The sequence below is a fragment of the Mustela erminea genome, chromosome 7 (genome assembly GCF_009829155.1).
Source record: "Mustela erminea isolate mMusErm1 chromosome 7, mMusErm1.Pri, whole genome shotgun sequence".
NCBI classification, from domain to species: domain Eukaryota; kingdom Metazoa; phylum Chordata; class Mammalia; order Carnivora; family Mustelidae; genus Mustela; species Mustela erminea.
This window is the reverse complement of record NC_045620.1, coordinates 11,362,574-11,594,780: the sequence shown is the minus strand read 5'-3', so window position 1 is coordinate 11,594,780 and position 232,207 is coordinate 11,362,574. Positions and strand designations below refer to the sequence as shown.

Below are 232,207 nucleotides of genomic sequence, written 5' to 3'. Positions count from 1 at the left end.
CACATTTATTGGAGTAGGTAATGTGGGCATGAAGTAAAAGTCCCCAAAGGTCCCACCTCACTCCTCTCCCCAAAGGCAACCTCTCTTACCAAGGGATTACATCTCTTCCCAGAGATATGCTTTGCACATGTCAGCATATAATATAAACATACTTAAAAAACAGAAATGGTGACACACTATAAACACTGTTATGCACTTTGCTTTTTCATCTAACAATGTGTCTTGAAGATCCTGCAGGTAAGTACATCAACAATTGCTGAATTATTTTGGGAGACTGCACAATGTCCTACTGATGGGATGGGTCATAATAGATGGAGCTGGGGGGGGGCCCTGGGTGGCTCAGTGGGTTCAAGCCTCTGCCTTCAGGTCAGGTCATGATCTCAGGGTCCTGGGATCGAGCCCCGTGTTGGGCTCTCTGCTCAGCAGGGAGCCTGTTTCTCTCTCTCTCTCTGCCTGCCTCTCTGCCTACTTGTGATCTCTCTCTGTCAAATAAATAAATAAAATATTTAAACAAACAAACAAACAAAAAAAGATGTAACCAGCCCCTACTGAGGGACACTGAGACTGATGCCAACTTTTTGCCATTACAATGAAGTAGCAAAGAATCTTCTCACGTTTTCGTGTACACGTGTGCCTGCAGGGACTCCCGAGTCAAAAGGGACATGCTTTTATGATTTCAGTGGATATTGACGAACTGCCCTCCCAAGAGATCATACTGATGTACTTGTCCACCACGTTCATACTCAAGCGTCCATTTCTTCTCACCCTCTCCAGTTCTATTGAAACAAAAGCCAAGCTTTCTGCTCTTTGCTATCTAAATGCTAAGGAATGTTGTCTCTGTACTTTCGGCATTGGCGATGTCTTACTAGAAGGGTATCTTTATGCTTAGTTGGTATGACAGCCACTTTTAACCTTTGTGGTTATTTCTCCTAGTTCTTCTTTCTATAGAGCTAAATACTGTACTTATGTGGACATTTGTTGTCCAATCGACTGAGCCACCCAGGTGGCCCCAAAGTCCATAGTTTGTATTATGGTTCAGTCTTGATGTTAACCGTACATTCTATGGGTTTTGACAGGGAATGATGACATGTGTCCATTGTTAGAGTATCATACAGAAGAGTTTTACTGCTCCTTCATCCCTCCTTTTCCCCAACACTGCCAACCCCTGGTATTTTTACTGTCTCCATGGTTTTGACTTTTCTAGAACATCATATAGTTAGAACAATACAGTATGTAGCCTTTTCAGATTGGTTTCTTTTACTTAGGAACACACATTTAAGTTTCCTCCATGTCTTTTCATGGCCTGATAGCTCATTTCTTTTTGGTGTCAAATCACATTCCATTGTCTGGATCTGCCACAGCTTATTTAACCCTTCACCCGCTGAAGGACATCTTGGTTGCTTCCAGTTTTGGCAATCATGAATAAAGTTGCTATGAACATCCATGTGAAGGTTTTTGAATGGACGTACACTTTCGATTCATTTGGGTAAATAACTCATTTGGGCAAATACCAGGGAGCACAATTACTAGATCATGTGCTAAGACTATATAAGAAACTGCTAACCTGTCTTCCAAAGTGGCTGTGCCATTTTGCCTTCCCACCAGCAATGGTTGAGAGTTCCCATGGCTCCATCCTTGTCAGCATTTGGTGTTGTCAGTGTTTTGAATTTTAGCCACTCTGTTCGGTGCATAATGATATCTCATTGTTGTTTTAAATTGCAATTTCCTTTATGGACATTTGGGAAGTATGTGCTATGGTGAGTGCTGTGAAGTGTGTAAATCTGGCAATTCCCAGACTTGTACCCCAGGGGCTAATAATACATTATAAACTAATAAAAAATGTAAAAAAATGTAAAAATCACAAAGAAGAAAAATAATTTGCAATTTCCATTTTTCCCACATAATGTTGAGCATCTTTTCATATACTTAGTTGCAATCCAAATATCTTCTTCTATGGGGGTGTCTGTTCCAATCTTTTGACCATTTTTATTCCTTTTTTTTTTCAGTTTATTCATTTTAAGTAACCTCTACAATCAACTTGGGGCTCCAACTCACGACCCTGAGATCAAGGGTCACTTGCTCTCTTGACTGAGCCAGCCAGGTGTCCCTTACCCATTTTTAAATCAAAGTTTTTATTTCTGGTGTTGAGTTTTAAGAATTCTTTGTTAATTTCAGATATCAGACGTGTCTTTTGCAATTTTCTTCTCTTAGTCTATGGCTTGTCTTCTCATCTTCTTGAGCGATACAGTTTTTTCCTTTTTTTTTTTTGTTGGTTTTTTTTAGCAAATTACTCTAAGTTTTAAAAATGAGTCTATTCAAAGAAAAATATTGAGGAAATAATGATTAAAGTGTTAGGGATATAGCAAAGAATGAAGGTATATCCAAGGGACTCAAGATGCACCTAGAGCCTTGTACACATCTTGGCTCCTAGGATCCTTTCCTGGCCATTATTCTGGCTATTACTATTTTAATAATAGTGGTAACTCTTGTTGGTATTGTTGCTGTTATGATTATGACCAGTGGCTATTCCTGTTATTACTATAACAACCTGCAGTTCTATTGTTATCTATTATAGTACAGTGCTTTGATGAACCTCCATATTTCCTCCATCTCCCTGGAACCTGGGGGCAGGGGGGCACCCTGCAAATTTGTTGCGGTCATTATTACCGTTGTCTTGGTTCCCCTAGAGGTGCAAAGTTCGGATAGGACGAATGGGGGCCGGTGGACAGCAGCTCCGTGACAGGTAGGAGGTGGGTCTGGGGAGGGTCTGCCCGGTAGCCTCCGCCCCAGTACGGGGCGGGACAGGTAGGGTCGGTCCCATCGGCGTCCATCGGGTCCCCAGCCTGAGCCCGGCCATGGCCTTGCGCAGCGCGGCGCGGATCCTGCCGCTGGCGCTCGCCCTGGCGGTGGTGGCTGAGGTGTCCTGGGCCCGGAGACCGTCGGGCGCGCTATGGCCTGGGCAGGGCTGCGCGGCGCTGGGTCGCTGCTGTCTGGGCCGTGATCCGACCTGCGTCGCCCACGGGCCCCCGCGCTGCTTCTGCGACCAGGCGTGTGGCGCGGTGCGGGACTGCTGCCCCGACTACGCGCGGGTCTGCCCAGGTGCGCCCCCGGGGCAGGAGGAGCAGGGCGGGAAGGCGGCGGGAGGGGGAGCTCTGGGCACCCGTGGCTCGGGAGTCTGGGGGCGCGGCGGATGAAGGAAGGAAGCCGCCCTCCGAGGGGTTCTGGGCGTGCAGGGGCGCGAGCAAGGAGGGTCTTGTACGCGCAGGACACAACGCATGAGAGTGGGCTGTGGAGGTGCCGGCAGACAAGGATGCGTGGGTCGTGGACAGGGGCGCGCGAGTCTCGGGGGGCAGAATGGAGAAGCACGCGTGGAGACTTGAGGGGTGTTTGGGAGAAGGGGGCACGGGAACTGCGCTCAGGTCTAGGAGGGCGGCACGAGGGTGGGGGGCTCGTGGAAGAAGGGAGCTTGCCAAGCACGGGTGCGGGATGCAGGGCACTGAACGGAAATGGGCGCGTGGGGGCAAAGAGGGGTGCAAGGGAGGAGGGGCGCACCCTGTAAGGAGGGCGCCTGGGGCACGGAGGAGTACGAGGGAGGAGGGCGCGTAGGCGGTCCCGGGGGCTGGGGAAGCGTCAAGGGGTGCGAGGGACACGAGAGCGCTTGCGTGGGACTGGGGCTGCCAGATTTAGCAAATAGAAATGCAGGTTGCCCAGTTAGACTCAAATTTTAGGTAAGTAGTATTTTTTAGTCTAAATATATCCTAAATATTGCATGGGCCATTTTTATGTTAAAAATTGATTGGGGGTGCCTGGGTGGCTCAGTGGGTTAAGGACTCTGTCTTCAGCTCAGGTCATGATCCCAGGGTCCTGGGATCGAGCCCCACACTGGGCCCTCTGCTCAGCGGGGAGCCTCCTCTCCCTCTCCCTCTATCCTCACCCAGCCTGGGTTCTCTCTTTCTCTCAGTCTCAAATAAATAAATAAATATTTTTAAAAATTAAAAAAAAATTGATTGCTTTCCTGAAATTCCAATCTAAGTGGGCATCCTGTATTTTACTTGGCAAGCCGGACTAGGGCAAGGATGGGGGGGTTGCTGGAGGGGCGCTCCACTGACAGAGCCAGACAGATGTCCAAGAGGCTGCCTTTTTTTTTTTTTTTAAAAGATTTTATTTACTTATTTATTTGACAGAGATCATAAGTAGGCAGGGAGGCAGGCAAGGGGTGTGTGGGGGGGAGAGAAGCAGGCTCCCTGCTGAGCAGAGAGCCTGATAAGGGGCTCCATCGAATGCAGGACCCTGGGACCATAACCTGAGCCCAAGGCAGAGGCTTTAACCCACTGAGCCACTCAGGCGCCCCCCAAGAGGCTGCTTTTGAGTCTGTAAGTGGGAGGACTCTACCCTTTTTATATTCCAGAAGTAAATTTTCAGGTCCACTGGGGACAAAAATCTAAATCATGACACCCTGTGATCCAACTTGCCTTTGTCAGGGAGAAAAGTCAATGAACTCTTCCTGAGACATCAGTGGGGCTTCCTCCAGGAATTTGCATTTCAAAGAGAGGACAATTTTAAAAAAATTCAAAATTGGGTGGCTCAGTGGGTTAATGCCTCTGCCTTCGGCTCGGGTCATGATCTCGGGGTCCTGGGATCGAGCCCTACATCGGGCTCTCTGCTCAGCGGGGAGCCTGCTTCCCCCTCTCTCTCTGCCTGCCTCTCTGCCTACTTGTGATCTCTGTCAAATAAATAAATAAAATTCTAAAAAAAATTCAAAATTGAAGGGACCTGATGTTTATTGATCACCTACCCATCCACTCTGTGCCCATGGGCTGCACTGGGTGTCTCATCAAATCTGACTTTCTCCCAGCATGCTGGGGTTCGGCAGGGGAGAAAAGTCTAGCGCAGTGAAGATTTTGGCCAGCCAAGGTGATCCAGCAGGTTTTGGATCTGGATCTGATGCTGTGTCTTCTAGCTCCCAGCGCTAGCTTCCCCCAAGGCTGAATGGCAAACAATAGACGATCAGGCAACAGCGAGGGGGAAAACTATTTTGGGGTGCGGTGTGTTCCTAAATCACAGCAAATGAGGCTCCCCTAGATTAAATTTGCTAAAGGACTGTTTGGGGACAGCTTTTGTCCTCATCTGCTTTCTCAGAAACCGTGTGCAGCCTTGGGGTCATTCAGAGTTTGGGTCTGACATCCCTGGTTTCGCTGTACCCTCGGAGCTCCCCTGCCACAGCCCAGGAGTGGGGGACCCCAGGAAGAGGACCAGGCAGAGGGATCGGTCCACCTTCCCACAGTCTGACCCACACCCACAGAATCACATGATGTTATCAGCTCTCCGTTGTCTTCCTTTGCATAAAGGACTTGGGCTCATGGAGCCAGGAGCTTCAAAACTTTGGCTTCCTCTTTGTTTTGCTCCTTTGGGAAGGCAACCAAAAGACAGCAGGCCTGGGATCTGTCCTTCCATCTGGGCTGGGTGGAGGAGACGTTCACTTTCCCACCACCCAGCGGAGCAGGGCAGGAGGGGACATGGGGACCGGTCAGGAGGCAAAAGGTAAGGAGGAGAAAAGAATGTGTGTTTCCTCTTTTTGAAGAAAAATTTCTTTCTTTCTTTCTTTGAGAGAGAGAGCAAGAGAAAGGTGGGGGGAACAGAGGGAAAGGCACAAGCAGACTCCGTGCGGAACATGGCCCAGCACGGGGCTGGATCCCATGACCCGGAGATCGTGACCTGAGCGGAAATCGGGAGTCGGACACTCAACTGACTGAGCCACCCAGGTGCCCTGCGTGTATGTGTATTCATGAAACAGGAGTTGGAATTTACGGACTTCAGTCATTGATTAGGGCAGGCAGAGATGTTGAGGATGACTAAGATCCCCCGAACATTTATTGAGGAAACACCAAGTGCCAGCGAGGTACTGTCGTAAGCGCTTTAAATAAATTATCTCCTTTAAGCCCCCAAACTGTCCTATAGAATAGATGGTATTGTCACGTCCATTTTACAGATGAAGAACAGAAACCCAGAGAGGGAGCGCCCTGCTCTGAGCCGCACAGCTATGAAGCGGCGAATCAGGGATTGGGACCCAGCAGTCTATTATATGGTTGCTCGGGAGGGACTGCGGCGTGTTGGCAGAGGGAGGCTGGGCCGTACAGGTGGAAGAGGAGCCCTTGACATTTCCCACATCCAGCTCAGGGCCCTAGGGGTCACCTGCTGTGTGCCCAGCCCACCTAGAAGCAGCCGGGGCTAGAAAGATGGAGCTCTGGTTCCCTTCCAGTCTGTTTCTTTTGGAAGACAGGGTAGCTATGAAAGAAATACGGAATTTCAGTCAGAGCAAGGTGAGCTTTAGCCGTGACTGGTGAGGATGGAGGGCAGACAGGGAGGGGGCGGGGCTGCAGCTATTAGTAAAGCCTTGAAGGATAGAAGCCGGTTTCACGTTTTCCATGTTCTTTACCAACTGTGTTCATCTATTTTCTCCTCTTTAATTCTCCTTCCAACCCTGTAAGGATCAATGTCCTCCTTCATGCACTCATGTCTTCACTGTACTAATCAATGCTCTTAGGGTTGTGGTACCGTTCATACTGATAAATGAGCAAGGGGGCTTCTTGGCTCCGGTAACCGGGAAACACTCGATGGGTTTTGGCTTCAAGCAGAGCTGGATCCAAGGACTCCAAGGATGTCATCAGGATTCTGTCCTTTCCCCTTTTCAGCTCTGCTTGTGTTAGCTTCACTTTCAGGCATACTGTCACCAAGTGGTGGCAAAGAGTACCTCACTCCAAACTGGTGTACCTAGTGAAATGCAAACATCCTTGTCCCAGTTGTTCCAGCCCAAATCCGAGGGATGGTTCTGTTAGGGCCCCATTGAGTCACCTGCTCATCCCTGATCCAATCAATCTCCGTGCCTAGAGAGAAGGAACACGCAGTTGGCCGTGCCTGGGTCGCATACTGCATCGTAAGAAAGAGAGTGAGGTCAGCCCTATCCACATCAGGTAGATGGAGAGTGGGGAGGGTTGGTTCCTCAAAAGAAAACGTGAGATGGTTTGACCAGAAGTTGAGGGTAGGGAGGCAGGGATGGGCAAAAATGATCGCTGGTGGGGCGCCTGGGTGTCTCAGTGGGTTAAAGCCTCTGCCTTCGGCTCAGGTCATGATCTTGGGGTCCTGGGATCGAGCCTCGCATCGGGCTCTCTGCTCTGCCGAGAGCCTGCTTCCTCCTCTCTCTCCCTGCCTCTCTGCCTACTTGTGATCTCTGTCAAATAAATAAATAAAATCTTAAAAAAAAAAATGATCGCTGGCCAAAGGTGAGCTGTGGGAGAACGTGCATTTGAAGGAATTCAAGTGAAAGCGTGCTGAGATAGTAAATGGGAGGAGGAGGGAGGGAGTGACTGTGGATATATTGCAGGAACACTTAAGACTTTCAGCTACTAGGCTTGGGGATCTCTCTGATCCACTATCAAAAAAGACCTTTTATGAACCACCTCAATAGGAGACAGGAAACACCAAAGGATTTCAGGCAACAGGCTGGAGCTAGAACTGCATTCCAGAAAATTCTTTTTGGTGGGCAGTGAGAAGGATGGACAGTCAGGCGGCTGGGCAATGAAGTTCAGAGAAGAAGGTGGGGTTTGAATCATCCAGAAACCCTTTTCCCCAGAAGCTTGGGGCTGTGCGAGTAGGGGCAGGGGGTCTAAGGGAACTGTGGGAAGTTCGGTCTGGCTCCAGCAGGCTCAGATGGCACAATGTTATCCGGATCTCCAGGGCGGGGGGAGCAACCTTAAACCATCCCCACCCCTCTTTTTAAGCAACACTGATAAGCTAGAATTTCTCCTTTACTCTGAAAGAGTGGGGTGGCCTTTGTTTTGAGAAACACTGCCATCTTGTGGTGCCTTTTTGCAACGCTAACCTGCGGTCACATTTCTTTTGTTGCTAAGGCAAGACTTGCTTTGCTCATTTATTACTCACCGAGTCCCTGTGTGCCAGGAACTGTGCTTGGCGCTGGGATTCAGCAAGGAACAAGGACCTTGCTTCCATGGAGCTGACATTCTACTGGGGGAGGCTGATGAGATACAAATAATCCCATGAGTGTATTGAGGTCATGACCCCAGGCCCAGGTGAAGTGTGAGGACATTTCCCTAGGAGTGTCATGTGTGCATCCTCCTTGGGGACTTCACAGGTGCCAGCAACATGGAAAGAATATTTGTAAGGTGGCGTCTGCTTAATTTTCTGCAAAATCTCTCACCTGCTTGGGGGGTCCGGCAGGGCAGGGCAGAGGCTCATGGTGGGACGTTGGTGCTTCGCCTGGGTCCAGCTGCCAAGGCAGGGCCTGAGTGTGATCTGCACTCTCCCTGCCAGGTGCTGGTTCGCAGGAAACCCTGCGAACACTTCCAGTGACACAGAACTCACTTTCTCTAGCAGCTCCTTCTACGGTAGAAGATCCTCTCCCTTCTGCACACCTGCATTAGTGTTCCGGCAGGTCCCCTGTTTCTGCCCTCACCCCCCTCCAGCAGCCAGAGACATCCCGTTCCAACCTGAAATGTGATGATGTCGTCACTCCTCTGCTCAGAGACTGGCAATGACTGTTCTTCATGATTAGAATAAGATCCAGATTCCTTCCAGTAGTCCTCAGAGCCCTGGAAGCTGTCACTGTTCCCCCCCTCTCTAACACCCCCTCCTACCTCGCTCCTTCTGTGTGTTTGCTCCTGCCACACTGTATTCCTCACTGTCCCTTTGGCATCTAGGCTTGATCTGCCGCAGGACCTTTGCACTGCCGGTTTCCTCTGCCTGGAACACTTTCCTCCCAGATGCCTCCCCAGCCCCTTCCCTCACCTCCTCAGATGTCCTCTGTCATGGGAGCCATCTGTGGCTCCTCCATCTATACGTGTCTAATCACCCCACCACTGTCCCTCTTATTTCGCTTTGCTGTCAGGACGTCAATCACTGTAATGAAATAATGTAGTGTTTATTGTCTGTTTCCCCTGCAGAGTGTCAGCTGTTTGAGGGCAGGGCTTTTTTTGCTTTGCTCCTCTGTGTTCCCAGCACCCAGGCCAGTGCTTAGCACATAGTAGGCCCTAAAGAGCTTTTGAATAGATGCATCAAGACCCCTGTTGTATTGAACATTTGCGATCTGCTCAGTGCTTCTCATTTCTCCCTGCACCAATCCTGTGAGACTGCAGTTGGAATCCACGTTTGTCTGACGCCAACGCCTTGCCTCGGCTGACATTCCACCCCCTTAAGCCCCACTTGCCTTCCCTGCGAGATGGATTTGACAATAGTGCAAATACATTTGGAGCCAGGGTCCTGGCAAGCGACAGATGGTACGCCCAAAACAGTTGAATGGAAGAGAATTTGATGAGGGCTCTATTCACAAAGGTGAGGGCCCGGGAGAAGGAAGAAATGGTCTTTAGGAGTCTCTTGAGAGCAGGATCCATGGCTGAGGCTCCCCCCATCCAGAAGCAAGGCTGAGGCAGGGGTGGGGGATCTGGGGGCCTGGGCTGCACTCTTCTCCCTGCTGGTGTGCCCCCTCCCCTGTTGCCTGAACCCAACTGGCAGCTACAGGCTAGGGAGCCTCTGTGATGCGCAGGTTTCCCAAGGGCAGAGGACAGAGAAGGACCTGGGAGAGCACAACCTTCTAAGATTGTCGTGAGGACCACGGGAGGTCAATATGTGGTTTGCCTGGTCCAGCAGCAGTGACATAATTCATGCCATTATTAGGTAGGTGGTGAAAGTAATCAATGATTGTGAGCTCGGCAGACTTTATTCCCCACCCCCCTCCCTCCTTTCTCTGAGCATTTCAACTCTGCTAAGAGCTGAGATCCATGCAGGAAGTCTGTGGCTTCCTGAGGTGTCAGAAGCAAGGCTGTCTGTTTTTGTAACACAATAACCTCATTCCATCAGTTCAAGGATGCACACTTCTTTTCTCCCCACATTTTTGTGTTGCTGAACGGGGCCATGTTCATAGCTGATCAGTGCTATGAGTCTGTCATGAGGACAGACTTTCTCTTTCTTTCTGTGTTTCCAGCACCCGGGACAGTGCCTGGCTCACAGCAGACCCTTGGTAAATAACCTGTGGAGCGAGTGAATGAATTCTGACTACAGTAGCTGCCTTGATGTGTGTGAGCGTGTGTGAACGTGTGTGCGTGCACGTGTGTGTGTGAGACCCTTGGCTTGCTGGCACATCTGTAGAAATGCTGGTAAAGTCCTCAGATCCTGTGTTCCGGTTTGATGGCCTTCTCTGGCTCGGTCCAGTGCTGATCTGGGACTGTGGACGAGGATGAAGATGCTGGAGGTCCCAGGGGCTCCATCATCAGAAAATACCTCCCCACTAGGCCCTCAGCTGTGGTAGGCACATGAGCATCTCAAGGACATGGACACCCAGCATCTCCCTTCTTCTAGTGTGAGAGCTATTTCAGACAGACTCCGGTGTAGAGAGACTAATACGGAAAGCTCCCAAGGAAACTTTGAGGAATGCCCCTGGTCCTTCTGCGTTCCTCTCCCCCAACCCCAGTAGCCCTCTTTCCTTCTCTCAGAGGTAACTACTCTGCTGAAGTTGGTACTTACAATTCCCATGCTCATGTCTGCATGTGTTTACATACATAAATATATACAATTGATGTGTGTGTGTGTGTGTGTGTGTATATATATATAGAGAGAGAGAGAGATGGAGAGAGACAGTGAGAGAGAGAGAGCCTGTCCTCATGATTCACAATAGTTAGGTTCCATGAAATCACAGCAAACACTGATTTAAGGAATTCGGAGCCATCGCTCCGAAGGGAAATGAGTACGCCCCGATGTCACATACGTCATAATCTTAAATCCTAAAACAACTCATTTTGGTAGATTTTATTTTCTTCGTTTCACAAAAGAGAAAAACAAGGTTTGGATGTGTGAAGTGGCTGGCCCGAAGCCGCCCCACTACCAGGGGCCGGGGCTGGGGTTCAGACCTGGTTGAACTTGGCCGTGGAGCTCGGTCTTTTGGTGTTTCACCTGCCGCCTGCAGCCTCTGTCTAGGGAGGCAGGTCGGGCTGTTCAACCTCAGCTGGGAACGTGCACGCCGGGTGACTTAAAAGTTTTTGCTACTCTGCACATGTCCGTGAATGACTGCCAGATCACCTCGGGTACTGATTTGGGGGTTACAAATCTATTTTTAACTAGAGGCGAATGGGCAAGCGCAGAATCTGTGAACCAGGAGCACCGACCGTATATTTTTTCCTACATATCAGAACTGTATGAATTCTTAAACACTGTATAGCACTGTTTTGCAGGTTCTTTTTATTGAAGATTTTATTTATTTATTTGTCAAGCAGAGGGAACAGCAGGCAGAGGGAGAAGCAGGCTCCCCGCTGATCAAGGAGCTGGACTCAGGACTCGATCCCAGGAGCCTGGGATCATGACCTGAGTAAGGCAGATGCTCAACTGACTGAGCCACTCAGGTGTCCCTGTTTTGCAGGTTCTAAGACTGTAGTGATACTGTCACACCAGAAACAGCTTCTGCAAGGGGCTTCTCTCCACTCCATGCTGCTGGTTGCACCCCTGTGGTTCATTTCACCACTGTAGAATATGGTGTTTGCTGAGCACTTGCTGTGTGCCAGGAGCAAATCTTTACGCTCATAGCTCTCTGAATCCTTGAGGCCACCCTATCCGATGAATACTGTTCTTATTCCTGTGTGACAAAAGAAGAAACTGAAGCATGGAGAGTTGAGATCGGGTGCCACTTAAGAGCTCAGGAAATAGGGGCGCCTGATTGGCTCAGTCTTTAAGCGTCTGCCTTCGGCTCAGGTCATGATCCCAGGGTCCTGGGATCGACCCCCGCATCAGGCTCCCTGCTCGGGGGAAGCCTGCTTCTCCCTCTTCCGCTCCCCCTGCTTGTGTTCCCTCTCTTGCTGTGTTTCTGTCTATCGAATAAATAAAATCTTAAAAAAAAAACAAAAAAAACCTCGGGAGATGTTTGTTGGAGGAATGAGTGATGGAAACAACCCAAATGGTCGGCAATGAATCACGGGTAAATAAAACATGGAATTCGAGGTTTCCATTAGACGTATAAACCGTTGTCATAGAGAAGCTTTCAAGCAAGGCATGAACTCAGGTTTGCAAGAGTTCTGGCACTCATGCGGTATTTAGGCAGGCGGTGGGGGGGTGTCTGGCTTGTGGGGAAGGTGAAGACCTGGCTGCTGGCCTGCCAAATTCCATGACCTTGGAGACCATACACCCCTCCCCCACACCGCCTTCTCTTCCAGTGGTCTCCTGTGTTGTGGCAGAGTGGAGTGGCTGGAGTTGCTGTGTCAAACCCTGCCAGATCTCCTATCGCGTCCGCCAGAGGCGTGTCCTGCAGGAGCCGAGGAACGGGGGTGCTCCTTGCCCCCCGCTGGAAGAGCGGGCTGGGTGTGTGGATTACCGGAGCCGCCAGGGAGTGGAGTGCCAACAGTCTTTAAGTGAGTTGGAGTGCCCACTGGGGGTAGGTCAGCTGTCATTGGGAACTCCCTGGCTGGACTTGAGAGCCCTCCATGAGTGTGGGGTCTGATTTATCTTCTTTTACCTTGATTTGCCCTTCTAACCTTATGAATGAGGGAAGAAACGCTGACTTTCTCTGGGCATCTCCTATCTTTTTTCTGGTGTAAATCAGTCAGGACTTGGTTTGTATACAGATGATAGGAAACCCAGGTTAAACTGACCTAAGCAAGAATGTGTGGCTCATGGAACTAAAACTCTAGGGGCTCCATTCAGGCATGGCTGGATCCAGGAACTCAAGCAACAGTTCCAGGAATCTCTTTCCATCTCTTATCTCTGTTTTCCCCCAGTTGACCTCATTCTCAAGCAGCATCTCCCCCTCTTATGATCTTTGGTAGTACCGGTCTTTTCTCCAACTAGTCCAGTGGCTGAAAGAAAGTTTTAGCCATAAAACCCATAGTTTTAGCCAATGTCCTAGGACAAAGTCTCATTGGCTTTACTTGGGCATGTATCTACTGCTAAGCCAATCAGTAAGGCTAGAGTGATGGACTATCCTAATGGGCCAGGCCAGGACGCGTGCTCCCTTTGCAGCTGGGGGTGTGGTCAGCCCCACCTGAATGAGGATAGGGACAGGCATTTTTCAAAGGATAACTGGGGGGAATGGATGTAAGGCAGGCAGAACTGTAGATGCGGGCTACATGCATACCCTGACGAAGGGCTTCTATATAGCACTACAAAAAACAGGTGATGCCCATTATACAGAAGAAACTGACAAGGCCAGATGCCTGGGTGGCTCAGTCAGTTAAGCATCCGCCTTCACCTCAGGTCATGATCCCACAGTCCTGGGATCAAGTTCCGCATCAGGCTCCTTGCTCTTCGGGGAGCCAGCTTCCCCCTCTGCCTGCTGCTCCCCCTGCTTGTGCTCTCTCTCGACAAATAAATAAAAGAAAGAAAGAAAAGGAAAAAAAAAAGAAAGAAAGAAAAAGAAATTGACCAACACAGTGCAAGTGGTTTTCCTGAGGGGCTAGAAGAACAAGCAAAAGGGCTAAATGGTCCCCTTCCAATCTCTCCCCAAACTGTAGCCTGGTGGGAAGGAAGGTCGTTCTACAGCGAATCTTACCGTGGTGTCGCCCTTCTGCTTTCAATTTCCCAGCAGCTACCCAGCGCCCTGAGGGCAAAACCCAAGCTCCTCATCACGTCCTTAAGCTCAGTGCTCTTGGCTCCTGGGTCCTCATCTCCTTCCTCCCCCTGCCTAAGTTGTTGTTTTCTGGTTTTTTCCCCCTCTGCCTAAGTTTTATTTAATTAATTAATTTATTTTAAAGATTTTATTTATTTATTTGACAGACAGAGATCACAAGTAGGCAGAGAGGCAGGCAGAGAGAGAGGAGGAAGCAGGCTCCCTGCTGAGCAGAGAGCCCGATGCGGGGCTCGATCCCAGGACCCTGAGATCATGACTTGAGCCGAAGGCAGAGGCTTAAGCCATGAGCCACCCAGGGACCCCTCTGCCTAAGTTTTAAAGGATAATTTGACTGTTGTGAGGGCAGCTGACTGAAATGGGTCAGAGGGCAGCCGGGAACCCAGGGACGAAGTGACTGCAGGGCTGTAAGCGAGGGAGGATGGCGGCTAGACTAGGGTGATGGAAGAGGGAATGACAGAAATCCTTCTCCCTTTCCCGTGCCACCACATCTGGCCTTGCCTGGCTCATTTCCCGCATGGACGTCAGTTTTCTGGAAGACCATCCCGAGTGCCCCTACTGGGTTCCAGCCACTTTGCCACATTCCTTGACTCTGTGAGGCCAATGTTATTATTCCTATTTTACAGAACGGGAACCCCAAACTCAAGAAGGCACAAAACTTGCCTAGGAGGCATGGCTGGTTGTAAATCACCTTATTTAGCTCTGATCATAACTGTATGGATACGGTCTAATACTATCCGGAGGCTGAGGCTCAGAAAGGTGTAGTGACTTGACCAGGACCAATCAGATGTAAGAGGGAGAGCTGGAACCTGGGGTTTTCTGGACTCTCCTCACTGTAGGCTGCACCAAAAGAAGCACTGTGCATGCTGGAAGGGAGGAGGGAAGGGAAATTGTGTATTAAGTGTGCGACGACAAAGACCAAACACAGTCTCTACGGCAACAGCAGGGAGGAGGGGCCTGGAATGCCCTGGTGTGGCCCTCATCTAGGTCACAAGCATTAATTCAATAGCAAATCTTTGATTCAGCTCCATCACTCGGGGAATGGGGAGAGGTAGGGATGTCCTTTGGCTTCTTTATTGTCCCGAGGAATCTCTGTTCTCTTCTGGACCGACTTCTTGTTCTCCTCTTCTTTGTTCTCTTGGGACAAGAGACTTGGAAGTTGGCCCAACAAAATGTTGATTATTTTATTAGTTATTAATTCATTTATTAATTCATTTATCCATCCATCCTTCTGTACCTCCTTTCTTCCATCCATCCACACACCTGTGCATCTTTTGGTCCGTCTATTTCTTTGATCCGTTCATCCCTCCGTCCACCTGTCCTCTCTCTGTCCATCCTTCTTTCCACTCATCAGCTCTTGCGCCAATCATCTCTCTCTCTCTGCTTTTCTCCACCCTCCCCATCTCTCTCTCTCTCTCTTTCTTTCTTTCTTCTTCCTCAATTCACTCAGCTATGAAGTTTTATCCACTCTTTTTACTCACTTATTCATTCATCAGAATCATTCATTTGGGGGACACCTGGGTGGCTCAGTCGGCTGAGCGTTTGACTTCTGATTTCAGTTCAGGTCATGATCTCTGGTAGTAACACTGAGACCTGAGCTGGGCTCAACACTCAGCAGGGAGTCTGCTTGAGGATTCTCTCCATTTCCCTCTGCCTGTCCCCTACTCATATGCATGTGTTCTCTTTCTCTCAAATAAATAAATAAATAAATAAAATCTTTATTTTTAAAAATTTTTTTTCAAAGATTTTATTTATTCATTGGACAGACGGAGATCACAAGTAGGCAGAGACGCAGGCAGAGAGAAAGGAAAGGAAGCAGGCTCCCCGCTGAGTGTAGAGCCTGGTGCGGGACTCCATCCCAGGACCCTGGAATCATGACCTGAGCCAAAGGCAGAGGCTTTAACCCACAGAGCCACCCAGGTGCCCCAATAAATAAAATCTTTAAAAAAATAAATTATTCAGTTGAAAAACTTTTTTTGAGACCCACTGTGCAACCTCTGTGCTAGGCCCTGAGTGGCAGAGCTCAGTCTCACCCTGCTTTCCAGCATCACATAAAGAGGACTAGTGAGGACCCTTAGGGCAAGACCCCGCATTCTCCTTTGGGCTGCCATACAAAGAGCTCGAACACCAGCAAGACCTAACCCTGTTTCCTGTGGTGTCGTAGCCTAGAGGGTGCTGGGTCACCTAATTCTCTTTTCTCTTTGGTCCACAGTCCCTGCTCTGATAACCACTGACAGCTACGGGAAGGAGCGGAAAAAGCGAGGGGTCCCCAAGAAGCAGGAGACAGCAGGGTAAGTTGCTGCGAATGGACCCAAAGTCAAGCTAATCTTGGTGAACGCTTCTCCTTGGATTAAATTGCTGTCATGTCTCTCTGTCTCTTACTTTGGTGGCATCCGTGTCTCCCCATTTCTCGTCCTGTGACATTTGAAGCCCTTAATATTTGGTCTCCGTTCAACTCCATTCCTTCCTTCCTTCATTCACTGGTTCATTCCTTCACTGCTCGTTTATTGGACGCCTGTTATATGTCAGGCACTGGGCTAGGCCTTGGGGCTACAGCGAAGAACAAGAAAGGACAGAAATACTTGTAGGGTGTTCCTAGGGTGAGGGCAGGAATTGCAGCTCAGAGAGGAAGGGGCTGGGGGCAGCTCGGGCTTGTCCTGGCGAAGGGTCGGCTCCGCGGGCCTCCCCGAGGCCGCAGCCACCAGGGGGCAGCAGCCCCACGCCGAGTCTCCCCGGAGTCCTTGACCGGCTGCGTCTCTTCCGGCAGGATGGGGGCGGGGGTGGCGTCGACTGCTTATTGTAGAAAAAGTTGGATAGAAGTAAAATTGTAATTGGCTCTTATTTCAGATCGTCCAGAATGGGGAACTGCCCTTTTAAATACTTCTCACGACACATCTTTTCTGTAAAATCGGATCTGTTCTAGAATGCCGTGGCGCGCTTCGGAGTGTCACTTGGGGCTTTTTTGGGTTTAGGTGGTTCCATTTTAGGCACCGCCACTTAGTAGCTGTGTGACTCCAGGCGAGTTCTCTCTCTCTGATGCTTAGTTTCCTAATCTGTAAAGTGGGGCAACACCTACCTCTCCAGGTTTCTGTATTAAATGGTTCATTCAGTGCATTTTTATGAGTGGGAGACTCTTCTAGGAGCTGGATGTGACAGTGACCAGAACAAACAGGAGTTCCTGCCCTTCTGGGGCTGGCATGACACTGGAACACAGACTGAGAAATAAAACACCCCGTCTTTTGGATTGGATGCTTAGACAAGACTTGACGCAGGGAAGTTCTCCATGATGTTAGTTTTATTTTATTTTTTTTTAATTTTTTTATTTTTTAAAAGATTTTATTTATTTAAGTGAGAGTGAGTGCATAAACACGGAGGGGCAGAGTAGGGGCAGGGGTAGAAGCAGACTCCCCATGGAGCAGGGAGTCCAATGCAGGACTCGATTCCAGGACCCTGAGATCATGACTTGAGCTGAAGGTAGATGCTTAACCAACTGAGCCATGGCGCTCGGCCATGATGTTAGTTTTAAAGACTTGAGCCAAGTCTCTTGTCATATGTGACCTGTTGATGAAGAGTGCCACGCAAAAGGTTTCTATTCTCAGGCAGAAATTGTGCCAAGCTGGGCCTACAGAAGGCTAAGTATGCAGTAGGTGCTCCATAAATGCTCACAGGTGCTTCGGGTGGTATCTCCCTGTGTGGCTGCAGGTACTGTGTTCAGTTCCAGCTGGGGCCCGTTCCAGGGAGCTGCCGACAGGTGAAGGCGCCTCACGCCCAGTGGACAAGGTACCTGACCCAGGGCCACATGATCTGTGTGAGGTGTGAGTGGCCTGCCCAGGACGCCAGGAGCCGGCGCTGCTACGGAGCTGGCGCCGGGACAGGAGGGTAAGCCCTAGACCTTGGGCCTGCGGAAGTGGGATTGTAGAGCCCTGGGCGTCTCTGCTATCTGAGGGACAAAGGTGCCGTAGCAGTCAGATGTTGACTTCTGGCAGGAGTGGGGCCCATGAGGGTCCGGGCCCCAGTGTCCCAGAAGGAGCAGCTCCTGCCTCTCCCGCTGTGTGACCCTGGGCAATCTCATAGCTTCTCTGAACTCCAGTTGCTTCAGCTGAAGATGCAGCTAATAAGAGGGGCTTCCGCTGGGGCAAGGGTGAAGGTTAGGGGAAATCATGCAAATTGAAGAGACAGCGTCGTTGTTGACATCCAGAAAGAACACATGGAAAAGGGAGCTGGTATTATTACTGAAACCTTAAAAGCCAGCTTTGGCTACCCTCACTTTATAGGTGGGGAAACCAAGGCTCAGATAGGCAGTGTGATTTAGTCAAGATCACACAGCAGGATTTGACCCAGATTTGCCTTACATCAGCTTCTTAGACTGCTTGCCTCAAGGGCACGTGTCTCAGAAAATAGTTAATATACTAACGATCATGGTAGCCAGCATTTACTGAGTGCTTATGATGTGCCGAGCTTGATTCTAAGTTCCTTTTTTTTTTTTAAATATTTTATTTATTTATTTGATAGAAAGAGATCACAAGTAGGCAGAGAGACAGGCAGAGAGAGAGGGAAGAAGCAGGGTCCCTGCCGAGCAGAGAGCCCGATGTGGGGCTCGATCCCAGGACCCTGAGATCATGACCTGAGCCGAAGGCAGAGGCTTTAGCCCACTGAGCCACCCAGGCGCCCCTTTAAGGTCCTTTTTTAAAAAATCCATTCATTCAATAAATATTTGTCAAGCACTTACTATTGAGCACGTGCCAGGCAATGTGTTGGGCGCTGGGGAGAGACAACGAACAAAGCAGTTGTAGTCCCTCCTCTTATGGAAACAACATCCTGCTGTATGGAGACAGACATTAGGCAAATACATCTGTAATTTGTCAGATGCGAGGTAAGTGTTAGGGAAAGAAGGCAAGATCGGGGCTGGGATTTTGTTTTTTTTTTTTTCAAGGAAAGTGACATGAAGAAGGTGACATTTGAACAGGAATCTGAAGGAAATGAGGGAGGTAGCCATGTGGATAACTGGGGGGAAGGCCTTCCAGGCAGAAGGAACGGCAAGTGCAAAGGCCCTGAGGTGGGAGTAGTCACCATTGTGACCAGAGTGGAGTGAACAAGGGGGCATGCAGAAGGAAGTGGAGTGGCATCGTTAACACACATGATGCCATTGAAACATTCCAAGAATGCAAAGGGAATGCTGTTAGGATCCTCTTTCTCCAGATGCGGAGATGGAGAAGCAAAAAAGAGATGCCCAGGGTCACGCACCCAGCAGGTGGCAGAAGTGGGATTTTTCTTTCTTTTTAAATTATTTTTATTAACATAGAATGTATTATTTGCCCCAGGGGTACAGGCCTGTGAATCTTCAGGCTTACACACTTCACAGCACTCACTAGAGCCCATACCTTCCCCAATGTCCATAACTCAACCGCCCCAGTCCTACCCCCCCGGCCCCCAGCAACCCTCAGTTTGTTTTGTGAGATTAAGAGTCTCTTATGGTGTGTCTCCCTCCTGATCCCATCTTGTTTCATTTTTTCCTTCCCTACCCCCACAACCCCACACCCTCCCTCTCAAATTCCTCATATCAGAGAGATCATATGATAATTGTCTTTCTCTGATTGACTTATTTCGCTCAGCATAATACCCTCTAGTTCCATCCATGTCACTGCAAAGGGCAAGATTTCACAGAAATGGGATTTGAACCTGAACCGATCAGACCCCCAAGCCAAGCTCTAGAGACTAGACTTTTCCCCCTGACAGTGCTTTCCCAGGGCAGGATTATTACATGAGAGCTCTCTACTGGGGTCTGTCCAGGGAGTTATTCTCACATTTACAAGGTTAGTAATTTCTTTCCATTTAAAAGGGAGCAGCCCTGGGTGCCTGGGTGGCTCGGTGGGTTAAGCCGCTGCCTTCGGCTCAGGTCATGATCTCAGGGTCCTGGGATCGAGTCCCGCATCGGGCTCTCTGCTCGGCAGGGAGCCTGCTTCCTCCTCTCTCTCTCTGCCTGCCTTTCTGCCTACTTGTAATCTCTCTCTGTCAAATAAATAAATAAAATCTTTAAAAAATAATAAATAAAAAAAAATAAATAAAAGGGAGCAGCCCTGCTTACTGCAAACCTAGAGCAGGGAATCCCAGTGCCAGATGGGGTTCTCAGGACAGACGTATCTGAACAAGAGGCATTGGGCCTGCACAGATCTGGGTTCAAACCCTGTCTTTGGCCCATATAGCTGCTGGCTCTGGGCGAGCCTGCCTCCTGACCCTGATAGGCTCTGCCACTCAGACTGCTGGAAGGATCTGGAGACCTTTGCACAGCCCCTGACCCCTCGTAGATGCTTAGTCGTAGAAGCTGCCATTGTCACATCTAACCTATGACATGGGTATAATGCTAAGTACTTTGTGAAAATGGGGTGTCATGGATTTGAGGACCCCGGCACACAGTAGGTATGCAACAAGTAGACGGCAGTCAGTATTAGTACTCTCTAGGGAGGCCCTCTCTGTCCGCCCCCTCCAGCTTCTTGCCCACCTACCTGTCTCAGACCCCAAATATTTTTTATTATTTTATTAAGCTCACCAGCTAGAGCCTCCATCTTTGGCTAAGCCTTTCTGGCCTTAAAACTCTGCTGAATGTCCAGTTTCTCTTTTGGATGCAAATAGTCCATGATGAGAAGCATGGCACTTTGTTGAAGCTGAGATGAGGGTCACGGGAACCCCTGCCCCCCAGCAGGGGCAGGTGGCATGGACGGCAAAGGCAGGACTATTTCAGACGCCCCCACCCTGCCTGGGACCAGGCTCACAGAACAGGTGATGGAAGGCCTGACTGGGGCATGAGCTCACCAGGCAGGACTGGGCAGGAGGGGGATCAAAGCGAGGTCGGAGACAAGCTGTCAGCCGGATTCTTTCCGTGGGCAGCTGGCGAGGGCGGGCATGCAAAGGGCACGGGCCTGGGGAAGGATTAGCTTGTCAGTTGGGGATTTCAGGAGAGTTTATTTAGCCGGAGAAGTGTCTGTGAGTCTGGGACAAGCAGAAGGAGCACCTGCCAACAGTCACACACCTACTGTGTGCTGGGTGCAAGTAGGTGGTTTACATGGGGGCGCTCGTTCAGACCTCACAAGCCCTTTGGAGACAAGGGGCGTTGATGCCATTGTATGTGATGAGGATGACAAAAATAGCGGTAGCTTTAAATACTCTCCTTTGTGAAGTGCCTACTGTGTGCCAAGCTCTGTGCTTAGACTCGGAGAATGTAACAGGCATGTAATAGGCACTCAATCAGTGTTTGCTATTATTGTTAGTTATTATGTTGCATTTTTAAAATTGTGCTATATTTTTTAAAGATTTGAATTATACCTACAGAGAACTGTCTAAAACATCTACAGACAGGTTAACAAATGTTTGGAGAAGAGACACCCCGAAATAGTCACCACCCAGGCAGGGAACAGAAAGCGGGCAGCGCCCCCAGGCTCCAAAACCCCTCCTAGCCACAACCCCTCCCTTCCCCAGACAGGAAGCCACCTTCCTGACTTTTATGGTAATCCATTCTAGAGTTTTCTTTATAGCTTTACTCACCTCGGAGCCTATCTCTAAATCTTAGTTTAATTTTGTTTTGTTTTGTTTTTTCAAACTGTACATCATTAAAATGATGCAGGATATGGCTTTGGGATCCAACTTCTTTGGTTCTGCACGAGCAAAGGAATGCTCCTTGTAGCATTCGATCGTTCATTCCTGTTGCCGAAGTGGTTCGCTCTTATGTGAGGATCGTTTTCATTTTCTCTGCGCAAAGCAGCTCCTAGAGCCCTCCCGTTCTTCAGAGAAGGGAAGGATATGGGTATCTCTGTTTTCCACTGTAGAAATGGAGGCTCCTCGGAGTTGGGTCACGCACGTCCTTGATTCTACAGTCTGTGTTCTTAATCACGTCCACTGTGTGGCCTTCCCGCAGGAGGAGAAGGGACGCAGGGGATAAGCAACTTGCCCAGTTTGCCCAGCAAGGGTGTGACAGTGTCACCTCCCCCGACATTAAGAGCTGGATCTGGGTCGCCCTTTGTTGGCCTCTGGGGTCGTGCTCGGCTGCCAGCTCAGGGTCAACTTCTCTATCAGGCTGCAGTGCCCACACACTTTTGGGTTCATGAAAATGATTTAATTTTAATTTCTTTTAAAATCAGGAGAAAAAAGATCGGTGATCATAATCATAATAATGAAGATCTAATTCTAAACCCAGCTTGGGTTCTGGTCAGCTTTGTACAATACAGCCATAAACTGTGACTTGACAGCTTTTTCTGCACGGTGGAAGGAGCACACAGAGGCAAACATCCCGGAGCCCAGGAGAGTCCCAGTGCCATTGAGCCAGCCCCATGTCTTTGCAGGAACCAGCGGCTGCGGTGGCAAGCGGCCGGCCACCCCTGGTGCCGAGGGACCTGGATGAGGCTCAGGCAGCTCCGGGACTGTTCCTGCCCTGAGGTCCACAGCCTCGTCTTCCTCTAGCACCCGTGACCCTCTACCTGTCCAGATCCCCTCTTTCCAAAGCCTCCCTGGCTGGCAGGGAAACCCCCAGGGCTTGGGATCCCATAGGATGAGGCAGTGGGGAGAAGTATGCAAATGTCAGACTGGAGGAAGAAGCCTTGTCCTTCTGTTGACACTGAAAATAGCTCAATGCTTCCCCACTCCGGTTCTCCTTACCTGCAGACTCCGCCCACCTTTTTTTTTTTTAACTCTCCATGCCTACTTTTTTTTTTTTTAAGTTTTTTTTTTTTTTTTTATTTGACAGAGAGAGAGAGGGATGACAAGTAGGCAGAGAGGCAGGCAGAGAGACAGAGAGGAAAGCAGGCTCCCTGCTTCCGAGCAGAGAGCCTGATGCGGGACTTGATCCCAGGACCCTGAGATCATGACCTGATCTGAAGGCAGAGGCTTAACCCACTGAGCCACTCAGGCGTCCCTAAACATTTTATTTTTAAACAATCTTTACACCCAACATGGGGCTCGAACTCACAACCCCAAGATCAAGAGCCACATGCTCCTCTGACTGGGTCAGCCAGGAACCCCCACATCTACCTTTTTTTTACTTAAATAATTTACCTTAAAAGGAAGCTTGTACTTAAATACATATGTTTAGAGAGGAATGTTCTATCACAACTAGAAATAAAGATAAATAATAGTAGCCAGTTTTTATTAAGTACTTAACCATGTGCCAAGCCCTGTCCTGACCCTTTACGCCCATTGACTCCCTGAATCCTGACTTAGGTGCAATTATTATCCCCATTTCACACGTGAGAATGTTGAGGCCCAGAGAGGTTAAGCCGCTTGTCCAAGGTCACACAGTGGCAGAACCCAAGGGCAACATCCTGGGCTAAGATTCCCGGCAGGAGAAATCCATCAGCTGCAGAAGGCAGGGTTTTTTTCTTGTTCCTGGCTTGTGACCCCCGTGTTTAGAACATGCAATCATGCTTAGTACGTTTGTTGAGTAAATACTGACCGAATGAAAAGATGAATGATCGGTTGCCGTACTTCAAAGGCAATCAGAAAAATAAATATAACAGAAACCCAATAAGTCTGGGTAGATCTTTCCTGCCCAAGAAGCTGAACATGAAGCCTGCTCTCTCCCTCGAACAAGAAATGAGCCTGTGTCTGAGAGACGGGAAGGCAGCATCTGAGTCTAACGGAGACTGGTTCTACGACAAAGTGGAAGAATTATAAGAGACTTGAAAGAGGACTGATTTTCTCCATTTGGGAGTCGACTGTTATTAATTTATTGTTAAACACCTTCATTGAGATAAAACTCACATACCAAACCAATCCCTCATTTAAAGTGTACCATTCAGCCCTTTCTAGTATACTCATGAGGACTGTATAAACATCCAACGGTCTGATTTTGGAGTATTTTTTTGTCCCTCCCTAAAACGGATCTCCTTCTAGGCACAGGTGTTCCTCACTCATCAGACCCTTCGAGCCCTAAGCAACCACTAATCTAATTTTGCTTCCATTGACTTTGCCTATTCTGGACATTTCATATGAATAGAATCGTACAAACCGTCTTCTGTGTCTGGTTTCTTTCACTTAGTAACCTGTTTTCAAGGTTTGTGCATTTTGGAGCACGTATCCATACTACAGCCAGTCATTTAGTGCTCCACCCTGGGTTCGTGTAAAATCATCTCGACGATACTGCCACTTTGGGAAGCTCTCCTGCGATGGATAGTGAATTTGAGGGCGTTGGTGGCTTGGGGTCCCCCTCTCTCCACGACACACCAGCTTGCTCTGTGCTTGGAGTGGTGCTGGTCCACAGGTCCAAGGATGGAGTTGGGGGTGGGGTATGTCTTTCAGCTGGCCTTGGGCCTGGCCAGGAATTGGCCCACATAATGCGGCTGCTGAGTCCTCCTTCCTAAATCAGGACTCTGGGCACTCCTGGGAATTACTGTCTGTTGCCCTCTCTGGGAGTGTGAATGAGTCACTGGGCAAGCTTTTGAGCAACACCTGTGTGTGCCGGTCTGGGGCAGGAGCTGCGGCGGCAGCAGAGGGGAGAGAGGTGCGGACTGGCCAGGAGGTAAGGGAGGACACGGCTTGACTCACAACAAGGCCGGGCTCCCCAGAAGCAGGCTTTTGCTGCCTCTGCCCCTGCACTTGTTTTGACTACAGGAGGCTGGGGTTTTTTTTTTTTTTTTTTTTGCAGAAATCTTTTTGTGAGTTTAGCTGCTGTCTTCCCAGGCCAGGTCTAAGTGCCTGAATTGCCAGAGCTCTGAAGTCTGTACCTTTTGGAGTTCCTCTTAGGTACCATTTTTACAGCACCCTAAAAGCGATGCCTGTTTTAATCCCCTCAAAGGCACTTTAAGTTAAGTGACCTTTTCCCCATTTTCAGAAGAGGAAACTGAGGCTCAGGAGAGTCAAGTGACAAGGTCTCATCAGAACAAGGTCTCATGATTAGGAAATGCTGGAGCTGGGATTCAAACTGGACTCAGAGCCTGTGCCCTTGACCAAACAGGGAGGCAGAAGCCCTCATGGTGGGCAGCTTGCTTACGGGTACCCAGAAGGCAAAGCCATCTCTTGGGGGTCATAAAATGGGACATTTGCCTACCCCTCCCTTTGGAGAGTGTTGCAGGAGCTTCTGCAGAGAGGGGGAATCTGCTAGGGAGGGAGAGGGAATTTCCACCAGCCAATACTTTAAAAAGATCAGAAATGTGTTGAGGAGGGAGGTGTGGGTCAAGCAGTGTGGTGCTCCTGGAACCTTGCCCCACAGCTAAGGACCTCAAGACAATGGTCTTTGGAGGATGAATGACCAAACTCACTGCAACCAACTTTAGTAAAAAAAGGAAAATTATTAACTCATGCCATTAAAATATTGAGAATAGGGCTGCCTTCAGGTTTGGCTGGATCTAGGGTTTTAAAGGTTGAAACTCTCATCTCATTTTCTTTTGGCCCTGCTCTTCTCTGTGTTGGGTTGATTCTTGGGCAGTCCTCTGGTGGGGTATGGATGACTACCGGGAGCTCCAGACATTCTTCCTCTCAGTTTAGCATCACCAAGAGGACAAGCACTTCTCATTTCCAATGGCTTCATACTTAGCTCCTTAGCTAAAGTCCTGGGGCTGCTACTTATTTGCCTAGCTCATCTCACCTGCTCATCCCTGAACCAATCAGGCAGTAGGCAATGGGCTGCTCTGGGTCTGTGCCAGGGGCACATCCCTGGAACTAGGGGAGGGGCCAGTCCTTCTTGAACCATTTAGACCAAGAATGAGGAATGGATGAATGGCTCCCCCAAAGGAAATGCAGGGTGCTGGTAGCAGGAATGGGAGCTGGGCAGGTCCCAAGACAACAGATACCGTTCTCATGGGAAGTACAGAGGCCACTATCTGGCTATCTGGCTTTGTCACCAGCTTGCTGTGTGACCCTTTCTCCTCCTGGACCCCAATTTCCCCATCTATGTAGTGATTATCTTCACGGATTCATCCGGCTCTGAACTTGTAAAGCCTATAGGCTTCATTTAGCCAACAGCCCCGCATCCTAGCTTAACAGACGCAAGCTGTGGCTTAGGAATGCATGGCCTTAGGAATGCATGGCCTTCACAAACCCTGAGATTGAACTTGGGACAAGACACCCAGCCTCCTGTTCCTGCCCATCGCGGCAGGGTACAGCCTGTGATGGGGGGAGGGAAGGGCTCCAAGGAGTTTTCTTTGCACATCTCCAGTGTTCTCCATCTATAATTGGCTCCGAATGAAATGATCTCATCCCTAAACACTGAGGAAGAAGGGTGGTGGTTTGGGGGGGGGGGTGGGAACAGCTCTCTGGCAGCATCTGACATAATTTGTGACTAACCCGTTTCCCTCCGGAAAGAGAGATGGTCCGCTCGCTTGAAGAAGTAGAAGTTTGAGAAAAATGTCTTGGTAATCCATTGAGGAGCCTCCAGCTTTTGGGGCCTTTTGAGAGGGCTGAGATATTTCTCAACTCCGTCTAAACCTGGTATCTTCTGACCGTTGCCCACAAGTCAGCCTGACCACCTGTCACGTCAGCCACTGGCCAGGGAGGAGGTGAGCGTGGCCGACCCATCAGGCAATTTGTCTTGTATGGATTCTCGACGGGGTTCTGTGGCCAGCTGAAACTCGTTTACATGCCCATACATTAATTTTGAAAGATGGGCTCCTAATCAACTCTGAGAAAGCTTGTCACAGCACCATCTGCTTGGCGTTTGTCACTATCGCATTACATAAGAGGAAAGACATTTTTAAAGAATGCGGCTGCATTTAGTAATTGGATCGCCGGAGAGGAGCCAAGCTGGGGCGGATGGCACCGTGATTCAGAAATGCCACAGGCCCTTCTCCAGGGTGGGGGGCCTCCCCAGATTCCACTGGGTGTCATCAGAGCCCCGAGAGCAGCCCAGCTTGGGGGACAGGCCCGAGGTGGTGTCTGTTCTTCTCATCTTTCTGCTCCTCTCTTATTCTTTCCTTCCCCCCGTTGGTTCTCCCTCACCTGCCATCTCAAATCAGCTCTACCACATAATAGCAATAACCAAATGACTTTGCTTCTTTGAGCCCTGATTTCCTCATCCGGGGAAGATGAGAGAGGGCAGCTGTGCCATTTAAATGCGGTAGTACATCTGAGTTCACACCTTCGGACTAGACCCTCAGAGTTATCAACATCATTTTGAGGGAAGGGTCTTCTGTTTCTTCAGTAGGCCAAGATACCTCTGCCTCTGCCTCAGGGCCTTTGCATATGCTGCTCTTTCTTTCCGGAATACTCTTTTCCTGTATCTTTGCATGGCTGTCTTCTGATTCTGGTCCAGCTCCAATGTCACCTGCTCAGATGGGCCTCCCCCAACCACCTTAAGCAGAGTATTCCCTGCCCTGTTCCTTCCAGTCATACACATTCATCTCTACTATTTTCTTCTCAGAACTTGTCATCTGTCTCCTAGAGGACCTGGTCTGTCTTGGTTGCTCTGTATCCCCAGCACCTAGACCATGGCCCTGCATGTGGTAGGTACTCCATAATTATTTGTTGAATGAATGACTAAACTTGTTAACTCCTTGTGACATTTCCCATAAAGCAGGGGCAGGTGGGGAAGTGACTGCCCAGGGTCATATAGCCCAGGGAAGGGAGGGAGAGGAGGGAGGAATGTAGGTGTCCTGCTTCCAAGTTTCCTGTGGCCCCCAGGTGGCAACAGGGCGGACATTTGGAGCTTTGGGCCCGCCCCACCACCCAGAAGGGTTCAAGCAAGGAGGAAGCCCAGGGAGCAGCCTCTGAGAGTGGTTAAGAGTGAGCCAGCCAGGCAGCTAGGAGGCAAGACTGTTTACAGGAGCTGGGGCCATCTCCATGACAACTGGTCAGCCTACAGCTTCCTGCCTCACTGGGGAGGAGGTTTATACTTGGCTGGGAGGCAGTGAGACAATGGGCATGGGGACTGGCAGAGGAGAGGGGACCCTAAATCCCCAGTATGGGGGAAGTCTTGTTTCTGAGAGCTGTCTAAAGGCTGGAAGAGCCTGGTGATAGATACTACATAAGTTCATGTCCGTGTGCATGTGCATGTGTGTGCGTGTGCATGTGCATGTGTGCGTGTGTGTGCGTGTGTGTGTGTGTGTGTGTGTGTGTGTGTGGTGTGTGTCAGGGAGAGTCGGGGCTGTATGCAGCCAAGGTGCCTTGAAACCTTCTGCACTGTGACATTTTGTGCAAGAGAATTAACCTCTTGGTGTCTCAGTTCCATCCAGTGTGAAGTGAACAAGGACAGTAGTTCCTTCTAGGGTCGTTACGATGATTAAATGAGAAGGGGCACCTGGCTGGCCCAGTCAGAAGAACATGTGACTCTTGATCTCAGAGTTGTGAGTCTGAGCCCCATGTTGGGGGTAGAGATGACTTAATTTTTTTTTAATGAGAGAATACTCTTAGAATGTACCTGGTATTTCTGGAAATCAACTTATATGTGACTTCAGGTTGTGTTCCTCCTATGGCTGTGGGGGTTTGGTCTTAGTCGTTCTCAGGAATCTCCACTTACCTGTTTTTTTTCATTCATTCAACAAATATAGACCATCCCTTAGGATGCCAGGCAATGTTCTAGAGGCTGGGAACACAGCAGAGAACAAAGCAGGTGACAATCTCTGCTTGCGTAGAGCTGATATTCTAGCAGGGTAGATAGACATTAAATACGGTAAAAAAGGAAACATACTATGTTAGATGGTTTTAAGTGTTAAGGAGAAAAATAAAGCAAGGTCAGGGGATGTGGACTGTAAAGTGGGGGTTGCAATTTCAGACAGTGGTACCCCTCATGGCATAAACTGAAGGAGGCAAAAGATTAACTAGGGCAAAAGCATCCTAAGCTCAGGGGAATAGCCAGTGCAAAGGCCCTGAGGCAGGAAAGTGAGCATGTATGAGATTGTATTGTGTCATTGTATCTCTTGGTAGGTCTGCATGTGTGTGGTGTTATGTGGCACCCATTTAGTGTATATGGGTCGTTACGGATGGAGATGTTTGTACATGTTTTTTGTACATGGGACTGCTGAGTTTAGCCACAGAGATTGTGCCTGTGTAATTCAGGGGATGCCATCCCTGTGGATTGCAATGGAATGGGGGCATCCTGGACATGTGCCGTGCAGTGACCCTGTGCATATTTATAAGTAAATATTGTAAGAACACGCCTGTGAAAATGTCTGTATGTTCATGAGTCTGGACATTTGGGTATAAATAATATGTAAATGTGTGTATATGGCTATATCTTTATCTAAAATGCTAGTATTTTGTTTATCATGGACTTTTGTCTTATATTGATTTTTTAAAAATAGGATTTATCTTAATTGAGAAGGAGGCAAATCATAAGAGATGCTAAACTCTAGGAAACAAACAAGGTTGCTGGAGGGGAGGTGGGGGGTGGGGAGAGATAATTGGGTGATGGGCATTAAGGAGGGCACTAGAGCGGCGCCTGGGTGGCTCAGTCTTTTGAGCGTCTGCCTTCAGCTCCAGTCATGATCTCAGGGTCCTGGGATGGAGTCCCGCATCAGGCTCCCTGCTCAGCAGGGCTTCTGCCTCTTCCTCTGCCTCTGCTCCTTCCCTTGCTCATTCTCTCTCTCTCAAATAAATAAATAATATCTTAAAAAAAAAAAAAAGGAGGGCACTTGATGTAATGAGCACTGGGTGTTATATGCAACTGATGAATTCTACCTCTGAAACTAACAAAAAATAGGATTTTTCTTGGTTACTGAGTGTTTTGGTGCACAACCCGCCCTCCATTTTATGGCATGGTGAGTGCCTCCCTCTCCTTACCCTGGTCCGGGCCCTCCTCTGCCCCGGGGACGGAAGATGAATGTGAGGGAGGCCCAGCTGAGGCAAGGGAAGCCTTTCCTTCCGGTTTCTTCCAGCATCTGGGCTTATCAGTACATAACCAGGATCCAAACCCAGTTCGGGCACCTCTTGTTCCGTGGAGATAAGATCTGCTTAGTCCTGACTGCATGAAAGGACTTGCATAAATTATTTCATTTTATCCTTACAACCACCCTTTGGTGGAGATATCTGTTCATTTGATGGAATAGATCTTTATTTAGGGCCTACTATGTGGTAGGAGTCCCATCTGGCTTTCCTGCTGGTCCAGCATTTATTCCTTGTCTTTCCAGTAACGTCACCCCCAGTTTTCTTTTAGGGTAACTCGCCTGTCCCCCTCATGGTCTGGTTGGTTCAACCTGGGCTTTCTGTACCCCTCCCCCTAGCTCAGGGGTGGCCCAATCAGCATAGTCCATCCATCTGGCCATAGTGATTGATTATGGGATGTGCACGTGACCACATTGTTCCAGAGTGAATTATGGTTCTTTGGCTGCCTTTTTGGGAAAAAAGAACTCTCTCGCCACCAAAATGTTTAGCTGTAAAAAAGCTATAACCCTGGAGCTCCTAGTGAGGATCCACTACATGGAGAGAGATAAAAAACTGAGTCCTTGTGACATTTTTAGAGGTCTTAGATCCAGCCATACCTGAAGCCATTACCCTAAGACTTTCTAGTTCTAAGGGCTTACTTGTTAAGAATTTTTAACTAAGCCAGTTTGAGAGGGCATCTGAAATCCTGTGCTTAGCATCTTTATATATTAGCTCCTTTCATTCAGAGATGAACTCCATGGAGAAGGGGCTATGCTGATAAAGAAACAGTCTCAGCCAGGTAAGTGGCTTGTCCAGAGTCACACAGCAGTTTGGTAGGTGGAGCTTGGACTTGAACCCAGGTCTTCCTGAATCCTGAGCTTTTCTTCCATTCCACATTTTCTGAGCCCTGGACGAGGGTCTGTGGGGATAATAGACAAAAGGCCTGAGTCCCAAATTAGCTACCATTTTGCTCTGTGACCTTGGTCAAGTCATTTCTTCAATACGAGCCTGTCTACCCAACTAAAATGGGGAAAATAGTAGTGTCCATCCCATTAGGGCGTCGGGAGGGTGATGTGATGACCAGTGTGCGTGAAGTGCCTAGAACAGGGCTGGGCATGGAGCAGTGAACGGGAGCTCTTACCCCTGTGGCTCTTTTTTTGAGGGAAGGAGGTGGGTCTGGGGGCTTCACCCCTTGCCTGAAGCCAACACGCGCCCTGCCCCCTGGCTGGTCAGAGACTCCCAGCAGCCCCCGGTGGTGCCTTCACCCACCTCCTGCCAGATGCGCAGACCTGGCTCGCTGAGCCGGGAAGTAGGCACTTAAGAAGCCACTTCCCCAGTTTCTCTTTTAATTTTCGTTACATAAATTTCGCATTTCCTGGAATAGAGATCTTGAACGGCTGGACTCGTTTGGAAAATTGAGTCTGCAAAGGACCTCATTTATATTAATGGGGCCTCGAGTCTAGCTTGCAGGGAGTCAGAAACAAGGATGGATGGTGGGGACTCCCGGGCTGAGCGGCTCCAGGCTGAACCCAGGCGCTGCCTTGGGTGAGCAGATGTGTGTCGATTCCGGCTGGGACCACTCCTATCATGTGGGGGGCTCCTGGAGGCAACGATTGTGTTGCTGCCAAATTTAACCACCCCCCGGTGGCTGCCCACTGCTCAAAGTGAGTGACCCTGCTTGACAAGGCGCTCTATGATGGGCCCCAGCTGACCTCTCCTGCCTCCTTCCTACCCCCCCCCACCTTTTCTTGTATATCCCTCTCCAGCCAAGCTGACCTCCTGAGAGTATTTCTGCCTCAGGAACTTTGTCCCTGCTGTGCCCTCTGCCTAAAACGCTGTTCTCCCAGCTCTTTGTGTGATTGGCTCTTTACTGTCAATCAGATCTTGCCTCACAGTCACCACCTCCGGGAGGCATTCCCTGATTGCCCATCCCTCTAGAGTAACGATCCTCAGTCACTCTGCATCTCGCAGTCTACACTCTGGTGCAGAGAGGTCACAAACAGTAACTAACACGCAGTGCCAAACAGACAGGATTGACTCTAACAAGGCTTTCCAAGCTTCAACACGTTAATTCACACCACAGTCCTCGGAACTAGTTCTTGTTAGTACCAGTTCATGAAGCGTGGAGCGTTGAAATACCTTACCCAGGGCTACACGGCCAGAAGGTAGAGGAGTCAGGATTTGAACCCAGGCCATCTTGCTCCCACATTTGCTGGGTTAAGCAGCTCACTGAAGTCACAGGAAGGTAGAGCTTCCTGTCACAAGGACGGCAGCGGTGTAGGCTCAGGAGGCTGTGGGAGGCCAGGAAAAAAACACCCCACCTGATCCTGCCTTTGAAGGATCAACAGAACTCCCTAAAAGATGTAGTGCTTCAGCTGCGTCTAGAATTTATTTATATTTAACTTTACGTTATAGCTTAAGAATTTTTAACATTTCCACGCTGTCCACAGTTACGTTTTTAAGTAATGGGTTTTATTCCAGGGACAAACAGTGCTATTCATCATTTTTGGGTAGTTGTGTGCTTGCATTTTTTATATTTTTCCAAATGCTGCAAAGGATCTGAACTTTGGAAGGTAATGAAGGGCTTAAGAGCTTGGGCTCCGGACCTGGGTTCAAACCCCAGCTCCTCTCCTTGGCTCCAAGGATTCTACATGCCTGGGGCAGGGGACACCTCCAGAGTCATCGAGGTGGTTAGACCAGTGAGAACTGGAAGGCCCCGCCCCCTCACCACCGTCTATGCCTTGGCGACTGGTGAGACCCAGGCTCCCCAGACCCAAAAGGGGCTGAACTGATCTCTCCTGCTTAGCAGGTCCTTGGAAATTAAGTTGGTTTAAGAAAATAAAGTAATGTGGGGCGCCTGGGTGGCTCAGTGGGTTAAAGCCTCTGCCTTCAGCTCGGGTCATGATCCCGGGGTCCTGGGATGGAGCCGCGCATCGGGGGTTGGGGGGGGTCCTCTGCTCAGCAGGGAACCTGTTTCCTCCTCTCTCTCTCTCTGCCTGCCTCTCTGCCTACTTATGATTACTGTCTGTCAGATAAACAAATAAAATCTTAAAAAAAAGAAAAGAAAGTAATGTGATAATTCAAGGAGGAACTAGTAGGAGTAGCTGCCTCTGGGAAGGGAAACTGGGTGATGACCAGAGGGGGCGAGAGACAGATTTTCCCTGCATAACCCTTTCGCGCAGGTCACATGGTGAATTATGCGAGAACGCAGACTCCAGCCCAGGCCTCCTGACCTTCCACTCAGTCTCTGCCCCACCAGGCACCTTTTCCTTCCCCAGTGGAAGCCACGTTGAGGTGTGGGTTGGGGGGCTGCCAATACTATAGAGTGGTCACACAGCGATGCATGTCATGGTTCGAGTCCAGGGTCTGTCACTTGCCTGTTGTGGGATCTTGGGTAAATCCACTAACCCTGTGGGGCCTCTGTTCGGCAGTGGCCAGCCTGCAAGATGGCTTCCGGTGATGCTCATGTCCTCGTATTCCCTCCTTTGGGTCACCCCGGGCCACAGTGAATAGGGCTGACCTGTGTGGCCTAGAGGATACTGCAGAAGAGGCAGTATGCGTGACTTCCAAGTCTGGATAAGAAAAACACATTGTGACAGTAGACTATCATCAGCCTTAAAAAGGGGTGGGGGCGCCTGGGTGGCTCACTGGGTTAAAGCCTCTGCCTTCGGCTCAGGTCATGATCTCAGGGTCCTGGGATCGAACCCCGCGTTGGGCTCTCTGCTCGGCGGGGAGCCTGCTTCCCTCTCACTTTCTGCCTGCCTCTCTGCCTACTTGTGATCTCTGTTTGTCAGATAAATAAATAAACTCTTAAAAAAAAAAAAAAAGGAAGGGAATTCTGCACACAGGCGAGACAACCTTGGGGACATGATAGTGAGTAAAATAAGTAAGTCGGCCACACAAAAAACCCAAATGCTCTATCATTCTACCTGTAGGAGGTACCTAGAGGAGTCAAAGTCGTAAAGACAGAAATCGCAATGGTGGTTGCCAGGGGCTGGGGGAAGGAGGGTGGACAGTTAACGTCTAATGGGTTTAGAGCTTCAGTTCTGCGGGAAGGGATGGTGGTGATGGCTGTGCAAGAGTGGGAGCGGACTTAATGCCACGGAACTGTGTGCTTAAAATGGCTGGGAGGGCACCTGGCGGGCTCAGTTGGAGGAGCATGTGGCTCTCGATCTCAGGGCCATGAGTTTGAGCCCCATGTTGGGCATAGAGATCACTCAAAAATAAAGTCTTCTAAAAAAGTGACTGGGGATGGTAAAATTTATGAGATGTGTGTTTTGTCACAATAAAACAGTTGGGGGGAACCACACCATAGCTTCTGTCTTTCTGTTGGATCGTTCACCCTGAGGAAGCCCTCCAGAGGGATGTGAAGACACTCAAGGAACCCTATGGACAAATTCAGGTGGGGAAGAACCGAGGCTTCCAGCCAATAGCTCTGCATCGACCCGCCAACCATGTGAGGGCGCCATCTTGGAAGTCAGCCTTTGGGCTCAGTCAAGCCTTCAGACCAGGGTCCTGGCCGGCTCCTTCACGGCAACCTCATCAGAGAGTCCCTTCCAGAGCCACGCAGCGAAGCCACTCTCAAACCCCTGAACCACGGAAGCTGTGTGAGATAATAAATATTTATGGTTGTTTGGAGCCCCTAAGCATTGGGATAATTTGTTACTTTAGCAATAGAAAACTGACATAGTTCCTCATCTGTAAAATAAGGATAACGATCATCTTGCGGGGTTGTTGGTGATGATCATTTTATGATGATACCCATGATGATAATTTCATAGGTTGTGTTTCATAGAGTTGTTGCTGAGAATTAATTAGCAAATCACGTAAAGGGCTTGGAACAGGGCCTGACGCGCAGTAAATGCTTGGTGAGTGTTAACGAGCGTGATTTCATGTTTTCTGTGATTTCTGGCATTGGTAGGAGCTCAGCTAGACAATAGCTCTCCATTAAAGAACGCATGTAGGCTGTAGGTTGCAGTGGTGATAAAAATTATAAGAACAGTGAAAGCTACCATTATGGAGTGCTCACTGGATGCCAAGCTTTGGGCTAAGCAATTTACTTCTTTTCCTCGAAGCCCTCCAGCAGCCCCTTGAAGTGGACACTATTATTTTCCCGTCTTACAGACTAGAAAACCAGGATCCAGAGAAGGAAAAGGACTGGCCCTAGGTCACATAGCAAAGCAGTGCTGTAGTTAGAATTTGAGCTCAGATGCTTCAGACCCTAAGTTTTCTCTTTGCCATCACTTAGACTGAGCTGCAGCTTGATGAATCCCCACCCCCCCAGCCCATCTTTCTCCTCCAGCCAGTTCCTGCTCATTAGCACAGAAGGGAAATTGCCAACCCATTTGACAAGCGGGTCCTTTGTTCCTGCAACTTCCCTTCTGCCAGTGTCAGTCTCCCTTCCGCTCGGGAGATCAGAGAGTAGGTTCCCTTAGAAATTTTTCTTTTTCTGATTGCAGTGTCCTCCCCCAAACTCTCTCCTTCCAGATTCAGGATTGGCAATAGGAAGGGCACGCATCCAGAAAAAGTACAAAACGACTTGTCCAGCCTTCGTCCCCTGCAGTGTCTCCTCTCGGGCAGTTTATTCAGGCCCGAACCTTTGCAGCCTGGCACCTTCAGACATGCTGCCAGCTGGCTTTTCACAAAAGCTCTCCTAATATTTGCTCTGGGGACATGTGGCCATCAGGAGGGGCATGTCCCCAGACAGGCGATGAGCTCAGGACATGGGCATCACCACACCTGCTCCTCTCCCCGAGGAGGGGGGGGAAACAGTTGGGCGACTCCTGACAACGCAGCGTTTTTGGAGCCCGTGTGTGTTCTTGTGTGTGGGCAGGAGGGCAGATGGGGCCTGGCGGGAGCGGCAAGGATGTTTGCACCTGCAGTGTGGTAGTGGCTGTGCTGGGCCTGCTCTCTCCCATGTCATTGCTTCTCGGCTATTTCTGAATTGCAGGAAGAAGTACATTTTGCATCATGACCTGTAACACACACAATTGAAATGGAAATTGCATGAATCTGTACTTATATTATGAGCAATGCATTCTATTCTGTTCTGTTCTATTCTATTTCTATTCCAGCCAAGTTGTTCTTTCATTAAAAAAGTAACAGTCGTGACCCGTGAAATAAATTGCGAAGTCCCGTAACACAGGTTTGTAATCTGGGTCTGTGAGCTTGCAGGAGACAAAACTCCCTCTATTTATTTTCACTGACCTCCAGCTGACCTGTAACACTTCCTTCAGTTGCCAACGCAGGCAACAAATCATCTTAGTATTTGCAGTACTTGTGATGTTGTCACTGATACAAATCGTAGATGACTTCGTGTTCCATTATAGTTGTCGCAGAGTCGCAGATGACTTAAAACCGCATTGACATTCTCCCCCTCTCAAGGTTTTGGCCATTAGTAGACCCACTGAGAGATCTGCTTGTTTGTTAATAAAGAAACACATGTGTTACTGTATCACATTGTTAAAATATTTTAATAATTGCATTTCAACAGAGTAGGTTTCTTTTGTAAACCTATGTGTCCTATTTCATGCACTTAAAATTACTTTTCTGAGAGGGTGTGCATGGATGGGGTTTATCAGACCGCCCGGGGGTCCTGGGCACGCAAAGTTTAAGAACCCCTGCAGGAGTGGTCCCGGCTCAGTTTATAAAATGCTGTTCCAAGCTGTAAACTTCAGGGGAGCAGTGCCCTAGGGTCTCTAACACATGTGCGCCCCCTGAGCCAACACTGAAAACACACCAGTGGCCAACATTTGTGTAACACTTACCTGTGCCCACCTCTATACAAGGAACCTTACGGATCATTTGATTTAATCTTTATGCCAGCCTTATTAAGTGGGTGCTATTTTTTTTGCCCCCCCCCTTTACCCAATTTCACTTTTCTTCACACCAGTGCGTCAGACATCTTAATCTGTTAATTGGCAGCCTTCCTCTTGAAGATGTGTTGTTCTTGTCACATTTCTTGTAAGACAGGTCAACTGGCAACAAATTCCTTCCATTTCTGTTCGAGAAAGTCCTTATTTCTCTTGCACTCTTGTGGAGTAATTTTGTAGGGTATAGAATTCTAGGTTGCTGGACTTTTTCCTTTCTTTTCTCTCAACACTTGCCATCTCTCATTCCATTCTTTTCCTGCTTGCATGGTTTCTGAGACGTCAGGTGTAATTCTTATCGTTGGTCTTTTATGGGTGAAGTGTTTTTTCCTCTGGATTCTTTCAGGATTTTTAAAAAAAATTTTTTTGATTTTTCTCTAGTTTGAAAATGACACGCCTGGTGGAGTTATTTTGGGGAAATTTATGCTTCTTGGTGCTTCCTGGATCTGTGGTTTAGTCTGACATTAAGTTTTGGAAATTCTCAGTCATTTTCATTTCAAATATTTCTTCTGTTCCTTTCTCTCTTCTCTTTCTGGTATTCCCGTTATGCAGATGTCACACCTTTTATAGTTGTCCCACAGTCCTTGGATCTTCTGTTTTTTTAGTCTTTGTTCTCAATGCTTATAAGTTTTTGAATTTATGCTCTACTGGAGGGAGGAATTTATCATCTATTAGAGGGAGGAAAACAATAAAATATAGTGTATCAGAGATGGTGTTATGGAGAACAATAAAGCAGAAGGGGACAGACTATGAGAGGTATGTGTGTATGGGTAGGGGATGTTGCCATTATAACCAGGATTATCAGATAAAGGGGATGCTAAGAAGGTGACACCTGAAGGTGGTGAGGGAATGAGCCATGAGGCCAGCCTAGAAAAGATGTTCCAGGCATAGGGGACAGCCAGTGCAAAGGTCCTGGGGTGGAAGCATGCTTGGTGTATTGAAAAATTGAATGGTGGCCAATGTGTCTGAAGAGGAGTGAGGGAAGGGAAGAGTAATCAGACAGGAGATCCAAGAGGATTGAGGATTCAGGGGTGGTGACTCGAAGGGGGCAGGATCATCAGATGAGTCCACTCTGGGCATGTCTGAGGAACAGTGAGGAGGCCAGTGATAATGGAGCCACACAGCCTCAGGAGAAAGCAGGGGGTATTGAAATCAAAGAGACAGTGGGGCTAGGGGACGCATGGCCTTGCAGAGAGCACCAAGGACTTTGGATATTATTCAGAATGCAATGAGAAGCCTCTGGAATGTTCTGACAATGAAGTGACATAATCAGACTGACAGTTTGACAGGATCCCTCTGGCCACTGTGCAGAGAGGAGCTTGAACGTGATCAAAGGTAGAAGCAGGGAGCCTGGTCTGGAGGCCATCGCAATCGTGAGGCGGTAGACAGCGATGGGGTGGCCCCACACGGCGGCGATGCAGGGGTGAGCAGCACAGATTCCAAATCTATTTTGGAGGCAGAGCCCACAGGAACCGCTGACAGGCCATTCATTTCAGCACTGTTTGTTATCACAAAAGTTTGGAAGCAACCTTAATGCTCAGCTGTAGGAGACTAGCAATTACTGCGTACAACAGAACACAACACAGGCTCCCAAGAGAATGAGGAAGCTCTTCATGCATTAATACAGAAATACAGAATGATCTTCAAGATCTATGAAATGACAAAAGCAATCTGCAGAGCCGTGTTTATGGTATATTACTATTTGGGTGGGTAAAATAAAACACACACACACACACACACACACACACACACACACACACACACACACACAGATATACACATGGTCCTTGGATTTGCTGTTCTGGGGTTTGGTTTTTTTTTTTTTTTCCCCTAGTCTTTATTCTCTTTGCTTTCCAGTTTTTGAATTTATGTTCTGTTGAAGGGAGGTCAACAGTAAACAAAATGTGTAGATAAAATACAGTGTGTCCGAGGCAGTGCTACAGAGAACAATAAAGATGAGAAGGTGGATGGAGTGCCAGAGTCGGGTGTGTGACTCTTGTAGGCACCTGGGGCGTGTTGATGAGAGGTGGTGGGGCCAAGAATGCCCAGGTACAGTTAACACGAGAGCCAGATAACCAGAGTTTAAACTTTGGTCCATGCACACGGCACCCGGTGTGGGGGGAACGTTGCCACTGCTTGCATATTGGGGTGACAAGCCTGTTACATTTTCAGACCTTCTCTATTTCAGGAAGAAAAGAAGCTAGTGCTGCTCCCCATGGTCCCCGATTCGGCCTCTCCCGCAGACCTTCACATCCCCATCTCCCTATGCCCTCCCCAAAATAACACAAACTCCACCACGCTGGTTTTCTCCATACCTTTTTATTGAACTGTGCATACTTCGTTAAAGGACCATTTGCTTAGAAATTCTTGAACATTTGGACATATTTTACAAGACAGGACAGCAGCTGGAGGTCACAATTTCATCTCATCACATGCATAAAAAGACACAAATTTTTTGTTGTTTGGTTTCTGTGTGTGTATGTGTGTCTGTGTATGTGTGCATGTGTGTGCGTGTGCACAGGCACACACACACACAATGTTCATTTTCACTTTTACAGGAAGGACTAGAGACATCAACTGACCAGAGATGAACAGGACCCACAAATGTGACCCCAAGAAAAGAGTGGCTAAGGACATTGGTCATTTATGGCTAATGTGATTGGCTTGGCCCCCATCATGGTGGGGTGATCAGAATGGCTTTGCTGGCAGAAAAGCCTCAACCTCACACCATGGTTCCTGGGAGAGACAGAGGGTCTTAGAGCTGATGGAATTGGGGCACATGCTACCTTTGGGGGCACTGGGGTCAGAAGAAAGGAAGACCCATTAGCTCTCAAAGGTGGAGGGCAGGTTTGCCCTCCTTTCCAGCTGGACTCCCATGGCTCAGGGAATGCAATCCAGTTTCCAGATGTCAGCTCCCAAATTCCTGCCCCCAGCAAATCCCTTCCTTGTGAGCTAGACTAGAACATGAGGCTGAAAATGCAAGACAGGAGAGTAGGAAAGAACATGGAGATGGCCTGTGGGGCCCCAGGAAGTGCTGCTCTGAGAAGACTGTGGACCTCAGGGCAGACAAATGTCATATTTGGATAGCATCATGGCCCCCAGTTGAGTCAAAGGCCAAATGGCATTGGTGGGGCTTACAGGCTTTAATGAGAGGGGGCCCCCTATTTCTCCTTCCTTCCCAGTTAGCAATACCCCAAGCCTGGCAGGAACTGATGAAATTCTGTATTCACTCACTCAGAAGTCAATCGTTTACACATTCACTCACTCCAAAAAAACACCAGCTGGGTGCCTGTATGTGCCACGGGCATATACTGGGGGGTAACCCCGAGTTTCTGGCCCATAAAATGGGGACGCCTGGGTGGCTCAGTGGGTTAAGCCGCTGCCTTCGGCTCAGGTCATGATCTCAGGGTCCTGGGATCGAGTCCCGCATCGGGCTCTCTGCTCAGCAGGGAGCCTGCTTCCTTCTCTCTCTCTCTGCCTGCCTCTCAGTGTACTTGTAATTTCTCTCTGTCAAATAAATAAATAAAATCTTTAAAAAAAAAAAAAATGATGTTCCCAGCTCTTGGCCTTGGACTGAAGCTGGGATAGGTCTGGAGAGCAAACAGGTTGGCTGCCCCCGGCTCAGCAGCTGCTGATCTTCCTCTTCCCCACCCACTAGGCACAGGGGGTTTTGATGTCAAGCTTATCTAAGGAGAGACCCAAACCCTAGTGAAGACCAGGGAGCCACAAGCCAAAGCCTCGGAGAAGTCTGAATCTCTTGGGCATCTTCTCCTGGGCTTCCCTGCTTGTTTTCCAAACTTGGATTAGCTCAGGGAGGCAAGAAGTGTGGGATGATCACTCAGGACCCTTGAGAGCATCTTAATGAGACAGAATTGGGAGTTTCCCTCATTTTCCAGAATTGTAATGTCATTGTAGCCACTGACTTGAGATATTTCTGCAGGACAGAGCTTCAGAGGAGGATCTTGGGAACTGGATTTTTGTTTCATTGTGTTTCCGGGGAAAGTGCAAGCTCAGTCTGTCCTTGCAATCTTACCGTCCAGCATCACTTCATAATAAAACTGCCCCCAACTGCCTATACTTGGGGTCGCCTTGAGGATGAAGGCCCACCTCCTCCAAACCCACAACTGGGGGAGGGGGATTTTACAACCTCTTGTGTCAAATGCTCTCCTTGGACAATGCAGTTTCCAGACCGACTGGGGAAGGGGCTACAGATGTGGGAACCTGGGCAGCAAAAGCCTTGTCTGGCTGCAAAATCAGATTACAGTGGCCTCTCTCTTTTGGTCCTTCTGGACTTAAACTTTATTGGGTGGAGATTTTCAGATGTCTTGAATGCGATTTTTCTGTTTTATTTGCCAGAAGAAAAAAAAAGCCCTTTTGGAATGGTGCCATTAGCTGTTGCCTGGGCAGTTCGACGGCTGGCTAGTGGATAAAAGATAATTGCATCTCGTGTACAGAAAGCCTCAGGCCTAAGAGGGCACAGGGTCTGGGCAGAAGAGCCGAAGCACCATGAGACGATCAGCCAGAGACGGGACTGCTCCTTGGCTGGTTTGGGGAGGGTAGCATAAGCCTCATCCCACCCAGTGTGCGGCCTGTGAGGGCACTGGGGACGGGTTAGATGAGTGATCCGTGGGGTCATTAAAATTGCCCAGGATAGGAAGCAGAAAGGAAGGAGGGTGTCCTGCTGCCAATTCCCTCCCTGGCACCCCTCACGGAAAACTCCAAATCCTAGAATTTGAATTCCTGCTTTTGCCTCAATGCCTCGAGCCTGTGCCCAGATGTTCAAACCACATACACACCTCCCCAGGGGGAAAGGGGTGCAGATTTCCCTCGTTGTTCAGTCTAGTGGCCGTGCAATGTGAGGGTCCCTCAGCAACATCCATTTTGTGCATCCTCTAGCCTCTTTCAAAGCAGCTCATTCAGGAGAAATTCCAGGTTAAAACGAAAGCAGGGGCAGTGGATAGAAACCCAAACCTCCCAATCTCTCTTTAGATGAAACCAGCCACCGGATAGAGTTATTTGCTTATCTGGGTATCAAACCTGGCAAACTCCTGGGAGACAATTTGTTTTGTTCTTGTGCAAAAGTCTGTAAAAATCTAATCTGTTTTATTTGGCTCTGGTTCAAATGAGAGTACCAGGCAGGAATTTTGGGGGGGGGGTGGGAAAACTCTGATGAGGGGCAGAGTCCAAAGTAATACATTCGTCCTTGGTTTCCTCTTGGGGTTTATCCAAAGGGATGGTTCACTGCCATGGGGGTCCAGATTCGGCTCAGAACTCTGATATGGAAGAAGGCCAGAGTCCTGAAACTGACAGCGAGGCAGGTGGGGTATGAACACCTAGCAATGAATGCAAGTTGGAGATCATCTGGCCTTTCTTCATCTTCCTGAATGAGTCGAGGAGTGAGAATCACTTTCTGCTGAAGATCCTGCTTTGTGAGATGTCCTCGGCCTGCCCAAGGCTGGAAGCTGCCTGGTGGAATTAATCAGGACAGTCCAGAAACTCCCCAGTGCCTGGATAAGTGGAAACTGGAAAAACACCACTGCCCTTGCCAGAAGTCTCTGGTGGTAGGAGCCAGGCAGCTGGAAGGGATGGGGAGATGAGACGGCAGGTTCTTGGGAACACGTCTTTGCATGGTTTGGCTGCAAGCTTGTTTACTGTGTTTGTTTTTTTGTTTTTTGTTTTGGGATTTTTTTTATTTATTTATTTTTTTTTGGTGAGGATGTTGCAAATGGATTAAAATGAGGAACCAGTAAGAAGTTGATGAGATCTGAGGCCCAGCATGTTCTCTGAGGTTTGCAGAACCTGAAAATGCTCTGGCCTTCGGATCCAACTGATGTTACAGGGGAGTGGGTCGCTGAACATGGCAACAGGCCAGCGAAGAGGGGCTTGGGTGTGTTCTGGACCTCAGTGGGAAGTTTGCTTGCATGAGATTTGTAGTCCTAAAATCTCCAGAGATGAGAAAATTCAGTCTTCAAAATGCCAGCAGGGTTGTGGAGGAGGAGCTGAGCCAGCCAACATGCCATCCCGATTTTGAGGGCCATCGGTAGCCTTGCTTCCCCTGGGTCTCCCTCCTGCTTCCATGCCCTGGAATCTTAAGAACAATAAATAGGAGAAACACACAGACAGAACGAGGAAAGTTACAGTGTCCACAGACTCTAGGCCTAGTGTCAGGAAATGCCTGTACGAGGAAGTTAGAGCCTGAAGTCTTTCCCCACCCCCAGAAAGTCAGGTCCAAAAGGAAGAAAGAGAGCCTGAGGGGCAATGGGAGGAAATGGAAAAAACAAAGAACCCAGAAAATACCAGCTATGATAATGACCAACCATAAAAATTCCCAAGATGTTACTCTGTATTACAAAAGAAGCAATGAGACCGGATAGCCCTATTACAAATTTGCTAACCACACACACATATTTATATACTTTTTATCTGAACAAAAAAATAGACTACTCTGGATATCCTACGATGTAGGCCTGCATCCGATACTTCTAGAGCCAGAAACGTGGCAACAGAAAATGAAGAGGTAAATTTCATTTTGGGGGCGTAGCCAGGCTGGTTTGGGTCTCCCTGGCTGAGTGAAAGGATTTGTATGTTGTCATAAAAGCGGTGAGAAACCAGAAGTGTATGTGGCGGTGGGGGGCCTTGAGCTCAGGGCTGGAGGCTCTCTCTTGTTCCCCTGGGGGCCGCAGAGGTGACCCCTTCTTCCTCCAGTCACTGGAAAAGCCCTCTCACAAAGGATCATGCCCTAGAGGCATTTCACTACAATCTCACTGCATTCGAAATTATCTAATGGATGCTGAAGCCTGGGGTTATGTTACGTGGGACTCTTGGCAGAGAAATAAGGAAAGGGTGGGGAGCAGGAGGAGAGAGAGAGAGAGAGAGAAATAGAGGGGGAGAGAGAGAGAGACCTGGCTCTTGTGAACCCTTGTCCATGGTAAAATTTCCATTTCCCCTTGTCCGTGGACTAGACACTCCAGCCGTGACTTGGAGCAAGACAGAAATGTACAATAGTAACATACACCAATACATCACAGTTTCACAGAAGAGAATACTGCTGCTGTTGTTGTTCTCCTCCGAAGAGTGGGTCTCATTAGGAGAAAGGGCAGAGGCGAAGCTACAGTCACCAAGACATGGAGGAGAAGAGCTGGGAATCAGTCTGGCAGTTTGTCGCCGCCACCAGCCCTACGCGGGGGCAAGCCGGGTGAGTTGAAAGGGAGGGCCTCCTCGGGATTTGGCTGTTCCCCAGTCTTCTTCCTTCTTGATCCCCAGTGCTTTTAGAGAAAGGGACTTCACGGAGACAAATGTTCTGTCCTCTTTTTTTCTTTCCCCATTAAATGTGCTTAAGAGAAAATTCCTAAAGAAGGCACTGAGAAATCTACTGTACCCAAGTCCTGTTGTTTTTCTTTACCCAAAGATTTAAAAAAAAAAAAAAAGGTGGAAAAGCCGACTCCTCCAGAGCTCGCCCTCCTCTCTCCGCGGGTCGCAGATGCCCCTGATCACACGGGGACCTGGTCCCTAGCCCTTACTGATAACGGTGGAAGTTGGAAGCCATGGTCCGCTGGGTTCTTGGTGAGTTTCACTGAATTCACCAAAGGGACCAGACATTCACCCGCTAGAGCCCCTAGTTTGGTTTCTTTGGGTTGACTTGGTTTTTTGTTTCCTTTTGTTTTGTCCTTTTCCCATTTTCATTGGTTCAGGAATGGGAGGGTCATGGATCTCCGAATGAAAGTGGTATTTGCCTCCAATCCATGCTTTCCTCTCCTCTATGAGGACCTGTCTGTCAAGGTCAGCTTCTCAGTGGAGACTCTCGGGTAGATTTCCCAGTGCATGGACACAGGTACAGGCAGGGGTAGACACGTATTAAAAATCGGGGTTTGTTCCTTTTTTGGCAGGTGGGGCCTGGGAAAACTTACAATACTCTTATTTTGAGTTTGGGCACAGGATAAAAGCTATATTCCCACAATACATACACAAGTAAAAGAAAAAACCAAAACAAAATGCGATACTTTCTAAGCATAGTATATGCTGAGTTTCAGTTATTCTGTTTCTATAAGAACTCTATAGGACTCTGGCTTGTAAGCCTGAAAAGGTAGGTTCTTAATGATACTTCTGAAATCGTCCTTCAAAAGTGACTCAATAAATTGCTACTTTAAGGTCAGACAAACTACACGGGGAAGGGAGGGCCAGGTCCTGTGTGACCGCACAAGGCAGAAAGGGCCTTTGGTTACAAGGAGAGTTGCACCAATTGGTTATTAGTTTAAAAGAAAGAAACAAGAAGTCATATCCAATCTGTACACTTCTCATCTGCTTCAACCAACAAATGAAATGCCTCGATTTGAAAGAAGGGGTGGTAAGTTCCTTCTCGCTATATATGGCTATATTTAAACATGTTCACTTTCCTGATATGTAAAATAGACTCTATTATTATTGTTATTGATTTTTACAGATAGCATCAGCTCTAAAAATATCTGAATCGGAAATCACAACTATTTACTTTTATCAAAAAGCATTTGTTTGTTTTCCCTGAATTTTCACGTTTGTGCTGACGGCCGACGGAAATGGTGATAAAAACAAGGAAGAGACGCATGAGCTGACATGGCTCGGGGACGACTGTCAGGCGGCCGCTCCTCAGGAGGCCCCCAGCCCGCAGTGTGCCCCGCAAAGCGCTCGGGCCGCTGCTGCCTCCTCTCCCGGGCGTGTCGCCAGCACAGGGCGCCCTCACCCTTTCCCTGCCCCTTTGCCATTGCTGCCAGGGTGCTCTGAAGATTTCTCGGAGCATCAAGATATTGCAGCATCGTTTTGTTGGGTAACACGGCAAAGAACAGGACGGCACCCTTCTGGAGGGATCCCTAGTCCTCGGAGACACCGCGAAGCAGTATGAACCAGGTACGGATTCAGCAGAGAACAGGTGTTTTTAAGGGCGGTGGAATGACTCCGTGTCATCATACCTGTGACAGGTGGTCCAACCTCATGCCACTGTACGGAGGGCAGGCGGAACGACTCCGTGACATTTGTGAACGGACAGACGGATCGTGCCATTATACTAACAGGCAGACCGGTAACACCTTGTGTGAAGGACAGGCGAACCCTGCTGTATCTGTTCCATCAGGAAGACGTACGCCTGTCACCAGATGGTGGATCGGCAGATCTACACTACTGTACTTGGGACATCGTCCATCAGTGCTGTATTAAGAGAACGACCTCGGTACACTGTACCAAAGCCAGGCAGATCAAAGACATGTCATCTTTCCCACCAGCATGACATCATGCTACCCGGTGGCTCAACCCGATGTTTCTGAACCGAGGAACGGCCACCACCACCATCCTGTGGGACCCCACTCAGGCAGGCCAACGCCAGGTCGTCAAAAGGGGACAGGAAGACCAACACCAAGAAATACGCCAGAACCGTTCACAACGCACACGAATACTTATTGCTTTTGTCTGTACTGGCCGCGTTGACGGCTACAGGAAGGAGAGCTGAGCTGGAGCACAGACAGGGAGACCGAAAACACACCAACAGCTGGTTGACAAGAAAGAGGACAGAGTAAACACCCAGTGCCCACCGTCCACTGTATTCTTCGGAGATGTGCCTGCTTCGGGTACACGTGACTCTGCGGGAGGCCCCACTTGAGGGGTCAGTACCCTTCCTTGCAAGGGGACTAACGGGAAGCGTCAGAGGGGCAGGGGAGGAGGCCACAGACTTTGACACCGCAGACAGCAGGACCAGCACAACACCCCCCTCCCCCGTGGCTGGACACGGGCATGTACCAACAGCCCAGCTATAGTCCCAGAAAGTGGCCCATGGGAAATAGTGCTTGTTTTAAAGTGCAAGACGTTGACACTGTCCCTGGTAAAACCTATTTTTGAAAAACATAAAGTGCTTTTTATTTTAACTTTTTTTTTTTTTTTAAACTTGAATACCACAGGAAACAAAAAAGAATTTCTATTATAGTAGATGCTTTCCCTGCTGCCGCAGGAAGTATTCAAAAGTCTGAATTGGGCATTTCAATTGGGGATTTTGTTTTTTTCCTTTCATTTTTGCAGGTTAAAAAAAAAAAATCAGATTTTATTCTGTTCTTCGGTAACATACAGTCTCTTTGAATAAGCTATTTCTTTTGCATATTTGACACTTGCATATCTTTTGAGTCTATACTAGTGATGCACAGAAAGTGTTTTCCTTTTAACAACCCTACAGCACTGCTCACAGTTCATACTGCCGGCTGAGTGCCTGCCGTGTGAACCCGGATTGCCAGGGGGCAATTAGAATCAAGGACAAGTGGTGCAACTCACCCTGACGAAATCTCAGAATAAAATCTCAGGTACTATGGAACACTGAAGTCAATGAAGACATTTGAGTAAGGGTTTCGCGCTGGGATCGTGGCTGATGGTGCGGAAATTTCCCCATGACACGAGTATCCTCTGTAGCCTTCTTAACAGTGGGATCCATCCAGGAGGTGATGGACAGGAGTTCCTAGAGGTGGCCAGGTAACATCCAAAACCAAATTGGTCAGCCCAGCCGCTTGTTCCGGCATCCTTCTCCAGCTGAAGCCAGGAGGGCTGGAGAGGCTGCGCGCCCCCCTCCCCCCGAGGCTGTGATGGACAGCCATGACAGACAAGTGGGGAGTAGGTGGCCTTCGTTAGGTCCAGCATGTGGTAGTGGTGGCTGTGAGTTCTGCCCACGTCATCTCCCAAAGAGGGCAGTGGACTTGGTACAAAGAGATGCCACATCCTGTGGCTTGGCCGACTGCATTCTGTCGTACCTGTCGTGGCTCTCAAGGCCCTAGGGAGCCTCCCCCAGAGTTTCGCTTCTGTCTGGAGGCTCTGCAGAGCCTTTCTGAGTTCGTGCGGAAAGGCTCTGCGGCAGGGAAGCTGGACGGCACGCCTCTCAGGTCTCGCCACAAGTCTCTGTTGCGGGGGAGGGGGGCAGCTCAGATGCTCTGATCCCGTGTGCTTGCGTGGGCTCCTCCTCCCGGCAACACGCGGACATCGGGGGAGATGTGGTTCTCGAGTTTGCACTTTTCCTGGCCACTGGGGCCTTTTCCAGTCAATGCTTCTGTTGAGTAAATACAGTTCTGCCTTAAGAACTTAGGGGAGGTGGGTAAGGGGGAGCTTTCGAAGTGGTTCTTCTCTGATCTTGTCCCGACGCTGAACTTGGGACTGGTGCTCGCCTGGACGCTCTTGGGAGGGCTGGAATCTACACTGTAGAGCACCTGCCCCTCGTCATCTGTGTCCGCGTCGATGTACTGGTGGACACCTGCTTCGAAGTTGAATGCTATTGCTGTGTGTTTCTCAGGTGATCGGGGGGGCGTCCTAGCACTTGCTGTGGTATAGACGGAGGACTCTGGACTCAGTACAGGCCTGTCCAAGAGTGTGGCACACTCCAGTCCGGCGACAGCAGCAGCAGCGCCCCCCCGATTCCTAAGAGGGTCATGGTACATCCCCAGAACGGGGACTAGTGGACTGGGGTCCCCCTCCATGAAGTTGACTTTAAGTGCTCGGAGCTTCAGGGGGTTGTTTGTCTTCAGAGAACTCTTGGGGCTCTCAATGAAGAAGGTAGAGCGATGGCTGGCATCAGGGGTGGGGTTGGCCTCCACAAATCTACCACCACTGGTAGCCAGAGCTCCCCGCCAGCCCACCTCTGGGGCCATACTGCCCCCAGTCTTGCTGGGAAGTGATGCCAGAGGGCTGTGGGAGAATCTGGTGGCTTCCGGGAAGTCTGTGGCACAGCTAATGAAGCTATCAATGCTCGACATACTTCGCATGTCGATGACCCCTTCTGTACGTGTGGGCAGAGGGGCTACAGGGCTGGGGATACTCTCCATTTCGAGTTCTTCCTTTGGTTTGCTCTGTGTTGTTGACTCCTTCGTATTGAGGATGGGTTGAGATTGGGTCTTGGCCATTTTATTGTACATGTCTTCCAACTGCTGGACGTTCAGGTGCTGAGGACTAGAAGATGATCTGGCCTTCTCAGGGGATCCCTGCTCCTTGGTTTCAAAGGACTTACTTGAGCTGGTTTCAGACAGTGTCCTCTTTGTCCATTTCCATTTGTTGGGAGACAAGTGATTATCTTGCACTTTGTCCTTCTTACCCATATTGTCTCCATTTTTCTCAACCACAATGTCCATCATCTCAATGCTCCGGGCAAAAGCATCTTTCATGTTCATGGAGACAATGCTGCCATTCCTCTTGGCTCTCTCTAGAGCCTCTCTCCGCTTGATCGCTTTCTCCTGCCTCTTCTGCTCCTTGTAGAACTCAGAGAAGTTATTGACAATGATGGGGATGGGAAGAGCAATCACCAGGACCCCTGCAATGCAGCAGAGCCCCCCGACAATCTTCCCCAGGAGAGTCTTGGGGTAGATGTCTCCATACCCAACGGTCGTCATGGTGATAGTGGCCCACCAGAAGGAGGCTGGGATGCTTTTGAACTTGGTGTCATCCTCATCCTTCTCAGCAAAGAAGACAAGGCTGGAGAAAATCATGATGCCCATGGCGAGGAAGAGGATGAGCAAGCCCAGCTCATTGTAGCTCCTCCGCAGGGTGAAGCCCAAGGACTGGAGCCCAGTGGAGTGGCGTGCGAGCTTAAGGATACGGAGAATACGCATGATGCGGAAGATCTGGACCACGCGGCGGACGTTCTGGAACTGCAGCACACTCTTGTTGGATTCGGTGAGGAAGATGGTGACATAGTACGGCAAGATGGCCAACAAGTCAATGGCATTGAGCGGGCCCTTGAAGAACTTCCATTTCTTAGGGGAGGAGAGGAACCGCAGCAGGTACTCCATGGTGAACCACGCAATGCACACGGCCTCCACGTGGGCCAGCTGGGGGTTGTCTGTGGTCTGGCCGAACTCGTCGAGGCTCTGCAGCTCAGGCAGCGTGTTGAGTGACAGGGCAATGGTGGAGAGGACGATGAACATGATGGAAATAATGGCAAGGATCTGCAAGGAAAACAGAGTGAGATTTTGTTACCGACTGCCAGAAGGATGACCGTCTCAACACCCTGCGTCTGCAGGTTGCTCTCAACATGCCCGGACGTCTGAGCAAAAAGACCCCTTATTCGAATCCATTTATTCCAGAGGTACAAACCAAGGCCCAGAGACAGCAATGATCTAAAGCTAATTATTCCAGCCCGGGGGGCGGGGTCACCAGTGAGGACGCAGGAGATCTGAAAGAGGGTGTAGGGTTGGCAATTGAGAGCTTGGGCTCTGGTGTCAGGCTGTTTTGGGTTCGAATCCCAGCTCTGCCACTTCCTTACCCTGGGCCAGTTGTTGACTCTAAGCCTCATTTTCCTCTCTGCAAAATGGGATGGTAAATAATGTCTACCTCGGAGAGCTACTGCGAGGCGTAAATGCACTCACGCGGGCAAGGCATCAGGACAGCTTCCAGCCGCGCGCAGTGTCTGATACACGCCAGCCGTCCTCACAGGGGACGTCTCTCAGCCCACACCACCCCATCAGCCTAGCCCACCAGCCTCCGAGGGGTCCAGCTGGTTTTCGCTTCCTGCCCTGTCCTGAAACAGCCAACTCTATCCCCTCAGCCAGTGCCCTTGTGGCCTGGGTGTGAAAGGCTTCTGTTTTCTGCAGTGAATCCTCGCTCACCACACCGGGTCGTCAAGCCTGCATTTTCACCCCAATCCCTCTCTTCGGGCCTCTCCTGGCACAGGTTGCCAAACATCACACTTCTCTGGCCGCACGCTATTGGTCAATCGTGCACAGCTGTGTCTCTTTCTCTCTGTTCAGTGAAGTGCAGGCCATCTTTTAAAACCCTGCCCATGTGGTGCCTCCCTGCAGAGGTCAGCCTTGGTGGGGCTGGCTGCTCCCTCCTTCGGGCTCCCTCGTCATTCTGTGGGTACTTTTAGACACGTCCCATTACAGAGGGGGCTCTGTGTGTGTGTGTGTGTGTGTCTATCACTGCCCAGAATCTATGAGCTTTTGGGGACAGGGATGGGTTCTGAGCCTTATCTCTGCACCCCCAACACCTAACCCGGGGCAGGGGCTCCCAAAGTGTTTGTTCACTGTTGCTCAAGTTCACAGAGCAACAAGTGGAAGGGACAGGACCAGAAATCAGTTTTAAAATATTTGGCTACTTTTTATTGATCATGTACTTTTGGTGAGGCACTTTGCTAGGCAGTAGGGATGCCATTAGCAGCAGGAAAGCTCTGGTGTCTTTCTCAGCCAGCTCAGATGATGAAAGTGGGTGTCACGTGGTTCCCCAACCTCAGCTGCTCTACCAACTTCCCAGGTTTGTTCGTTTTGGTTTTTTGCTATGCTTGTATCCAACATATCCTCTGTCTTTTAAACAAAAGCTTTTGGGTTTTAATTCTTGATGTTCCCTTATTGCAAAAGTAAAATTCCATAACCACTTTATAAAAGAAATACCTGATACATATAAAAGTAGATCAAATTTATGTATATTTACAAACCATAATCAAGTGAACACCTGTGAACCTGTGACCCAGGTGAAGAAACAGTATGTGACAGTAATGCTGACGTCACCTGCAGGTCCTTCTCCACTCCAGGGGAAACCACAGTTTCTTCTCATCCCTCTTCATTTCTGGAGAGTTTCTAATAGAGAGATCTATGTCCCTAACAAACTGCGATTTTGTTTCGCTCAGGACCAACATCCTATTGTATGTGTTCTTTTGTTGCTTGTACTACTCTTCCCTCAGTAGCAAAACAACACACACTGCTCACCTCTTCTGTTCTCTTTTAGCCTTGTCCGAAGAAATGACATTTGCAAAGATGCTGGTTTTGTGTGCTACGGAAAGGTGTGTTAAATCTTCATCAAAATAAATACATGCTTATTAGAGTAAAGCATTCCGGTGGCATATTTTGGGAACTCCTGCACTGAGTTAGGAGTGTGGGCTCTTGAGGTAGAATCCAGCTCTGTCATTTACTGGCCCGGTGGCCTTGGCATTGAAACGTTCCTTGCCTCAGTTTCCCTACTTCTGAAATGGTGGATATTCCGGTCATTCATAATTGGGGATGATTTGTCAAAATTTGACAAATGCCACAGGAATTTGTGGTATCAAAAATTTGATAACCGGGTGCCTAGGTGGCTCAGATGGTTAAGCAACTGCCTTCAGCTCAGGTCATGATCCTGGAGTCCCAGGATCGAGTCCTACATCGGGCTCCTTGCTCGGCAGGGAGTCTGCTTCTCCTGCTGACCTCTCTACTCTCATGCTCTCTTGCTCTCTCGCTCTCTCTCAAATAAATAAATAAAATCTTAAAAAAAATTTGATAACCAAATTTTATTTGGTTAAAATAAACCAAGAGCGGGGCGCCTGGGTGGCTCAGTGGGTTAAAGCCTCTGCCTTTGGCTCAGGTCATGATCCGGAGCCCACATGAGGCTCTCTGCTCAGCAGGAAGCCTGCTTCCCCCTGTCTCTCTGCCTGCCTCTCTACCTACTTGTGATCTGTCAAATAAATAAGTAAAATCTTAAAAAAAAAAACAAAAACAACCCAACCAACCAATAGGGGAGGGCTACTCCTGGCAGCCAATGGGTGGAGGTCAGGGCGGCTGCCGAATCCTACCATGCACAGGAACAGTCCCTCAACAAGGAATGATTTCAAAATGTCAACAGTCCCAAGGTTGAGAAACCCTAGAGTATACCAGCAGCCAGCCCCTCATAAATTATAGAGTTGGGGACGAGGCGATTATGCACCTGGGATTACCAGCACAGGGCTAGACTCCGAGGGGGTCAGACTTTCTGAGGCAGCCAGCCCGGGCCTTGGGCTGAGCCCGGCAGCTTCCTGCTGTAGGCGCTGCTCCCTCCCACCGGCCAGAGGGAAACCGGAGGAGAAGAGCAGATTCCCGGGGAGCCTGTTCCTTTAAGAGCTGGGAGGTCCCACTTCCCCCAGAGGCTGGCAAGGGAAGCCTGCTCTAGTTTCTAACCCCTAGACAACTCCCGGGAAGGCCCACATAATTGATGTTCTGCTGACAGATGCATGAATTATGCACCGGGCATATTATGTGCATATTACATGCAGTCCTTAGGGCCTGTTATTCTAAGGCCAGAGTCAGCTTTGTACCTGAGCATGTGCCCTGCCCTCCCCTCCTTTCAGCCCCAGGATGCCTAGAAAAGAAGAAAAGGGGCAGAGGCCTCATGTCTCCTGGGGGGAAGGCTGTCAGCTGCTCAGGGTTGTGCTGGGAGGGTCAGAGCACCTCAGGTCTCCTTCCCAGCATGCAGGCACCCATCTTCACCCATCCTGGCCCTGCCCACAGACTGTTTTCTTTCCTAGGCCCACTGAAGCCTGACTTTAGAGTCAGGGCCTTACCTCCTGGCTGGGGAACTTCCACATGGGTGTTAAACCCTTTGTGCCTCAGTTTCCTTATCTCTAAGATCTGGCAGGGGTTGGGGGGTGGGGGTGGGGGGAGGTGTCCAATGCAAGGGTGCAATGAGAGTCCAATGAATTCACAAGGCTCTTAGATCAGCTTTTATGGCTGTTACTACTCTAGCAGCCTTCTAATTTATGAGCTAGTTTGGGATCTAGGTTTGAGTCCTGACACTATTATCCCTGGCTGTGTGGCTTTGGACAAATCGTTACCCATCTCTGAGCCTCCATATCTCCATTTGTATCTCTAGAATGGAGATGGAAGGAACTGAGCACTTACCACATAACAGCTACTTAATATATGTTACGTTATGAAATTATGATCCGGGTAATTTATCATCACTCCTGCTCCCAGCCCCTGGACTGGCTGCTGACGTCTGTGGGCCTGCTAAGGCCAGTGCCTGCTAAGGCAGCAGATATCCTGCAAACAGCCCGAAACCCAAATGAACAGTATCAACCTGGTCTCTGGGATGGACTGCAGGGGACGGGCCAGCACCGGAGTCCTCCCAGCCCTTCTTCAAACCCCTGTCTGGGCCTCTGCATTTCCAGCTTTGCTTTCCTGGGATCTGAGCCCAATCAGATTTGGGCAGGACTCCAGGAACCCAGCAGCAAAGGCAAAAGCCAGGACAAGGGACTTAGAGGCAGTCCTCAAATTCCCTCCCTATGAGGAGATTCCGGATCCTGGAACCCACCTGTCTGCACCAAATGGGGGCAGAAGCTTTGGTCCCCTGGGGGAAGTGAGCAGCAGGTGTGAGTCCCCAGGGCGGGGGTGCTAAAGCCAGGCCCTCCTCCTAATTGTCGGCTCTGGTGGTTGATCACGGGGATGCCCACCTTTGGCTCTAGCAGCTATAAATACAAACTGTTTATCATTGCCTCCACACACTCCCCTGCTCTTCCAGGAATGTGAATGAGGCACAGAATATCTGTGCATAAAAGGGCACAGGCTCCTGTCTGGAAAGATGGGGAGACATAAGCAGAGAAGGGAAGGGACTCATTCATGGGTACACAGCTCACTGGAGTCAAACCCCTTACATGGGTGCTGGAAGCTCCAGCAAGCGGAGAGACATTCAGGGCTTGGAAACTGATTTTTTTTTTAAGTGTCATAAATCATTTTTTAATTTTTAATTTTAATTCCAATAGAGTTAGTCTACAGTATTATGCTAGTTTCAGTGTACAGTACAGTAATTCAACAATTCTATACATTACTGGGGGCTCATTGTGATATGTGTACTTTTATTTGGAAACCGCTCTTCATGTACAAGCATGTTTGTAGCGGCATTATCCAAAAATAAAAAAGTGGAATCAACCCAAATGCCCATCGGCTGATGACTGCGTAAATTGGTATATCCGTAGAATGGAATATCACTTAACCATAAAAAGGGACGGAGGACAGACCCATGCTCTAACAGGGATGAACCTTGAAAACATGATGTGAAGTGAAAGAAGCCAGACACGAAAGGCCACCTTCCATAGGATCGCATTTACATAGTGTCCAGATAAGGCAAATCTTTAGAGATAAAAAGCAGATTATGGCCGCCAGGATGGGAATATGGATTAACAGTTGTTAATGGTTATGCCGGATCTCTTTGGGGGTGATCAAAGTGTTCTAAGACTGATACAAGGTGATGGTTGCACAACTGGGCAAATTTACTAAAAAATCAGCGAGCTGCACACCAGAAATCAGTGAATTGGATGGTATGTAAAATAAGTCTTAATAAAGTTATAAAATTTTTGCTTTCCATAACGAGTATGCCATTGCTTTTAATCCTCACAACTGCATTGCTAGGTCATAGGAGAGAAGCAAAAATCCAAGCAAGCCATAGATAGCCCTGCTGTGAACTCTGTGACGGCTCCATAAGCTCTTGGATAAAGTTCTAATCCTTGGCATTTAGTTGGCACGTATTTATTACCAAGTGCTGTGCTAGTTGCTGGGGATGCAGCATGGAGAAGACCATTTTTGTGGCCTCAAGGTGCTGGGAGAGAGAAGTGGACAAAATAACACAAAAACCCATAAAAGAGCAAGATGAGGCCAGATAGTGTTAAGTTCTTTATGTTACTGAGGACAAACCAGTGTGATTGGTAGGGTAGCGGCGGGGGTGGGAGGGTGTCCATAGGAGACTGGGTAGTTAGGGCAGACCTATTTCAGGAGGTGCCCTGGTTGTTGAGACTTAAGGATGAAGAGTACATTGCTCAAAGATCTGAGCATTCTAGGCAGAAGGCATAGCATATGCAAAGGCCCTGAGGTGGGGATGAGTTTGGCTTAATCAAGCAACAGAAAGCAGCTCAGGGTAGGTGGGGCTGAGTAAGAGGGAGAAGAACTGGAGGGGATGAGGTTGGAGTGGCAGGAGGAACTGATGAAGAATGATAGAGAGATCTGGATTTTTATATTAAGACTACCTTTCTTCTCTCTTTCTAGACTCTTTTCTGAATTTCCCACTGCATATTCCACCCTAAATCCTGGTAAAAATGCTTATAGTTCCCAAGCCGCACTGCCATGGTGGCTCACACCTCAAGATCCTCACCATGCTGTTCCCTCTGCCTTTAGTACCCCGTCTCCTCCACGTCTCCTGGCTGACTCCTACTGCGTCCCATCAGCCCCCAACTCAGAGGTCATTGCTCCAGCGAGCCTGCTCTGACCCTCCAGTCTGAGTCCTCTGGACTACCACTGCTCCTAAGCTTCTCCCATCATAGCACGGATCTCGCTGAGCTGGAATGTGTCTTGTCCTGCAAAGGAATGTCTGCTCGTGAGGACCCAGGCTGAGTCTGTTTAGGACTGCTCTGTCCTTAGCTCCTGAAAGAGTGCCTGGCCCAGAGTAGGTATTCCGTAAATAGCTGATAAATCAGTGAACAGGCAAATGCATGAAAGGGAGGCTCAGAGAATGAAGTGAGTTTTCCAGTCCTACACAACTCGGAAGAGGTAGAGCTGGGACTTGATCTCAGGTCTGCAGGTGTCCACAAGACATTTTCAAGGACGCAGAAGGAGGCAGCTTCCGGACTGGTAACCCCTTCGCTCCTTTTATGGCCCTTCCGCTTCCCTGGCTTTAAAGGGAGATTACAGCCGGGGAGTTTTAATTAGAAGGGTCACTGGCGCAGATCCGATTAAGGGGATTGGGAACAGGCTGATGGGAAGCGGGTGGGGGGTGGGCATCCATGGGGGACTGGTCATAAATTGGAGTCAGGAGCCTGCAGGTGGCGCTCCTGGGCACAAAGGGACAGGAATCCAGGGATAAGTACGTTTGGACAACAAAGGATAAAGGCAGAGGCCTTGGGGTGAGCCAGCAACGGCGGCCTTCACCAACAGAGGGCAACCGAGTCACAAAGGTGGAAAGGGGGTGCCGTGGCATTGCTGGGGGTATCCTAGGCATTATATTTCAGAAGGCTTTGTGTTGAGAAATTTATTTTTATTTATTTGCCCAAGTTTCAAAATTGCAAGATTTCACATAAAAATCCAGATTTTTCCATTCCTTTGGAAAACTGGATGATGTCTACACACAACCTGGATTCCCAAGGGCAACCACTGCCTGGAGCTAAGGACAGCTGCCTGTTTAGACAGGCCCCTCTGCTCCTTTTGTTATCTGTCAGGTCGCTATAGGTGCTGGGTTTGCAATGGACTCACTGACACGATACTGAAGACTTCAACTGCTTACTGACTTGCTCCAGTATATGAAGAACTTTCTAGATGAGATCTGTATCTAATTGCACAAGCCAGGACCCAGGGGTCCTCCTTGTCCCCATATCCAACCCATCACCGAGTCTTGACAATTCTGGCTCACAAACATCTTTGGGTCTGTTCCATTCGCTCTCTGCAAGCTACCACCCTGCCCCCAAGCCACCATCACCTCTCATTAGACCACTGCAAACAGACTTCTTCCTGGCTTCCCCAAAGGCACTCTAGCCCCATGTGGCAAAGACCACTAGATATCCCCAATACCTGTTCTTCTCTTCTTCCATTATAATAGAAATTTAGCTGGGCATGGGACCATCCAGAATAAGGACTACATTTCCCAGCTTCCCTTGCAATTAGATGAGGCCATGTGATTAGGTCTGGCCGGATGAAATGTGAGCAGAAATAATGCTTTCCCATTGTTTCCTCTTTCTTGCTAGCTGGGAAGCAGATGTGACGGGTAGAGCTGAAGCAACTATCTTGGGTCTGAGATGGAAGTTAATCACAGTCTTAGACTGGCCCTTTAGTGAAAAAGTTTGCCAACTCCTGGTCTGTCTTGTTTAAGCTACTGGATTTGGGGTCTCATTGTTACAATCACTTGGTCTATACTTTGCTGAACTCTCCAGCCTCATCCTGAACCATGTTCCCCTTTGCTCTTTCACTGCACCTGAATTAGTTTTCCTTTGGTCCCTCACAGTTCTCATGACCCTACTTGCCACAGGGCCTTTGCCCATGCTGTTCCTTCTGCCTGGAATGCCTTTTCCTTCACTCTGCCTGGTCAGTTTCTTCTCATCCTTCTTAGCTCAGCAGAGGTATCACCTCCTCAGGGAAACCAATCCTGACCCTGAGTCGATCAGGTCAAATCTGTAATTGTAGGCTTTCAGAGTACATGTCTTTCACTTCAGAATGCTGCCCAAGTTGCAATCTTGCAATAATGTCCACCTCTGTAGAATGTAAGCAACTTGAGGACAGAGGTTTGTGTCTGCTTTTTCTCAATCTTGAGTCCTCAGAGTGTATTTATGGAATGAAGTGTCAAATTTCATCCTGAAAACCACCTGCATGTTGTGCTGTGCCCCTTGCCCTCACTTTATAATCAGGGAAACTGAGGCTTAGAAAGACAATAACCAAAGTGACAACAGAAGTGGCCAAGGCAGAGTTTGATCCTGTGTCTAGCAGGTGCTGAAGCCCTTCTTTGTTTTAACACCTGAGCACCATTTTTTAATCCCAGGACTCTGGGGTCTGAACTATAGTTTTTAACATATGTCTTCACTTGAACCATCTCCCCCAGATGATGTGACTCTTTGCCATACGATCTGGGCTGGGCATCCTTCTCCTAATAGGTGAATTCAGTTCCCATGAGCTCTGTCAAAGCAGGGATTCTGAGAGCTGGTGAGATTATAACCTCCTGCCCATCTGAGGACAATGCCTCTGGTGGTGCTGGTGGTGCTGATGGAGGCTTGACTCTGGTCCCTGCAGAGGGAGGAGGAACTAGTGGGAAACTTGATGGAGCAGTGTTTTTCTTGCCTGAGTGACAGCCAATTCTCTGGATTTGCTGAGGGCATACGGAGCTGAGGCAGGGACTGTGGGTCTCCACAGTGATGAATGGTATCGGTCCATCCCTGCTCAGAGAGCAGTGTATTGAATAGAAACAAGGAGCACAGGAAATGTTAGGTAAGGACAGTGTCTATGGGTTCTGCTGAGCCACAAATCTGTCCACGTGCCCCTGAATCTGGTGGGATGGGGAGTGGGGAGGGTAGTCTTTGAGAGCCCAGCCAGGGCAGCTGGAAGTGCTAAAGGAAGCTACGTTGGTCTGGATGCTGGGGTTGGACGCCACTCTGGCTAATATCAGAATGATGGCTCCATGATTGGTCATTCTCAACAACAGCCAGATTTGCTGGTTAATAATGTCCAATATGCATTTAGAAGAAGACATCTGGGGGACTTAACAATAGATCTTTTCCATGTAGCATCTTAGTCTCACTAGAGATTCATGTTGAGGTGAAACGGATGCATGGGTTATCAAGGGACCTACCTTCCAATTCTGGCTGAGGATCTCTAGGACAGTGTCTTTCTCATGAACAGCCACTGAGAATCTGCTGGGTCTCCAGCGTAGTTCCTTTCCAAGCCATGACTCAGGGAACCAGTGGCTCTATAGTCTCAATGTGTGACTTGCATTCTTGCCAAGGCAGGGGCAGGAATAGCGTTGGAGAAGTCACGCTTGCCTGTGCCCAGAAGTGATATGCGTCATTGCCTCCCTTGACAGTGAGGTCTGAGATCTCCGCCCTGCCTCCCTCGTGGGGATGCAGTAAGTGCTCTGAAACCTAGAAAATGCTCACGGAGGCTAAGGAGATGGTTTCCAGTGCGGGTGTATGCGAAGTGTGACGCACTGGGAGGCACAGAAAGAAGTGATGGGCATTTGATGGGTAAGTCCTAGAGACCTGTCATCCAACACTGTGCGCAGAATCAGTAATACGATATAGCGCACTGAAAATGTGAACAGGGTAGGGGGCGCCTCCATGGCTGAGTCGGTTAAGCATCTTCCTTTCCGCCAGGACCCTGGGATCAAACCCTGCACTGGGCTCCCTGCTCAGCAGGGAGGCTGCTTCTCCCTCTCCCACTGCTCATGCTGTCTCTCGTGAACGCTCTCTCTCTCTCAAATAAATAAATAAAATCTTTTAAAAAATGTGAAGAGGGTAGATATGTTAAGTGGCCTCACCATAATATAAAAATAAAAATAACTGCGATAGATATAATAAAAAAAATAGCATTTGGGGCAGATCTTTAAAAAGAGAGAAATTACCAGCAAAAAAAAAAAAAAAAAAAAAAAAGGAAGAAGAGGAAGAAATCTTCTTTTCCTTTCATTTAAAAGTAGAAATCCAGTTTTACCGACATTGAGTCCATGAATCAACACTGGCATTCTGTTCGCCGTGTACGTCAGCCAGCCATGGGGGAAACAGAAGTGCCCCGAAGGAGGAGGGGGCCCCTCAGCTCAGTGGGTTGGCAAAGAAACGCTTACGTCTTTGACCGCAGCCCTGTGGTGTGTGTATGCCTGGCATGGAAGGGGTTTCTAGCACTCACTCCTCTCTGGTTGTCTTCTTCCTGGGCACACTGGAGGCCTCTATATCCTTTGTGCACAACTGTGTGACTCTCAGTGCTCTGGGAGGATGTAGATGGCTTCCAGGCAGAGGGAGAGTGTGTGAGCTCCCTTCTCCTCAGCAACAATGGGGGTCTCATGTTGGGAGGACAGTGGACCCTGAGTCACCGCGACTTGGATGAGGGCGTGCTGCACTCTCGCTGGGTCCTTAGTGGGAATCACACAAGTGAGAAATAAAACTTGGATGTGTCAAGTCACGAGATCGTGTGTTTCCTCATGACTGCAGCGAAATCTAGTGTATCCTGACTAATTCATCTAGTTGAGCTGGAGCACAGGTTCTGTTCTCTGTTCTGAGCAAACTAGTCCTCGCAGGTAAAGACAAAAGGCTTACAAAGATCTTTGTAAAGAAACAACAGCTTGGAGGTCGGGTTAGTAATGTCAGCCCAGGTGAGCTCCAAGATAACTGCTAAATGGATACTTCTGGTGTGAGCCCATCAGCCTGAGGCCCCGAGGTTAAAAACAACGATGATCTCATCAGATCTGACTAAAATTAACTAAAAAGGTCCAAGTCATCAGGAAGACTCTGTTATATGAATTTTCACCCTTTTACAGTGAAGCATCTTTATTCATTCATCAAACACAGGAAGAAACATGATCAATGAACAGAAAAAATGAATGAATAAACTAGGTCCAGTGGAAGGGAGAAACCAGAATGTACTGGTTAAGAACCTAGGCCTGCATTTTTTTTTATTTTAAAGATTTTATTTATTGGGATGCCTGGGTGCCTGGGTGGCTCATTTGGTTAAGCATCTCTCTTTGGCTCAGGTCATGATCTCAGGGTTCTGGGATCGAATCCTACATCAAGGAGAGGCAGAGAGAGAGAGAGAGGGAGTGAGAGAATGATCTCAGGTCTCTGAGATAAGGATCTGAGCTGAAATCAAGAGCTGACCGCTTTACTGACTGAGCCACCGAGGCACCCCACAGATCTGCACTTTAATCCCAGCTTCCTGATTTTTCAGCTATGAGCCCTTGGAAAAGTTACTTAACTTCTCTGAGCCTCAGTTTCTTCACCTGTGCAATGGAGATCACTACAGTTCCTACTTCGTTGATGATTCCATGTGATCACACATGGGGTGCCCGGCATACAGTCGGGGCACAGGGAATGTTTGCTGCTCATTTGTTTTCAACTGGAAGGAAGATGCCAGCTTCGTGTAAGACCATTCTAATGTGGAATCTGTTATCATGAGCTGTTATCACTATTCACTGGCAGGGGACTGAAGACAGAGTCTGCGAGACCTGGGTTCAAATCCTACCCCTGGACAATCAATGTTCCCTGTGTGGAATATCACCTCTCTGAGCCTCAGTTTCCTCATCTGTAAAATGGGAATAGTAACACATACGTAGGCAGGTTTTTATAAGGATTAACCTCGTTCATTCATCCATCTGTCCATCCATCCACCCGTCTATCCATCCATCCATTCAATGATGTACCAGGCACCGTCTTAGGCAGTGAACAAATCAGGCAGAACTCCCAGCTTGTGTGGAGCTGACTATCTTGTAGAGGGAAGGAGTACGCAGTGAACAAAAAATAGGTCAACAGGATAATTTTGAGTGATGGTAACTGCTTGGAAAAAATTAAGCCGGTTGTTAGGAAAGGGGACTAAGAGATGTGTTTACCTGAGATGGTTAGGCAGGGCTTTTCAGTGGAGGTGACCTTTGAGCTGAAACCTAAAGGATCAGGAGGAGCTGCCATATGACCATCAGTGGGAAAAGAATTCCAGGCAGAGGAAACAGTAAGTGCAAAGGACCTGAGGTGGGAGCATGTCAAGCCAGCATGGCTGAAGCAGGGTGACTGAAGGGAAGAATAAGAGGGGATGAAGCAGGAGAGGGAACAGGGTGGAAGTTTATGGGTTTTCAAGCCATGCATACCAAGTGCAGAACCCGCCACTGTTCTTATGAATACTCTTAGCGGCCGTCTTCCACTGACTCCCTTCTTCATGGCCCACTAAGGGCCTGCTTTGGAAAATAAGGGCAATCGTTCTTGTGTCCCAGAAGAGTCCCTGAGATAGTCAGCCAGAATCCCCCAACCCACTGTTTCCTCTCAGTGGTTTTCCAACCCTGGAAGCCATGCTGCTCCTCAGTGGCAAATTCCCACTTGTCCGGGCCATCCTGGGAGTTGAGCCCAGCCTCTCCCCCCACTGTAAAACCCCATGGCAGCAGTCTCTGCGATATCCTGAATGGAGTCCCCCTTAACCGTCTATGACAAGTGTCACTAGACACCTTTTCTTCAACACACTCCTTCTCAGGACCCTCAAGAACCTCCCGTATTCCTGTTCTAAAAGGGAAGTCAGCAGAGCGCTCAGCACCTCTCATTGGCTGATCCTTGGGCCTGGAGGGTCCCTTCCCCACCCCCTCTCGCACAGGTGGCTTTTTCACTTCTTTCAGGACTTGGCAGAAATGTCACCTTGGAGAGGCCTTTTCAACTTCTCCCAGATGGAAGCATGAGCCCTTCTATAAGGTAGGAACTACGTCTTGTCACCCCCCACCTTCTTGAAGTCCTCCGGTGGCTTCCTAAAGCCCTCAAAACAAGGTCTGCACTCTCACAGGGCTTACAAGGCCTTGCCTGATCTGGCTCCCAGATTAGGAGGAAAGATCTCCTTTCCTCTGCTCTTTCCTGGGGTGCCTGGCTGGCTCAGTCAGTGGAGCATTTGACTCTTGATCTTGGAGTTGTAAGTTCAAACCCTATGTTGGGTGTAGGGATTACTTAAAAATAAATAAATCTTGAGAAAACCCCACAAAACTCCTCCTCATTCATTCCTCCCCCACAGTTTTACCTCCTTGGTGACTTGTCACAATCTGCAGTCATCTTGTTTGTTTATTTATTCACGCACTCATTTTCTGCTTCCCCGCGTACCCAATCAGCACTGTGAGGGCGAGGACTATGTCTGTTTTGCAAAGCTGAACCCCATTCTCCAGCACAGCGCTGGTATGGTGTTGGCCCTCCACAAATTCTGGTACCTTAAATGAAAAGTGAATGGGTGGATGGATGGATGGTTGATGTGGGTTGGTTTGGGTTGGTGGGATAGTTGGGTTTAGAAGCCATGGCCCCAACTGGACCACCCAAGATGCAATGTTCATTGAGTTCTCGCCCTGTGTTAGACACTACAGGGAAATACAAGCTTAAATTAGCAGCTGAACTTCTAATAACAATGACATAATACTAACAGCCAAAATGTACTGATTACTCACCATGCCAAGCACTGTGTTAGCTGCTCTGCCTGCCTAGTCTCATTTACTCCTTATATCAACCCAAAGAGGTAGATACTCTCATAATCCCCATTTGTAGTTGGGAAAACCAAGGCTCACAGAAGTGAGGCTTCATGAAGGAGGAGTCATTTGGGCTGGGCCCCTGGTAAACATAGGTGCAGAGGCTAGAAGTGGGGAATGACAGGCAGCCCCATGTGGCTGGCGCAGGTGTGTGCAGAGAAGGCTGGCAAGAGTAGACACCACCACTTATGAAGCACCTACTGTATGCCATGTCCAAGGCATTTATCACAACCATCCCGGGAGACAGGACCTCTCACCACTGCCGTCCTTCAGAGGAGCAATCTGAGGCCTGGAGCAACTAAATAACTTGCCCTGAGTCACACATCAGAATCAGGCTTGAACTCAGGCCCACCTGACCCTGGAGTGGGCACACTGGGTCAGAGGGGTATTCAGGGGTCTACGAGGGAGAAGACAAAGGCAAGCTGTTAATTGAGCAAGTACTAAGAACCAGGCACAGCGTATCATCTCGCTCAAGCCTCCCAAGCACTCAGGAGGTATGGTTGTAGAGGATATGATTTTGGACTGTTTGGTATTATTTTTTGAGAACCAACCCTCCTCCTCTCTCATGTACTCAGTGAAGCTGCCTCTGTTCTCCAGTCTCAGTGGGTGAGAACGACACCCACGTTTACCATTAGAATAACCCATACCCCTGGCCGCAGTGATCGGTTTAGTAGTGTGGACATGACTCACACTCACCAATCAAGTTTCATCTTGGGCTTTTTCCCCCTGGAATTATTGGGAAAAAAGTGTTCTTTTTCATTAGGGGCTGCAGAGTTACCATGATGTCAACCTGGAGAGGCCAGAGAGTCATCTTTGGACCTTTGGAAAGAGTCTTCTCAAGAATATAGTCAGTACGGGGGGATTCTATGCCAACAGACATATAGGCAGGGTAAGCTCCTGGATACAGCCATTCCTGAAGCCAATATCCCTGGACTTTCCATTAACGTGAACTGATCAATACCCTTTTTTGAACAGGCCACTTTGGGTTGGCTTTCTGACCCTTGCAAATCAAAAGTGACCTGGCCAACAAAATTCTCACCTTCATTTAGCAGATGAGACAACAGATTCATACAGGTAAATTGACTTGCCCAGGATCACACAGCCAGGAAGTGGTTGAATCACACAGAGGTATCACACAGAAGGTACCTGGCATCTGACAGATCTTCAGCAAACACTGATTTTTTCCCCCTCCACTGACCAAGAAATGGTGGAGGAAAGAACCAGAAGAGATATACCACATGGAACTCCCTGAGCTCTAAGCTGCTGGGCCGATCCTGGTTTCCTTTTGAAATCCTTTAAACTGCCCTGGGGTCTGGCAGGAGTGGGAACCAAGTCTCAGGAGTTGGCGAGTAAAGTGAACCAGCTGTCAGGATATCTACATTTGAATAAAATTCCTGAGGTTCCCCTTCCCTCCAGAAAATGCCCTCTGAGGGTCCTGGCTATAACACAGGGCTTCCAGGGAAGGGCCTGAAGTCTTAGCACTTACATATTTACTTATTTATTGATTTAAAATACAGCTGACCTTCCTTCGTTTTTTTCTTAATTGACCTAATACCTCTTAGTGACTTATGCTTAGTAGGCTCCTGCACAGGTAACAGATTTGGTACCACTAAAGATTCTGAGGTCATTTGAACTTTTCAAAGCTCCTTCACACTGGGGCTGAACGGACAGTAAGGGGTTAGCCTGCCAACTCTGGTGTTGGGCTTGCAGTTGGGTTGCAATCCCGGCTCTTGCCAGCCTGGTGACCTCTGGCACATTTCATAACCCCTCTGAGCCTTAGTTTCCCCTTGTGGGAGAGAGAGCAGATTTGGAACAAGTAAGACATGGAAGCTAAGACACTCTTCGTACAGAGGTTAGAACCTCTTTAGGTTTTGGGTCGTGGGAGGGTGTTCTACATAGAGGCTGGGCCCTGGCATGGGTCATTAAGTCAGTGCTTGAGTCTCAGCCTTCCCAGTTGTAAAATGGCCACAGCACTGAAAGTTGTGGGTGGAAAATGCAAACTACCCTCTGTGCCAGGGAAGGGCGAGGGGCCCCGACAAGAGGCCACTCTGCCAGCTGGAGGGCTCCACCTACCGGTGTGCAGGTGGCTTTGGCCCATTCACTGAATTCCTTGCCAACATTTATCTCTTCTATGAATCCAGATTTCCAGCTTCTCAAAAAAAAAAAAAAGGAAAGGAAAGAAAAGAGAAGAAAAAACCTAAAATCTGAGGCTCTGGCTATGCTGGACATGTCCTCCTCTGTGGCAAATAGGCTGGATCTGAGCGCCAGCTAGTCCAGGCCTGTGTTTTTAAAATCTTCTGCACAGCCCATGTAAGTTGTTTATGAGGCCTGCTTGGCCTCTGCTGTGATCTCGGCTTGCGAGCCTAGGAGTAAATCATTGCAAGCGTGGCCGGCGATGAAGGAAAGGACTCAGCAGTGCCAGGGAAAGAGTCATGGCTTCCTCAGAGTGCTGGGCCTGCAGCCGGGTGCACACAGTGCTCTGACTCAGGGAGGGGTGGATGGGACACCTGTCTCCTTTAGCCTCTCACCCAACCGTACTGTGGCCTGACTGTCCTGGTCTGCAGGAAAGCCACACTGTTGCTTCCTTTTAGTCCCCGGCTACATTTTCTCCTGTCCCTCCTGCTTCCAGACTCCTTGAAGCTCCTTCCCATTCTCCATCACCTGCTCTGCCAAAAAACCAAAATGATGGGATAACAAACAATAGGGTGCCCCAGGAGGGCCTCTCTGAGGAGGTGACATTCATGTGGCAATCTGAAGGATGCAGAGGAGCCAGGCATGGCACTATCTGAGGACAGGGTGTTCCAGGAAGAGGCAGCAGCAAGTGCAAAGGCCCTGAGGTAGAGAAGAGACTGACACATACGAAAAAATAAAGGAGAACAGTGTACTAGAGCGTGGAAGGAAGGCAGTGGGTGTCAGAAAGGAGATCACAGAGAGAAGTGAGGAAGGCCTTAAAGACCAGATGAGCCATTTTATTCTGAGAACCACGGGAGTCACAGAGGGCTTCTTAGCAGGCCAGTGACATGGCCTAATGTGGGTTTAAAGAGCTTCCAGCTGTGTTTAGTAACGGCCTATAGCTGGATTGGAACAGATTCAGGAATCTAAGTGAAGAGGACGGGCAGGTGTCCAGGTGAGGGATGGTGGCAGTTGAGAATAGAAAAAACTGATTCAAGGCATATTTTGGAGGTGGAATTATCCAAAGAAAAGTCAAGGAAGAGTCCCCGGTGTGGTCCTGAGCAACCAGGAGGATGATAGTGGCTGTCCCGGAGCTAGGAGGACAGGGTGGAGCATCCTGGAGAGGCTGGAGGAGCACTGGGGTCAGATCACGATGGGCTGTGCACGCAGGCTGAGGGATACAGATAAGGCCCCATAGGTAATGGGGAGCTACAGGCGGCTTCGGAAAAATAGCAGAATATTCATTCGGTCAATCTGTCATTCGGTCATATTTTTGGAGATAGGTGGTACACATTCTGCTCTCTTCCAGACAGCAATGCTCCCCCAACCAGCTGTGGGTTAGGGGGCACAAGCCACCTCCCTGGAGCCCAGGTATGGATCAGGGATCTCACCTGCTGATCCCTGGGTTCCCTTCCCCTCCTCTTCCGTCCCGATTAAGGAGCTGAAGTGCATTTTAAAGATCTTTAATTACTGACAGCCTGTCTCCCCTCTAAAAGCTCCACCAAGGCAAGGGCTGACTTCATCACTTCTGTATCCCCAGTAGTTGACCTGGGCCTGGCACATCGTTGGTGCTTGATTAACTGTTTACTGAGGAACTGAATTAAGAAGAAAAAGCCCCAGTCTGCCACCTTTAAGGATCAACTGAGATAACTATGAAGTGCCAGGCTCAGGGCCTAGTATACAGATGGCATCCAATAAATGGTAACGAAACTGCACAAAAAATATGGTCACGCCGTCTGCAGTCCTGGCCCAGTTTCTGGTGTGTCTGGAGGCTTTTCCAGGCCAACATGGGCCTGAGGGGTGGGAGGAGGCCTGTGACCCACACTCCAGGGCCCTGGTCTTGGGCCTGGACAGGATAGGTGTGGTACTAATCCGGCTAAGCAGCCAGATGTGTAAAGATGTGTAATCCAAGGCCTCAGCATCCTGTCCTGCTGGCTGGGGATGACCCAAGTCAAGGTGGATGCCCTGACCTCCCAAGGGTCTCCAAAGTTGAGACCTTTTACACAGCCAGAGACAGAGACCAAAGGGAGCCCTTCTCAGAGGGCAGAAGGGGGCAGGCTCACCCAGTGCTCCGTCACCCTCCATCCCTGCCAATTTGGGAAGTTCTATCTCTGTGCCCCTCTCCTACTCCTGCATCTCTGTCCTACAGTCCTCCCTGTTGGGGGTTAATGCTGTACAAAGACACTGTCTCACAAAAGAAAAGAGGAATCCATTCATTCATTCAGCAAACATTTATAGTGCCCAAACCATATGCCAGGTCCTGTTCTAGATTCTCAGGACATAGCAGTGACCGAAGTGGATCTTATCTTCACGGGACTGAAATCTGGGTGGAGGGAGCAGATATTAAACGAGGAAACATGAATTAGCAAGATCACTTTAGGCGCTACAAAGATAGGCTACTGGGATAGAGAGTGACTGGGTGTAGGAGCGCATCATTAGCTATGGTGGTCAGAGAGGGCTTCTTTGAGGAGGTGACATTTAAACTGAGACCTGAAGAAGAAGGATCCAGCTGTATGAAGATCCAGGAGAGGAACACCCAAGCAGAGGAAAGAGATTTTAATCCTCACAAATCCTAAGATTTGGCACTATTACCTCCATTTATTGGGCACTTACTATGTGCCAGGCTCTGTTCTCAGAACACGCAATATATTGTCTGACATTTAAAAAATTGGCTGTAATTTTACAGTGGAGGAAACTGATCCACAGGAAAGTTAACCACTTTGTCCACGGCCACACAGATAGCAAGGAGCACAGCTGGGATTTGAACCCAGGCCTGCTCCATCTTCCAGCTGATATAGGTTATTCCCTATCCTCACAGCACAGGGACGAGAAAAATGCATTGTTGAGCACCTAGCAAGCACCAGGCTGTTCGACTTCTATCATCTTTTCCTGCCCCTACCTCTGAAGACCACCCACTGGTCCCCAGCCAAGTGACCCATTCTGATCCCACGCATGTGGTCCAACCCTCCTAGCCATAGTGATTGGCTGTGGGTGGACATGTGACCATGATGGGCCAATGAGAGCGAATCCTGGGACTCTGAATGACCGGCTGGGGAGGAGCCGTTCTTTTTTTAGAGGGGAACTGTCTTAGAGATTTGGAAGCTGGGGAGACCAGACACCTTGCCTGAGAGTGACGCTTGCCTAGGGACAGGCAGAGACAAAAGATGGGGAGAGACTACTGCAGGACAAGTCCTGACAGTATGGCCCCAGGGCTGTGTATCTGGGGCCAGAAACCAGAGCTACTTCTGGACTTACCAGTTACTTGAGGCAATCACTCAGCTCTCTCCTTCCTAGCTGAAGCCATTAGAATTGGATTTCTGTCATTTTCAACTGAAATTAGAACATTTCCCCCTCCTGGAATGTCCTCCTTTGTCTTCTCCTGTGTCACCAGTAGTAGAATTCTTACTGCCACCAGGAAATAACCACCGCCGTCACCGAGACCGTTCCCCCTGCCATTCACACCGGCATTACCCCTGCCAGTATCGGCGCCACCACCGCCACTGGGAATGGGTTTTGTGCTGGGGCCATTCTCGCTCCCAAGGTCGACGCTGGCACCGCTTCCATGACCCCTGCTCACGTCACACTCTCTGCCCGCAAAGCTCTCGCCGGCTCACGCGGCACTTTCACAATCCACGCTGAGTTCCACTGCGGTTCCATCGCAGGAGCAAGAAAACCCAAGTTGGCAAAGAGGATGGAATCTGCCTCCAGCTACAGGCAACGCTGCTCCGGCTGCTCAGACTCTCTCCTTCATCCACTCCCTCACCCACTCATTCATTTATTACAGAAACGTCACTGATGGCCTTCCGGCGGGGAGCCGCGCTCCGTGGGAAGCTAGGACGCAGTGGACACAGATCTGGCTCCTGCCTTCACTGAGCTGCCCATAAGGTGGGCTCTAGGACATCCCAAGGAGCCTCCCTCCCTGGCCCCACAGAAAGCCTCCCCAGAATCATTCTCTCCTCCTCCAGGTGCTGAGACAACTATGGAGGAGCCCAGTTTGTAGGCAGAAAGGAAGGACTGCTGTGATTTTTACCTCTTACCCCAGCAGCCCTGGGCAATGGCCATTCTGAGTCTTCCTTGCTGACGCCTGTGGGGTTGGGTAGGGATTCTCTACCGACTTCACTTGTCTCTGCACAGTGCTGGGCACACGAGACACTTGGCTACTGCTTATTCACGGATTATTCTCAGGGGCAGAACCAGGCCTCCTTCCTTCCACCCATCGGGGCATCCCTCCACCCCCCCCCCCTTCCCGCTCTCCTCTCCCTCCCTCCCTTCTGTCCTCCTGCTATTTCTTCATCTTTGGTTCGTTCACCTTCCATTTACTTAGCCAGCACCCAACATCCTTTAGTCTTCTACCCTCCACTCACCCCTGCCCCTCTCCCTTCCTTTCCTGTGTTTGTCTTTTAAATAATCCATTATTTGAGTCAATTCTTCATTCATCCCTCAAGAGCGGTGTCAGCTGCCCCAGGGAAAGTGACCGGCGTCAGCTGCCCCAGGGAAAGTGACCGACCCTTTATCCCTTCCTCAGAGACAGCATACGGGAACCATAACTTGTCCCTACAGTCTCTCTCCTGAGCTCTTCGAGGGGCCCCAGCTCTCATCCTGGCACAAAGGACGAGATCTTCAGCCATTTTTTTTTTCTCTTGACTGTGTTTGGAATCTTCCCTAGAGTTCCAGCTCGAAGACTGGGCAGAGGCTATAAACACAACCACTTTCTTTGGCTGTTCCAGGAGCTGATCTCAACCCTTGCCTTTGGAAACTGCGACCCTGGGCAGGGCCAAGTTGCTGCACTACTCTGCATACGAACAGTACAGGACTGCATAAGTGCCTACTGTGTACTGGCATCATGGGGAGTGTAATGAGGGAGACAACCTTCAAAATTTCTAAGCCTAAGGGCCCCTTCCCAGCTAACCTTTCCCTTTACTTTCATCCATTCTAGGACTGGAGCCTCAGAGAGGGGGTGACCGGCCTGCTTAGTCAAGCAGGCTGGTCTGTGGCAGAACCAGGACTGGAGTAGGGGGCTCCTGACTTGGTGTTCTGTCCCTCACCTGACTGCCTCCCAGACCCCTGCCCATTCTCCTTGGAGGATTCCAGCCTCCAGGTTTTTGTTCCTGCTAGGCTTCTTCCCAGCCTCCTTTCCTAGAATGTTAACGTTTTCCTCACTCTTAGCAATTTTCGAGGAGGAGCTTGTGAGATAAAATAAACAAACAAAAACCCTGATTCTCTCAGCCACTTTCTGAGGCACTCTGAATTCCTACTACTTATCTTTTGTGACAACCCAGCCCCAAGTCCATGCTTCCTTTTAAAAACCTCCCTTCCGGTTTCCTGAGTGGTGCTCTTCCCCTCGCCCTTGCAGCCAGCCCCGGGGTCGAACACGCAGCCCCCCGGAGCGGCCAAGCAGGAAGTACAAACAGCTGAAGTTGGCTGGATGTCAAATACCAGGAGGGGTGAGGGGCGCTGGGGCCACCTCTCACCAGCTCCAGGAGGGGACAGAGAATGCGCCTGATTTTCCAGCTTCTCAAGAGAAACGAAAAAACCCCGAGTTTTTCCCCATGTAATCTTCCAAATTGTTAATGCTGGTGACTAATTAAAATACGTAAATGTGGTTTGGTTCAAACAATACACATTAACATGCTAGATCTGCTCCTTTCCCCTTGACAAGTCATCTGTGAGCTGCTTCCTCCTCCCCAACAAATTGCCACCAGAGAGCCTCTGCTCCAAGAGGAGCTTATCGCTTTGAATACAAACGACATAATAACCACAGTAGCAGCTACCACAAATTGGATATCCAAACACTTAAATCACCCCTAGGAGATACTGCTCTTGTCATTTTACAAATGAAGAAAACAAGAGGCTCAGAGGGGTTAAGGAACTTGCCCAAGGTCGCACAGCTAAGTGATGACTTGGATTTGAGCCCCAGGCTGTGTTGACTCTAAGACAGTGACCCAGCCCAGCAGTGGTGGCACTGCCCCAGGTATTTTGGAAACATGGGGGGGGGGGGGCATTTCTGATTGTCACTGTGAGGGGACGAGGTGCTGGTTGTCAGTGCAGGGGAGGGGGGCAGGGAAGGGAGGTGCCCAAACAGCCCAGCGTCAGGAGGTCTTGTCCTGAACCTGTCCCCACACCAACAGCAAGCACCCTCAGCTTTCTCTTCTCTGATGATGGCAGCCATTACCAAGCGCCAGCTGTATGCCAGAGATTTTTAGATCCAATAGCCTGATGAAGTAGGTACTCTTGGTATCCCAGCTTAAAAGACAGGAAAACTGCAGTTTGAGGTGGGGTGACTGGACAGAGAGATTCCATGGAAGGGGCAGCAGGGCCGAGAGGAAGGTGTAGAAAGTTAAGGGAGTCGCCAAAACTCAGTCGTCAAGGTGAGTCACCTTTTCATGCATTATTTTAGAAAATCAAACTTGATGAATGGAGGTCCTAATGAACAAAATATCTAAATCTTCTATAAAGGCAGGCTCTGCCGTGTTGAGACGTCCTGGCGTCTTGAGAGGAAAGGACAAATCCATCAAGGTGACCCTGGGTTTCTGTGCGCAAGGTGAGTGCCTCATCCTAGTTCCGACCCTGGGCAACAGAAGGAGGGTGGGAGCCCAGGGCCATAGGTACTAATGCTACCCAGGGGGCCTCTCTGTCACTAGCCTCAGAAAGATGGGGAGTGGGGAACAGTCTTCCACCCTCAACTCGCCCGGCCTTGATTGCAACTGATTAAATTATAGGCCCCCAAAAGCCGTGATTTGTAAAGTAGAAGACAGACAGGCCTTTAATTAGAGCCAGGCGGGTGGGTGGCTGGTTAATACTAAGGTCCGTAATAAGTGCTGTATTTTTGAATTTGTTGGCTTGATCACACACGTTCTGGAGGCCTCTCTGGAAACCTGTTCATAGAAAATAGGGTAAACAGCTATTTCCACCCTGAGAGTCAGGAAAATGACTGTGCAGCGGGGTGACTGTCGCTGGGGGCAGCAGCTTGGGGCTACAACTCAGCCCAGCAGGTAACTGGCCTGGGGCGGGGGTGGGAGGAGTTGGAGGGTGGGGAGTGGGGGGGTGGGGGGTGTCTTGGGCAGGCCCTCTCTGAGCTCCTGCCTCCTCCTGGGCAGCCTCGGAAGGGGAAGACCTTCCTTAAAGGTGGGAGGAGGATTAGAAAGAATGCCCAGTAGGGGCCCAGGGCTCAGGGGCTTGGCCCCAAGGATAACCACTTAGGAGGAATATTTGCTGTTTACTCTTGAAAATCCCTTTCAATTGAGGACCCCAAAATCTGGAAGTTCAAACGGCAAGAAGTAAAATGAGCTTTATTTCCGATGTGGCCTTCTGAGGTGGGAGGTGGAGCGTGCGAGTCTGGGGGGGGCCGCTGGGGAAAGGGGAAGGGGGACGTGAGGATCTCTCGGTCTCCCTCCCTCCCTCCCTTCTCAAATGAGAAAAACTCCGGCTCGTGCTGGGATAAGACACTGGGTTCTAGCTGAAAGTCTGGCATGTAGAAAAGCTCATTATGGTTCCAGTTCTAAGAAACAATCGGAAGGGGTTCTGGACCCCGTGAGCCCCGTTTCTGGCTATAAGCACAGGTGGGAGCTGGCTAATGAGCAGTTAGTCTGGTGCGGCCGAGAGCGCGTAGCGGATCCCGCGGGGGGTGGGGGGGTGGAGGGGGGGACGACGACTTCCCGGCGGATCTTCAGCAGCAGAAGCAGCAAGGCCGGTGTGGACTGGTCAGGAAATAATACGCGCCGGTTTGGCCTCCTGGACTTTCAAGGGTAATTAGCAAGGATGTGCACAAATTGGATAAAAGGACAAGCCACTCTCAGTGTGCAAAAACTCAAATGCAGTGTAAATAAACAAACCATTAGGTTGAGAAAGGCCGGAACCACAGATAACAAACAGGGCCTGTACTAGGAGCTTGGCTGTTGGTGGGAGGTTGGCTCCAGCAAACCGCCCACAGGGCATGTTCTGGAAATTTGGGAGGATGTCCCAAGGATGGGAGAGGCCGCCTCAGGAACTGAGTGTCGGGGGAGGCTGGCCTGCCAGGTGACCCGAGAGACAACAACCCTGCTTACAATTTCCTGAACTTAGATTCTGACTCCATTTTACAAATAAACACTTCAAATATCTTTTGCCAAGGATTTCATACATCCTGAATTTTCCAGAAACAACAACCGCTGGATAAAGCAGAGGAAGAACTGTACTTTCTTCTGTTCAGAACTTGACCAAGAGTTAGTCACCGCCTCAGAAAAATCACGTGGCGGATGGCACCCCCAGTTGTGGTGTGTGAGCTGCCAACACACCTGGGCCTCTGTTTCTGTCACGGTCACACTCACAGTGCTGCTATGTATAGTGAAGGCACCTGACACTTTCGTGGTGCTTTCTGGTGTTTTTGTCGTGATCAGGCACTGGTTTAATATAAATTATTTCCCTCATAATTCTCCTTTCTGTTAAAGGCAGTGCGTCCCCTCGAGAAAGTTCTGGTTGTCACCCTGGGCGTGGAGTGGGGTGGGGTGGGTGATGGCTGCTGGCGTCTAGTGGGTAGAAGTCAGGGAGGCTGCTGAGCGAACCAGGACAAAGCACAGGACAGCCCCACAGCAAAGAATTTTCCTGACCTAAACATCAACAGTACTAAGGTTGAGATGTCCTGCCTTAAAATCAAGTCCTTTTTCTGGGCTACATTGGCTCGTAGGAAGGTTCCATAGGATCTTACTATCTTCCCACTTGGCGCTTAATTGCCAGCCTTTCCTAGTGTAATCTGGAACTGCCCTCCTCTGTCCGGTCACCCTGCTTGCTCCCTACTAGGCCTGGGCTCCCGAGCCCCGAGCTGGCCAGCTCATACTCTGACTTCTCCGGTTCAAACCTCGAAGCAGCTGGGACATAGGTGCCTGGCTGGTAAGACCCCCTCTAGGCATGGGCAGACAGAAACACAGAGAATGTCACTAGCCTGACCAAAGTCACACAGAGAAGGAAGTGCTGGGGCTGCGATTTGAACTCAGGTACCCTGATTGCCAGCCCATTCTCTGAAACTTTGTTTTGAGAAGTGACCTCCTTTGGGGTTCAGGTTTTCCATGACCTCTCCGCTTACCACCTTCCGTGCCTTTCTGGTTAGAAAGGAGCCCTCAAGTTACTGTGGAGACAGGAAGAGAAGCTGTCTTTGAATCCTCTCCCTTGGTGATGGGCTGAGGCTCCGAGCTAGCTATCGGAAAGACTTCCTGATGATGGCAGGTTCCCTATGGTGGGGCGGGAGAGCGGGAGGGAGGAATGGCACGGACACGGACGGCGGGGCCCAGTGTGGCAGCACAACATGGGCGCCTAGAAAACGGGCTTTGGGTCCCAACTGGGGTCTAGTTTCTGGCTTTCACTCCAGACCTCGGACAAATTCCTTCACCTTCCAGAATCTCAGTCTCTCCATCTGGGAAATGGGGCCGTGATGCTTCCTCAGTCATTGAATTGTGAGGATTCGATGAGAATATTTATGAGAAAGGCTGGCTCAGGGCTTGCTCAGTGAGGGGAGCCAGGTAGCCATTAGCTCCAGGATCTGTGGAGGCAGGGGATACTCTGGAGAGTTCTAGAAGGTGACAGTGTGTCCCCATCTCCAGAGGGCAGAGGAAGGAAAAGGAAAACAACTGCTTGGTTTTCTCCTTTAAGAATACTCTCCAGCACATCACTCTGTACACTTCCTGCACAAAGTTATCACTCCAGACCCTCAACCAGCAGCTCCCTGGGCACTGAGTGCTTAACCTAAAGAGGAGAGTCCAGAAGCTTGCCTCAGCCCTTCTCTGGCTTGGGCATGTTTCCCATTTTTACATCCATTCAGTCACCATATACTGAGTACTTTCTGGGTGCCAGGCACTCACTGTGCTAGGCTCTGGGGGCAGAGCAGGGAATGAGGCAGGAAGTCACTGTTCTAAGGAAGAATAAGAGGCAACACACACACACACACACACACACATATATATACTCACACACAAATAGCAGAGAGGGAGTTAATGGAGATGGGGAAAAAGTGGGAGGGAGGCAGCTGGTCAAGAAAGGGCCTCCTGAGGATGTCTGCTAAGCTGAAGTCTAAGGATGAGCACAGTAAGGTAGAGGAACAGCAAGTGCAAAGGCCCTGAGGCAGGAACAAGGTGTGTTTGAGGGCCAGAAAGAAGGCCAGTGTGGAAGCAGCAAGGGAAAGAGGACTCAAAGACAATGACAAAGAGGCAGGCCGGGGCCAGATCATGCGGGGCTTTGGAGGCTGGAATGCAGAACTTCCCATCTATTAAGCAGCCAGAGGAAGAGGAGGTTCTGGGCCCTGAGTGGAAGAGCTGCCTTATCTCTTGGGAGCACCAGAGCTCATGGGGGAACCTGTCACTCCCACCTCAGAAATCTGGCTTGCTTGTGTGCAGCCTGCCCCAGGGTAAGGCCCCTCAGTGCACATGCTGACCTCATTCCTGCCTCCTAACCTGTGCTCAGGCAGGCGCCCCTGCTTGCAGTGCCCTTGCCTTTCCCCTAACTGGTCCAATTCCTCAGCCCACCCTTCCTGAAGAGGCCCTCCTTGACAGCTTGAGCTCATGGGGACCTCTTCCTCCCCTCATCATCCCTCTGATACTGAAATCCCTTGGAGGATTTTGCTAAATTCCTGGTCCTCCTGAGACTGATTCAGGAGGTTGTGGTAGGTCCTAGGAATCTGCATTTTAAACAGACTCTTCAATGTGATCCTATTTCGGGACCTTGCAGAGACCCAGCTGTTGGCATGTCCCCAGAGCCCCCTCATGCAGTAGGGTATAAAGTGTGTGAATGGATTTAGAAGAACCGAAAAGACCATGGGTTCAGATCTCAGCTCTGCCTCTTACCCAACTAGGTGACCTTGGACCAATACCATCAGCTCTTGGAGCCTCAGTGTCCTCCTCTATAAAATGGGGATAGTCATGTCTAACTTGAAGTGCTGTGAGAAGATGACAGATGTGACGCCCCCCCACCCAGGGGGTGGCCCACTGGCTTAATGAACACAGTGTGGTCCCCACCCACGGCTGCTTCCCAAGGACCCGAGTAAGAAGAGGTACCACATACTGATGCTTGTTGTGTTCCCGGCAATGTTCTCTAGCCCAGGGGTCAGCGCGCTTTTCCTGTAAAGGGCCAGGCGATGAATATTTCAGGCTGTGGGCCATGTGTCTGTCACAACCACTGCACTTTGCACCAGAGCACGAAGGCAGCCAGAGACAAACAGAAGCAAACGGGCATGGCTGTGTTCCAGGAAACCTTTACGGACACTGAAATTTAAATTTCATGTCATTCTCGCTTGTCACGAAGCAGTATTCTTCTTTAGATAGTTTTCCATGCCTCGGAAATGTAAAAGCTGTTTTTTTTTTTTTTCTTTGCTTGCCAGCCAGACATACACAGGGAGTGGGCTAGATTTGGCCCTGCTGTAGACACTTTGCAGGTGTTCGCTCCTGGGACCCTCAAGGGAGAACGTTCATTCTGGATGGGGAAACAGGCTCGGAGACTGAGATCCACATGTGAGCTCCAGCCATGCTGCGAGAGACAGCCCTGAGGTCTGAAACTGGGCACAGCTGGCTGCAGAGCCCATGCTGTTCTCCACTTGCTGAGGTCACAGGAGCCTCAGATGTAGACCCCCCGTTTCAAGAATCAGTGACTTCTCCTTATTGAGAACGAACTTTGATATCGTTTTAGCCGCTGCTATGTGAGTGTCTATCACAATAGCCAAATCTGTATCCTATGTGATTCTGAGAATGCCTGGGGGGCATACTAAGTGGGGTGGCTAACAGCCTTTCTGAAAGGAGAGGTTTGCACTAAGACCTGACTGTGAGAAGGAGCTGATTATGAGAAGTGCCTGAGGCAAAGAGTCCCAGGCAGAAACCAGTAACTGCAAAGGCCCTGGGGTGGGAAGACCCCCTCCCCCAGGGCTACCATAGGTTCCAATGCACATCCCACCAATGGCCTGTGTTAGGCTCATCCATGGGGTTCTTACTCCTGTGGTAGGTGGCTTGATTTCCCTGAGCCATAGCGTTCTCATCTAAGAACTGGGATAAACAGTACTCTCTTCATAGGACTTCTGTGAGGACTGATTGAGTTAATGCATATAAAGTTTATAATGGGTGCATAGTGTCTGGTACGTAATGGGTGCTCCATAAACAGTGGATCCCTTCCCTGTGTTCTCTGAACAGAGATGGAGTCCTAACAACATGCTTCCCAAGGTCGGAGAGAAGCCTCACTGATGACTTAATGTATAAGAACAGCTTTCCCAGATGGAAATGATCTCTCGTACCTCTTTTATCTCTTTTTCTACTCCTTCCATCCAACCATCCATCCATTCATCTACTTATCCACCATCTATCATTCATCTGTCCACCCATCCACATATCCAGCCACCCACCCAGCCTGCCACCAGCCAGCCAGCCATCCATCCAGCCATCCATGAATCCACCACCCCCCCACATCAATCCACCCACCCATTCTTCCATCCATCCAGGGAACATTTATGGAGAGCCTGTGCCAGATTCTGGGGATGCAGAAACCAAATAAATTCAGTCAGAGCCCAAAGGCCCTTAGGCACGATAAGCAGCTAAGTTGCCTTATAGAACATGAAAGAAAGTGTAGAGTTTGAACCCCACTCTGCCACTTCTCTCAACTGGCCTCAAGATAGCGATTTCACCTCCCTCAACCTTAACTCTTACCAGTAAAACAGAGGTGAGAATCTCTACCTCCAAAGATTAGGTGAGGTCGGCAAGAGCGTGGCACATAGTAGGCATTCAAAATATGGTTCCCGTTATTCGTGGAAACCAGGAAAGGTTTCTTGGAGACTTTTAGGCATAAAAGGATGGAAAGAATTTGGATATGTGAGAGTGACATAGGGAAAGGGGAATTCCGGGCAGAGGGCACAGAAGAGCAAAGGCAAAAAGGCAGAGAAATTCAGGGTTCTTCGAGGGGCCAGTGGAAAAGGAATGTTCTGGTTTCCCTCCTTCAGGGCTCTCAGGGGCAGCAGAGCCCCAGTACTGAAAAGGACAGGAGTGGGGTAGGATAAGCTCTGAGGGGTGAGGACCTGCAGTCCAGGTGACCCAGATAGCCATAGGCAGACAAAACTGGGTCATGGGAATTCATCTCTGCCACAAGGCAGGCTCCCCCGCACTCACCGTCTAGGCTCGTGGGACAGGATTTGTTTGGACACCTGGATGTCCCATGGGCTTGTCAAACTTAACACGGTCAAGTGGAAGGGCACCTGGCTGGCACAGTGGGAGAAGCATGTGACTCTTGATCTCAGGGTCCTGAATTCGAGCCCCACGCTGGGTGCGGAGCCTACTTAGAAAAAACAAAACAAAACAAAAAGAACAAGGTCGAGTGGAGTTCTTGATCCCCTAACCACGCGCCCCTTAATGGCTCTTTCCTGTTTTGGCAACTGGTGGCTTCCTCCTCCCAGATCCTCAGGCCACAAACCCAAGAGCCTCCCCGACGGCTCCCGGTCCACCAGCACATCCTGTGGGCTCCACCTTCAAAACAAATCCGGAGTCTGACAGCTTCTCACCTCACCACCACTGGGTCCAGGCCACGCAGGAGCCCGCGCGGACTGCTGCCCTGGCCTCCTCACTGGCGTCCCTCGCTGGCGTCCCGGCGTCCTGCCCCCACCACCATCCTGTCTCAGAATGATCTGTGTAAAAGTACGTGGACCTTGTCACTGCCCTGCTCAAAGTGCCTGATGGCATCCCCTGCACCTGGAATAGCAGTCCAGGGGCCTCGCCATGACCTCAAGGGCCTACCTGAGGTGGGCCTGACCACCTCTCCCTCCTCACCCTGACCCCATCACTCACACCGTTTCAGCCACACCAGCCTCCGTGCTGCTGCTCTCACTCCCCAAACTCGTTCCAGCCTCAGGGCCTTTGGACCTATAGTTCTCATTGCCAGGACTGCTCCTCCCCTGAATCTCTGCGGGGCTCGTGCCTTCTCCTCCTTCATGTAAGCTCGGATGTCATCTCCCCAGAGAGGCCTTGGTGAAGTAACTCTCTCACTTGTTATCCCGAGACCATCTTTTGGGATGTCATAGCACTTCGTCATGTAGGTTCCATGAGGGGGCAGGGACTGTGTCTCTCTTGATCCCCTATGTATCCCCAGCTCTCTGGTATACAGTAAGTGCTCAATGAATGTTTGTTGATGAATGAATACATAAGGCTTTCCCCAGTGGGGAAGTTGAGGAGACTTCTCAAAACGAGAATCACGGATTCAGGGAACATTTTTGAGACATCTGAGTGTGAGGCTCCTAAAGACAGTCACAGCTACCATGCCCATTGTACAGATGCGGAATCTGAAGCCCAGGAGGGGAGGGAACTGGCCCTCAGGCACACACCCCTGTTGGCAACAGAACACACCAGGCCTCCTGCCTCTCAGCCCTCAGCTAAGGGCTTGGTCTCAGTCATGGCCTTACAGAATCCTCCTGATAGTCCCTACCGTCTACGGACCTGGCCACACTGGCTGCCCCTCCTCCCAGCCCTGCACCAGCCTTGCCATCTTCCCCTGCCCCTTATGGGGAACTCTTCCAGACCTGCTGGCTTCTGGAAATCCCAGCAGGAAGCCAAAAAACCACAGCCTTTTTCCCTCTGGGATTTCCCTCAGTAATTGTAGAGGCAAGATCACTGGGCAAGGGGTCTGTGCTACCTCTGGGGTTCAGCCAACGGTGGCCTGGGGCCCAGAGGCATCTCCCCACCAGCCTCTGTTCTGAGTCCTGCCTCCAGAAGATTCTAGAGGAGAGGCTTGAGGATGGGGTCAGGCCAAGGGTCACAGCTCAGCATGATGGGGTGGCCTTGGGACAGCCTCTTCTTTCTCTGAGCCTCGGTCTCCCCACGTAAAAAAGGGACAAAATCACCAAGAGTACAGTGAAATAAATGGAAAATCTTTCCTTACTTCTGCAAGAAAATACCAGCTCCCACAGTTTGAGCACCTACTGTATGAACGTCTCTACGTAGTTTAATTGCAGCTTTCAAGCCTTCCAGAAGAGAAGCCACAGTAAGATACGCTCACAAAAGAACTCTGAGAGTACCCCTCCCTGACATAAATACTCCATCCACAACGTGGATTCTTACTATGATAATGCACTTGGGCATTTCTTGTTCTTGTTTTTTCAATGGTGGTTGTGACTCACTAAATTGCTTCTTTGACCTTTGGTTTGAAAAGCACTGCGTTAACCTTACACTTAAACCTCATAAAACCCTATTAGAGAAGGACTATTAATACCATTTTCTGGATTAGGAAAGGGCTTCAGAGGGTGGCAGCTGGTTCAAGAAAGTGAAAGGTCTTAGTCGCCAAGCCAGACCCCAAACCAGGGATAGGACCCTGTAAACCTTTCTGCCAACCTGGGCAACTTCTCTTCCTTGGCCCCAGCCTACTCCTCTCTTGGTTTCTGTAAGCAAGATGTCAGGTTAGAAGAACAGATCCCAGGGATGAATTAAAATAACAAGCTGTGCCAGAGGAAGGGCGCCAGGGCCAGCAGGAGCAGGGAAGAGCTGGGGTGGTGGGGAGAGAGAAGACAAAAAGGAAGGAGGAGGGAGAGAGAAAGAAGTTGGAGAGGGGGAGGGAAAAAGGGAGGGAGGGAGAGAGAGACTCTGTCTGACTTGAGAAAGGCAACGATATTTTGACTGGCTCAGTTCCCACTAGGACCGCCTCTAACCCTGCCTGCCAGAGAATCCCAGGTGTCTTTCTACAAGATCTGATCCTGTCCCTCCTCTGCTTTAGAGTTCTCTGTGGCTCCCCAGTGCCTTCAGGATAAATCCATACTCCTGACTGTGGCTCTCCAGACCCTGCAGGATCTGGCTCCCATCTTCTTCCCCACCTTCCTAGCCCCCCCCCCCCCCCCCGTTCTGTTTTCCCTGTCTCAGACCAGACTGTTCCGAGGGGCCATGCATGGGCTCTGCTCTCTCCCTACTCCTCTTGCCCATGATAACTCCAGCTCTTCCTTCAAGGTCTCTTTAAAAATTAAAATTGGGGCACAGGGCTGAACCTGGCTGGCAACACCCACCACCCCCACCACCACCACGCTGACAATTGGAAGGGAAAGACTGACAAAGGTTTTTTTTGTTTTGTTTTGAAAGGATTGTATTTTTTTTATGGGCACCTGGGTGGCTCAGTCAGTTAAGTGTTTGCCTTTGGCTCAGGTCATGATCCCAGGGTTCTGGGATGGAGCTCCACATTGGACTCTGAACAGTAAGGACATGGGTGGGGTGGGTAGGTGTGCGAGGGCTAAGAGGGGAAGGTAACTGTATATTCGGTGGCCTGAGGAGGTGATCTTTGAGCTGAGACTGACAGGGGGCTGGCCACCAAAAGATGGAGCAAAGAGAGTTCTAGGGTGGCTAGAGCAGTGGGATATGCCCAACTCCACTCCAGCCCCCCAAAAGTTCTCATCCTTCTTAAAGTGTGTGTGGTCCAGGCCAGGGTGGGCAGTGGGTTAGACCAGAGCAAAGTCTACTAAGGCCTCCTCTGTGGCAGAACACTGGGCTCTATCCTTTCTGTGGTGACCTTGGGGAAAGGTGTAAGGGACCCAAGATGAGAGGACCAGCAGTCTCTCCAATAACCAGATGTCAGGAGAGGGCCATGCCTATCACCTTGAACATGATGTCTTTTCCCTTGTCATAGCCGTGCTGCATTTACTCACTGACTCCCACCTTACCATGGCCTACTGGTATGCCCCTCCTTAACTCCATCTCATGCTATTCACCCCTCATCTGCTCCACTCCAGCCACAGTGGCTTTCTTGGTGATCTCCTACTGTATTGAGCTCATTTCTGCCCCAGGGCCTTTGCACTGCAGTCCCTCTTCCTGGGATGTTCTTCCCCCATTTTGTGATTTGATTTATCCTTAATCAAACCTCAGCTTCTTGGAAGGAACTGGGATTGCGGAATAGAGGGGCCATTCCCTAAGGGTCTTAAACAAGAGTTTTCATGATACAGACATAAGGTTGCTCACTGCACCACAGTTGATCAGATCAGAAAGTTTGGAAACAACCTCAGTGTCCATCAACAGGGGGAACAGTTAAAACAACAGTGGGCCATCCACACAAAGAAATATGAAGCAGCTGTGAAAGAGAGCAAGGTGGCCCAATACGCAGAAATAGGGCATAATTCCCGAGGTATGTGGTTAGCAAACAAAGCGAGATGAGAACATTATGTATACCCAGCTCCCATTTCCATAAAACAAGGAAAAAAGTCTATACACATAGAGGGATTCGGATTTGCTTATGTATGGATAAATTATTTCTGGAAGGGGTCAGAAGATATTTGGAACAGTGGCTGCCTCTGGAGGGGAGGACCGGGGACAGGGGCAGGAAAAGGAATTTTCCCTGTGTGCTCTTTTGAACCCTGTGCCTTTCATACTAAGAAAATATATCACCTATTCAAAAAAACTGACATTCCAATATTTTTAGGATTTTGACCTTATCTCTACATGGGTTACACACACAAACCGCAGGGACACAGTGACGGGCACCAAGTCTATCAAACCGTCATCCTGACATCCTCCTGCTGGCTTGCTCTGAGAGAACACCATGAACCTCAGATATCAATACACAGGTAAGGGGCGCCCGCGTGGCTCAGTGGGTGAAGCATCTGCTTTCTGCCATGTCAGGCTCCCTGCTCAGTGGGGAGCCTGCTTCTCCTTCTTCCTCTGCCCCTCCCCCTGCCCTTCTCTCGGTCTCTTTCTCAAATAAATAAAATCTTAAAAAATATACATACAGATAAAGAACACAAATCCCGTGGTAATCTTACATGCCTCACACTTACACTGCATTGTAGCAGTGGGTCAGAAGATGCGTTTGTTCAGTTTAATATTTTAAGTGTACCATGATTTTAGGGATGTCTTCTTTTTTGGTTTTTGTTTGTTTTTAAACAAATTAATATTCCAGGAGCCTCAGAAAATAGCAGTGTCCCAGGCTTCTCTTGGCCTGAGCAGAGCCTGTCCCAGTTCTCTTCAGGGAGGGAGCAGGGAGGCTCGGAGCAGAGGACAGTAAATCCACAGTTCCACATTTAGCTTCTCCTAGGGGACCGTGGGGACTTCACCAGGGTGCAGGGCCAGGCCTGCCACTGGGAACATGGGTCCTGCTGAATGTGGGCAAGAGGGAATTCCCAGCTGCTAAGGCTGGTCTTGCTACAGACCGGGGCGGGTGGAGGGGGGTACCACGTGCTGGTTTTTTAGCTGCCTCTTCTGGAAACAGCCCCTCACAGTATGGAGCCAGAAGCCCCACCCAGTTCTGTCCAAATCCAAGGCCCAGACTTTTGAGCCACTACATCAAAGTGAGAGAGGCTGATTTAGCCATGGCCGTGGCCTGAACTAAACCCAGGTCCAAGTTTCCCAGTGGAAATGATCAAATGGCCCTGCTAATCATGTAGAAGACTTTGACTTGACGTGAAGCTCACCCTCTGCTGCCTTTGAAGCTCATGTCCAATCTGCATTGCACTTGATTCTCACGACTATTCTAGAAGGCGGCACAGCTGGCTTCATTCTCCCATTTTCCAGAGAGGAAAGCTGAGATCCAGAGTGGGAAAGGGACCTAGTTAAGGTCACATGGGGGGGGGGGCAATGTTATATACGGTAGGGTTTTCAGTCCAGAGCTCTCTCGGAGACACTACTTGGAGGAAACCAGGGCAGGCCTTCCTTGGGGCCCGGGCCCAGGGCACGGAGAGGTTCCTTCTCGCCAGGTGGGCAGAAGCCAGATGGTCTAGCCAGCTGTCCTCCTGAGCCTGGTGACGGGGAAGCGTGATGAGCCACCAGCAACAGGGAATCACAGGATATCTACAGGCTCAGGGAGACCCATCAGATCTGCCTCCAGGCAGTATCTGACACACACATGCCCATATCTCACCTCAGATAGCCCGTGGGCCAGGCCACCACCCTTTCCTTCTGGAGGAATGTAATCACCTCCTTATTGTCTTCCTGCTTCTGTCCTCCACAGTAAAACACACTCCATTTCCCACATTCCTCCAGAGCGGTCCTCTAGAACCTAAGCCACATCATTTACTCTTCTTTGTTCAAAACACCCCCATGTTTCCCAGTGCACTCAGAACCAAAGCCACAGCCATAACAATGACCCATGAGGCCCTGTGTGCCTGGGCCCCTCATCTCTTTGACCTACTTCTCTCCACTTTTCCTTTCCTTCCCTCCATTCCAGCCACACTGGCCTTCTTGCTGCTCCTGAAACATACCAGGCACTCCCCTGGCTCAGGGCCTTTGTACTTGCTATTCTCCTACGCCTCTCTCTTTTCTTTGCCTCTTCCAGGTCCCTGCTCAATGTCACATCCCCCAAACAGCTTTCTTTGACCCCTCATTTTTTTTTAAGATTTTATTTATTTATTTGACTGAGAGACAGAGATCACAAGTAGGCAGAGAGGCAGGTGGCACCGAGGCAGGTGCCCCGGCATCTCACTTTCTGAGCCTTGGATTTCTCACTGGCAGGGATAGTATTCAAGGATCTTGAGGATTCAATGTACCTAATGCAGTCCACATTGCCTCACCCCATAATAACTGCTCAGTTAATGGTAACTATCATCATGAATGACTTATTTTCTGCATAATAATGAGTTTTTGGAAATGGGAGCCACCCCAAGGGAAACCAACTTTACATAAGATTTCATCTGCTTTTTACAAAGAAGTAATCCCTGGTTCTTCTTTGCTGCCTTGTAAACCACGCATTTGGAGATAGATTTCACTCTACAAACTTTACCCTGAGCTCCAGAAAGTTCTCATTGTGTTTGTTAGACTGTCTTAAGGACTGCATTTTTGCCTCTAATCACAAAAACATAGTGAGCAGTACTGCTGTACTGACACGGATATGTCCCCAGCAAGTAAACTGCCCAACCCCAGTGGGGAGCTGGGTTTGCATTTCTTGGACAGAAAGATCTATTAGGCATTTCAGAGCCTGTTGGCCCACTCAGAGCCCTGTGGAGTTCATCTGGAGACCGGGAATCCACACATTTGTTCTTCTGACAAATCTTTATTTCGTATCTACTGTACACCAGCCCCTTGCTAGGCACTGAGGTTATAGCTGTTGAGAAAAGGACCAAGAACCCCACAGTTCACTGAGCCTGCAATCTAGAAGGGAGGGAAGAACAATAAACAATAAGATAGGATTAAATGTATAATATCTACCCAAAGATATAATATGTCAGAAGTAGGGGGACAGGTATTAATCGGGGCGGTGCCATTTGAAATAGACGGGTCTGGGGCACCTGAGCGGCTCAGTGGGTTAAAGCCTCTGCCTTCGGCTCGGGTCATGATCCCAGGGTCCTGGGATCGAGCCCTACATTGGGCTCTGCTCAGTGTGGGGCCTGCTTCCCTTCCTCTCTCTCTGCCTGCCTCTCTGCCTACTTTCAATCTCTCTCTCTCTCTCTCTCTGTGTCAAATACATAAATAAATAATCTTTAAAAAAGAAAAAAAAAAGAAAGAAAGAAAGTGAGATGCCTTGTCCGATGTCCCACGGCTACTAAAAGGAGACATCAGGACTCAAACCCTGCTCTTCTTGCCCCAAATCCAAGACCAGATCTTCAAGGACCCTGGCACAGGCAATCTGCTGCTAAGAGAGGCCCACGCAGATGAGGACAGGCCTTCACCAGGCCTGAAAAAAATAATTCTAGGTCATCCAAATGGCAAAGCCAGCGGGTCGTGCAGCACTCTGAGCTTGGGCTGGGGTTACGACTCACTGTTGGTGGGTTCCTGGAAGATATCCAGAGAGCTCTGGCCATTTTCTCCTAAAAGCTTTGGTGAAAGGCAAGAGAAATTTTGTTGGGAAAGCCTTCTCTGGATTCCCTTAATGCAGGTGCTTGGGGGCCTAGAGCAGCTGCATGAGCAAGGTCCCCACTCATGTATGGGTCTGCCCTGTCTGAGAAGACATTGTGACTCATAGCTGGGCGAAAAAGCCTAGATTTCCAAGGGGCATAGAACGGACAGGGTAGGGACTCACTTCAGGCTTGTCCTCTGAGACAAAATGAAATTTGGCCTAAACCAACTTTGGTCCATATGAAATGGTAAGGAATGTCTTGTCCTGGGATGGGCCCTGATGGTTTAATAGTCCCGTGAAGCATTTTCTGCCAAAAACTCTTGACCTAATGATAGACCTTTCCAACCACGTGGGTTTTTTTTTTTTTTTTTTGACAGACAGAGATCACAAGTAGGCAGAAGGACAGGCAGAGAGACAGAGGGGGAAGCAGGCTCCCCACCAAGCAGAGAGCCCCACGGTCCTGGCTCCATCCCAGGACCCTGAGATCACCACCCGAGCTGAAGGCAGAGGCTTTAACTCACTGAGCCGCCCCGGCTCCCCCAGCCACGTGGGTCTTAACGCACATTGCTCACCACTCCTCCATCAAGAGGCAAACTCTATGCCCCTTCCTCTTGAATTAGGGCTCTGTAATTGCCTGTTCAGTAGACTGCGGCAGAAACAATGTGGTGCCAGTTTCAGGACCCAAACTTTGAGAATCTGGCATCTTTCACTTTCTGTATCTTGGGACCATCACCCTCGGAACCCAGTCGCCATGCAGTGAGGAAGCTCAAGCTACTTCACGGAGAGGAACAGACAGCCAAAAATTACTCCATGTTGTGTGGGGGAACCCCGGGTGAGCTGCCCCAGCGGACTTCCTGTGTGGAGCGGAAAGGAACCAGACCCTGCCCCCCACCCCCTGCCTTGCACATGCTGTATAAATGAATGCCTTTGTTTCAAGCCATTACATTTTGGGAGTGGCTTGTTATGTAATAATAGGTAACCAGGACACCTTCCCAAATATGAAGGACTTCCTGGGTCTTACAGGAACCCTAAATCCAGATGAAGGACTTTAATTCCGGAGAGGCATGTCATTTGAAGGAAGGCTAATAAATCAGGCTGCAAAACTTCATCAGCTGACTGCCCGCCCCTCTCCCCCACAACTTCCCAGTCTCATCCACTGGAATAGTTAAGAGCAGTCTTGGGTAATCTTCCCTATTTGAGATAGAGTCCTCTATCAAACACCTTTAGATCCTCTGTGGTTGGGGTGAAGGGGACAAAGGTGGAGTGTGGATGATTTCCCTTAATTCAGGATTTTGGATATTTTTCATGGAATTATCTGGTAGCTATGGTCCTGTTTGGAATATCAAAGGAAACAAGGCCACTGTATAGGAAAGCACCAGAAACCTTTCCTTCTGCTCTTTTAATGACTGTGTGGGGCTGCCATGGAGATGAAACTGGGAAGAGGTGGAGGAAGGCAGCCTGTAAAATCTCAGTGGAGGCCTCTTTTTCTAGGGCCTGGCCTGGCTCCATGGAAGTGGGTTTGTCATGTGATTCAAAAAGTCTCTAAAACTCTGTTTGCCAAACTGTCCCTCTCTCTGACTTTAAGTTAGCTAGAATTCCCGAAAGGCCCACGACAAAAGGACAGTGCCCAGGAAGCATGAAGAGAGGGGTCTGAGGACAACAGGCATTGCCTGCTTCATACCTGACAGTGCCCCAGAAGCTTTCATCAACATTAGCTTGAAAAATTCTTTCAGGAACCCAATGAAGGTGACTGGATGTAAACCGTGGTCTACAAGGACAAGACTATTTCATAATAAGAAGGAATGAACTACTGGTACATGCTATAGCAAGGATGAGCTTTCAGAACATGAAGAAACCAGACACAAAGGGCCGCATAGTGTAGGACTCCACTTCTGTGAGATGTCCAGAAGAGTCAAATCCGTAGAGACAGAACATAGATTGGCGGGTGCTAGGGAGTGGGAATAGGGAGTGAATGGATACGGGCATGAGGTTTCTTTGGGAGGTGTTCTGAAACTGCATTATAGTGATGGCTCCGTGACTATGTAAATTTACTAAAAAATATTGAATTGCATGCTTAAAAGGAATAGATTTTACGGTATATAAATCATTTCCCAATAAAGCCATGATAAAAAAGAAGAACCCAGGGAAGTCAGAGGTAGGATACAGGGGTGGGGGGTTGGGGGGGGTAAGGCATCGTGGAGCACAGGAGATGAATGGTTACATACTGGTCAGAAGGGATAGAAACTGTGACCGTCTTGTCACTAACTGGGGAAATCACAGAGCAGAAGACTTCTGATTTCCTACTAGTCAGAAAGAGCTTATACCATGAGTGGGATAAAAGCTGAGAATACAAATGATAATGGCTAACACTTATTAAGTCTGATTCTACGTCAGACTATATAAAGCACTTTATACATTTTTGCTCCTGCCACCAAGCCTATACAGAGGTGTTGGGAGACAGTTTTCCATGGGCCTCTCGAAGTTTGCATGTCTTCTGAGCAAGAGACATGGAGAGCTTTGTTCTGGACTGTTTTCTCAAGACTGTCGTATAGCAAACAGCCTTGGAAGAGAAAAGCTGCATTTCACTCTGGAGCAGAGGGCAGGGTTGTTTCCTAAACAATATAATAAAGAATGTCTCTCTCCAGGGCAAAGCCTGGGCAGGTCTGCCTGCAGCCTCTTTATAAGACTGGGGTTCCCTAAGCTTGAGGATCCCCAGTTGTGGCAAATCCAGGTGGTATGGTATCTCTATGGGCTGTTTTGCAGTGTCCCCATGGAACTTAGGGGCAAAGAGAACTCATGGGAATGTGAACTCAGGCCACCTGACCCACTGTGAGTAATAAAGCCCTTTGTCTCTGACCCAAGAATCTCATGTTTTCTCCCAGTACCCATGAAACTGGTAGGCTCACCTGTTAGCTTGTAGGCAAAATAAAATCTCAGATCCTCTGCTTTTCTTGACAGTGGGCACTCACATCACCCCCATTTTACAGATGAGGACTCTGAGGCCTAGAGAACAGAATGTTCTTGTTCAAGGTCACATAGCTAGCAAGGGACAGAGCTGGGATGGAAACCCAGACAGATTGGGAAACGCAGGAGACCCAAGGAGGGGATTGGTTAAGGCATCAGCTGAGAGTGATGAGAGCTGAAAGCTCCAAAGATACACAGAAGGTCGTACCTCTCAGCCTCCCAACCCCACACACCCCCAGATGCTGCCTGTCCCCACATCCGGCTGCTGGGGCTGAGCAGCCAATTTGGGACGGCCGCGATATATTTAACGGTGAGTCACGCTCTCCCCCAGCAATCAGCAGTGGCAGGCTTGGAGGATGCAGGGAGCATCTCTGGGAATCCATGCCCGAGGGTCGCCATGGCAACCCCACCCGACTCGCTTGTCGGCAGCTGGGATGCCAGCGCTTGAATCGAGGCAGAAAATAGTCTCATGGCCAAGTGTGGCCAAGGACAGTGGCAGGCCTGCCACACGCTATCACCAGTGGGTTCATCAGGAGTTGTTGCGGGGGTCGTGAGGACTTGGTGATAAGGAAGTCTCACGGGCATGCTGGTGAACTCGGAGTCTGCCCATGGAGGCCTGATGTCCCTGGGCTCCTGGGATGAGGTACTTGACTTGAGAATTATTTTAGTGAGTGCCATCTCTTTTTGCCTTGCTTGGTTCCTCTTGGTTTGTCTGTTCTCTCTCCTACCCATCCACTCTCACAAAGACCCTCCTCCGTCTGAGGCTTCTGACTGAGCTCCATTACAACACCTAAAGACTACAGGCAGCTTGGGATGTTAACCACAGATCTATCTTCCAGAATGATTCTGAAAACTTCAGAACATGGCCAATCAGCCATTCTCACATCCCCACAGCAAATATGAATATTCCAGGGAACACAGTCTGGAATTCATTCATTCATTCATTCATTCATTCATCAATTTGTCCTCTCAATTGTTCATTCTGAATTAAATTCAGGGTCATCTGGGTCCCCTGGAGGAACTGAACTTGGTTGTCTCTCTATCCTCACCTCCTTCCACTCCCCCGTCTCTTACTCCACTCTAGCTCACCAGCCTTGCTGCTGTACCTTGAACGTACCAGGTACTTCCTGCCCCAGGGCTTCTGCACTTGTTCTATATGCTGGGTCAATTCCTCCCCCAGATAGCCGCAGCCTGACTGCCTCACTCCCTTTAGGACTCCGCACACGTCTCAGAGAGACACCATCAAGACCAGCCTGGGAGAAAGCACCCAATCCAGCCCCAAGGATATGGCCAAATATATACACCTATATATACACACAGATCGTGACTTACTTTCTTCCGCTGGTAACAAGGAGAGGGAAATTGAAAGCTAGTGACTTGTAAATTGAATGTGGCCCACAGATAGGTTTTGCTTTGTCCAAACAAAGTTTTGAAAACATTGAACTAATTGCTAACATTTATAAAATTTGGGAGATTGCATTTTAAAATCCCACTTTTCCACTTCTCTTGGAAAACCGGAAGATCGAACTCCCCATTCGTGCCTGTGAATCAGCGACTGGGTGGGGCCGAGGCGTGCTGGCCTCTTCCCACCAGGCCTGAGCGCTCCAGCCTGCCGCAGGCCCACCTGACCCTCTGCATTCATTTATGCGGCCACATACAGGCTCCAGGAGTCTGTGCTCGGAACCCGGACTCCCAGTCTGAGGTCTCTCAGGTCTTTCGTTTGGGATGGAAGGAGCAGAGCATAGCAACTATTTTGCTTCAATCAGAGGAACTGCGTTTCTGGACTAATCCAAGCATCCTAGGTGAAGGCAGTGGAGAAACAAAGGCCCACGGGGGTGAAAATGTCGGCAAGCTGAAGGACTGTCAGGAAATAGTCTGGCGTGGGAGGAAGCCAGCAAAGTCCTGAAGGGCCCTGATACCTTGATAAATCACCAGCTTCTGAGGGTAATGGGGAGCCACAGAAGATTCTGGAGCAAGGAAAAGAGACACGATCACAGTTTGCAGTGAGAAGGGGATGGGGGACTGAGAATCACCCTTGATATCAAGTCTGGCTCAGGGTTCTCTCAGGACCTAACCCAGTGTGGAGTGTACATAGGGAGGAGAGGGCTGCTGTCTCCCCCCAGCACCCTCAGCTCCCAGCTCCCTCCTAGCTGTCTTATAATAACAGTGTTTTCCATACGGACGTTCTGGGTCCCCTGTGGTGGATCTCTCAGTCATCCTTCCAGAGAGAAAACAAAAAGCCCTGTTTTTCCACGTCTATTTTAGGCTGCTGCCTACATCTTTGTTCTTCGGAAGGAACACACGCTCCTGGGGGGCCCCTTTCTCCGCTGTGGCCCGGCAGCCAGGTCTGGACCACCAGGCTGGGTTCTGTACTGGGAAAGGACCAGCAGATGTAATCATGGAAGCATGCCAGTGAAGCCAGTGGCTGCGCGGGGATGGTGGTGTCGGAGTCAGTGTCATTGTCAATGTCGGTATCATTAAGGCTTGGAGATGTGGAGATGAGGGGGAAGGTAGCTCACTCCCATCCAAGTGCTCACCCTGGATAGACTACCTTTGACTGTTCTGAGCAGCTAGGGAAAGCCCACCCTCATTGTCCCCCGAAGATGCTGCCTGGAGTCAGGAAGTCTACCCTGTACGGTACATTCATGCCCATTTTACTGAAAGGAGAAGCAGAGACTCGACAGTACCTGGATGGTTCCAGCTGACTTATTTTACAGAGGGTAAACTGAGACCTGAAAAAGCAGCATGGTTTGCTTAAGACTGTAGAGCAGTTGGCCACAAGCTGAGACTGAAAAGACCAGAATGTAACATCTCGCAGAGCAGGTACCTTGTCTTGGTCATACCTCCATCCCCGTCACATAACATTAACATAACGTTTGACAAACAGTAGGCCCTTGATGATACATGTTGAATGAATAAACAACATTTCTGCAGCTCTATTCAGCAATTACAAATAATCCTCACACCCATTCCCTGATTTTGACTGTCGTGATTATCTTCCAAGCCAGGAATAGCATTTGTCCTCACTTGGCAGGTGAGGTTCAGAGAGGTTTAGCTGCCTACCTGAGATCACACAGCCTGGAACTGGCAATGGTAGGATCTGCATCCACAACATCTTACTGAGGGCTGGGCATCCCTTAGAATCTTTGGGGCAAGGAAGAGAGCTTGGAAACCCCACCCAGGCGGTACAAGCCTGGTTCCCAAGGACAGCTCTGGCCTGAATTCTACTACACAATCTCAGGGTGGGAGTGGGGGAGAGACTAAGAGAGCAGTTTCTCAAAATGGTAAACAGAGTTGCCCTCTGACCCAGCAATTCCATTCCTGAGCATGTACCCAAAACAGCCACAAAAAATTGTGTATCCACACAAAAACTTGTACATGACTGTTCGTAAGACCATACTCATTATCTCTGAGAAGGGGGACAATCCAAACGTGCAACCAAAGAAGGGGAGTAGACGAAGTGTGGTCTGCTCATACCACGGAGTGGGATCCTGGCATGAAAAGGCAGAGAGTGCGGACACCCGCCACAACATGGAGGAACCCTGATAACACGATGCGGAGGAAAAGCAGCCAGACCCAAGAGGCCACACAGTGCACAATTTCATTGATAGTAAATATCTGGAAAAAGCTAATCTATAGAGACAGAAAGGAAAACAGTGGTTGCCAGGGGCTGAGGCGAAGTGGAAATGAGGAATGACTCCTAATGGGTATGGGATTTCTTTTTGGGGTGATAAAAATGTTCTAAAATTAGACTGTGGTAATGGCTGCACAACACTGTGACTACACTAAAAACAAATGAATTATACATTTTAAATGGGGGAATTCTATGCCATGTGAATTATATCCCAACCAAACCAGTTTTTAAAGAGACCAAGAGGAGCATTCATTTCCATGACGATGGAGTTTTAGAAGGGGGAATACGCAAACAAGCAAATGTCCCAGCATGGGCAGTCCTGTGCTGTTGTCCTGCATGTCTCGGTAAGGATTCTAATCCCAAGCCCCAGGGATTCACCTAAGGGCTTCTTCCTAGAGAAATGAGAATCTGCAGAGCACCTCTTCCAGGCAACCCTCCCAGATATCCCAACCAGGGACAAGAAAAGGAACCCAGTATGATGACTGGGCATTATTCCGTGTCTGGGTGTTCTTTTTGTGATATTTCACTAAAGCCATGCAACAGCCATGCTGTGTGCAACGGAACATCATCACCCCTGTTAACTAGGCAAAGAAATGGAGGCTCAGAGAGAGGAAATGACTTGTCTGAGATCTCCCTTGCTGTGACCTTCACTGTTCTGGTGACGGCTTCAGCCAGAGCATCCCCAACCACTGCCGACAGGGTGATTCTCCACCTTTCATCAGATTTCATTTGAATGAAGCCAAACATCTTTCTCAGGGACCCACCTGTCAGGGATTCTAGGGTAGATCAGGGCTGTTTTTCTAGACTCCATCCTGCTAATGCCTGGTGTGCTGCTGTGTACTGTGGACTCAGTAACCGCTTCTCAAATAACCCTGATGTTGGGGTTCAAAGAGGAAGACAAGGTTGCTGCCTTGTGAAGCATTCACATAAAGCAATTTCACAGACTTTCCCTCCTCAGCACTAAATGAAATGAAAGGCTCTCTCTTCTTCTGAAGCTTTAGGTTCTGTTTATAGGTCAGTGGAGAATTTCCCACCAAAGTGCACAGGCAGAGTTGCAAAGACACATCCTTTCATGTCTCCATCTGTCCGTCTGCCATCCGTCCATCCCTCCATCCTCTCCCCATTTATTCCATTCACCATTAATTCAACAACTATCTATTGAGGGCCTACTACATGCCAGGCACTGGGTTTGTTGCTGGGTACAGTGGAAGAAAAGCTAAAACAAGCTCCTTGTCCTCATGGAGCTCACAGTCTGGTGGAGGAGGAGAGGTCTTAGTGGACACATAAAATGTCAACATATATTGGGATGAATGTCACCAAAGAAAAGTTCAGAATAATAACGTAATTTCTTTTGGGGAACAGGAGAGGACTCCATGAGAAACTGGATAATGTGGGATAAGTATGATTTATGATGTATCAGTGAGGGATGCTCTTGGTTTAAGAAGTAGAAAATGCTTACTAAAAGAGGTTCAAAGAAGCAGAGGATTTATTATCCCACATAACAAAAAGTCCTGAAATAGGGTTACCCCATCATCGAGGCACTCAACAATACCCTCAAGGGTCCAAGTTCTCTACCATCTATCTGGTCTACCACATACTCAGAGAATTGGTTCCATTCCCAGGCTGGTCACCTCATGGACTCATGGTGGCTGCCATTGCTCTAACCATCACATGAAGACATGAACACACCCAAGAGTAGGAAAAAAGATCCACTCATTCTATCATTTCCTGAGATAGAGAAAGCCTTCCCAGAAACTTCCTGGAAGACTTAGTGAGGTCAGCTATCCATGCATAAACCATCTCTGATAAAAGGGATGGGGCCACCGTACGCACCAAGAAATTCTTACCCAGGGGTGATTTTTCCCTCTAGGGGATAATGGGAGAATTTTTGGTTGTAATAAGGTGAACTGTGTATGTATGTGTGTGCGTACGGTGGGGGGGGGGGGGGTGGTGTTATTGGCATCTACCGGGTAGAGGCCAGGGATGCTGCTAAACATCTTATAATGCACAAGACAGCTCCCACAACACAGAACGATCCAGATGTTAACAGTGCCAAGGTTGAGAAACGCTGCCTTAGATCAATCAGAATGAAATTTGAGTCATGAGGGCACCAGGCGGAAGCTGGTGGAAGAATTGGTTGGGAAAGGCTTCCTTAGAGGGTATAATAGTTCAGCTGAGTCTAGAAAGATGGACATTGGCTAAAGTGATCCAGGGAATGAGTCAAGCCTACCATCTGGCCATATGGATGAGCAGAAATGGAGACGACCTCCTCCATCTTGTCTGCCTCTTACAGTGGAATATCAGCCCACATGGCAGGGATCTTGCCTGCCCTGCCCACTTTTTTATCCCCATTTCCAGTTCAGTATCTGCCACAGTAGCTGTTCAACACTCTAATGTTCAAGAATAAGTGAGTGGGATGAAGGAGATCCACATTTGACAGTGAAATCCCAACTCAGGAAATATCCTGGGCGTCACACAGAGTGGACACTGTGGACACATTCTGGGATAAGCATGGGGAGCAGTCAGTCAGCACCAGCAAGGCCCCGCCATTACACGGAAGGAGAGACCAAGGCACAAAGAAGGGGAGATCCTCATCTAAGGTTGCTCAGGAAGTTGGAGGCAGATGCAGGCCAGAATCCATGTGCCCCTTTCCTAAACCTGGATTAACACCAACTGGCAGATCCAGAGTGATCATTTGGAGACACATGATTTGGCTGATCAGTTTCTAGCTGCTAAATCTATTTTGGGTCCCACATCCTTACAAAGTTGTCTTTCTGGACTGCCTCCCCTGGTGACCCTGAAAGGATGCTGAGTGGGCCGCCACTTTGTCAGTGACATGCTACGCTCAGATTGCAAAATGGCCGGCCCATGAACATGTTTTGTTTGGCCCACTCAGATCTTAAAAAAAAAAAGTATTTCTTGCCTTCCTTGCCAACAATAAAAATAATTGGGACACGGTGCCTATTATCCAAATTTCCCACATCTCTTGGATAATCAGAAGGTTTGGCGACACTGTGCGCATTTTTCTGCATGGCAGCCATTCACCAGAGCCAGGTGGCGGCTCCCCCTTCAGTAGGGATACCACTGCTCCATTCCACCCCAGGACCCTCCTGGCACGTCACTCACTCACATACAGGCCTGCCTCACCCGAAAGGCATTCTGAGACTGTAACCCCAGCCCCAGATGATAGGGCATGAGGTGAGCAGGCAAGGACACGCAGGGACCCAGGCAGGAAACCCTCCTCCTCTCTGAGAAGGAAGCCCTTGGTGGCCACGGCAACACACTGCCATATGTAAACAGATCTTCCACCTGAAATGCAGACATGACAAGTGTATCTCCTTTCTCAGCTCAGGCAGCATCGGCTCCTGGCACCCCCAAAACCTAAGGCAAGAAGGGGGAGGAGTGTGATCTGCCTTCTCCAATCTGGCCCTCAAATGCAGATGCCCCAAACACCCCCATGTGTTCAACCAAACCAGAGATGGGGGCGTTGGGGGCGGGGGCTTGGTTTAGATTCCATCTTATGTAAAAAGACCAGAAAATGTTTGATTAGAGACAGAGGAAGGCGTGGGTGTCTGAGCGGGGCTCTGATTCTGGGCAAATGTACACATTCCCTAGCACCCGCCCTCCCCTTCACTTCCTCTGGGCAAAAGCAGCTTCTCGGTGCAGCTCACCGCAGCCAGCCTCCCCTCAGCCCTGACCCAGCCTTTTGTCGGCATCCTGGAGTCCCCAGCGCAGCCGCGGGTTTCTAGGCTGCTTACACAATCCGGAGGAAATAAAGCAATGAAATGAGAATCAGCCAGAATAAGGAAATGCCCCACGCAGTATTTCCCTTTGAAACTGAGAGGCTAAAACCCAGAACAGCAGCAGAAATTAGAAGCCTCATTGAGAAAAGACACACAGAGAGGAGTGCCAATTAGCACCCAGGTCCCCTTCTGGGAGTGTCAACTATAAATATTAATGGCCATAATCATCTGGTATTAGTCATAATGCCTTGTAAATTAAGGTCACTTTACTGGGGGTAAACAGCCGCATTAATGGCAGTAGAAGGTAATCATGGTGCTGGCTGCTGGCCAGGTGTGGTCCTCTGAGGCAATGGCATAAATCAGAAGAGACAGGCTCAATCTGTGAAGTGGTGCAGGTTGGGGGCGGGGGAGGGGACACACTATCGGTGTCTGTAGCCCCCACAATTGGTCCCTGGGGCAGATCTGATCTGAGAGGGTGCAGCTTCACGCAGGTGATGTTGGGAGAGACTGAGCTTCCAGGGAGTGGTGAGGCTGGGTGGGCAGGGAGAGGGGGCCCCAAGGGAGCAAAGGTTTGGACTAAGGGCAGAGGGTGGGAGTTGGAGCTGCAGCCCATCATTTTTCATGACAGCCTTGATGGCTTTGATATGTGATACAGCCCCTTGCCTTCCTCCTCTCCCTTCTTCCTCCCTCCCTGCCTCTGCCCTGCCAGTGCTGGAGACTCTGGAGTCTTCATTAGGCCCAGGAGACACTGAGCTTAGAACTCAGGTACCTGGGGACCCCCTCCCCAATGTTTTCATTTCTTTTATAATTAGAAGGGGGAAAATGAACTTGTGGACTGCAGAAAACGTTTTAATAGATACTACTAAAATATTTGTCTTTATACCAATGCAGCTATAGAGTATAAGCCTGGGTATTTTTTATGGAGAAAGGCAAAAGTGCCCCAGGGCGTGGGAAACCTACCCCATGGTCCTGCTTTCCGGGGCCCCCTCCTCTCCCATGACTCCATCCCTTCTCTCTTTCTCTCTCTCCTCCCCCTCCTCCCCTAACCGTGGGATCGGAAGCAATCAGCCCTGCTTTGTGGAGTCTCTTTCATCCTGCGCAAGACAGGTGAACAATAATAATTAATAATACTGACAGTTAAGTGAAATAACATCAGTGGAACATCTGACACAAAGTGGTATTCAGGGGTGTTACTTCCCTTCCTCTCCAGGAGTTTCTGGGATCCTGGGAGTCAGAACATGCAGGGGAGACAGAGTAACACAACCCCCTGGGCTCCCCCTGCCAAAGGCCCCAACGGCCACCCACCCCCGTGCTGGGCTCTCTCATCCCTCTAAAGGATAAATGCTTTTCTTGACCGGAGAAAACTCATGAGGCACATGATGAGGCTAGCTAGATCAAATAATGTCCCTGAATTCCATCAGAAAGAAAGCATCTATCAGGGCTGGCTCCAGCCAGGGAGGGGGGCTGCCCAGCTTCTATCAGCCAGGACTGGATACATCACTGGCAGAACCCCATACAAAATGAAAATGCGGGGCTCCGTGCTCAGCAATTATGGAGTTTCAAGACAGTGACAGCAGGGTATTAAACAATGCATGGGGCCCTTCTGAGCGGGGAGCCTGGTGCTACTGCAGGAGTTGAACATCCTTGGCCAAGCCTGACAATGGGTGTGGCAGTGGGCGGGGGAGGGGAACCACCCTGATCTGTGACCCTCTGGTCTACTGTAGTCCCTGGCGCATAACAGGTGCCCATCAAGCCCACCCACTCATGGTTCACTCGCTCACTGCTCTAGTGTCTGGCCAGCAATGTCAGAGGACTCCTGGCCCTCCCACTGGACATCTGGGCCAGGCTGGCCCCCTGGGAGGTGGGCTAAGACTCCCTCCCCAGCGGCTGTGCCCTGGACCCTTTCCCTTTTCCCTCCTTCAACTTCCCCCAGACACAGTGGACCCTGTCTCCAAGTTATGCTAACCATCATCTCTCCAACCCCGCCAATTGCAAACATCACGGGCCAAGAGTAAAAATAAAATGGAATCCTAACAGTCAAAATAATGAAACCCCAAATTTCTTAAGCACCTGCTAGGTGCTGGCCGAAGCATTTGATGTATCCTGGCCTATTTTAATGCTCACACCAACCTTCTGAGGTGGGTCCCAGGATTATCTCCTCGGGCAAAGGAGGAGACTGAGGCACAGAAAGGTAAAGTCACTTGCTTAAGGCCACACGTACAGCTCCAGGTTTCAGGTCTGCCTTGGCCAGGAGGACAGCTGAGGGGGCTGACCCCTGTACGGAGTCCTCACTCGCACGACATCATGGGACTCACAGGGAAATGCAAATCAGAAGCACCAGGGACTACAACTTCACACCCAGTAGGGTGGCTGGAGTAAGAAACTGGACAATAGCGAGTGCTGGCCAGGGTGTCGAACTCCAAGATGGGGCAGCCGCCTTGGAAGAGTCTGGCAGTCCCTTAAAACGTCAGCACAGAGTTACAGTATGACCCAGCAATTCCACTCTGAGGGAGATACCCAAGAGAAATGAAAGCCTAGGTCTACACAAAAACTGGACACAAGTGTTCATGGCTACATTATAATGACCCAAAGTGGAAACCACCCAAATACCCATCAGGTGATGAAGGAGGAGCGAAAGGTGTGGAGCTGTGCAGTGGAATATAATTCAGCGACAAAAAAGAAGCAAAGTCCTGACACACGATGAATCCTGAGAACGTTATGCTAAGTGAAAGAAGCCAGACACACAAGGCTGCGTATTATATGACTCCTTTATATGAAATGTCCAGAAGAGGGAAATCCAAGAGACAGAAAATAGATTAGTGGTTGCCTAGGGCAGGGATATGTGGAGAAATGTGGATTACTAATGGGTATGGGGTTCCTCTTTGGGGGTGATAAAAATGTCCTAAAATCGATTATGGTGATGGCTGCACACTCTGTATATACTCAAAAACACTGAATTACACATGTTAAATGGGTGAATTATACACCCTCCCCAGTAGTATCTCAACAAAGCTGCTGCATGTACTTATAGAGAAAATATGTTTGTGAAGTGTCTATTATGAGCCAAGCGAGTCAAATAAAATAAAGCCTCTGCTTTGTCAGGAAGGAGGAGACAGGAGAACATGTAAAAGTAAAATTGGACTCGTGACGGTAAGAAAACTAAAGCAGGAAGGGAACAGTGTAAGTGGCTGGGGATGGAGCTGCTTTAGACGGCAGGGGAGAGACACTGTGACCCAGGAAGGCCACTCTGAGGCAGTGACATCTGAACAGAGATAGAGGGAGCCACAGATTCTCAGTGGAAGAGCATCAAAGAGAAGCAGCAAGTGCAAAGGCCCTGAGGTGAGGGCAGCAGGCCAATGGAGCTGGAGTGTAAGGAGCCTGAGGGAAGGTGGTAGGAGATAAGGTCATTGAACTGTCGGGGGGCTGGATCATGGAAGGCCTGGTAGGCTGTGGTAGGAACTTTTACTCAATTCTGAGCAAGGTGGGAGCCACGGGAGGGTTTTAGGCAGAAGAGAGATGTGTTCTCACTAAAGTGTTCATGGGATCCCTCTGGCTGCAAATGGAGAATGGACTTTGTGGAGGATGGAAGACAGGAGACCAGGGAAAAGCTAACATTCCAGCTGAGAGACAATGGGGGCTCGGCCCAGGGGGCAGAGGTGGACATGGAGGTGTGGCGAAGCGGTCAGTAGACAATCCCATCTGTGGTCTAGCCCCCACCATCGCACAGCCCTGACATTTGCAGGGACACTGACTGTCATGTAACATGAACTAGCTGTCAGATGGGAGCAGGGCTTCCTTGAACAGTCTGAACTCCTTACACTCTCCAAGGTCAATCCTGCAACCACCTGCCCAGAACATTGAAAAGCCCCATCGCCTTGTAGACTCTAGATCCTTGCTGCTTCGATCCCCTGCAGCCAACTGTTCTGACCCCATCTGGGCCCTGGTTCAGCACCCCCCCCCCCCCCCGCCCTGCTATCAATTTCCATAAGAAACCCCACCCAACTCTTTATCATTCTGGCAGACTTTAAGACTCAGTTTCTACATCTAGAAGATGGGGATAATAATAGTAGAAGCCTCCAATGACTGTTGCCAGGATGAAATGAATTAATGTATGTAAAAGCACTTAAAAGAGTGCCTGGCACTCCACACATGTTGGCTGTTACTATTACTGTGTGGCCGTATTCCAGTCAGTGGTGAGGGGTATTCGGTGGGTCCCTGGGGAGGGGTGTCACATCAGAAAGGACACCCACCCAGAGCTACCTCTCTTCCCTCACCCTACTCCCACCAATAAATTCCCCTCCTTGTCTCCTGTAGCACAATCTGAGCCTCTTTCTGGGAAGCCCCAGCCCTCCACACCGCACAGGGGCTCACTCATTTCAGGAGGTCTTGAGAAGCCATCTCCCCAAAGGCCTGGGCTCCTGCGAGGAATTCTCCTGCCAGCCACTAAAAGAATATATTATCTGTATCTTGTTCAAGGAGATGGAAGCACAGAAAGAGGGAGAAATATGCCCGAAGTCACAAAACGTATCCGCGACAGAGCTGGGAATGTAATCTACAGCTGATGCAAAGTGATTAAAGATGGAAAGCTGGTTTTATTGCAGGCTTATTATGTGCCAGGCATTTTGTATGCATCGCCTTTTAAAAAATTGTATTTTCAACATGAATTATTTTTTTTGAAAAGATAATACACGCATAGTTTGAAGATCTAAAAGGTACAAAGGGATATACAGTTACAAGGGGGATCTCTCTTCTGTCCCCATTCGCTGTCATTCAGCTTCCCTCCCCATGCCCCCCACCCCCAACCCCCGCAATTACCATTCTCACCTTCTGATGGCTCCTCCCAGTGATGGACTATGAGTGGCAGACCCTGCTTGCCTACCCAATATCCATCCTCCACTTAGGAGAACCCCAAGTTTGTTCAGGCGGCAATGTATCCAGATAAAAATACTCATGTTCCTGGACTCCCTTGCAACTAGGAGTAGCCATGGGACCCAGTTCTATGCAATAAAATGTAGGCGGAAGTCCCTAGGCAGGGCATTCTTTTCCACTCCCTCCCGACCCAACAAGACAAGGCAACTGGAAGAGAAGACTTTTGTCTTTTTCTTTTCCTTTTGCCCTCCCATTTTCTTCCTGCCTGGAATGTGGACTTGAGGCCTGGAGACAGAGCAGCCATCTTGAGAGCAGGAGAATCAAAGCCACATGCTCAGAATGGGGGAGTGGGAAGAAGGAGGATGCCTGAGTCCTTGAATACCTATGCCAGCTCCGGTCCTCCCAGCTCTGGACTTGTGTTTATTCAAGCCATCACTATTTGAATTTTCTGTCTCTTGCAGCTTTCGGCCTTCCTAACTGATGTGCTATGCACACAGAAGCATTTACACTTACCTACATTCTCCCTTCCCCACAATCATGGTAGCGTACACTATGCTCACCCTTCGGGATCTTACTTCTTCACTTAATGATGTATGTTGGTGGTTGTTATAAATCAGTACACACAGAGCTGCCCAAGCTTTTTAATTCATGTGTCAGAACTGTAGAGATGCCCCAGAGAGGCTTCAACCAGTCCCCTCTTGGGCCACATTTGGACTGTTCTCAAATTTGCAAAGATTATCCAGGTACATATTTCATTCTCCACATGTGAAGGGGTACCTAAAGGAGTAGAACTGCTAAATGAAAGGGGTATGGCCGTTTGCATTATACCAGTAATGTGCTAGTCTACCCACACACTGTCTCTAATCCCTCAACAACAAAATATGATAATGCTCAGGGAACTGTACATGGCCTTTCCAAGGGCATTGCAGGTAACATTCGAACTGGGATTCAAACCAGGGTCTGTCTGATATCAAAGCTGTGCTTAGAAATACTCCTATGACACTGCTCTCCATGTAGGATGGCTTCCAGGGCCTCTCGGCAGAGGAAAGAGTGAATATGACCAGGTACTGGTCTGTGCCTGAGAGGGACCTTTGGAGTGGGGCTGTGGAGAGACCCACATGTATCCGAGGCTGGCTTCCAGCTCACATCTGCCCCTCCCTTGCTGTGTGAGCAAGTCCTGCCTCTTTGCCAGGCTTTAGTTTCCCCATCTGTAAAATGGACAGCTTGGAGCTGTTGATCTCTAGGACCCTTTAGAAGGGCTCAGCTTCTGGAAAATCGCCATGTCTGAGGGTCTCCTGGGAGCTGTTTTTCAGCCCCTAAAATGGAAACAGTCTTCTGAGCGATTTTTCCTCCATTCCTGACCAATCAGAGGTCAAGCGCATCCAGGGGGTTCTATTTCTATCTGTGGACTGTGGTCACAATCCCTGGGGGAGGCCATGCTGAGGGAACAGCCCAGCCGCCCTGCTTTCTCTGCAGATCGCGTCTTCCTCCAGCTCACTGACACCCAGACTCTCAGGGCAATGATTCCAATTATGGTTTCATGTATTGAGAGCTTACGTTGGTCAGGCCCTTGACAAAGTGCTTTACAAATACAGTATATACAAATCTGGAGGAGAGGGACTATTCTTATCCCCATTATACAGATAAAGTAAGAGAAGTTAAACAATTTGCCTAAGCAAATTGCTGAGCACCCAGCCAGTTAAGTGGCAGGCCAGTGACTGGACCCAGGCAAGTCTGGTGCCCTTCACACAGGATTTCTCCACCATGGCACTGCTGACATTTGGGGCCGGATCATTCTTTGTTGTGGGGGTTGTTGCATGTACAGCAGGACGATTAGCAGCGCTCCTATCTTCCACCTTCTAGATGCCAGTAATACCCAGTCCCCTGATGTGACAACCAAAAACACCCCAGACATTGCCAAGTCTCCCCTGGGGGTCCCAAATCGCTCTTGGTTGAGAACAGCTGCCTTAACCACAGTTCTAGAGAATGGATTCTGGCTCCATTTGGGGACTGCTAGCTTCCTGAGCCCAGTTTTAGCTCCTAGGAGGCACTGCCAAAGGCTGAGAGAGCCTTATGGGGGGGACCATGCCTGTCATCTGATGTAAGTGTCACAGGGCAGCCTTCTCTGAGGTGAATGATGGGCAAACTCAGGTGAGGAAAAATGAAAACCGGAGACTGCCTCAATGCAGGGTCTAGTTAAATAAATTATGGTATGTCCACAGCACGGAAGGTTATGTTGCTATTAAAACAAATGGGCATAATGTGTTTTTGCTGATGTGGAAAGATCTCTAAGATTTATTAACTTATTTATAGTTACAAAGCAAGGTACAGAGCAATAAATATGACATAATCCCACTGGTATTAGGGAAAAAAAAATGAACTTTCAAGATATCCTTATCGAAAACCTACTACTTGCCAGACACTGTTCTAAGCAGTGGGAGGACAGCGCGGACAAAACAGACACAAATCTCTATTTCTGTGGAGCTGGGGGATGTGCACAGAACATGCAAACACGTGAAGATTTTGTAAGAGTGCGCAAGAAAGGCTTCCTTTTGAACCTGGAGAGGTGGGGGTGAGATTTCCATCTTTCCGTGGCAGACCCTTCGGTAGTGTTTAAATCAGTCTTCACCATCTGTATGCATCCATTTTAATTCTCAGTTTTTAAGACTGAACTAAAAAATTGGAGGGAAGGCCAAGTGCGGAGCCTGGTCCATTGTAAATGGACTGTTTCCTGGGCACCTACTATGTGCAGGAACTGTGCTGCTTGCTGAGGACACAGCAGTAAAGCAAGAAAGGTAAGAAGCCACCCTTGGGAAGAGGACCCCCTCACTGACGGGGGGAAGACAGTCATTAGAGAAGTAACTTCAAGTGCTGTTACTGTCATAAAGGAGGGGACCCTGGAGGCATCTGAACCTAATGGAGGGGTGCCCTATAGATCTGGGGAGCTGGAGTCTGGGCTCTCAACCTGAGATCTCTCACCGATGTGACTTCTACTCTGGACTACTCACAGACTGTGGCTCCTGCGGGGCTCTGGAGCAGTAAGAACAGCTCAAACTGAGAACTTACAACCAACTGGGCGCTCTGTAGGGACCTGACATGCATTAGTTTATTTAATCCTTACTACAACTCTCTGAAATAAATACTACTTTGGTCCCCATTCTATAGAGAAGAATGAGAAGGCACAGAAGGGATGAGTGACTTGCTGAGGGTCATACAGGTAGTAAGTGGCAGACCAGACCGAAGTCCAGGTGGTCTTCTCCAGACCCCACACTGTAACTACTTCCTTTCATGACTTTCTTCCCCTTTTCCTCCTCTTCCTGCTCATCAGGAGCAGTCCTCAGCCTCCACGCCCTCCCCCGGACATGGGGACGTCCTTCTGCTCCCAGCAGAACACACAAGGACTGAAGAAACAGCTCTTTGCACGCTCTCCTGTCCTTGCGGTTCACGAGGCATTTCAGCTGTGCCCTCAGAGCCAGTAGGGAAGAGGGATAAGGATAGGCAGGAACCACCAGGAGCATACTGGCCCTCTGCCCTCCTGTCCTTTAGGATTAAGGACCTCAGTTGACTCTTACAGCCAAGGATCCAGACTGAGTATAATCTAAGGGCCTGAATGAGCCCTGAGCTGAGTCTTTATTCTGGTCATACTGAACCCTGACTCTGGCCACAGATTCCCTCATGACCCTGGTCCTAGTCTAAACCCTGACTGTCGCCACAACAGAGTCCTGACTTTGGTCACAGTCTGAGCTCTGGTCCAGGTCACACACCTGATCCTAGGCTGAGCCGTGACCCAGGTCACATACAAAGAACACCGACACTTCTCATTCATTGAGTCTGATCCAGGTTGCACACTGAGCTTTACGTTGACCTCAGATACACAGCCATCTCTGAATGCTGCTGTCCACTGTCCAGGGGCCTGGAGAACTCCCAGAATGCCCTCTTTCCACTTCCCCCAGAGCTTGGACCAGTCATCCCCTCCACCTGTGCAACGAATGTCCAGCCTGCTGTCTCCAAAGGCCAAAATGGGACTGGGGGAGCCCTAAGAAAGACAGGAACATGATTTTAGGCAGAGCTAAATTCTTGGGAAGTCCCTTCCTGTCCAGAAGCTCTCCAACTCCTATTTCTCCCTGCCCATCTTTTTCTCCCATGTGCGTGCACATATTTATCCCAAAATAAAATTCATCAGCGGAGTTCCATCTTTAAGGAAGGGAGGGCAGACAGCAGCCCGCCCAGCAGCTGGGCAGAATTCTATCATCAGGGGGAAGTGTCCCCAGCAGGGAAGGACTGTGCCTTCTCCCTCCCAGCAAAGCATTACTCACTCTGCCCTGGCTCAGCTTCATTCTGAGGGGCTGTGGAGTTCCTGATGCTGGCACCATGCTGACCCAGGGAGCCTGTCTTCCCAGTGTGGCCGTCTGCTCCTGATCCTGGGAGTCAGTCCCAATGTCTGAACAACAAGGGTATCAAGATTTGTAAAGGGCCCTGCAAGGTGCTTCCAAGGCTGGCAGGGTTCGACATGTCAGGAGAATGTCCTTGTGGCCTCCTTGACAAATGAAATTGGCTCCTTAAGACCAAGGGGGTTCCCTGAAAATGGGGCTGGGAGATGGGGTGAAAAACACACATTCATTATGCCTTCCTTACTCACAGAGTGCATACATTTGAAATCGAGGACACTGAGCGGATCCTAAGTTTTCTGCCCAGTTCCCCTCCCATCTCTGAAAAAGACTTTAGCTCCTCTGGGTTGAGAGTGGGGTGGAGGGAGCCATACAGGGAAGGTGAGAAGCATCATCCAAGCCCTACCATGACCTGCGACAGCCCATGAACTGCATCCTCCTTGGGGAGTCAGGAGTCAAATACCCAGTGAGCCAGTCAGGACAAAGAGGTAAAAAACAGCTGATCAGCCTGTTGGCCATCTTGTCAGTCAGCTACAGAGAGAGGCAATGGTCAGCCACTCATCCACTTGATCAGACACACGGTCGATCAGTCAGACAGACAAGGAGATCAACAGACATTCTGCCATCATCTCTCAGATACAACAGACCCCTAGCAGACAGCCAGACTACCAGGCTGTCAGCCATCCTGTCAGACATGGAGACAGCTAGCAGGCACTCAGTCAGACCAAGAAATGGAGAGACAGACTGAGTCATGCATCTAAGTATGGACAGACTGTCAGCCAGTTGGACAGACAGAGACCGGCAGATCATCTGTCAGTCATTCAATCATTGGGTCAGACACCTAAGCAGACAGGAAGGTGGCCAATGAGTTAGACATTCAGAAAGACATTTAAACAAGGAAATGGAGAGAGAGGCAATTTGTTTTTTATCTAATTTCTTCGATAAAACAACCAGGCAGACAAGCAGATAGACTGTTCATCAGGCACCCGTGTGGTCAGAGCTCCGACGACACAGGCAGACAGGGAGCGTGGCAGTTCTGCACCCATTTAGTCAAAGACAGACAGAAGAACAGCCAATCACCCATTCAGATGCATGGTAGTCAGCCAGACACCTATGTGGACAGAAAGACACAGCCAGACAGCCGTTCATCCAATCAACCAAACACCCAGGCAGAAGGACAGACAGACAGACAGGGATCTAGATATGTGGTCAATTTGTTAGTTGGACCCATCATCAGGCAGGCAGGCAGCTGTCTAGCCAGTCATCTGGACACTCAGCAAGGGGTGTGGGGACCAACCAGACGTCAGACACTGTCAGGCACACCGATCCTGCCCCCGGCCAGTAACCCAGCTTTTCATTATAGTGACATCCAGGCTGAGCAGAGCTGTTGCTGGACCCGTGAAGGATGCTGGGAAATAGGACAGGTGGTCTTGAGCTCACCAATAAGTGGAGTCAGAACATGTCTCTCAAGACCCTGACACAGCCCTGCAGGCAGTCAGGGAAAGCATCCTAGAAGAGGAGGGAAGAGGACCAGGCTCAGCAGCCAAGAACAAAGCATTCTGGGTGGGCTAGCTGCCCATCCCCCAGTCGGGATCTGGGGCAGTTTTCTCGTTTGTGTGCTCCTTTCCTTAACCTAGGTGTTTGGTTAGCTATGGAGATAGGGTCCCCACCTCTTTATCCACACTACACTGTGCCCCTCCGAGGACCCCTCCATTCTCCCCCTGAAACACACTGAACACATTGCCAGGGCCTGGGAACACCCCAAAGGCTTACTATTTTTATAGGCCTCAGGGCTAGAGAAGGGGCCTGCAGTATGTGCATCTGTGTCTTTTGGGGGGCATGTGTGGAATCATTTGTTGGGCCCTCTCCTTCCTCCCTGCTCTGCCAAGTTCTCCCTTCCTCCCTCCTTCACTGGAGCTGGGGGTTGGGAGGCCCTCCCAGGCCGCTTCCCATTTTGGGAATTGGGCTGAGAACTATGCAAGGAGACCGAAATAATTCCTTTTTCGAGCCTGGCCAGGGCCATAGCAGCCCAAACATTGGCACAAAACCAGTGCGGGGGAGCTATCTACAAGGGGGGAGGATGGGGGAGGGGTGGGGCTGAGCCCTGGGGCCCAGGGAGACAAAGGCCTGGGTGTCTGCAGAAACACTTCCTCACCCAGCCCCAGGGCTGTTACCAGGAACCTGGAAGACTCAGAAGCTCAGTGGGGGAGTAGCCAAGCCAGAGAAGGGTGGGGGGCTGTGGGGGGGAGGGAAGGGGATGGGGAGCAAGAGACAGAAAGAGCAGAAAAGGAGTCACACAGGCCACACTGGCAAAGACAATTTAGAAAACAGACCATTTCTAGCAGTCAAGAAGGAAACTCTGGTATCTTCTGAGAACCCACCGCCTTCCTCGGGGCAGACGGGGCATCTGCAAAATGGGGCAGACCCACTGAGCCTCTTACTCAAGTAAGAGACGGTTGCAGGGGAAGCACTTAGTACACAGTAGGTGCACACTAAACTCAAGTGGCCGGATCAGAATTCAAACACAGCCCACTTTGCACCCCGGCAGCACTGCCTCCTAGCCTATAACCCAAGCCATCTCCACCGGCTTGGTCTCTGCGTCTCGTCTGTAAAACCGAAACAATGACAGAAGCCCTTCTCCAAGGTGGCTACAGGACTACATGACAGGAAGGTGTGGAAAATCTAGCACGTGGTAGGTGTGCAAGGCGTCTTCGTCTGTCCTTCTTCAAAGCGTCACTGCTATTTCGGTAGGGATTTACAGCAACTCGGCCAAGGGCAGATCTCAGTCTACACTTTCCAGGTGACTACCTTGAGCCAGCCTCTTCTCTCTGAGCCTGTTTCCCCCTTGCGCTAAATGACATTGAAGGACAAGAGATGTCCCTGAGATCTTTCATCACTGTCATCACCACATGTCATGTCTGATCATCTTAATTCCCAGCATGCATTTCCCCCTTCCAACAAACGGTCTCCCAGGCCTGCGAGGGATCCAGCCGTTCTTGGAAGCCAACTCCTCTCTGCCAAGGATAAGCCAATCAGTGCATTCCGTCTCCAAAATAAGCCAATCAGTGCACTGCATCCGCAGGCTATGCACATGGTGCCCTCCCGACGTAGAGATTGGTCAGAGTGTAGCACGTGACTTCAACTCGTCCAATTTGATTGGTTTCTGAGACTTCACAGGAATGCTGGAGTTCCCTTTTCTTCTGGACAATACGGTGTGCAAATGTGATTCCTGGATGTGCCTTTGGGGCTCCCAGGAGGGCACCCAGCCCCAGGAACAAAACTGACAAAAAAGGGCATAGCAGAGTGGACCACTGACACTGTGAAGTCATCCTGTACCCCTCCGCCACCTGGATCAAACCTCACTGGACTTTTTTAGTTGTTCCATCTAATAAATGCCCTTTATTTTCTCTATCAGTTTGACCTGACTTTCTGTTTATTTGTCACACAAAGTCACCCCTGCAGACATATTTCCTTTAGCAAAGTGGTTTGGGTTTTTGTTTTGTTTTGTTTTTGGTTTGCGGGGGGTGGGGGTGGGGGTGGCCTATTTTAACCCTCATCACTGCCTTTCTAAATAGATGCTATTGTTCTTCCTATTTGAGCGATGAGGAAGCTAAGGCTCAGAGAAGTGAAGTGACTTGCCCCAAATATCAACCTGGAAATGTCTATGCTCCTTTCATGACCTGCCACTTCTCATCCAACTCTAAACAAGTGAAAGGGAGAAAGACAGCAACCACCACCAAGAAACTCCAATAAAAATTATTTCAAGAAAGAGAAATCTCCTAATGCTATGCCTGGAAGATGCTTAGAGATCATCTTAGAAGATCTTAGAGGGCTGAACTGTCCTCAACCCTCCCATGCCAGAGATGGAGAGATTGAGGGAGGCAGACTGAGAGCTAGGGCCTTCGAGGGCAGAGGAGTCCCCTGCTATTTCAGGCCCGTCTGGTGGCTTCCTTCTGGGTAAAAATTCCTCACAGGCTTTTGGGAAACCATGCCTCCACTATGGAGCCACCTGGCATACATGAGACTGACCCATGCTCCGATTCCAGGCCTGGCCAATTAGAACTGTGCATTCCCCCTGGTAATGACTATTGGCTCAGTTTGGACACTGACTCAATTACACCAATCAGAGTGAGTCCTGGGGCTGGGACTACAGGCAAAGAGATGCTCCCAGTCCTAACCAAGCTGCTTTTAGCAGAGAGAACAGGCCCGAGGTTAGGGCCTCTGGCGGGCTGCTGTGGCCAGTTACAGTTTAATGATCTAAATCATTTTCATGATTTTTTTTTGAACTTGTCTTCTATTAGGCTGACCAACTCAACCTGATTTGCCAGGACCATCCTGATTTTAAAACAGAAAAGTTCCTTGTCCAGGGAACAGCCTCAGTCCCAGGCAAATGGGGATACAGGCAGCTGGAAACCCTACTTGACTTTATGGGTATCAGATATGTACTAGCTTTCCACTACTGGCAGTTTCTTTTTATAATAAAGTTCCATAAATTTAAAAATTGAGCCAGTTAAGGGAAAAACACTAACCAAACAGTGTACATTTATTGAAAAGAAATGACAGAAAATCATGCAAACTGCCCAGGGGTGTGAGTCATCTCTGGGAGATACAATGCCTGCAATCTAGAAACCCACACTCAGTCCTTGGGTCAATGGCCTACTGGCTGTTTGATCCCAGATAACTTGCTCACCCTCTCTGAGCCTTTGCAGAAGCAGGAAAGGTGTGGGCAGGCAGGCTCTATTAACTCACTTAGCATGTGGGCTCCTCTCAGGGCAAAACCTGTAGCCAAGGGCAGCTCACAAATCCTTGGGGAGGCCCGTCATCTCCCTACTGTGCTTGGCTGATAGGGGCCATATCTGCCAATTAACCACCATTCAGCTGAGACGCCCTTTAGAGATGCTAATTGCCGGGTGCCCAGGAGTCCCCACTCCTTCCTGGCACAGGCAGCTGGCTGTCAGTTCCCTGCCATTACGGTCTGATAACAGGGCTTGATTTGTCTACATAGACCAGGGTGCAGACATTAGCATCCAACTATGGCACAGCGCACAGAGCACGGTTCACCGATGTGCGTGCGTGGAGCACACACGTGCCGGCAGGCATCTCTTCCGGTGGACAGATCTGCAGACACACGCGCACCCTCAGGGTGCCTGCTGAGGCCGAGTGTGGAAGTGACTCAGTGTATATGTGTGCTCTGTGAGCCACTCATAAGCCCGCACAGCAAGAGCTCCAGCCAGGTAGACTCAGGACCACGCCCATGTGTGCGCACGCGGTCACGCCACGTGGGGTTGCTGCCAGGATTATATGACAGGTGCCCGGAGGTGCTGAGAATAGTGCCTGGCATGTGGTTAGTCAGCACGCAGTAAATGAGATCTCTCACTGGCCATTTTTCCCCCAATACTCTCTTACTTGTTGAGGTATGATTTAGACACAATAAAACATACAAGTTTTCTGCATTCAGTCCAATGCCTTTTGATAAATGAATACACCGGTGTAACTATCACCCCAATTAAAGTATAGAGCCTTTCCACCACCCAGAAAGTTTCCTCAGGCCCCTTCTGGTCAGTACCACAAAGGCAACACTGTTCTGATTTCTTGCACCATAGTTTAGTTTTGCCTCCTCTTGGAGCCCACATAAGTGGAATCATATTGTACGTTCTTGATGATGACTGTTACGCATGGTCAGGTGTGGGCAAACAAGCATGCATAGACGCATTCACCTGCACATGTGTGCACAGGAGCTCACAGAGGCACCCAAGCACACATACACAGGATTTCTAGGCTGTGAATCTCTTGGGCTCAGTCTGCAGCTTGGCCTGGTTTCACGAGGTCCAAGTGGCTAAGGGAGAAGAAGGAGCCCTTGGCACTGGGTCCAGACCCTGGGGAGGCTCCTTCAACGTCTCCCTCAGTTCCTTCTTGCTGGATGACCTCAGGCAAGTACTTAAAAATCTGTTTTCTCCTTTATAAAATGAGATGCTTGACACCCACCTCATAACTCCCCTCGATTGACTGCTTACTATGTGCCAGGCAGTGTTTTAAGGGCTGTGCCTGTCCTAACCCAAGTCCATCCTTCCAGGCATCTGAGAATCTGTCTCACAGGTGAGGATGCTGAGGCACAGAGAGGTCCAGCAGCTTGTCTGAGGTCACACAGCAAAGGAAATGGCACAGTTGGATTTGAACCCAGACTGGCTCCAGAGCCTCCACTTGCCAGCATTACGGTACCACTCCTCATGAAGACCGTAAGGACATTGTCTTTGTCCAGACACCTGGCCCAGGGTAGGTGCATAATAAATGTTTGACGTGGCTACTACCAAGAACATCTGTACCCACTAGCTCAGTAATGCCTCAGAACAACCCCACTTTGCAGATGAGGAAATGAAGGCTCAAATAAGTCCGTCGAAAAAATCCCAGATCTTCTAACTCCGAATCCCACATTCTTTCTATTCTCCCCACTAGGGATGTTGTATACCATGAAGGAGGGACCTTGCCTATTTTGCTTATTGATATATTCCCAGCACCTAGAAGAGTGCCTGGCATATACTCAGTACTCCATAAATGTTCTTCCAACGCATGGGTACAGGAGGGAACCCAGTGGCCTCCTTTACAGTGCAACTTCCTATACTCCAAACCTGGAGACGGTATCACTGGTACAAGATCACACCCTGCCTTAGGACCACTGAATCTGTCATATTCTTCTGCCTGGCTCACCCTCTCTACTTCCTGACCTGAGCAGGCCAAAAGATTGGAAGCCCCTGAGGCATTCTCAAAGGCCACGTTAATGGGAAGCTGGCAGGGAGCCTCTCCCAACTTCATTACACTGGCCAAGGTCGGTGTGGAAGGCTGCCAGGCTAAACCTCAGAAAAGGCTGGCCAGAGGGACACAAAACCCTGGCTTGCCAGAGCTTCTGCTCTGGGGAAGGGGAGCATTCCTGGCAGAGGGGGTGGGGAGGGTGGGCCGGGCCAGCCTGTAAAAGCTCTCTACAAACAAATGCTTGGTCTGCAGCCTACTCTGACCATCATCCCCACCAAGTCAGCAGAAGCAGCAACATTCCTGAGCCCAGCAGGACACTGTGGCATGGCCTGGGGTCTGTGCTTGTGGGGACTGGGTCCATGAGAGCCCATCCTAAGATGCAGGGGAGATGGGGAAAAGGTGGGGTTTGCTGGGGAGGGGACAGGATGCCCTAGACGGAGGGTCACTCTCAGTTGTCAATCCCTAGCACTTGTCTGTGGATGGAAGTTTTAAATACACTGATCACTTCCTCTCAGGACTTAGGTGGGCGTCTCCAGAAGCAGAACCGAGGGGAGGATTGTTGGGTAGCAGAAGAATGGAGGCAGTGCCTTTAGGAGATGACGAGAGTGAGGGCAGGGGACCTGGCAGGGCAGGAGCAGTGCTGGATGGTGGTCTCAGCAGGCATCTAGCCTCAGCCTGATCCCACGGGGAGCTCAGGAGCGTCAACAGCGCCTGGAGTGGATCCAGCCTTTGAGTAGGAAGGCCGAGCTTCTGCCCCTGACTCAGTGAGCCGTGGGCTACAGGTGTGTGAGCAGGGAGGTGCAGGGTTGTAGGCAATCCCAGGGAGCTGGGTGGGGTGTGGGGTGCGCCAGCCAGGAAAGGGGATGTGGGTGAGGTCGCTTCATTGCACGAACTCATCAGGACCTACACCTTCCCCGTGGAGAGCCAACCCTCAGAAGAAAGAAGGAAAGGCCTGAACAGAGAGGAGACTGTTTCCACCACCCTCCACGGCAGGCCACAGCATCTAGTGTTTGATAAACAAAGAAATCACCCCCCGAACCCCCAAAATGGCTGACAGGGCCTCTCTTCTGTCTGTGGGACGCTGGGTCTGGGAGGTGCTGCAGGCAACGCAGGGAAACGGCGGCACCTAGGCCTTCCAACTGGATATGCCCGCTGGCCTGGCCCAGGACAGGATGGGGCCCGCCTCCAGCAGCAGGCAGAGCAGATGAAGTTACAAGGTGAAGAAAGACAAATCCGCCTGGCTGCATTTCGGGGGGAGGCCTTGGGACAGTCCCTGGGAGAGTGGTGGTGAGATGTGACCCTGTGGGGAGGCGGTATGAGGGAGGAATAGGGGGTGGAGGGCCTTGGGAAGGTGAGGGCCTGGCCTGTGGCCCCCACCCCCATAGCAAAAGGCACCAGACCCTTCAGTCCTGAGCAGGGCCCCTCTTCTCCTTCACCTTCAACCCTCCTCCTCTGGGCACAGCACTCTAGAGCAAGCATGCTGAGGTGGGCAAGCCTAAGGACTCCTTTATACAGGTGGGGAAACTGAGGCTTGGAGTGCCTCAATGTCCCTTCATTAAGCGCCTAGTGTATACCAGGTACAAGGTCAGGTGTGCTTGTGATACACAGACTAGAAACCTTGCTCACGTAGAGCATATACTCAAGTGGGCCAGGAGTGTGGAAAGCAAGAAGGTAAAAATTGCCATGGAGAAGGGAGAAAGACGGCCACTGGTGGAAGCTGTCATTTAAAAACCGACAGTGAGAAACAGGAGAACACCTGCTTTGGAGTCCGGCAGGTTTGGCATACAAATCCCAGACCTAGCTGAGTTTTGGACACATGATTTTGCCTCTCTGAGCCTGTTTCCTCACCTGCAAAAGGGAGACAGCTGTGTGGAGGCTGAGGCTCATCCGGGCACACCTCTGGCCAAGGGGCTTGGACCCTAAGGCACAGGCAAGATGCTTTTAAAGTGCAGTTTGAGGGCTGCCCACATCGGGATCGACAGAGATCCTTGTTGGAAGGTAGATCCTGAGCTGCCACAAGAGACCTTGATTCTGTGGTCTGGGGACAGACCTGGGAATCTGATTTCTGCAAGCACTCGGGAACCCCTGACCCAAGGCTTGGGTATGGGGTTAACCTGTGGCTGCCTCCCTGATGAAAACTCATAGGTGCCCAAAGGGGAGATGCCTTTAAGGATCACACGGCTCAGCAGTGTGCTCCCATTCTGCAGATGAGGAACCTGAAGACCAGAGAAGCTGAGTGACTTGCTCAAGGCCACACAGCTGATGAGCAGCAGAACTGGGTCTGGGATGGTTGACAGATAGAGGCAGAAAGGTAGCAGCTGGTTCAGGTAACAAGCAGTGGGTGCCAGATAGCAGGGGTGGGCTCAGGAGGAGAGCTGAATTTTGTCCCAAGCATCTAATTCTTCTGGACTGGGAGAAGGATGCATGCTTCCTTCCCATTTGAGAGTGTTAAATGACCCTCCCTGGACTCCTGCTCAGTTCATTCCTTGGGGAAACAGGATCCTGCTACTCTCTGTCACACCCTGACCACCCCACGGCACCCCAGTCTCCAGGGAGCCCCTTCCTGGAGCCCAGTGAACCCCATGCTCGCCAGTGTGGGACCTACACCACCAGAACTAGATGCACTGAAATCCAGATTTCTCAACCTCCATGCACAGTGGAATCCCCTTGGGAGTTTTGAAAAACACCAGTGCCTGAGAGCCACACCTCAAAATTCTGATTTAATTGGTCTGGGGGTGACCTGGCATTGGGACTTCCCAAGATTCTCAGACGATTCTCACATGTAGCCAAGACTAATGTAGCTGTTCAGGGACAAGACATCAAATCACACTGATTCAGCGTGAATAGTGCCAGCCTTTCCAATTCTCCTTCAGACCTTTGGACTCCCTGAAGGGGAAAGCCTAGTTTGAAGCTAATGGGATTTTAACACCTCTCTAACACGTGTACATCTTTCCTTTTAACCTAAAAAGAGCAGGTGTCAGGCTCCAGCATCTGGCTAGAATTTCCCAACATGATTTATGGTGAATGGTACCAATTGTTCATAATACCAAATTTCCCCCTAAAACAACTTGATTTAAGTAAAATAAGTGAATTAGTTTAAAGAAGAGTATTTTATGTATATTCCCCCAGGCCCAGTGGTGGTCTATGACCCAAGCAGGTCCCCTCACGTGTGTTCCCTTCTGGCTTCAGGCATTGGTTCTGAGATGAGCACATCATTAAAGTGTGTCTGGTCAGAGCCAATTCTGGAACTTCTGCTGGAAGCACCAGGAAGAAGTCCTCTTTTTCTACTGCCTTGGTGCTCATAGGATAGACTTTGAGAGAAAATGTCAGTTCGGAGAGAGAAGTGACCTTCCAAGGCCACAGGCACTAGTGGTGGAACTGAGATCTGAACTGTGTTCATTTGCCCCAAAGGTAGTACAGTTTTCAAATAAACCACATTTCTGGCAAATTTACCAGGATCTCTCAGAACTTCTGTTTCCTGGGTTTAGAGTCTTTACATGCAGCATGTGTTTAGGGAAAATTCAACAGCATCCTTTAGAACCCAAGTAGGTATCTTTTTTTTTTTTTTTAATTTTTTTTTTTATTTGACAGAGATCATAAGTAGGCAGAGAGGCAGGCAGAGAGAGAGAGGAAGCAGGCTCCCCGCTGAGCAGAGAGCCCGATGCGGGGCTCGATCCCAGGACCCTGAGATCATGACCTGAGCCAAAGGCAGAGGCTTAATCCACTGAGCCATCCAGGCACCCCGCAAGTAGGTATCTTTAAAAAGTTCTTCAATAACACTGTAATTATTATTCTGAAGAAGATTTGGCACCCTGTTCCTTCCAGTTTGGGACAGTAAGAAACTTCTGGTTGGAGTCTCAGCTAGACATACCAGACTATCTCACTCACTCCCCACTGAAAGGAGTGTGATATCTGCTTTCTGCCTATTGTGATAACTTCTGAATTCATCCATCCATACACCCAGCCACCCACCTATGCAACACAATTTTACAGAACGCTTACAAGGAGGGACGCGCAATGCCAGAAGCAGGAGAGAAAGACGAACACAGCAGACCAATTCTGCCATCAGAGAGCTCACAGTCGACTCCAAGGGAGGGGGGCAGTAATAATCAGATAATTGCTTACATGGATGTGAAATTACAGTGGGAACAAGGCCCACCCAAGAGAGGCACATAGAACTCTGAAGACCATAAACCAGGAATTTGACCTATTAGGAGATCAGAGAAAGCCTCCTGGAAGGTGGGACATTCGATCTGGGAGCTTCGGGATGAGCAGGCAATAACTGTGTGAAGAGAGGAAATGCATTCCAGGCAGAGGGAACGGCACGTGCAAAGGCCTTGAGTCAGGAAGGAATTTAGTAAGTATGCAATCAGTGTGGCTGTGCACAGGAAGCCAGGAGATGAAGTCAGAGAGGTGGGGGTTCTATCCGCCTGGAGCTTTTCAGGCTTCTGGGAGGAGATGTGCTTCCTTTCCCCACCCCATCCTCCAGCAAATTAAATGGAAAACTCTCAGCTTTCCCCTCCTCTCTCCCTTATATCATAAAGATGGGAAAAAACCAAAACACTGCTGTTATGAATTTCTGGAGCTTGAGGAATACAACAAAGCATCCATATGACAAGGGGAGTTTGGGTTACTTATTACTAATGACAAATTCTTAGAAGAATTGCCAGGGCCTATCATGAGGGAAATGACATCAAGTTTGGGAAGTCAAGAGAAAGATGCTTACATAGAGTCATAAAAGATGAATTAAGGAGGCCAAGGGGGCTAAGGTGAGAGGTGCAAGATTGTTCTAGTTAGCACAGCATGTGCACAGGTCCTGAGGTAAGACCCCGTGTGGAGTCCTAAGGATCTAAGAAAGGCGAGAGGGAACCAGATGTGTGTAATATGAAGGTGGGTAGCAGTTCTTATAAGTCTTCAGTGACCAGATAAGAGATCATCCCAAGAGCAATGGGAAGCTATGGAAGAGTTAATGCCCCTCCCTACTGCCACTCTCCCTCACCACTGTCCAAAAACTCTGTATAGAAAGAATGGATAAGACTGTAGGTGGGCTCTGAGTGAAATGGTTTGAAGCCTGAAAAACTCTCTAAGACCATATCGAAGGGGAAAATTCATTCGTTCATTCATTCACGCTACAAATTTTATTTAGTAACTACTATTCTAGGCACAGATTTTTTAAAAGATCTTATTTGGTTATCTGACAGAGAGAGAGAGAGAGAGCAAGCGAGAGCAGAAGCATGTAGAGCAGCAGGCAGAGGGAGAGGGATAAGCAGGCTCCTGTCTGAGCAGGGGGCCCCATGTGGACTTGAACCCAGAACCCCGGGATCATGACCTGAGCCAAAGGCAGACGCTTAACTGAATGAGCCACCCAGGCGCTCCTAGGCACAGATTAAACACTGAGAAAACAAGCAAAACCTGACCAAGTCCCTCTCTGATGGAGCTTATAATGTAGTGAGATGAGCCAGATAAACATATAATACACCAGATGGTGCAAAGGGTATGAAAAAAACAAGGAAGGGGGAACCTGGGTGGCTCAGTGGGTTAAAGCCTCTGCCTTCAGCTCAGGTCATGATGCCAGGGTCTTGGGATCAAGCCCCACATCAGACTGTCTGCTTGGCGGGGAGCCTGCTTCCCTTCCTCTCTACCTGCCTCTCTGCCTACTTGTGATCTCTGTCTGTCAAATAAATAAATAAAATCTTTTTTAAAAGGAAAGAAAGAAAGAAACAAGGAGGGTAAAGTTTCAGAGCGTGAAGGTGGGGTGGGGGCATGAGTGTGCGTGAGGGGAACTATAGTCATTTACCAGGAAATGAGATCTAGTAACTGGTCCCTGCCAACCACCTTAGCACTGAATGCCTGTCATGTGCACATGTATGTGGTACGCAGAGTTGAAAGGTGACCCTGCAGCACCTCCCCATCCCACCATAGATGAAGCGCCCCGTCCAGCAGACGCTAACAGGGCATTTGTGGTGACCACAGTGACCAGCACACTATTCCACTTCCCCACAAGCTGCTGCCAGCCACACATTTCCCAGGCCCGGGAAGCCACAAAGCCTTGGCATCTTTTCGGACCTTTACTTAACACCGTTTGCCTTTCTTTGGAGAACAAGGAGATGAGATCTGGGGGTTGGCAGGGCTGCCTCCCAGGGCCTGCTGTGGGCCAACCAACAAGAAAAGGTAAGTTAAATGGGGTTGATGACAGGGCAAGGGTCCTTGGTAGAGGTGGGGCCGGGGAGACATTGTTTAGCTGCCTTCCTGAGGACCAGGTCACCCCTCAGAACACCTCCTGAGTGGATGGGCATCAGAAACAGAAGGAGAAAGAGGCATAAATGACAGAATCCCACCAGCTAAATGGAGGTTTGGGGGTCTTCTGTGGTTTCCATTTCTCCAGGAACTGCTGCCGAGGGGCTGGACGATGAAGCTTTAATGACACACATAAGGGATGAGACCCACAAAATACTGAGTCAAGGACAAGAGTTCCAACGCCAAACAACGAGGTTCTGAATGTGCCTGCCAGAATTCCAGTCATGACCACCACTGAGGTGTCCTGACCTTGACCTTCAAAATTCGGTCTCTGAACATGACTTCCAGCCTGGAACATCCGCGTTGCGACCTTGCCCGCTAGAGTTTCCATCACGAGTAGCGGTACTCTGGCGCTGTACTCCTTGGGTCCAATTACAGATCTGAGGATTCTGACAATGGATGGCAGCCTTCTAACCTTGAACCCCAGAACTGTGACCCTGAATGCCAGTGTCCCAACAATGAATATCAATGCGTTGATCTCAAGAAGCATAATTCCAACCTTGAACATGAGAATTCCCATCCTGGGCCCCCAATCTCTGCCCCAAATTTCTGAACACTCACGCTTCCCAGCCCGAATTTGTAGACCTGATACCACTTTGCAAGGATCTCAAATTTAATTCTACACAATAAACTCTTCCATGGGCCCACAGCCCCTAGAAGTAGGCCAAATCTTTGGATGGGGAGGAAAGAAAGATGAAAATAAAAATAACACCAGCTTATAGTTTTTGCACATCAGACACTTTGCTGAGCACTTTACATGCTTCTTCTTATTGACTTCTCCGGACAACCCCTAGGAACTTGCTATTCCCATTTTACAGATGAGGAACCTAAGGCTCAGTACCAGTTCAGTTTGCTCACTCAGAATACAGTGCTTTTTACAGCCTTATAGCAGCTTTTTCTTCCTGCTCTAGTTGGAGGCTGGGTTGGGGGACGTTGGTTCCTGTTAGCTAATTAGTTAAGGAGTTTCCTGACTTGTGTTGGCACCCGCTCGGGGTGCCCTGGGTTTTGAAGCCAAGTCCCAGCTGGGTAGGACAGTCACTCATTCAACAAACACCTGCTACCCTGTCTTGTGCTTGCTGCCAGAGCAAGGAGAGGGGAGGGGAACCTGCTGCTTCTGTCACCCAAGCCCTACCCTCAGCTCCCCCTTCTAGATGGGAGGGCCTCAGAGACCAGAAACAGCCCCTCCTCCCATTTCTAGCCATCAGAAGGCTCTGTGCCTCAAGGGTCAAAAAGTGGAGCCCTGAGGACTGTGTTCGGCCCACTCAGATCTGTTTAATTTTAAATTATTTGCCAACATTAATAACTTGGGTATCTCACATGAAAAAAATTAAAATCTCTGGAGGGGGCACCTAGTTGGCTCAGTCAGTTCAATGTCTGACTCTTGATCTCGGCTCAGGTCATGAGACTGAATTGTGCGTCGGGCTCTGGGTTCAGCAGGGTGTCTGCTTCTCTCCCTTTCTCTCTTCCTCTGTCCTTCCCAGCACTTGCACGTGCTTTTTTCACTGTCTCTCAAATAAATAATTCTTAAAAAAAAAAAAAAAAAGAAAGAAAAGAAAGAAAAAGAAAGCAATAAAAAAGAAAAAGAAAATCTCTGGCTGGGCCCAGAACCCAGCCTGGAGCTCAACAGCAGCTGCCTCTTTCAATGGGCATGTATTCTCCAGTCCCCACCACTCCCTGCTGCCTCTCTGACACCAAGGCTGAGAGTTCACTGTCTTGCTCATTGAAATATCACAGTTCTGGGGCGCCTGGGTGGCTCAGTGGGTTGGGCCGCTGCCTTCGGCTCGGGTCATGATCCCACGGTCCTGGGATCGAGCCCTGCATCGGGCTCTCTGCTCAGCGGGGAGCCTGCTTCCTCCTCTCCCTCTCTGCCTGCCTCTCCGCCTGCTTGTCATCTCTCTCTCTCAAATAGATAAATAAAAAATCTTCAAAAAAAAAAAAAAAGAAATATCACAGTTCTTTCAGCCAGCTGCCTTGGTTTTTTTCTTTTTTCTTTTCTTTCTTTCTTTCTTTCTTTTTTTTTTTTTTTAACGATTTTATTTATTTATTTGACAGAGAGAGAGATCACAAGGAGGCAGAGAGGCAGGCAGAGAGAGAGGGGGAAACAGGCTCCCCACTGAGCAGAGAGTCCCAATCCCAGGACCCTGAGACTACGGCCTGAGCTGAAAGCAGAGGCTTAACCCACTGAGCCACCTAGGCACCCCGCTGCTTTGCTTGTTAACACTACCTCCCTGGCCCCTGTGACCATCTGAGCTCAAGGTCCCTGAGAAGGCACTTTTCCCCTGGCAGGTTCTCTGGGACTGAGAAACCTCCTACGCCTCGCCCAGGACTTCTGAGTCTTTCTTCCTGGGCAGGGCAGGCTTCGTGGGAGTGCAGCCTGCACGGTCCCCCAGGGCCCTGTACTTGAAAGGCCCCGATTTTGGTTGCCGGCTCTGCTGTCATGGTCTTGAAATTCTTAGGAATTTTTGAACGAGGAGGACTGCATTTTCGTTTGGCACTCTACCCCCTCAAATTCTACAGCCAGCCACCCCCTCCTCCCCAGGGCATCACTCAGTAATTGGGGGCATCCAGGACGCACGCACCCACCACGGATCTCTCCAGTCCGTCTGGAAAACGACCTCTTTGGATTGGTCCCTTCTCTCAGTCTTGAGGCCAGCAAGGGTCTAAAATGTTTATGGGGGGCTTGGGGGCAGCAGCCTGGAAGGACGCTGAGCGGGACTGGCGGACGCGCCTTGGGCCGCATTTGCACAGAGCTTTATGTAAGAGAAGCTGCCTACCTTCCAGCCGCTCCTTGGCACAGTCATTGTCTGAAGAATCGAGCAGCCAAGGCATCGTAGTTGGAGGCCGCATTATGGCAAGGTGTGGGGTAGACTATCTTTCTTCTCTCCCTCTTGAGAAAAGGAGGGGAGAAGGAAAGCCAACCACGGGAACGAAGAACCGAACCCGACCGGGCGCCATGTTGGCCGCAGGGGGTGCCGGTCCTTCCGGCTTCACGGGGTCCTTCCGACTTCACGGGGTCCTTCCGGTTTGGCAGAGCCGCCACAGCCAGTTGTCAGCCGGGGAAGCTGAGGCCGGGGAGCCGAAGGGTCTGTCGGCCCGGGTTCTCATAGCTCACGTACGTGGCGGTGTTGGGATTATGAACCCAAAGTCTCCAGAGTTCCAAACCAGACTTCTTTCCACTTATCCTACCGGATGTGACCTCTGAGACAAGGGAAAGCATAGGTGACGAGGAAGGGAAGGATGCCTGCCCCCGGTGGGCCTAACCTCAAAAGAAACCGGAGAGACATTTCATCGCGGAAAGAGCATAAAGGCTGCCACATCCAAATTGGTCATTCAAGGTCAGGGAGGGCCTTTCTGAACAGGTGACATACGAGCCGAGATCTGAAGGATGAGAAGAGGCAGCTGGCATTGCAAGAGCTGGAGCCAGGGGCCCAGAGAGGTTAAGAAATCTGCTCAAGGTCACACATCTAGCTTGTGCCTTCACTCCCTTCCTCTGGCCCTCCAACAAACCGCTTCTGACAAAACCCCTCCTCTGTTTTAGTCCCTGGGGCCACGTTAGAATACTGGTCAGCAAACCCAACCCTATTGTAACCCAAAGCAGCCTCAGAGAATAGGTAAACAAATGGCCAGTGGCAGGTGTTCCAGTAGAACTTCAGGAATGAAACGAGCAGCCCACCCTGCTTTAGAACACAGAAACTAAGAAGATACAGTCCTAGACTTTGAGAAATTCCTGCCTTACTTCGGGGAAATAAATTCAGAAGATTATAGAATCCAAGAGGGAGCACACTAAAGGGCGCAAGAGAGAAAGACAGAACTTGCAGAAGAAAAGTCATTTCTGCAATTTGGGAAGGAGAGAAATCAAGTTCAGGTTCTCAGAAAGGGCCACCTGCAGGGATAGGCCCTCTCTGACCACATCCAGTTGTTCTCTTCCAAAAGATCTTGCTTCTCTCCTTCACAGCATACAGATTATGCTGTGTGATTACTGTCATTTATTTTTTATTTATTTAATGCCCATATCCCTCCAGGAGCCTAGAAGTTCCATGATGGCTGTGGATTATTTTTGCTGCTTACATTTATTCCCTGCCGCTGCCCCCCCACCCCCACTCTTGGTAGTAGCAACTCAATCTCTCCTGGCATCCCACCTCTTTTACTTCCATCTTTTGGTCTCTTCCCAGCTCCAGTCACTAAGATGTGATCCAGACCTGTTGAAGTGATTGGCTTAGGGATGGGCCCATGAAAATCAGTCCTGGGGTTTTGCTGGCTCTATTTGGAAAGAAACATGCTTTTCCCACAGGATGGAAGCCTGGAGTTTCTGGAGATATCTTTCCAGCCATGTTGGTAGAGGAGCCTGCTGAGAAGCCAGAGCTTAGACATATTAGACACCAAGGACTGATGACATATTTAAGCCCCTGGATCCAACCCTGCCTGAAGCCGTCCCTAACCCAGGACTTTTCACTTAACATTTTCTGCTTAGGTCTGTTTGACCTGTATATTTGTTACCTGCAGCCAAAAGAATTCTGACTCATAGATACTCAAGTGCCTCTCAAGCACCCAGAACGGTGCCTAGAATACAGTCATATGCAATGGATATTTGTCGAACAAACAACAGGTGGCATTGAAGCAGGAGCTCAAAATATGCACATGCACCCACGTAAAGTTATAAGGTCCAGAGGATTGCAGAATGGAAGCCAGCTTTGAAACCAAAAGGACTGTCCCAGGAAGAGGAGAGGATGACTGAATGAAATTGCAGTCATTATTTCAAGAAATAATAAATGATATGTAAACATACCCATGGCGTAAGAAGATAAAGGAAAATTGATCCCTTCAAAGAGAGTGGGAATTCCAGGCACGATGAACAAATGGAAGGCAGGTTCAATATCATCATCCTAGCTCTACCTTCATTTTGCTTCCCACACACCGCTGGCAGGGCAATCGTGGGCAGCCTCATCGATACACTTGGGTCCACAGGGACTCTGAGAGGCAGCACTGACCAGGGTCAAGGGCCCCAAGGATCACACGGGCCTTGAAAGACTTAAGGATGGGCCCTGGGCAGCAATTAGTGAAACATGCTGGTCTATTTTTAGAAGCCGTTTCATTCCAGGCCCATTACCTGGTGGATGTGAGTGATGGTATGGAATTGTCGAATGGAACATGATTCTCTCAGACAGCGTCCACCTGTCAGCCCACAGTGGGCAATTATAGTGGAGACTGGCCTTGTTGCAGAGCAAAAATGGAACAGTCAGGGCACGAGGAAAACACCTCAAGTGTCTAATTCAATTGTGTCTCCTTGCTGTGAATGGAAGGCTTGAGGTCACTTATTCCTGGCCCAGGACGGGTGAGCATGGAGTGGGCAGGTAGAGACAAGGATGGTGGTAGGAAATGGGAGGGAGGGTGCACCTACCTGCAAGACCCTTGTTTTACAGGGGAGAGCCCTCTGATCAATCATCTCGCAATCATGCCAGTTTGCTCACTCATTCACTCAACAAACACTTACTAACATTTAAGCAAAAATCGTAACAACAATAGTTAACTTGTACTGAATACTTGCTGAGTGCCCGCGACTGCTCTGCATGCTTCATATAGAACCAGCACCCTGGCTGATGTCACCCTCCCCAAATTATGGATCAGTAAGTCAAAGCCCAGAGAAGTTAACCCATCCCACCCAGGACACACAGCTTGAATCATCCCTGAGCTGGGATCTGAATCTAGGCGGTCGACCCTGCTTTTTAAAGCAACCCTGTCTCTCTGTGGGCCAGGCCTGGCATCCACAAAACAGCCCATAAGCTACTCTTCACAGTGTTTTGTGCAAGGCAGGTAAGAACAGCAGGTTTTTGGAGCACAGAGGAGGGAGCAGCCAGTGCTGCCTGAAGAGAATGTGGGTGGGGAAGGGAGGAGACACCGCAGGCAAACAAGTGGAAGAAGGGGGTGCAGGGCAGATCAGATCAGCCTGGGCAAAGGTGTGGAGCAGGACCAGGGAAGGACCGGGTAGTCTGGGAATGCCAGAGGCGGGTATGGAATGATCAGAGGGGTCAGGGAGAAGGTAGGGAAAGAAGTGAAGGTAGAGAGGTTGGCTGGAGCCTTGAAGGTCAAGCTAAGGAGTTTGGACTTTAACCTGGGAGTAGTGAGAACCTTGGAAGGGTTTCTGGAAGGGGATGATGTGAGCAGATTATACCTGAGAAAGATGGCTCTGGTTCTCTGAAAAGGATGGACTGGAGAAGGAAGGCTGGAGGCAGGGAGGCCAATGTGGAGGCTAAGTGGAAAGGCCACGGTCCAGCAGTGACAGACAAGGTCAGCCCTCTGATCTTATCTCCCCGCCTCCTCTGCTGGCTTACTTTGGTCCGGTCACACTGGTCACCTGCCTATTCCTTGGCTGACCCAGACCTGCTTCTGCACCCAGGGCCTTAGCACCTGTGGTCTTCTCCATTAGCAATACTTCCCTGCAAAGTCCACAGACTTCCCTCTCTCCTTTTCTACATATCCTTGCTTAACTGGCACCTTCTTGGTGAGCCCTCTCCTGACCATCCTTGTAAAGGCCTCCACCCAAACATCATGCCTCCCCTACCTGCTGACCTTTCTTCAATGGCTTCTGTCACCAACCAAAATATTACATTATTTGATCTTGCTATTTCACCCAAAATACTTCAGTGTGTATCTCTAAAAGATGAATATTTTAAAACACAAACACGATAGCATTATCATACCTAAAAAAAGGGCTTTATTCCTCAGTAGCATCCAATATCCAGGCGGGGTTCATCTCTCCTGATTATTTCAGGATTCCTCTTTCACAGTTGCCTCCAATTGGTATCTGTATTTGTTTATACTTTGAATGGTTTCACTCTCTCTCCTTCTGGAATATCAGTGCCATTAGGGCTGGGATCTTTGTTTCGTTCTCTGCTGTGTCCCCAGCACCTGGTACAGTGCCCAGCACACAGTAGGTACTCAACATATCTCATTCATTGAGGTCATTGAGCCGGTCATAATCAAGAACAACTGATGCGCGTGTTTCTCATTATTTACCATTTCACCTTATCTAACCCTCACAACACCTTCATGCAGAAGGGCTGTGACTGGGTCCGTTTTATAGACAGAGAAACGGCACCACGGGGCTCAAGGACTCACAGCTAGACAACAGTCAGGGGCTAAGACCCACAGCATGGACTGGGCATCTGTGGACCCTGGTGGAGGCTGAGGGTTTGCGGCTGCCCAGGAACTGCCCCCACATCCCACATATATCCCCAAACCCACCACTCTTCATGGACTCCCCTGCCCCCCCCACCCCCCAGGTTGCCATCTTCTTTTGCCCGGAACATTGCAATTTCCTCCTGGCAGCTGTTCATCCTTTATTTCTGTGATGCCCACTTCTCATGCAACATCCAGCGGGTGGAGGCCAGGTTTGCGGCTAACATCCCACAATGCACAGGACAGCCCCTCACAGCAAAGAATTCCCCATCTCCAAATGTCAGTAGTGCTGAGCCTGAGAAACCGAGCTTGGGCAGAGAGACCGCAGGCGTTCAGCGTCCAGAGTGTGGCGGAAGGTGATGTGAGTCAGACTTCCAGAAATGTGCTAGCAATAACAACTAAAGCCCCAAAGTTTGTAAATAAATTTCTTTTTCCATTGACAAGTACGTATTCTCAGTTATCTCTAGGATATCTCTAGGATAACATCATTCATTCATTTGACGAACATTTATTCAGTGCCTCCTCGGTGGCAGAGACTGTTCTAGGCACTGGGGTGCAACAGTGAACAACACAGACAAAAGCCCAACCCTTTGAAGCTTGGATCCAAGTTGGGGATAGAAAAGGTAATTGCATAATTAAGTAATTGTATGCCATGTCAGGTGGAGAAAAATAAAGCCGGAGAGGGGAATGGAGAGCACTGGGGGTACTATTTTATAGGATGGTCAGGGATTGCCTTGCTGAGAAGATGACGTTTGAGCTGAGATCTGAACAACGTGGGCAGTGAGTCTTATAAATACCTGCAGGAAGATTATGGGCAGAAGAAACAGCAAATGCAAAGGCCCTGAGGTGGTAGACTGGTATGCCACCGGAATAGCAAAGAGGCCACTGGGGTTAGATTGTAGTGATGGAGAGAGGGAAAGTGGTAGGGAAGGAGGTTGGAAGGATGTTGGAGGAGAGGGGAAAGATGTTAGACAAGGGCCCAGGGGGCATAGCGTAGGACTTGAGTGTTTTTTCTGAGGGAGATGGGAGCCATGGGAGGATTCTGAGCAGGGGAGTGATCTGACTCATAGACGTCCCTTTGGTTGCATGTGGGGGACAGACTGTGGGGGTGGCGGGAAGATGGGAGCACAGACAGGAAGAGGCTCCTGCAGTTGTTCAGATGGGAGAGGATGGGGACACAGCAGCGGGGTGGTGCGAACTAGCCACGTTCTGGACAGGTATCCCCCATGCTTGGGTTTTACTCTCTCTCACTTGCATTCCACAAAACTTTCATGAGTAGAAGTGGAATGGTGGAGCCATGCTGGGTGTGTCAGGGACTGTCACTTATCTCTGTCAACAATTACCCAGACAGCACCTCTCTATGTTCCCAGCACTGTGCACAGAGCTCTATGTCTGTTAGGGCCTCTGACATGCTCTACCCCAGGGATCTACCCAAGATCAATCATCCAGAGCAGCAAATGGTGCTAGGAAAACTTGGTCCCTTACCTCACACCACACACAAAAATTAGCACAAAATGTTTCAAAGCCCTCAATGTAAGACCTAAAAGTATAAAACTCTTAGAAGAAAAGATAGGGGGAGAGCTTTATGACGTGGGATTAAGCAATAACTTCTTGGATATGACACCAAAAGCATAGGTTATGCAAGAAAAAATAGACAAATAGCACTTCATCAAAATTAAAAAACTTAGATGCATGAAAGATACAATCACTCAAGTGATAACACAACCTACAAAATATGTAGGAAAAAATATATCAGCTCATAGATCTAATAAGGGGTTAATATCCAGAATATATAAAGAACTCTACAACTCAACAACAACAACAAAAACCAAACAACCTGATTAGAAAACAGGGAAATTACTTGAATAGACATTTTTCTAAAGAATAAGTACAAATGGCCAGCAAGCCCATGAAAAGATGCTCAACATCACTCATCATTAGTGAAATGCAAATCAAGACCACAATGAGACTCCACTTCACACCCAGAAGAATGGCTATTATCAAAAGAACAGAAAATACCAAGTGCTGGTGAGGATGTGCAGAAATTGGAACCTGTGCCTTGTTGGTGGGAATGTAAAATGGTGCAGCTGCTGGAGAAAATAATATGGCAGTTCCTCAAAAGAGCAAAAAAAAAAAAAAAAAAAAAAAAAGGAATTACCATGCAATCCAGCAATTCCACTACTGGATATATACCCAAAAGAATGAAAAGAAGGTCTGGAGGAAATACGTGTATATCCAGGTTCATAGCAATGTTATTCATAGTAGCCAGAAGTAGAAGAAAGCCAACCATTCATGGATGGATGAATGGCTAAACAAGGCGTGTTAAACACATACAATGGAGTATTATTCAGCCTTAAAAAGGAAGGAAATCCCGACACAGGCTAGTACATGTATGAACCTTGAGGACATTACACCAAGCGAAATAAACCAATCACAAAAAGACAAACATTATATGATTCCATTTCTGTGAGGCACCTAGAGCAGTCAAATTCATAGAGACAGAAAACTGAATGGTGGTTGCCAGGGGCTGGGGCGGGGGGCGTGGAATGGAATGCTATTGTTTAAAAGATACAGAGTTTCAGTTTTGCAAGATGAATAATTTCTGGAGATTGGTTGCACAACAATGTGTGTATACTTAACACTCTTCAACTATATACTTAAACGTGGTTAAGATGGCGAATTTTATGTTTTATGTATTTTGCTGGAAATGAAACAAGAAATTCATCTGGGGGTTGTGTTCCAATTGTGGCGCTCCGGCATAAGTGTTTTTCAAAGCTCAAGGGATCTGAAGGTGCAGCCAGGGTTGAAGGCCACCACTCTGTGAAGTGTGCCCTATGTTACACGTCTACTTCCCAGTCTCACAGAGGTGAGGTGTCCCGTGGGCTTGCACTGCCAGGAAGTGATGGAGGTGGGATCTGAACCCAGGCAGGCCCTTAGGAATAGGTCTTGTGTGGCGACATTACGTTTTATTTGTTACTTATGTCACCAGGGAAACATTTGAAGGAGAACTGTGCGCTGGACATTAGCGTGTGAATTTCAGCTCCCTGGCTCCCCCTGGTCACGCTCATCTTTACCAGAGACACCGAAAGCAAGAATCTGTCTCTCCCTCAGGGAGAAGGTTGGGCCCTTATCTATTAAATTACCTGTTAAAATAATGCCTAATGCCAATCTGTGTCTGTAGTAGTCCCAGCCAGTAGCCTTTGGGGGCAGGTCATGAGGGATCGGGAGCCAGGAACCCTCCCGTCAGGTGGGAGATGCTGAACACATCCCTCCCCTCAAAGCATCGTCCCCCCCACCCGGGGATGGGGCAAGAGCAAGGTGGGGATGGCTCCTGGAGCTCCCTTCTCACCTCCTGAAGGCTTTTCACACAGCCCTGAGGCCAGACCATGGGTTCAGTCAGCGCTCCCACTCCCTGTGTGACTGTGGGCCAGGCACTTCACCTCTCTGACCGTGGTATCCATGACTGTGAGAAGAGGATGATGGTTGCTCCCTCCCGGGGTGGCTCGGGAGTCAGATCCGTTGGGCCCATGACTCTCCTTGCGTCTGCACTGGCCGTTAAGTGCTGTTTGGTAGCTACTGCTGCTGTTGGTTCTTATTTTATCCAGAAGATGGAGGTAAGACTGACGAAACCCGCCAGCCCAGGATTCTCTTCTTTTAGGAGGATTTCTGATAGCGGTTTTGTTGTAAGATGCTTTTTTAAGCCCACAAGACAACCAGGATACTGAAGACGTGACCTCTCCCACAGATCTGTGGTTCATTTCCCCCAGAACCAGATCCTAAGACCAGGACCCAAGCACAAGTGGCTTATGTGGAAAGTCATCCCAGAAGACACTGGTAGGGGAAGGGAAACACTGAGACGGGGAAGGGAAAGAAGCCAAATGGGGTGTACTATCCAGCAAGGAACGACCGGGGGCACCAGGAACTCTGGGGCCCTTTGTAGACCGGGCACATCCGAGTTATACTCCCATCCAGGGGTGAGGGGGCCGGGGTGTTTATCCAGCTGTCCCCATCAGTCAGCAGGGGAGGGCTGCTCTGAGTGGGACATCAGGTCCCTGTCTTAACTGGACTCACTGGCCACAGGAGGCCTCTAAGGCAAAGCACTACAGGAGCAGGACGGCTGGGAGTTGGGCTGGTGGCACCGAAATGCTAAGAGCTAAACGGATCTGGGTGGGACACTGCCTCTCCTCTCTCGGGGCTGAGTCCCTCTTCTGCCCCAACTGTCCTGCGATGGTGAACAAGTGATACAACCACACCTTACAATGAGCACGGATCATTTTAGAAGAAGGAGACTTTTTTTTTTTTTTAAAGGAGCTTATTTATCTGGCAGGATCATCAGGATTAAATGAGACAATGACAGTTAAAAACAAAAACAAAACCCTAAAAGTTACTGAGGGCTTTCTATAAGCCATTGCTTGTGTAATGACTCCATGAGACAGGTGTTGTTACCGCCCTCACTTGATGTGTGAAGGAACAGGACCACGGAGAGGTATGGGGGTCGGTCGGCCCCAAATCATGCAATAGGTGAGTAAAGGAACCAGATTTTGAACTTGGGCCATCCAGCCCTAAAATCAGGGCTCTCATCCATGCTACTATCAAGTCTAGGAAATACACAAAGTGCTGGATATGGAGCTGGTATTTACTGCAGGCTTGTTCTCTTTCAGTTAATGAAGCTTTGGCCAAACTGCTCATTTGGCCAACACTTTTCCTCCCTAAGCATTTTCACATTAGTAGCCTTTTAAAACCCCCTAGGAGGTGCCAAGGTATGACCCTGGTCAAGCATCCTAACAGAATGGAAAGATCTCTGAGCCTCGATGAGGGTCAGAAAGGCCTGGAAATGATCCCTGATCTTTCACCAACTCGTGACCCAGCCAAGTCCCTGGCATCCTCTGTGCTTCCTTACATCAAACGCAGATCCAGGATTTCTGGCGCCCGGCTTCAACGCCTTACATCCACTATCATACTTAATCCCTTGAGCAGCTCCGTGAGGGAGGTTTTAATGTCATCCTCATCTACAGATTCGGAAACGGAAGCTAGGGGAGGTGAAGTGATTTGCCCAAAGGCAGGAGCTAGGAAATGGCAGGGCTGGGATTCCAACCCAGGACGGTGTAAACCCACAGCCAGGATTCCGGATCTCTGCAATATCGTCTCCGAAGAATAAACAAAAACATCTAGGATGACCGACCTGGGCTGACAAGAGCCTCAGCCACTGATGACTCATAGCGCTGAAAGGGTCCCATAGATTCCAGATTGGTTTCCCTCATTTTCTCGCCCCTACCCACCCTCTGCCCTCATTTTTTTCTTGATGATAATACATGAATCCCCCTGGCTCAGGTTAAGGAACCAAAGCATCATCACATTAGAGGTATGAAATCCCAAAGGGGTGGGCAGTGATCGGGCAATCCACAACACTGGGACAGGAGATATTGCCAAGCAGGGGTGTTGTTAGCAGAGAGGAAACCTCTGGTCATTCTGATCATCACTGTTGTCATTTATCGGATGTGCCCATGTGCCAGGCACTTCCTGCAGATTACCACCTCGTGGCCCTCTCAGGTGGGCTCCATTTTAATTCGCATTTCCTAGACGAGGAAACTAAGACTCAGAGAAGGGAAGGAATTTGCTCAAGGTTGTATTCCTCGTAAGCCATGGACCTGAGAACTAAACCGATCTGTTAGATCCTGGAAAAGATTCCTTTTTTTCTTTTTTAATATTTATTCTTAAGTAATCTCAATACCCAACATGGGGCTTGAACTCCCAATCCTGAAATCAGGAGTCCCACAATCCACCAACGGAGCCAGGAAGGTGCCCCACCCCTACCCAGACAGGATTCCTCATCAAATCGTGGTGGGCAAAATACTAACCACTATCTTGAAATAGAGACCGCTCTCACTTTTGAATATAAGAATATATAATTATTATGATTATTCACATTTATAAAGTACTTTCCATTTGCAAATTATACTCCCATCAGAAATCTGAGTCATCGAAAACGCCCCAAGAGGTGGGCATTGCTCTAACTACCATTTGGCTGATGAGCTCAGTACAGTGCAGACAGCTTAAAGATGCTGCCCAAGATTTCAGGATTCAGAAACACAGGCTGGGAACCAGACCAGCCAGGGCTCAAGTCCTAGCTCTGCCATTTTCATTCCTTCAACAAATATTTATTGAGCGTTTAATTATGGGAGTTCCAGCAAGTGACTTCACCTGTCAGAACCTCAATTTTCTCTTTGTGAAAGAGTCTTAATACCACTCATCGAAGCCATTTCTTCCTGCATCTGAAAATGCTAGACACTTGCCTCCCTTGGCTTCCCTGCTGGGAGAGCATGAGCGCGTGACCTGATCCCGGCCAGTGGGATTTGAAAAGAAGTCTGAGGAGGCTCCTGGGAAAGGTTTGCCTTTCAGGGATGAAATGACCCTCTTCACTGGTTGGACCTCATGGGTCGGCACTAGCAGTCTTGTGACAAGAGGCAGCAAGCCTGGGGACCAAGTCACGTGCAGGAGCTGGAGGAGCAGAAAGACGGAAAGATTCTAGAATCCTGATGGCATCCTGGAGCCATTAACCCCAAACCAGCTACCTTGGAACTTTCTGTTACAGGAAATGATGCATTTCCCTCCTTGCAGAGGCCGCTTCCAGTTTTCTCTTCCATCACTTGCAGTCCAAACTGGCAGATTGCCTGATAGGATAATCTATCCTTCAATGTTGAGGGGATTTCAATGAGATAGGGGTTTTAAAGTACCCCTAATTAGTGCCTCAACCAATCAGAGTCAATCAGACTGAGATACACGCCCCGAGACTATTCCAGGGAGGGCAGATGCTCCTGGCCTGGCAAATTATACCCCTCTCTTTCCTGCTAAGAAAAGCCTGGAGGTTTTTCCAAGAAAGCGGAAACCCAGCGGTGGCCCAGGACCACAACCTTGTCGCTCTGACAGGGCCGACCCCAGCTTCCAAACAAGAATCCATCACACTGCCTTTTGCCTAATGGATTTTGATTTTCACTCCCCTGATGGTGAAGGCAAGAGCCTGTACTTTGGTTTGTCTCTGCGTTGCCAGAACATCCCATCAATTATTAACAGCGTCAGCTCCGTCTCCCGGTACTGCTATCAGGAGGAAAGAGTTGGTCTCAACTCAGCCCACCCAGTCATCGAGAAGGACTCTGCTCCCACTTATAAAAACAAGCCGCACCTACTCCTGTGTGCTAGGCACTGTGCTAAATCTTGAGAAACATGATTTCAGGATGACTCTGCAAGGAGGACCTTGTGTCTCCATCTTATAGGTGGAAGGTGAGGGCTCACAGAGGTGAACCACCTACCTGAGGCCAAAAACTGGGGAGGGGGTAGGACTGGACCTGGGATCCTGGTCTGTCCTTGCTCTAAACATACGAGATATGCTTGTTCCTGCATCCCACAACCACCGAGAAATGATCCTCCATTTGACGATCTCATTCTGGGGCCTCTGAGAAATGTCCACAGGCTTTGCTGTTCTGACAAGCAAGGCACCTAACTTGGGGAATGGATGGAGTAGGCAAAGCACAGATGATTGAAGGAGGCCAGGAACTGGGCTGCAGGCAGGCCGTGAGGAACAAGAGACAGATCCCCAAAACCCATGACACGCTGACTGACTGATGGCTTGATCCTTCATTCAGTCCACATGTTATCTGGAGATCCTCTGGGCCAGCCACCTTGATGGGTGCTGGGAACAGAGCAGTGACTATAACTCATGGAACTCACACTCTGGAAGGGGGGTGGAAAAAGGAAGAAAATACAACTTCAGATGGTGCTCAGAGCCTATGCAGGTAAGATGCTGAATGTGGTTTCAGAGTAAGGGGTTAGGAGGATATTTTAGACAGGGGTCTCTCAGAGGAGGGCTTATGTGAACAGGGACTTGCATAAATGAAGAATGAAGAGAAACAGCTGGCAACAAGACAAGGGGGTAAAGTATTCCGGGTGGCAGGAATAGCCAGTGCAAAAGTCCTGAGGTAGGCTGAAGCTTTCCCTGTATAGGAACAGCAAGGAAGCCAGTGGATTGGAGGCCAGTGAACCAGAGGAGAGTTGAGCAGATGAACTCAGAGAGAGGACATGGGGACCGATTCAGTAGGGTCTGGTAAGCCATAGTGGAAAGTTTGGATTTTATTCTGAGTGTGGTGGGAAACCTCTCGAGGATTTTAAGAAGATGGAAAATGTGATCCAGCCTGTATTTTGAAAACCTCACTCTGGCTGCATTGTGCACCATGAGTGCAGGGGGCAAAAGTGGAAGCAGGGAGACTGGGGAGAAGTCTATGACACTCGGCCACAACGGAAAGAACAATGTCTTCAAAATCACACTTGGGTTTGATTTCTGTCTACTCCTGTTTGCCTGCTGTGTGACCTTAGGCAAGTTACTCAACCTCTCTGAACCTCCCTATTTGTAAAAGGCAGGATAATAACAGAGAGCTGGTATAAGGACCAATTGTGTTGTAACATTCCATACACAGTACATGTTTCATCAATGGTGGTCAGGATTTCTATACTGAGGGACCAATGAGCCTGCCTGCCTGTCTCCACATTTCAGCTCTGGCTGGCAGACTGTCCATCTGCCGGGAATGTGAGCTGACATCCTGAGCCTGGGATCCTGGAGAGGTCATGAAGCCCCTCCCCGTGTGCGGATTAACCCGAGGGCAAGACGAGGCTGTTTATTCCCAAACAGCGCCTTTTGCAAGCCTGAGCTCCGTCCCCTGTCTTGCTGCCAGACACCAACCCAAACACAGCCTTTTGCCCCCTTCTTCTCTGGAAGGGTGACTCGACCCTCCCTGGCCCCTCATTCTCATGTCTTAGGGACATGACAGGGTGAAGGGGTGGGGTGGGGGAAGAGTCCTGTTTGGGCCTAACCAGGGTGTGTGTGGGAGGAACCCTTGTCAGGCCTGGAAATAGCAAAATAAGTCTGCTGATCCTAAGCCGGTTAAGGGTGAGTGACTGTCTTAAGACGGAGGCTTTCTGGACACAAACTCTAGGGCAGGATTATGGTCAGAGGCAGACCACAGAAGAGGAAACCAGGCCTAGAAATCTCTACATCCTCTTGGGGTTTGTCAGAGAAGAGGAAAAATGTTCAGGCCTCCGTCCACCTTCCTTCCAGCCACCCCCTCCTGCCTCTATTCTCAGAGGCCTCTCCCCAAGTTGCCAGATCTGGGAAAGGGACCCCACAGTGTCCCCTTCAGACCCAGCCTTACAGGTGGATCTTCAGTGAGGGGCCACCTCAGCCAGGGGGATCCCAGAAGGAGAGGCTGGTGGGGGCATGAGGCAGCCCAAGCACATACATGATGTTGGTGTACACGCTTCCTCCTGCCTTTTTTCTTTTGCCGCGAACACATTGACCTGCCTGTCCACCCCATCCCCACCCCTCCTGGCCCCACTCTTTCAAAGTGTTCAACATGTCTTCCTGACATGGCAGTCCTGGATATGACATCAACACTTCTCTTTTCTGGCTCCCCCTGGGCCTCACACAACCTCTTTGAGAGCACCAAACACACAGTGTTGCCATTTACTCCCAACGCCAGCACGCTGGCCACCTGAAGACAGGCCCCATCTCTCTGAGCCATTCCCAGAACCCAGCCTCACACAACAGAGCCGCTCATCAACCACTGACCCCCTTCCCTGGTCTGGCCCCCTCACCCCGAGTCTGCCCTGGGCCAGCATAGCCTCTGCCATTCCCCACAGCACACTGGACCCCTAGGTTTGATCTAAGCCTTTTTGCCTCCTTCTGCTTCATTTTTTCATGTTGCCTCATTTTTCTGTCTTATTTCAAAATTTACATCCTCTTCCAACAGCCAAAGCATCTTTACAAGCTGCACCAAATCATTCTTGGAATAAACTCACGAAAGAAAGAAAGAACAAACCAGGGGTGACCCTTCGCCCACAAGCATCCACAGCCAGCTGTGTGCGTCACATATGCACACATCCACCCCTCAGAGTCCCTTTGCCTCACTTTTCTTACTGATGTTGAAACGGCCTGACAGTATCTGTGTCTTCCAAGCCCGTCTGTAAGCTGCTTTTATTCCTTCCTCGGGGCAAAGTAGGGTTAAAAATACAGGGATAAGTATTAGAATCGCACATGACCCCCCTCCCACCTGGGTCTAGGACTCCACAAGGGAGCATTTTGTATACAGACCAAACTCAACTCCATCCCAGCAAGGCTTTAACGTCCCTCTGTGCCTTCTTACTCAGTCTACCCTCTTGCTGTGGGAGTTGACGTCTCTGCAAATCCTCTTCTCCAACAGAGTCGAGATACAGAGTGTTTAATCATCAAGGGATGAGGTAACCGGTGCAAACAGAACAGTCGCAGGGGGTTGGTCCTCACCTCTTAGGTCTGGGCCAGAGCCCCACCCCCTTTCGGGTCTTCTTATTTGGGAACTAAGCTAGAGACCACCAGCGATGGTCATCAAGCGGGGGACTCAAGCAGAGCCCCCAGTGCAATTGCCCGCAGATCCCAGACTCACCTTGGCAGCTACGGAAGAATTGGGCTTCTCCAGGAGGTCCCAGAGTTTTTTCCTCTTCTCTGCGCAGCACGTGTTATCGAACTCCTCCCCCTCCCGCTCCCGCAGGGTCTCAGCCTCCCGCTTGAGCTCCTCGTTCATCTGCTCCTTCTTCTGGTGGTAGCGGGCCTGGCAGCAGGACTCCAGGTAGATTTCGTCGATGCCCCAGTAGTCAAGCTCTTGGCTGAAGCTCAACGCGCACATTTCCTCCATCATGTGCAGCCGCCCAGTGCGGTAGAAGTTGAGGATGGAGGTGAAGGCGCCTGGATGGCGGTCAAAGAAGTACTCGTTGTCGTCGAGGCTGTAGTCGTCGCACACCTCGAGCAGCGAGTCATGCGTGTTGCAGTCGCGTAGCTTGCCCAGCCGCGTGCGGGGCAGGCGGTCCAGGGTGCGCCAGAGCACCTCGTGTGCCAGACCCCCGACGTTGAGGCGGACACGCCTCGAGCACGCCTTGCTGCGCACGATCTCCATGGGCTCGGGCGGCAGCGAGCTGGTGGAGCGGGAGCCATGCTTCGTCATGCCCGCCGGCATCGCTGGTCCGGCCACCCCCGCCCCCCCTGCCCCCCCAGGCCGCGGTCACTGGACGGCAAGGCCGGCCGCTGCGGGGGAGGGGGGCAGGGAGCGCTGTGGGCTGCTGGGGGTGCAGGGGACTGCACCTGCACGCGTCACGGCCGTCTTCTCACCTCCATCCTGACCGCTGCAAGGCAGGAAGCGGACGCAGGTCAGCAAACAGGGAGCTGGGCGCGGCCCCTCCCCACCTCTCCACCCGGGCCCCAACTGGCCTTGACCTTCCCGGTACTTAAGCGGCTCAGGACTTGGGGGGCGAGGTGGGGGGGTGGGGTTGCTGAACGACTTGGCGCTGTCCCTCCCGCCGGTGCTGAAGTCCGCCCCACCCCATGGGTGGAGGGAGGGGCGGCTCTTCGGGGCGGGGAGAGGGCCCCCAAGAGGCGCTCCGGCGGGGAGGCCCCACCCCGGTTTCTGCAGCCCAGGACCGACCCAGCCGCCCGGGGCGCTGTCCTCCCCGTCGAGTGCTGAAACTCGCTTCTTTCTGGGTCTCCCCGTCGAGTCCCAAACCAGGCCCCACAACGGGCAGAGAAGGGCGCTGTATGAAAAACTTTTTTTTTTTTTTTAAAGAATTCTCATCTTTTCTTTCCCTCTGCTTCGAAATAATTAGAATTTGAGTTCTAGGGGGTGGCAGCGGGTTTGGTTTTTCTAAACCTTGAAAGAGTTGGGGGGAATTCTCGGGGGAATTGCTGCTGCCCACCTGTCGGAGGTCACAACTGACAGGGTGGTCAAAGCCTCGCTCGGGAGCGACCCCGCTCCCTAAAGCACGGGAGCATCTCTTGAGATCGCTCCGGTATCTAAGTGAGCCCTGAAAGATGCAAAGCCAAGATCTGCGCGGAGTCCTGACCCTCCCTCTGTGACCCCTACTCCACACCGGGAGGGGCGCGCAGAGTCCTACGGATCAACCTGCTCCATCCTTCCTTTTCTCCTTCCCCGCCCCCTCCCCCCCTCCTCGCTCCTCTCCTGCGATGGCTTTTTATAACTCTGGGTTCTGCGCCTTTCCCGGTGCTTGGAAGGGAATGGGTGGGGGAGGTGGGAGGCGGGGAAAGGAGCTGAATTTTCTGGCCTTTTCAAAACGTGCCCTCCTCCCGCCGCGCGCTGGTGATTTCGGGGGCTGCCCTAAGCCCCCCAGCATGTGCTGACGCCCTCTCCCCTCGTGCCTCCCTAGGCCCCAACCCTTGCCCAAAGAATTCCCCCCACCATAATATCCCCCCACCCACTCCCCCACCCCCCGCCTGAAGCCGCGGAGCCCGGGTAGACCAACAGGCCGAACCGCGGCAACCGAGTCCCCTTCCTCTGTTCCTCTGTGTCCCCGCCGCTGGCCGCGCGCCTCAACACTCACCCCCTGGGCGGCCGCTTCCCGGGGCCAGGGAACGCGCATCGCCCCGGCCGCCCGGGCGCCCCCGCCCGCGGGCAGCGGCGGACCCGGGGCCGGGCCGGGCCCGGCCTACGCCGGCCGGGCAGGCGACGCGCTAGGGCTGCAGGCGCCGCGGAGCCGGGGCGCCCTCTCTGAGGCTGGGGGCGCGGGCGAGCGCTGGGGGCGCGGGTGGCAGGTCCGCGATCGGGCGGCGCCTCCTGCTCCACCTCCTCCTGCTCCTGCTCCTGCTCCCGCGGCGGCGGCGGCGGCGGCTGCTGCTTGAGCGAGATCAACAAGTCGAGGCTGAGCTTAGGCTCTGCGCTGGCTGCGATTCTGTCCCGCACTTCGGAGCGCCGAGAGTCGGGCACCGAGGCGGGACGGCGCCACCTGCGGGTCGGAAGCGTGCGCGCCGCTTAACTCCTGCCTGCCCGGCCCAGCCTCCAGGTGAGGATGGGGGCGGGCTAGGGCTTTGAGAGGAGCTGCACCTGGCGGCCCGGCCCTTCCCACCTGGGCTCCGTTTCCCGGCTGCCTCGCAATCCCGCCTTCCTTTGTCAGGTGAAGAAGGTGGGGGTGAGCGCCTACTCTGTGTGAGGCACTAGGATAAACGGCTGAGAAACAGCTGGGAATCAGACACAAATGTTTATTCCTTGGAGAGCTGGCTGGAGACTGACAAAAACCAAGAAAGTCAAAAGATATGTCCGAGATGATAAGCGCTGGGGGGATAAGGAAGCAGAAGAGAGGGATAGAGGCGGGGGTGCAGTGGGGGCAGATTGCAATTTTAAATAGCCCTTGCTTTCATGTGCTTCCATGCTAGATTCTCAAATCGAATTGTAGGATGGAATTCTGGATTCTAGTGGAGGAAGGTGGACAATGAAGTCGATCAACAGAGAAATGGGCAATGTGGCAGTTGGTGGGCAAGGGCTAAGACGAAAAATAAAGTTGGGTGAGGGGAAGAGAGAGTGAGGGATCAGCTGGTCTATAGAGCCCGGTGATTTATTCATTCGTTCATGTTACCTTGAGCAGCTGGTTATTGAGAGTTTACCGGGTGTCTGGCCCTGTGCCAGGCTCGGTGAAGGTACCATCCTCCCCTGGAGCTTCTGTCCAGTGGAGGAGACAGAATCCATCAAATAATCTCTAGAAATGAATACAGAACCAAAGGATTTACCTGAAGAGGTGAGCAAGGCTTCCCTAAGGATGCCATAGTTGGGCCTCATGTTCACTTATTTATTCTTTCAAATACATATTTACTGCTGACAAGTAAATAGGTGATAGGGATACACAGTAAGCACCCTGCTTTGGATGAGAAAGCTGTAGCTAAGCCACAGGGCCCCTTCCCCTCTCTGACCCTTTTCTTCATTTATAAAACAAAGAGATTCATTTCCATAGTGTTGCACATAATATTCATTTCCATAGTGTTGCACATAATATTACTACACACACACACACGTAGTATAATATATACGTATTATATACATAATATTATGTGTACATATACAATTATATACATACTATTAACATAATATATAGGTACATATATGTATATTTTATTTTTAATATTTACCTTTTATATTTAAATTTTATATTTAAAATATTAAAATATATTTAATAAAATATACAAAAATTATATATATATATATTTTTTTTTTAAGTAGGCTCCGTGCCCAACATGGAGCCCCCCAACACACGGCTTGAACTCATGACCCTGAGATCAAGACCTGAGCTGAAATCAAGATTTGGGCCCTTAAAAGACTGAGCCACCCAGGTGCCCCAATATTACTATATTTTTTGAAGTCTGTTCACTTCTCATCACCTCCATCTTTATGGTCCTTGTCCAAGATGTCATCATCTTGTGGGTAGAAGCCAGAGATGCTGCTAATCATCCTCCAGGGCACAGGATGGACACTCACGATAAATAATCCTCCTGTTCTGAATGTCAATAGTGCCAAGGTTGAAAAACCCTAGATTAATAGAAGGCAAAAGAATTTGCTGGTCTGGAAATGCTATTCTTTCAACCACAACTTAGTGAGCACCTACTATATGCCAAACACTACTCTTAGACACTGGAGATATAGTGAGAAGAATAAAACAAGCAATCCCCATGCTCTTGGACTTACATTCTGGCGGGGAATACAGTTAGTAAACAAGTTAAATAAAGAAATCCGATCACTTAGATTGTGATAAATGCCATGAAGAAAAGTAAACAAGAGGAAGTGCAGAGCATATCTGGGAGAGGCGCCAGCAACTTTAGACAGGGTTGTCAGACAGGAAGTCTTCCAGGAGGAGGTGATATATCTAAGCTCAGAACCTCAGGGCAAGGAGAGGAAAACCATGTGAAGTTCTGAGGAAGGGGTATAGGCCAGGGAGCCAATGAAAGCAAAAGCTGTAAGATGGAAATGACCTTGGGAAGGGAGGTTAGAGAGGTAGACTGGACTAGGCCATGCAGAGCCTTGTTGGAATTTTATTCTCAAGGTTATAAGGAATGAGTTTGGGTTTCTTCTAATACTGATGGGAAGCCATGACAGAGTTTTAAGCAGGGAAGTCCCACATGCTGATATGTTCTGTGAGGTGAGCAGCTGTGTGCATTATGGAGTACTGGGGGGGACAAAGATGACAGCAGGAAGACCCCTCATGAGGCATCTGCAGCTGTCGGGGCCAGAGGTGAAGGGCTGAGGCTGGGATGGTGGTGGTGGAGATGGTAGGCAAGGTCACAGACACAAGGCTCAGGCAGGAAATTGATTCTTCCCCAAGCCCGAGAATAGTGCTAGATATTCCTTGTCATTTGGATTCTTTCCTCTGGGTGGCCCAAGTCCTGCAAAGTTGGGTTCCAGATTTAGATAAAGAACATCTAGATACATCTGGATCTTGGAAGTACAGACAGTGGGAATAGCTCTGTCTCTGTTTCCCCAGGCTCTGCACAGCATGCAGCTGAGAATTTTTACTTTCTGAATGAAAAGACTAACTACTTGAAAACATCTCGCCTTCATTTCCTAGAATTTTCTGCCTTCGTAAGAGGAGAGACTTAAAAGCAATTCAGGGGAAAGTACAGCCCAGAGGTTGAGATACTGAGTCCTGACAATGTCATTAGAGTTTCTGGATCTAGTTGTGCCTCAAGGCATTGCCCCTGGGTTTTCCAGCTGTGTGAGCTAGTAAATTCTCCCTTTTTATCTAACCCAGATTGAGTTGTGATGTTTTCCTTTATGTCCCAAAGAGTCCAACTGATACAATTCTTTCTCCACAAACCAAAAGTTTACCATCTCCTTATAATGTACTTATAAGAAACAGGGGAAACGCAAATGAACTTATAGGAAACAGGGCAAAAAGAATAATAAAATTCAGAATGTTTTACAGAGAAGCCCCCTCCCCCCGCCCCTGTTAAGTATTCAAGTATAACCATGTCATTTTATAGATGGGAAAAATTAACAGCTCATCAAGGAGAACAGTACCCCAAAACTCAACCGGGGGGGGGGCAGCTGAGGGCTGGTTCCAGGTCACAAACCATATCTATTGAGGCCCTCTCGGCAGACTTCCTGCCCAGAGGTGTTGAGATTTTTTACCTGAGGCTGAGTGATACCAAGTTAACCCAATTCACCCCTATAAATACAAGTGAATCCCTTCTCAACTGTGGTAGCAAGAGATGTATCCACTTGAAGTCAGTTTTTTCCTTCTTAAACTCCATAATACCAGCTATCACTTACTTAAAATCCCACTAAGTGTCCTCAAGTTTCTTGGCACTTCCCAGGCACGGAACGAGAAGTTCCCCTCTCCCCTCTCCCTCACAGACCCCTGGGAAGGAATAACTGCTTTATGAGGTAGTTACAGGGACACCCAAAGGCTCAAGGGAAATCATTGACATCTCTGAGTGGATGTCACTCAGGACAACTCCTCTTTGCTGTGGCCTTGCCCAAAGTTCCAGCAGCCCCGGGGGATTTTCCATCAGCTTGGACTCCAATCTTCTCGCCTGCTTCTCTTTTGTCACACCCAATAATAATAATCATAATCACAAATAAAAGGAGGCTCATGGTAAAATCTAACCCCCCCAGAGTTGCTGGGGAATCTGAGATAATACATACGTAGTGCTTAGCACCCATGCCTAACACTAGGAAGTGCACACTCATATAACATAGTAGCAACAGCCACAATAGTAACAGCCAACACTGTACTAAATGCTTTGCATGTATCTGACCTCATTTAAGATTCTTTCAAGCTCTCTCACCCTTGGGCTGAATATGCTAATATAAAGACCTATTTGCTGTTGGATGGTCCTTGAGTGACCAGATGTCTGATTCTAGTATCCATCCCATTCTACTCTAGCCTGATGAACTTCATCAAGCCCTGGGTTTCCTGGACCAGCTTCCTGGTAAAGGGTGAGCCCAGTTTTCTTACCAACTCAAATATTTATCTGTTCTTCTTCCATCTTTTGCCCACCACCTACCCATCAGTCCAGCCATCTATTCAACCATCCATATACTATCCAACCAGATAGCCATCAAATTATCCAACTGTACACCCAACCATTTATCTACCCACTTATCTATCAATCTATGTACCCACACAACCATCTTTCTATCAATCTATGTACCCACACAACCATCTTTCTTTCCATTCATTCACATATTCTATCCACTACCCATCTTTCCACCCATTCATACACCCTCCAACCATTTATCCATCCACTACCTATTCATTTATTTACACATTCATCTACCCACTCACCCATATACCCAATTACCTACCCACCTAGTTACTCATTCACTTATCCATCCACCTATCCATGCATCTACTTACTTACTCATTCTTCCCCCCACACAGTTATCCAGACCAAATACTCATGCATCTGTCCACCGCTCACCTACGCCCTCATCTGTCCGCCCATCCGTCCACCCACCCACTCACTGGCCATCACTCTCTTGGCCACCACTCACTCATCTTCTACCTTCCATTTTAGAGTTTGTTATGACATGTATTGCTCTGTGGTAAGCTCCAGCTCCCTTCCTGGGAGGAAATATGGGTGCCCCCAAGGGTCCCACAGAAGGAGATAGGTAAACCTGCACATAGTCCATCAAACCCTTTTGTAGCCTGGACTTTGCCAAAGCCATCGACTCCCAGGGTCTGCAGCCAAAAAATGATGAAATACGGGGCATGGATGGATTGAGGCATGAGCTTCCAGCAAAGCAATTAAAAGTAAAGTAATATTTCTTCCCCGCAGATGGCCTGGGAACTCCAAGATGTGATGGAAAAGGAGCAAGTCAGCAAAAGGAGGAAATCAAAGCTACGGAGATTGGGAGCAAATGAACTGATTCCTGTAAGATAACATTTCATTGACGTCTAGCTCCCCTGCCCTTTGGGAACTGATATCTTTTCTACCTTCTCTCCACTGCCCTTGTCCACCTCTTCCTGTTCTCATCTGACTCCTCTCTGATCTTCCTCCCCTAGTTTTATCCTTCCTCTAACCCAACCTCCCCACAGCTACCGGGGTAGGCTTTAAACAGAAGTCCGGCCATGTCACTCCCCTGCTGATAAACCTTCATGATTCCTTCCCATCCAGGATGAAAGACAAACTCGCCCACAATGAGGAAAAGACCACTTGTTCACTTAGTGTATATTTCCTGAGCACCTACTATGTGTCAAGCTTATGTTGCATGCTGGGAATGAGGGGGTGGTAAAGCTAACGTTCCCCGCTGGAGATCATATTCAACTGGGAGGCATAAACAGAGACATTTAAAAATAATCTGATATTGATCATTGCTGAGAAGGAAATAAGAAAAGTATGAATGTCAGAACAACAGAAAGGAGGGAGGAGGGATGCTACAGGTGAATGATGAATCAGAGTAATCCGCAAGCCATAAGAGAGCAAGGGGAAGGGCATTCCAAGCTAAAGGTAGAAGGGAGAGTAGGTTCAAAGGCCCTGGGGCAAGAGGGTTGAAGGAGATGGAAGGTGGTGGGTGTGGCCATAGCAGACTAAGTGAGGAGGGCAAGAGTCGTCCAAGAGGGAATAGGAGAGAAAAACAGAGAAGGAGAAAAATAACGTAGGTGAGGCCTGTGGAGAGGTGTTTGGATTTTATGTCAAGAGCCTTGGAGAGTCTTAAGCAGGGAGTAGCTGATTTGATTTTTACCTTTAGGATGTAAAAGGGTGTTTTAAAGACTTCTGAGTTCTCAGTTTCTGCTGTGGCCTCAGTCTTCAATCTGAGGACAATCGTGACAAGACCCCTCCTTCAAGGGAGAGTGACGGCCCCTCTGACACAGGGCCAGCCCCAGATGGGCTTTGCGTCCCCTGCCTGTCATCCCCTCCACAGAGATGGGGAGACATCTGCTGGCATTTTGGGTTTGGGGAGACAGTTGCCAGAATTCTGAGTATTTCCTTCTTTCTCACATAGAGCGGGTCCTAGGGGAGGTCCCAGGGCAAGAGGACAGCATGCCACCAACTCTCCCCACTCGGCACCATCTTTCTCTCTCTCTCTCACACACACACACAGAGAAATGCTGGAGCAACCAGAGGGGAGGGGAGCTACCACACCACCTCTGGTCTCCTGTATCTGGACGGAAGGGCAAGAACTGTCTGCTCTATTGAATGGAAACATCTCATATGTAAAAAAAATGTCACTGTCTTACTTGAGAGGTCTATCACAGCCAAGTTCAATCCCACCAGACCTGCCTCCATGCTCCCTTATAAACGAGGAACCTGATGCGAGGGACATTTACCTTGGGAAATTACTTTTTCATCTAAGATTGGAGAGAAAAAACAATGTTCTTTTTATCGTCCCCAAATCTAATTTATTTCACCTCTTCATTTTTGTATTAAAATAAAAGCAGGGACACCTGGATGGCTCAGTTGGTTGAGTGTCTGCCTTCGGCTCAGGTCATGATCCCAGAGTTCTGGGACAGAGCCCTACCCCAAGCCGGCCACGGGTCACATGGTCCCCCAAGCTGCCTTCTCAGCGGGGAGTCTGCTTCTCCCTCAGCCCCTCCCTCTGCTCATGCACTCTTTCAAACACATAAAATCTTTAAATAAAACAAAACCCCAATACATATGTTATTGTGAAGGACAGAGAACATCCAGTGAATTTTTCAGACGATTTTTTTGTTTGTCTTACTTTGGGTTGTGTCTTACTCCTATCCCAAGGTCCTCTATGGGCATCTGGGCCCTCTCTTGCCTACAGGAGGATTGTTGATAGAAAGATTCCGAACACAGTTTCAGGAGGCAGAGAGGGCTGCCCTCAACTCTTGTGGCTACTAACTAGCCACGTGATCTTGGGCAAGCCACGTCGCCTCTCTGACCATCAGTTTCTCCATCTGTAAAAATGGGTCATAATATACAGAGGAACGCTTGCCCTGCGACTGGATTCGAAAGGCCCTGTCCCAAAGCAGGCACACCGTGGGTCCTCTGTGCTCCCTTCCCAGAAAACAGCCTTGCCGTCGCGGACATGGCCGACTGTCAACCTGAATCACACTCAGAGGCAGTTCCATAAACAAGGATGGTTTAATACATCTCAGCACTTTTCCGTTCATTGAGATTATATGAAAATAGAATTCTTTATTAAAACAGCAAGGCATAATCATGACTGCTACCCCCCCCCCCAAACACTGCACACGCGCGCGCGCACACACACACACACACCACGCACACCAAGATCAAGGACTTTGGCAAGACACTTGAACTCCCGGAGCCTGTTTCTCCATCCGGAGAATGGGCAGGTGGGCAGGTGGGCCGTTCCCAGCTCGCTGGGGGCGGGGCCAGCCGGCTGCCGGAGAAGGGGCGGATCTCGCTTCCTCCTCTTCCAGCCAGGGATGGTTCAGGGAGAAGGTCTGGGGTGGTGCCCACCTCGCTGTAACACGCCCGGCAACGCTTGCTTGTCTCATTTTACAATGGAGAAGAGCCAGGGCTCAGGCTCTGAGCCTCGGCGACAGGGGCCCAGAGGCCCTCCCACCGTTCCCCACCGCCTCCTCCCCTCCCGCCCCCGCAAATGTATTTTTCACAGCCACTTTCTATTTTTGGCAGCGAGTGATACATGTTGTCCTTTACTGGCTGCGGTGGAAGAAAGTCCCCCCTTTTAAGCAAATTTAAAGTTGAAACAATGAGTCTGTTTTAAAGGAAAATATCTGGTAAATAACAATACGAAATAGAACACAGACAAAATAATAATGCCGATGGGAAGGAAACGCTTCATCGGGTCGGCCTAAGAGCATTTCTGACTTGCCTCCTGCACCTTTGTGGTTCTAAAGCAAAGTCTGAAGAAATACAATGATGTCCCGGTACCTTCCTAACTAACCTGCAGCAAGGAGCTAACACATGCATCTTCCCCTCTTTACTCTATATCTTATATTGATGTTTTTTTTCTTGAAAAGAAGAAAAGGGTGGGTGGAGGGAAGAAAAAAGGAAAAAGGATTAAAACAAGGCAGGGCTTAAAGCATCGGCTCCCAAGCTCTGCTTCAGTATCTTTGGTACCAGCTGGGGCCGCCTGGTGGGAGAACCATCTCTTCCTAATGTCTGTGGCTCCAAGGAGGCACCACCTTTAAAAGGAACTGGCCTTTTTGGGAATGTGGGTGAGAACCTAGTCCCGGTGATAGGGCAGCCGGGACTTGGCAGTGGGGGCAGTCATAAGGGCTTTCCCCCAGCGCACCAGGGTACAGCCCCACACCAAGAGACCTTCCTGCATCTATTTCTGCCAGCCTTTTCCTTCCCTTCCAAGCCAGGAGGCGGCAGCTACGGTTGCCATGGAAACCGGCTCTGTCCTCCCACGGAAGGCTGCCAACCCTGATTTCCTGCAGAGTTAAGAAGCAGGCGGCAGTGGGGGTCACCCAGGCGTGAAGATGGGTTTCCCTGGGGATATCCTGCCTCCTGCCAATCACAGCGTCTGTCTGGGAATCCTGGAGGTGCCTGGAGGCTGAGGGCCAGGGAAGCCCCCAAGCCCTGGCGCGGCTCCGAGCAGAGACTGGCCCCTGGACCGTTCTGAGATCTCCTGTCCTCTCCTCCCTCCAGCTAGAGCTACAGGGGCCGAGCTACGCGTGCATATGCATGTCTGTGTCTCGGGAGGCGCCGCCAGCCAGGGGTGCCTCTGGCTCTGTCAGCTCTCCGGTGCGAATCGGAACTGGCCCTCCACCACCCCCCTTGAGCCCAAGGAAGGCAGAGCTGCCCATCTACCGTGTGCTGCTGGGACAATAATTCTGCCAAATCCTACCAAGTCACATCACTTCTCTGAGCCCATTTCCTCATCTCTCAAGAAGGCCTAATCGTCCTCTCTTCACAGAGATGCTGCAAGAAGCAGAAATACTGCATCCACTGTGCCTGTCATGGGCCTATAGAGGGTCCTCTGTAAACAGGACCTGATGTTCATTATAATACTTAACATCAGAATAAATGTTTCCAGGCAGTTTTTCTCTTTGACCTGTTTTTCTCTAAAGCTGAGGCAAAGGCAAGTTTTCATCCTTAATCTGTCGTTCAAAGGGTGGCACAGCCAAGATAGGGAGGGTCACTGGCCTGAGGACCAATGAATAGGTTCCTACCACCTCCTCCAATATCACTTCTAAGAATCAGAACAGGGCTCTCAAACAGGAATGCCTTCAAGGGCCACGAGAGACTGTGAATGGAGCAGAAAAAAATTTCCACCACGTGGAAACCCTCGTGAGCCAGAATGCCCATGGCCTGGGTAAGGGAGTGGGCTGCTGTGCAGCCCGGCGAACAGCTGCCCTTGGGAATATGGGCCCAGCGCAGCCCGCTCTTCCAAGTTTTCAAGAGAAGCTGGGCATTTTAAATGAACTCTCCCCCCAGATGACATGGTAACAACTCATGTATTTTTTTCATAAGCGTAGGCCAGATAAAACAGATCTGCCAATGGGCCATACGCCGCGCCTGGAGCTCCCAAGCTAGAACGTAGAAAACCAACACCTCTTTTTTTTTTTTTTTTTTTTGCTTAACCATTCCCAGGAGCCCTGGCTGGTTCCTTCCATCAGGACCATCCTGTTGGGACAGTCTTCCTTATTCCTTACTTGAGTCTCGACCCTGGGAAAGCTCTCCCATCTGGAGGCTTTATGTCTAGAACAGAGAACTCTACTCCTCAGAGCCCGGCCTTTGCAGGGGGCTCATGATCTGTACCTTGACCTTTGGGAAAACCTTCCTGACTTTTCTCAAGCGTCACTGTGATTGGAGATGAGGGATGTGTCTAGTGAGTGGGGCGCCTAGGGAAGGCATATTCTAAGGGACTCCTCTGGTGTTGGCTAGTTTAATAAGAATTTGGGGACACAGCTTATTTCAATAGATACACCATAAGGCCCTGATGGGCCCTTTTAAAGTCAGGATCTGCTTTGACTGGCTAAGACCTGGACCACAGCACTGTCAAGGACTTGGCCCTATCGGGGAGCTGGGACACGGCAGAACTTCCGCTTCTGCCCTGCCTGCCCCAGCTTCTGTGGCTATCCTACAATGGCGGAGGTGGGGGGGGCGCAAGGTGAGCTGGGAGCAGAGCCTCATGTGGAACTCAGTCATAGCTGCAGACAATTCATAAAGCTTTTGGTGTCCTTTTCCAACCCCCTCCTCTCAGCATGCCTTCATTCCCCTCCCCGGACACAGCCTTCTAGGAAAAAATCAGGAAAGTGCTGGCCCCGTTGGGTGGTCAAAGCTCCTGCACCCAGGGCGAACGTAGACACAGGAAGTTGGGTGATGGGGGGCAGGCTGGGTGGAGGCATATGTGCGGAGCCCCGTCTGCTCCTGGAGCTCACGGCCGGATGCGGTAGCGGACAGGCACGTCGTGTTCCGGCTGCATCAGCCCGAAGCCGTACCTGCTGAGATCAAATTCAGGGATCTCCATGTCGGGGTTGATCAGCTCCAGGTCAAAGTGCACCAGCACGAGGAACACGAATCTGCAGAGAGATGGTGTTGAAGGTGTGCAGGATTGGGAGACAAGGGGGGCATCTCTGGAATAGGGCAGGAAGGCAATGGTTTCCTCCTGAGTCTGACGCCACGTGGTTCCTGCCCAGCTGGAGTGCACGAGCCCCTCTCCGTCCACCTGACCCTGTGGCTAGGCCTACCCCCGGGGCTGGGAGCAGAAGTGACAAGGGTTGACTCCACACCAAAGACAGCGTGGTGAGCACAAGGCTCCTGGTGTGCTCTCTGCCTGATGGCTTCATGTACCTTGAGTTGGGGCGGTGGACTGGGGAGATGGAGAGAGCTTGGTCCCTGAATCTGTGTGGAGGGCAGGGGCTCCCACACCCATAATCCACTTAGTGAGCGGGAACTAAAGCCCTTGTCGCAGGCCACAGGGGTCTGGGGGTCGTTTGTTATAGCAGCATCACCCGATGAGTCCTCCCCACTAAGTGACCCTTTCCGACTCCTGCAGTCCAGAGTCCTCCTCACCCCCGGAGCTCCACCCAGCTCCTGGAACCCTTACTGTCTGCTCTGACGGTAGAGCGAAGTCCACGCTCTCGACAGCAGAGCTAGGCAAACGTGGCTCTGCCTCTTGACCCTCATCAAGTTTCCTTCCCACTCTGGGCCTCAGTTTCCCCACCTGGTCAAAGGAAGTTAAAGAGGTGGGATGGATCTGTCCCAACTCTGAAGCTATAGGATGCTGGAGAGTGAGTTTAGACAGGGTGGGGAGTTCTGTACCCGCAGCTGGATGGGGATCCCGGCACTTCCCCTCACCCAGGGGCACCGTCACAGATGCAGGTGATCTGACCTCCGGAGTCAGTGTTGGACGAACCCCTACTGAGCAGTGTTGCACGACAGTGAGGGGAGAGCAAATAACAAATTGACTGATTTGTTGAAATGCTAGGTGCCAGGCGCTGGGCTAAGCATTTAGCATCCCAGGTCTCCTTTTATCTGTCCAAAAACTTTATGAACTAGGACCTGCAGTCAGTTCTGTTACAACACTTTTGAACACGTGGGTCTGTTTCAATGTGATGGGTGTACTGGGGCCCCGAGGAGGCTTCAGGCAAATTGCCTATTTGCTCATGTGTTTCGTGTGTGAGAAGCACGGTGGACAATGCAAAGCCACACCCAGCTGGACCCACTGAGCGGGCATCCGCGCACCCACGCACGCACACACCTGAACTCCCCCAGAGAGCTCGGCTCCTGGGGTGGCTGGTGCGCCCCCACTGACACTGGGTGTCCGATTTCAGGGGACCCTCCATCCACGCTTCACAGCACAGCTGCAACCCGCCCACCACCAGCTTCCACCAAGCTTCCGGTGGTTTTCAAGGTCGAACTTATGGCAGCACCTACGTATTTCTCAGCCCTGAAACATGTGTGAGCCTGTACGACCTTCTCCCCTCTGGGTTCTTAACTTGCACGTGGCACTTAGGAGGTTTTTTTGTCTATCGGGTCCCAGCCCCATTTCCCCCGCAAATGCTTGTGGATTTTATTGTGTGGTTTCACATGGCCATGAATTTTAGGGATGTAACCTGCAGCATCACGGCAGAACAGGCTATACTAGGAGCACCATTTCACTGCTGAGAAAACGGAGACCAATAGGTTAATGTAATGTGCCCATTCCCTTGGCACAATGCCGGCATATTGGTAATTACAGTAATAACTAGTCCTTATTAGATACCTACAAGGAGCCAGGCAGTGGGTTAAGTACTTCGCAAGACCCAATTCCTTTGTTCTGACACCCGTGGGGTATAGTATGATCAGTACCCCCAGCTGGACAGTTGAGGACCCAGACACCGCAGGTTACCCAGCTTCCGGTCACACACGGGGTGGCACAGGACAGGGCGGATGTCCTAACCCTGGCCTGATCTGTTTGTGGCCTAGGGGCCAAGGCTCTTGGGATCCAGGTAAGAGAATTTATAAGGCACTCGGGTCCACAGGCATTAAAATAACCAAGAGGGAACAATGCCGTTTGGCCAGTTTCTGCCGAGGGGGTCTGAACCTGCAGGGCAGCTGCAGACAGAAGGCAGCGGTCAGCTGCACAGAACGTCCCGTGTTTAGTATTCGGACACCACGTTCGGAAGGAAGAGCTCACTGCCAGATCTGATTATTTCAAAAGAGACCAGAAATCTGGCTTTTTATGTGAGATCTTCTGATTCTTCAAGGTTAGCAGGCATTTCGAGCACACAAATAAACAGATCTGTGGGCAGGAGATGGTTCACAGGCCCTCTGGAGCCTCTGCCCATTTTCCTGGCTGAGAAGCCACGATCTCAGAAGAGAAGGGCATGGGCCAGTGAGCTGGGGCAGGAACCTCCCCCATCAGGCCCGCTCCCCCTCCCCCTCCCCCGCCCCCACACTCACTGTTTGATGCTGTTAATGGCGTAAGCCTTCCCTAGGCACTGGTTGTGCCCAGCTCCCCACGGCATGCTGTAATTTTTCAGTCGCTTCCCATCCTTGTAAAAGTCTTTCTTCTCTGACCCATCAGAGCTCAGGAATCGGTTATATTTAAATACCTGGAAGGGAAGGAGGTCCATTTTCTGACTCCGCCCCCACAACATGTGTCCCCGAAAACCGTGTCAGGATGTTCCTCAAAGTGTTGTTTATAAGAGGAGTAGACTGAAAACATTGTAAAGGTCAATCGATAGTGGACTGGTTAAAGTAATTACGGTAGCCGTTTAGGAGGCTGAGCTCGGTCTGTGTGTGTGCACAGAAATTTTTAGACCAGTTGCTGAAGTTTCGGAAGAGCACGTGTTGTGTGATCCTGTCCACACACCTATCTGTTCCTATGTGCGTGAGTGTGTGTGTGTGTATGTCTGCAAAGACATAAAAATAACTTAAAGGCTGCACTCCAAACCGTTGTTAGGGAACTCTGCGGAACTGGAAAGTAAAAGGAATAAAGGAAAATTTTTACTGTTAGACATACGTGCCTGTATATTTCTACTTTATAAGCATATATGGCTTAGGCAGTTTAAAATTTAAAGATTAAAATGATTTTTAGAGGCGCCTGACGGGCTCTGTCAGGGGAGCAGGCAGCTCTTGATCTCAGGGTCACGAGTTCAAGCCCCGTGTAGGGGCACAGAGGTTATTTTAAAAATTTATTTTTAAAAAAGAGGATGCCAGTTTCCTTTGGTTACATTGTAGAATGGTGAGGGGAGATTGTATCTGAGCACAGGACTTGGCACGGAGGAGGTCGTGAATGAAAGGAGGGTGGAAGGAAGGGCAAGGGATCAGTGGACAGAGAGACGGACGGGCCAGTTGATGGATGGGCGGGGGGGGGGCAGATGGACAGATGGGTGGGTGGATGGCTGGAAAGGGTGGGTGGGGGATGGGAGGGTGGGTTGGTGGACGGAGACACAGCACAGGGCCTGGCACACAGTAAGCACCCAAATCTGTTAGAAATTATGAAAATTTGACCCATCTCAAAGTCCAGGGAGAGAGAAAAGTGTTGAGAAGCGGACACTGTAACGTTCCAAACAAAGGAAAATTGCTCAGCTAGCGCTTACAGAGCACTCTACGTGTGCCAGGTACTGGGAAGGCCTTTCTTACATGTTCTCATTTAATCGTCCTGACAACCCTGTGAGGCGGGTGCTATTATGAGGCCCATTTCACAGGTGAGAAAACAGAGACACAGAGAGGTGAAGTAATCTGGGCATGGTCACACAGCAAAGAGCAGGAGTGGGCTGCCACTCAGATCTGACTGGTCCCAAAGCCACTGATTTTCCCCCCACGGTCTCGAGTATGTAATTTACCTCTGGGTCTGTGTAGATTTCCGGGTCTTTCTGGGGGCTCAGGAAGGGAAAGAGGAGGAGGCGGTCTCCACGTCGCAGGCTGAATTCCCGCCCATCTGCCATGGGCAAGGCCAGGTCCACCACAACCTCCCGGGTGATGAAGGGCGCGGCGGTGAGCCTGAGGCTCTCACTCAGCACACTATCTGCACAGGCAAGTACCAGGAAGGGTCAGCAGCTGTCCCCTCACACACTCACATGCCACCCTTGGCCCTCATTTTACAGAGGAAGGTGGGCAGGCTCAGAGAGGGTGTGTAACTTGCCCACCATCACACAGTGAGGCCACAAAAGGCCAAGTGATGAGATATGATTACTGTGGTCCTCAGAGGGATGTGAGGGTTTGGGTCTGACTCTAGGAGAATCTGTGAGGGACCAGGGGAGCCAGGGAGATACCAGAGCAGACTAGGGGAAAGCAAGGCCATCGATATTGGTTGTTTCTGTCTGCCCAGCTTACAGTCCCCATCTGGACATAGTTCCCTGGTTTTCTTCTGGGGACCATGCCCTCTCCAGGTCTCAGAGGTTGGGCTATTGACTTTATTCCCAATTCCAAGGGCTGTGTGTAATTGGCCAATCCAAGCAACCCAAATTTTTAAAAAATTGGGTTGGACTTGGTTCAGGTGGACATATAATTCAAAGACAAATTCTTGGGACTTTGGGTACCACTGTTGCAGAGAAGTGAACCCTCCCACCCTCTGCAGGCCTGAGACTGGAGCCAACCTGGCAGAGCAGGGCTGAGAGGGAGTACTGAGCTCTGTTAAAGCGCCTGGATCCACCTGTGCCTGAAGCTAGCTATCTTCTGAACTTTCTAGTTAACGCCCTCAAAACAAGTCCTTCCTCTGCTTCAGCCAGTTTAAGTGAGGTTTTCGGCCAATAGCAACCACAGACTGACTGAGTCCACGAGTCCCGGGCAGCTGAGAGAGGGGCACAGAGATGCCAGGTATAAGAAGATAGGAGGTCTAGGGGGACCCTAGGTCAGAGGACGCCAGTGGACTCCGGACAGCGGGAGTCCGTGCTGGGAAGGGCTTAGCATGCCCACAATGACCGAGTCTTTGGGGCTAATTTGGAGGGTTTGCTTCTCTCACCAAGCACAGGCATGCTGTCCAAAACCTTCTGGGGGAGGGTAGTCATCTGCGAAATGGGCTGCTCTGCTCTGGAGAGGAGCTGCTCGAGCTCTCCACGAACAGCCGCCAGGGCCTCGGGATTCTTGAGGAGGAAGAGCAGAAGCCAGAAGGCAGCAGGACCCACATTCCCCTGCAATGAGAAGGAGCCCGTTGCGCCACCACCACCGGCGCGGAGTGACAGCTGACTGGTCTGCGCCACAAACACAGCCCAGGCCAAGGCATGGAGGTTCCCACGCCTGCCAAACATCTCGGCATGACTCATGTTTATCTTCGGCTCAGGCCGTGGCCCAAATATACTCTGGGGCTTTGGTGTAGCCCAATGTCGACCTCAGGGCTATTCTTGGCATCCTTGACCTTGAGCAAACTCATTGATCTGAGCTCACACAGGTAATCTTCATAGCTAATTGATGAAGCAGTGTCCAAAGTAGGAACCAGGCGTATCCCCGAAGATTGTGGTTAACATCTGAGGATAACGGCATCCTCAGCCACAATACTCTGCCCTTCCCTGTATGCACGCCCCTCGCAGGGGACTTGGCACTTCCTCCCAGTCACCGTGAATCAGTGACTCGCTTTGGTCAAAAGAATGAAGCAGAACTGACAGCACCAGCAGGAAGTCTAGGTCTTGAGAAACCTTGTGTGTTTCCACCTGCCCGGCTGGCTTGCTGGTCCCACACGGAGGACGCGGGACTCACGGGGCAGAGCCAGCAGTCCAGCTGAGCCTAGTGGAGAGCAGCTGACTCCCAGCCGACCCACAGACACCGGAGCTAAATAAGTGCTCAGTGGTGTATGCCACTGGGTTTTTGTGACTGGCTGGTACACAACAGCCAAGTGACGTGACATCCGGACATATACTTTCAAATATCTGAGTGTTGCGTATGAAGCAAGGAAGCCATCATCAAGGGGGACAGCGAGAGCCCGTCATTTCTTGAACATAAAAATTCCCAATAGTTTAATAATCAGGAAAATGGATAAAATTTCTTGCTCCAAGACTTCAGCCTTAGCTGAATGGTTTAATATTCAGGTATTTAGCATGTGGCTACGATGTGTGTGGGGTTCCCTGAAACGAGCCCCAGGCACGGGTGGAACAGCAGTTCACCTCGGTTGGGGGGGACGAGTTTGTCCACCATCCCATCTCGATAACGTTAACAGTCATTACACACCATGTTTCCCCGGTGACTCTATTACACGCATAATCGCACACAGACAAAAGGACATTTGCGCGAGGATACTGATCACAGTGCTGACGTAACAACAAAAGAGTGGAAGCGACCTCGATGTCTATCCATAGATCGATGAGATAAAGGATGATCGGTCGACCCGATGCTGATACAAGACGTCGTTAAAGGGCAGCTGGCTTTGCATCGGTGTGTGTACGGACGGGACCGTAGCTGAGGCGCACGGAAGCGTGATGGGGACGGCGGCTTCCCCGTGCTCCCACTTGTGGGTACGTTTCATGAGGGATCATATGAAGAAGCACAGACCAGCTCTTCAAGGAGCCTCTGGGACAGAAGCGGGAAGGACGGGGGGCAGGTACTGATTTCCACCGCATCTGTCTTTTTAAAGTGTTTGACTTTTTTTGAATGGATGCAGTACTTTTTTAAACCAAAAAAAAAAAAAAATTTATTTATTTTTAGAGGAAGAGAGGAGGGAGGGGCAGAGGGACAGAGAGAATCTCAAGCGAACTCCCCGCTGAGCACGGAACCCGCCATGGGGCTCAGTCTCACGATCCTGAGATCATGACCTGAGCTGGATTGAGAGCCGGACGACACTTCACTACCTGAGTCGTCCAGGTGCCCCTGGATACGGTACTTTTAAGCAAAACAAAAATGAGTGTTTTTATAGTGATCTGCAATGACCAGGAGGAAGGCCCATGACACCATAATAAGTAACATTAAAAATGTGGATTTTAAACTAGGTGATCTTCATCACAGAAGAAAACATTCAGAACAAGGTAGTAAACAAGAGAGCCAGAGCATCGACAATGGGGACACAAACTCTGCTTTTTTTCTTTAGCTGTGAATTCCATAACAAGGAGGTACCACGTTTCCTCACTCAGTCCTCCCTTCAAGCAGGGACCATTTTCACCCTTTTCCATGGACAGGAAAACTACGCACTCCCTAGTCTCTGCTTGTGGCCCAGCACGTAGTAGGGGACTCAATGGCATCTGTCAAATAAATGTCTATGTCCCACAGCAGCCTGGGAGGTGGGCTGGCAGAACTCTGGGCTGGACCAGACAGAGCTGGGTTCAAATCCCAACTCCCCCCCTTTCTATGATTCCGTGTGAGTCTCTTCCCTCTCTGGGTCTCAGAACCTCCTTGAGGGGCGCCTGGGTGGTGCAGTTGGCTAAGCATCCAACTCTTGATTTTGGCTCAGGTCATGACCCCAGGGTCATTAGATCGAGTCCCACGTCGAGCTCTGCACTCAGTGTGGAGTCTGCTTAAGACTGTCTCCCAGGGTGCTGGGTGGCTCACTGGGTTAAGCCTTTGCCTTCAGCTCAGGTCAGGATTGCAGGGTCCTGGGATCGAGCCCTGCATCAGGTTCTCTGCTTAGCAGGGAGCCTGCTTCCCCCCCTCTCTCTGCCTGCCTCTCTGCCTACTTGTGATCTCTGTCTGTCAAATAAATAAATAAAATCTTAAAAAAAACCTCTCTCTCACTCTCCCTCTGTACCTCCCCTCTCATCTTTCTCTAAAATAAATGAATAAATAAATCTTAAAAACAAAACAAAAAAACCCTCCCTCTCGGTAAAAAGGGGATAACCTGCTCACTCCTGGGGTGTCCACAAGGGGCCTGAGACCAGATTCAAGCAACTTCCACACACCGGGCACAGACTAGGGGCTCAAGCCCCCACTGTCTCCGATCACCCCTACACTGTCAACTCCCAAATGCACCCTCCCCCACTCTGTTCGAGAGCAAGGGGGAACTCAGGTCCAGCAGACACAGGCAAGGTCACTTGCTGTCCATCACTTACATAGCCAGGGGAGTGTAGGTGATAAATAATTCAGCCTTGGGTTAACTCAGTGCAAAGGCCATTTTATCTCGCCCAGACAGTCTGGTGGGGGCCCCCGCTGATTGATTACGAAGTAGGTGGGGAACAGGAGGCTGCTCAGTGATCTCTGCTTTCAGGAAGAAGCTGTGGCAAGTTAGGGAGGCGGCGAAGGCTGCCTTCTGCCCACTGCACAGACGTGTGAATGTGCATGGGTGTGTGGTCACACTGCTACAAGAGATCTTGAATTCACTATCCTGGAAGCTGAGTCTCCTATAGGGCCTTGCCTCAGTTTCCCCAAGAGGACATGTCCATCTGGCCTCATCCCTTACCTCTGCAGCCAAAGTCCATTCACCCAGGAGCACCTGTCCTGGGCTCTACTTTTTCTGTGAATGGCGGTAGCTGGCCTCCAGGGGGCGCTCAAAGTGTGTGGAGCGCAGCTCCCCGAAACTCCCGAGTGCCACTTTGTGGCCATCTCATCAGTCAGTCCGAGTGGGGACACCTGCAGCCCTGCCTGCCTGGCATTCCCCCCTTGCCTGTGGGTAACAGCCCCATTTTCCTTCAAAGAACTACCTCTACTTCACTTTGGTCATCTGAGGCTGACCCACCTCCCTAGACCTCAGCTGTGGCCATGGGACCTGGGCTGGGCCACTGGGAGCGATGTCCTCAGAGGGGACGTGTGACCACGGCTGGGCCAGTGAGCACCACACTTGGGATTTCTGCAAGAATCCCAGGGAAGGAGAGGCCCTCCTCCGCAGAGGCTGCCCAACATCCAGGAGCCACTGGGACCTTTGTTGCCACAGCTCGGAAGCCCATCTGGGGTTGGAGCTGCTGCAGAAGAAAGCAGAGCTGAAGGATGGGAGATCATAGACGATCTTTCTTTTCACTTTTTATGATTAAAAAAATTTTTTTTTAGGGTCAACAAGATTGCCCGTTGCCCAAAGGCTCAGAGCTGAGAGGGGAGCCCGGACTGCCGTGGGCCTAGTGGGCAGACCTTCATGAACTCCTCTCTCTGCCCACCCGGTCCCCTTAGAGCCAGCCCCTCCCTGTCCTGGACCTTGGATCTCAGCCCAGCGGGTGGCCCTTTAAGGCCCTGGATGCTGGAAGCTTCCCTGACCCCTCTATTATTCCTCCTGACTTCACTCCGATCAGACACCAGGAATCTTAGTTATACCGTTCTGCCTCTTTCTGCACCTGGCCTCTGGGTGGCCTCCCTCCTGGCTCCCCTCCCAGACCCCTGGCCTCTCCTCCTCGGGCTCCTGTGTGCGCTCCACCCCCCATCTTCCTGACCCCCACAGCTGGAGAGGCCCCGGGCCTGGCCTCCATCCACCCAAGCCCCCACTGTCTCTAGTCACCCCTACACTGCCAACTCCCAAATGCACATCTCCCTCCTGGACCTTAACCCTGAACTCCAGATTCTTCTTCACTCGAGGTATACCTCCCTACTGCCCGCTCAGTTCTCCGTTTCAAGCTCAGCACACCCAAAATCAATCTTCTGAATTTTCTACCCCCAGACTTGCCCCTTTCCAATCTTGCTCATCTGTTCACAGCATCTTCATCCTTCCTGTTAATCAGACCTCATTGATGCCCCCTCTCAATGTCCCGTCCAACAGCAAATCCTCTTGGCTCTACCCGGAAGGGAGTCCAGAATGCATGTACTCGTCCTCTGGGCCTACCCTGGTCCAGCATCATCGTCTCTTGTCTGGATACTGCAGTGGCCTTATCTCTAGTTTCCCTGCTTCCGCTTCTCCACTACAGCCAATTCTTAGGAATGTAGCCAGAATGATCTCCCCAAAGCAGATGGCAGGCCATGTTGCTCCTCTTCCAAGCCCTCTAAGAATTCCTTTCTTAGAGTTAAAGCAGGGCCCTGCATGGTCTGGCACCTGCTATCTCTTTCATCATCTTCATCCCTGCCTCAGGGCCTTTGCACTCGCTGTGTCCCCAGCTCAGATACCCTCATCCTATGTATCTATATGGCTCCCTCACCTCCCTCCCTTTGAGTTTCTGCTCAGATGTCATCTTCCTGGTGAGGCCTTCCTTGCCCACCCTATATAAAGCAGCCTCCCCTCACTCCCCTCTGCTAGTCCCTCCCCTGCTTTATCGTTTCTCTGCAGAACTTGACTGTATTTTAATATGCTTACTTGTTTATCAGTTGTTCTCCCCCCCAGAATATTGGCTCCATAAGAGCAGGGATCTCTGGTCTGCTCACTGCTCTATGCCCAGCTTCTAGAATTTTCCCACTGGCACATAGCGGGCCCTCACTAAGTATCTGTTGAATGTGTCTCCTGAGCTCTAGCTATCTCCAAGCACAGTTCCAGGCTTTGCATCATTCCTTCCTCTCCTCCTCACCACAGAACCTTGAGGAAGAGACTGCCGTTTTTGTTTTAAAGTTGAGTAAATTGAGGCACCAACTTTAAGTGACTGGTTTGCCAGGGAGTGGCAAAGTCAGGATTCGAATCCAGGCAGGGTGCTCACAGAGCCTGTGCCTGAAACCGCTAGGCTACTCAGCATCTTGGCCCTCTTGTCAAGACTCAGGCTCTCGAAGTGTCTTCCCACCTGCTTGGATTCTGCACGCTGCCAATGGCTCTGAGTCAGAGTATGTCCTGTCCCCAAGTTCTGCTCAGTTCTCCTGGCCTCGTCAAAGGCTCTTCCCCAGACTTTCTGCCACTCAAGCCCCCAAGCCAGTGTCCAGTTCTGCTGACAGAGGTCATTCGGCAAGGGATGCCGGGGGCACTTTGGAACTCCAAGTCTCTGCCCATCAATATGTTATTAGGCACTAATGGGGCCCCAACTGCTGATTAAACCCAGCCCTTGCCCCTCGCCAGCCTTTGTCTGCAAGGACAGTTAATGGCTCTGAGAGAAAACTAAAAATAAGCTGCAAGTCGATGGGAAGGGAATTACCCGGAAACATCAGTCTGTGCAGCTGTCCCTGTGAGGAGGGGCCGAGAGAAGGAGCGGGACTCTGGGGTCCAGGAGAGGGCAGGAGCCAGGCCTCGAGAGGCAGCATCCTGATCCCCACTCTCTCCCCAGTATCTGGTCCTTTACCACGTCCGTTGGCGCTGTCTTCTCTGTTTCCAGAATCCTCATCACCTCCATGGCCACCCCCTAGTCTTACCACCATTGTCTCCTTATTGGTGTCCCTGCTTCTGCCTTTGCTCTCAGATCCTGTCCCTCCTCTGCTTAGAACACTCCCCGGACTCCCAATCTCACCCAGAGAAATATTCCAAGTCCTTACTTACTGGGACCCATACGCCCTCCATGATCTCCTCCCTCACTCCCAGCACAACCCCTTCTTCTTCACTCGAGGTATACCTCCCTTCAGCCACACTCAACTCCTTGCTGTTGCTCAAACACTGGGTATGAGACAACCTCAGGGCCTTTGCACTTGTGGTCCCCCCGCCGCCCCGGGAGGGCTCTACTCCCACCTCCCTCCCAAGCTCCCAACTTTAGCTCTTTCTTACCAGCCAGACATCTCCTCATTCAGGGTCCTCACCCACCCCCTTGGCTACAGGAGACCGCAGGATCTCTAGTCATGACTCCATTTACACCCCGCATATCCACATCTAAAATCACCCTATATATGCGTTTCCTTGACTGTCTGCCCCACCCCCACAGCCAGCAAAAACATAAGCAACAGAAGCAGGTCTTTGAGGCCTATGGGAAGTACTCAAAGGAAATTTTACATAATTCTTCAAAATGACTGTTCTGCATACTCCAAAAATGTCAAGGTTATGAAAAACAATGAAAGGCACAGGAACTGTTCCATACTGAAGAAAACTCAAAAGACAGAATGACTAAATGTACCCTGTGATCCCGCACTGGCCATAGGACCAAGATGAGCCATGAAGGACATTACTGGGACAACTAGCAAAACTGGAAGAGGAACTGTCTATTAACTAATGATCCCGAATCTGGGTTAATTGTCCTGAATGTGATCATTGTACTGGGTTCTGGAAGGTAAAATTCTTGCTCCCAGGAACGTGTGCTCAAGTAATGAGGGGTAAGAGCCATGATGTCTGCAACTTATTTGCAAATGGTTCAGTAAAATAATCACAGTAGGACGGGGGGGGGGGGGGGGGGAGAGGGGGAGAGAGAGAACACACGCGATAAAATGTTCAAAATGGGGAAATCAAGGTGAAGTGTATGTAAGTGTTTATTAAACTCGTCGCACAGCTTTTCTCCCAGTTTGACCAAACTAAAACCAAAACTGAACACTGAATGACCCATCCGGTTGGTGCTAACGGTCTGGCAGTCTGGAAAGTCAGGGAACTGATGGCTGGGTCTGTGGTCATACACCCACGCCCACACTCACGTGGACAAACGTTCACAAATGCACACTTGTACACCCACGCACACATGTGCCTGACAGCACACACAGGTGCTCACAGACGCAGCCACACCTGCGCGGCCCCCCTGGCACGCCCACACCCACCTGCGTGGCCCAGAGCTGTAGCACCATGGCCCGGGCCTGCATGTCCTCGGACGCGCCGGTCTCCTCCAGGTGCTGCAGGTAACTCTCCAGCCAGCTGCTCCGCTGGGCCCGTGTGGCCAGTCTGGCCGGGGACAGCAGCTTCCACAGGCGACCTTTGACTCGGCACGCGTGGTCCTTGTCCCCTACGGGGCCAGAGCACACAGGCTGGAGGTTACGGATCTCCCTCCAGCCCAGCCCAGGGCCACCCAGCCCGATGTCCCATGAGGCCAAGGGTCTGCTGGGTGTCACTTCTCGGGGATGCGGAAAGAGGCGCCAGGGAAGGCCTTGAAATGCTGAGCTGTTATTCCCTGTCTCTCCGGCCCCAGTGGACAGGAGTGAAGGGCTTGGTCGGTACTACTCGTCTCTGTGTCTCTAGCACCGGGCCTGCAGTCCACGCCCCATCAGTATGCCTTAGGTGAATGGTGCTTCTTACACTGCAGGGGAAGGAACACGGAACACAGGCAGCATTCTCCCTTCCCAGGCTCCAACCCCAGAGCAACGCCAGCCTGTGCTCATGGGGGGACCCTATGAGCAGACTCCGCACAGCGGCATTAAGGAGACACTGGGATAATCTAACTGCCATTAGGTGGGGACAGACGGGTTTGGGGTCTCACACTCAGCTACCTCCAGGGAAGGCAGGGAAGACAGATAAATAAGAGAGGAGGGCCAAGAAGGGGCCGTGGGGAACAGGAGAAGCGGGGCGCCTCTTCTCGGCCTCACCGGCCTGACAGAGAAACCCGGCCCAGCATGGCCAGGGAGCCTAAGTTTTCAGAAGATTGTAAAACTCCAGATGTTCATATGGAATCTTCCCTTTTTTTCAGGTTACTGTCTGAGCAAGAACTGTGCATCACGCCGCAGGCCACAAAAGCATCTTGGAAGGTCAGCTTTGGCCTGCGGATCGCCAGTTGGCAGTGACCATGAAACAAACACGGGTGGGTCACGCTCTGGAGGGCCGTGGTGGTGGTGGAAACCATGTACAGATCCAGATGGGTCCACAAGGGCAGACTGCCAAGGGTGTGAAGCCGGGTGCTTATTACGCATAAGCTGTGTTAACGCTACAAGACGATGCTGTATTTACACGTGTGTATGCAAATGAAAGACTGGGTTCTTCCGAAATCGCCCTTTGGAAAAGAGGATGTTGCTTTGGATTGTTACAGGATTCCCAGGCCCTAGGAATTTCTCACTGGCTGTTTGGAACCACAAAGCAGTGTCTCAGGAAGACCCATCTACCCAATGGTTCTAAACTGGGCTGCGTGTTACAGGGTATTTGAAAGGGTGGAAAATGTAGGCTCAACTTATATTAAACTATGCACATATTTTAAGCATCTTAGTTACATTTTCAAATACTCTGCCCCATAGGCTGTTCTTGAACCTCTAGACCCTTTCAGGAGATACACCTTACAAGTGATACACTTCTCACCTTTCAGGTGATATACTTCTCAATTTAAAGCAATGAGCCCAACTGTTCACCAACTACATTATCTCTCTGTGTTTCGTAACTTTGGGGGCCCTGGAGAATCACCACAGAGCTTTGAAATCTCTGGATGCCCAGGTCCCACCACAGAACAATCTTGCCAGAACCTCAGGGGGTGGGACCCGGGCACGCGGAGGGTTTCAGCAGGTGAATGGAGGGTATGGGAAGTGTTAAGTGACCCTAGTTGATGCTCAGTGATGAAAAAGCTAAAGAAAGCAGAGAAATATAACACAGATTTGGAAATGACTGGCATTCTTTGAGGTCTGACATGTACACTACAAACCTTGAATATCACTGTCAACACGGCTTTTAAGGATGACTTTAGAAAGCAATGCAGTATGAAAAGACAATCAGTAGAAGGAGGGAGAATATTTGTAGATCATGGATCTGATAAGGGTATAGTATCCAAAATATATAAAGAACTCCTACGATTCAAAAATAACAAAAATCCACCCCACCTCTCAACTCAAGTAAACTGGGATAGCTTGAGTTCCCATGCAAAGGGTTATGCAGGAATTGAATGTGTTAACTTATAAAGCACAGAGAGCGATGCCAGGCATAGGCCTAGTAAACAATAGCTACATTAGTAAATAAACTAATGAATATTAGCAAATTATTAGTCCATGGAAAATATATTCACATATTGTTTCTATAATTAGGAACTAGTAGCTTGTGAAATAAACAACACAGAGTTCACAGCCAGGGAGACCCAGGTAGAAATCCTAGCGCTGTTCCTTCCTAGAAAGATGATCTTGTGCAAATAATTTGGATCTCTGAGGCTCAGTTTTCCCATCTGTAAAATGGAAGCAACCTAGCTCATGGGATTATCAGGAGGATATAAAAACACAGAACACACTTGGTACTGGTAGGGGCTCTGAGAGAGGGATGTATCTTTAAAGTCTTGTGTTTTCCCTTTGAGATATATTAGATTTTTGCATTAGACTCTGTGATTCTCTAAAATAAGAACGCCTTTCCCCTCCAAAGCAATGTTCAAAGAAAACAGTCCCTTCCCAAATAATCTGGTAAACTCAATGTCCCAGAATATTTAGCTTGGGGTTCTGTTCAACTGTCCCCAATTCCCTCTTGTATGAGAAGCACCAGACTTCCACTCTGGGTGGTTCAGGGAACTTATTTTGGTGCTCATTTCACAATACAAGTAAGTCAAGTGAGGATGCTGTAGGCCTTAAACTTGTACAATGTTGTATGTCAATCATAGCTCAACAAAACAGGAAACAAACAAAAAACCTCACAATATACCCACCTTTTTCTGCCCCTTTCTCGTAAGAGATTTCATCCTATCACAGCATATCCCGTTCTGCTTTCCAGGTGCAGTTCTCCTTCATGTGCACGCATCATTTATTTCATCAGTTCCTACCGGGGAATCTTTGGCTATTTGCAGCATTTGCTATTATGAGCAACGGGGCAAGGAATATCTTTGTATGTTTCTAGGCATGTGTAAGACGTGCTGTAGGATAATTCCTAGTAGTGGAAGTTCAGGATCAAAGGAATGGGCCTTTCTGTTTTGATAGATTCTGCCAAATCACTCTTCCAAAGAGGCGGCACTCTTCACAAGCCCAACAAGGTCTGGGGACAGCGTTCTCCAGCCTCACAGCCCCAAGATGAGAAACCTTCCCCGACACTGCCACCTGCTGCCCATATTGGGAAATGCAGCCTTCCTATACTGAGAGCAGGGCTGCTCCCTGAACCACCCAGAGTCCCCGGGATCCCTTGTATGGAGGAATGGGCAATGGAGAGAAACCATTCTTTCCTGGAGAAGCAACGGGGGCTGGGATGTTTCGGGTGCCTTGTCAGGTGCTTTACACACAGGATTTTGCAATCAGACCAACTTTTCATTTTGCTGGTTCTGCCATCTCCCAGCTCCGTGTCCCTGACCAATGACTTCACCTCTCTGAGCCTCAGTTTCCCTACTTGCAAAATGAGTATAATAATGCCAACCTTCTAACCTTGATGGCAGGATTCAAGGACACAAGGAGTTGTCTCTAAAAGGATGCGAAGAGGTAACTCAGAGCAGAGAAGCAAACGGCTCAGGGAAATGTCCATAAAGCCAGAGGCCCTTTTTTTGGCCCAACAGATTGGCAAGGTTTTAAAGGCTGATAACTGCTTGTTGACAAGGTTGTGGGGAAATGCAAATTAAAACAAGTTACCTGCCTCTGCCCATCAGATTGGCAAACAAATAGAAAGACTGATAACATCTGGTGGGGAATGACCAGACTCCCTCCCTTCAGGCAGGAGTATGAATAGCTCCATGGTTTTGGACATGATGTGGCAGCAGCTAACAAGAATTTTAAGTGTCTGCCCTTTGACGTGGCAAACCCACTTCCAGGAAACTGTCAGAGAGGAATAAAATCACCAGATGGTAGAGAAGATACAAGTACAATGAAATACTGTAATAGCCACACACACACATACAAGGAAACAATTATAAATACCCACTGGAGGGGGATGGCTGTCTAAATGCTGGCAAGCAAGAGCTGCAAAGATGTCTCAATTCTTCCGCATGTGATTTTATATCCTTCTACTTTGTTAGAGTCATTTCTGATTTATTTTTATCGTGGATTTCCTGGGGTTTTCCCAGCATAGCATGACATCTGCTGCAAACAGGGACAGTGGACCTCTTCTCTACCCATTCTTATAGCAGTAATTGATTTCTCTTATCTAATTGCATTGGCTAACACCACTAGAAGAGGTTTGTGTTGACAGGGAAGAATTCACAGCTACAGTATTAGGTTAAAAAAATTAAATTGCAGACCATAGATATAATCCTTTTCTAAAATACACGGTGAAACTCTAGATATGTATATTTGTCTCTGTCGTAAAATGCAGTATTCCTATAAAACAGTGTGAGGGGGTATATACCAGCACGTTAACACTGGTTTCCACAAGAAGCTAGGCTTGGAAGAGTATTGTTACTCTTAACTGTCGACATCTTTGAATTGTTAACCCCAATAATATTTCTTTCTTTCTTTTTTTAAAGATTTTATTTATTTATTTGAAAAAGAGCATGAGCGGGGTGGGCAGGGAGGGAGAAGCAGACTCCTCACCGAGTAAGGAGCCTGACACAGAGCTCCATCCCAGGACCTGAGCTAAAATCAGATTCTGAACTGACCGAGCCACCCAGGTGCCCCAAGAATGTTTCTTTCTTAATTTAAACAATCTAATATTAATTTTGATTTTTAAAAAATACATAAAGGAAATGGGGTCACAAGCTGTTGAGAGCACTGAATGAGACCACGTGTAACCTAGTATCTGGCTTATAGAAAGTCCTCAACAGAAAAGTGCTTTTTTCTTATTACCTCAGCTATTCCTAACAGTCAGCCTGTTGGAAGATCCTATTGTTTTTACCATTTTACAGATGAGATCGCTGAGGAACAGGGACTATATATAGGATCCAGTAAATCATCTCAAGCCACCTGAGCTGAGAGCCTGTCTCAATCACTCCCTTCAATGGCCCCTTCGGAGAAAGGACCTGGGGCAAAAAGAAGTAACTTGCCCAAAGTCATCAGTGCAGAAACCCAAGAGCAGGGATCTGAATCCAGGTTTTGCTGGACACACGTTATTTCTCTAACCTGAGTTAGAGACACACGTTATTTCTCTAACCTCCTGTGCCACATGCAGCTTCCTGGCCTCCCTGGAGAGTTGGATCCAGCTGAAGTGGGATGGGGCTTGGGGACTTGTACCATTAACAAGGGCGCCAGGGGATTCTTCTCACTAGGTAGTTTGAGACCCAGTGGCCAGAAGACAGTGCAGCCCAGTGATTCCCATGGCCCCAGGTACTGAATCCCACCAGAACCTCTTTACCAATACTGAGTACCCTCGGGAGCCACAAAAATAAATGGGGTGGAATTTCACAAACCCAAGTGGAAATACTTGAGATGTAGCATTTCATGAACATGCTAAATGGTTGAACAATTCCTTCAGTGTGCAAGATCAATGTTGTAAGAGCGGAGGGTTGATAACTAAGAGAAATGAAGGCCACGAGAGACACAGACAAGAACAGCCTAAGTCACAACAGCCTCAAACTGGGAATGACCCCACATCCATCAACCAGGGAATGGACAAATCATGGTACATCCCCCTAACAAAACGCTATGCTACCATGAAAACGGACTACAGACCCATAAGGCGATCTGGCCGAAGTTGATAGACAAGAAGCTGAGTGACAGAAGCCAGACACAGAGGGGCACACATGGCCTGATTCTATTTATGGGAAGCTCAAGAAAGGTAAAACTAATCCGAGGTGAAAGGAACCCATCCAGTGGCTTCCTCTGTGGGGTGGATATGGACTGGGAAAGGCCATGAAGCATTTAGATTTACCTCTCAGCTGTGCATTTAGGACCTGTGTGCTCTCGTCTATGAAAACTGTATCTCAGGGGCACCTGGGTGGCTCAGTGGGTTAAGCCTCTGCTTTCGGCTCAGGTCATGATCTCAGGGTCCTGGGATCGAGCCCCTCATCGGGCTCTCTGCTCAGCGGGAAGCCTGCTTCTCCCTCTCTCTGCCTGCCTCTCTGCCTATTTGTGATCTCTGTCTGTCTGTCAAATAAATAAATAAAATCTTTAAGGAAAAAAAAAAAGAAAAAGATCAGTAAAAAAAAGTAACAGAAACCTTTACAAATAGAATAAAAATAACACAAAAATAGGTGTCCAGGCCCTACCTCAGGTGTGCTGTATCTGCCAGGAACCCCAGCTCTGGCCTGCACCCTGCCCCCCACCACTGTGCTCTTGCATACGCCCAGTGACAGGGATCTCACTGCTTCCCTGGGCGAGAGAATGTCCTTCCTCTTAGGTTGTCTGTGATCCTTCACCTGGAGCGTGGGCTCCCTGAGTCCCTCTCCTGCCCCACCACCCACCACGGCTCCCGCGGTGCTTACCCACTGAAAGGGAGCCACGTGCCAGTTTGGGGAGCAGGAGATCGAGCTGGCGGAAGGTGTGGAAGACATCGGCTGAGTGGGCGCGGTCCTGGGCCTGGCTCTCATGGGTACGCGGCAGAGCTTCGACTCCGTACAGGGTCAGGTAGCCAGCTCTGCGGGCGGCAAACAGTGGGTGAGGGGGTCCTCCTTGGGCACACTGGCGAAACCTTCCCGCAGCGGCTTGCAAGCGTTTTGTCATGCACGTAGCTAACGAGCACCTGCTTTTCCTGCTTCACGCCGGACTCTTCTGCACCAGGGAGTCAGCAATGGAGCAAACAGACAGAGCACTCCAGCCCTCAGGGGTGGCCCCCCATGCGGAACACAGACAGCCGGCAACAGAGTACGTGAACAAGTCCTACCCGCCGGTGCTCAGAGATGAGGACAAACGAAGCTGGCTGGAGGGGGGGGCAGTGAAGAGTGACGGGGGTCTCAGAGTATGCAGAGCAGAGAGAGGGGGTTCAGGGCAACATCCCGAGCCAGGAAGCAGATGCAGGGTTGAAGAGCAGCGAGGAGGCCGGTGAGCCTGGAACGGAGGGACTGAGGGGGCAGCAGGCAAAGATGGAGGCCCCGATCAGGAAAAGAGGCTATTGACCCTACAGATGAAGTCAGGGCAGGCTTCCTAGAGGAGGCAGGGTATGAGCTGAGTAGGGAGAAGGGTAGACAAAGGGGTGCGGGCCAAAAGCACAACCTGGGCCAAGGCTCAGAACTGAGGGGGCAAGCAAGGTCTGGTCAGAGAGCTGCTAGGTGTCCCTGGCCCAGGCACTGGAATGTGGGGGACAAGCACGGGAACACCGGGGGGGTGGCAGGGCCGGTGATGCAGGCCAGGGCAGGGAGCTGGGTGGCCACGGGGAGAAGGCTGGGCTGGACCTGAAGGGTGCTGGGAGTCTGAACAGGAAGTACAGGGCCTGGCGGGGTGCGGACAAAGGATGAGTCCCAGGAGAGAGTATGAGCACTCACAGTGACCACAGGAATGCTCTTAAAGAAAATGCTTTCGCCACCAGCCACTTGTAAATGTTCCAAAAGCCCAGCCCCGATGGCTTCCGTCCTGGGAGAAAAGCCACAGGTTTTCACTCTTTCCATGCGGTGGGAGAGACTGGCCCTCTGCAGAAATGCCCTGACCTGTCCCATTAGCTGCTGCTCATCCCTAATCTCCCAGGAGAGGGACTTCCCGAGGATGGAAGCAGGAATGGGGGTGCCAGAGAGGCCGGTCTAGAACTCCTCTGTCCCTCATCTGTGCAGTGAGGGCTCTGAACAGATCTTCTATCAATATTCAAAGGAGGGATAGACGGATGGGCCGGAGGCTGTGTGAATAGACGGGGGGGTGGCTGGCTGGACGGATGGTTAGGAGAGAGGGAGAGTGGATGGGTTAGAATTTGATCCTAAGAACACGATCTTGGGAGAAACTGCAGGGTCATCCTGATTCTGAGCTCGGTCACCCAGGCTACTCCTGTGCCACCTTTCCCCTGCCTCCGTCTCCCTCATGCGGTCTGCCTTCCATGCCCCGCAGAGATGGAAAGCTCACAACTGACCCAGCCCACTGCTCTAAGATGGCAGCGCTTCCTTCGGAAGAGCGGATCCTCCCAGGCTCGTACCTCTGCATCCTACTCGTCCCACTGCCCCTCCAGTCACATGAGGCCCCGGGACCCCGTTCTCCAGACCAGTGCCCCCAGTTTCCTTCCAGCAGAGTTGTAACGGTGCAACTTGCAAACTGGATTCAGCCCACCGACATATTTGGTTTGGTGAAAAGAGTTTTCCTACAAACAAACTGAACAATTGGGAAAACCTCACAAAATCTGGATGCCCTCTCTTATCTCATGTTGGAAAAGGAACCCCCCCTGCAAAAAACCTGCAGTCCTGCCTGGTAACCCTGGGCAGCCATGGAGTCACAGCTGCTGCCCTTATCCTGGAGCTGGGGCAGTCAGCCCTGTGGTCTCTGGTTCCGCTTGCACCAGTGTTTCCCCTTAAAGCAGAGAACCATTTTCCTGTGTGTATATATATATATATATTTCTATCAAAAATAACCCCAGTAAAGCCTAAGAAGGCCGTGAGGTTTCCCACTGTGGATGGGAGGGTCCCTCCTGTGGCACCTGCACAGCAAAGGGACCAGGACAAGGCGGCAGACAGAATAAATTGTGGTGCGTAAACACACACGACCTGTAGGTGGTGCTAGAAGTCAGGAAGAAAAAGCCGGCAGGGAGCTGGGGGAGGAGTAGGGGCCATCCTATGAACGGGGTGTCAGGAGTGGCCTCTGCGAGGAGATATCACTTGCCACGTGAATGAAGTGAGGTGAGAGCCATGCGGACATGAAGGGAACAGCATTCTTGGGAAAGGGAACAGAAAGTGCAAAGCCCTTGGGGCAGGACGTGTGCTGGGCTGCGGCTGATCACGCAGGAAGATAGAGCCAGGGTGAGAACTTTGGACAGGACTCTGACAGAGGCAGGAGAGCCATAGGACGGGTTGGAAGGCCTAAGTGGTGGCATCTCTTGGTTTGGGGCCACACGAGCCTGCACCTTCTGTCATCCAACTCAGTCGTTCCCTTCCTATCTCAGCAGCTGCAGATGGCACCAAGAAGGCCAAGTCCACCAGGCCAAGCAACAGAAGCTCCAGGCCAGGCCTCAGATCCTGAAGACAGGGATCCGTTTACATGTGATTCCCTCCACTCCCCACCCCCATATGCACCGGGTGTTACCATGGGCGTAAACAGACTCGGCTGCCCCCACACTGCGCCCACGTTCCCCAAGGGCACAGCCTCCCCGCCCTTTCTCAACCAAGGACTTAGGGTGACAGGAGCCAGAAGCTGTGGGAGATGCCCTGCTGTGAACCTGCTGTGTGGTTTTAGCTGCTCCTCTCTGGGCCTCAGCCCCCTTCCCCCCAATCCCACAATGACAAGGTGGACTGCACCAGCATCACCCGCACGAATTATAGCTCTTGACGGTGCTTGCACCACTCCAGGGTGACAGGAGAAAGACGCGGACCACTTATACAGCAAGGGTGTACGTGAGAGTGGGGACCCTGCTGGGCTGCCTGGGTGGCTCTGTCGGCTGGGCGACTGGCTCTTGATTTCAGCTCATCATGATCTCAGGGTCGTGGGATCGAGCCCCGCATCAGGCTCCGTGCAAAGCATGGAGTCTGCTGGAGATTCTTTCTCACCCTTCAACCTTCCCCCCACTTGCTCTCTCTCTTTCTTAAATCAATCAATAAAATCAAATCTTTATTTTAAAAAGTGCAGGCTCCATAGCCAGCCCCACCATGACCCCAAATGATGGGACTCTGGGCAAATGTCTTAGGATCTCTGGGCCTCAGTTTCTTCATCTGTCGAATGGGGTTTGTAAAGTTCCAGCTTCGTGGAGCTGTTGTGAGGGTGAAAAGTGTTAACACACATTGAGCCTACATATGAGCACATACGTAGGTGTCATAAATGTACCTGTGTGCCCAGATGTGTCAACGAAGGCCTGGCCCTTATTCTGAAATCGTGTCTCTAATTTCTTTTGCAGTAGTTGAAATGGTCTTTGGTTTATGAAATGCTGGTCAGTTACTGGGACTACCAGAAATCCACGGACTATCCTTCTAGCTCTTTCCTGTTGCCTGTGCCCATGCTCCCCGACCCCCTCCCATCAAATCCTCAGCAGGTCCTACCAAGTCTGTCTGTCCCCCAGAGCTACCACTTGTCGCCATTTCCTGGTCACCTCCAGGTCCAGACGCCTGTTCTCTCACCCAGCCAACATCAACAGCCTCTTATCACGAACCTCCTGCCTCTCCAGCCACAACCCCCACCCCCACCCCACCCAACCAAACTTGGTCTCCGTCCGCAGCCAAAGAGAGCTTTAAAACCCAAGCCCAATCATGTCACACCCCTGCCCAAACCCCCAGTGTCACTCATCTTACTTAGAATAAATTCCAAAGCCCTTCCCCGCCTTGAGGCTCAGTGAGACCCGGTTTCCCAAAGCCAAGTGCTCTGACCTCTTCTTAACCGCATCGCCTCGGCTCGCTGGGCTCAGCTGCACTGACCCTCTGGCCAAGCACCCTCCCCTCTCCACCACTCTGCACCTGCTGACTCCTTTGCCTACAATCTCAGCAGGGGTGGGTGGGGGGTGAGGGGGCAGCACTTGTAGCCAGCCCCCAACTCTGAGGCCAGATGCTCGGAAAAGCCCTCCTTTCCAGTCTGGTCAAAAGAGTCCCCTAGGCACTCTCGCCCCTTCTGCTGCTCTCTGCATTATTCTCTCAATTATTCCCCTCTCGGACGTATCTGTCTTTATTTACTGGTTTGTAATCTGTCTCTCCGGCCCATGTAAGCTGTATGAGTTTCGGGGTGTTGTTTCCCCCCTGCTGTATGCCCGGAGCTTGGAATCGTGTCTGCCACTGCCGAAGGAAGGGACATTGGATAGTGTGCTGTGTGATCTGAGTTTACAAGATCTGGTAAAAAAAATTAAAGTCCTGGGTTGGTCTCCCAAATACTGTTTTCCTGGATGTGAAGTCCAAGGTTTGGAAGCCACGGGGACAAGACAGTCTCTAAAACCTTGTTCTGCTATTCCCTCTCCAGACCACTGGCAAGACCCCTCTCCCTGACCCAGGTAAGCCTCCCTTTCAACTCATAGCCTGAGCCAGGTAAACTCCTGGGGTCGCAGATACAACAGGTCATCTATTGTCTTTGCGTTGCATGTCCCAAACTGCTTTCACACCCATAAAGTCTTCATGGGCCTGTGGCCACTATCAGTGGCTGACCCAGGCCCGGGGAGCTGGGCTCCATTCCCGAGATACGGAGCCACCCTGGCTCACCTGAGCAGGCAGCTGTAGGAGAAATCGAGGAGACCCATCTCGAGCCAGCCACCGGCCGCTTCTGAGGTGTCACCCAGCAGGACGGTGCGGAGGTTGCTATACATGGCGTCCGTGAGTGCCTGGAGGTCTCTGTGGAGGAGGGTCCTAGGGCAGGGAACAGAGTGAGGGTACAGCCTCCGAAGGGGAACGTGCACACAGGCATCCCCCATCCCGAAACCTTAGGGTCCCAGGGCTTTGGTTCCTCATTGGCAATGGGGGCCTGCAGAAAATTGGCATAAATATGATATTCTTATTATTATTACTATCGTTGTCGATAACAATGACAGTGGCAGTTGCTTTTTATTGTGCCAAGTGCCATGATCTCATTTCATCTTTTGACAACTCTAGGGATCCCAGGTACTACCATGGCACCCAGACAGAGAAACTCAGGGACAGAGAAGATCGCAACTTTCCCGAGGTCACACAGCCAGTAAGCGATGAAGCTGGGATTGAAACCCTGGTCTGCCCGACCCCAGGTCTGAACTCCCGTCCCTCCTCGGCACACACAAGCTCAGATAAGGAGCGCACACACTTCTGGAGGAGAGAGAACTAGCCAGGGAACTCTTTGTCCTTGAGATCTGAAGTTAGGGACACCTGTTTGGTAAAGCATCCCCCCGACCAAGGACTGCGAAGATGTGACCCTGAGTAAAGGCAACACGAGGAATCAGGTCGCCTGAGCTGGCGACCTGGTCTCCCCGCATGTGCCTAGGAGCCTTGCAGGGTGTGCAGCTAAAGCTGAAGCCCCTCCACACTGAGCCTCCACAGTACACGGAGCCAACACGGAGCCAAGGCTGAGCCTGTGATTAGAAGCCAACCCAAGGGAGGATCTTGTGTCTGAGGTGAAGGCCCCTTTGGAGCATGTGCAGGCATCTGGACCAGAAAAGGTCACCCCCCCCCCCCCCGCATCCTCCACACCGCCCCCCCCCCCCGCCCCCGCCAAGCCCACAGTGTCCACTTAACATGGCAGAAAGAACATTTCACAGAGACACCTCGCGGCAGCACCGAGAACAGGCCCAGTGCGCTGACCCAGCTCTCTGTCCCCACCTGCTGTTCGGAATCAGGGTGGACCCCTGTAGATGGAGAAAGCCACTGGGTTCTAGATTAACTCAAGAGGGGAAAGCCTCCAGAAGGGTTCCACAAACTCCCAGGAAATATAAGCTTTTGGATGTTCAAGTTGAAACGTTGCTGGAGACACGAGAGACGTGACACAGGTGAGAGAGCGTGTGAAAGGGCTTACTGCCGTGCCTTGCACATGGTTAAGTGCTGGATAAATGGGAGCTAGCCTAGTGATTGACCTTGACCCACCGGTGACCCAGACCCCACACTAAGCAACAGTCTTCGACAGAGACAGTAGCCCTTAACAGACGTGGGAGCTATGCCCAGAAGACCACATGCTGGCTGATGGGGAATTCCTAGGAACACTCAGGGCAGACAGTGGAGGAAATTCGCAGGAACTCTCAGCGCAGACACTGGAGGAAAGTGGAGGCCTCCCTGGGTAGGGGGGCAGAATACAGTGAACTGGGGATTCTTACTGCCAATGGGACCCGATGGTCCCCCTAGAATGCCAGGACTGAGGACACTTGGGCTCAAAAATACTCTTAGCAGCCACCCCACAATGCCAAGGTCAGACTGGGAATCGCCTCTCACTGAGGTTCACGTCACACTCTGGCTTTCCTCAGCTTTAGCAGTCCTGCAAAACCCATTCTAGACGCTTTTCCTAACCCCAGGAGGCTATCCTTACTGAAGCCAGACCACTTCGAATCACCATCAGACTGCGTGAACTCTAGCAGACCCAGAGACTTCTTTCCTCTGTACGTCAGCTGGAGGGGACTAGGCTGTGGAGTCTGCAAACCTGAGTTCAAATCTCAGGGGTGCCATCTGCTAACGGAGGACTGTGGGTAAGTCACTTTACTTCCCTGAGTCTGTTTCCTCAACTGTAAGACAGGGATGAAAGTACCTATCTCTTGAGGCAACGGCACAGAGAGTAAAGCGTTCCTAGCGAATACCAGCATATGGTAGGCAGGTCGGCATCGTGGAGCAACCCCGCCCCGCATCTCGATGGTGACTGGCGTAGAGTAGGTCCTCAGATATTTGCAGACGTAATGAATGCAGAATAAATGTGCTCACATATCCTCTTGTTGACAGAATGATCCCTGTGTTTCAGGACTGGCACCACTTTCTTGCTGTGTGACCTAGGGTAAGTCACTGCTCCTCTCTGGGTCCCAGTGTCCTCGTCCAAAAAGTGGGGGCTATAAGTGACTTACCCTCCAGCATCGCTGGGAAAGCTAATGAGATCACAGAATATGGACTCAAAAACAATAATCACCCCACCCACTTCCCTTCCTTTTACAATGAGGAAACAGAGGCTCAGAGAGGGCAAGGGACTTGCTCAAAGTCACACAGTTAGGAAGTGATGGAGCTGAGATCTGAATCCAGGTCTGGCCGACCCAAACCCCGGGCTCCTCCTACTGAAATCAGACCTGCCTCCTAAAATGAATAAAGATGAAAGCAGCCTTTCTTCTGCCCAGTTCTCTTGGGCTATTATTTGTTTTGTTTGTTTGTCTTCTCAGAACGGAAGGCCGTTACTGGATGCCTGTTGCAGAGACGAACTCGGGCCGCACGGCACCTGGGCTATACAGGCAGAAGCCCGTCAGACCCTCCCGGCCTCCCGCAGGCCCCGTCTCCAGCCACTCACGGTTTCATCTTGGCCTTTTCATCACTGGGGCTGTAATGTGGGAGCTGCACATCGAAAATCCTCTCCATGAGGAAGACAGCATAGGTGTGGAAGTCCAGCTTGCTGCGAGACTCCCACACCACCGTGTCATAGGAGTGGGGGTCCAGGAGGACGGTGACATACCTGCCCCCGACCAGCACCTGTGGGAGGTCAGCAGGGACAGAGTGAGGAGAGCCGCTATGAGGGCCTGGGGCCCACCTTGTGCTAGACACTTAACACACAGTGTCCTCTCAGCCACCCCTCATGACGACCCTATGAGGTTGGGACCACTGATGGCCTGAAACTGAGGCATAGAGAAGGCACAGGATGAGCCCGAGATCACGCAGCTGAGACGTGGTAGAGTGAGGACAGCCACTGGCTTTTCTGCGTCACAGGTTGTGCTCTTAACCACCTCGCTCTTAAGCACCTCCCATCATTATATCGGTTACTGCCAGATCCCCAGCCTCCGGGGGCGAGTCTGCCCCCCAGAAGGCAGCAGATGGATGCTGTGTGCATCTTGGGTGGGCAGACGGAGGGATGGATGAAGGGATGCTGTTGGGTTCAGGCTAGCGGACGTGCCAGCAGTACCTGCTTCTATGGGAGGCTACGCTGCCCAAGAAGGGAAGGAGCCATGGAGAGCTGTAAGCCTGTAATTAACAAAGGAAATGCCGTTCTTTCCTCAAACATCTGCTGGGGCAGGTCGTGGGTGTAGTGAGGGAGTGCGGGTCACACAATCCTAACCACCCACTGCCTTGGCCCCTGTTTCCAAAGTGTGATCTGGGAGTCAACGTTAATCAAACTCTTATAAAATACAGACCATCAGGTCATGATCTCAGGGTCATAAGATCAAGCCCTGCATTGGGCTTTGTGCTGATTCCCTCTCTCTCTCTCTGTCCCACCCCCACCCGCTAAAATAAATAAATAAATCTTTGAAATATAGGCCAATATCCAAGAAAATATGCTGTTGGACAGCTGTTGAACAGATTGGTAGATGGGTGGGTCAACAGAAGGATGTCGTCAGTGAATGTATGTTGGATGGAAAGATAAATGCAGGAGTAGCTGAAGGTTAGCTGGAAACTAAAAGTCTGAATGAATGTTGGGTACACGATGGCAGGGTCCTTGGTGGATACTGGGTAAAAGGATTGAAGGATGAATGCTGGATGGGTGGAACTTGAAAGGATGCATAGAAGGTAGATGGATGTGGTGGTTGTTTGGATGTTGAGGGGATGGATGGATGGACGGATGGATGGATGGAGATATAAACAGATGCATACAGAGTGCACAGACATTGGATACTGGATGGATAGGTAACCAGATGTTAGGTTAATAGTGGCAGATGGACGGGAAGATGGGTAGATAAATGGAAGTTGGTAGAAACTGAACATATGGAGGTTCAGTCAATTAACTGCCTGACTCTTGATCTTAGCTCAGGTCTTGATCTCACAGTTGTAAGTTCAAACCCTGCACTAGGCTCACCCAAAAAAAAGATACTGAATGTATAGATAAAAACTGGATAGACGTTAGGTACATGAATGGAGGGATGCTAGATACATTTGGGTAGACAGATGAAAGGTTGGGTGATGGATAAATGGATGGATAGACAGATGTTAGATAGATATATGGAAAGATGGGTGAGTGGACAGAGGTTTGATGGAAACGGAGAACATGAATGAGGGTTTAGTGGATAGTAGGATGGAAAGATGCTGCTTATATACTGAGTAGACAGGAAGATGGATAAATGTTGGCTGGCTGGATGGTTGTTGGGTAGATGGAAGGTGGGTGGATGGACAGGGGTTGGCTGGATGGACATACAAGAACTGGACATCGAATGACTTCATGATGGGAAGATGCTAAAGGGACAATGAAGGAACGGATGTTAGTTAAGTGCCGGCTGTACAGTCAGATGGAAAAATGGATAGAAAGTTGGTAGGACCAGTGGATGGGTGGGTTAGTGTATGGAAGGATGTAGAAGGAATCTGCCAACACCAGGTATGGCCAGCCCAGCTGCTCATCTCCTTCCCTTCCTGCCCCTAGAGGCACCGGCGGCACTTACAGTAAAGATATCACCATGCTTCTTCTTCATCCTAGTGAGGAAGCTGGCAGCATCTTTTCCAAACTCCAACGCATGGCCCAACCAAGGGATACTGCCCAGGTCCAGGGGAGGCTCGCCAGGTCGCCTGCAGAAGCCACAGTACTTATCACCATTTGATTAAGCAGTGAAGAAGACAAAGAGAGTGGGGCATGGGGTGTGATTTTTAAGTAGACTGGGCAGAGCAGGCTTCCCTGAAATATTTGAGAAAGACCTGAAGGCGGTGAGGGAAGGACCCACATAGATATCTGGAAGAAGAGCCTTCCGGACAGAAGGAGCAAGTGCAAAGGCCCTGAGGCTCCATCATGCCTGGTGTGTTCCTAGAACAATAAGTAGGCCAATGTGGCTGGACTGGAGGGAGCAAGGGGAAACAGCAGAAGCTGAGGCCAGATTGGTAATGGATGCCAGAACATGCAGGGGTCTGGACGTAACTGTCAGGACTTTAGCCTCTCCTCTGAGTGAGGTGGGAGCCCTGGGAGTCTCAAGTAGCAAAGGGACATGATTTGACTCAGGCTTTTTTTTCCCCCCCAGAATCCCTTTGGCTGCTGAGTAGAAGATGGATTACAGGGGACCAAGAGCAAAAGCTGGGTGACCAGCAGACCTTGGTACATGTTAGGGAGTCCAATCACTTCCCTGTGGGTGGGAGAGCTTTCTAGAACTCAGTAGTACAAGGACCCAGAGCTCTCTGCCTGAGCCAGCCTGGACAGGGCTTTGGTTACCTCTTACTCCCTGTCATGCCCACAGGGAAAGGTCGAGACTGGAGAGCATGGTGGGAGTGGCAGAAGGTAGTGGAAGGACTGGCCTGATCACTGACCCCTGGCCGCCCCTGGCCCACCATCCTCTGGGGGAGGGGCTGTTAGCTAGGGAGAGCTACAACACCACCATGACTGACCCAGACTGGAAGGAGTGTTCTCATCTTAGAATTATCAGGACCACAGGGATGCAGAGAGCTCCCGGTCTGCTGAATGACTGAGTCATCCCATCTCCGGTCACTGCGGAGTCACTGACTCGCTCAGCAAATACTAACTAGGGAGCAGGCGCCGCTCTGCGGGCTGGAGATACAGCCGCGGACGGAGAGGCGAGGAGCCTGACTTCACGGCGCTTCCATACTTTCATAAGGGGAGGCAGACAAAAAGAAAAAAAAAAAGCAAAATCATTTCAGGGAGTGGGAAGTGTGATAAGATAAAGGAGATAGAACTCAACAGTAAAAAGACAAAGAGCCACCATGGGTGGCTCCGACAGGTGTCCCACTCTTGATTTAGGCTCAGGTCGTGATCTCAGGGTCATGAGATTGAGCCCTGCGTCAGGCTCCACACTGGGCGTGGAGTCTGCTTGGGATTTTTTCTCTCCCTCTCCCTCTGCCTCTCCCCCAGCTCCCTCTCACGCTCTCTCTAAAAAAAAAAAAAAAAAAAAAAAAAAAAAAAAAAAAAAAAAAAGGACAGCCCAATTTTAAAATGCACAGAGGATCTGAATGGACAGTCCAGTCCCCCAAAGAAGAGGTACGATCGGCCAGCCAGCACACGAAAAGATGCTCAACATCCTGAGGAACGGGGGAAACACAAAACCACAGAGTGGGTCCCCTTCACGCCAAGGTGGCTGCAATTCAAGGAAAAACGAGGAAAATAACCACGGGCGAGGACAGGGAGAAATGGGGACCCTCCCCTATTTCTGGTGGGACGTAAAATGGGGCGGCTGTTTCGGAAACTCGCCTGGCAGGTCCTCGAAAGTTTCAACAGAGTTACTGTACGAGTACACCCCAAGGAGCTGAAAACGGAAGCTCAGTAACAACCTCTGATGCTAGCATTCACGGGCGCGTCCTGCACAGCCGCCAAAAGAGGGAGCCAGCGCGGGAGTCCCATCGGCTGATGAACGGAGAGACCAAATACGGGTGCCCGGGCCACGGACGGGTCCTCAGCCACAAAGAAGAACAAAGTACTGGTTCACGCCACAGTGTGCAAGAACCTCCAAGCCACCGCGCTAAGTGAAAGGAACCAGACACCAAAGGTCACGTACCGTATGATCTATTTCCATGGAATGTCCAGAAAAGTCACCTCCATAGAGATGGAAAGGAGATTAGTGGTTGCTGGGGGCTGGAGGGGAGGGGAGACTGCGGAGTGAGTGCTAATGGGGATAGAATTTCTTTCAGGGATGACAAAAAATATCCTGGAGTTAGGTGGTGGTGATCATGGCACAACCTTGTGGCTGTTCTAAAACCCACTGAGCTGTATACTTGAAAAGGCTGAATGATAGAGTATGCAAATTATAGGTCCTTAAGAAAGTAGGGTGATAGAACACAGTGAGGGGGACTGGTTTAGAGAAGGAGTCCGGGAAGGCCTCCCCACGGAGGTGCCACATGAGCAAAGACCAGCAGGATGAGAAGGGAGTGCAGTGGAAGAGTGGGGAGAAGAGGCTTTCAGGCAGTGGGAATAGCAAGTGCAAAGGCCCTGGGGTGGGAGCATACCTGTGAGGTTTTCAAGGCAGCAGGAGCCAGTGTAGCTGCAATGGAGAGTGTGGGGGTGAGAGGCAGGACATGACCCATGGCCAGGGTCAGGCTTCCACGCAGGGTGCCACAGGGAGCCCCCAGAGGTTTGGAAGTGGGAGCTGGGAAGTGATGAAGTTATGCTTGTAAAAAGGCTCAACACAGGAGCGCCTGGGTGGCTCAGTTGGTCAAGCGGCTGCCTTCAGCTCAGGTCATGATCCCAGGGTCCTGGGATCGAGTCCCACATCGGGCTCCTGCTCAGCGGAGAGCCTGCTTCTCCTTATTCCTCTGCCTGCTGCTCTGCCTACTTGTGCTCTCTATCTCTCTGTCAAATAAATAAAACCTTAAAAAGAAAAGTCTCAACACAGAGACTACTGTGATCAGCCAGGGGAGCAACAATGGAAGTGGAGGCGAGTCTAGCATCCGGTTCCCCTACGTCCAGGACGGGGGGCGGGGGGGGCTTTTCTTCCCCCAAGACACCTTTGGGGGTAGGGGCAGGACTAGAGCTTCCTTTCCTTGCTCTTTGTCCAGGCTGCTGCCCGAACTCCCCCACAAGCCAGGTGTTATTTCTGGCAACTTCCATTGTCCCCCCAGAAAAGTCCCAAGGAGGCTCAGACAAAGGCAGGAAGCTGGGAGCCCAGGCGTCTGACTCCTGATGTGGTCACTGGCTCTCGGAGGCTGGGCCCTGAAACCAGCTCCGGCCCAGGCCACATTCCAGGGTGACTCAGCCGTCAGCTAGCAGGGATGAAGGAGACTCTATTTTGGGGTCTGCGGTCTCTAGCCTCACCCACTGACACTCTCACTATTTTGAGGCACTGCCGGGCCCTGGGGAGTGCTGGACCTTCTCATCCCCAGCTCCTGCCCACACCGCCTGCCCTTCCTGTTTCAGATTCCGGGACACCTTCTCTAACCACCACCACCCCCCTCTCGCCCCAGCTTTCATCCCCATAACATGGGTTCCTCCCAAACTGCCCACTCCTCACTCACAGACTCCATCGCCACCTGTCCCATCTCTCTCCCACTCAACGCTCTGCAAATAAGGGGAGGGAGTTAAGGATGCGTATCACCCCCGCTTTGTGCCCTGAAGTATTACACCTGCATGGGACCGAAGTTCCACCAAAGTAGACACCTGTCGTCGACCCCGACACTTACACCAGCGCCTGGCACAGAGCAGGCGTCTAATACCTATGTGTCAGATGCGTGATTCATGTATACAGTTGGTGCTCAAAGAGCAGCACCTGCCCCCCAGAGTTGCTGAGGGAGTCAAGGGACTCCGGATTGCCCAGAGCAGAGGCTGCGTCACTCAGCTGTGCCATGTGGGTAGACTTCCTCTCTATCCAGTAGCGTGCCTCCATGCAGAGGCTTGGGCTCGGGGACGATTTCCTTGGCGGGGGGGGGGGGGGGGGGCAGCAGGGGACTAGTTTCTGCCACCTGAGCTTACACTTAAAGTGCTGGACCCATCCTTTCCCAGGACTCATGCACAAGCTGTCTGCCATTAACACCTGTTGGCTTCCCACCTCCTGCCCCTTGCCTCCCACTGTGTAGAGAAAGCATGTGGCCATTTTGCTCTAGTTTTTGTCTTCCCGTTTTTGTAACCGATACAGAAGGTTCAGAGAATTCTCAACAACGTAAGGAACAGTCAGAGCAAGGAGAGTGATAGAACAGATGGGCAAGAGAGGCAACAAGGAGTGGTGGAGACTGTGGCGAGGCTGGGAGAGGACTCTTCTCTGAGCCCCCCTCAGGGGCTGCTCTACTGTCCCATTTTTCATGAGAAGTTGGAAATGGGGAATTTTGTGTGTGGAAACCCCCCCAATTTTCTCCTCTTGCTCTCTGTGTGGCACACAGCAGCCCCTCGTTGGTGCTGAATCTGGCCACGGACCTCCGTTTGGCGGCCTCTGATTAGTGCATGTTGGAATAAGATAGACCTAATTGTGCCTAGAAATTTCGTATCCTTCAAAGGCCCAGATCCTGGGCCACCAGGGGACCCTCACCTAATGCTAGGGTGCCCTCTGGTGCCAGGGAAGAGGGGTCTCCCACCCGGAGACCTCTTCCAATACTGCTAGAGGAAGCAGCAGACACATGCGCCCAGAGAGCAAGAGAGGGCAATGTACTCTGCCCGCAGAGTGGCTAAGGCACGAGCAGCAGCTCCGTGAGCCACCTCAGGGTACAGATGGAGAAACCAAGGCCCAAAAGGAAAGCAGGAAGAAGGTTTCTGACACCTGTGTGCAGATCATGAGCCCCAGAGGGCACAGAAATCAGACTCCTAATTACCGACCCAAGGCCTCCTGATTCCGGCTCACAACCTGTCCCAGCAGAAGACAGTCACAGTTACCGAGCTGGGTTTTAATATCCTTGCTGTAACTGCAGAAGTCTGGACCGGAGACTAGAGGATATTAAGAATTTTTATATTCTCAGGCAGAATAATAGAACCGTGGTTGTTCTTGATGCGCATTCTGAAATATTCCCTGGGGAGATACTATACCATCTGTAATTTTTTTGTAAAAATGCTGTCAGATCAAAAGGGGACCCGTACATGGGGGTTCTTATGCTATTATTTTTCTGGATAGTTGAGATTTTTGATAATTACAAATTTTAACTTAAAAAGCAAACGAGAGGTAAATACAGCTGCTAATCGACGGAAGTCATTCTTCTTTTCCTTTTCTTTTCCTTTTTGCTTTTTATTGAGAAAAGCATGAATTTGTGGAACGAGCTAGATGTGGGATATAATTCCTGTGTGGCCCTGAGGAGGTCACCGAGCCCTTGCAGGCCTCAGCCATAACGCAGGGTGGTGAGCCGTACCTCGAGGGTCAGCGAGCAGAAGGGAAGGTGTTGGGCTTTCCCTGTTTGACTCACACTGGCTCACTGTCTACACAGCATTAGGGTCAGACGCCTCTTTTGCAACACTTATTTGTCCCTCCTTAAGAACCTTCTGGTTACAGCCACATCTTACCATCTTAACATCAGAGTGTTCAGATTACAAATAAACTGTGTTCAGATTACAAATAAACTGTGTGGGGAGCACAGGAATTTGTTTTTCCGGGTAATTAAAAATTCTTACAGCCCAGATTTGAAAACCAGGCAGACCCTGGACAAGTAGCTTAGCCTCCCTGAGCCTCAATTCCCTCCTCTGTAAAATGGAAGGAACAAGAGTGCCCCCTACTGAGCTGGGAGAAGAAAATGAGATGGAGACCTGAACTGTGAAGTCCCCGTGGGATCTCCCCAGGGTCCACCCAGCTGCGCTGGAGCTGTCCGCGACCCCCACACCTACACGTCTCCCCAGTACCCACTTGCTAGCCCTCCTAAGCCACCAGGTATAAAAATCAACAACACACCCTCAAAGATAAATTTGCTCTCTGAATTAGAGCAAGAATTTTCTCAAACAACGTTTAGCTGGCATTTTTTCTAACCCAGCAATTCCACTCTCTCCTAGTCCCATTATCCTCCCCATTTTAAAGATTGGGAAACTAAGGCAGAGAGAAGTCACTCAGATTGTTCTTATTCCTAGAGGCTGAATTTCCATAGGCTGAGCACCCAGGGACTCTGCCTCCCAGAATCCATGGGGTTTACGGCTGCCCCATTTACCCCAGAGCAGAGCACAGAGGAGTGGGTCTCACAGGGAGACCACAACACTTTGTCCAAAACAGCAAAAATGCTGGACACAACCTAAGAGTCCATCAATGGGGACAGGAATAAAAAGGAAAAAAAGAAGCCTTCCATTTATTCCTACTATGGAATACTACACAGGCAATCAAAAGAATGAGTCAGATTTCCATGTAGCAATAGGGACAGATATCAAAACTAAAATCTGGAGGAAAAAAAAAAAAGCAAATGCACAGACTGAAAACACCTCCAGAGTTTCCAAAACGCCTGACCACTTCCGAAGAATAATTCATTTTTTCATAGAAAAAATTACATTTTGCCTTTTTCCTTTTTCCCTCATTTATTTTTTCAGGCAAATGAATGAATACATAGTTTTAAATCTAACCTGAAAAGGTGTCCAGAGGTTGAAGGAAAATATCATGAGTTTATTGTTTGGAAATTTAACATACATTGTTTAAAAATTAAAAGTTCCCAGAAATGTTCTGGAATTTTCAGGCACTCTCATTTCACGCTCACACACGTGGAAGAGGTATAATTACAGAAGTGTGGTACTCTGAACTGGATCCTGGCACAGGAGGACATGATGGAAAAACTGACGAAATTCAAAGTAAGTCTGGAGTTTGCTTGATCTTAACGGACCAGTCTTGGTTTTCAGTTTTGACGAACTTACCATCATCGATGTAAAGTGTTAACAATGGCAGAAACTGTATGAGGGGTATTTGGGCACTCTTTCTACAACCTTGGCAACTTCTCTGTAAATATAAAACCAGTCTAAAATAAAAAGCGTACTTAAAAAAAAAAAATCTGGAAGTTTCCCGCCAGTCCTGCTCTCAGACAGCCCTATGAGGGAGCCCTGATCAACAAAAGAAGTCTGGAATTGCCAGAAAGGAAGGGAAGGGCTTCAGTCCTATCTATAACAGCACAAATACTCAAGTCAAATGTACTCAGCTATTCCATGGGCGATCCAAATCAATTTTTAAAATATTTTATAAAAGTAACACCTACTGCCATGTCCCTGATTTGAGATGTATGAGATTTGAATATCCTAAATAGCAGAGCCGGACAACCTCTGGGATGAGAAAGCTCTTAAGTTTGGTCCCTGATCTACCCTGTCAGGCTGTGGGGTCTCAGGGGAGGGGAGACCCCTTTCTGGGTCCGAGCGTACCGAGCTCCCTCGTCCAGGAGGGGTATCCCATGGAAAATGGTTCCAGAGCCGGTAAGAGGGCATCCTTCAGGGCCTCTGCCTTCCCCAGCCTCAGCTCTCGCATCTGTGCAATGGGGCGAGGAGCAAGGCTACCCGACAGAGGCTGGGGACTGGCTCCAATAGGGGGACCCAGGCAGAGGCTGAGGAGCAGGAGGGGGCTTCTCGCACCCGGAGCCGCTCGAGCCCGTCCACGCACCCACTCCCCACCCGGAGACCCCGGGCTCTCTCCCCCGAAAGCCCCGCGCAGGTGCCGGCCGAGCGCTGCGCACCGGGAGCCTTCGGACGGGTCCCCCACCCCGTCCCCTACTTCCCGCGCCTCCTCTCCGCGGGGAGCCTCTCGCGGCGGCGGCCCCGCCGGGCGTCCTCCCCGGGGTGGGGCGGCGGACCCGCCCCGAGCCCCTTCGCCCCTCGCGGGAGGCTCCGCCGGGGGAGCGGGGTCGGCGGGCCGGCGCGGCTCGGGACCCCACGAAGGCGCCCCTTTGTCCGGGCGGCGGGGCGGGCGGGGACACTCACCGCGTGCGCCGGCGGCTCAGCAGCAGCAGCAGCAGCAGCGCGGCCAGGAGCCCGAGGAGCAGGGCCCAGGACATGGCGGGGCGGCGGGCCGGCGGGCGAGGTGCGGCGGCGCGCGGGCTCCGGGGCGCTCAGGTGCCTCTCGGCCCAAGCCGCCCTTGTTCCCCGCGCGCCCGCAGCTGTAGGGCAGGGGGCGGGCCCGCCGACGGCGCCGGGGTCCCGGGGGGGCGGGGCGCCCTCAGGGAGCCCCTCCCCCAGCTCGGCGGCGCGGGCCCCTGCCAGGGCCCGGAAAGGGGTTTGGAAAATGTGGGGTGGAGCGGGGGGGGGGGGCCCCGGGGGGGCGGTATGGACGAGGTGGGACAGGAAGGGTGATGCAGGAAGAGGAGGGGTTCCTGGGAGGGAGGGGAGGGAGAAGAGGAGGAGGAGATGGACTATGGGGAAACCCAGGGGTGATGGGGAGAGGGAAGGGGGTATGAGGGTGGGAGGTGATGCGGGGACGCGGGTAGATGTAGTGAGCGGTGTGGCAGAGGCCCACAGTCTACCTACAGCCTCCTCATCCCATCCTCACCCCCGACCTGGAGTTCTCTAGCCTGTTTGGACTAGGTGGGGTTGGCTGGATTACAGGGCGCTGTTACCTTCAATAGCTACAGTGAACCGGGCCACAGCAGCTGCCCCGGATTAGCTCTGAGTCACCGAGTCCTCCCCTGCTGCAGGAGACCCGGTAAGGCACCCAGACCTGTACTGGAGCACAGGAGGGGCTCAGTGATGGAAGGTGCCAGTTTCCAGGCCTTGTGACTCTGCAAGAGACCACCCCTGGGTGCTAGGAGGAACACCCCCCTCCCTCCCGCCCCCGAGCTCACCACTCACTCCTCAAATGATTTACACCCGCTCTGAGGCCAGCTCCTGGTCGGAACAGACATGTCGAAGTTGTGAGAAATTAATGTGAACTTGTCAGTGAAAAGAGGTTGCAAACAACCCAACCCTGCTTGGCACAGGTGACGGTGGTGAGTCAGTGGGCGGAGGTCTGATTCTAATCCCATGTCTGCTTCTTACTGCTTGGTTCCTTTTTTTTTTTTTTTTTTTTTAAGATTTATTTATTTATTAGAGAGGGGGGTGGACAGAGAGCGAAAGAGAGAATCGCAAGCGGACTCCGTGATGATCGTGAGTGATCTCTTGATGCTGGCTTTGACCTCCCCATGGATAAGGTCCTGACTCATGAGCTCACGGCCTGAGATGAAAGCAAGAGCCAGAGGTTTATCGGACTGAGCCCCCAGGCAGGTTTCCTTTCTGTCTTTCCAGTGGCCCCCCGGAGGAGCTGTTCCTCCTCCCTGGTCTCCTGGTTTCAGCCTCCTCCCTCTGAAGATGAATCCTGTTAGAACCAAGTCAGATCCTGTAACTGAATCCTGCTCAGAACTTCCCATGGCTCCATCTCACTCAAAGCACAGCTCCAAGTCCTTAGGTCCTGTAAGGACTAGCATGACCTGCCCCCTCCCACTTTTCCCTCCCTAACCTCATGCCCTCTTCTCTCTCCCTCCCCAACTCTGCTCCAACCACACTCATCTCTTGTCCTTCTCCAAGGAGGACCTTTGCACGGGATACTCCCTCTGTCTCGAACGATCTCTCAGAGACTCGCACAGCTGGCTCTTTCCGACATCCTTCGTCCCACTCTCCCTATTCAACTGTCTCCTCCTCCGAGAGGCCTTCCCAAAGTGGTCATGCCATTATTCTCGATTGCCTTAACCTGTTTCGGCTTTTTTCTTGACAGTACTTAACATTCCTGCTATGATGTTAAAGATTCATTTATTTGCCTGTTTAATGTTGGCTGTCAAGGCAGCTGGATGACCCTCATGTGTCCTCTGGATTCAGAACATCAAGAGGAAAAAGGAGTTGACTGAACCTCTTGTTTATTTATCTAGCTTATCCGCTTACGAAGCCAACAATCCCAAAAAGGCCACAGAACAGGCCTGTAGGGTTTTCTCCAAATTTGGGGAGCACGATGGGGCAGCCTTCTGGCAGTGGGGTTCACAGCCCAGCTTGGCCAATGCTCAACTGTGTGACTCTGAGCAGTCTGCTTCCCCTCCTGGAGCCGGGGTGCCTGGTCAGTGGAGCTGAAGAAATGACGTGATCTGGTGGACACATCTTGGATACACGAGGGAGCATTTGTGAAAGTGAACTGCTGTCAGCACTTAATCCAGTTCAGCCTCTCTCCATATATGTGATCAGGGCTAGGTCTCAGTTTTACCATCTGAAAAATGGGCAGAATAATTCCTTCCTTATAGGTCTGTTGTGAGGACAGATGAGAGACAGAAATCATCCAGCATGGGGACTGGTATACAGTAGGGGCTCAATAAATGTCAGCTCTTCCACCTCACTTCCCAGGCTTGACTGTAAACCAGCAGCTCCCTGGTCCAAATCACTCCCAAATAGTATGTCTCTCCTGCCTACTCAATCTAGGGACGACTCCCCCTCCCCCACCCCAGGGGGAAGGAGACCAGCTGTTCCCACATCAATAAGAGAAGAATGTATTGAGGCCCCTGGCCTCTACCTTTGCTAATGGAACCTGATTTTGTTCAGGAATGGGGCACATGTTTAGGAAGGTGGCCCCGCCTTCTTCCTATTGGTCTGGCCCAAGCAGGGATATCCCTCTCTGCTAGGAACTGGTCCTGGTGAGGCCACGTGGGAGCCTTCTGGACCTCTGCTGGGGGATTCTGGGAGATTTTTTCCCTCCGGATTTGCCTCCTCTTCTCTGGAGGCTATAGTGTGAGGATGTGATGGTGGAGTGTCCTGAGGGGAGGCCAGGAAAACTGCAGAACCCCAAACCCGAGCTAAAGAATAGCTATCCCACGAACCACCTATCTCCAGGATTTTGTTTAAGAATTCATCTGTGTGGCCAAAGAGTCAGATTTTTCTCTTACGTGCAGCCAAAAACATTTCTAGCTAAGAAGGCCTTTGGGGCATGGCTGTGTGAGGACCATGAGTCAGATTTTTCTCTTACGTGCAGCCAAAAACATTTCTAACTAAGATGGGTCAGATTTTTCTCTTACGTGCAGCCAAAAACATTTCTAGCTAAGACGACCTTCGGGCCATGGCTGTGTGAGGACCTTGTGAGGTAAATGCATCCAAAGCACCTCTCACAGTACCGACCCATGTGAGCTTTCAAGGGTGTCCCTTCATCTAATTAGCCTCACTTTTACTACAGGCCAGGCTTGCTAACTTGATTAAGCTAATAGGGTATCTTCTTCACAGGCGGCCCAACTCTCCAGCTATGGTGTCTTGCCGAAGAGGCAGGCAACGGCAAGAAGCAGAGATTCCAAACTCCCCTGACCCAGGAGGCCTGACAGGGCCCTGCTGAGGGCTGGCATGGGCTCAAGACTGAAGCTGAGGGAGAACTTTCTCAAGGGCCACCCCTCCAGCCCGTGGTAGAAGGGCTGGGACATACGAGGCTTAAGAGCTAAATTGAAATCCCAAGCTCGCTCGCTGCACGACCCTAAGCAAATCACTTCATCTCACTGTGCCTCAGCTACTTCATCTGTATAATGGGCACTTTGCCAGCAGTGGCGATGGCAGAGAGTTACCCAGCAGGGTTCCACCCCGGTGTCCAAGTCTTCTTCTGGGAGGTGAAGCCCACATGTCAGGTGGAGTCTCGGGAAATTCCTTCTTCCCTCCACCTCTCCCAGGGGCTGTGACCCAGGGACAAGCATCCATATGTTCCCTGTGGGAGTCTTCTTGTGTCCAGATGTCCGCTGGTCACCAGAGACAAGACCTCTGGGTAACTCTCTCATCCCTCCTAACCTTCGCTCTCTTATCTGGCTGCCATAGGCTCATGAGGACAATGTCAAGACCCAACTCCAGAAAATGGGAGACTCGGCTGAGAAAGGACATCTTTCGTCCCACACCCTTGCTTTTACCAGGGACCAGATCCTTTCATGTCTATAGCCCAAAGACCACAAACAAATTATGTTTGGAAAGGAAAATATTATGTGTGTTGCCTTCTTCAAAGCTAAAATACAGCCTCATCAGACAAGGCCAGTTTTAAATATTTTTGTAATTATGACTCTAACTTTAGTTGGTAATTTAGACCATTCAAAATACTTTTTCAGGGGCACCTGGGTGGTTCAGTCCATGGAGCGTCCATCTTCAGTTCTGGCCATGATTGTGGGGTCCTGGGATTGAGCCCCATATCAGGCACCCTGCTCAGTAGGGAGTCTGCTTCTCCCTCTCCCTCTGCTGCTCCCCCTGCTTGTGGTCTCTCCCTCTCTCTGTCAAATGGATGAATAAAATCTTAAAAAAAATTTTTTTTGTATTAACTTGTCTAATCCCCCTCAAGAGCCTGCAAAGTGGGTACTATTCGTGTTCCCAGTTTGCAAGGCCCAGAGAGACTCAGTGAATTACCCAAGGTCACACAGCACATATTTTGTGGGCTATAGCATGGGGATTTGATGTCCTCTTAGGACAGGCTAATTTCCCCATGTGATGTGAGCACACCCTGGGCTTTGCTACCTCCACACCTTTATTCAAATTGTTTACCTGCCTGGAAGACCTCTCTCTTTCTTTTAGTTTACCCAAATCTATTATGGGAAGTGGTGTTAGTCCAGGTCCTCTGAGATAGTCAAGAAGGGATGAACTATCCAGGAGATTTTTTGCGGGGAGAATGCCAGGGTTGGGGGGAGGAGTAGTGAGGAGGGAGCCAGAGGAGGCCGGGAGGGAGGGGGGAAGGAAGATTGGGCGGTTGTTGACTGCAGGGCCATACTGGGAAAATTCCATAAAGCGACAAAGAGTCCTTGTGCTGCCGGAGGAGCCCTGGGTCTCCTCGGACTGGGCCTTCCTCCCTGCCTTGCTCACTGTTGAACCGGGAGACGCAGAAGTGTGGTCTTGGCTCGACTGTTAGGATGAGTCCATGGTCTATCTGTCCGTTAGGCCCCACCCTGGAGACCTGACAGGTGCACGTCATGGCTGCCAAAGTAAGGAAGTCCATCTAAAACAAGAACCAGAAAATTAATAATAATCAGCTGACTATATATGCTTCTATAGGCATGAATCTTATCAGTGCAAGAAGAGAATCTTCCATTCATAGACACTGGGCCAGCTTGAGAGGTGGGGGGTGGTTGGGGGGAAGGAGAGACCCAAGCTGCAAAGTTTCTATTGTTCCCATGCCACTAAAGAGAGGGCGACAAAGTCAAGTCTGCCAACAAGTCCAGTAAACGAATAAAGTGAGTCTGTCCTATTAGGGCGGCGATGGAGGGGTGGAGACGGGAAAGTGGAGAGCCCTGTGCCATCCAAAAGGAAGCCACTTCTACTCAGTTGAATTAACTATGGCCGTGTAGAACTATGTGTCCAGTGTGGCTAGGTCTTCTGATGCAAGAGAAGCCAGAGATGATAGCTCACATTATTTTAAAACACCACAGAGATCAGCAAGGCCCATCTGCCCCCTGATTTTGGCCCTGGAGTTTAGCTGTGCCAAAGGCCAGTGGCTCAGCCCTTTGGGGCATGCAAAACAGATCTGGAGTTGGGATGTGGAACTGAACCGCTCTGTAGAATCAGAGAAGGATAGTGGAGTTTTAGAAGGAAGCCTGAGAGCGAGGAGGTGAAGGCCAGACTGACATAGAGGTAAGTTGGAGACTGGTTCAGAGCTGTGGCAGCCATCTTGGACCCGGAGGAGAGTCATGGCTAAGCCCCACTGCTAACTAACTGCCCTGGAATGGTCCTGTGGTAGAGTAGACCATGGTGTCCCGTTCTCACCCTTTCCCTGTATTGGAATTAGACATCCACAGCCTTTACCACATGCCCGCAGGGCCTTGCACGGTGGGCAGAGGATCTCTCCCTCACCAGTGATGCTGGACTCAGGCATGTGATGTGCTCTTACCAGTGGGAGGTGAAGAAGTGATGGCGGGTGGGCCAGTCCTGAGCACAGATTTTAAGAGGAACTGTGTATTTCCACTGAATTTCTTGGTTTCTGCCATTAGTCATGACACATGGAGAAATCGGAATTCAACCTGAAGGCCGAAGCGGAGATTTCTCAGCAGACCTGTGAGTAAGAAGATGAAGATTTATGATTCTAAATCACGGAGATTCTGGGGTTTTTTGTTACCAGCAAAAACTGATTAATGCATGCCTTAATCTCTGAACTTTTCTGTGTCAGTTTGAATAGATGACGTTGGCATCAGCTACATACAGAGTAAGCTGCTTTTTATGCTTGGAATCTTGGTTTTCTCAAGGGTAATGACAGGGCCTCGTTCCCAGGACGGATGGAAGGAGTCAGGAAGATCGTGTGTCTAGCACATACAGTAAGTGCTTAATAAAAATGACGTAGTATAATTCTTTCAGCATACGCTTGCTGAGTATTTCTTTGCCAGCACTGTGTAAGCCTCTTTATCGAGAATTTTAGAGGTAGGAAAGAAGGAAAACATTCTGTATTTGGTCATTTTCATACAGGAGTAGAAAAAACATATCTGGATTGGAGGCAAGGGAGGGCTGCAGGAAATGACCTGTTTTCTGACATCCACGCTTTGCTGCTGATTGTCTCTACAATGGGGCACACCCATGGGTTAGGAGACTGGCGGTTCTCTAAAGAACAAGGTTTTGAGCTGCAATGAAGCTATCCTCCAGCATCCTCCCCCAGGAGAGCCAGGATTATGCAGGGAATGCATTATGTAGCTGGCAAAAAACCCAGAGGCTGGGGGCAGCTCTCCGGATAGACGCAAGAAGGCTGAGCGGGGCAGGTTTCTCTGTAGCTTTCTCAGGCTCCTGCCCAGGGTGGGATATGATGCTTAGGAGGGGTCTCGTCCTGTCTCCGGGCTATCTGCCAAAGGGGAAGGGTGGTGGAGGAGAGGGGCTCCAGCAAGCCTCCCCTCCTTCGATTGCCCCCTGGACAGGGGTATGGGCGGTCCCATGGCTCCCAACCAGCTGCCTTGGCACTTTGGAGTGGAAAAACTGATGCCACCAGACCTCCATCTCCCCCACTCATGCCTGAGCACAAGCCTGACAGGAGGACAAGGAGAGAACAGACCCATGTGGATCCAATCTGCAAGGGCGGATCCTCGTGCCACCCTACAGCACCCTGAGAACTTTCCAGAACTCCTGTTTCCTCATGCAGAAACGTGGGGACAGCAATCATCACTGTTTGGTTATGTCTCAGAGTAGCTGAAGAGAACCCAGTAAGATAATGGGGGTAGGAAAAGTGGCCACATATGGCAACATTTTCCCCTTCTCCTTCCTGAAATGATACCAAAGCATCAAGGAGACTTTAAAAAAAAGAAGAAGAAGAAGAAGAAGAAGAAGCCTCACAAACTCCATTTTTAGCAAAACCAGGAGAAGGATATAATCCATAAACTTCATAGTGTATGAGAAGTTTTCCAAAAGCAGATTTAAAATAGGGCAGAAGCCACACATGATGTAGTGAGTGGGCTCAGGGGTGGTAAATCTCAGAAAGCAGGAGCAAAAATACTTTCTGGGGATGAGCACTTGCCCCAGGGTAGAAAGCTATGAATGTAGACCGTGGGGTGAGTTATGCTGGCAGCAGAAGCCCTCTTGGATCTGGTCTCGTTCAGAGAAACAGAGTAGAACAGAGGAGTACAGAGAGAAGACATTTACAGGAAACAGTCTGTCTCTCTGGCGGTAGAGGGGAGAACCTTTCAGTTAGGAAGCCAGGCAACTATCCTTCTTCCCCACACCAACCAGAACAATCAGCAAATAGTGGACCCAGGAAAAGCAAGCCCTTCCAATATTAAAAAATAAATGTAGGGGCAGCTGGGTGGCTCAGTTGATTAAGCGTCTGCCTTCGGCTCAGGTCATGATCCTGGAGTCTCCGGATCTAGTCCCACATCGGGCTCTCTGCTCGGCAGGGAGTCTGCTTCTCCCTCTGACCCCTCCCCTCTCATTCTCTCCCTGTCTCTCAAATATATAAATAAAATCTTTAAGAAAAAAATAAAATTAAAAAATTTTAAAAAATAAATGTAGAAGCCTCGATACAAAGTTATTGTATTAAATCCTGCAGAAAAGAGCCTTAAATTCTACCAACAAATGGAAAAGGTTAACACGGAGAGGATGAAAATTGCACCCAGATAATTTTGGAATGAATTAAAACTGACTGAGAAATTACCTCTCTGAAGGAGAACAATAAAGCCAAAAAACTGAAGAACTCAGAAGATGGTCCAAGGAGATAATGACGATGAGTCAGCAGTGATCAGGAAAGAAACAGAAGGAAAAAAAAAAAAAAGCACAGAAAGTAAGACCAACTTGGAAGAAACAGGAAGAACAGACCTTGTGGAAAATGCAGCGAGGAACACAGATGATGGAAACGAGGAAAGGGGGAGAAAATGACGTGGAGGAGATGGTGAAAGAAAATGACAAGGAGATGAGACAGCAGAGAGCCAATGTGTGCATGGTTGGAACCTACAAAGAAGAAATACAAAATAACTGAACAGAACATTTAAAGATATAATTCAAGAAAACTTGAAGTGAAAGAAGGCTTGAATCTACACAATCGGGGGTCACATTCTGTGCCAGGGAAAATGCCATGAAGCCACATACCAGTACTTGTTGTATATTAAAGATAAAGAAAGAATCTTTGGACATCTGGGCAAAAGATGTCATTTGCAATACCTGGGAGTTGGAGCATACAATTCAAAACTGATCTATCATGTATAAGTGTAGAAGTAAACGATTATAGAAGTAAAATGCAATTTTATAAAAGAGAACTAATAGACACTGTCTAAAGAGATAAGGGACTATGGGTATTATATGGTATATGCACAAAAAAAAAGACTCAAACTTCACTAAATATTGGAAGAAGCGCCTGAAAAAAAACCAAAACAAATTTTGGAGAAGCAGACTTCATAGTGAAATACTTTTAACTGCCCCCCTTCCCCAACCACAAAAATCCCAAAATGACAGAATTAAGGGGCACCTGGCTGGCTTAGTCAGTAGAGTGTGTGACTCTTGATCTCCAGGATGTGAGTTCAAGAGCCATGCTGGGCATAGAGATTACTTAAAAAATAAAATAAAATATAATCAGAAGGGGCATCCACACCCCAATGTTTATAGCAGCAATGTTCACAACAGCCAAACTATGGAATGGATGTCCACCAAGAGATGAATGTATAAAGAAGATGTGGTGTACACACACACACACAGACACACACACACACACAATGGAATACTATGCAGCCATCAAAAATGAAATCTTGCCATTTGCAATGACGTGGATGGAACTAGAGGGTATTATACTAAGTGCAATAAGTCAATCAGAGAAAGACAATTATCATATGATCTCACTGATATGTGGAATTTGAGAAACAAGGCAGACAATCATAGGGGAAGAGAGGGAAAAAATGAAACAAGATGAAACCAGAGAGGGAGACAAACCATAAGAGACTCTTAATCTCAGGAAACAACCTGAGGGTTGCTGGAGTGGAGGGGGTTGGGAGGGATGGGGTGGCAGGTGATGGACACTGGGGAGGGCATGTGCTATGGTGAGCGCTGTGGATTGTGTAAGACTGATGAATCTCAGACCTGTACCCCCGGAACAAATAATACATTATATGTTAATAAAAATGAAATGATAAAAAAGCAAAATATAAAATGTTTTATGAAAAGTAATTACAGAAGAAAACAAACTGAAAGAAAGTAAAAGTAATTAATATGAATGCAGCAGAAAATCTTTATCACGTTAAAGAGGTAAATATCTATTTTTGTTTTAATGAACAGCCATGTAAAACGGAGGGAAGAATAGAAGACTGATAAATAAATCCCCAAAGCTGGTTCTTTGGATGATGGCAGAGATCAATCACTAGTTAACACAATCCAGAAAAAACGGAGATCATGTAAGCGTGTATCATAAGAAATAATAAGGGGAGAATTAGCCACAGAAAAAGAGAAAATTTAAAAGATCACAGGGGTCTATCTACTTTGTTCACCTGTCTGTAATGGAAATTGAAAATCTGGATGAAAAGAAGAATTCTCCAGGAAAATATAATTTACCATATTTGGCTTCAGAACAGAAGAAAAAAACCAGACTGATTCCCACAGGAATTCTGCTCTTAGAAGCACACAGACCACATGAAGATCTTGTTAAAATTAAGATTCTGGTTTTGGGGTTTTGCCCGAGACCCTCAATTTTGTAAAGCATCTCCCAGATGCTGCTGCTATGTCTGGATGAGGGTGAAGTTCATGGGAGAAATAGAGGAGGCTGTCGGAGATCTGCACCCCCAACACCAAAAATACCTAACTTAGGTAGCCTCATAGGGAAATCCTCTGAAGCTTTTAAAGAATAAACCATTCTAAGGTGTTTAAGTCCTTTTGGAGCATAAGCAAAAAAAAAAACCAAACAAACAAACTTTGACATTATTTTTGAGACGCAAGTGTGAGGTTGAGATTGAAGCCTTGGCTGGCACAAAGAAAGTAACAACTTTCACTTGTAACTGTCCATGCAAAAATTCTCAATAACATGTTAGCAAACAGAACCGGAAGCACAATAAAAGAATAACACATCAGTGACACCTGGCTGGCTCGGTCAGTAGAGCAAGCGACTCTTGATCTTAAGGTTGTGAGTTCAAGCCCCAAGTCGGGTGCAGAGCTTACTTAAAAGTAAAATCTAGGGGAAAAAAAGCATAAGACATCGTAACCAAGTGGGTTTTATTTTAGGAATGCAAAGCTAGTTCAATAATGGGAAATCTGTTAATGTAATTTTAAAAAGATTTATTTATTTATGAGAGAAAGAGAGAGAGTGTGTGTATGTGCTCATGGGCTAGGGAGGGGCAGAGGGAAGGGGAGAGAGAGAATTCTCAAGAGGAGCAGGATACAGGGCTGGATCCCAGAACCCTGAGATGATGACCTGAGCCGAAATCAAGAGGCAGCCAATTAACCAACTGAGACACCCAAACACCCTTGTTAATATGATTTATGATGTTAATAGATGTGATTCTTTTTAGGTGCTAAAAAGGCATTAGAGAAAGTTCAACATCCATTCTTGATGAAAACACACTCATGCATTCAATAAATAAGAATCCATAGATACTCAGTAAAGTATAAATAGGTATTTGCCTCTTTAACATGACAAAATATATCTAAGTATATCATGCTTATTGGAGAATTCCTAGGGGCATGTCCACTAAAGGACGAAGACAAAAATGTCCATTTTCAATACTATAATTTAACATAGAACTGGATATTTAAGATGGCATCACTCAGTGCCAAATTAGGTGGCAAAGAAAGGAGTTATAGAGACATGAAAACTGAACAGGAGAAGATAAAATTACCAATACTGTATATATAAAATGATCCTGTCTGTGGGAAACCCAGGATAATGCGGTAAGATGTTAAGACACAAAATTAGCACATATCAATCCATAGCTTCCCTATATTCAAACGACTATCAAGTGGAAGTTCTACCGAAAGATAATTTCCCACTTACAGAAACAAAATCAAGATTGAATACGTAAAAGATAAGTAAGACCTCCACGAAGAAATCTTGAAATCACTACTGAATGGCACCCAAAAATCCTTGAACAAATGTATTTATTACATGTTTCAAATACCTGAACAAAGATACACTATGATTTTGGGTGGCAAGTTTCGTCATTAAAGCAGTGTCTGTTTCCCTTACATGAATTTCTAAGTTCAATGTTATCCTAGTAAAATACCAACAGCTTTTTAACCAGATGAGCTAATTTAAAAATTAATCATACAAAAAATTAGACAAGCAAAAATATCCAAGAGATCTCTGGGAGAGAGGAACAGTGAGGGGAGAAGAGTTCTACCTGATATTAGGCCAAATTATAAAGTCTTGATAAATTAAAACATTGTGGTACTGGTGGATATTAACAGATGAATTAATGGAACAAAACCAGAAATAGATCCAAATCCACTCAGGAATCTAGTAAATGACAAAGTTAATGTGGCAGGTTGTGTTTTCTAAAAACAGCCATGATGGTATTTCTAGTCCCACAAACTCTTCCAGACCTTGACCCTCCCTTGAACCTGGGCAGGCTTTTGCGACCACCTTATTAATAAGGTACCGTTCGAGTGATACTATTTAGCTCTGGAAGCTAGGTCATAACGATAATGCAGCCTCTGCCTGGCTCTCTCCCTCTGTATGGAGATGCTTGCCTTCAGATCCTAGCCGCCAGGTTGGGAGGAAGCCCAGGGCACCTAAAGAGGTCCGTGTGGAGACATATCAAGGTCCCCAAATCTCTATCCCAGCTGGACTCTTAGTCAACAACCAGCACCAACTTGCCAGCCATGTCAGCGAGTCATCTTGAAAGTGAATCCTCTAGCCCTTGGTGGTCCCTGTCCAGTTGATGTTAAGTGGAACACAGTCTTCCCTACCAACCCCTACTCAGATTGAAGACCCATTAATGAAATTATTTTTTTAAGCCACTTTTGAGGTAATTTTTCTGCACCCATAGGTAACCGGAACAGTTAACATCTCAAATCAGTAGTGAGTTAGGAAGTCTTTGGGTGGCTGTTCAGTCATGCGTGTGGTCCACAGCTCCAAATTCTGATGCCCAGGTCATCGTGGAGCCCAAATGTCTATGGTTCTGCTTCCACAGAGGTGTTATAACAGTTTGTGCTCCAGAGCCAGGCTGAGTGGACTCAAAGCCTGGTACCTCCGCTTAAAAGCTGTGTGGCCCCAGGCAATTTCTTAACCTCTCTGTGCTTCAGTTCTCCATGTATCAAATGGGGACGGTCATCAATCCTATATCACAGGAGGGCTGGGAGGCTGTAAAAGTTAGTATCTGGAAGTACTGGGAACATTAGTTAAATGTAGCCTGGTAAGCATACTTATTACAGCCTTCTGACCTTACTAATTAAACACACACACACGAGGAATAAAGGGAGATCAATAGCTGTTTGCCTCATTTAGGTGAAGGAAGATGTCTCCTGCCTTGGTGATCTTCAAAGGATTTCTGAGCTGGTGGGATACTGGGGCCATGTGAGAGCCTGTCTGAACATGAAACCAACATGTAGGGAAGCAGAGCCATGAGATGGGGAAAAATTAATTTCTTTAGGCATAATCTGAACCTCTGGATCCAGCCATGCCTGAAGCTGGGCCACTCCTGACTACAGGAACAATTAGATTATCTTTTTTGCTTGTGCTGATTTGGGTTGGGTTTCTGTCACTTGTAATCATAAAAACTTGTCCATTCTGAGTCCTGAATAAAATAAGAATAGCACACAAAAGTTTCTGTTCCATATTTGGTACTCAAGACAGGGGGTCCTAAGTAGCCCAAGGCCACACAGCAAGAAAGGGGTAAAACCAGGAGTCTCATTCTGATTCCAAGGCCCAAGTGAATAAGATCTACATGCAGTGTCTTGACAGTTCCTCGTGTTTTTGTGGCACTTTACAGTTTACTTTAGTGCGTATGATGTGGCCATCACGCCAACTGTAGAAGCGACAGCTGTCACACTGGCATCAGGCAGAGTTCTTGGGTGCCAAGCAGCAGAAGCCAACCCTGGCCAATTTAAGCAAAAAAAAAAAAAAAAAAGCAGAAAGGAGGGTAATGGAAGGAGACGTTGACCAGCTAGGACTTGGAAGGGACAGTCACAGGTCAGGTCTGGGGACACAGGAAGCAGGAGCCAGGGTTGTGGCGAGTAGGAACCAAAGGGCCAGGTCTTGAGAGCACCAGGTATTCCCCCTCTTAGCATTAATTTCCCCTTAGTGACTCTTCTCCCAAGAGAGAATCTGATTGGCTGAGTTTAGGTCATGTGACCCCCAATCGACCTTGATGGACAGCCAAACAAGGTGAGAGGAGTAGATTCCCCCAAGGAGGACCAAACAGTGGGGTGGGGAGGTGGGATGTTGGGCAGGGATGACTGCATTCCCATGTTACAGAGGAGGAAAGGGAAGCCCAGAGAGGGACAGGAATCAGCAAGGCCACAGAGCCCTGGACGGTGGGGCCTGGGTTCTGACCAGAGACCTTTGCTTTCATTCCCCTGCGGGGCTCCAGGCCGTCAGGGGTACAAGGGGACATTGTGCTCCCGGCAGGAATGAATGGCTGGATGGTGGGGATGTGCCCGACCCAGACAAGGTCTTCTGGGCACAGGAAACCACCTCAGACTGAGCTGTATTCAGGGGGCTAGGCCTCCTCCGCTTTCTCTTCCTGCCGTGAACAAACACCCCCTTGAAATCCAGGCTTGCCCCTCAGCTCCAGCCCTGCGTTTTTTAAGAGAAGCCAGGAAGGTTGGGGTGGGGTGGGTGGGAGGTTTGGTTATTCAAGATGCAAAACACTTCATGGATAAACAAAATCTGTGCAGGTCGGAGGCAGCCTAAGGATGGCCCATGTAACTTCTGGAAGGCTCCTTTGTGCACACAAAGATTAAGGCCCCACTACAAGCGCCTACACTGTCAGGGTTGCACTAAGTTACAAATTTCCTTACTTTGAATTTGGATATGCAAAGAAAAATTAGCCCTTTATACCTTCCTTAGGTGTCATCTAGTGCAATGATTAAGAGTGCAATGATTAAGGGATATTATGGAGTCAGAGGACCCGAGTTCAAATGCCAGCTCTGCTGCTTACTATGTGACCTCAGGCGAGTCACTTAGCCTCTCTGGGCCTCACTTTCCCTTGGGACCCATGTGACCGGGGCCTGGCATAGAGTACGTACCACAGAAGTTTCTGCTTGGGTCCCTAGCCTGATCTTGTCATGAGTCTTCGTGTGGGGAGAAATACAAAATCTTAAGCTAGGACAATGATTTAAACTGTTTGTTCAGGCAAGATGGGTTTCACTTGGCTGTTTCAGGGACAAGTGGTGTTGTTTCGTTTTTTTTCCTCCCCTGCTTCTCTCCACGATGGCATCTCGAAACGGAGCTCCGAGGAGAAAAGTTGAGGTTCCTGAGTGCCATTTAGTGAGGGTCCCCTCTGCACGAAGCAGGCCCAGGTGCATGAGGTCCTCAAATCCTCATAACGCCACCTCCCCCACCCCCCCGTCTCCCTCCCTCATGGCAGGACTCAAGACTCCCTTAACTAGGTGTAGGAGCTTGCAGGTAATGGGGGAGGCAGGGACTCCAGAAAGTTGGACTCCAAAGCCTGGCTTTCCTCTGCTCCCATCAACTGTGTTCCGGTTCCAAGTGATGGGACCAGATTCAGAAGCTCCTATGCTCCTAGTGGCCCATGTCACTTAATCCCTAAGGGAAGAACTCTCTGCCTTACTGACAAAGTGTTCGGTATGAGAACCATTTGTCTATGTAGAATAGTCGACAAGTTTTTCGTTGTAGAGGGTAGAAACTCAGCTCATCCTAGCTTAAGCAAAATAATAGTAATAATAATTATTATAGTTATTATTATTATTTCTTGGCCCTTCTGGCTCTCCAGCTCACTTCCTGAGCAGGAGGTGAGGACTGGAGAAGTTTCACTGCCTTGATGCCCTAATTCATGATCTCCTTGGACCCGAGCCCTCGGCAGTATGACTTACCTCTACAGGCCCTGAATCCGGGCTGACGGTGAGACTAGCTCCAGCCTGTGGAACCGAAATAAGATGCATCTAGGATGCTGAATGTTGGAAGGCTGCCAGGGTTTAAATGTTGGTTTGGCCATTTACTAGTTGTATTTGTTTCCTGTGGCTGCTGTAAGAAATTACCTCAGGGACAACTGGGTGGCTCAGTGGGTTAAGCCTCTGCCTTAGGCTCAGGTCATGATCTCAAGGTCCTGGGATTGAGCCCCGCATCCGGCTCTCTGCTCAAGCAGGGAGCCTGCTTCCTCACCCCTCTCTCTGCCTACTTGTGATCTCTCTCACTCTGTCAAATAAATAAATAAATAGGAAATTACCACAAACTTGGTGGCTTAGGACAACAGAAACTTACTCCAGCTCAGTTCTGGGGTGCAGAAGGTCAACACCAGCTTCACCGGGTGGAAACCAAGGTGCTCCCTCCAGAGGCTCGGCGGGGGGAGGAACCATCTCTCGGCCCTTCCCACTTCCGGCCCTTCCCACTTCCGGTGGCTGCTGGCATCCCTTTGCTTGGTGACACATTACCACAGTCTCTGACTCCCCATCACCTCTCCTCTTCTGTGTGTCTGTCTACTCTCCCCCTTACGATGACACGGTTGGTGGCACTGAGAGCCCACGTGGCTAATCCAGGTTCATCTCATCCCCGGATCCTTAATTCGGTCACATCTGCAAAGACTTGACCATATACGGTAACGTTCACCAGTGCCAGGGATTATGACCTGATATCTTGGAAGCCCACCATTCACCACACTAGCTGTGTGACCTCAGGCAAGTGTGTTAACTTCACTGTGCCTCAGTTTCCTTACTGTCAAATGACAGCAGCTCCCTCAGTAGGCTAAGAGGAGGGTTAAATCAAGTCATCACATAAAGTACTTGAAAGGGTGCCCAGCACATGATAAGAGCTTTGTATGTGTCAGTGTCTAATCCACTCAAGAGCCTTTGGCCATGGCTAAAATTCCCACAAGGACCGTTTCCTTCTCTGTCCTGTTCGCCACTGTCTTCCCAGCCTCTATGTGCCACAGAGATTTGCACATAGTAGGTACTCAGAAAATATTTAATACATGCATGCTGCTGGTTGGCTGTGTGGCTTTAGGGAAGTTGGTTTCCCTCTCTGGGCCTCCGATTGCTCTTTCCACCATGAAGAGCTGCCGGCGGGAGGAAAGTACATTTCTCTGTGTAGAAGGGTGCGTCCTTGTTAGGGGCAGAGGGCTCCAGGATGGGGGGCTGGCCAAAGCTGCTTTTTCTCTGAGTCACCAGATTTCTCAACTTAAGACCAAATGTCTAAATATTATGAGCAAGTAGGCTGGAGATAAGGTGGGGAAACACTGCTTTGGCCAAAGTGGCTTTAGCCAAGACTCTGGGGCCGGACTTCCCAGTAACATGACTTAGTGCTTAGCACGTCCCAGAAAAGCAGGCTGCCGACCCACAGCCAAGTGCAACAGCCCAGATGCCTGCCTTTGGTGGTTAGATCCTGCTCTGGCCCGACTGTTCCTGCAGCCATTATCTAGTCAGATCCTTGTGGCTCCAGTGGAGAAGCAGAGGCCCCCCAAGAGTGAAGGCATGCCCAAAGTTTTACTGTGTGACTGCTGCCGGATGAGGCTAAGACCCAGAAGTCCTCACTCCCAGCCCAGCACCTGCAGGAATCACCCAGAAGAAGAGGGAAGGCAGCAGGCAGGGCTGCCGCATGTGCAAAGGCCCAGGAGTGTGAGACAGGACACAAACGCAAGAACTCAGAAATGAGAGAAGGAGGGCCCAGAACTTTAGACTTCATTCTGAGGGAAAACAGAGTCATTGAGGGTTTTAAGAGGAACAACAGGATCTGAGAGAGTCTTTTTTCCCAAGTGTGGTGCGTAGATGGTCAGGATCAGAATCACTGAGAACGGACTTAGGAGACGGTCACAGTGCAGATCCCTGGGTCCATGGTGGGTGGGTTCTCTATTTCAGCAGACCAGCCCCCTCCCTTCAGTGACTCTGAAGCCTATCCACTGTGCTTTAGTGATATGAGATGCTGGGTACCATTCCAGTGAAAAGAGCAGAACTCAGTCAAAACTGGTTTCAAATCCCAGCTCTGTCATTTACTTGTGTGACTCTGGCCTGGTTACTACAGGGAGCCTCAGTCTACCCTCCTCTAAAATGGAGACAATCTGGGGCGCCTGGGTGGCTCCGTGGGTTAAGCCGCTGCCATCGGCTCAGGTCATGATCTCAGGGTCCTGGGATTGAGGCCCACATCGGGCTCTCTGCTCAGCAGGGAGCCTGCTTCCCTCTCTCTCTCTCTGCCTGCCTCTCTGTCTACTTGTGATCTCTCTCTGTCAAATAAATAAATAAAATCTTTTAAAAAAAAATAAATAAATAAAAATAAAATAAAATGGAGACAATCTTAGTACTGGCCTGCCAGTTGTTCTAGGAATTAAGGAACATAATGCACATAAAGGCTCAGTGTAGGTCTAGAACATTTTTAGCACTCAGAACACGCTGGTTATTAGGGACTCGCCGTGGTGGGGGTGTGGGGGAGGTGACGAAGCAGGGGCAGGCGTGGAGGCTGAGAGCCCCGGTGAGAGGTCTGGACTGGGCTGTGGAAACGGCGGTGGGGGCGGGGGGGCAGGTACCTTCTGCTCCGTGAGAGGCACCCGAGGTGAGGTGCTAGGAGATGGTCTGAGACTGGAGAGAGAAGGTTGAGGTCCTCAGAGAGAAGAAAAATATTAACTAAACTCCCAGCCATGGATTGGATGTTTAGCACATGCTGGACCCCGTATCAGCAGCTTGGTGAACTTGATCCTCATAGCAAAACCCTACAACGTGGAGATCACCTTATCCAAGGGTTTCTCAACCTCAACGCTTTGGACATTTGTACTGGATAATTCTTTGTTATGTGCAGCTGTGCTGTGCCCTGCAGGGTAGTTAGCAACATCCCTGGCCTCTGGCCACTAGAGGCCAACAGCTTCCCCCACCCCCCACCCCCCTGCCAAATTGTGACAACCAAAAATGTCTCCAGATTTTGCCCAATTTCCCCCCTGGGAAGGGGGCAAAATCACTCCCAGTTTAGAAGCACTGACTTTACCTTCATTGTATTTTTTTAAAACTTTTTATTTATTGACTTGAGGTTGATTGAGAATGAGAGAGAGCACAGAGGGAGAGGGAGAAGCAGATTCCCCGCCAAGCAGGGGTTACCCCCACTCGGGGCTTGATCTCAGGACGCTGAGATCATGACCTCAGCGAAGGCAGAAGCTTAACCCACTGAGCCACCCAGGCACTCCCTTAATCCTCATTTTACAAGGAAGAAATGAGAGGCTCAAAGAACCAAAGTACTTCACTCACCGTCACCCTGCTAGGAAGTGGCAGATTTCAAACTCAGGTCTGGCTCAAAGCCCCGGATGTCAGCTTCTGCTGTGAACGAAGTCAGATCTTTCCATGGCGGGCCCGGATTATCTGTACGAGGAGCTGGAGGCCAGAGGTTGAGCTGCCTTGACCTAGATTGTCTGTTCATCGGGGTGGCTTTGGGAAGGGTGATGGACATTGTGGGGGCGCCAGGCTCAAGCACCCCTCCCCCAGCGTTCCCCCCAGGTGCTGCCAGTTGCCTTGGTTAGTGGGGCTAAGGGAGGCGTGTGTGGAGGGCAGGCGGGGCCGTTGGAGAAGTTGTGGGGTCAGCTGTGCTGGAACCCAGGAGCCTCCCCCAAAACACTCTCCAAGATCTTCAAGCTAAATATTTATACTGCAAACTCCGTTTTTCTTCCTGTGTGGACAGGTGGAGGCTCACAGATGGGTCCAGGCGATGTGGGGAGACAGAATGCAGAGAAATGGGAAAGGTCGAGGCTGGGGGCCAGAGGCCAGAGGTCAGGAGAGCGTCGTTGGAGGCTGGGAATAATCGTCTGTCCCCTCAGCCTTTTAGGGCCAGGCTCGAGGCCAACACAGCCCGAGGAGTGGAATTTGAATGTGTTTTTGTTTTCTTAAGAGATGTGGACTAAAATAATATGTTTCTTTTGCTCAGTCTTGATCTTTTTAAGCATAGGAGTCAAGGTGAGGGGACAATTAAGTCAAAAAGTCTTGCCCAGAGAAGAAACCACTCTTCTAGACCCCAAAATACTTTGTTTATACAGATGGCTGCCAGAAAAGGCCTGACTCTGAGCTGGTAAAAAAGGTGGTTTAGGACGAGGGGCCCGCTGGGTGAGCCAAGCGTCAGAACGAGGCCCTGACAGCCGCGGGGCGCCGCTCCCGTCCGAGAGGACAGGCCCCGACGGGTTCTTCTCCCCTCCATGGACGACGATAAGGCTGTCGTGCTGTCGCTTTTCCTGCCGACTGTGGCTCAAGTGTCACAGGGTCACCTCTGACACCCAGGCTGGGATGACCCCAGGACCCGCAGAGCCCAGTGAGAGGACTGCGTGCACTGTGACCCGTCTCGGTAGGAAATGCCTCCGTGAGGAAGCACAGGCCCTTGGCGAGCACCGGAACAGCCAGTGATGCGAGCGGCGTACGTGTGCCCCGGGGTGGCCTTCCCTTTCCTTCTTTGTTCTTCCACCACCCAGAAAGCGGCCGGACGTGTCTGAACCAGAGAAGAGCAGCCCTTCAGTCCAGCCTTCCCTCCAGGAGGAGAGTGACGTCTCTCTGGATGTTTCTAGACTCAGGCCCGTGCATCGTCCATGTTCATCCAGAACACGGGGGTCTCTTTTGCAAAAGCAAACTCTGACTCCATAGATCTGGGGTGGGGCCCGAGGTTCTGCTTTTCCAAGACACCCTCAGGTCTAGAGATCGCGGTCAGAGCCGCCATGTCACTGGCTGCGTGTCACTTAGCACCGTGTCACTGCGGGAGGGGGTCGTCATCGCTGTTGGCCCAGCCCGCCAGGCACGACCCCGCCTCCAGACCTTTGCTCCTCTGCTCTGTCTCTGCCACTAGGCCTGTCCTCCCCCTCCGCTAGGCCTCTCCAGGAGCTCCTTGCCTTCTCAGGCAGGGCGCCTTCCCAGCGGGGGACGGCTCCACGTGCAGTGTGAGGGAATGTCTGGGCCCGAAGGATCTCGGGGAAAATCTCATTCATCTCCCTTCAGAGTTCCCAGGGGCTTTTGTGACAAGAGCTGAATCCCGGCTCAGTCTCGCTGAAGCAAAAATAACAACAACAACAACAACTATTATTACTATTATTATTAACGGTTAATATTATTAACTAATAATTATTCGTTATTAGTTATTATTAATAAATAATAAGTATATTATTATTATTAGTTTGTATAAATGAACACCCCCGAATATTGACTGAAGCACCATCTGTGATCATCCAACACTGCAAGCAGTCTATATGCCAACCAGGAGGGACACTGTCAGGAGAACTATAGCTGCCTCATAGCCTGGAACGTTCTGTAGCCATGAAAAAGGATGTGGAGGTTTACCTCTGCTAGCCAGAAGAGCCTCCAACATTTATCACTAAGGAGAAAAGCAAGCCCCGAATGACATACACAGTATGATTCCTTTCTTTAAAACACACCTGAGGGGCGCCTGGGTGGCTCAGGGGGTTAAAGCCTCTGCCTTCGGCTCAGGTCATGATCTCAGGGTTCTGGGATCGAGCCCCGAATGGAGCTCTCTGCTCAGCGGGGAGCCTGCTTCCTCCTCCCTCTCTCTGCCTGCTTGTGATCTCTGTCTGTCAAATAAATAAATGTTTTAAAATCTTAAAAAAAAAATTTTTAAATAAACACACTAAACACACACACACACACACAAACACACACACCTGAAAGATCTTTGTGTTTTCAACCAGCGCACCTTTGTGCAGCTGCACAGGCCGAAGCGGTGTCTCTTGTCCTCAGCACTGCTTCAGAGAACGCTGGGGCACCTGGGTGGTCGGTCAGTGAAGCGTCTGACTCTCGATTTCAGCTCTGGCTGCCATCTCAGGGTCATGGGATCAAACCCCAAGTCGGGCTCTGCACTCAGTAGAGAGGCTGCACGAGATTCTCTCTCTCCCTCTCCCCCTGCCCTCCCATGCTCTCTCTCGAATCAATAAATCTTTAAAAAAATGTTTAGGGGCATCAACCCTGGCCTCCAACCGTGAGGTGATGGTGGTGCCTGTCTCCTGGTTTCAGCAACAAAAATGTCACCGACGTTGCCACCTGTGCCCTGGCGACAAAATCACTCTGTTTTAGAACCAGTGGAATGAGATCTGGAAGGGACCATTGCACAGAGAGAAGAGCAGTTACCCCTGGGACCGAGGGTCAGGACTGGGATGGGGACCGAGGGTCCGGGCATCCACCTGTTTCAGGCACACTCGTTCCGCACCTGCTGTGAGCCAGACGGTGTGCGAGGCCCTGGGGATGCAGCAGGGAGGAAAACGAAAATCCCTGCCTTTGTGGGTCTGACCTTCTTGTAGGAGAGACAGACCAGAAGCAAATGAATAAGCCAGCTGCTTGGGAGACAAATCAGACAGAGAAGGGGCAGGGGAGGCCTCAGGCCAAGGTGGGTACATCACAGTCTGGGGATACTGTTTGGATTTCTTGGAAGGCTTTCCATGTGTTGAGTGGTTTTAAATTCTTTAAAGCCTGGGTGGGCCTGGCTCCCCGCAGCTGTGACAGCCTTCAAGGGGTTGGACTCTGGTGTCTGGGAAGCAGCTGGCCCCAGCCGTCTGTCCTTCCCCAAATCCTCCCCGCTTCAGACAAGAAACCTGACAGATACCTTCAGATGTATACATATGGGAGCTGGCAGGCTGGCCATACGCATAGAGACCTCATGGTGCCATAAAAATAATAAGAAAGGCTCTTGGAGCCCTGGATATCTGGTCCCGTTAACCCTCTGATTTCATCTCCCACTTTCCCCCCAACTCATAGTAGGCTCCACTCGTGCTAACTTTCCTTCTGCTCCTTGAATCTTCAGGCTCGGTCCTGCCTCTGGGCCTTGGCACTGGCTGTTCCTGTTGCCTAGAATATCTTCCCCATGATCTCCCCATGACCTGCTGGTTCTTGTTAACCAGGTCTTGACTCCACCATCACCTCCCTGGGCTTGATCCCAGGACCCCAAGATCATGACCTGAGCCAAAGGCAGTGGCTTAATCTACTGAGCCACCCAGGCACCCTGCTTTTCTTTTTTAAAAAGATTTATTTATTTGAGAGAGAGAGCATGTGGGGGGGTGCGGAGAGAGAGAATCTCAAGCAGACCCTCCACTAAGCCCAGAGCCTACCTCGGGGCTTGATCTCATACCCTTGAGATCATGACCTGAGCCGAGATCAAGAGTTGGACCCTTAACTGATTGAACCGCCCAGACGCCCCTGTACACAGGAATCTTGACAATAACACCATATAGGGAGACTCACCAGATGCTTTCTATAAATAGCAGGAAAACTACATAAGTAAGTTCCGTGGAGATACAAGGACACTATCTGATGTCGGACACTGATGCTGCCGCAGGTGCTAAGCCTGGGGGGTGGGGGGCTCTGTTTTGTTAGAAAGGAGATTGGTAGACATCAGAGAGCCATTGAAGACACAGTGGCTCCAATATGAGATGTTCTCCCGGCCACAGTCTGTGGGTTTAAAGGAGAACCAAAATCAGACTAACAATCTCACCATCACATAGAGCCAAACCCATAGTTGTCCTAAAGTCAGCCCGTGAACCACCACGGTGCCATCCAAACGCCAGGACACGCCGTGTTATCGCCTGTAACTGACGCTCACGTGGGCACGTCGCACAGCTTGCAGGTGGTAAATCCAGGGTTCGAACCACTCAATTCACACCCCGAGTTCTTTCCCTATCCTAAGGAAAGCATGGCCTCTGATCTAAAATAGGCTATTTGATTTCTGACACCTGAGTCAGGCTGCCCCCCACTCCCCTGGTAGAGGACTAAGAAGGGTTGCCAACAGTAACGGCGAGGTGGTAAGAACTTAGGATCTGGGGGTGCCCAGGCCTGCTGTGAACCTGGTTCTTTCCCTACCAGCTGTGGGGCCAAGAGCTGGGTCACTTCCGCTCCACAAGCCTCCGCTTTCTCACCCTACATGGAAGCATTATCAGGTCCTGCCTTCTAGGCTTCTTGGGAATTGGATGGTCAGTTCTAGACTCCTGCCCAGTTCCTCAGTGAAACATGAGCACAGATGGGGCTGCCCCAAAGGTGTGCTGTAGATGGGATTAACAACTACAGTCACGGGACTGTATGTAAAGGAGATTATCCCAGATCATCTGGGTGGGCCTGATCTAATCAGTTGAAAGGCCTTAAAGCAGTATGAGGTTTCCTTAAGGAAGAAGAAACTCCCCCTGTGGACGGAGTGTCTGTATCTGCTCCTGCTGAATCTCTAGCCTGCCCTTCCTAATGGCCTGCTCAGATGTGGACTTGCCTAGCCAGACTCCCATCACATATGCCCCAAGTCCTTGTGATCGATCTCTCTCTCCCCACCCTTCTCCCCCACCCCACCTCCTCTCTGCTGGATCTGCTGCTTTGGCAGAAACTTGACCAATCAAAAAGGATAAATAAGCAGACGTTGCTGAAAAGACCCTGACCTGGGAGTCACAGGACATGGGCTCCGGCTTAGCACCTCCCCTGTCCCTTCCTGGCAGTGACCTCCTCTGAGCCTCGAGACCCTCCACCTGTAGACAATAAGCTTACCTCCCACAGGCTTGCTGCGGTTTGAGCTCCCCTGACCATGTACCGCCCGGGACGCCAGACACTTGAGTAAGCCACGTGGACCTCCACACGTGTTCGTGTCCTCCGCGTGTCACAGGCACAAAGGCGTTGTGCGAGACATTGGGGGAGGGGGATTATAACCCTCCCGGAAGCCAGGACATCCCATGGCCCATCTCTGAACATAGACACACCCCAACCTCCTGCTTGTTCATCAGATGCTCATCGAGGGCCTCCGGCGAGCCTGCACAGTGTAGACGAGGGATTGAAGAGGGACTAGACTGGCCTCTCCTGGCCCCAACCACCCCTCATTCCTGCTTCCACCCTCTCCTTCCGGGGAAAATCCTTCTCCTGGGACATCCATGGACTAGGACATCATGGACTAAGAGAAGCTCAAGTGGCATCTCTCTGCAGAGATCCAGGCCCCTCCCACCATGTGGAAAAAGTGAAAAGCTGTGGTTTCCCTCCGGGGATGGAGGCCAGGCTGCCTGGGGCTGGGGCAGGGCCCCTGGAGCGTTCCCGAACCACCCACGCTGGTGGTGAACACATTTCCGCGGAGAGCTTTCCAGTGGGAGTAGGGAGATGTGGGGGGTGGGGTAGATGGAAGTCAGGCAGGGACACTTGTGTCACCAGACTGCGGGGGAGGGAGATAGAGGGTAACAGACACACAGGCAGAAAGATGGTCAGAGGGTGCCTGAGTGGCTCAGTGGGTTAAGCCTCTGCCTTCGGCTCAGGTCATGATCTCAGGGTCCTGGGCATCGCATCGCATCAGGCTCTCTGCTTGGCAGGGAGCCTGCTTCCTCCTCTCTCTCTCTGCCTGCCTCTCTGCCTACTTCTAATGTGTCAAATAAATTTAAAAAAAAAAAAAGATGGTCAGAGAAAGACTCAAAAGGACAGACAGAGGGGCACCTGGGTGGCTCAGTAGGTTAAAGCCTCTGCCTTCAGCTCAGGTCATGATCTCAGGGTCCTGGGATCGAGCCCCACATCGGGCTCTCTGCTCAGCGGGGAGCCTGTTTCCCCTCCTTCTCTCTCTGCCTGCCTCTCTGCCTACTTGTGATCTCTGTCTGTCAGATAAATAAATAAATATATTAAAAAAAAAAAAAGGACAGACAGATGTAGAAAGAGAAGTGGGGGAGTGGGGGCCGGAGGAGGGGAGAGGGAGGAGGGTGAGCCTCCGCAGATTGTGAGGCAGGGACGCTGGCTCCTGTCCCTCCCGGTCTCAGGCTTCTCAGGACCCCACGGCCCTCGGGACAAGCCGGCCCTCCCCTCACCCCAGCTTGTGACTTGGCCCCTCGTAGACCTCCTCCCACCCCAATTCCCTCCCTCTACGGCAGCTCACTGACCAGGCCCCCATCTCTCCCTGGCCTTCAGGGCTTTGTCCAGGCTGTACCCTCTGCCTGGACCCCCCTCAGTCCCCTCCCCCGCTCCTCTTCCTCCCCCAGGAAGCTCACCTTCAATCCCCCTCCAGGGGTAGGTCCGCCCCCCCCAACCCGGCCGTCCCCCCCTCACAGCCCCTGGACTTCCTTCCCCATCCCAGCCCTGCTTCTCTGTGTGGGGATTGTCTGGGACCCTGCTCACCTCCTCACCTGACCAGGTGCTCCAGAGGACAGGCCCAGTGACCATCCTGTCCTCTGCTGTGCCTTAGGGTCAGGCACACTTCAGAAGTATAGGGCCTATGGTCAGTATTCAATAAATTTTGGCCAATTGTCAATTGGTCAGTCCACTGTGGCTCGGAGGCAGCCCCCAGCGGGGACTCCGGGACCCTGGCAAACCACGTCCCCTCACAGAGCCCCCCTCCCCCCATCTGTAAACAGTGCTTAGAAGGTTTAGATCTTCGGCCCTACATGTGTGAACACTCAAAGACTAGTTTTGGGGTTTTGTTTTGGGGGCTTGTTTTTTTAAGATTTTATTTATTTACGAGAGAGAGAGAGAAAGCTCAAGCTGGGGAGGGGAGAGGCAGGCAGAGGGAGAGGGAGAAGCAGATTCCCTGCCGGGCAGGGAGCCCAACGTAGGGGTCGATCCCAGGACCCCTGAGATGCTGACCTGAGCCAAAGACAGACACTCAACGAACTGAGCCCCCCAGGCGCCCCACAGACTAGCTTTTGGATGAATGAATGAAGTTCATGCCAGAGGGGCCGTGTGAGTCCAGGGCTGAGAACCCAATCACCCCGACACGGCAGGATAAGAGTCAGAAATGGTCAAGTGGGCTGGGTGGGGACTGTGGTCGCCACTACCCAGCTCCAATCACCCACTGCCCAACCTTCTGATTCTCAAGAGTAGCCTTATAAATATAGCTTTACGGGAAGTTTCCCAACTTTTCAGTGGCAGCTGCTGATGTCAAACATTTAAACACATCTGTGAGCAGCATGTAGGTCTGTGGGTCTGAGACCCTCAAGAATCTAACCACTGCGGCACAGATTTGGAGACCGAGGCCCAGGAATGGGGGAGCCACGCGGCCCAGGTCATGGAGTGCAGGAACTGGAGGGGAAATGGCCATCTTTCTCCCTGCACCCAGGCCTGGCAGTTCCAGGACAAGAAATCTCTACCCACCTCTCCTAGACCAGGCGGTATCAGGCACCAGAGATCCAGACAATAATGCTAAGCAACAGGCTGGCCTAAGAAGCCAGAGGTGGGGTGGGGTGAGAGGTGGGCACATTCCTTCCTCACTTCGTCAGGCCTGGGCAGAGCTGGGAAAGGGACGGATCTTGGTTCAGTGCCTGCTTGGACCTGGACCCTGGGCCCAGCAGCACCACCTTCCATATCCTGTTGAGTGCCTGTGTGCCAGGCCCCTCTCACCGGAGCCCATTTGACCCCCATAACCACCCTGACCTCCTTCTCTCATCTCCCCCACCTCTGCCCCAGTCACAGTGGCTGTCCAGACATGCCCCCACCTCAGGGCCTTTGCACTTGCTGTTCCCTCCACCTAGTACACTTCTCGCCATATGGCTCATGTCCTCACCACCTTCAGGCTTCTGTTAAATGTGACCGTTTCAGTGAGGCCCTTCCAGCCTGTTCACTCTGTTTGAAATAACAAACCAAGCTAATTTCCCCATCTCCCATCTGGCTTTATGTTCCCCACAACACCTCTCACCACCTCACCTATTAATACATCACACTTGTTGATTTGTATGTTAGTTTCCCATTGCTGCTGTAACAAATCCCCACAACTTGGTGGCTTACAGCAATGCAAGCTTATCTCCTAGTTGTGGAGATCAGAAGTTCAAGCTTGCTCTCATTAGGGGAAACTCCAGGGGCCGGGCTGAATTTCTTCTAGAGATTCAAAGACAGAATATTTCTTTTCCTTGTCGACAGCTACAGGCCACCTGCCTTCCTCGGCTCCAGCCTCCAGACCAGCAGTGGCGAGTCTGGTCTCTCTTGTGCTGCGTCCCTCTGGCTCTGTCCCTCCTGCCCCCCTCTTGCACTTAGCAGGAGCCTTGGGATTCCACGGGGCCCACTGGATAGTCCGCGATCGTCTCCCCAGCTCAAGGTCCGTTGAAGAGCATCCTTGATTCCCCCTTGCCATGTAACCTATTTGCAGATCCTAGGGATCAGGATGTGGACATTGTGTGGTTGGGGTTCACATTATTCTGCCTCTCCCGCTCCAACAAAGCCAGCTCAGGAAGGCACAGATTATTGTCCATCTGGTCTACTGTGAAGCCCGGTGCCTGGTACTCCGTGGGTGCTCAATAAATGTTTGGTGTGGGGGCCCCTGGGGGGCTCAGTTGTTGGGTGGCTGCCATTGGCTCAGGTCATGGTTCCAGGGTTCTGGGATTGAGCCCTGGATAGGGCTCCCTGCTCAGCAGGGGGCCTGCTTCTCCCTCTCCCACTCCCCTTGCTTCTGTTCCCTCTCTTGTTCTGTGTGTGTCTCTCTCTCTGTGTCAAATAAATAAATAAATAAAATCTTTAAAAAATAAAAATAAAATATAAAAAAATAAATAAATATTTGGTGAGGGCACGGGTAGGTGGATACACTGTGGCAGCCGAAGGAAAGGTGATTCAGACACCCCCCAAATCACCCCTATCAGATGCACGTGGGGACCTTGACTCAGAAAGACCCAACAGGCAGAAGGCTGGGGAGCTACAGCTTAGCCCCTGACCTGGCTACACCGGCCCGGGTGCCGGAGTCTGCTCGAGATTTTCCCTCTCCCTCTGTGGCTCCTCCTGCTTGTGCACTTTTTTTCTCTCTCTCTTTCTCTCAGATAAAAAAAATACTACTACTTGTTTTACAAAACACATATACACCCAAGGCATATGTTGTGGGCCTGGGCATCAAGGATGAAGGGAAAAATAAAATAAAATAAACTTCAATTAAAAACAGTGGTGCAGGGACACCTGGGTGGCTCAGTGGGTTAAAGCCTCTGCCTTCGGCTCAGGTCACGACCCCAGGGTCCTGGGATCGAGCCCCCCCATCAGGCTCCCTGCTCAGCAGGGAGTCTGCTTCCTCCTCTGTCTCTGCCTGCTTGTGATCCCTGCCTATGAAGTAAATAAATAAAATCATTAAAAAAACAAACAAAACAGTGGCACACAGACCAATGATGGCAGATTTGACACAAAAACCAAAAGGTGCTCTGCTTGGCTCTCAGTTAAAGAACCAAAGTTTAGCCTGAGATTTCCGCTTCCACCTATAGAGCACAAAAATCCAGATGTTCATTGCACACAGTGCCGCCAGGCTTCTGGGCAAACAGGCACGCTCACACGTTTGTGTTGGTGGGGGAAGAAATTGCTACAACATCTCCAAAGTGCAGTTCAGTCCTATGGAGCCAAAGGTAAAACGCATAAGTCCTTTGGAAGATCTGATCGCAGGGATTTTTTGCACAGATTTACTCACACACACAGCACAACGGTATTAAGAACGACGATGACTCTAACATTGCTTGCAAATGACGAAAAGCTGGAAATAACCTAATGGTCCAACAGCCAGGGAATGACTAAGGGGAACACGGGCCAGCCCCATGGTAGAATATTATACAGCTATGAAAAGGGACGGTGGCAGCACTCATGAGCCAAATGAAGATCAACAAGATATGTCAGGGGAGAACAAGCAAGATGTAAGACATTGCGTAGGTCATGCCTCTATCTGTGTAACTAAAAAACGTCTGTGGTCACGTACAATTTCTCTGTGAGAGCCCACGGGACACCAGGCATGGGGTTGCTGTGGGAAGGGGGGCCCGCAAAACTGGGGGTCAGGGGTGGGGGAAAGATTTCATCCTCACTGCATACCTTTTTGTGGCTTCTGATTTTTTTTTTTTTTTTTTGCCACTTACATGTCTTGCCAAGATCTCGAGCAGAATTTTAAAAAATAGAAAAGCAAACTCATTTCTCCCCCAAATTTAATGAAATGCAAATAACAGGAAACCAACAGTCTCTCTCCCCTCCCCTGAAACCACTACTATCAACAGCTTTCCAGATGGCATAAATGATCTGAAATGTTGGCATGCATCTGTGCTGTTTGAACTTGGACAGGATGCATGATCTAAAATTACACATAAAACCTTTCTCCGGTTAAGTCAGAACGAGCAAGAAGTTGGTTGTAGCTGCAAAGGTGAGCAGAGATGGTGGTCTGGACCAAGAAAGGGTGGGTTTTGGGAGACGAGCATCGGGGACAGGCAGGTGGAGGCAGAAGGGAAGGTGCACCACAGCTCCCGGGTCCGGGCCTGCACCGGGCATGTGTCTCTGTCCTGGTCAGGAGAAGGATGAATGCAGGGAGCCCTGATAGGGGCCCAAGCAGGAGAGATTGGAGTCTGGACCAGAAACTCTGTGTTGGGGGCCCTGGGGGCACCAGGTAGTGGTACTAGGGTCCTGGATATTAGAGTCTGGGACCCTCACGATCAGAGCAAGTTTAGTGGCTAACGTACGCAGTTACTCCAGACTGCCATGAAGTCTGGAGGGAGACAGTGCTGACATTAATTTCACCAATAACAATAACAGTGGCCCACACTTTGTAGTGCTAATTAGAAGCCAAGCGCTTTACCCCCCACAACCATTCCCTAGATAGGTGCTGTCATCCCCATTTCACAGATGAGAACACAGAGGCACAGAGAGGTAAAGCAACTTGGCCAAGGTCACACAGCTTGGGTGACGTGGACTCCACTCAGAGCACACCGCCAAGTGAAAAGGAGGTCCCTTCACCCCAGAGTCCCACATCCAACCTTCCTCACTCCCTCTCCCTCCCCTGGCCACCACACGTGGACAAATGCAACAGCCCGGGCCTTGGTCTCAGCTGCCCTGCTTCTGTGCTCACGCCCCAACAGCCCCTTCTCAACCCAGCAACCAGAAAGATGGTTCTAAAGTTCACATAGCACCATCCCTGGCATCTGGCAGGGCCAGGGATTCAGGTGAGGTAAAGTTCAAGGCCCATAATGTTGGGAGACCCTCGTTCCCAGGTGAGACCCTGAGCCTGCCCAGCCCCGACGGCGAGGACAGTTCTCATCTGAGGCCTCTCACAGGCCCTGGGCCTGGACCTCGTCGGCCTGCGGTGACTCCCCATGCCCTTCTAGAAATGTCCAAAGTCCTGAGGAGGTCTTGGAATTCCTGATCCAAACCTGCTGGCCTTAATCTCCACGCCCCTGCCCCTCCTCTCCTCCGGCCACTGCACGCTGAAGCTCCCACATTCTTCCCACCTTTGGGCCTTTGCTCAGGCTGTCCCCCCCACCAGTCCCCCTTTCCCCTGACAAAATGCCGTTCAGTGACCAAGTGTTCCTCACTGGACACCTCCCCCTTGAAGCCCCACTGGCTTCCCCAGCCAGAATTAATCTCAGGATTAATCTCATGCACCTCTCATTAATTAATATCATTAATCTCTTGCACCTCTCAGGTGTTCCCTGGGGACCTTGCCGAGCACGAGTCCCAAAGCCCCTCTGAACTCTCTCTGCCTCCCTGGATCCTGCACGGAGTTTGCTCACAGCAGGCTCAGTCACCACGGCGGGAGAGACCCACAGGTGACTTTCTCTCCCAGCAGAAAGGGCTTCTGGGGGCAGAGTCTTCAATTCATGGGGGGGATGGAGGTCAGGACAAAGTCAGGAGAGGCTTCTTTGTCTCTGCAGTGGTTGTCAGGCCCGTCCTCCCCCGCCACCCAACCTGCCTGCCTCAGCCCTCTCCTCTCCATCACTTGGCCCTGGGTTCTCTCTGTCCCCTTCTGACAGAAGCATCCGGAAGGAAAGAGCAGGCTTCCAGGGTTGTGCTGGGGAAACCTGCATGTCTTCTGCTGCTGTCACCCCTCCCCCAGGCTCCCTGAGAACCTGTGCTGTGCTGGGTAGGGGATGGGGGAGAGAGGAGCTGGAGGTGGCTCTCGGGACCTCCCTCTGTACTCACTGGGCACTCACCGGTGAGGAACACGCCCCCGTGTCCCGCAGCGAGTCCCTGTTGTCTCTTGACCCAGGCAAGCAGCTGTCCTAAACTAAGGCAGGCTCTTCCTATTCACCTAAAGAAGTCCCAGGAAAGAGACTCATTGGCTTGGCTTGGGTCATTTTCCAGGTGTTGCCAATTGCTAGGGCTACAGGATACTGAGTTCTGACTGGCCAGACCAGGCCAGGCCTGGAGCTAGGGCTGGGCACCACCATCAACCTGGATCCCCTTTTCCTGACCTAGTTATACATTAAAATTCAAAGCAAGTGAAAGCAGGCCTGAGGCTACATAGTATCAAGGGATACTTTTTCCAATCTAGAGCTCAACTTCTTACTTAGAAGTTAGATTCTTTTTATTTTTTCTAATTCCCCTTTAACTGAGACTGAGGCTCTCAAGGTTCCCAGTTCACGATTCTTGGCTCTAATTCCCTAAAGCTCAGTCTTCACTCCCTGCAGGAGATATGAAAATAGAGCCCCCACATAATGATTAATTACAAAGGGAAATAGTAAATTACAGGAAAATTTTTGCTTGGCTTAACTGAGAGATCAAACTGAACATCACCAGTAAATTATAGTAAAAATCATCAATAATGGTTACTCATAACTAGTATCCTGATAAGTTGTACCTAGAAGGTTACAACATCCTTTCTGCGGCTCCCAACAAAAGGATGCAACCCGAGTCATCAGGAAACGTCAGGCTGACCCCAAAAGGAGGGGCGTTCTAGAAACTGACCTGTACTCTTCAAAGAATATCAAGATCAAGAACGGAATCTCTCGGGGCGCCTGGGTGGCTCAGTGGGTTAAAGCCTCTGCCTTCGGCTCAGGTCATGATCCCAGTGTCCTGGGATTGAGCCCCACATCGGGCTGTCTGCTCTGCAGGGAGCCTGCTTCCTCCTCTCTCTCTCTCTCTGCCTGCCTCTCTGCCTACTGGTGATCTTTGTCTGTCAAATAAATAAATAAAATCTTAAAAAAAAAAAGGGGGGGGGGATAAAAATAAAAAAGAACGGAATCTCTCTGATTCGGAGAGACAGGAGAGACATCATGGCCCCATTAGATCCCGGATTGAGGGAAAAAAAAAAATTGCTGTGAAGGACTTTACTGGGGCAGTTGGCAACATGTTTACGGATTTTAGATCGTAACTGCTGAATTTGGTAGCTATGTGGTTGTGCAAGAGAACATCATGACTCTCAGGAAATGCACATGAAAAATATTTAGGGGTAAAAGAGCATCACGTCTGCAGTGTATTCCCAAATGATTCCGGGGGGAAACGATATTTCCAGGAGGAGAGAGAGAAGGAATGATTGAAAAAACACAACAAAGTGTGGACAACTAGTAAATCCAGGTAGAATTATGTAACTCTTGCAACTTTTATTTATTTCAGAATTAAAAGTCTCTTCGAAAGTCCCTAGGATCCCTCCCATGGCATTAGCCTGGGCTGCAATTTTCTGCTCTTCTTTGCTTGAACCCCTGCAGACTTCCCTTAAAGTCTGTGCCGTGCATTTACAAGGCTACTTACTTGCCACGTTTTACCCAGAATCCCTTGGTGTCCTGGCAGGAGGGTTTCCCAGGTCTCTGTCCGGTCCCAAAGCCCAGCCTCCGGGCTCCCTGAGGGCAGGAATGGGTCTCCCTTGTGCTGCTGCTGCTGTAGCCCTGGGGGTGGGGGGAGGCAGACCCTGGGCTCTGGAAATACTTGATGAATGAATAAACAAGCCACGGGGCTTACAGGCTGGATTCAAATTGTAGTTCTCTCTCTCTCTCTCTTTTTTTTTTTTTTTTTTTTTTTAAGATTTTGTTTATTTATTTGACAGGCAGGACTTGATCCCAGAGCCCTGAGATCATGACCTGAGCAGAAAGCAGAGGCTTTAACCCACTAAGCCACGGAGGCGCCCCTCAAATTGTAGTTCTCTGCTCACCCATAGGAAAGCCTCTTTACTCAGCCGAGCCTCCCCTTCTCCAGCGGCATGGATGATACATCTGGTTTTTGTTTTTTTTTAATCTTTTTTCTTTTTAAAAATAAAACCCAGGTACAGAAAACCACGTGGCACAAAGAGATACCTTAATAACTATGGTAAACACATACACACACACACACACACACAGTCTTGTGACCCCCTTCCAGGTTCCCAGTAGAACTCAGCCAGCTCCCCAGCTGCCCTGATTGCCAGGGTCATGGGTTATCGCTGCTGTTTTTTTCTCATTTTATCACCTCCACAGGGGTCCTTAGACTGGATGCTTGCCCATTGTTTTTATTTATTTTTTTTTTAAAGATTTTTTTAAAAATTTTATTTGTTTGAGAGACAGAGATCACAAGTAGGTAGAGAGGCAGGCAGACAGAGAGGAGGAAGCAGGCTCCCTGCCGAGCAGAGAGCCTGATGTGGGGCTCTATCCCAGGACCCTGGGATCATGACCGGAGCGGAAGGCAGAGGCTTTAACCCGCTGAGCCACCCAGGCGCCCCTGCCCATTGTTTTTAAACCTCCATTTCATTTAAGTCTCTTTCCCTTTCTGTTTCCCGCTGGATCTGTGCTCTTCCTCTCTGTCTGCCGCAGACACTGTGAGCTCTGACCTGCAGACTCCCTGGGGGGTGGCGGGGTGGGGGAGCTGCAGCGGGTTGGGGGCTCCGTTCTACGTGCCTAACTTTGGTCTTTCCTGCAAAATGGCAGCTGCCTCCAGAGGCCTGAGCCAGGTATTGGCAAGGAATGAGGATGTGTGGGGAGTGCCTGGCTTGGGAGGGCAGCCCCCAGACACAGCCGTCTCCGAGACCATCTGGGGTGCCTGCATGGCTGGCCGCAGCTTGGCCAGGGGAGGCATCCAGTCTCAAGAGCCCCCCGCACAGTCCTGCCTGACCCCTGCCCCCACTGCTGGCCGATCCCAGGGGGAGCTGGTGGCAGAATGGCCCGTAATTTCGGCTGTTCCTCTCCCTTAAAATCATTTCTCATCTGGAAATGGTTTCCAAACCCTTCCCACAAAAGACTTAGTGGTACAGGGAACATTTTTTCTATTAAAAACAGAAAAATAAGCCCAACAAGCTGAACACTGGGTCTCTGCAGCTCAGACCATGGAAAGGTCTGGCGGAGCACCGGTTGTATAACCTGCCCTACGGGCCCTGCCAGGGAGAAGTGGAAGGTAAGAGGGACGGTCAGGGCTCTGCCGCCAGGATCCCCCCAAACCCGACCTGGGCATGGACTCAGGGTCTGTGGGAGCAGGTCCTGGGAGCACCAGAAGGAGCTGAGGAGAAGAAGCATCTGGCCTTCGGTGGGATGGCTTGGTCCAGCCCCACTGGGAGACTCGGATTGTTCCAGATTGTTCTGAATTGCTCCAGCATCAGGTCCCGAGAGGCAGTTTTCCCTACAGGGATTCTCTCGAAGCTGCTCTGAGCATCTCAGGGAAAAGACTCCCTTGCTGCCAGCATGTCCCTCAGCACCCGGCTGACTCTCTCTTGTGTCTTTTTTAAAGAAGCCCCAGCTGGGCTCTGCCTCCCAGCCTGGCCAGCAAGAGGATCTGGCAAGAATGGAATGACATTGTTTAGCTCTTTTTGTATTTATTTGCACCATCATCTTTGATTGGTGATAAATGACATGGGTTTTCCATTTCTGCTAATGGTATATATACAGAAACAGATTCAGCTAAAAAAAAAAAAATGTGGGTGGGGAGTCCATTTAAAATCTACATTGGATGGGGCGCCTGGATGGCTCAGTGGGTTAAAGCCTCTGCCTTCGGCTTGGGTCGTGGTTCTGGGGTCCTGGGATTGAGCCCCACGTCGGGCTCTTTCCTCGGTGGAGAGCCTGCTCCCCGTCCTCCACCCCCACCTGCCTCTCTGACTACTTGTGATCTCTGTCAAATAAATAAATAAATAAATAAATAAAATCTTTTAAAAAAATAATAAAATCTACATTGGGAAGGCAGAGCACAGTTAGCACAAAACTCAGGGGACTGGAGATTGGAAGGCCGGTGCCATGGTTAAGACTCCAGAGCCTGAGGGCCTGGGCTTAAATTCTACTCATCGGGGCAAGCTGCTCCCACCTCGCTGGGCCCCAGCTTCCCCATCTGTAAAAAGGAGGGTGCTGTTAGCCCTTTGAGGGGGAGGGCGATTTTCTGCCCCCCTCCCCCGGCTCACTGTGCGTCCTGGGTCTGACCCAGGGATGTGCCCCTGCCTCTCGGTGTCAGAGAACTGAGCCCCACACCCCTCTGCCTTCATCTTGTCTTTCTCCGTCTTTTTTTGGTCATTTTTACAGACTCCGTTGTTAGGGTTCCTTGAATTGCCCCAGGGCTTTTGTACTCACTGTCCCCTCAGCCTGGGATGTCCTACCACTTCCACATGGGGAACTACTGTTCCTCCCTGAAAAGTCCAGTGGGCTCCCTCCCCTTTCCCTGAAGCATCCCCATCCCGGACTTTCCTGATTCCCTGATAGGGAGGGTCCAACAAATGTTTTAAACAAAAGATTAGGCTCTGCTCTTCTCCCTCCTGGGCACAGCTGTCTGCCTCCCTCCCCCTGTCAGCAAGCCCACTCACTCAGCCCAGAAAAGACCATGCAAGTGTCTAAGGCAGTCATGGCGTTTATCCAACCAGAGGCGGGAGATCTGCCTCCGTACACCCCACGTGCAGTGTGGAAGAGCATTACCTCCGGCTAGTGACCTCACGAGCCCAGCCTCAGCTGGCCCCTCTGACTAATGGGACAATAACCGTGCACCCCTCCCCGCCCCCCCCCCCCCGGGCTGCATGGGTTAATATATGCAGGAATCCCTGCCCACAGCCCCTTGGAGAGCACAAGCGCTCGACGCAGAGCAGGAGAAAGGCACCTCCTATAGGCCAGAGCCTCTGAGACCAGGGTCTGGGCTAGCACGAGTCAAGTGACCTGCCAAGGGTGCAAAAGTTAAGGGAGGCGCTCCCTCCGGGGGGGGGGTGGGTGGGGGGGAATGTGGCGCAGCGCTGGTCGCCCTTGTTCCAGGTCGCCGCTCGCCCCCTGCTGGCCGCTCTATAGAATGACAGCTCTTCCTTCTGCACCCGTGGGTCTCTCCGACCTTCAACCCCACCAGCTTGGAGGGACAGGTCCTGCCTCTGTCCTGTGGGAGCCTCGGTTTCTTCCCCCATAAACTAGGAGAGCCTCTTCAGGTGATTGACAAATAGAAGGCACGCCTCAGACATAAATTGTCCTTCCCTTCCCACACCGCCAGTATTTAATGAGCACCTACTCTGTGCCCTGGAGTAAAGAACACAACTGAGACATAAGTCTTCCCCTTTGGGGGCTTAGGGCATGGAGGAGAAGGAGGAAGAAGTTCGGGAGCAGTGAGTGAAGTAAGGCATGGTCGGTGTTGAGCAGGCACTGGGTGCCACACGGGGTCCTAAACACTTGCAGATACTGTCAGATGACAATGAGGTGGGGACTATTTTTAGTCCTGTTAGGGAGCTGAGGGCCAGAGACGCCAACTAGCTTGTCCCAGGTGGCACAGCCTCGGTGGTGGAAGCAAGACTAGAACCCACGAAGCTCTGTGCCAGGCTGGGTTGGGGGGCACGAGGACCCATCTGCCCATCCAATTCAGGACATGTTCGTGGAGCACCTGCTGCTCCCAAAGCTAGTGCTGGATGCCGGGAAGAGCGCAGTGACCCCGCGGACACAACCCCCAGGGAGTTGTTCTCCCCGGAAGAGATTGGCAGGAAGGGAGATAAATAAGTAAAACATGTCATTGGCGATTCCCGCCGTACATAAAAAATAGAGAGGGGCGGGGAGGACGCAGGCTGGAGTGTGTTTCCATTTTAAATAGTGGAGCGGGGACTTGCGGGCTCTTTGGGTTTTGGCTCTCCCCGTGAATGAGGTGGGAGCCACGGTGGTGGGGGGGTGGTTCTGAGCAGGGGGACACGGGGATGACAGAGGACTGGGACGACTCCCTGAGCATCAGCTCAAAGGAGCTGCCTCTGAGCGGGCGAAGGTGGAGGGTTCCGTTTCAGACACACGCGTCCATTCGGCCCGTTAGTGTGCATGTGGTTGGGGCTAATCCGAAGAAAACACTTCGCATGAACCTGGCAGGCGCACGGTGAGCCAAGGGCCAGCCCGGATCGGTCCTACCCCTGCCCTGGGTATTAATATTACCGGAACCCTGGAGGGATGGCTTCTCCGTCTTGGCTTTTCCCCGGGCTGAGGCATTGTCCCATGGCGCCACCAGGTGGCGCCAGCACACAGCGGGCTGGCCCGTCCCTCCCAGCTAGCCCAGTTTGGAGGGTCCCTCGGTGGTGGCGGCTGTTCTGTGCGCTGTGGGTCCGCTAGCAGCATCTCTGGCCTCCACTCACCCGAGGTCGGCAGCATGCGCCCTCTTCCCCAGGGTGACAACCTAAACCATCTTCAAACACTGCCAAGTATCTCCTGCAGGGAAAAATTGCTGGGAAGCAGTCAGAGCCCCTGCCTTGGTCCCTGCTTCCCTGCGTTCATTTACTGCGTGTCCTCTGTGTGCTGGAGCCTGAGCTCAGCTGGGGTTCGGAGCCCAGAGGCCCTACTGCCAGCAGAGCTGACGCCCAGACACAGCTGGCCCCCAGGGGCCGGTTAAACATTCAAGACAGTGGAACACCAAGAGTCACATTCATCTCTGGCCCCCACCATGGGCGAGAGGAGCCCTGGGTTCTATCCAGGTTTCACCGGCTATTAGCTCGGTGATTTGGGGCAAGTCCCGGTGGCTCTCTGAATTTCCCCACAGATAGAATGAAGTGGGAGTCCATTTCAGAGCCAAGCCCCTTGCTGGAGTCTGGGATCTAGCCACGGGGGGACCACGGTCCCCCTCCGTGAGCTCACAGACTTGGACGCAGTATGGAATCTGCAGGTGCCAGCACACTCCCCGACACTCCAGGACGCTTCCCTGCCTCCCCTTTCTCCACTCCATCACCTGACATACTAATCATTATACTCACTTCTCTGGTTTATCGTCAGGTTTCCCTGTCGCATGCGAGCTCCCTGACGGCAGAGGTTGGCTGCTGTATCTCTGGGGCCAGGCCTGGCACACAGTATGGGGCTCCATTTGGTTGGACGAATGAGTTCCCTTCTTCCATTTTTGCCCCATCTAGTCCATTCTCAACAAGGCAGCTTAGGGGAGGCCGCGGAAACCCACCTCAGGTCATGTCCCTTGGAACTCTTCTCAGAGATAAAGGCAATGTCTCCCTGTGACCTGTACGGCCCCGCGGGATCTACCCCCTCTCCCACCAAGCTCATCTCCTCGTCTCCCACCATCCTCCTCTCCGTCACTCTGCACCAGACACACTGGCCTCCTTGCTGAACCTCACACACATCAGCGTACTCCTGCCTCAGGACCTTTGTACTTGCTGTTCCTTCTGTCTGGAACTTTCTTCCCCCCAGATCTTCGGGTGGCTTCTTCCTTTCACCCAAGTCTCTGCTCAAATGTCACTGCCTCAGAGCAGCCCCCTGCCCAGATGCTTTCTATCCATCATCTGATTATTTTTACCATACAGATCACGAGCAGAAAGGATTTTATTGGACTGATAACTTCTTTATCATTAGTCTCCCCTCCACACACACACACAAAAGACAAACCACTTCCCTCTTGGAGCTCATAGTGAGCCCCAAGGTCAGGAGGAGCCTCTTTAAAATGGTGACATTTGAGTTGTGACTTGAAGGACGAGAAGGGACTGGTCATGGGAAAAACTGAACAAAGATTTTTTCTGACAGATGGAATAGAAAGTGCAAAGGCCCAGGGGCTGTTCCATCCTGCCTGTGTAGGCAGGCCCTGCTCATTTGGGTGGTGGTTTTTCCAGGCCATGCCCAGCTGCTGGCTGAGTGCCCTGAAGTCATCAGGAAACTGTAGAGTGTGGCCGGGGGCTGGGCCAGACCTGGCCACACAAAGGCCCATTGACAGCCAGACAGGAAGGGCCGAGGTGGCCCAAGCAGTGGCTCCCTCTTGCCAGCTCCCAGGAAGCTCTGGCAGGAACAATTGAAAGCCTGGAGCTTCTCAGAGACTCCTGTTTCCCAGGGTAGGGGAGAGAGATGCAGGCACCTGGGCACGCAGGGCAGGGGTGTGAGGGCTCCGACGTCCCACAGCCTCCTTCTAAATCCAGCCCCGCCCCTGGCTGGCTGAATTGTCCTTGGTCACATCAACTCACTGAGTTTCAGCTCACCCCTCAAACGGGGTGAAAAACGGGACCAGCACTACAAGGATGGTGGAGGCCATGTATGAGCTCAAGGGGGACCAGACGTGACCCTGCAGGTGGTGACCGCAGGTAGCCGGCCCTGGTGTCCGCTGGTACAAAGCATGAAGACCCGCAGGGGAGCGCGGCTGGGGTTTCTGGTTCAGACAAACCTGGGTTTGGCTCAGGTTTCCTGCTTTCTGGCTGGAGGCAGGTGGGATCTCCCCAGGCCAGGCCTCAGTTTCCCCAACTGTAAGGCAGGGCTAACAAGAGCCTTCCAGGGGGAGAGGACAGTGAAGGAGCCAGCATGGCTGAGAGGCTGAAGGTTCAGTCTGATGACTGAGAACAGAGAAGGCGTCAAGGCACACTGGAGCCAGGAGGGGAAGGAGGCTGTGAGCAGGGCCTCGAGGCAGGTGGGTGACCCCTGTACATTCGTGCGAACACATTTACAAGCGCGACCACACGTTAGGGTGGTTGGGCACATTGCAGACTCAGGGGAACAGCTAGAGAAGAGACCCTGGGAATGGAAAGCCACACAGCAGCCACCGCGACCACGGGCGTCTTGAGAGATCCTGCTAGAAAAGCTGCTGGTCGCAGACTGGGGACAGCAGACCTGGGTGGTGCACTTAGGCCTGGGGCGAAGCGGAGGTTCGTAAGGCTTGGGAATTGAGGGCCACGCCATCGTGCCCTCAAGCATTGGCACAGCGAGGACACCACGCTCTGTGGCTTTGCCCCCAGCACCCAGCTCAGGGCGGCCACACAGCTGGTGAGAGTCGGTTTTGAATGAATCTGTGAATGAATGGCGGAGTGACAAACCAGCCACCGAAAGCTGGGCCTTGGGGTGCCTGGTGGCTCAGAGGGTTAAAGCCTCTGCCTTTGGCTCAGGTCATGATCCCAAGGTCCTGGGATCGAGCCCCACATCGGGCTCTCTGCTCAGCAGGGAGCCTGCTTCCTCCTCTCTCTCTCTGCCTGCCTCTCTGCCTACTTGTGAACTCTGTCTGTCAAATAAAAAAATAAAATTTTTTAAAAAAAGAAAGAAAGAAAGCTGGGCCTTCGCTGGCTCTTCTCTACCCATACAGCGCCGGACACTTAGAAATAGCTACGATTTGTGAAACGTTGGGCTTGAGCCAGGAACGAAGCAGATCGAGTCGCAGCTCACATTTCAGTGACCGGTGAGGGCCAGGGAAACAACAGACAGGCTTGTTTCAGCTGTCGGTGCTGTCGGTGGGAGGGAGGGAGCCGGATGGGAGTGGGAGGGAGTGAGGAGGGGGATCTGAGGAGACGGTGGGAGGAACGGCCGGAGGAATAGCTGAGGGAAGGGCACACCAGGCAGAGGGACTGGCACAGGCCAAGGTCCTGAGGTGGGAATGGGCTCAGTGAGACGGAGGAGCAGCCAGGAGGCCAGGGAGGCCGGGGCAGAGAAAACCAGGGGAGAGGGGCCCGGGCCCTGCAAGGCCTGTGGGGTGAGAAGACAGGACGGCGCTTCTGGAAGGTTTTGAGAATGGCTTGGTCTTATTTGCGTCTTAAGCTTAATCACTGCTATCCCCATTTTACAGATGAGAAAGCCGAGGCTCCAGAGTTTTAACGATTTACCTTAGGCACCACAGCTACTAAGAAGCAAAGCTGGGGTCCAGCCCCAGCCTGTCCGTCTCTGGGGTCCGCCGGGCTGTAAAGGATTGAGGCTGCCTGCTGGACCCAACACGGGTCTCCTGAGCCAGCAGGCTGGGCCTGGAGGTCACCTCTAGCAGCCAGCAAGTGCCCTGGGGAGGTGCCCCTCACCATGTCTCCGGGGGCTGCCCCAGGGCGCATCCACACCTTTTAGTCTCTGGGCAGTTCTGGTCCCCGGCACCTGGGCTGGCTGCCTTGTGGGAGACAGAGTACAAGCTGCCACCCGATCTGTCCTCCTGCTTTTGCTCTGTGGCCTTGAGGAAGTGCCTGGTCCGACCCCAGAGCACAGGGCCTGTCCCTTTGTCCTATGAGTCTGGCCCGCTGCGGCTACTGGTACAGGCTCAGGGCAGAAGGGCGGGCAGATAAAGGCGGCCCAGATGCCTGTGGGTGCAGCCGAGACTCCGCGCCCCCAGATAACAAGACCCCAGAGGAAGGAGGCTTCGGAGCCAGAATCCGGCTGCCCCGTCCCTCCCGTCCTTCCCGCATCAGGCTCCCGGGGAGCGGTGTCCACACGGCCTGACCCACTTCTCACTCTGTCCACACGGCCTGACCCACTTCTCACTCTACCCCCTCCTCAGTGCCCTGCAAGCAGGTTTCCACCCTCTGTGCCACCAAATGGCTCTTGACGTCACAATTCTTGCGGCCAAGTCCAATGGTGGCACCCCTGCTCATGGCCGCCTCTCAGCAGCGTTTTTGTGGAGCTGTCTTTGGGTGCTGCTACCACCGGCCCCCACCCTGGCACGTCCCTGTCCTCAGCGACCTCCCCCATCCTGCTGCTTTAAATAAACGTGTGTGTGTGTGTGTGTGTGTGTGTGCACGCGCACGCACCTGGTGAATAACCTCGGATTCCCATCAGCACCTGATCTCTCTCCTGGGCTCTGGACTTGAAACCCTAAAAAGACATCTTCATTTCCCCAAACACGTAACCCTCCAAGCCCACCCAGAACCCCCAGTCTTTTCTTTCACTTCTGCCCAGCTCCACTGCCACCACCCTCATCCAAGCCACCTCCATGCTCGCCTGTGGCTTTCTTGCTGGTTTCTCTGCTGCCACATTTGCTCCCAAGGACAGCCAAAACAGGTCACTCCCCTGCTGAAACTTTGCACTGGCCTCTGGCTGCTCTCCCCAGGGCCTCCGGGACCCTCCTCTGGCCTCCTCCCCTCCGTTCCAGCCAGACTGGCTTCCTTTCACTTGCTCCAGCAAGCTAGATTCTTTGCTGCCTCCGGGCCTTTGCATTTTGCCCTTCCTCGTTCTGTAACGCTTATCCCTGGTCTCTTCATAACTGCCTTGTTTCTTTTAACCATCAGCTAAATCATGACCTCCCTAGAGGTATCCTCCCTGGCCCTCCGACAACCAAAAGAGCCTGACCCTGTCCCTGGTCACTCTCAGTGCCATTACCCTGTTCATTTCCTTTATCGCTCTTAGCACGTCTGGAACCCACTTATTTATTTTGTATTATGTCTCTAGCTCTCTATCCTCTCTCTATCCTGCTAGCCTCCCCAGGATGCTGGTTCCGTGAAGGCAGGGATTTAGGTCTGTCTTGTTCACCGCCAGAGATGGAAACTGGGAATGCAGAGCCTGGCACATAGTAGATGCTCAGTAAATATCTGTGGGCTGACAGGACGGCTGCATGGATGGGTGCCTGGGCAACCAGATAAACGAACTCAAACTATGACTTCCATCATTCCACTCTCCCACTCCAGAACCTTCCTTGGCTCCCCACTGCCTGTAGAATAGCCAGCAAGCTCTTTGGGCCTTCAGAGCGTTCTGAACTGGTTCCAGATAGGATGGTGACGGCACTTCCGGCAGATACACACATCATTCATGCTCAGCCATTAGGAAGTGGGCTGGCCAGTTCGCTGACTGGTCAGCAGCAGCAGAGAGGCTGGACGAATAAATACAAGGATTCGTCAGTCGCTGAGAGAGCGAGGGAAAGCAGCCCGCGGGCCGAGCAGCCAGTAAGCAGGAAGGCTCGGCAGCAGACGCATCACGCCCAAACCACTGACCTTTTCAAATTTAGATGGAAGTCGTTCTGCTGTTTCAGGTGACTGCTCCTGGTCAGAGTTTCAAAGTGTATCAAGCTGGAAAGTGTGGCAACGGGGAAACTTTGAAGTCTGCCAGAAATGAGGCTGGCAGGGCCTCTGAGGAGGGGATGATTTGAATAACGACTCGGTTCTCTGATTAGAAGAGCCCTGTGGCGGCAAGTTAGTAAAAACACACTCCTGTGTAATCTCAGCGAAAGCCACAAAGACCCACAGCATCAGGCGCGAAGGTTCTCGGGGCTTCTAGAAGGTCTTGCCGGCCCACTTCTAGTCTAAGCCTTTCAAACTGGACTCTCTCGTTCGATGGGAGCCGCTCGGTGATGGAGGTGAGGTGGCTGTGTGACCATGGGTGGGGCCCGCTCCTGAGTCACCGGCTCTGGAGAAGGGACCTGCTCCCCACAGAGCAGTATAGCCTGTTTCTACGGCTCTTCAGATCAGTCCCTACCCCTGGCTGGGGTCACTGGAAAGCAGACTGTGATGCCAGCCACAGGCCACTTAGTTGGGGCCTTACCGGCGAGGGAGTGAGGGCAGCGAGAAGGGGCCCAGGGAGACACTGGGCTGTGATGTGGCCGCAGCCGAGCTCTGAAGCTGGGACGGCTCTTCTGCCCCCATCAGGGCAAGAGGACGGGGTCTTTGGATTTCTGCATCAACCAGACATTGGTTACAGGTGCCCCTGTGGAGGAGACATGGCTGTAGGCTGAGGGAGTCCTGGAGACGGCTGACTTGGTCCTCCACGGGGAGGTGGGTGGCATTCCACGGTGTGGGTGTGGACTGTGGTCCGCTTCTCTGCACCTTCACCGCCTGGAGCCAACGATGACCTGCTGGACGGCTGTCATAGGCTCCCCACTGGTGTCCCAGCTCCTGTTCTTTTCCCTCCTCCAACACCAACTCCATCACCAGTGACCTGAAGCGAGAGGAGCTCTCTCAATGCATACATCAGACCTCCTCACTCTGGTACTTAAAGCCCTCCAGTGGCCTTTGGAGACACTCAGACTAAAATCCCAATTCTTCGCCACGGTCCACAAGACCCTGCCTCTTGAGCCCCACCTCTGCCTGTAACCCCTGTCTCCCTCCTCCATGTTGTGCCAACCCACAGCCTTCTCTTTTTCTGAAGGAAACTGTTCTACCCCAGGACCTTTGCACTTGCTGCTCCCTCTGCCTAACACTCCTTTCTTCAGATCGCCCATGGCTGATTCTCTGTCCCTTATGTCTCATCTGAAATGTCCCCTCTCTACAGCCCTGAGCCACCCTTGATGCTACCACCGGTCATCAGGAGAAGGAGAGCCCTCAGGCCTGCTATGAGGCTCCCGCTATGTGGCAGACACAATCGCTCACTCCAAACCTGGCACCTATAATGCTACAGTAGAGTGGGGCTGCGCTGTCCCCCTAATAACCATGATCGCTGAATAATGATTCAGACTCACCATCACATGTGAATTCGCTGTGAGGACAAACAGCTCCCACGTACGCAATGATTTCTGCTTGTCCCTGGCAGAAAACTTGCCGGGGAGGGTATGAGCCAAGCAGCTTCTTTACGAGCACAGCTCTCCAGCCTTCTCTGTCACCCCCAAAGGCAGACCTTTCCTCTCTGTCCTCTCTGCCACCTGCCCAGGTCCCTCCGCGCCTCACGACTGCTCACCAGGGCGCGCACCACAGAAGTGGTGCCATTTACTTCCAGAACAATAGTGGGTGGCTGAAGGAGCCAAATAGGAAAGAGGTCCCTGCTCTGTGGGGAGCCTAGGGGTAAGGAGGAGAGGAAGTCAGGGAGTAAATCTACTCTTAATTCTAGAAAGAGCAGGGATGTGGGAAGATGCCCGATGGCAGGATCCCACTTCTGCAACCAGGGCTCGGCTGCCTGGGGAAGTCACTTCCCTTCTCGGGACTCCACTTCCTTCGCTGTCAGATAAAGAGAAATTAGATGAAACCAGGAGCGGCCCATAGAAGGAAAAATCGAGAAACCTAGGAGTCTGGATAGATACACCTCCCCCCTCCACACACGCACACACCCCTCCTGTCTCTCTCTGTCTCTTACTTTCCAACAAATATCTTAACACCGTCTCCTGCCATGGGCCATTGTGGATGGTGGAGAGGTGAGATTCTTTGCCTTGGGAAGTTTCCAGGGCTGGGGGGAGGGGCAGACAGCTCACACACCAGGGAACAACTAAATGAACAAGGAGATCACCTAGTGATCTGCTATGAAGAAAAATCACACGGGACTGGGACAGTCGGCTGCTTCCGACTGGGTGTTCAGGGAAGACATGTACCCTCTGAAACCGAAGTGTCCCCAGCACAGGGAGAAGCAAGGGAAAACCCCCCTGAGGCTAATGTCCCCAACGTCAGCTTTAAGTGCATTCCGATTATTCACTTACTATGCAAAGTGCCAAGGCCCAAAGACAAAATGTAACCTTCGGTACATGAAATGAATTAGGGAGCCAGAGGCTGGCAAACATTTCCCGTCGAGGGCAGAAGAGTAAACAGTTTCGATCTGGGGAGCCACACGGAGTCTGTCACGACTGCTCAGCTCTGCCGTGGGCCACACGTAAACAGATGGCATGGCCGTGTTTCAGTGAAATTTTATTTGCAGAGACGGGCAGCTGGCTGGCCACAGCTTGCTAAGCCTGGCGTTAGGCTTAAATATAAAAAAAGCATGAATGGAGAAGGAGGGACCACAGAACAAGGAAGAAGTCCAGGAAAATGAAACCAACATGGTGTACCGACTAGTTTATCACCGTGGAACACGGACTAGCAGTGACGTGGCAGGAAACTGAACGGGCCAACGAGGGAAGAAAAGACAATTGAGGCTCTGTCGGCTCGAAGGTGACATTACAGTGAGGAGTGACAGATTACACGGAAACAAGATGAGCCGGGCTGACAAGTGGAGGAAGGACACAACACTGAACCGTGTTTTCTTGGATCCTTGTCGAGGCTGCAAGAGAGAGCTCCTGGCCACGGAGGGCAACGCGGGACCTGAGGTTTTTGCGTCTGTCATTCTGCCCGAACGGGTGACCAAAGACAGCATACAGGCCAAACAGACTCTTAAAAAAATTTACAGATTAATTCAACAGATATTTGATAAGGGCCTACTACGTTGGGGGTACCAAGGCTTCAAGTGGAAAGCATGGACATTCCTACTGGATGAGGTTAAAAAGTAGAATTCTTACTTTTTTAAAAGATTTTTTGTTTTAGAGAGAGAGAGAGAGAGAATGCATGTGGGCACATGGGCGGGAGGGGCAGAGAATCTCAAGCAGACTCCCCGCTGAGCGCAGGGCCCCACATGGGGCTTGATCTCATGACCCTGAGATCATGACCTGGGCTGAAATCAAGAGCCAGATGCTCAACTGACCAAGCCACCCACACGCCCTTCATAAGCAGAATTTTATTGTTTTTAAGATTGTGGTAAAAACATGCATCACGTGAAAGTGGAATCTTAACCATTCTTACATGCCCAGCTCCGGATCGCTGGGTATAGTCACAGAATTTGGCAACCCATCCCCAAAACTTCTTCATCCTGCAAAAATGGAACTGCACTCTCGTTGGCCAGCACCTCTCCACTCCCTGTCCCTTCTGAGACTCAAGGTGACCCAGTGACACCCGGGCCCGCGGATCTACACACAGCTGTGTTCACTGTGGGGCATGTGATGGGACCGTGGAAAAAGGGGAAAACCGAAAAAACTTCCACGTCCAACAGGAGGGAAGGCGTTAAATAAATGCGGCCGTTCAGAGGAAGAAGGCAGTTTTCGTTCAACAGAGATTCCTGAGGACCTACTACGTGCTGGGGCCAGTTCTTGGCACCGGGGAGAGAGTAAGGACAAAGCGGTCTCTGCCTTCATGGAGACGACATTTAAGTGGGGTTGACAGCCGACGAACCAAGAACCCGTAAAAATACAGGATTCAGAGTCGGAAACCTTGTGGAACAAAATAAAGGAGGCCCGGGGATGCAGCATGTTGGCGAGCCGCTCCTGCGATGCCTCTCCGAGGAGGGGACCCCGAGTTTGCTTCGAGAAGCCTTTCCATCACAGGGAAGCCATCTCCGCGGAGTATTAGGATAAAAAACCACAAGTAATTACAAGACGATTTCTGTTGTTCTTTTGTTTGTTTGTTTATTTATTTTTAAAGATTTTTTTTTAAGATTTTATTTATTTGACAGACAGAGATCACAAGTAGGCAGAGAGG

At 50.3% G+C, this 232,207-nt stretch overlaps 3 protein-coding genes and 1 long non-coding RNA gene across 10 annotated transcripts; 1 reads left to right on the top strand and 3 right to left on the bottom strand.

Annotated features, from left to right (window-relative positions):
• Positions 1-2,855: 2,855 nt before the first annotated feature.
• LOC116594840 (somatomedin-B and thrombospondin type-1 domain-containing protein-like) lies at positions 2,856-22,294 on the top strand. The gene is made up of 5 exons (XM_032350389.1): positions 2,856-3,099; positions 12,210-12,404; positions 15,828-15,906; positions 17,318-17,494; positions 21,949-22,294. Exons 1-5 carry the CDS (start codon positions 2,856-2,858, stop codon positions 22,064-22,066), a joined length of 813 nt encoding a protein of 270 aa, XP_032206280.1. The 3' UTR covers positions 22,067-22,294.
• A 12,145-nt stretch (positions 22,295-34,439) lies between these two features.
• KCNB1 (potassium voltage-gated channel subfamily B member 1) lies at positions 34,440-137,987 on the bottom strand. 4 transcript variants are annotated; one of them, XR_004287438.1, is made up of 4 exons: positions 137,793-137,987; positions 135,851-136,583; positions 46,546-49,193; positions 34,440-35,367 (listed from the first exon to the last, which is right to left on the bottom strand). XR_004287438.1 is itself a non-coding variant. In XM_032350383.1 (3 exons), exons 2-3 carry the CDS (start codon positions 136,415-136,417, stop codon positions 47,184-47,186), a joined length of 2,577 nt encoding a protein of 858 aa, XP_032206274.1. In that variant the 5' UTR covers positions 136,418-136,583; positions 137,793-137,987; the 3' UTR covers positions 41,935-47,183. The 4 variants fall into 4 exon arrangements, 1 of the variants encoding a protein (XP_032206274.1); XR_004287439.1 differs by lacking the exon at positions 34,440-35,367 and adding an exon at positions 35,875-36,929; XR_004287440.1 differs by lacking the exon at positions 34,440-35,367 and adding an exon at positions 41,935-42,349.
• A 7,278-nt stretch (positions 137,988-145,265) lies between these two features.
• On the bottom strand, positions 145,266-185,803 carry PTGIS (prostaglandin I2 synthase). 4 transcript variants are annotated; one of them, XM_032350386.1, is made up of 11 exons: positions 185,697-185,803; positions 185,472-185,572; positions 177,008-177,131; positions 174,937-175,115; positions 172,203-172,346; positions 167,388-167,539; positions 160,987-161,168; positions 153,533-153,701; positions 152,415-152,596; positions 151,027-151,178; positions 145,266-148,661 (listed from the first exon to the last, which is right to left on the bottom strand). In XM_032350386.1, the coding sequence occupies exons 3-11, from the start codon at positions 177,035-177,037 to the stop codon at positions 148,517-148,519; spliced, it is 1,335 nt and encodes a 444-aa protein (XP_032206277.1). In that variant the 5' UTR covers positions 177,038-177,131; positions 185,472-185,572; positions 185,697-185,803; the 3' UTR covers positions 145,266-148,516. The 4 variants fall into 4 exon arrangements, with proteins under 4 accessions (XP_032206277.1, XP_032206279.1, XP_032206276.1 ...); XM_032350388.1 differs by lacking the exon at positions 185,472-185,572 and having other exon boundaries at positions 185,697-185,789; XM_032350385.1 differs by lacking the exons at positions 185,472-185,572; positions 185,697-185,803 and adding an exon at positions 184,840-185,065.
• A 3,295-nt stretch (positions 185,804-189,098) lies between these two features.
• LOC116594837 lies at positions 189,099-204,749 on the bottom strand. Its single transcript, XR_004287437.1, has 3 exons — positions 203,596-204,749; positions 190,663-190,861; positions 189,099-189,811 (listed from the first exon to the last, which is right to left on the bottom strand). It is a non-coding gene; the product is annotated as an uncharacterized LOC116594837 (long non-coding RNA).
• Between the last annotated feature and the right edge of the window lie 27,458 nt (positions 204,750-232,207).

Bases quoted from the DNA above. Each gene is read 5' to 3' on its own strand.
- LOC116594840 (XM_032350389.1), top strand. From the start codon at position 2,856: ATGGCCTTGCGCAGCGCGGCGCGGATCCTGCCGCTGGCGCTCGCCCTG. The intron at 12,405-15,827 runs GTGAGTTGGAGT...TTTGGTCCACAG, and splicing joins GGAGTGCCAACAGTCTTTAA to TCCCTGCTCTGATAACCACT. The intron at 17,495-21,948 runs GTAAGCCCTAGA...ATGTCTTTGCAG, and splicing joins GCTGGCGCCGGGACAGGAGG to GAACCAGCGGCTGCGGTGGC.
- KCNB1 (XM_032350383.1), bottom strand. From the start codon at position 136,417: ATGCCGGCGGGCATGACGAAGCATGGCTCCCGCTCCACCAGCTCGCTG. The intron at 49,194-135,850 runs GTGAGTCTGGGA...TTTTCCTTGCAG, and splicing joins ATTCTTCCGTAGCTGCCAAG to ATCCTTGCCATTATTTCCAT.
- PTGIS (XM_032350385.1), bottom strand. From the start codon at position 184,913: ATGTCCTGGGCCCTGCTCCTCGGGCTCCTGGCCGCGCTGCTGCTGCTG. The intron at 161,169-167,387 runs GTAAGCACCGCG...CTGGCCCCGTAG, and splicing joins ACGTGGCTCCCTTTCAGTGG to GGGACAAGGACCACGCGTGC. The intron at 151,179-152,414 runs GTAAATTACATA...CTTCCCTTCCAG, and splicing joins AAATCTACACAGACCCAGAG to GTATTTAAATATAACCGATT.